The sequence below is a fragment of the Takifugu rubripes genome, chromosome 1 (genome assembly GCF_901000725.2).
Source record: "Takifugu rubripes chromosome 1, fTakRub1.2, whole genome shotgun sequence".
NCBI lineage: Eukaryota > Metazoa > Chordata > Actinopteri > Tetraodontiformes > Tetraodontidae > Takifugu > Takifugu rubripes.
This window is the reverse complement of record NC_042285.1, coordinates 3,279,464-3,486,301: the sequence shown is the minus strand read 5'-3', so window position 1 is coordinate 3,486,301 and position 206,838 is coordinate 3,279,464. Positions and strand designations below refer to the sequence as shown.

Genomic DNA, 206,838 nt, shown 5'->3' with positions numbered 1-206,838 from the left:
TTCCTTAAAAAAGCTTTTAAGAGCCATTTTCATGAGTGTAGGATCTTCCTCCTAAGGTCAAAGTCAGAGTAACAAACAAGACATCAGCGAACTGCAACAAAGCCGCTTGGACTCTTATTTGACGTGATACGTGTTGAGACAGGACTCGTCGGTTATTCCACAGCCAGCCACCAGGAGGCGATCCGGGGACCGACACTCCGGATTTAGGGCTGCAGATTTCCTGGCTGGTGTCGGTTCAGGGTTCAGACCTGATTTGGTTTAAACCTCACCATCGTCTTAGTTGCTAATAAGCATCATCTGAAACGTTGACGCACATGAGACATTCTGAAATCTTCTGATCAGGACCTCACTTGTCCCTCCCATCCTCCAGTCAGAAAGCTTTACATAAATCATCTCTAAAATCAGAGCTATTGTAAGATTTCGTTGCTAAATCCTATATTTCCGACCTCTCCCTTGATGATTTCTGTGGCCGCGGGGCTTTTATCCTTATTTATTATTATATTTCTCTTTTGTCTAATTTGTAGTTTTATTCATACATCTCCTTTATTTTGTTTTTCTGTTGCACATTTTACTTTTAGTTTGCTCCTTAAAAAACATCAGTCATCTCTCTTCAAAGCTAACGCTAGTCAAAACTAACCTTCTAGAAGACGTCACAAACAAAGAAGCCACAAACAAAGAAGCCACAAACAAAGAAGCCACAAACAATAATTATACTGCCATAAATCTGAAATATAATAATTACAGCAGCAACAACAACAACACCCATAATAACCCATAATATATTTTGTTCATCACCCATTTAACAGTTATGGACTGTCAATACATTTTAAATGATTCAAATAAATAAGAAAACTGAATATGAGAGAGCAGAGAACATTTAGATTCATTTATGCTCCCATATGACGTTTTAATCGCCTCTTATCTGTCATCCACTTGTTCAAACCTTTTTCTTTAGAATTAAGTGCTGCTCTGCTTGTTGTCATAAATCAACAGTAGGTAAATTTAGAATCGGAAACATGAAAGCCTTTTCATCATCAAATCCTTTTCAAATCCGACCTTACTTTTGCACGATCGTCACTGTCATCACCGGATTCTTTATTTCTGTCCTATCTCACATGTACAGCAGAGTTCGGTGTTGGGCGGCGTGTATGTGACTGTTGCCATGGAGCCCGTTGGCGCGTGAACCGTGCTGTATCGGTCTGGTTGAGTCCTGCACTTGAGTTATTACTGATGGAACATGCTGAAGAAGCAGCAGCACTCGAGCGTCCATCAGGAGGCTGCGGGCCCTTCAGCAATCAGCGCGGGGAAAAGATCGGGAGGATGATCGCGATGCAAAAAGGAAGCAATGAAAGGACACAAGGACACAAAACGTTTCAATAAAAACTGTTATTTATCTAATAGTTGAGTCATTTAGACTCGAAATCGTAAAGCTTCTGCCACGCTAGGCTAGCACCAGTCACAAGCCGAAAGTTCGATCCGGCGCAATCGCGATTTTTACGCGTTTCCATTGAAATTGGGCACGTGCTTCGTAATTCTCGTAAATATCGTCTCGCGAGACTCCTCAGAACCCGTAAAAACCCGTTACGTGTTTGTTCTAGGTGCATCCACAGCCTTGACAATATAAAATAATCGTTATTTCTGCTAATAAAATAGTGCAAAATATTGTCCACGTGCACGGCTCGTAGATAAATGGTCACGTGACCGCATTGGTCCCTTGTCAAGTAAATGCGAAAATTTTTTAGCAATATTTGAGAGTTTTTTTTAAAATTCAGGTGCGTTACATTTCTAAGGGTAATAGAGACTAAAAATCTGACCACAGGTCGGAACCGGCCATGAAAACTTTATGTAACAAACAACTTTGTATGGGAGGTTTTACAGTGTGTTGAAACACATTTGTATTTTTCCACAACAGACTTTAATTTTGTGACCCATTTGTCCTGTCTGGATTCAGGAAATGTGATGTAATGATGCAATTTTGTTGCCTGGCAACATCCTCTTGTGCTGCAAATGTTTAATCCAGGGAGAAATTGTTGTTTCTGTTCTTTTTCTTCTTGTTTAGCGTTTGCTTTTCCACGGTTGCTGCTCTTGTTCTGGTCGCAATGTTACCGGATTTTCAGTTTTTGAAAATCCTTCTTTTTCAGCTGAAAGACGCGATTCGGGGTTCCTCTGTGATATCGGTAACATTAATGTGACGGTTGTCCGACAGCATCTGTGCCGTCTTTTCATCTTCGACGCGTTTGTTCGGCTGGCTGGGGGTCAAAGGTCGGGACAACACTCAGCTCTGATGCACAGGAATAACAACAACAAAGGGCGGAACCACAGGTAAACCAGTCGTGAGTAGAGTGCCCTTCTGGGAGGTTCTGGTGCTGTCAGCTTCTCCAGCTTCTCTCTTCGCCTCCAGCCCATTAATAGCGTGAAAGGATCGATACCAAAAAATACTCATCCGGGTATCGATTGATGATCGAAATCAGGAATTATTTGGGTTTTAACGCTTGGGGGGGAAATGGTTTTGTCAGGTCGTCTTAAACATCTCACTTGTGTGTTTTGAGTGTTGTTATATTAATTGTTCCCAAGTGTTTTTGGCTCCAGCAAACAAAAAAAATGATCCATGACTGAATGAAGTAGCAATCAAACCCTCCAGCCCATCTGGCATTGAAGTAAATCATTGTTCCCGATGACAATAGCAACGATTAAATGTGATTAGCATTTCAAAGGCCCAAGCATTCACTCAATGACTGTTTTAATTATCACTGGGGGACACTAGAATGAAAGAATCTTGAATTTGAATGAAAACAAACATTTTTCTTTCACATTTTTCTAATTTGAGTTTCGAATGATCTCAAATTTTGAGAAGCAGATATAATCTACGTCTATTAAAAAGCTAGGCTAAAGTCATTCACCACCAGAACAGCAGCTAAGCTAATTAGCCTTGTCACAGTTTTTTTTAAATTTATTAATAATGAAAATAAGAAACATGCATTTGGACTACATTTATTCTGCGAATTTAGCCATTACGAAAAGATTGTTTAGGTTTTAGCATCTTTGAGCCAAATGTGAAGTTTGGAACTTCTCCCCGGGTCCTGTCCTCAGAGATCGCCCAGGTCCTGGATCTGACCCGGAATCAGAAAGGAGTCAGCGGGTCCGGAGGAGCCGAAAGGCACCATGTCCAGAGAGATCTCCGCCTCGCAGTCGCACTGCAGGATCGCGGGCAGCAGCAAGTTGCGGTCGGCGCGCGAATCATCCGACACCACGGAAACTTTGTCAAAGTTCGGCCCTGCGTCTCCCCGGTTTTGCGGCAGCGGCGCCACCAGTCTGTGCGCGCCGGGTCCCGGGACGGGTTCCTTCTGCAGAGTGGTGTCGTGGTGGTAGGAGACCAGCTCGTTGCTGAAATCCACCGCCTGCACCGCGGACGAGGAGCAGAACTTACTGCAGCCCAGAATAGTGGTGAAGGCCTTCCTGAAGTCTGCGTTGAAGGCGTAAATGACCGGGTTCAGGGACGAGTTGGCCCAGCCGAACCACACGAAGATGTTGAAGGTGGTGTCGCTGACGCACGGCGGCTCTCCGACTTTGTCCACGTCGCAAAAGGGAACCACGCAGTTCAGGACGAAGAAGGGCAGCCAGCAGAACACGAACACACCCATGATGACGGACAGCGTCTTCAGAACTTTGGTCTCTCTCTTGAAGGACGTTTTCAGCGCGCTTTCGTCGTGCGTCGACGCGCGGTGGCTCTGGTTCTGCGCGCGCTGTCCCGCCGCCCTCTCCAAGGAAGAAATCCGTCTTATTTGGGTTTGGGCGATGCGGAAAATGCGCGTGTACGTGCCCACCATGATGAGCACGGGGATGTAGAAGCTGATGAGGGACGACGAGATGGCGTAAGTGCGGTTCAGGCTGGCGTTGCAGTCGCCCTGCTCGTGCGCGCTGCTGTTGTTGTCCGCGCGGTGCCAGTTGAGCTGCACGGGGATGAAGGAGATGAGCACGGACAGCGTCCACGCGACTGCGATCATCAGGAAGGCAAAGCGGCGCGTCATCCTGCGCTCGTACCGGAACGGATTGGAGATGGCCCAGTACCGGTCCATGCTGATGACGCACAGGTTCAGGATGGACGCGGTGGAGCACATAATGTCAAAAGCGACCCACGTGTCGCAGAAGCGGCCGAAGAGCCAGACCCCGGCCACCTCGGACACGGCTCTCCAGGGCATCACCAGCACGGCCACGAACAGGTCCGACACCGCCAGCGACACCACGAACGCGTTGGTGACTTTGGAGCGCAGGTGGCGGAATTTGATGACCGCGGCGCACACCAGCGTGTTCCCCAGCAGCGTGGAGACAATCAGCGCGCACAGGACGCAGCCGGTCAGCGCACGCACACTGACCCCTCCAACCGGAGCCGGGACATCTTCCGCCGCCGTGACCACCCGGAGCGGGTCCACGCCGCCGCGGGGCTCCGTTGGCTCGGTCTCATTGTAAAAGTTTTCCATGGAGTCCGCTTTATGGCAGCATCGTCCGCGTCACCTGGACCTGCGTGTCAGCTCAGGTGCCCAACAGCGGAATAAAGCTGAGCGGACACGCGCACTGCACGGCTCTCAACGCAGCCTGACGCGTTCCGGTCTGGACCCCGACTGGTTCCGAGCACATTTCAACAGGACAGGACACGGGCGTGATTCATAAGTCATTTACTCCATCCAGCTTTACTATTGTAAATTACTTTCATATTACTATGCGTATAATTACTACAATGACGTGAACAGGCGTTTAGATGTCCTTTCGTCATTCCCATTTTAAAAAAAAAATATTTTTTGGTTTTTATTCGAAGCTTTGATGAAAGACATCATTTCTTCTACTGCACATCAACACCTGCAAGAAGAAATAAGTTAGCAAACTCAACTCCCAACCGCACTTTAGGTTATTGGTGAAGGAATTAATAATACTCCTTGAAACATTGAGAAAACATTAATCATAAATTGCAAGTTGACAGGGAAACATGCATTAACAGACTTAAAACACACAAAAACGGGTCTTAAAGAGTTTAAAAGTGGCCCCAGGAACGTCTAGAAGAGGCGAGATGAGTTCTTTGGTACCAACTAATTTAAAAGTTTCATGTCTGACCGAAGAAGGACCTTGTCCGTGATGGCAGCTGTAAACAAACTTTCTTTCCCAAACTTCATCTTTTATTTTTTTCTTTAAAAAAAAAAAATCTCTAATCGATTTAGTCCAAAATGATCCACTTATCAACCATCAGCGAATGCAGAGAAAAACCAATTCCGCCCTCAGGTGGACAAAACCTCAAACTACACCTGGCGCGTAATAAATGTGGGGTTCCTCTCTCCCAGTATAACCAGTCCGTTTATCCTCTCTGTCCCACTATAGCCAGAATTCATGCTGCTCTCTCTCCCATTATAACCAGTCCGTTTATCCTCTCTGTTCCACTATAGCCAGAATTCATGCTGCTCTCTCTCCCAGTATAACCAGTCCGTTTATCCTCTCTGTCCCACTATAGCCAGAATTCATGCTGCTCTCTCTCCCAGTATAACCAGTCCAGGACAGCTGGTCGCACTATCCATACATTTTATTAAACCAGTAATCTCGTACTCTGACGTAACTCGGTTTCTCGGTGTAAAACGGTTTGGTGATGAAAGAGTTACGTTTACGGGAGGCGATGACGTCGGCAGTCAGCTGTGGGTTTGCGCGTGCGGGAGGCGCGCGCGCGCACGTTAGATGATTCAGCAGCTCGTGCAGCTGCAGCTGAATAAACAAACCCAGAGAGGCTTTTATTTTGCTGTTTCCCGCGGACAGGTGTTGGCCGCGTGCAGGTCGAGGGCGGAGAAAAGGCCGCAGTCTTCGCTAATCTTCGTCTTTTTCCGGTATAATTCGTAGTGTTGTTTCGACGGCGCACAGGCCGGAGAGGAGCGCTGGAGCCCCCCTGTGAAGGCTGTCGTGCCCGGATCGTCACTCCGTCACCCCCCCGGCGGATTTTATCAGCCTTATCTGGGCTTTTTGCCTCCGTTGCCGACCTGTCTCCAGGTTTAGATTTGTCTTTGTTTCGGATCCGACGTGAAATCACCCCGACCTGACGCCCAGCCGGCTCCATTCGACCTCCAGCTCCGACATTTCCGCATTTGGGCGCCGGATGCTGCCCGGCAGGTGAGTCTCATCTCCCGCTGTCTTGAAATCCAGGCTGGCTCTCGGAAATCTGGTTATAAAAGAACAATATGGGTGTAATGTCAGCCGTCCAAAGGTCTCGCTACTGACTAACAACAGCTGAAGGTGAGACATTAATAATTAATAGCGAGGTGCTGCCAAACGCAGATAAAGGTAGAGCTGTTGTGCTAATGTTGCTAAAGCTAAACAACAGAAGGGAAATGTATCGATTGTATGTATCGATTATGACGTTCGATCAGTTATTGTATGTCAATAAGGATCATAGATTGTTGTAAATCAGTGAAAAGTAGCTTTCAAATGGTCAATATCAGATTCTGGAAATGTGACAGAACATTTTTCCGTTTTGTTTGTATTGTCTTTTTTTAAATTTTAAATTCCCTATGAGGCCTTTTTTGATCCTGTTTTTTCATTTATTGTAAAGATCAGTTCCGTTCTGGTTCTAGTTCTGATCACAGTCTCAGAGAGGTTTGGTTCTCGCCTTGACTAGAACTTCAGGGGTTGTTGGTTCTCTCCCCAGGTTCTGTCTTCATCGGTTCTGTTCGTCATGGTTCCCTTGGGCTGCGTTCCAGAAGAACCGCCTGTTTTGGTTCTTCTTCAGCTCAGAACAGGACCATTCCCCCACCCTAATCAATGTGTGATTAGTAAATCTGCGTTATAAATCACAGAGGATGTCCTCAAGTGTTTACCACTTATTCCAGATGGAACAGTCAGGGAAAAAAAAGATATTCACATCAACAAACTGGGCGTGGAATTGTTTATTTGTGGATAGATCGATTGGAATGGAATTCCAGTATTCATGTGGAGGCAGCTCTGAGGGTGATCGTTTTTCATCACTCGCAGGTTATCGGTCTGGGAGGTGACGGCGTTGTGACCTCGGTTTGACCTTCGTGAACGGTGTAACGTTCAGGATCTTCTCTTTGTTTGTTCCTCATGACGTCCTTTTGACCTCTGAGCTCAGATGACGGTTTGGACCTAAACCAAGATGGCGCCAGTGTCCCGCTGTAATTTCACCAGAGACTCATTACTCCCCTCTCATCTCCTCTCTGCTCTCTCCTTTCCCCATCTTCCTCAGGTGTGTGTGTCTTTTCTTCTTTATTTCTCCTACCCTCTTTTCCTCTTCCCCGTCACCTCTTCTCTCCTCATAGTTTCTCCTCCCCTTTCTCTTTCCAAGTGAATAAATCGCAGCGTTCACTGGGGCGACGATTGACTGCTCAACGTTTCCTGTTGTCTGAAGATTGAGGCCGCGCTGGCGTCCTTGGCGAGAAACTGGTTTTTACTCAATGGTTGCTGAATATTCGGGGACCAGTGAGGATGACGTGTTGTGGATGGGCAGTGAAAGAGGGTCGGTGTGGCAGATTAATGATGGTGGTGGTCCACAGACCTACAACAGACCTTCTGTTGTCCAGGCCAAGTAGCTCTGGGGGGGAGGAGTGTGTGTGTGTGTGTGTGTGTGTGTGTGAGAGAGTGTGTGAGTGTGTGTGTGTGAGTGTGTAGAGTAGAGTGAGGTGAGAGTGTGAGTAGGAGAGTGAGAGAGAGAGAGAGAGAGAGAGAGAGAGAGAGAGAGAGAGAGAGAGAGAGAGAGAGAGAGAGAGAGAGAGAGAGAGAGAGAGAGAGAGAGAGAGAGAGAGAGAGAGAGAGAGAGAGAGAGAGAGAGAGAGAGAGAGAGGAGAGAGAGGAGAGAGAGAGAGAGAGAGAGGAGAGAGAGAGAGAGAGAGAGAGAGAGAGAGAGAGAGAGAGAGAGAGAGAGAGAGAGAGAGAGAGAGAGAGATCACAGAGCCTGAGGAGACACTGATTATGAAACATGTGCGCGCAAGTACTTGATTAAAAAATGAAAGAGGCAACTCCCTTTGTTGTCGTGCCATCTGTTGTAGAAGGTTTGCAGGAGGTGGAACACACACCTGTGGAGGTGGAACACACACCTGTGGAGGTGGAACACACACACGAGGAGGTGGAACACACACACATGAGGAGGTGGAACACACACACATGAGGAGGTGGAACACACACACATGAGGAGGTGGAACACACAGCTGAGGAGGTGGAACACACACATGAGGAGGTGGAACACACAGCTGAGGAGGTGCAACACACAGCTGAGGAGGTGCAACACACAGCTGAGGAGGTGGAACACACACACATGAGGAGGTGGAACACACACACATGAGGAGGTGCAACACACACCTGAGGAGGTGCAACACACACCTGAGGAGGTGGAACACACAGCTGAGGAGGTGGAACACACGTGTATGGACGTTTAAAGAAGCTTGATTGATAGATCAGCGTAGGTTTAGATCAGGTGTTTTTAGCACCATCTGTGTTGGTGTAATCAAATATAGAGGCCACATTATTGATGTTGGGCGTCGGTGTGGGTCACCTGTGTCACCTGGAGCCTTCTCATTGGTTGAGTGAATTTTCCAGATGTGAGTACCTGTTGTTACCCTGTTGTTGCCCTGTTGTTGCCCTGTTGTTGCCCTGTTGTTGCCCTGCTGCCCTGTTGTTGCCCTGCTGCCCTGTCTCATGTCTGGTGTTGCCTCTGAGAGACCAGAGTTCAGACCAACATGTTCTCACGAGTGTCGTTACATCACCGGTGACCTTTGGCCTCAGGAGCTTTAATAAATCCGATAGATTGGTTTTGTTTTAGAGTGAAGGAAAATGCTTTTCATATAAAATGATCATCAAGCAGCTCCATAATTCTTCTTTGGTCAAAATTGCTCATCAGTCATCGTATCGAAAGCTGTGAACTTTAAATTTGCAGATCCAATCTGTTGTTTTCATTCCATCGTATTTTTATGATTGGAAAATATCAAAGTTTCCCCTTTCGCATTGGTAATGATTAATTCCCTTTTCCAAGCCGTGTCCTTATCTGGGGAGATAAACGTGATTGGCAGTGGCAGGTTGAGCTGAGACGTTGAATGTTCCTCTGATCTGAAAATATCACACCAATTGTTTTAAACCGTCACTGCGCAAAAGCAGCTTTTAAATGAATTAAATAGAGATTTAATCCATCCATCAGATAATTTTACATCTTATAGTCCAGTTAATAAGGCTTTTTAAACTGGCTGAGATCTCTTTGACACTGTTGTGACATTTCTCGTTGAAATTTTGAGGTTGAAATAAAATGAACCAAGAATTAAATCCAACGATAATCGGGTTACCATTACTATTGGTGACATCACAGGTGCCCACGGCAGTGAAGTACAGTCACATCTCATCAGGATATGTATGAAATGACCTTTTAAAAGATTAGATCACTTTTTGTGATAAAACTCTTATTCACATGACGTAAGACTGACCTGCTTGACCCAGGTCCTCATATCAATGACCTTTAAGCATGTGATCACGTGTGTGTGTGTGTGTGTGCGTGTGTGTGCGTGTGTGTGTGTGTGTGTGTGTGTGTGTGATAGAGTTTCAGGTGATAGAAATGATATCTGAGCAGAAGATCTTGACTATTCTTAATTCACGATCAATAACAGTACACGGAGTTCTGTCCTGATGTTGCCTCCTCAGTCGTCATGGAAACAGACAAACTACCGTGTGTTATTTTTAACCGTTCTCATGCTGAAATCACAAGTTTTTGATGTTTTCCTCAGCAACAGTTGGGCTCTTTTCCTCCTCACCAGCTCATGATGTTCTCACCTTGTGTACGGTGGCCTGGGGTGGACATTTCATGAAAGAGGCTCATTTTGTTTGTGTGTTTGTGTCGCCACGAGCACTTTTGATTCATTCTGCGGGCTGAGAGTATTAACTTTCATAACAGCAGATCAGCAGATCAGCATGGTTATTAATGGGTTCATCATCTAATGATGAATAGATGGTAACTCATGGTTTGGTGTCATGGTTCGTACCCCCTGTGTCAATTAAGAGCTTTCAGTTAATGTTATAACCCAGTTAATGTTTTGACTGTTGTTATTACACAGTTACTGTTACACAATGCCGTTACTGTATTCGGACGGTTTGTTAACTTGGTGATGTTTGATCGGCCATGCCGCCTTGCTTTAATGCTTCTTTCTCCTCTCCAGGTCTCTGCCTGGTGTCTCCATGGTGACGGAGGCAGTAGTAGATGTCAGTCTCCTCTCTTGAAGCCCCTCCCACCATGCCCATCATGGTTTCCAGACTGCCAAAGTTTGGCTTCCAGTCTAAATCGGCCTCCTCCTCTAGCGGCACTCACACGGGTCCGGCTACCTCCGCTGATATGACCAGCACCCGTCTGACCAACGGGTTCTACCACCACCCTGGTCCAGTGGGGGTCAACAGCTCCGCTGCTGGCTCCTCCCCCTCAGTCAAGCAGAATGGATTTCTCCGAGTGCCTGTTTCATTCGCCGTGAACTGTGGACAGGAACACGGGGGCGATGAAAAGTCAGAGGCGAAGAGAGGAAACCTGTGTCAGAACCGCTCTACCAACAACCGTCAGGTTCATCCAGTCCCATCACAGCAAAGTGCCAGAACAACAGCGGGAAAGGGGCGTGTCCTTAACCATCCTGCGACATCGGCATCCTCACGGTTGCCACAGTCTGCCCCTAAAACACTTCCCGTCTCTAAAGGTTCCTCCAGGCTGGGCCAAATTGCTCCGAACCTCACAAATGGAACAAAACAGGCTCCAAATGGTCCTCCAGCATCAAAACCATGGACAGGTCGGGGTGGTTCTCTGAGACGGCCTCAGAGCTTCCCTCATCCTGGTGTGTCCGGGTCTCTTTTCCAGACGAAACAGGCCAGCCGCTCACACTCCAGCGACGACCTGGGCTCCGCTCCATCTGCCCAGCTGACCCAAAGCGACCGCATTCGCTCTCAGAGCCTCAATCAGGTCCGACGTCAGGCCTCCCCCAGCCTAAGCCCTTCCCCCTCCTCATCCTCCCCCGTCGCCTCCACCCGCTACTTCCTGTACAGCTACAACAGGTCCAGACTCAAGCCAGCGCCATCTTCCCAGGGTTCAGCACGAGGAATCTCCACCATCAGTGGACAGACTCCTGACGGGGGAAGCTGGGGAAGATCTGGGATTAGCGTCCCCTCTCTACTGCCCCCTTCTTCCTTAAAGAAGCCCCTCCTACCAACCATTGTCCCCTCCTCCAAAAATAGCGGCGTCAGCTATAAGTTGTCGCGCCCATCACTCAACAAGCCGCTCCGACCCTTACGAGCGACCCCAGCAAGACCGCCTATAGGAGAACAGGAAGTGAACCAGACGGCGAGTGTGGAGACAGCGCCGACGACAGGAAACATCCAATCAGGTTTGTCTTTAACATCTGTAAAAACAATAGATCCAATCAATCAGGAAAATGACACTAAAAAGGTTAACTGGTAATTATTGACAGAGGGACCGACTGCTGAGACACTGACCCAGAAGGAGGAGGTGGAGGGGGAGACGCTGGACGACATGTCCCTGTCCTCCAGCTCGTCCCTGGATCCAAATCACGCCAGCCAGGAATACATGGATGACTTCGACAACCTCGGTGAGAGAGAAACACACGAGCACACGTTCAGTAAAGTCACCGATACGCTACAATGATGCTAATAAAAAAGGCTACCCCAGATTGTTGGGGGGCGGGGCCAAAATTTTACCTAAAATGATAGAAAGCAGACCAGAAACGTTTAATTTAATGCTTTTTTTTTTACGAGGAATCAAGTCCAACAAGTCTTTCGGCCTGTTGTTCTTGTTGCCAGGTAACCAGGGTGTGTTCAGGGTACCTTCAGAAACCAGTAAGTTGGAAATTAGAAGATAAAATAATCGACTGAAACATGACTAACTGGGAGAGGTGCGGCCCAAATTGACCTGTAATTTGTACCCAACGCACCCTGAATCTACCTGCACAGGCGCATAACGAGTGTGTCACCAATATAAATCAGTGAATGCCATCACCCATAATACACACGCCCACGTGCACACGCATGTGCACGAGGAATAAATGGGGTTTCTCTTTTCTTGCAGGGAACGGTGGGGTGGGAATTCTGCATCTCTCCTCTATAAATGATGAGAACCAGTCATGTGCCGGGTTTGACCAGAAGGCAGCTGTTGCCAAGACGACAAGGCTCTGTTTTGTGGATGATGGAATGGAATGCGCCGACATGAGACTCAGTGGTGGGTTCAAATGTTAAAGATGGGTGAAATGGGGGGGGGGGGGGACACAGATCTTTACAAACCTGTTTGTGTGCAGGGGAGCCGCGGGAACAGGATCTGTCGCCTCTTCACTCCAGGAGAAGGTCCAGTGGGCTAGGGGACCATGACCAGGTGACGTCACATGACCTCAAGATTGTGTCTGGACTTTTCACTGAGGAAAAGGCCACTGAAAACGGGTTGTCTGACCTCCCACAGGGCGGCTCATCCCTGGACCTGTCCCCGTCAGACAGCTGTGGCTCTGGGGGAATCTACATGTGGGATGAGGAGGGCCTGGATCCTCTGGGAGGACTCACCACGACCCCTGGCAGCAACACCACCCATCCCATCGGGAGCTTTGACTCGGACTTGAACACCGTGGTGAGTTCTGTCACGTGACCACCAACCGCCGTGAGCCCTCTGGCTCCATCTAGTGTCAGTTTAGAGAATTACATACACTTTTTTACTCGGCAACATTAGGAAACTGCGCCATAATGAATGAAATAATTACATGAACTTAAAAGGCATCTGGGGAAAGGCATTTCCCCCAATTTATTGTGAATTAGTTAAACTGTAACTGTGATCTATATTTCTTGATGGTGTTTTTGATAAAGCCGGTCTGATCAGAGAGATGAGATAAGGTCAACAACTGTGACCGTTCCTGTCTCTGAGGGTCTCATGGCTGGTTTTCCGAGTGTCGGAGTGTTGGTCTGATATTAAATGACAATGCTTCTGTGTCTTAAGGACATCTTGACCCATCTGGACTCCTGTGATCTGGACGATGACGACCTCATGTTGGACGCTGACGACTCTGAAGCTTCCTCGCTGTTCAGCGGTACCAAACTCGCCACATTCAGTCCTCACTCCCAAAAATGTCGCGGCTGATTCAGAGACACGACCGTTTCGTGTCACCTGGGCGTTGAAACCGGCCAACAGTTCCGACCGGTGGAGTCTTTGTCTGTTGACGTTGGTGTTTCGGGTGGTTTTTGACCTCGCTGCTGTGTCACCTGTGCAGATGGGGGCGGGACTTCTCACATGGCCGAGTGGACGAGGAGGCAGCTGTGCTGGGGAACGCAGGAGTTTGACAACCACAGCGAGAGGTGATGTAACTTCCTGGCATGTCCTGGCGCTGTCCTGTCCATGGTCTGACTGAGTTCTTGCCTCCGTGGTTCCATCAGATCTTTCAAACTGAACGAGGACACTGGGAATAAAAAGCCGGACATCGACAGCGAGCTGCTTCTGGGCTTCTTTCCCCACAGGTCGGGTCTTAGTCCAGCACCTCAGACACATGAACTCCAGGTGTGCTCACCTGAAGTGCTTCCTGTTCCCCTCAGGTCTGACTTCCTGTCTCTTGGCTTCGGTGCTGATGTGGAGGAACTTGCTGAAGACTGCTGTGCAGTCAGATCCCAACTGGAACATCTGCAGAGCTTACTGCTCCAGGTGGGCACCAACGTTCTCAGATTTCCTCCGTGTTCTAAGTGTTGAACATGTGATTGTTGTTCAGGACGACGATGAAAACAAAGACACTCTCAGCCCCGAAGACTCCTCCCACTCTTCTGACTCCCAGGTCAGTTGATTCCCCTCCTCGTTAAGAGGGAAGAAACACAGCGACCGACTTTAGCGAACCGCGGGCCTGATGTGGGTTTGCGTCTGTTCAGGTTCAGGCTCTCCTGCAGGAGGTGCAGCAGCTCAGAGAGGAGCTGAGGAGTCGAGATCAGACCATCGCTCACCTGACGCTGCAGCTGGTCGGTCCACACCTCCCGAAAGACGCCGCGGTCCTCGACGTCTCTGTCCACCAGTGCTAATAAAGTTGTACTTTGGTCAGGCTGTTCCCACGGCAACTACCAGATGCCGCTGCCAGCAGACCAAGGGAGCGGTGGACTGTCACACGCAGACAAACATCACGGAGAGAGAGAGCGCGACCCCTCATGCCCCACGGAGAGAGAACAACGTGAGAATGCACACACACACACACACACACACACACACACACACACACACACACACACACACACACACACCAGGGTCTAATGATCGAGAGGGTTATATTGATATATATCTTGTGATTGGCTGAGCAGCTGATGACGTAATCAGTATTTGAGGCTTGAGTAGTGCTGTGTTTGACCTGTAGGGGGCGCGGCCACACCTTCAACTCCTATTTATTAACGTCACACTTACTTTTCCAGATCTTTGTTTGTTTTCTTTCTTTCTTTCTTTCTTTCTTTCTTTCTTTCTTTCTTTCTTTCTTTCTTTCTTTCTTTCTTTCTTTCTTTCTTTCTTTCTTTCTTTCTTTCTTTCTCTCTTTCTCTCTTTCTCTCTTTCCTCTGATGAATGAGCATCTTGTCGTCCTGTCCATCTCTCCGTCAGACTTTACTTCCTGTCCCTCTCCTGTCTCCCCCCTGGCAGTATCAGCGCTCCAGGCCTTACAGGGGGAGACCCAAGCCTGGAATCCCCCCTCACCTCTCTGAGAAGAGTGAGTCCCCCCAAAACCACCTTCTGTGCACTTTACATTCCAGTTTAGTCTTTGGTCCAGAGGGACTTACAGTGAGGGACCCATGTGAGTAATAAGAGCTGTGTCTTCCAGAGCTTTCAGAACTGCCTCAAATCCCACCGGACTGTTAACTGTAGATCTGATTATGCTCTAGGAGGTTAAGGAGTTTAGTAGAACCTGCCTCCGTCCCTCCTTTCCTAACAGTTGAGCCACTGCTTCTGCTTCTGCTAAACCTTTATTTTTCCCTGTGTCCACTGCTTTCGGCCAGGAGTGGAAAAACTCGTCTTTTACTTCACTGACTCAGCCCGGTACGTTTCTATCCCCTCGTCTTCCCCATCCCCCCGTCTGTGTGATCTGTCGCATCAGATTAGGATTATGGCCTCATGTGAAGAAATTATCCAGGAATTAAAAGGCATGAAAGCTCCTTTTTCCAGGGAAGGTCTTAGAGGCAAAGTGTTTGTCTTCATCCTTTTATCCTCATTGCTGTCATCATCTCCCCCTCCTCATGTCTTCATTCATCCCTTCATTCCAGGGGCTGCGGTTGCAGTTCCTGTGTCATCCGCCAGATGTCGCTGTGGGTCTGTGAAACGCGTCCTTGCGAACGTGGACGTGGATCATAGTTGATCAACCGTGGATCATATTGAATCAATCCATGTGTTCTCCAGCTACAGGTACTTCAGCCCTCCAGCCAGGCAGAGCAGAACCCAGTGACGCGCCAAAGCGCCGCCGCGCTGCCTCCTCAAGCGAAGCCACGCCCCCACCAGCCCCAGAGCCTCGAGGACGGCGGGCAGCGACGCTCTGGAGGGAAGATAACGGAGCGGAGCGGAGCGAATGCCAGAGAGCTCCAGCCGCCGTCGAAGCTCCGCCTCTTCCTGTCTCAGAAGTCCACCTCAGCCGCCAGCCGGCTGCTGAAGCGTCCTCCTGACCCGGAGAGAAAAGGCTCGTCCCGCCTCCCGAAGCCAAAGATCTGAGGCGGCCCGGACCTCGTCATCAGACTGTCAAGTCGTTAAGTTATTAAAGATGATACTGATCTAATTTATTAAAACTAAATTAAAGCTTAGAAGCGTTGGACTCTCCAATCGGCCGCGAGCTGCTGGTCCAGATTTAGGCTCCTCCCACTATACGTAGACGGCAGATGTGCAAAAACCACGAAATAAATGGGATCACGCCGCTACGGGACATCTGTCTCTAACGAAGAACCTTCCGAGCGAACTTTTCTTCTCTGACTTCCTGTCCCAACCAACACAACAGCTGTGTCCACGTCACTTCCTTGCTCCCTCTTCCCTACTCCCTACTTAGGGAGCTGGGTTGAGCGGACGAGCGCTCCACCCAGATTGGTGTCGCCGCTGGTCGGGTTATTTCATTTTTACTAATTAATGAGTATAAAACACTTCGTAGTCCCTTAATAGTTGACTTTATTATTGAGTAATAGTTAAGGTCATTTCTAGGTTGATGGGATATAGGAGGCACCAGTCGTTCACTACTTTTCCCAATGCATTATGGGATACGGTGAGTGCAGTGAATGGGGTACAGTGATTCTCTTGCTGCTTCTCTATATTTGGATGGAGTGATTTTGGACACAGCTAAAGGCCCCGCCCCCTCCCGGACCGCCACCTTTATTCGCTTCACTTCCTGTTTCTGCTGGAGTTTTTCTGGTTTCCGTAAAGTCAGAAAAATATTCCCGTCGGACGGACGATGACAAATGTGACTTCTTTTGGAAAAGGTGACTCGGCAATATGCAATAGAATTATGCAACCTCGTGATTGATTCCACTGTGAGGAACCATGAGTCAGCAGGCTCAGCGTTACCACGGTAACGCCGCCTGGGCAAGGTCGGCGACTGGGGGATCTCACGTTCAGGATTCCTCTTTTCCTAAACGTCTGCTGCTGTAGTGTTATTGGTGCTTTTTGACCACACCCACTTTGTCACCTTCAGTAAAAAAGTGTAAATTTAGCACAATAGCTAGCTGGCTAATAGTTTTTCATGTGATTCCAAGCATTTCTGGGGTCTGTTCTAAACAGATTCACACTCAAAATACTCGTTTGTTGCTTCAGAGTGTCTTCTGTCGTCGTCTCCCTCTACGACGACGATGCAGCTATCTATCTATTAGCGCCAGGTTTAGCATTAGCATTTACGTATTTAACATTTGCTGTTGTCGTATCGGAACAACCTGAACAACACACGACTCTTAAGATGAGTATAACTGCTGCACTTTTATTTTGAAAGCTTGAAGAAGTATTGATGCACTTCCTGTGTGTTCTGTAACTGACAGGAACTTTTTTTTGGGTGGAACTGATGTTGTCTGGTTGTTGTTTCTGCTACGTGAGGAGGAAAACATCTTCCCCCGTGGGATTAATCCGAATTCCTCATTTTGAACATGTGATTGACTTGATAAAGGCACTTTAAAGAACGCTAACGTGGCTTCAATTCTGAAACTAAAATATCACCTTTCATGTTTTTTTTCGTCGCGCCAGCACTCCAGAAGAAACAAAAACGGATCAATCCCATAATTCTGCGTCCACGCCGCCACCAGGGCCTCGGCCCTGATTGGTTCCTGTTGTCGGTCGTCTCAAATAAAAACAGAATTCAAACATTTTTCTGCTCTGAGTCCGTTTCTGTCGCCTGTACTCCGATCACAGGAAGTGCAGCGATGATGTCATGAATTTAGTTGGAGTTATTTCAGTGACATCACAGTTAAGCAAATGTGACGAAGACGCCGAAGAGGTGCAGACAAACGCCATGCACTATTACGTACTGTTAGCTTAGCATCGTGGTAGCGCAATCAGGGCCCGAGGCTGAGAAGCAGAGGGTTGTGGGTTCGAGTCCCGGTGTGGACGATTTGGGAGGCGTTCTGGTAGCAGGGGGCAGTCCCAGGACACCTTTAAAGTGCTGCCGAAGTACCCTTGGGCAAGATAAGAAACCCCCAAATGCTCACATAGGGCCCGGGATGAGCTGCCTTCACCTATATGTAGCAGGGAGCGGCTCCAGCACTTCCTGTGACCCCAAAACTGAAGAACATGTTTGTGATCTGTTGGGATTCTTCGACCTAAGCACAACCGAGGGATTGGACGACTTCATAGAGGAGGATAACAAACTCGTGTACCGCGTGTTAGGTCACTGAAACCTAGAAAGGGTTCTGAAATGAATGGATTTGTTATTCTTAGCTAGCTTAATTTAATGTTGGGAATATAGCAACATTCCTTTCTAATGTAATAAAAGCTGTGGTCGCTTCCTGCTTCTGTCACCAGTGAGCTGCCCCCTCTCGTGGTGCAGGGCTTGTGCTGGGTTTTGGACCAGCAGGAGTTCTGGTGGTGCAGGTGTGTTTCAGACTGGGTCTGGTTCTGGTTTTAAATCAGGCTCTAAAGTCAAGAAATACGGAGTGTAGCAAACGTTAGCATGAGCTGAGTGTGATTTCCTGTTGCCCAGTTGGGAAACCTGACTGATGACCAGAAAAGTCTGTTGCCATGGTTTCAACAATCCTCACCTCAGCAATTTTAATGGCGTCCTCGCTGAGGCGAGTGAAATTCTTTTCCCTCTTTCTCCTCTTGAGTTTGAGGCAGACGGTTTTGTTCTGTACGCCATCACTCCATCCTTTCAGAAGGACGACTCGGCCGTCTCTCTGGATTCATACGCAGGCACGACCACCATTAGCGCGTTTCCACAGCTGCAGCATCAGAACACGACGATCCCCACACAAACTCAGTTCACCTTACATCGACGATGTTTAACATACCTGCTAGCAGAAGCTAATAGTTTACGTCTTTCCCGTCACCTGGTGACCAAAGGTGGCAACAGAAGGCCTGAAGGGCAGCTGAAGGTCTTTGCTACTCGTCCTAATTTGCTAGTTTATAGCTAATTTCATAGCAAAGTTGAACAGATAGCTTTTCAAACCTTTTCAGTGATTCTGTAATAAACAAAAGCTACAGCGACGGAGGGATGGAAACCTCCCCCCCGATCCGCTCCTTGAATTGCAGAAGATCCCTCAGGGTTCAGGTCCTCAACTCCTCGTATTATCTTACCGACTGAACGCTCCGGGTGATTCAGGCTTTAATTTACTGCGGCATAATTAACACTTTCACAGAGCAAACAAAGTTCATCTGTTCTTCATCCTCTGCAGGAAATAAAGGGGTGTAACACCGACCCAAACGTCTCAGCCTCAGTCGAGAGATAAACCAGCGCTAACGTGAGCGACGTAGCTTAGCTTCCGTACAATTTCCCTGGTGTTAAACTGTTTTTTTTTCTTTTAATTTCACTGAGACCGTGTTGGGTTTCAGCCGACGCACGACTGCAGAAAGGACGAGAAGCAATTACACAGAATAAACTAGACGGGCGGCGAGATAATTACGCTATCATTCAGGACCTGAAACCACCACGAGTGCAAACACCTCAGAGGAGCTGAGACCACATGGGCTCTGATCCACCACCGGGGCCATGTCTGGAGAAGCTTTTAGATTATTTCCACCTTGTTTTGTGTGTGTGTGTGTGTGTGTGTGTATTGGAGTTTTCTGGACTGTTGTCAAAAAAACTTCAAATTCCACAGCTAAAATCTTGAAATCTTTAAATAAAAGGATGAAATACTTAATTTTCCAACTAAACGAATTGAAGGAAACATTGAGTTTATATTCTGACGTCAGCAAACTGGCTCCTCCAGTGGATAACCTGTTAGCATTCTAGCATGTTAGCACGCAGCACTCATGTTGGCCTCCCATTTTATACCTCGCGTTGCAGAGATGATGAAGAAGACCCTGACGGTAATGAAGATGATGATGATGGTGTTGATGATGTCGATAATGATGATGGTGATGATGATGATGGTGTTGATGATAATGATGATGATGATGGTGTTGATGATAATGATAATGATGTTGATGATGATGGTGTTGATGAAGATAATGATGATGGTGATGATGATGATGATGGTGAAGATGATAATGATGATGATGGTGTTAATGATGTCGATGATGATGATGGTGATGATGATGATGGTGATGTTGATGATGATCATGGTGATGATGATGGTGTTGATGTCGATGAAGATAATGATGATGGTGATGATGATGATGATGGTGATGATGATAATGATGTTGATGATGATGGTGTTAATGATGTCGATGATGGTGTTAATGATGTCGATGATGATGATGGTGATGTTGATGATGATCATGGTGATGATGATTGTGATTGATGATGGTGATGATGATAATGATGATGATGTTGATGATGATCATGGTGATGATGATTGTGATTGATGATGGTGATGATGATAATGATGATGATGTTGATGATAATGATAATGATGATGATGGTGATGATGATGGTGTTGATGATGTCGATGATAATGATGATGGTGATGATGATAATGATGATGATGGTGTTAATGATGTCGATAATGATGATGATGGTGATGATGATAATGATGATGATGGTGATGATGATAATGATGATGATGGTGTTGATGATGTCGATGATAATGGTGATGGTGTTGATGATGGTGATGATGATAATGATGTTGACGATGATTATGATGTCGATGATAATGGTGATGGTGATGATGATGGTGATGATGATGGTGTTGATGATGGTGATGATGATAATGATGTTGACGATGATTATGACGTCGATGATAATGATGATGGTGATGATGATGATGGTGTTGATGATGTTGATGAAGATAATGATGTTGATGATGGTGTTAATGATGTCGATAATGATGATGATGGTGATGATGATAATGATGATGATGGTGATGATGATAATGATGATGTTGGTGTTGATGATGTCGATGATAATGGTGATGGTGATGATGATGGTGATGATGATGGTGTTGATGATGGTGATGATGATAATGATGTTGACGATGATTATGATGTCGATGATAATGATGATGGTGATGATGATAATGATGATGATGGTGTTGATGATGTTGATGATGATAATGATGTTGACGATGATTATGATGTTGATGATAATGGTGATGGTGATGATGATGGTGATGATGATGGTTCGCAGGTGGACCCCATCAGGTGTACTGAAGCGTCAGATTTAAAGCGGCTGTAATACCGCTGGTGGCCATGAGGGGGTCAGTGTAGCCGCCACACACCAAAGCAGCGCACTGAAGAAGAAGAGGACTGCAGGCGAGGCTGTGACAGCTGGAAGGCAAACAAACTGCGTGTGAACCCACTTGATCACTGATCTCTGCTCACTAAACAGGCAGAAGGGGTGAGGCACCATTTAGTGAACTCAGTGAGAAACTGGAAACCTGCTTCAGTTGAATAATTCAGCTAATAATTAATAATTCATGCCAGCCTAGCTTCGCTTGCGTGCCACAAAGGATGATGGGATGTATTGCATTTTAAGAGACCATTGGTTGTACGCTACTTTTTACAATGCTTAATGGGATAGATTGAGTTTACAATATATACACTTAACGTACAGACAGCCCTACAAAATAGCACCCTAGTTAGTGCACTATATAGGGAATAAGGGCAAGTCTGTGTCTGACCCATGTGACCAATGAGTGTCAACCTGAAGAGATTTGACCCCATGACCTGCTGAAGAAGAGCTGATGACGCAATGCAGTACAGTCATTTATAAACAGTTTATTATTCACTGATTAACAATGTAGTAAACAGTCGTCAACCCTAAACTGCTGCGGGAACGATAGTATCAACGTAAACGACATCGCACAGATAAGCACGGCTGTGGAAACTTAATTACAGAGGAATGAAGCGTGGAACCGGCAGAACCTCTTAGTTCCAGAAGTTCCAGGTTCTAACAGAGTGCGGTCGGCCAGTAGGGGGCGATGTCGGGTCCTGCGTAGTTTATGACCAAGGACGACGCAGCTTCCTGACAAAAGCTGTGAAGGATTTTCTCCATCAGACAAGCAGCGAACGTCCCAAAGCAGCTTCAGAAGACGGAGTTCTTTTGTTCCCCCCAGTTTAGCAGACGTCTTCAGCTGGTAGTGCCGGCGCGGCGCCACAGGCTTCTCTCTATATCCAGCGTCAGCGGTTCTTCTTCTTGTGCCTCCTGGCAGCATTGTGGAGCTCCAACAACGGTACGTCGGCTGGGAGGAGGATTTGTTCAGGTGGAGAGCTTCTTAAGGGCTGGAGGAAGTAATCCGGGGTTTAGGAGCAGATCCAGGTGGGAACGGCCCAGGCTGCTGTTCCATCCTGGGACAGAAGGAGAAGCCACTCATCCAGTATATGTATAACAATCCCAATTCAAGATGGAGATCATGTGCGGCTGCCGTGGCCCCGCCCACAGGAGCCATCGCAGGTTCAAGGTCTGCACATGAGGAGGTCCCTCAGCAGGCTTTTTACATCCATTCACTCATCCATCTGGCCACTCTGGCATCTCCATCCATCCAGCTTTGTCAGTGGACTAATCAGATTCACCCCAACGCTCATGTGACCACCCAGTCAGGTGACTTCCTGTCCGGCCCGTGATCTTTTAAAAAGATGGACATAAAGATGCCTTTAATACATTGCAGTGACTCTCAGGAGAAGAGTGTGAGGTCGCTGCAGCACAGACAATCTTTGTTCCCTGTCGGCTGACATCAAAGCTCACCTTCTCATTTCTGCACTGATGTTCATGGAACCAGAACCTCTGTGGAACCAGAACCCTGTCCTGATCATCTCATCAATTAGATAAGAATTTGAACCAACGAATAAAGTTTATTGATAAAAGAGCGGCAGGTTTAAAGGTTAAATACCCATCAATCAATCAGACCATTTAAAGACGAGGAATAATTCAGGAAATCCGAGAATCCCACTTCCCACAATTCAAAGCTCTCACCCCAACATCATTCCAAACTCCTCCCAGCTCCTCTCTGAGGTCGGTGCGCGTCCTGAATTCTTCTGAAAGTGATCAGTCATCGGGTTCTAAAGGTTCAAGCTTGTTCTCACGTCAGGAACCTCAGAATTCTTTAGAAGTTCTGGTGTTCCAGGACGGCCACGGCCAATCGCACGTCGGCACACGGAGCCTTGGATCGACCCGAGAAGGCACGTGGAACATCGAAGGTTCTCAGAGTTGATCACAACATCTATGTGAGGAACCGGCGAGATCCACAAGAGTTCCTCCAGAACTTGGACGTTCCTGACAGGCAGAAGATCACAGAACCCAAAGTGCGTAAAAGCACAAGAAAACCTCTGGTTGGACCCCAACGTGGACCTGATATATTGTATCTAAACCCTAAAACAGCGGTGCATCATGGGAAGTCGTTTAGGTCGGTGAGTTGTGGAGAGACATCGTTTAATTTCGGCACTTAGAAAACAAACACAAAGAACTGTGGGTCGTCGTTTCATGGTCAACAAAATTTACAAAGTCGTTCAAAACAGTCGGAACTTTGTGGTCGAGCTGCGCAGGTTCACGCCGGTGGAAGTTTTTATCTCGTTTTCTCTGCTTTTTTTCTGTAGAACTCAACTTCAAAAATTGAGAATATTGAAAATACACTTTAACCTCACTTTGTTTTTGTTTTTTCATATTTACACGAATGTACAAGAGAAAAATTACACCGCCGCCGTTCCGACGCCCTCGGCTTCTGGACAGAATACAAAAACCGTATACTTTGTACATGGTCGCTCTTCGTCCCTCTCAAGTTTCCGTTCCAACCACCTCCAAAGTGGTTCAAAAAGTCCAGAATCTGAACCCCCCCTAGATAGACGTACTGTGGCTGGCATCAATGGCTTCGGGCAGTGGTCCTGCGGAGACTGCCTGGTAGGACAGTGGCATGGGGGCCTTGCCAGGGCTCTGGCGGAAGAGCCCCCCGTTGGGGGCCCTGTGTTTGCACTGCAAGGTGCCACTGAGACTGGTGCTGCTGAGTGGGTGGTGCAGGGGCAGCGTGTTGCTGCCAGGGCCCTGGGATGGTGGCAGAGTCCTTCCCAGGGTCCCCCCATGGTGAGGATGGGGTAGAGGAGGAGGCTGCATCCCCTCCCCGGGAAGGTAGGTGGTCACAGCGAGACCCGAGGACGGGTAGTCCCGCACGGACTCCGGCCCCGGAATCAGAGAGGCCTGGCTGGGCTGCACTCTGCCGATGTCCAGCGCAGAGATCTCGATAGAGGGGCCGGGGATCTGCTTGTGGGCCAAGTCCTCGTCCAAAAGACTGTTCATACGACGATGCACCTGTTCCAGGTTCACCTCCTTGTCCTATAAGAGCAGGAGGAGGAGGAGGGGGTGGAGGAGAGAGGAGAGACAGGGAGGAGAGGAGGGAAGGGGGACACAGAGGCTGAGATTGGCGATGGGCGGGTTTGTGGGCGTGGCCTAAAACTCGTCACATGGAGACTGACTGACCTTGAGGCCACAGAAACCAGTTAGAAACCTTGAAATCAAACTTGGGTGATGAGATTTGAAAGCGGAAATGATCCTGGAGCCGAGCCGACTGTTGGCCGAGCGGCCGCGTTCCCCAGGTGGGGGAACAGCGAAGGTGAGAAGACGTTCTCCACATGCGCTCGCCAGCCCAGCGCGGCTCCAGCATCGCTTCAATCATGACGTTAGTAAGTTATCGCTCAGAATGCAGCTTTTATTGCTCCACCAAAGGCAGTTTTAGTCAGCGAGGGTCAGATTTTAACCGCTTCACACGTGGAAACGAGAACTGGGTGAGATGGTTAGCGCCACCTAGTGGAGACGCCAGTGACTGTCTGGCCGTCGACAACAGGTTACTGACTGAGTTTAAGAGTAACTGGAATCTTGGAGTCTTGAGTTGCTGCTAATGCTAAGCGTCTGCCTTTAACCTTTGTTCCAACTTTAAGGAAGGGGGGGTTTATGACTGATCCTCTCTAGCCTCGAAGAGCTTCCCTTACCCCCAATTAAAAGGACTCCATTGCGCTATTGTTCTCTCTGACTGGCGTCTCATTAGAATGTTTTAGCAGCATTATCAGAAGTGGCAACCAGCCAGTCAGACATAAATAGCTGGGATTAAAACCTCGGCTAGTCGTTAAAGAGAGACTGGTGAAGTGAGCGGGGAGGCAGGAAGCAGCCGCTGGCTGGGGGCCTCCATTAATTTGGGAAACAAACGTCTTTCTTAATGAGGACAGCGGAGGAAAATGTTAGCGCCTCTGCTACTGTTGTGGAGGCTGTGCCTCAGCGCGATAAGAACAGCTCATTTTTAATTCAAGCGGCCCGTGAAAACATTTAAACCTTTTCAACAACCAACTTTTGATAACAGACGGCGGTTGTTCGGCTCCTCAGCCCCCCCCCCCCCCCCCCCCCCCCCCCAGGGTGGAAATTTACTGCTACTGCGACAAATCACCTGCATAAAAACGGAGGCTTTGAAAAGTTTCTGCATCTCCCTCCGACTCTCAGCGAGAGCAGCGGGTTTATTTATTATTGTCTATATTTATATAGACAAGAGAAAAATAAAATTCTGCAAACACAAACATCCCCAACGTAGCTAGTTCGTTAGCCTCCCTCGGAACTGTAGCCGAATGCGCTGCCTCGCAATGACTCGCTGCCACTTTCACCGTGCTAAAAAGCTAATTTAGCAGTGAGCATCATTACAGGTTTGGGTTTTTAGCTGACAACAGAAAATAAATAAGAAAGGAAAAGGAAATATGATATTAAGGCGTCACGGTCGACTGAGCGGGATAAAGGAAAAGGATGTGTCTCACGGCCACAACGAGGAAAAGTGTTAAAGATGGACAAAAGCAGAAGAATGAGGAACAGGAAATGAACCAGGAGGAACAATGAACAACCTAAACCGCTGTGTCGTCTGCAAACAGCCTCACTTCCAAGTCTGCTTTCTAACCTAAGCTAATTGGGTTGTGAACCCATTGCTTTGCCCCCTCTCTGTTTATGCGCCGTTTAGCAGACTAAGCTGGAGTTTTGTTAGCGCTTTGGTTTCTCCTGGCGGCGACTTCGTCTCAAACGAATGATTTCATTGGTCCAGCATCTAGAACGGCCGAGGTCGTTCTTCCCTCCGCGATACTTTTATTATAAACATCGGATCTGTTAATTGGTGGATTAAAGGAAGAGAAATCCAACCGACATCAAAACCTGACGTTAAAATTGGAGTGTTATTGGAAGAGTTGGAGGCGGCGGTCTATTCTGACCTGTGTCAATAGCTTCTGCTTCATCCCAGCCTCTCTGTCTGTCTGTCCAAATGTCCCTCCTCCCCTCCGATGATGGTGTAATGTCATTATATGTCAATGGACCAGAAACACTTGTCAGCCTGTAATCCTTAGTAACCTGCATGAGATCAAGGACAGGTAAGTGTAAAGGATCAAAGACAGAAAAGGGAGAGATGAAAGCAGAGGGAGATCCATGAGGCCGGTCCTCACATTGACATATAATCTGCAATAAGATGTGACAGTGATGGCAGCAGGTTGATGGACGGCGGAGACAAATCTGATTGTTTGAAAGGCATTTTTGTCTGCACACACTTTAGTTTATGGATCCATGTCACATGACCCCCCTCTGTGTTAGCTCAGGTGTGCATCAGGTGAGCGTCCATTAGACATGTCACTCATTTGGTGAGGTCGAATCATCTTTCCTGCCCACTGCTGGGAGACAGTAGTGAGGCACAAAGCTGCGCTCCGACCAACTTGAGGCTGTAACAAAAGCAACTGACGAAGTGTCGCTATGCTAATATTCAAGTGTTGACTCAAAACTGTTATTCCTCATGTTCATATTTTCCAAACCATCTGAAAAAATGTCAAAAAGTATATGCATATTATGTGAATGAAAAGAAGTCACAGGCTAGCTTAGCTAGCAGGACAAATTGTTGGTATTCTGACAGAGGTCAGCCGTCGTGCTACAAATTTGAGGCCTGACTGGACAAATTACGCGCTGCTCTTGATCAGGTTTTGATACTTTAATCCGTTTTGTGGATTTTTAAACAAACAGTCTCGATAAAATGACGTAGCCGGCGACGCTTCAGAGTTTGTTGTTAAATGTATTAATGATAGCGTTAGTAGCAGAGAGGCGATGAGCTGCGGTGAGGAGTGAAGGAGTGAGTGCAAACAAACTAAGAGACCAAATTTGATTTCAGTCAGTGTTCCGGGTTGCCGTGGCTCTGAGAACACGTTCCTACCCTCTCCTGCCCCTCCCACCCCTACAGCTGGGTGTACTGGAGCTCCACTAAGTCGGGGTTCGTGTCTGCGGCTGGATCCTTAAAGTAGAGTGTGGCAGTGTCCTCCCCCCGCTGGCCCATCCGCCGGGCCCTGTGCTCGGTCACCTCTTTGGGTTGCTCCTGGCGGCAGCGGTTGCTGTTCCACCAGGCCTCCAGACCGGCCACCAGGCACGCCAGCAGCAGGCCGGCGGCCAGGATGCAGAAGACGCCGGCGAAGCTGTGCAGTTTAAGGGAGCGGCCGTCCGGGTGGGCGCTGGCGTGGGCGCTCAGGTCGCAGCGGCCGGTGCGAGGCCACCACTTTTGCTTCATGATGTCCAGGTCGCCTTTCTCCTGCAGCTCCAGGATCCTGGAGGGAGAGTGGGAGGAGTCAGACGTTCCTGTTTCATTACTTTCACAGCAACAACATCCTAACAACTCCCAAATCCGGCTCGGTTGTTTTGGGGTTTTCTTTTAATTAGCGACTAAGCGCTAGCTTTAAATCTTCCCGTTGTCCCGTCACATTCGCTAAGACGTGAGTAAAATTCCAGTCTGGCCCAGTCTGGTCCACCAGTTGGCCCTGTGTGAACACGCTGAAGGTCGTGGAGCTTTCCATCTTCCCCTGAAACACTCCTGGCACAAAAGATCCACACAACCGCGGAAGTTCAGGATGATTATTAATGTCCGGATTATCTGGGAACGCAGCAGTTCTGGGACCACGTATCCAAATGAACAATAGCTCTGGACTCTTCCCACGTGCACATGATTAGCCACAGCACGGGCTGAGCCCCGCTGTAAATGAATCCATTAATAAACATTGAGCGGCTTAATTAAAGAGGAGCGGTGAGGAGCAGAGGGAGGGGGAGGAAGAGGTGACTCAGATCCGAGCGGTCTTCATAAAGATTAATAAACCGGCCGGGGAAAATCGTCACCGCCCTTCACCGGTGAGCAAACGTAAAGGAGCCGCTCAGTAGCATCAGGAGGATGCTCCCTGTACCCCCTAATATCCCACAATGCATCACTTCTGTCCAGACCATAATGCGTTGATGCATCTCTCGCCAGTTTTCCTGTCTTGAAACCCCGAGTCTGACCTCTAAATGTGACCTCTGACCTAGTCTGTTTCATGGGGACGTGCGGGCTATCTGCAGGCGTCCATTGCTGCACACTGACCTTTGACCTCTGAAGCAGCTCTCATGTATTCGCACGTTTGATGTCTGTTCTCCTCCTTCTCTCCTTTTCCTTTATACACCTATCCATCCTCACATGGACGCAAGTGTTCTTCCTGTTATTGGAAGTTTTTCCAGCCACTGTTGCTTGGGTCAGAGGGTCAGGCTCTGGGGTCAGAGGGTCAGGCTCTGGGGTCAGAGGGTCAGGCTCTGGGGTCAGAGGGCCAGGCTCCGAGGTCACAGGGTCAGAGTGTCAGGCTCTGGGGTCAGAGGGTCAGAGGGTCAGGCTCCAAAGTCAGAGAGTCAGACTCCGGGGTCAAAGGGTCAGGCTCCGGGGTGAGAGGGTCAGAGAGTCAGGCTCCGGGGTCAGAGGGTCAGGCTCCGGGGTAAGAAGGTCAGAAAGTCAGGCTTCAGGGTCAGAGGGTCAAAGAGTCAGGCTCCGGGGTCAGGGGGTCAGAGAGTTAGGCTCTGGGGTCAGAGGGTCAGGCTCTGGGGTTAGAGGGTCAGGCTCCGGGGTCAGAAGGTCAGAAAGTCAGGCTTCAGGGTCAGAGGGTCAGAGAGTTAGGCTCTGGGGTCAGAGGGTCAGGCTCCAGGGTCAAAGGGTCAGAGGGTCAGGCTCCAAAGTCAGAGAGTCAGACTCCGGGGTCAAAGGGTCAGGCTCCGGGGTGAGAGGGTCAGAGAGTCAGGCTCCGGGGTCAGAGGGTCAGGCTCCGGGGTCAGAAGGTCAGAAAGTCAGGCTTCAGGGTCAGACGGTCAAAGAGTCAGGCTCCGGGGTCAGGGGGTCAGAGAGTTAGGCTCTGGGGTCAGAGGGTCAGGCTCTGGGGTTAGAGCGTCAGGCTCCAGGGTCAGAGGGTCAGAATGAACACTGCAGACCTGACGCTAACGCTAGCTGGTGGACGTAGCATCCGATGGACAAACGGTTTCCGTTGGGTTTGTGTCAAAGTGAAGAACAAAAGAACGTCGCAGAAACCTCGCGTGGGGCGTTTACACGTGCAGAACCGGGACCAGGTTTGTCGTGTTTCGGTTTCCGGAAGCTTCCCGTCTGCTTCACGTAAACGATCGATACGAGGCGGATGAGAACGTCTGGAGGAGGTGGTGGTGATGTCATCATGTGGAGATCTCCTAAAGCCCTCTCTGGGATCAATTTGAGTTTGGGAAGAGAAGGGAGGACGAGGTTTCATCCGAATTTCACCCGAAGCAGCGGGAGGAAACTTGATTTGGCGAAAACGTTTCCGCCTTTTTCTCAGACGGAAACACGAAGAGTTTTAATCAGCCGTAATCCCTCCTGCTCCTCTGCAGCAGGGTGATCTAATCCAGGGTTCTCCTACAACAAACAGCCGATAAAACGCTTCCTCTTTACTGTCCACATAGCATGTTAGCCTGCTCTGCTAAAGGTCGGCGACCTTGGCTACGTTAGCTCCAAGCGCCAAACTGGGTTTCTCATGCGACTGATGCGCTCTGGTTCTGGGCGGTGAGGAACTCACTTCTGAGAGAACAGGTCTCGGTAGGGGCTACCGTGCTGCATGGCGATGCCGTAGCCTTTGCTGCTCATGCTGTTTCCCGACACTGTGATGGTGCAGTCGTCGTCCGTCAGGGCTGCGTACTCCAGAACCGCCATGTCCCACAGGAAGGCGTACGGGTTCTTCTTGGCCTGCGGACGTCAACAGGAAATGGCAGAACGTCAACTCTCATTATGCCGGAATCGGATCACCACGATCAGATTAACAAAAGGAGTCATTTCAAACATGAAAGAGGAGGTTCTAGCACGGGTTCTACCTTGCGGATGCCCTCAGATGGGCTGGACACGGAGTGTTCCATGCCGCCGTTCTTGCTCATGGTCCTCCAGAGCTCCGCGTAGGTGCCGTCCTGCTCCAGGGGGTTGGTTCCTTTGTTCCTGAAATAGTCGTAGACCGCAGAGTCTCGGACCGTGCCGTAGTCCACGTCCATCTGGCGAGCCAGGTCCTGGAAGGTCCTGGAAGGCGGCGACCGAAAGCACGTTAGCAGTAGCAGATTTAGCTCTCATGATTCAGCGTTTCAGGTTTTTGTTTTCGCCCAATCCACTGTGGCCGATTCGGTTTCTTTAATTGAACTGAATTTCAAACTTTCAATAAATTTAGATCTGCCTGAAATAAGGAATAATGAAGATCTTCTTTTAGATCTTTGTTGTTGCCGATCCTGAGGATTGATGACTTTAATATAATTTAGGTTTATTAAACACCTTCATCTGTGCTAACTTGAGGCGGGAGAATGTAGCTGTTCTTCTTAGGACATACCTACAACACACAATAATATTAGCAGCTAACATCCGCTAATGAACCTTGTTTCAACTAAAAGAAAAATCACTTATTAATGCCGTTAAAACCACCTCGGCTAACGTGCGTAAGCGGACGCCGTCTCTCCGTGTGCTGGATTTCAATGGGTGGTGACTCAGCTCACCGTATGGCGTGATCCATGCGTGACACGGTCAGGTACGCCGCCAAGTTGGCGGTGTACGACGAGCACACGATAAGTGTGAAGAGCCACCAGCTGCCCATGACGATCCTCAGAGCCGCAGAGGCGATCACGCCATCGCCACCTACACACAAACAGGAAGTTCAAACCTGTTTTCTGGCGTGATTCTTACCGACGCTTTTGAAAGCAACAGTTGCCGAATTCCTAGATGCACAAATGCCAACAACAACATCCCAACACGAGACGTTTTTACATCGATAGCTGCTTTGCCGCCCCCTGCTGGCCTTCGCCAACAGCCTGCCTCGGCCTTCGCTTACCCTGGTGAACGAAGGCTCCGTACACGATCCAGATGGCGCTGTGCAGGGTTCCGTTGGAATGAAGCACGTTCTGACCGGAGGAACGGAGCGCCTGGAGCCGGTTGAGGAGGAAGATGAGAACGCCCACGATGGGGATGGCGGCGGCGATGCACGCCCACACGGCCAGGTCAAAGGGCGCGAATAGAGAGAAGATGTTGACCTTCTCTTCGGGCTTCCGCAGCAGGATGCCGACGCTGTAGTCCAGGTAGCGTTTGCTGAAGTCGACCACGTTCTCGCGCTCTGGCGTGATGGTGATGGCGGACACGGCGAGGTCCGCTCTCTGCACACGAAGGGGAGGAAGACGGGAGCGTGAGTCGACCTGCTTGAGCTGGTTCTGAGGAAATTCTGCGTCTACCTTGTTGATCAGGTCGCCGATCATTCCGTTCCAGGAGCCGTTGGGAAGCTGAGATCCGTATTTACTGTCCGCCACCTGGACCAAATATCAACAAGTTGGTCAAGGTCAGGGTCGTCTCAGAGCGGGCTCCCTGACCCGGTCCAGAAGACACACGATACTGTCGTCACGGACCAGATCATTACGGACCCACCTGGTAGATCTCATATTTGAAGCCCAGACTCTTGGCGAGGGCGTCCAGAACATCGATGGAGAAGCCTTTGTACCTCTTGGGCTGGCCCAGGATGTTCTCCGCCACCATGACGAATGGATCCTCCTGCAGAAACAACAGGATCACCACAACAGACTCTTCAGAGGTTCTGCAGCCATGAGAGGGAACCAAGCAGGCTCAGTGGGTCGTACAGCCATAACCGCTCTCATGTGTGGTCTCCAGGACTGGACTCAAACATATGGGATCAAGTTGATCCACAGCTAAGTTCTCACGGGTTAGAATTTAGCTCATGGTCTAGCAGTACCAGAACCATGATGTTTAGAAGGATGACCACACTAATGGTCTGTGGGAAGATCTGAAGCCGTGAAAAGGGATCCAGAGAATAGGTAAAGTTAGCAATTTAGTTAGCATAACCAGTATTTAACGCTAAAACTCCAGTAACTGCTCGTTACAGAAACGGGGGTTAAACATGGATAATGTTTACAAGAACCTAATGGAGATCAGGAACACGGGACCAACTAACAAAAACATAATCCTTAAGAGAGTTCTTCAGGAGAATATGGAGGATAAATAGCCGTCATCAAAGCGCTTCAGTACCAGTAATGTCACCACTTTGATTGTCACTCCCTGCATCCCGTTCTCGATCCGACTCTCCTTCAGGCTGCCGTTCAGACCGTGAACCGAATCCCAGGTGGCGAGCTGAGAGAACATAGAACAGATGAGGCTCAGTCGATTTGGACAGAGAAGACAGAGGAACAGTGAGGAACAGTGAGGAACAGTGAGGAACAGTGAGGAACAGAGAGGAACAGTGGGGAATAGTGAGGAACAGTGGGGAACAGTGAGGAACAGTGAGGAACAGTGGGGAACAGAGAGGAACAGTGAGGAACAGAGAGGAACAGTGGGGAACAGTGAGGAACAGTGAGGAACAGTGGGGAACAGAGAGGAACAGAGAGGAACAGTGGGGAACAGTGGGGAACAGAGAGGAACAGAGAGGAACAGAGAGGAACAGTGAGGAACAGAGAGGAACAGAGAGGAAGAGTGGGGAACAGTGGGGAACAGTGGGGAACAGTGGGGAACAGAGAGGAACAGTGGGGAACAGAGAGGAACAGAGAGGAAGAGTGGGGAACAGTGGGGAACAGTGGGGAACAGAGAGGAACAGAGAGGAACAGTGAGGAACAGTGAGGAACAGTGAGGAACAGAGAGGAACAGAGAGGAAGAGTGGGGAACAGTGGGGAACAGAGAGGAACAGAGAGGAACAGTGGGGAACAGAGAGGAACAGAGAGGAACAGTGGGGAACAGTGAGGAACAGTGGGGAACAGTGAGGAACAGTGAGGAACAGTGGGGAACAGAGAGGAACAGTGGGGAACAGTGAGGAACAGTGAGGAACAGCGAGGAACAGCGGGGAACAGCGGGGAACAGAGAGGAACAGAGAGGAACAGTGGGGAACAGTGAGGAACAGTGAGGAACAGAGAGGAACAGTGAGGAACAGAGAGGAACAGAGAGGAACAGTGAGGAACTGTGAGGAACAGAGAGGAACAGAGAGGAACAGTAGGGAACAGTGGGGAACACTGTAAAGAAAATGAGTGACCAAACTGACTGTTTCTTCATTAAGGAAAGCAAAGACAAACATTTGGTTCTGGTTTTGTTCCTCAGCATCTGAATGAAGGTGTTTTTGTAAAGAACTTTATTGATCCAGTGTTGACAGCAGCTCCATCTGAGCTGTTCTCCCACAGCAAAAACAGGCCAAAGGAAAAGGCTGTTCGGAATACGTCCAGCATGAACTCTGATGTCTAAAAATAGCACAATCACATGCTCATTTTTGCCGGAACATTTTCTGATATCAGAACAAAAGTCCCCGCTAGTCCATTAGCATGAAAACACTCGGCTAATTTCTGCCCGAACAAAATAATTCAAGCCGCGCGCTAGCTGAAGAAAAGACAGCGAGAGGACGGGGAAATGGAGAGCAGCCGGATCATTGAGACCTTTTCCCCTTTTCTTTTACATTAACATAATAACTTAATCTTGTGTTATTAGATCATATATCAGCGAAGCCCCACACACTCTGTGACAGTTCTAAAACCACATAAGCCCAACAGGGGGAAATGAGATTAAGAAAACCCTAAAAATGAGAATTGAACGTACAAAAAATACACCTGAAAGCACCGCAGCTAGTGTGGAGCTGGAGAAGTGGAGACCATTACATGTCCAGAAACTGTCTGAAGAGTAAAGCAAGGGGAAAACATTCCATAATTATGCCACGGCAGTTTGATTTAGTGACGGGGGGGGGGCACTGTCACTTCCTGTCCAGGACAGAGAGATGTCCTTCGCTGGGTATGTGAGGATATTACACAGTCTGCTGGCGTTAGCGTCCACAATAGCATCTTGACCCAACACCAAGGTCACCTCTGCACCACATCCTGCATATTTATCGCCTCAGTCTGGCTTCAAAGATCGTAAAAAGCAGATGTGGATTTCAGCTGGAACTGGAGGAAATGGTGCAGATGTGCTGCTATCAATTCGGAGGGTAGCTGACCGATTTCGGAAATCTCAAATCTGTAGCTTTTTGTCACATTTCTAAAAGTTCTGTGGCAGGAGAAAGAACACGGAGGCACCTCGTAATAAATCCCACATCCCTTTTATCCCTCTGGATATCCAGGTGCTTTAGGCACAATAGCAACTAGGGATTACCCTGAACAGAAACAGTCGTTCAGACCCCCTTTAAGCTTCAAACTCGGAACATTAGGTGGACCCTCCTTGAGCCCTTCTGCTATAAGTCTGAAATAGGATGCTAGCTGATACCATCTGACCGCCCTTTAACTTCCTCTTGCTCCAAATGACGTCCTTCAGCCCTGAGCCAAAGGTTTCAGGCTCTAGCACACAAAGTACAACATCATCTGCGTAAAGAGAAATTTTGGGCTGGAATATTCCGGGGTCCCGTTTGATGGATAATTTAGGGTTCCTTTTTCCTTTTGGTCTCATGAGATGACGTTCCTATAACCTTTGAGAAGAGGAGAGCCCTGTTAGCATGCGGGGTTAGCAAAGCATCCAGAGCGGCTAGTGCAAATATATCCTGTAACAGTAACGGGTCTGGTGTTGAGCAAAGTGCATTTTTAGTATCTGCCAGATCTTGATGGAGGCTCAGTAGGCGATAATTACACCCCTGATGTACGAGCCGAGCTGTTAGCAGAACGGACAAAAATATCTGAAAGTCACTTTTCAGATAAGAGTTGAATTTATCACCGTTCGGGAGACGCGTGTCAAATCTCCAGCATTTAAGAGACGATTCAGATCGGAACAATTGCTCGCTCCGGAGGTGCAGCACCGGCTGGGGTGGGACAAAAGAATCAATCCGTGCGACAATTGTGAAGAGGCCGATTCTTCTTCTTTCTTCTGCTTGACTGCGATCTCCCTTTCGGGATGACGGGGAGGACGCAGGAGCTCCTCACAGTTGCATCTGGACAAAGGCAGAGTGCTTCCATGAATGAGTTCCCAGCTCATTGCGGACATTTGGGATACCTTACCCAAGGGTACCTCGACCTCTTCCTGCTACCAGAACACCTCCCAAGGTTTGTCTGCACCGGGGCTCGACCCCCTCTGCTTCTCAGCCCTACAGACTGAGCAGAATTCTATATCGGCAATTTAGCAACCGGACTCGTGTCCTCACAGGTTGCTAGCAGGGCTTTATCCGGATTTTAAAGAGACCGATATCTACTGAGCAGGAAGGGGGGTTAGATAGGAGACGGACGTCTCCACCCACCACAGCCAGTGGTGAAGACACCTCTGGCAACACCCAGAATGCTGCTGGTGATTGATGGGAGGTCACTCAGAATTATTTTCCCTTTTTTGACAGAACCTTACAGGGTTCTATTCGTGTTAGCTTATTTGTTGGGCTGAGACCCAGTTTAGCACGTCCAAAGAGCCAATCAGATTAACCAACAGGCTACTATCAGTTTCATTTTCTTCAAGTGAAATTTCGTCCGTCTGAGATCCTAACGACTTTCAGTGCTTGTGCACGTTGCTGGCCGTGCACGCTCTGACTGCAGCTGCTGACTTCCTCTAACGTTTTCTGACAGCTTCCGCCGCCGCTACAACCCAAACATCAGAGCGCGAGTTGGTAATTTCTGTCTGTGGCAGGCGATTTAGGGAAGATAGGTGGGAGTTGTGATGGGCCGGTCCGCCGCAGGAGCGCCGGAATGCTGGAAATCCCATTTCAATCTCTGTTAGCTTTGATGAGGACGAGGCCGGACGACCACAAAGTGCAGTTTTATCTGCGACGAAATTACATTTACGCTGATAAACAGGAGGAGACAGAACAGGAAGATCGGGATCGAAAATGAAGCAAGGATTTGATGACTGATACCTTGCCAACGCCGCCGCTTCGAGCATTAGGAAATGTAAAGTTTTGATTCACTGAAACAGGAAGTGGGGGCCGACAGAAGAATTTGGTGTCCCCGTCGTCTCCTTGCTTTCAAACTCCAAAGTAAAAGTGATGTTAGCTTCTCCAGCAGGCTAATGTTTACATTAGAGAGCGATAGCATGTCTGTGGTCTTGTTATCTGAGAATTCAGGGTTCAGCGTGATCATCTAAGCTGCAGCGGGTGTGCAGCCGTTGCTATGACGGCAGCTAGGGGTCATACATAAAACATAACAGCGATAATGTCGTGTTTCTGTGCAGCGTCACGTTGAAAGGTTGTAATTTTGGAAGAACCTGTTTATTGCGGCGGTGAATGAAACTTCCTGTTTAATATGAATTCCATTCGTTGGGAATAATTTGCGCTAAAAAAGGTCAACGTGTTTTCAATAATTAGAAAAATGGACAAAGTGAGTGCTCGCCGGTGCGTGAAGGATCGCTGGTTGGCTCCCATCATCCTCTGGGGCAGCCAACGCTTCTATTTTAATCACTTCGGAATGAAACTGTTGGCATTCAGACATTTATTAGCTGTTAGAAAAGACAAACGGTCGGCTCACCCTCTTCACGTCTTTGCCGAAGGTCTCGCTGAAGCTGGAACCGAGGATCTCAAACTGGACGTGAGAATTGGCGCCGCCGTCTTTGAAGTCCATCGTCCCCGTCAGGCCCGTGATGTTGCCCTGTGGAGTCACAGGGTTAGAATCCGAAGTTTTCACCTTTTGAGCTTTTAAAAAGTTTCGTTCGGTTAAAATTCTGCTGCGATGACGACGATCTCGGCCTGAGAAACATCTTCACTGCCTGGCCAGAGCGCGCCAGAGCTAATCAATCGCGACTTCACACGTGTCGACATTCTGAAGTCACCGCCGGCTCCTCGCTGATCAGTCGTGGTACTTTCCAGCATTTGTGACGGCACCCAGGATCCGTAAAAGGCCACATTTGAAATGTCGGATTGCGTCTGCCTTCAGTTTGTGTCGGACATAAACCAGAACTGAAGACGGCCTTCAGCAGGGGCTAACGAGCTAAACGCTCATCTGTCAGCCTCAAAGGTCGCCGTCATCGTCACTCACACGCAGCAGAATCCTGTTTGATCACGTTTAATGTTACCAAGACAGCAATGCTAACCATCTTCCTGCTCAGTAGTTGGACTGAAAGAGAGCAGTTCACCGTAGCAACATTCATTTCTTGCCAGTGTCGGTTCTTTTAGCTAACGAACCAATTCCAGCTGACACGGTTGTAAATGAAAACTCCCGACTAACTTTAGCTAACAAATAACAAAACACGAATAAAAGTACAGTATGATGCAAAGCTGCAACACGCGACGATGCCATTGCGCTTTTATACTTCTGCAGGATACAAATGTTAGCCTGGATGTTAGCTAGCTAAGAAGTACGGTGAAGTGAACTGAGAAGACGTTCCGCTGGTACCTTCTGGATGGTCTCCAGCATGGACCAGCCTCCGTTCCACGGTTTGGTGGATTTCTTAATACAGTTGAGGCTCGCCATGCTGTGCCACTTCCTGTCCTCCAGCTTCCGGTAGAAGGCATTGGCTAGCATCAACACGCTGTCGTACAGGTAGAGGTTGGACACCTGCAGAGAGCAACAGATTGAGAGAGTTTAGCCACAAGGCTAGCTGTGCTACTTATATAGCTTAAATAGCTATTTTTTAAATGTTAGCATTACTGCTACCCTCAGGGCAGTTATCAACGTGTCCACTAGAGGGAAATGTTTCCCCTTGTTGAAGTGCAGAACAAAGATCAAATCCCTCAAAACATTATTTTTCGTTCCAGGTTTAGAAAATATGTGACGTGGGGATGCTAGAGCGAGTTTCGGGGTGTGTGCACCTCCAGGTTCTGCAGGTATCCTTCCTGGGGGTCACACAGCAGTGAGGAGATTCGGTGGTTGTGCCTGATGCAGCGGCTGCTGCTGTCCCGCCACAGGGGAAAGATCTGCCGGATCACCGTCATCCGGCCCAGTGCACTGTGGGTAAGCTCCAAGATCTCCGTGTCGCTGATCTCCTGCAGAGAGTTCCGAGACAGATTCATTCACTTCCTGTGGTTCTCCTGCTTTGATCTGAAGAACAAAACTAAACAAAATCACGTTAAATCCAAATTAATCTGTCAACGTTTTCAGTAATGTTGAACGAGTGCAGAAACGACAGGAAAGTCTTTTTCTGTCTCTCGTCGGCAGAAAATGGACTGAGGGGAGCAGAGATTGATGCCGTACGGCAGTAGGACGGTGATGAGACGCAGCGGAGGATCGTGGGAATCATTGAGGTAAGAGCTGGAACTTCCACTAGCATCCGACGTCGCCAGGAGAGACCCGTCAAAACGGCCCGAACATTGCACCCCAGCCTACCCATGTAGTGATGCTAACAGTTAGCATCTGCCCCTGAATGGCATTATAACACACGTAGAAACACACCACTGTGGGCTGACCTTTGACCCCAATAAAACACCTTGTACGTGCTTCAGGTTTTGAAAAATAGAACATCAAATCGTAAATATTCTAAATTAAGAAACTTGTTTGTTTTTGTTTCTCATTTATTCCAAATAAAAGTGCAAATTTGTTTCTTCTGGTCAACAGGTCTTTGAACGCACCACTTTTTAAAAAAAATCCTGTCTATAAACGACCATTTGATAAGTCTAATGGGGATACAGTATAAAACACACGAAAGCACAATTTTAACCGAAAGAACCAAAAAAATTAGTTTCATTGTTTCTCAGTGGACGCTAGCCCAAAGAAAGAACCCGCTCTAGATATTCAGGTATTCAATCGTCAAAAATGACAAGATCGACGCGTTAGCTCTGGTGTCGCTCGCTTTACTGTGAAAGTCCAACTGTGACGCTCTTATTGTGGAGAGGAGTTAGGAGCAGGTGTCCACCGTGGCCCCCGTTAGCTAACGGTGGGACTGGAAGGTTAAACGCCACCGACAGGTTCAGGGTAATATTCCCACAGACACGCGTGAAGTCCCCGCGGATGGCTCCGCCTCAACCCTGTGGTTTCCCATCATGCTCAGCAAATGCTAAGCTTAGCCTCATTTTAGCAGCAGGCCCTGACTTTGTGACCATTTGCTCCATTTTTTTCTGTCTCCTCCCCTGAACTTTGGAGAGGAAATGTCACGGCGGCAGCTGATATTTGCTGTGTGACGCTGGAGAAACGTCCCGTCGGGCCGTGACGCTGTTTTTATCGCTGTCATCAGTTGTTTCTTTTCAAGTCGCTGCTTCAATCTAAAGTAAATTATTTAAACCGCTGCTGCTTCGCTCCCCCTCCGTTTGGTCGTTTGTGGCGTTTTAATTGACGCCTCTTGTGGTCTCAGTGGACGGACGCGGAACGGGACGACTTCCTGCCTGCGAGCAACAATAATGGCGTGCTATCCTCGCAGACGCGGTCGGAAGACTGACTAAATGAGCGCGGCACCTCGGATCCGGAGGTTCTGGAAGGTTCCCCGGGGGCCAGCGGTGTGTGGGTGTGATGCCAGAGCGTTGCAATTCCAAGGTACACCCGTAGAGGGCGCCAGAGGTGGAGGTTTTTGAATTGCACGATCACGTGCGCATTTTCCTCCACCTCAGAAACCTTTTAGATCAGTTGCGGTATCTAACCCAGCCTTTCTGCCATAAACAGCTTTTCTTAATTGCGACCTTTTCACCAACCCGACCGGCAAAGTGACAGTTTCCTGTTTCGTGTAAACTCTGCGAGACGTGGTTATCGAAACATGACGTCTGACATTTTACGTCCGGCGGGCGCGGTTAGCTGTCTGGATCAAGACAAGCAGGTTTCAGCGTGGTGGAAGTTTAACGATCATTTAGAAGGTTGTTTTGTGTAACTGCCGTTGATGTTCACCGAAGGCATCATGACCAGAACGCCCTGAGTGTCGAGCGAAGAGCGGCGTGACAGTCACAAACGTGTCGGCGGCGGACGGGTTACCTCGTTGACGAACACCCAGTGGCTGTCTTTGGAGGCCAGGTTGGTTTCCACCGCCTGCAGACACAAAACACAAAACACTGTTAGCCAGCGCAGAAGCTCTGCTGCTAGCTGACGTGACACGTCGCTGTTCCGGTGCTTCCTGTTATCGTGACAGCGAGCGGCTGTTGGGCAACGATCACTGATCACGCTGAGACGTCTGCGCAGGAAATGATGTCGTCGTTGCGCGATGACCTGAAGGTGAGTGCGTTGCCTTCATCGTCCTCGTTGGGTGGACACTGACGACAACGACATCCATGGACCAATCTTAGCTAGCAGCGGACCGCTAGCATAAGCCAAGGAGTTTCTTCAGACTCTTTTCTTTCCGTTGTTGTTTAACACCTTTTTTTCTTCTGTTGCGCAATTACCATAAATTTCGTACATTTTTCCACGCTTTGACCCCTGCGGTTTATAGAGCGATGTAGCTTATTTATGGATTTTTATGACTTCCTCAATCGCCCCCCCAGAATAAATAAAGGCTATTTATGAACGGGCCGCCACCAGGGGGCGCTTGATCAAAACAGGGGTCCAAGAGCTACAATAATGTGCAGAGGGAGACGCTAGTTTAAGTTTGTCTTTCTGTGCCTCATATACACGCCATCGTCATTGATAACACACGGAGAAATGCTAACGATGCAGCTTTGAAGTTAAAGGCTAACGATCAACAGGGGTATTTTTTGGTGTTTTACTGTAGTGTCAAAGTGGGTGGTGTGCCTCACATTCAGGTTCGCTCTATAGCGCGGAATTTACGCTATGTCACGGCCGTGAGACATAAACGAAGAAACAGCTCAGCGGCTTTGCTACGCAGGCTCCAAATGTCTCAAACAACGCCGCCGCCGCCAGTGTTGAGGAGTTGCGCCTAAAGGAGTCACGTTCCTTTAATCGGGTATCACTCAGCCGGAGAGACTGAAGAGTCGCTGACGAGCTGCGGAGAGCCGACATGATCTCTCTCGCTGTTTTTCACCGCGTTCAACAGAGAAAAGAGAAGAAGAAAGGACGGAGAACAAAGGAAGAAGATGCCGCCTTTCTGAAATGACACTGGCTTCTGATGGATCTTCTGTCTCCGCAGCACAACGACAATCAATCATCTTCATCACTGCAAACACACAAAACACCCTCAATCATCCGGGTTCGTCCAACCCTTGGAAATAGTCGCCGTTCCTACACGGTTACTATAGTGACAATGGAGCACAAACTGTCAGAGGTCATCAGCTGGGATGTTAAGAACAGATAAGATGCTTTTGTTCCACATTAGAAATGTGTTACACAGCCCACAGCAGCTCCCCCTACTGGTCAGACGGAAGAAGACAGGGTGAGGGGCGCCTAGCTGGTATAGATTGTGCTCCGCTGCTCCTCGTCTCCATCTCTGAGGACTTAATAGACCTGACAACAAGCATTAGTTGGACCAATGCAGCGGCGGCGAGGACGTTCCTCCCCACCCGGATGCTTTTAACACACTGTTAATGGAAGATGGTGGGATCAAACCCCCGGAGGACGCCGCTCGCCAGGAGAAACCCGGCAATATCAGACCTATCTTTAAGAGTGAGAAGTGAAGTGGGAACCATGTTCTCCAGGTTCTTCTCCTGGCTCAGACGGCCCGATAGTGGAAGTCTCCTTGAGCTTTGCTTCACAACTCCAGCTACAACAGGTGTCCACGTTCGTGGCTAACCGTCCCCCTCTCCGCCACATTTAAAGGTTGACTTACTTTACTTCAGTGCGACAAAATGTTTGATGGCAGAACCACAACGTGGACGTGTGGTCCAACGTGACCCAACATTAGCAGGAAATTGGGCAAAAAACAAACAAATTAAACAAAAACACTTAAAAGATACAGGCCCCAAAGGTGTGACTCAGCAGTTACCATGCCGACGGGGCAGCTACCACCACAAAAGAGGCAACCCACAGGGGTCTTCAACGACCGAATGGTTCCCACAATGACAAAGCAATTACAAAAAATCCAGTTGAAGTTGACGGAGGAGCCGTGGAGCTCCAGACGGTGGAACGGACCATCGGTGGTGGTCTGGCAGGTGCAGGGGTCACCAGAGCTCCTGGATCCACCAGAACCTCAACTTTTCTCCAACAGCGTCTGCAGCTTCGGCCTTTTGTCCCTCTGTCTTCACAGCCATGAAGCAACAAGTCCAGCAGATGTGGAGGAAGAACAGGAACGTGAAGCCTTCACCCGCATGATCTGACCTCCGCAGGAGATGTTTCCCCTCCTGCAACAATGGCTGATTGGGTCTCAAGCGTTCGCCAATTACAGAGGTTATGCTTTCCTCCCAAGGCCTTCTGGGAAAAGAAGGTCAGCATCTGCCGTTCGACCCCCCCCCTTCCCCGTCCTTTCAGGCATGAAGAGGAAGGACGTTTGCTGACCTTATGGGGACGTAGAGATACGAAAACTGAGTAATAATCCAAAGACAGTTTCACTAAAACCAGCTTTAGAAGCTGGGAAAAGAGAGAACACACACACACACACACACGCACACACACACACACACACACACACACACACACACACACACACGGTGGCTGTGTGATGTATGTTCAAACACACTTGTTGAATGCTGAGACATGACAGGAAGTGCAGTGAAAAATGCAGGAAGAGGATTTTCCATCTCCTCCTCAGAGATCTCCTGTCATGTGCGACGCCTCACTCTGACTACTAATACGAGGCTTCTGCAGCGGAGCCACGTCTCCATCCGAACGGCGCCAGCCTTCCAGAGACCCTCCATTAGCACGCTGCACGCTGTTGCTAGGTGACCGCGGCGCACCGGCGAAGCCCGCTTACATTTACATGCAGAGCCACGCTTCAAGTCAGACAGTCGTCGGTTCCTCAGGTGTTCCTCAGGGGTCAGAGCTGAGTCCTCGGGTGTTCTTTGCACCTCTGTCCACTAAACTTGTCTCATTCTCTGTTATTGAGCTGCTTTTTATTGATTTTATACAGAAATGCTATTTTCAATCGAACGTTATTTAAACGTTCGCATTCGTAATTTCATGATTTTTACGAAACTCCGTGACGTGAAGAAGAAAACCCTCGTTAACCATCTTTTTAAACTCTCTCTCTCTTACGGAGATTAATGAGGGCCGGGCGCGCCGAGGACGCCGGCGCCACTGGTGAAAAATGATGCTATTATTTGTGAAGATGGTGTATGTGTCTTCATAAACCTGGTGTGTGTGACCTGTACGTTAAGAGTTACAATCAAAGCTGCAACAGGTAGCTAACCTGGTGTTTTTGAGACGGCCAAATAAAACCCGAGCAGACGATGAGTCGGCAAATAAGGAAATACCCCCGGCAACAGCTTCACGTTGATAATGAGACCAAATTACTTTTTTTACATTATTTTTTTACAAACTTGCAGCAGGGTTTAATGTGTTTAATGTAACCAGAGGCTTTAATGGCTATTATTGTTTAGAGAGGCTTAATTTCACGCATATATCAAGGAGCCATAAACTAACACACAATGGAGAATTGCTAATGCTCGCCCTAAATAAGCGGTCGATGCGACGTACAGGACAACGGGAAGACGACAACAGGTGAGAGATTTAGCAGATTCAAGAACTCGTAAACCCGCAGCGGCTCGTATTATAGGCACAGATATTCACAGATTTAAACACACTGTTGGCAAGAAGAGTGAAAAAACATCAGCAGGCCAAATGTGGGCAGATGGTTGTCTGAGATAAACACTCCTTTTAGAGAAAATACGCTAAAACATCCACGTACATCATTTCCAAGTTGACTGAGCATTTCGCTAGCAATATAACAGGAGCTGACAAGATGGAGGTGCCTGAAGGTGTGTTCATAGTCATGTGAGGTCAGCAAAACAAGAGCAGATGGACTGGCTGGCTAGCTGGTTAGCATTCACAAGGTCACAAGGTGAGATTTAATTGGACAAACTCATTTAACAGCTGACTTCCGTGGCCTTAGAACCACTCCGATACTTAGAAAACATAAAAATCTTGAGACGGGTGGGTGGGTCGCTCGCTGCTGAGCGGCACCGCAGCCATCTGGCTGGTGGGTAAACACAAGCAATGATTAGCGTCCTGCTAACACTGCTAATGACACCGGGATACTTGACGTGCTGTGACTGCGCTTCCTATTGCGAGCTTAACGGAACCCAAACAAGAAACTGAAGAAAAAAGAAATGTTATAAAGTCATTTCAAAATGGAGTTTTTGCTAATTCTCTTTGTCATAAAGTTGAAAATTCTTATTCTGACAACATCCTGTGACAGATTCACAGGGAACGGAGCGCGTTGACACCGTGTGCGAGGTCAGGACCTGGCTACTAGCCTGTTATGCTAACCTTCGCTAAAGCTCGCAAGATCGACCATCCCATAAAAAACAAACTGAACGCTCTGCGGAGAGGCGGCATGAATAATAGATGGCAAAAATGAAGTTGGGTGTTTATTTGCTTTGTAAAATGAAGTTCTTCAAAAACAAAAGCTCTCAGACAGAATTTGTGCTGCAGGATGGAACCATAAACCTCTCTCACACACACACACACACACACACACACACACACACACACACACACACACACACACACACACACACACACACACACACACACACTTTTCTATCTTTGTAGAGACTTTAATAGACATAATACTTGGGTCCTCACTAAACCCAATTCTAACCTCAAACTTAAAACTATGTTTTAAACCTCAAACTGCCCTTTGAAGCTGTGAGGACCAGCAAAATGGCCCCACTTCGCTGGTAGAACTGATGTTCTCAGTTTGTAGCAAAAGTGAGCACACACACACACACACACACAGTCATCAGCTCCATGGCAACACTCCGCTGCATCCCACCACAGCGCCTACTAAACTGGGACTTTAGAACTTCTTTATCAGCTCATTAGTATTTCTGTAACCTTTAATAATTCAATAAAATTTCATCAGCTCTTCTTTGATACTTTAAAGAAAAAATTACTTCAAGAGTTCATCAATACTTCCGGAATATTTCTCTAATACTTCAATAACCTCGGTCAGGACCTCCTGGACGCTGCCGTACTGAGCAGCTCCGGATCAGGTTGCCGGTGTCGGAGCAGGTTGCCGACGTTGCCTAAGGTCTCTGCGTTGCTGTTCCCGTGGTAATTAGAGCGTCAACATTGTTGCCCAAACAAACAGTTTCCTTGTTTCCTAACGAGTCTGTTTGCATGTTCCAGGTCCAGAAGAAAATCAGGTTCTTGACCTCGTTGGTGTTCTGTCTGATCTTTGTTCCAGATCCACTAACTATAAGCAGCAGTGCTGCAGGACTGTGATCAGACGTTGTTCTTCTGATCTCTGCACGCCGCCACAAACCTGCGGGCGGCTGCGCTAAACATGCTAGTCCGCCACATCTCCAGGAACTCCTCCAACTCTCCGGGGCAGCAACGCAGAGGAGACAAACCGCTGACCTGCACCAACTTTTCAAGGTTCTGGAGAACTCCAGGTGGACGACTTCCGAGATTATCGAAGATGAAGAGAAGGAGGAGCCGACCGGAGAACCTCCAGAGTCTTTACTGAGTCGACTGGATTTAGAACATGTTGACACACACAAACAAGGCCTGCGATGACTCTAGACCTGTTCTAGTCCCATGACGGTGGAACGTGGACTAACCTGCTGGATGAACGTGTAAGCTCCGCGGGGGCTCAGGAGCAGGATGGCTCTGCGGAGCGTGTCTCGGTATCGGTTGAGCTCCTCGGTCCTCATGGTGGTGAAGAGGTTGGTGAACACTTTGCTGATGTTGCGGTCCACTCGCTGCAAGGCCACGTCCACGCCCTGACGGGACGTCTGGTCCAAAAAACTCTGTAGGCCCCGAATATCTAGAGGGATATGAAGAAGGAAAGACACTGGTCAACATGTCAACGTCTTCATGCTACTGCGTGGGCCTTCGGCGTGTCTGGACCCAGTCCTCGAGGACCACAATCCCGCCCGGTTTTCTATCCCACTGGATGCATTTTCGACCTGGTAGGACAGAAAACCCAGCATGGCTGTTCTAGGCTAACCTGTTGGACAATGCTAATGAGTTACAGACGATGCTAATGTATTGCTGACTGTGCTAATTGTAAGAAAAGAGCACAGTTTGGACAATCCACCTCAAATTTAGAGGACTTCATTCTCTGAAATTTCTCTGAACGGTCCTGAAAATGTTTAAGTGTCTCAAAACAAAACAGAACATTCGCATTTTCAACCCGAAACAAAAAGACTGAAACGTGAAGGAAATTCCCGGGAAATTCCGTGGATTTCCAGGAGTAATTCTCCGACGGTTAGCTAATTTGGATTTCTCTATCTCGTCCTCCTCTGTCACGCCCCAGTTTCCCCATTTAAAGACAATATTTAGTGCTACTCCTGTGGAACAGGTTTTAACCAGGTTCTAATGAACCCCATTGCTCTGAGCAAAGCATGATGGGAGGCGGGAGAGGAAGAGCAATTATCTTTGAGCATCAGAGCTGCAAAAATCGGAAAAACACCCGGAATCTGACAGGAAGACAGACGGACGCAGAAAAACAGAAGGGAAAAGTGGGGATGTGATGTTTATATTTGGAACAGAAGTTGTTAGATCGCTCCGCGCTTTATTTGTTGTGAGGAGGGGCACCTTCTGGTGGAGACAGCGCCCCCTGGGCGCCATTAAGAGGACAGGTCAGCTCTGATTGGCTGCTGAAGAGGGAGGTGGCGGGAGGATGGTCAGGCATGTGCGACCTTGATCTTGTGGGTGAACTGGGTGCGTGACCTTTCAGGAGCGGTTTACCTCTGTTCCTGTCAGACTGAACTGAGCCCGGTTGTGGGTCTGGACCCCCTGAAGGCCCGGGGGTCAGCTCACGCTAACGAAGATGATGATGGTTCTATTATCTCGTCTCATTGGTTCCAGAGCGACCAGCTGCTACCGTAATTGGCAGGTCCGTCTGTAATTAGCTGTCGGGCAGATTTTTAAAAGACGGTCAATAAAAACAGAAGCGAGACGAGCCGGCGCTGTGGAACATTTTCACGTCCAATCCGAGGCTCGTTATTGATCTGTTTGTTTCCCGCCGCAGGAAAAGATCCAAATGAGGCAGGAGCGAGGACGAGGAGAAGGCCAAACCGGCGTTCCGCTCCGGCCTTCGTCTGCCGTGGCGCTTTTTAATTTCAACGAGTCGCGGCCGATCGGGGTTCAGTCAGGGGGAGGAGTTAGCTGTGGTGCTAATGCTAGCTCGGCACACACACCGGAGCTGGAACTCAAACCAGCGGTTTTGGTAGTCACGTATCTACGGGCGACACCAGAAACGCCTCGCCGTCCCAGCCAATCCCGCAGCTCGCCATTAACACCGTTAATTGATTAATTAGCCGATTGAACTTTAGCGGCAGGCTTGTTTTCGCGCCGATAACAGACGATCCATAACTGTAACCTTCAATCAAAGGTCATCCCTGCCATGTGCGTCGGAAACGGTTTCATCAACCCACGAAGCGGAAGACGCCACGACCTCCTCCTTCAGATTGTCTGGCGCCTAGACGCAGTTCTCCAAACATCTGCGCCGCTTCCAGGCAAAATTGTCTCGTTCGCCTCGGTTAGCGGCAACCTCAACAGCAACTGGAGACCTCCTGATTGGGTTCTGTTGTCAGAGGTTCTGCCGTGTCGCCGGGCCGATAGTCCCGCTCTGAGCGACGTTCCCCAGAGTTCGTCGTGACCAGCCGTGTTCAATGCCAGTTCCTTCCGCGTGGAGATGAACGGCCAAGACGCTCTAACTCGGTTAAAGTGAAGAACTTTAATGCTAATGTTCTCTCTGGATACCTGCTCCACGCATTTATTCAACCATATGAAGACGTATCGCTGCGGCGCGGTGGCGCACACACATGTGCGGAGCGTAATGGCTCCGGGCCGCTCCGGGAGTTCCTCCAAGAAACTTTATTAATGTGGCAGCCAGACAAACGTGAAACGATGAAGAATCACATTCATACATTCTCATGAGGGAAACACAACATCCCATCTTCTCAGCGCTACGTTCTCTTCGCCTCCATTAGGCAACAAAGCCTTTCTGTAAAAGGGATGAAAATCCTGGGAATAACATATGACGCCGATGTTCCTGGTGAAGATCCAACCATCCTGAACCAGCGGGGAACACCTGAACCGGACTATATTGGACAGGACGGCTTAAAAAACAAGGGAACAACAACAGAACCAAAACAATGCTAAACCCAGTTCTTCCTCCTCCTCGTTTTCTTCTTCCTCTACCTCCTCCGCTCTTGCTCCTCTTCCGTTCCTCCTCATTTGTGTCAAAGAGGATTAAAGTGCTCTGAGAACCACTTAGAGAACCTCACATTGCTTCATACATATTTAAAGCTGCATGAAGCAAAACAAAACGATGTTGAAGAACGCCTCATTGGTTCTCGGCTCGTTAGCGCTCAGTTTGTTGGGTCTCAGCAGGAAACTCGGAACACAACACAGAACTAAAGTTTGTTGTTTGGAATTGATGATCATCTGTGACCTCAGAGCACACGTCGCCAGAACCTCAGCCGTAAAAGTAGGCGCTGGTTTTGTTTAAAGTATTTTCTTCACCTCAACCGTCTCGGCGTTAGCGGCGGTTCAGGCGTTCAAAGGGAGGAGGGATGAAAGGAACGAAGGCACGGCTCCAGCCGCTTTGTTCTCTCGGAATGTTACAGGATGCGTTGTAAACACAACGGAATCAGATCCATTGTGCCACCTGTGAAACAAATGTTAGCATACATCTGAATGCAATGTTTAGCTTTGTAGCATGACTGGATTCCTCCACTCATCCCGACTTTCCTCCACGGAATCCGTGGGCTGATGTCGAACCTTTTGAGTGACCTTTATGACCCTTAGTTGTTCGTCATTAGCGTGTTATTAGCGTGCCTAACGATGAACAAAAAAACTCGGACTCCCCCCGACAGCACGTTAGCAGCAAAGTCTGACTGGATCTTTTAAAGACACGCGTTGGTACGAGGGGGGCGGGGCCAAAAGGCTCGTTTAATCATCATCACAGCCGAGCGTCCGTGGCCGATCCGCCCGGACTCGGCCAGACAACCAAACCAAAAGACCCATCTGCTCCTCGCCTTCACCAGCAATGAGCCCGCTAATGGGGATAAATGGGCGCCATTCGCTCAGCTCGCACTTTTAATGGCTTCGCTCATCTCGACGGGCCGACGCAGGAGGGATGGAGATGAAGAGGAGGAGAAAATGGGGACACCGGGGGTTAGACGAGTCCGTGCAGGCGCGGCGTGAACTTTCCTCCAGTTTCAGACTGGAATATTTTCAGTTTGTGTGTTTATTCATTTGTCGTTCCGGACAAACGCGTCCAACAACATGCGTGTTCGCACGAGCGACCGAAATGCACCAACGTAAACACGCTTTTAATGTGAAATATCGTGTAAATGGTGATTTACCACAGCTACACTCAAGGGCAGGGCCTAACAGACCGCAGTCGTCTGATTGGTCGACAGGCAGGAAGTGAGGATTTTATCATTATAAATGCTAAATTTTGTTCTATAGCTGGTCGACGGGTGTGCATCACCTACCGTACTCAACGTCGTAGAAGATGATGAACTTCTGCCAGCCCAGCTCCTCCACCAGCGTCAGCATGACATCGTTGAGGCGCACCGGCGGCCGGGCGGCGAGCGTGTAGCGCTGCCCGCCGGGGCCGGGGTTGAGGCGGCAGGCGGTGCGGGGCGAGCCGTCGCCGTTCCTCTGGATGTACAGGTGGGGGATGTGCATGGCGTCGGTCAGGGACTGCAGGGCGCTGGCGGAGGCGCAGCCCGTTGAGGTGACCAAGGCTAAGATGCCCTGGTTCATCAACTCGCAGGCTGGGGGGGGGAAGGACAGAGATGATGTCATGAGTGACAGTGACCGCTAACACAGGCTTTAGCATTAGCTGGCTTCTGTGAGCACCAGGCGGCATTACACCTGGACAGGTGATCAGTCCAACGCCAAAAATAGCACCTGCACACTTGCGCCATCTCAGGCAACGTGTGGTACTGCAGGAAAAGGCCCGTATTAGGTAAATATCTGCTGCACCACAAAAGACAGTAATTCATGGACATTCTAAACAAATACACATTAAGAATAAACACAATCATTATTACGTCACCCAGCAGAAAAGAAGAGGAATAGAACGTGTAAATCCTCCTGTGTTCCTATGTTTAATGAGCCTGGAAGCGTTAGCATTGGCCCAGAGCGGAAGCCACCCCGGACCAATTATGTTCTTTAATCCTGCGGAATGTTCCTAATGGTGTCGAGGGGAACGGGTCCATCAGTGGATGCTGGAAACATTGTGGGCTGAGACGTGACTCACCGTTTGCTCTGTGCTAAATGAGGCCTGCTCACTGTTTATTCCCTCCGCATGCTAATGATGCTGGCGGTGACTCCCGGCAGACGCCGGCTGTCCCCTGTCTGTCCGCTCTCATATACAAGCCGGTCACACACACGCGGACAAACGCACCTGAGCAGCAGGTGACGCGCGGAGCCGGCGCACACGACCCGCACGGTAAATTCAAATGTCAGGTCGCGTCAAAGGTCACGGCGGGGATTCTTTTCCGGGTTAAAATGCGTCTAATCTGGAGGTGGAGTGGGTTGACAGTGACCCTGGTGTCCAACGTGGCGTAAAGATGCGTTTTACTCCTCTGCCGCCAATAATCACACCTCAGACGGCGGTCAACATGGAGGCGGGGGAGGGGGGTGGTTCATGCGTGGCGGGGATAATCGCACAGATAATCGACCAGCGGGGGAAACCGAGACCAGACCAGAGGGGTTAGCAGATGAAACGTTATTGGACGACTCGGATTATTGAGTTGCAAGAATAATCTTAAATATTTCGAAGAGTTTTGTGTTTTTCCTTATGAAAAGTTATACTCCAGCCTCTAAGTTCTGTCCACAGAAGAACATCAGGTGGATTGTTTACAGGATTTTCTACACTCAACCTCAGCTAAGAACTAAGAGTTGCTAAGTCAATTTGTTTTCTTTCAAAAACTTAGTTCTTTTATTTACTGTTAGCAGATGCTAAGTGAACACAACTCAGGTGAGCGTCTTCAGGACCTCTTCTGATTGGTGGAGAAGTTTGTTAGTTAGCTAGTTTTACTAGCCACTTTCCTCCACATTGACGCTAACCTCTTTATCAGCACTCAAACTTCCCCCCTCTAATCATTCATCCCAGTCCAAACGTCAAACACCGGCTGGTCCCCCCCTTCACCGTGAACGCATGCGACCCCACTGCTCATTTTTTACCTCCAGCCGACAGCCTCTTACATTCTCTCATGCTTAATTAAACTCTCCATCTCTATGGGTCTGGAGGCCCATTACCCAGAACACCCTGCAACAGCACACTCCAGTGCCAGCCCCCCACCCCCGACCGCTGAGTCCCTGCTCAGTGATGTCTTTGTTAATGAGGGAATCAAATGAACGACCTGTGAGGCTAATATCGCCGCGGAGCCACGCTCCATCATGGCCGATGACCTCCAGGTTTCATACGTGCACGTGTGTGTATGTGTGTGTGTGTGTGTGTGTGTGTTTGGTTTAAATAACACTGAAAGAACTACTACTATATTTGAAAAACTATGCTGCTATTTAATAGCTAAGCTAGCACTGCTGCTCATTAGCAGGATGCAGAACAATAATGATTTATTCTAAATTATTTATGGATTCCTTACTGTGGACAGATGATTATTTAATAAACCTCATAAACCAGTAAACCCTGTTTCTATTGGCTCTCCGTGCTAATAACAATCAGTGCACGGTGGTAAAGGGTAAATTCAGTTTAGCTCGATTAGCTACACAGTGGCAACATGAGCTGCATCTTCTGTTCCAGCAGGTTGATGTCAATAAAACGGCTTTGCCTCTTCTGGGAGCTAGCTAGCATGCAGAGTTACCCTCAAATGTTCCAGCAGGTGTTCATTGTATTTTATTTTGTTCAAATCTTTCGGTTCGACTGCAGAATGGCCAAAATGAGCGCACGTCACGCTTTCAGCGGTGATGTGGTGGGTAGAACTGGTGTTTACGTTAACTCAGCTAGCTAGCATTACAGCTCAGTCAGGGGAGACGCTACAACAGTGTTAACGTGATGCTACTCGGCAACAAAGGAAGCAGTGATGCTAATTTTCCTTCATTAGCAGGACATTAGCACCGCAGGTGCGTTTGTGCAAATTGGTGAGAGAGAGAGAGAGAGAAGCTGTGAGGTAAAGACGCACCACTGAGAGGAGATTCACCTGTGTAGGTAACTTATAATCAGACAGCGTTGACAAAAGCAATGGGGGGGGTAGAGAGGGAGAGAGAGGGAGAGAGGGAAAGAGATGGAGGGGAAAACAGTGTTTGTGTGTTATCTGCTAAAAGAGGCCATCAGGGAACTGTTCCCATGGAACAACAGCGCTCAGGAAGGTGGCACATTTCAAAGCAACACACACACACACACACACACACACACACACACACACGTCTGTGGTCCACATACCGACCACTGGTGGACAAGGCCCAGCCAGGACCCACCAGTGAGCGTTCTCAGAACCTGCTTGACAGTAAAACTCCTGGGTGGAACTTTCAGAACAAAGGTTCTCCCAGTTATCAAACGTGTGCCTCCAGGTTCCACACGGGGTCCGGCCTAAAGGTTCCTGCTCAAAGGCCTCTGCTACAGAAGAATGAGAAGCTGTTGAGATGGTCCCTCAGAACCTGTCCTGGTCCTCACTGACCAGCTTTCACCGCAGGAACAGAACCACGACTCTCCTCTCTCCCTGTGTGGCTGCCTCGCTCGCCCCTCAGCAGCAGCTCAGTTCACTCTGCTGCTGCTCTCATTTCCTCTCTGTCCATCATCTGATAATTCCCTGTCTCCAGGGTCTCATCTTTAACTTTATTAGTTTATTGTTGGTGTAATATCATAGCAGTAAACTCAACACACACACACACACACCCACACCCACACACACACACACACACACACACCCCAGAAGGAGAAAAGGAACGTCTCCCACTCCTTGTTCTCTACCGGAGCTACAGATCAGATGTGCACGTCTTCAGGGATCTTCTCCAGATTCCTCAGACACGTAATCTCTGGAGGTGTTTAGCTCCGCCCACCCCATGATCACCGAATCCACCAATAAAATACTGTCTTCAGACGTCCGCCAGCAAATACTAGAGGAATATGGACATCATAAACGGATCCCGGCGTCGGCACCGTTAGCCCGTCCAGTTGCTGCCAACGTCAGTAACGCACACGCGTTGCCGGGGAAACGACTTGATAAGAGCCGTTAGCTGCCGTGCTAATCTACAGTTACGATAATGGTTCCCTTTGAAGAAAATGCTTGAGCACCAACAAACATCCGGCGCCGACCAATCAGATTCCCGTTTCTTCTTCCCCTTCTCGTGATGACTGAATATTAATGCTCACAAACTGATGGTTTGCTCGGGAAAGTCGTCCCCCTCATCATTTCTCCCCCTGCTCTTCATCCGCCCACTCCCCACTTCCGGACTCCTTCCGTCCTGATTTTCATGGAAATGATGGGTGAAGTGCTGAAGGAAAACGAGTGCAGGGGCGGAAAATGGAATCTGAAACGTTACAGGGTCCAATTCGGAGGACGAAACAGGAAATGAGACCAAGAGGAGAGGGGACGAAGGACAAGTGGGACACAACAGATGAGTCTAAGAGACGGAAGGGACGCCGTTAGGATAAGAGAGAGGAAACGAAATGAACCGGGAAAAGGGAGGGGAGGAATCATGTGGGAGGAAAGAACAAGGGAAGAAAGAAGGAGTGAAAGTGACAGTTGGAGGAGGTGATGCAAGTCTTTCAGGAGGACGATGCTCCGCCCGGGCCGGATTGCCAGGACCAATCACTGATCCGACCCAATGATCAAGGCCCGTGGGCCGGCGGTGAAGACTTGTTCACATTTAGAATTCTGGGAATTCTGATGACGATAAAAGTGTTCCTGGATCAGCATCCAGTTCCACGCGACTCCTCCGAGAAGCCTCGTCGCGTTCTGCATCATCGACCGTTCCTGCTTCCCACCTCTCGTAGGAGCCTCTGCCAACATCGCCACGGCGACAGCGAAGCCGAGAGAGGCAGAGGTGTGAAATGGCTCTGATGGTGCTTCTGGCCTCCGTGGACACATAAAAGACGGAGGCGGAGGTGAAACGTTCCCACCAGGACGCTAATGGTGCGATGTTGTCTCCACACGTTTGGTCGGAGATTCGGCGGAATATTCCCACAGACCAGCCTGGCGACGCAGGAGATCGACGGTTCGAACGTGTTTGTTTTTCCTCGCTGCGGTTTTCTCCTGGGAATTCGCGGCTACAACGGCCACTACTGAAATCGTTGAAATGGGGTTTGTTACCATGGAGATGGCCGTAAACGACAGACAGGTCAAAGCGGTTAATGTCGGAGACCATAGGCGCGCTTCCACAGCTGGATTCCTGGTAAATATTGGGTCGGGAACGTTACAGGAACCGTAACTCTCACGTGGGTCTCCCAGTGGTCACGCTGCGAGGTCGGACCCCTACGCGACCTCACGAGTTCTGATCACCGGTAATCATCGTGCTTCGTCGCCCAGGGAGACGCAAACGTAATACCAAAGAAATCGGGAGGAAGGGAAGACACGTGGAAGACAGGGAATATTCTAAGAGAACGTGACTACCTACAGCTTTAATCACGGAGTTTTGCCTGGTAATCGAGAGGGCGACTGACGTCTGCTAGGCTAATAGCTCCTATTCCGCTGGGTTCGGCATCACATCCTCGTCTGGGTTTGACAAAGCCTGGGTCGACCTAAGAACCGACCCTGGAGAAGGGACTTGGTGAGGCCCCCGAAAACGTTCCTATAAAGGGCCGTTTGCTAGAGGTTCTCCCAAGGAGGTAACCCTTCCGACCACGCACCAAATAACCATCTCCCCTCGACCACCTCCAACATCGCTGACCTTCTGTGCTCAACATCAACCTCCAGAGCAACCCAGAGGAGCAACATGTGGGAGTGTAGCCGTCGAAACCAACCCGCCTCTGCCGAGTCCAGCCCAACATATGGATAGTAAACTGGATCGAACTTTTCCGTCCCTTCATTTTGATCCTTTTATCCTTTTCCATTCTGCCTGGTGTTTCTCACACACGGCTGCAGGTCTCTCGTATTTTCGGGTGACACATGCTGTGGGTATTGCAAAATAGCTGTTTTGTTGATTAAATTTAACTCTGGAACTCATATAAAAGTTTGTTTATCCCTCCCCTGACAAGGATCCAGTCCTGGCTGTTTAATCTGGAACTAGCAGGTGTTTCTCAGCTATTTCAGCCCTTGGATGGAATTTAGGACACAAAGTTCTTTTGATTTTTAACTCGGTGACCCGCCTCCATAACTCACTCCGTTAAATCAGCTCCTGAGCGAGAAGCTAACCTAATCCCGATCCATCAGTTTAGATCAGATGCCGCTATCGCTAACTCTGATGTAACCAAAGGCAAAAGCGGCCAAAGACAGATAGAGGCGTCGCACATTAGCCGAGGAACTGAGTGAAGACTTGTTCTACCATCTCTTATCGTCATACCGCGGAGCGTTCCAAGTGTTCCAGCTGTCTCCTGTAATTGTCTCCCAAGCTATCGCTCTCAATCAGGGGCCCAAAATGGACGACGCCAGAGCTACTGACATCTATTTCGGGCTAATGCGAATCCAGTGGTGCATGAACGTTAAAATGTTCAACTCTTTGAGTATGAAATGACCCAGATCTTTAGCACCATGCTAATGGGAACTAGTTGAAAGTTTTTAATCACTAATTCCAGACCTCCATCAAATCTCCTCCGCTGAATTTAATAAAAGTATTAGATTAAAAAAGAAATTATTGTCTGTCGAGCGGAGTAAAGCCACAAGAGATAATGTAAAGCTGAAACCTAGCTTGGCTTTAGACATGATGGGATCTTACAATGGTCATTGAGGGTTTTTCACTTCAAACATGAGGATTAAAACTGAGGAGAACATTGAGGAGAACATCGAGGAGCCCCCGATGCACAGGCCCCGCCCCTTTGCTATTATTTGTGGCTTATTTCTAATCAGATCTTTGAGGGAATGAGACTTTGTTTGCAATGAAATGGGAGATGTCGCTTCATTGTTGGGGGATAAAAGTGCCTCATCACTCCTCCTGTCCTGTCTGCTGGGGGTTGGGACACACACACACACACACACACGCACACACTCCAACAGAAGACGCTGCCGCCGACGTGTGAAAACTTTACACAAAAAGCTTCCTGCCCTCAGAGGCACGACAACCTGAAAGTAAACTTTTACTTTTCATTTCAACCATTTAGCCAGAACTCATTTCCAGAGTTCCACACACGCTCCAGTTCCTCGGAGGACATTTGCGGCAGCGTCCTGGGGACGAGCCGCCAGCAGTGGGAGGAGCAATAAGAGACGAGCAGCTCTGAGGTGGAGGGAATATTGAAGTGATGAGCTGAATTAAAGGAGTTGATGCGGAGGACAGACGCAGCAGGATGAGATCAGGCTGAGTTATCAGGAGGAACTTCACCTTAAGTCTAACTTTGAGAGGACGCACAGACGTTCTACATCCCAGCTTTCAGTTTGAGAGCGAGAAGATGCAAATCTATTATTCATCCCTAGTGGTGGATTATTCGGATTAAAACTTTATTACACTCTGAGGTGCATTTTTTATCTGCTGTTAAAACACCAAATTGCTAAGATAGCAAGAAGATCTTCACATGGAAGATAGGAGAACCAGGCCCAGACGTCACCTTCCAGCTAGACTAGCTAGGCTATTTAGCTTCTGGGTCCAATCTTTCTGAACAAAGTCCATCTTTTCTTGAAAAGTCCATCTTGAAAATGGCCTTGACACTAAATGTACCACCCAATCGATTTCTTCTCTTCCTTCAGCCATTGTGGGGTGACAAAATAGCTACCAAAAACCAAACCAATATTCCAATTAGCGCAGCTCACTACAGATGCAGTTTGCTAGCTTTAGCTGGTTCACTCTCTGACCATCCAACGGGTCCTCAACAGGTCTGAACATGTTGACGTCACCGTACGCCTGCTGGAGGGCCCTGGGGATGCCAAATCGTAATCTGCCTGGCAACAAATGATGGCAGAAATGTGATTGGTTGAATGCTTTAATATGAAAATCAGGTCTGGAAGCAGCACAACCATCGGAAAAGCTATGAAAGGAAACGGAAAGACCATTTGGAATTAATTAATAAATATCCATGGACAAAATATATATGTTTGGTTCAGATGGGGGGATATTTCAGAAGTGACTTAACTAAACAGTTGCAGCGATAATTACATTAGCCACGCCCCCTTGAATGACACAACTTTGATCTGATGAAGGAATGTTTGATCAGATTTAAGTTGATTAAACATACACATGCTCTGAACACATGTTCACGTGACGGATATGCGTGTGTGTGTGTGCATTAGGCTAAGTGTGTTAGCAGGCTAGGCTAATTTGATTTCGCCCCAATCCCCTTTGGGACGATGAGATGACATTTTAATTGGATCAATAGACGATATTTGTTTCTGTGGACTTAATTGGTTTTAGTTTTTACAAATTACAAACGTTAAACAGGCTCAGCTGTGTCTCCGAGCTGCGTAATGAGTTTTACGGAGCTCCGACATTAAAACGAACAAAAGCTCACTCGTTTATCTTTTCAGCCATGTCACTCAGAGGCAGAAGTCCTGATTGGCTTGTTGCGGGTCATGTGATCTTTGAACTGATCAGACATCTTTACATATGAGAGGGTGAATCAACCAGTATTAGGGTTAGGGACAAAAGCAACAATCATTTATCATTCAGTGTGTGTGTGTGTGTGTGTGTGTGTGTGTGTGTATTCTAGCCTGGACACACACATGATTTTCTTGCCAGAATGTCACATCTGGCTGGAAGGATCGCAGCACTGCAACAGAGGACCGATTTACAGCGTCTTAATGATCATGTGATCAATGGAAGAACAGCATCCAAGAGCTTGAAGTGTAAACACAATAAAGAGCGTTGCCACGACGGCAGATGCCACCTCTTCAATCCTGCGTGGTCTAATAGAGTTTAATATTCCTTCATCAGTCAGAAACATCCAATTAAAGAGGCTGCCTGCCTAAACTATACGAATGGGTCCATTAAGTCTGTGGGAGAGTCAGTTGGGCTCTTGAAAGTAACCGTGAGCTGGTCCTTCTCTTCCGAGAGGCTTCTTCAGCTCTGACTGACTTGGGAGTTGAGAACATGATAAAGCTGGACAGCTGTTGTTAGGGACTTGGTTTCATGAACAGCTGTTGTTGAGGGACGTCAGGCAGACCAGGACCCATGGGGTTTGGTAAGGTCACATCATTAAGGCGTTATTAAAAGAGAGATTTTAGCTAGGTTCTATATTTAGTCTGCTGTACACCAGTACACCAGATGCATTCTTACTTCCTGTTTGTGTATGCTCACTTCCGGGTTTCCACACAGCTACTTCCTGTTTTCACCGTCGCTCCTTCAGGTGCCTCTTTATTGTCACTCCTCCATCTCATTTCCTCCTGAAGCAAACTTGCTTTTCCATTTTTTCCCTCTTTTTCAGTAGTTTGTAAAAGGTTCTGCCCCCCCTCCCCCTGTCTCTGTTGCTCGCCCACCCTCTCGCCTCGTTCCTTTTCTTCCTCTCTCATATATTTTTTATGGATTCAGCCTCAGGCGAAGACACGCCCCCTGCTGGCAAATGACAGGGTGAATTTCCACATGCATTATTTTCACACTCTCTTCGCCGCGGGGTGCGTCGCAGCCCATCACACCCTGCGGCGCCTCAGCGATACACGACCTGCACATATGGACGTATGGCGGAGATGCAGGTTGTTGGCGCCAGCGAGAGGATAGCATTTAAGCTGTTAGTGGCGATGTTCGGCTACTGTCAGACATAAATCAGACATGAGGTGTGTTGGACATTTTAGCTCCTGTCATATGCTAGCATATAGCTTCCCACTAGCATGTTTTAAACATGACTGCAGGTGGCAACATGTGTGTGTGTGTAAACGCGTGTGGAGGAAGGTGCTGAAGACGCCATTTTGGCTGTTTGGCGTCAGTGCTGGTTGGAAATCAATATTTAACGTTCAGGCTGGTTTCTCAAAGGTTAACTGGCGATGAACTTAACGCTAGCAAACGTTCTCAGCAGGGACCAAGAACAGGAATTTGTCATAAATCCTGTTTGAGGCAGTGATGAAGGTCAGTTGTTACTGATAACAATCGCATCGGACCGTCAAACACGCCTTCAGAACAACTAAAACCCTGAAGCGGCGTCGTTTCGGTGTGCGGTGATCCGTCCAATCGGGATTAACCCCGAGGTAATTCCGCAAATAGGACGGCAGCAGTGAAAATACAGCAGCTCAACATTGATTCAGAATCCGAAAAAGTTAGACGCGAATCTGGGAGGAAGAGGAGAAGGAGGAGGAAGAGCGACAACAGCAGCAGGAGCGAAAAACAAATGACTGCAGTCAGAAGTTGATGAAACATGATGTGAGCCAGGCAGGAAAGAAACAGCAACACAGCAGCCGACTGCAGCTAAATCTTTTCATCTACTCTGTGGACGACGATTCGGCATCTGGAGCCATGCTAACTGGCTGTTGGAGCAGCTGTTGGTTTCCCAGGTGATGCAGTTAGCTCGCCAGCTAATCAGCCATGACACATTCCGCGGTGCTGCTGCGAGTTAACGGCAGCAACAAATGTTTCCCGCCGCCGCTTCGGATGGCTCGAGCACGCGAGGCTGTCCCCGCGGCGAAACACCCCGCTGCCTCGCCGTGATGTCACCGCCGTCACCCGCCGTCTGGGGCCAGAAAACAGCGGCAAGAACGCCACCAGCCGGTCAAAATGTCCCCGCTTTGCTGGTAGAATGCGGATTTTGGCAGTCAAAATGTACGAGAACAAACACACTGAGATGCAGTTTTCTCTCAGTCAGTGGGGCTGAGGTCAAAGGTCAGGAGTGATCCAGGTGAAAGTCCTGACGGACAGATGAAATGGGAAGGATGGCTGTTTTTTCCCGCTGGCGGTCACACCGGAGGTCACCTCCCCCATCTGGGAAATAAAGCTGGCGCCGATCAATACGAGAGGCAGTGGCGAGCGACTCCGGGAGCGGAGCGCCGATTTTCATCCACAGTGAAGGAGCCGGTTTGTATTTTTTAATTCAGATGTATGCTAATAAGGAGGCCACCGATTGATCTAATTGCTGCTTGTCGGTCGTTATATGGGGACTATCTCTGCGGGGACAAAGAGGGACGCACCAAACAGGTCGGACTGAGGTGACGATGACGAGGGTTAAAAGCGTGAACGCTGATCTGCGCTCATTAGCTAATCAGGCAGCAGGAAGCTAATAATGCGACGATCAAATATTTAATGAGATGTGATGATCTGAGCCAGCGTGGAACTGGGTCAATTACACTGCGCCTCCATTAAACATGAGCTTAGCCTTGTTAGCGCCGCCGCCGGCCAGCTAATCTGCCCTGCCAGCCCCTGGCCTCAACCTGCACACTTCCTGTGGACACCAGCCTGGGCGAGCGAACGCACGAGTGTGTGTGAGCGTGTGTCTTCATAACCTCCGAGGACTGTTTGACAGCTGTTTGACAGCTGTTGTCAACGTCTTGCGACCAAAAGGTAACCTGAGATGGTAACCTGAGTTTAGGATGATGCTCTCACGGTGTGGCATCTTCCAGCTAACCAATAGAACAGGAAGTAGTCGTAGCCTTGAATGCTAGTCCATGTGAATAAATACGTAGCTAAAGCTCCTGTTGCTAATGCATCGTATCTTAGCAACAGTGACAGCGCGTCCTAATAGTCGAAAGATCCGCACTCTCGTGGTGTCAGTGACAGGGCAACATAACGGCGTCTCATTGGTCAACGAGAGGCTTATTTCAGACAGCGACAGTCAGTCAGAACCGCCCCATTCCGTTATTATAAAAATGATCCAACCTGAACTTTAGAAAACAGAAAATTATTGTCAGATTTCGTGCTGATGTGTGTGATGGACACGTGTATTAGACAGTAGTTGCAGAAATCGAAATGTTTAAAGGGCATTAGGGGTTAGTTATGATGGTTAGGGTAAGGAGCTGGGTAATGCGCTATGTCTATGTTTGTGTGTGTGTGTGTGTGTGTGTGTGTGTGTGTGGCAGGTTGTTAGCAAACTCCTTGTCTTGTCAATCAGACATCTTAAGGCATCTGACCTTTTCTTTAATTAGCAGCTTCTCTGTGGAGACCAGCTCGAATCATACTTGAGCCAATCAAACACAAGAGTGTGTGTGTGTGTGTGTGTGTGTGTGTGTGGGTGTGTGTGTGCCCTGATGGTGAGCATGGTTGTATCGGGCATTAGCACACGTCAATGAGACTTGCAGCTTGTGTGTGTAAACATGTTTGTTGGCACTCTGAGCTGAAAACACGTGTTAAATAAATAGGGGTGTTTCCATTGTGGTGGATTATTTATTCCTGTGTTTCACTATCAAAGTGGGGACATTTCATCCTCCAAACTTCAAAGGTGTGGTTGAAGGGTTGGGTTAGAGACGGTTGGTTAAAAACGTTGTGAATCAGGATTGAAATCGGTATTGAGAGGTGTCTGTTTCATGCGTCGCTCATGCTTTGATGCTTTGATTCCGCTGCTGGAAAGTGAACTCAGGTAAACAGGATGTTCTGGATTCAGCAGATTCTGTTGGACAAAAGCAGATGTTCCTCTCTGAGTTCCACCTGGCTGCTCTGCTTCTCTCTGCAGCGCAGGAGGAATTATCCAGCACAAAGGTTTTCTAATCTGAGCGTCGCCGGAGCAGCGCCGCTCCTCCGTGTGGCGTCCATTGTGTTGCCGCCATTGAACCAGCTGATATTTGGATGAGCACCCGCACCCCCCCCCCCCCCCCCCCCACACCCCCCCACCTCCTCCCAGCTGGCATTTACTGAATAGATCCCAGCTGAAAGCTCCTAATGCGAACGTGCTCTTCCATAACTGACCAGAGCTTGTGTGTGAGACCATGTAGATGAGTATGTGTGTGTGTGTGTGTGTGTGTGAGTAAAGAGCGAGTTAAGCCTGCATGACTGATGGGTGTAAAATCATATTTTTGGAGGTATCACAGCCTGCAGATGGTGACGAGGGGATACTCCCCCCCCTCAACTCACTCATCTGATGCTAAATCGCTTGACTGGGACTCTGAATGTGGTCATTCATACTTTGAAGCTTGATTTGAAAGCATCACTCCGGTAGATGAAGGAAAACGCCGTCAAGAGGGTGCGAATTAAACAAAATTTAGTCTACTTGTGTTGAACTGTTGGCTGAGATGTGTTTGGTGAGGCGCGTTCGCTTCCCTTAGCTTCACGCCACTTGAGGTTTAAGCTGAAGTCCGGGCTGAATATTGATCTCTGAGTTATTGATTGGTTATTGGACATTGACAGCTGATTGTTTGTGTCCAAACAGAAGTAATTAAATGCTGAAAATCCTCCCGCCATCATTGAAGCTGTTATTTCTGAGGGAGCCGGGCCGGCGTTAATCCTCCCCAGCGTAACGATAATTAGCTCGGATCTTTAACCGCCCCGAGGGAACAAATAAAGTTTTTGAAATTGAACTACCGCAGCTCCGCTGACACCATAATCAATTAAACCTCTATTACGCCTTTTTGAGGAGGCCGGCAGAAACAATCAGCTGCAGATGAAAACAGGTCCTTTGAAGAAGAGATTGAGGTGTTTGTTTGTCCTCCTCGTCGCTACAAGTCACTCCAAAATGAGCGAACGCGTCACGTGGATGTTGGAACGGCGATTGTGCTCTTTTCCAGATGTTCCCAGCAGCTGCCCCGGGCTGGACCGATCCCTCGACACACAGCACCACTTCCTGCCATCACAGGAAACCGCAAATGCCATCTCGTTTGTTCCAGTTAGCCGAGAACCGAGTCACTCGTATTAGTGTCAGTTGCCGCCAGACAGAAGTCGATGCGGCGGGTGCGCTTGTTTTTCTTACCCTTAGCGATGAAATCCAGGACGAGCGGGTGGAGACGACAGAAAAAAGAGAAGCGTTCCGTAGAATTCAGCACCCATTTGTCAACCAATCGGCGTGAAGAGCGTTGAGGTCGGCCAGGTGAGCAGGGGTGCTGGACTCTGATCCTCAGGAACCAACACAGGACACGTAGCAGCTTGATGTGCCTGTGACCTTTGACCTACACGTGCGCGGCCTCTGATTGGGCGAGGCTGAGTGGCGTTAAAAACAACAAGGGCGGCTCCTTAGCCGCCAAACTTGGCGATGGCCTATGATGCATCGCGTGTTCTCCGAGTTCACTCGCAAACGTTCATCACGTCACGTCTGATGGGCGCGTTACGGCGCCGCGCCACAATAATCTGTATGAGAAGAGGTGACATAATAACCGTCATTTGTCAAAGGTAATGATTCTCGCCCACCGGCGCCTCGGCCGCTGTCACCTTAATGGATCGATCTGACCCGCTCTGGCGACGGCAAAGGTTACTGCGCTGTTTACTGGTTAATGACCGGCGCGCACGACGGCGTCGATGTTGTGAGCTCCGACAAGAGGCAGAACGTAAAGACTTCACAAGGATTGGCTTGATTAGCTTGACATTCCAGTATTGATCCTGATAAACTGAGCTGTTCTCGGAGCCTCGCGGGAGGTGAGGAGCAACGCTGGCCGGGCGGGCGCCATCCTTCAGAGCTCGCCGAGTCGCAGACAGACGCCGTCTGTCGCCGCCAACTGGTTTCCATCCCATACGGGAAAAGGTTCCGATCGTATCGATCAGCCGATTTATTTGGATGTGATCAAAAACGGTGGTGTGTGACGGGCATCGGTGAGCACCGCCGTGTGTGTGTGTGTGTGTGTGTGTGTGTAGCGTCTGTTTGTCCCCCCTCAGATGGATGAAACACAGCTCTGAAATCAGGTGCGTCTTGAATCCAACAAACTCGGTTTTAGTGGGAAACTTTATCCAGCAGAACTCTTCCAGACGAAGGCATAAACGCACACGCGGAGCATATTTACAGGCAGAAGGTCGATCTGCTCCACAGCTGTCCATCAAAACCCTCTCCGCTCCATCGAACGCGGAACAGGAAGCGGAATCCACAGGTGCAATTTCCTGGCCTGAAATGGTCCCGCTGGTAACGACCTTTACCGGCAGCCGCGTTTCAGCTGGAGGCGGAGCCTCCTCCCTCACAGCTAACTCATCACAGATGGACGACAACAACAGCGTCCTGCCGTAAACAAGGTCAGGTGTTTGTGTACAACATAACACTCCTTTTGTGTGTGTGTGTGTGTGTGTGCGTGTGTGTGTGTGTGTGTGTGTGTGTGTGTGTGTGTGTGTGTGTGTGTGAGTGTGTGACAGCGGTGTACTGCGGGCAGCGTGTGGAGGTCAACAGATTCAGCATTCTGAGGCAACGCTGCTGAGTTTAAATTTAGTCCAGTTTCCTGCTGTTTCCATCACGACAGGCTCCGCCCCCCCCCATTTGTTCTTTTTAACGATGCGCCTGTAGGTCGCGGCTGTGTTCACCTGCCATCTGACATCTGTGAGGAAGTCTGCCTCTAATCCTGGTCGCAGATACTCTCCCCAAGTCAGGTGTGCGGGTTTTTTCGTGCGGTAATCACGGGAACCATCCCGGCCGACAAGAAACGCTGATTCCAGATTTTCTCTGATAATTAGGCGACTGATTTGGATCCGCGGGGACGCCGCACGCCTCTAACCTGTCACCATTCACGTCAAACGTGACCTTTTCTGTAAGCCAGCGCTCCATGAGAACACCGATGATGTTCTTTATGAAACGTTCCCTCACGGACGCGAACGCGGACCCCGTTTATCTGCAACAAACACGTCTGATTAGCGCCAATAAACCCCCGTAACGGCATAGAAACGCTGAAAACAAGTCTGAGATGGTGCAGCTTTTCTTCTGAAACACGCACAAATTCAAACCGGCATCTCATTGCCCACCCTCGCCCCCCCCCAGCATCTGCTGCCAGCATCTTTGAGACGGCTCTTTGTGGTGGGCCGCCGCTGGACGGCGCAGCGCCCTTGCGTCCATTAAAGCCTTTTACTGTCAAACGGCCTCAGTCGTCGCCAGGAGCGCCCAGATGAAAGGAGGCAGAGGACGAAGTGAAGAGCGGCCAAACGTTTGGAGATCAAAAGGCCACTGTCGTCTGCTTTCGACGCCACCACATTTATTTTCCCCCCACAAAAGCTCTCTGATTTTATTGCTCCAACAACTGAAATTTCCAGCGACCATCAGTCTGAATCCCTAATTCACAAAGCCCATTTTCACCTTCGGGTCTCCCGGACATCACATGATGGTTCTGGTACAACCCGTGCCAGGTGGAGGAGCCTTTCGGTCACTTGCTGGGTGTGAAAACTTCAAACTTTGAGCAGAAGAACGCTTGGTTTGAGCATTACATCATCCGCTCTCAAAGTTTCTCCTCAAGGGTCCAAACTTGAGCCGTTTCCCTCAGAGTTTTCACGACAGAAGCTCTCCAGGCTCCCCCACAAAGGCAGGAACAGCGAGCGCAAAGAAGACAGGCGCGTTTTCACCTGCAGCCATTTTGAAAACTTTCTGCTTCAAAAAACCTTTTTAGATAGAAGTCCTTCCTTGGAGTTTGGAAGATGGGAACCAGGAGCCCCCCCCCCCCCCCGTCGCCGAAGGACCATCAGCCCCTTCAGGTGTCCGACCCTTTGTGACACGCAGACCTCTGTCAGTTCCGTAAAAGGTCAAAGAATTTGCTCTCTGCTACTTCCACGAGGAAACACTGATCCAGGGTGGCAGGATGCCACAGGCCACGCCCCCCTGCAGCCTGACGAGCATTACACCCCCCCCACGGCGGTGCTGACCTCCCATTTATCAGTGATAGCCTTCCCGCTGGGAGTCAACGGCTCAGATGTGATGGAGAGCGTCAGAGGAGTTTAGAGAGCTGGAGCTGCCTCCCCCGAGTGCTCCGCCGCTCTCCGAAATCTTTCTGCTTTTCATTACAGTCGAGTGTCTGAACGAGTCAGCATGTCCGACATTCCCGCTCCCTCCGACCAGACGTGACGGAGCAGAAATCCTCATCCTTCAGCCTCAGCGGCAACGCGCTCTCAGCAAAAGCCCCCTTGATGGTGAAAAAGCTAACTGAGGTACCTGCCAACATAAAGCTGGTCTGAGAGGTCCACCAGCCACCCGGGGGCAGTATTTCACCCCTTCTGTGATGTGCAAAGTTTCAGAACAATTCTGAATGCATGAATTCGGGACTGTTTGATGATGAATTCTTTCAGTCTATTAAGAAAACGAGCTTATCCACCCGTGAACTGAATAACCACAAGTAAAACCATTTAAAGTTTCACCTGTCAGTGAACCAGCACTGTTGCACCTATTTAAAAAAAAGGTTCAAAGCTTTTTAAATGAATATTTAAGTATAATGTGTTCCCAGCCTGCGAGTCCTTTGGACGTTTGACATATGCCGAACATAAAACATCTGATTATAGGAAGTAGAAATATTAACCTGACGCCTCCCGAAAGGTCCAAGCAGAAATGTTTAAATGTACACAGAGCGATGGCAAATAACTCCATTATGCTGGAAACGACCCGTTCTGCCCACACACTCGCCGGTGGGGGGAGGGGAGGGGAGGGGAGGGCGAGCACTGAAATAATTGGCCTCCCATCCACTTCCACATCGGAGCCAAATAAGGTGGCTCACTCAGATGGCCACCTGTGGTGCATAATAGTCTGCACTCAGCTTTAACAAGGCCGACTCCCCCCCACCGGTGAAGAGCCCCGGGCCCCCTCACAGGCTGTGTTCACAGGCTGTGTTCAATGACAGGACGTTTCAGGTTAGTTACAGGTGGGAAATAAATAATTTCGACACAAGCCCGACGCTAACGCTAATGCAGCCAGGAGCGCTCGTGGCGCCAAACACGATATCCGATGCTCCAGACAAAGTCAGGTTCCAGATGCCAAGGCATGCCAAGTCCGCTCTGATCTGGGGATTCAAAGCCCGCCCCCATTATGTTGCCGCTGAACAACGAAGCGTGCTCGCCATTGACCAGACTGATTAACATTGCAGGGTCTTCATGCATCGATCTGCGCGGTTCTTTACATTTAGTGCACGTTTAGCAAGGAACACGTGTGACCTTCGGAGAATCCGTACGAACATGCTGCTGAGACTGTGGCTCCACTAAGGAGGTAGCAGCCCTCTAAACCCTGACAGTCTTATCAGACCCTGCTGGAGGGGCGGCGGTGGCGCTGGCGGCGGCGGTGACGCAAAATGTCAGACACAAATGTCAGAATCGTGAAGGCGAAGGAAAGGAAACAGGCTTCTGCTGTTCACTTTTAACCCCTCGGATTTGAGTCACAGTCGTGTCCAAAACATCAGCTGTTGGAATAATCATCTGACCACCATCCTCTGGTGGCCAGAGCGCCGCGGGGATTGAAGCCACAGTCCTCCCGGGCTGGCTCTGGAGCTCCTAATGAAGCTATTCGGCGGTTCGTCACACTCTGCCTGCGAAGGTTTGATTTATTCTGATGAGAAATCGGGCGGCGGACACCACCACGCTGATACTGGAGCGCCAGGGAGGTCGGAACCAGGTATTTTCAACTTGTTTTTCGTTCATTTTACATTACTTTACTTTTACAGCGAAAAAGAAACACGAAAAGACTCAACGCGGCAGAGACGCTAACCGTGTGATGTCCTGTGGCGGCTGATTGTGGTGCGTTGACGTTTGGTTTGATCACGTGACTGAGAGACGACAGCGATCGGTTCTGGGTCTCTCTGACTCAAACCCTTGAAATCAAGAGCCGAGGGAAAAGGTCAACATGAGCGCAGATGGCTGAATGAAGTGGAAGCAGCAGATCTGCCATATCAGCAGGAGAGAGTCCAGTAATTCCAGAAAATCCATGAATGAAGCTGTCAGGCGGAGCCACAGAGTTCCGAGGCCGTGAGACGGATAATTACAGGCTTTCATAGCACTTTTATCTAATGTGATTATTTCTAATGTGGAGTAATTACTGCCAACGATCGGGGTTTTAATTACTGACAATTGAAGAAGCAAAAACACGCCGATCTGTTGCTTCACCGTTTCTGGAAAACCAGGATTAGACTGGAAATAAACTCAGGAAAGGCCAGGAAAACCTGATAATAGAGGATATAGCACCAGCGCCGTAACACAAATTCATCTCAAACACATTAAAATCAGCTGGTGGAATAAACCTTCTTTCGTGAACAGCAGCAAGTAAATGCGTTGCTATGGCGACGGTATTTCTGTATCTCCTTTAGGACAGAAAGAGAAGTGAAGAGTACGTTGATAAGTTAGATGAATGTTCTCCGACATGTGGAGTTGTTGATCACATGAAAATAATCAAGAAAATGATGATCAGAACAGCAGGAGGAGAACGCCGAGTTAGCGCTTGGAAACAGAGGTGAACTGAGGTCAGGAAACCACCAAGAGTGGAATTAAAGCCGTGGAACCGCAACCCCTCCTAGTTACAGTGTTCAACCATCTCGTGCACATCCTGGTCACGTGGTCTGAAACCAGGTGTGATTTGTTGTGTCCTGGTGTGAGCCAACCAGATCCGAACTCCCTCCGGTCAATCCGGAAAACCCGATTTATTTCTGCTGACACGTCCGAGGAGTTTTTGAGACAACGGGCGAGATGTGGCGCCACCTAGTGGAAGAGTTGAATACCTGTCGTTCAGAACACACTGCTGAGGTGTGTTCATGGACAGGGAACAGCTGAGTGCTGGGTGAACGCCAGCAAAGTGGTGCTGAGGTCATTTCAGGTCACCAGGGTCGCTTTTACGACAATATAAAGATAAAAAGTGTGAGTTGTTCTCCCTCCGAATGGATGTTTGGTCTCTGGGAATAGAGATGGTGGTGATAGCTGCGGGTTTACAACAATAACTGGCACAGACTTCCAGGCGGAAACACAAGAGGCGGCGGCCGATAACGACTGACACAATCTGTTTTATGCAGGGAGCGGAAATATCCTTCGCCTCACAGCGGAGGAGCAATGTCAAGAAGAAGAATGAGTGGATGGAGGGATCCACTCCACATTATTTCACCTTAAATGCACAAGACATGCAGATTGGTCGGGGGGAGGAGGGGACAATAGCCTTTCGTTCTCAAGTCTGCGTTCATCCCCGCTGACTCAGATTTGCCTCTGGCAGCAGAGACAAATTCTTGTTTGTACCCTTGAAAATAAAAGCACCTGAGTGAGAATCATTATCCCGATGCCAATGGAGCGGGATAATGGGTCGTTTAGGGTCCAACCTTCAGCTTCACACAATTTCAGAAGCTCTCCAGACAGGAAGAGGTCAAAATGAACATGTTCCAGAAGAGAACGCTGCAGCCTCGAATTAACGTTGTCAGTATGTTTACATCGGTAGGTTTACATCAGTATGTTTACAACGGTAGGTTTACATCAGTATGTTTACATCGGTATGTTTACAACGGTAGGTTTACATCAGTATGTTTACATCGGTATGTTTACAACGGTAGGTTTACATCAGTATGTTTACATTGGTAGGTTTACATCAGTAGGTTTAAATGAGTATATTTACATCAGTATGTTTACATCGGTATGTTTACATTGGTATGTTTATAACGGTATGTTTATATCTGTATGTTTACATCAGTAGGTTTACATCAGTAGGTTTACATCAGTAGGTTTTCATCGGTATGTTTACATCAGTAGGTTTACATCAGTAGGTTTTCATCGGTATGTTTACATCAGTAGGTTTACATCAGTTTGTTTACATCGGTATGTTTACATCGGTATGTTTAAATCGGTATGTTTACATCGTATGTTTACATCAGTATGTTTACATCAGTAGGTTTACATCGGTATGTTTACATCAGTATGTTTATATCAGTATGTTTACATTAGTAGGTTTACATCAGTAGGTTTACATCAGTATGTTTATATCAGTATGTTTACATCAGTAGGTTTACATCGGTATGTTTACCCGCAGATTAAATAAGCTGAATTCAGAATCGACTCTGGGAACAGGTCCACCTCCTCAACACTAGGCGGCGATGTGAATCTTTCTGGCAGGCTACTATGACCCCCTTTCAACAACAGGAAGATGGATAAACATTCAGATTTGTTTATCTCGCACCTAATGTACGCTATATTTATTGTGCAGATAAGGTTCACGCTCTCCCTCGTGGTCACGATTGCAACAGTCAGACAAAAACGCCAAATGCTAACGCCGACTTTCTTGGATGTTTTTGTTCCGGGGTCATAGGTCGACACAGGAGTTGTGGCGCACGCACACATGCTTTGTCTGATTAAACTGCGATTTACAAAAATATGTGCGTTTTTATTAGTCAGACTAATACGTTTACATGAGTTGTCCAGTTAAGGTAACGTTAACCCTAACTGAGGCAATATTTTGCCTCAACCTGATAGGGGTAGTAGTAGAACATCTGGGGGTAGTAGAACATCTGCAACACAAATCAGCCACTGTGACATCAGATCAGATCCTTGTTGTGTTTCCAAATTTAGCTTTTTCATTTGGTTATTTATAAACACACGGAAGGCTGCTCTCTGCTTTACAGTCACCTATGAGTGTTTACAAAAAGGCTGGATGAACCAGTAATTTACAGAGGTTTGTTGTCTTCCAGCAGCTTCTGCGCACAAATGCACCTCACGCCTTCAAACCATAAAACAAGTGGGAAAAACTGAAATCCACTTTTTTTTACATTGATTCTGTCCATCGGGAGGTGGCCACAGGACACATGGCATGTAAAAAGGGAAGGGGGAGAAAGTTTACAGGCTCGATTTAAGGACGCGAAGTCTTTCTGCTCAGCTTCCAGATGAATGTTTGCTGTTTGTTTTAATAGTTCAACGAGGCGTTCAGGAAAGAGCACTGCCCCCGTTTCACTTACCCGAGCCGCCGCAGGAGAAATGGAAAATGTTAAATGTTAATGCGATAAGGAGGTAATAAAGAGTGATATTTAACAGCAATCTGGCTGCTCTTTTCTTCTCCTTCACTGTTTTCATTTAAATGTTTTATTGAGGAATGAGCCCCCCCCCCCCCCCCCCCAAAACAAACAGCTGCTGATTCATCTGCATCCCGACAGAAGCGTCCAGAGCGGCGCTCCTGCGCTTTTTGGAATAAATACATGAAAATGTGTTCGCTTCATGCTACATTTGCTCCCTTTCTTGCCATCGTCGCCTCACATTTGCATCTTGTTCAGTGGCGTCCTGGAATTCTTCAGCTCCGGGTAGCCCAAAAGGACCCCCCCAACCAAAAAACTTGCTGCGGGCTGATCAAGCTGGACCTGCACGCAAACAACCTTTAACCCATCCATCATCATGGCAACACAGAGTTAAAAATTGGTGATTTTATAAAATTACTTGAGGGGCTGGCGACTCATCCAGGCAGCTGGGATAGGATCCAACCCCTCAACACACACACACACACACACACACCTACTCTTTTATTTTCATAACGGGAAAAGCAACTACGAGATGGATGGATCGATTTTCTTCGATCAGCGGCGCTCCCATAATTGCTGGGTTCACCTGCACTTTCCTGTAAAAACGCCATTCCAAAAATATTTGCGAAGTACAAGCGTGTTTGGGACGTCACAAAGGGCAACTCAGCCCAGTCAGGCTAACGGTTTAGAACACACTATAAAGTGTTTCCCAGCCACTGATGCTTCTACAGCATCTATGCTGAAAAACTAACATCCTCAGAAAGATAAAAACCGTCATGATCGCTCACCAGAGACATATACATTGTAAAAAAAACAATTTGTTGTTGATCCCGTAAAACAGAGAGGAAGATTTCTTTCCCTCTGAGGACATGTTGCAATCAGGGCCTTTAGTTCCCCCCAGACAGTCAGTGGGGTGATTACATTCTAATTTTGACCTGACGTCCAGGCGGAAAATGTGAGTGTGGTGACCAAAACCAGAAATACAACAGAGAAGCACAACGTTGTTAACAGAAATTTCCCGCTAATTTTGCTCACTTAAGCTGTGTCCCAGGGGCTCTCTGACATTTACTATTAAATATCACCCCAGCTCCTCTAGAACAACAGATTATTACGGTGAGAGGGAGCAGGAGACGGAACGCTGAACTTCAGATGTGGAACGTGTCTTTTTTTAGACGACACGAGCTTCAGCGCGGGTTTTTGATAGCGTATTCAGCTGATTATGATTATGATTACAGTGAAGTCATTATCAAAGACACAGTAATAAACTCATCACACAGGCACGCGCACGCAGATCAAAGAGAATTGATGTTCCGCACCAAAGCACAGCAGTGCGTTCTGTCCCCTCGTGAAACGTGAGGTACCAGCTGGTGTTGTTTTCCGTCGGCCATCTTTAAGGTTGACACGTACGCAGAGTGTACCGTCGCCCTGATGTCAGTGAATAATTACATCCCCATGATTTCATTACCATCTTCAGTGACTGTAGAAGGTCTGAGGACAGATGGAAGGACTGAAGTCCAGAAGGGCCTTGAAATTCCTCCTCAGCTCTACGAGATGTTTTATAGAACAACAGCAGGTAAAACTGGAGGTTCTGAGCTCCATAAACTAGTATCATGGCTATGTAGCCAGGGTGGCGTTTCAGTTCCAGATGTAGACGTAGAACTGAAGAGCTGAGATGGACAAACTGGTTCTGACGGATCTGACTGAAACCTGACCGACACTTCTGGCGTGACGGATGGATATAAATATTCAGGATGGAAATGGCGAAGATGAATCACCCAGAAAGAGACGGTCAGTAACAGAAGGACAGATGGAGCAAAGAGGATCCTCCTTCACGTTCCTCCACCTGTCTGGATGTTCTGTGGAGAACATGGATCAAGCTCCACCCAGACTTGGACTAGAGCCTCAGACAGCTCCTGGACAGTCTGTGACATGCCAGATTAGCGCGAACGTTGAGGTAAACGCCAAACTCAGTCATCTGACAAACAGGACAGAAAGGGAGAAAGAGAACGAGAACAATTTCTTTTTCTGTCTGGATTTAATCTGACTTTTTTTTTTTTTTTAAATCCCACCATGCTTTAATTCCCCTGAAAACTGTTGGAAACAGGAGCTCCACAGGAGCTCAGGAAAGGAAGAAGGAGGAGGAGGAGCTGATTGGATGTTCTGCGTTATTTCCACTTCAGGCAGATTTTAATTTTGCTCCAAGGTCTTACAGAGGAGTCAAACGGAAATGTGGCAGGAGAGGAGTGAAATCACCGAGATGAAGTGAAAAATGTGGATGATTTTGCATCAGATAAGATGACTGATGTCCTGCTGCTCGCTGCTGCCTTAGACCAATAGACCATCACATTCTGGTCCTCAATTAAAGATGAAAGGCGCCGCCGTAACCTGCTTCTCATCTCACCTATCAGTCTGTCTTTAACAACAGACCAGCATCTGTCATGGAGTTCCACAAGGTTCAGTGCTTGGATCAATTCTGTTTATTTTATACACGCTCCCTCTTGGTAGTTTATCAGGAAATATGAAGTTTGTGGTTCAGTGCCTTGCTCAAGGGGGACTCAGCAGTGCTCTAAAGGTGTCCTGGCACCCTACTGCTAGAACTCCTTCCAAGTATTGGCTGCATGAGGGATTGAACCTAGAACCCTCTGCTTCTCGGCCCAACAGACTGGGCTACCACCGTTATTACCGTACGGCTGCGATTATCCGCGGGTTCCAAAACGAAGAGCGGCTGACCGGAAAAATTGGGGTCGCCAATTCAAATTATTGAACCTTTTTGCAGGGTGGGAAACAAAAATGTTTGGGTTTTTTTTGTATCATAAAATGTGCAAGCTAAAAAAAGAAAAAGAAAATGCAGTTGGGCTGATTTATTTTTGCTTTATTTATGAGTCAAATAATGCCGCTATAACCTTGAAAGTATTTCTGTTAATCCATTTTAATTTGAATCATGGTGCAGTATTGTTTCCCCCCACACCGAAGAAAAACACCACTCACAGTGTGTGCAAACAGACCAGGTTTTCAATGTTTAAACATGCGTAAGATTCCAAATCTGAAACAACTAGATTCACCGTTCGCAGCTTTGATCTTTTAATTCCCAGCATTGATCTTTAACGTACCCGAGTTGACTGTTGACGATGCAAAAACTGATCTTTAAAATCGGACCTTTACCAGCCGCAGCAGCAGCTCCGGCAGGAAGTCTTAGACACCGTCCTGGTTGGTTCAAAGTTGCTGCTTCTTCAGCTGTTTCTGATCATTAACCAGAAAATTGGCTCCTCTGCAGAACCCTGCCAGGGTCCATCGGCAATGTCTGTCCCATTGGGCCGCAAGACCGCTAAGGTAATTGCTGGAAGAACCCGCCCGGCTCTCTAGTCTGATTGTCCCATATTGATTTGTGTTGGAGCGACTTGAATGAAACGCCACTAGAGCTGATCGCCGCCGCCGCCGTCACTCAGAACCACTCACCCGATGGATGTGAATGAAGTGTGAGGCCATTAAGAAGAGGCCACCAGAGACTGGTAGCAGCAGACCCAGTGTCCTTCTCTTTTGCTCCATCCATCCATCCATCCTTCCTTCCTGTCACTACTCATCCTTCACTCTCTCTTCCAGGGTCAGACTACAGGCTGGAATTAAGATTAAAGGCCGGCCCACATGTAGCTGAGCTTCCGGGCCGATTAAAGAGGACAAAAGTGTAAAAGGATCGCCTAAAACGTGAAATGATGAGATCAGAATGATTCCTGGAGGGATGGAGGCATCCACACATTTATCTCTGCTGCCCTCATGTCCACGCCTCCGTCTCCTTTAATCCTTTAAGCAGAAGTGCGGGAAATCAATGGGGATTAAAGGGTGCCGGTGCTGTGGGGGAGGGGGGGTCGCCGGGTGCACTGTCACACCTGGACCGATGCCACACATCAGCAGCTCAGGCCTGGGTGACGGATGTTGGGGGGGACGCGCTGTAGCGACAGCCAATCACAGCCCGTCAATCTGCAGCGTCAGCAGGCGGAGGACGGGGGCCCGCGAGGGGACGAACGCTCGGGACCGGCTCCAAAGTTATAAGGAGAAACCCCGACCCTTCAGAGAGTTTAAAGGACAAAGAGAGAAACAAAGATCTACAGACAAGATAAATGAGGACCAATCAGTGTCTCTGGAGCCCCCCCCCCCAGGAGAACCCGTCTCCAAGGTGATCTGACTGCATCTGTGGCTGGACTGTTATTGGTGTGATATCTAGGAACGAAAGCTTTGTCGCTGCGTTCCAGTTGTGACTGCTCAGGTCGGAGCGGCGCAGCCCATCCGGAAGACAATTAGACGGCAAATTGACCATTTAGAGTCCGGCGACAAACCAGATGCAGTAAAATGATCCAGAACGTCCCTGAGCAGAGTCACTGCGGCGCCCTGGCAAGCTGAGATGGGGGAAGGGAAGGAGGGTAAGACGAAGGGAGGGGGGGGACTCAGGACTTGCTGAGTCTCCTTTTAGACTTAATGGCTGGAGATGTCAGCGAGGACACATTACACGTTTGTTTGATCTACTTAACCTTTCTTTAACTGGCTCGTCTTAGTCAGATTAATGTCCTGTTTAGGGGAGAGCGGCGTCCGCCGCAGCCCTGCGGGGACGCCACGGGGTTGTGGGGACGCCGGCCGTACAGCCAAGAGCACTGCAGAGCAGGAAGATCTTGACGCCAGAACTTTCTGTTTCTTTAGATGAAAGGAGGAACGCCGCTTCCTCCCAGAACCCGTCATGTGATTTAGAACCGGCGTCCATGTCAGCCAGCCGAAGCAACCGTCAAGGGAACATCTGTGCAACTAAACATTGGTGTGTGTGTGTGAGACAGAGGTGTGTGTTCTTGTGCCAGTATAAGCCACACCCCCTTCGTTATCCATTATCTAAATGTTACAGATAAACACGATAGAATCAATAATCATCAATCCGCTTGCTAACGGAGCATCTGTTTCCTTCAGAGTTCAGTTTCATCTTCCAGCCATCTGTTGGCTGTCACGGTAACGCCTGGCCACCCTTCAATTCCAGACGTTCCTCGAATGTCCTCTTCCTCCGCTGATCTCCGGCTGCAGCCGCTCCCAGAGCTCCGGCGACTTTAGCCTTAAGCCTTGCGCGTTAACGCCTCAAAGAGATGGTGATCGAAAATACAGCAGCCATCGAGGCGCCGCCGTGACCTTGAAACTCAGATTACGGAGAGCGAGGATCAGCAGGAACAACAAGGCTTTTTCCTTCTGGGATGCCTCGTCGGGAAGACATCATTGTTAGCACTTCAGTTTAGCTGACATGCTAAACTGTGCTGTTGACATAATGACATCTGAGACTGCGGTTTTTTTTTAACGTGGATCAGACAACATGCGAAGTTTTGCCAATAAATGTTGCAACTGCAACTGAGAGTTGAGCGAAAACAAGTTGACATCATTAGCGAAAGTCAGCGGATTAAAAAGTTCTCCCTTAAATCCAGGTTGCTTTTTTTTTCTTTTGTTCTCTTAAAAATAAATAAATAAATACTTGTATGCTTCTCATCATGAACTGAGCCATCAATCGGAACAGACACGCAAAACCAGCGTAAATGTTTGAACTCTCCTGAGCCTCGGCACGGACGAGTCTCCACGGGATGCTAACGGCGGCTAACACAGATGGTAGCTGTTTGCAGGTCAAACTCTGGAGTTGCTGCTGTGAAAGTATTGAGAAAGCGAGAAGTGCGGCGTCAGGTCGTCTTGCCAGCTGTGGCTTTGGAATTTAGAACCAAGCAGAGTTTTGCAGCCATCAAATTGTGCTGAGTCAGGGTGACTTGTCTCTTCCTGTTCTCACCGCCATTAGCATCGCAGCTAACCGCGAGCAACATCTGCTTCATGACAAGACGATCCTGCTTAATTTTTGTTCTGAAAGACCCTGCTCTGCTGATTTAGCAGCTTTTTGATTTGAAAGAAAAGCAGTTTTATTTTTATTCATTTTTTTATTTTATTATCGGTCATGTGCATCTTGGCTTCCATCCCCCCACCCCAAGTCCCTGCCCAAATCCACCAGCACGTGGACACATGAATATCTCAGGTGTGAGAACAAGTTTCATTTTTTCTTGCTTTTTTCACTTTGTTTGACATTATTTCAGTTAAGTGTAGATCAACATGTAGCATCAAAAATTCCACAGGGGCTAACGCTAACCAATCATCTACGCTGGTCTTTGAGGTTGCACTTGTGTTGCGAACAATAACTATGAGTGAAATTACACGACATGATGTCTTGAATTCAAATAGTTGGTAGATCCGTAAGACTAAAGTCCAAATACAAGTCCTATTGGTAGTAGCAACATAGCTACATAGCAAGAGGCAAATAAACGCACTAATTCACATGGCTAGCTATGTGACAGCTATGGCTAGCGGTCTCTTTCACTGCATGGATAATACCAAAGGAGAAAACATGTCTGCATGGTTTCTTGTTTTCCAAAACCTGGTGGCTTTTTTGAGCTTTTATTTTCCATCGCTCGTCTGTCCATTTGGCACTCGACTCGAGAATCATCCAATTACTCATGATCCCCCAACACGGCGTTGGGCGTCAGGTGACTCTGGGCTGTAATTTGTTGTTTTTAATGTTTTCAAAGAACCTAAAAAAAAAAAAAGATGACACATATAAACCAAACTTTATTGAAATACAACATATTAATTTGGAAGCCGTTTGTTATAGGCTTTAACGGCATGAAGGGGCTCTCGCCAGAGCCCCCCGCGACCACGACCCTCCCCCCCCAACACAGGCTGCTGCGAGGCAGCGTATTCAACTGAATAAGGAGAGCCCGCGCCAATAACTCGATGTGTAAATGAGCGCTAACAAGCACAAATGAATCCTCCTCTTGTGCTCTCCCTGGGTTCTAAACTTTGATTAAGAGATCTGCCGGTGGATGATTGTGACGTACGTCATGTGGCATTAACGTAACGTTACTGGGATTTAACTCCACTCCGGTCTGAGCTGACGGTGCCTCTCAGGGCGGAAGATCACGTGGGTCATCCTGAAGGGTGAATCCTACGGCGCGAGGGGGGCGTGTGAGCTCATCAAACCTCATTTCTCTGAGCCGCAAACCCTAACCCGCTGATTTACGGTGAGTATCGACCACGTTCGCTTTAGAACCATCAACCGGGCTCCGTCACCAGCCTCAAGCTGCTTGTTAATAGTCGCCGGCTTCTCCATCTTGCCGCTTCGCTGACAATAATCAGGAGGCCATCCATCACGCAGGCCCGAACAGCACGGCGAGCTGCGTGCCCGTCGATATCGACGGGCTTTGATTTACGCGGCAACGCTCCAGGAGAAATATCCGCCGTGACGCCCACGTTCCACCAATCAATGAGGGTTTCTGTGCGTGAGAAAACCTGGAGCCAGCAACTCTGCTGCAGATTCCACCTTTTACTGGGCCGAAGGGTCGGACGAGAGCGAAGAGGGAGAAACGGAGGGAGGAGACGGAGGAGAAGAAAAACCTGGACGGGGAGGAGTGAAACACAAGTGGAGTGGTGGAGGGAGCGGATGTGACTTTCAACAGACTGAAAGAAAAAGCTGAGAGCGGCGATGAATATCAAGTTTCATCAAGGTGCTCTCGGTGGGGGGGGGCGTCACTCTCCTCCTCCTCGCCATCACGCTTTCATCCCTCCAGTTCTTAAAAACCTTCATTTCCGCCGAGGCCGCATCGATTTTCCGAAGGACGGAGTTCATTTTAGATCACCGTGGAGACCAAACAGCCGCCCGACAAAGTGGTAAATGACAGGCGGAGGCGCTCGGATTATAATTTCTGAGTGGTCCCATGATGCACTTCACCTCGACATTCATCAGGACAGCGATGACAACAACTTTTAAACCTGAATATTTGTGTCTGAGGGAAGTCAGATCTGGACTAAATGAGCAGAAGAGCACTTCCCGCCTTCCTAAAAAGAAGCAGGAGTTGAAAGATGCGGCTGCTCCAGCCTGCAGGCAAAACCCCAGAGCATCCTGGGAAAAATCACATCAGCTCTGCCCAGACTAGCAAATAAAGAGATGGAGATTCTCACAGCAGAACGAGCTTAACGATGCTTACCTTAGCTTAGCTTAAGATCTGACCACATGACGATCTCCTGGAGTAAAGTTCTGGTAAGTGTCTGGCTCCGCCCAGGAATAATGTGGAATACTGAACGTCAGGTTTTCCCGTTTTTCATCCTCTTGTATTTCGATTATTTCTCATTCGAAAAGATTATTGACCACGGAAACAAATAAATCCGGACTGAGAGCTCAGCGTTCTTCATGGGATCAATCACCATCATGCTCACAGCAGCGGAGAACAGAGAACATTCCCGCCAGCGTTCCTGCCCCAGAGGCAGCAGGAACGCTAATCTCCTCCTCCTCCTTCTGGGAGTTTGACAGGGGAGACCCGATACCAGGCTTTGGAAAAGGCTCCACACGGAACAGTTGCACAGGCAGCGCGCCGTTTTGGTCCCAGTCGGTGGGAGCAGCAGGGGGCCGCGTGTTTACAGGATGGGGGGAGTCGCCCTGGCAACTGGGAGAGCGTTAATAAATACCCCACAAGTTAATTAGGTAATTGGAAACAAGGTGACAGAAAGGCGTCAAAGTTGTCAATGAAAACACGTCACCCTCACGTGGTCACCAACAAATGGAGGGAAGAAAACCGCCCCTTCACAGTTCTAATCCCAATCTGTGTGCGTGTGTGTGTGTGTGTGTGTGTGTGGGGATGGGGGGGGGTATCAGATCACACACGAGCATGTTTATTCAAGAATAAGCAGAAATCACCAATTACGAATACTTACGTCCGATTGAACCAAAATCCGGTTGAATGCATTTTTGACCCCGACCTCGTCTCTGATTCCACGTCTTCACCTCTGAAATCTGTCACACCTCGGACGCCTCGCCCTCCTGCGAGAGTGGCGGAAAACCCGGATACAGACGGAGACTTTAAGAGTCTTACTGGCAGCAAGATAATCTCCACCCTAATCCAATTAGAATAAGCAACGGCGCAGTCACAGGGCTGTGAGCGCCGTAAGCTCATTACAACAGATTGTGTTTCCTCAGATTGGTGCCGCGCGGAGGGGAGGACAAGAGGAAGAGACGGAAAATTAAATTCTAATAAGAAAGAATGAAACGTCGCTTCATCACAGGCTGCGGGAATCGGGCTCATCTTCCAAAACTGCAGTTTTCAGCCGAAGCTGCATAGAAAAGCAGGCGGTGCCGCGGCGGCCCGCAGGGCTCCGTTCTAGGTCCTCTGTCAACTGTGTCATTTTCCAAGCGCACCTGCATATTTAACGCGTTCTTCACAGAAACGTTTTCAGGGTTTTTGTGAAATAAACTTTCTTTTCTTTGGGGAGAGGAAAAGAATAATCTTTTCTGATATGAATCAGAAGATATATTAAAGTTCAATACTGTCCTTATTGATATTGTTTGTAGCTTCACTCCTAATCTTTTAAACATAGAAATATTTGAAAATTTAAGGTCAACATCCATCAAATGGAGAAGAAAGCAAGAAAACTGCTTAATCAAAGCAAACACAGAATGTTCTTCCGTTCCGCTTCATCTTCTTTACACAATTATTAATCTTCAGTTTCCTGTGAGATGAAAAACTTTCCGTCTCAGTTTAACTGCCCGCGAGTTTTGTGTGGTTTACAAAAATACGCTTCTATAAATACACACCCACGCACACGCACGGGGGCCAGCGTTCTTTAATCATCGGGCCAATCAAACGTCTGCGTGGAGGCAGCACGGGTGACATTTTCAGCAAAGCAGCCACACAAAAATAAACAACCGCCTTGCACGTACCCACAATGCACCTCTCCTTCGCCCGCATCCATTCGGTGTTTTCGAGTTAACGACGCGCCTCACACTCCTTTTTACTACAGAAGGATCTACGTTAGAGATTTTATCACAGTGTTTATGGCAGATTTTGCTGGTGTCTAAGTGTGTGCAAACATAACTTACAAAGTTCTTAATAGGGAAATGATTCTGCGCCCTGATTGGCTGATGGGCAAATAATCATAACCCCACGAAAGTTTGCTCATCAATAAAGTAGCGAGAGTGAATTCTGGATTGTTCAATCTGCCCCACTTTCCTGGAGAACTTCCAAGCCTCGAGTTTGGTTCTCGCTCCAGTTTCTATGCCAACAAAAATAAAGGATAAAGGAGCTCTGTCGACTCGCTCGGCTGAGAAGAGTTTTATAGGTTCAAACTGGGAGAGAAAACGAACCTTTTACAGGTTCACTGGAACCAATCGGCTAAAACATAAGAACCTTTCTGCTGCTGGAAGCTGACGACGTTATAGTCAACAGTGCCTCAGTTAACCTCAGTCCAACACACACACACACACACACACACACACACACACACACAGCTGAAGAAGCAGAGATAAGGGCTGAAATGAGCACAGTAAAGGTAATCAGGTGCACTCAAGCATGCAGCATTTGTCTGAACTTCAGTGGGAAAGTTTGGATGTTTAGTCTGTCAGAACTTCACTAAATAAAACAGCTACAAGCTAACTGTGGAAAACCCAACTCACCTGTCAATCACCCAACTCACCTGTCAATCACCCAACTCACCTGTCAATCACCCAACTCACCTGCCAATCACCCAACTCACCTGTCAATCACCCAACTCACCTGTCAATCACTCACTCACTCAATAGCTGTGCGTTGACCTGCTGACCTCCGACCCCGCTGACCCAGTCAACTCTTATACTGAGCTTGTAATTAATGTTCTTACATGATTGATGCCTATTCTCCCTTCTGATTGATTGATTGATTGATTGATTGATTGATTGATTGATTGATTGATTGATTGATTGATTGATTGATTGATTGATTGAGCGCTGACTTCACCTGTCAATCACCCAGCTAACCAGTCGGACATTGATTTCACCCGACATTATTAAATTCACCTCCCAATCACGTATCAGCTCTCAGATCTGAAGCCATTTTTCTGCAGGTTCTGAAGCTGAAGCCCACTCAGCCAGCTGGCCTCAAGTCAACGTGCGCATTTGTTCCCTCGTCTCTCAGAAGGGATCGTGTCTACGTTTTTTCCAGCCCTTTCAACACCGGTGAAATCCACATCTGCCGACCTTCATCCCAAACATTCACTCCACAAGCAGCAAACAAAATCACCGTTTTTTCACATACTAACTAACTAACCGACCATCTCGGGGCACGTTTCATCATTTAACGATGAAACAGCCTCCTCAGAAGTGTTGGAGTTATCTTCACCTTTGGCCTCGTGGCGTCACGGCAACCACGGCTGCAGCCTGCAGGGAAATAAATGCCGAGCCCTCCAAAAGTGAGAGAAAATATTTGTTTTCTTCGCTCTTTAAATCACAGCAAAGAGGCAACGTTAAAATGGTCCTCGCTCAAACACCTGCTTTAGAGGCAATACCAGCTTTTATTACCGACTCGGGATTCAGTTACCAAAACCTCGGTGGAATGTTCAAAGCTGCAGAAACTCAATAACGCGACAGTCTGTCTGCAGAGGACTCCAGGGCGCCCCCTGGAGGGGGGAGAGAGGACTGGACAGAGAAGACGTGGACGCTGATTTCAGTCTCAGCTTTCATCTTCTGCCAGTTTATTTGATCATTGATGTTCGGCCAACAAACTCTTTGATTCACAGCTAATATACTCAGCGTTCCTGAAAGTCCACAGTTTTTATGGCGAGGACAACAGCTGGACTGTCCGGTCGGATCAGCTGAGGAGGGCAGCGCGTTCCTGGTGTACGGTCACGCTCGCCAATGTCCCCGGTCATCGCGGCCTCTGAGGGGATCTAACAAATCCGGAGATCGTTCATAACAGCCGCACTCATCACATCCTCAACCCACCATGAACCAGAGCCAAATGGAGTCTGGCCCCATGGCGGGATGATGTTTATCGGGTGTCTGTTGCCAATATCCAACAGTCCAAGAAGCTTTCTGTGAGTGGGACCATAGTTACGCTGGTTCGTGGTGCGTTGACGTTCATTTGCGATTCAGACGGGACATTTAAGATCAACCTAAAACAACCTTCAACTCACTTGGAGCTCAGGTGGGACGACAGGTTGGACCTCTGGTCTGGTGTCTTCCTCACTGTTAGTGAACAAGTGGGGCAGATCAACACACCCCCGTCATCCACTGGTGGCGCTATAGGCAACCCAGGCTAAACCAGTCACCGTTACCACCGCGCCAACATATAAACGGTCTATTCGGTGAATGCTGACAGTTATCAGCTCACTTGCAGGAGAAACTAAATAGCTCTGGTAGAGCAAAAATGTGGAAGCAACAGTCATTAGAACACACAATCGCAGGCTGGAGGATTTTCACAAAACTTCCTGGAGAATTCAGCAATAAAAAGCTCCCGTCACTGCTGCTCCACCCACAGCCAGGCTGCGCTCACCGGCCAGGCTCGGCCTGAGGTCCCGGCTGACCGACTCTGACCGACTGAACCGACAAGATAAGAAAACAATACACTGCGCACACACACACACACACACACACACACACCCAGACACAGCATTTTAGTGGGAGACTTTATCTCAAACTCTCTCCACAGACTCATTTTTCAGCTGCTGACTCGGAACCTCAGGCTGCTGCATGTGTGTGTGTGTGCGTGTGTGTGTGTGTGTGTTGTTCTTTTTTCTGTACCTTGACTAACGATGTGAATAAATAATGCTTGTGTGTATTCAGAGCTGAGCCGGGACGCCGCCACGCCCAGTAAAGGTTTGAGCCCACAGGTTAAATTCACAGTTTGATGCCGGTTAAATTTTCCGCTCTAAACGCACAAAAACCACTTCAGGGCCGGAGGCAGATGGGCGGAGCCTCACAAACAGGTGATTTCTGGGTCGCCACATTAAAACGCCCTTTCCTTTCCTGTGGCTTTGGATCAGCTGTGTGACATCTGTGATGATGGCCCAATTTAAATGAGGTCAGGCTGTTGATCGTTGGGAAAAGGCCCAGGCAGTGAGCTGATGTCCAGTAAAAACACCTGGAAACCGGAGAAGTTCCTCTGTCACGGTAGTCAGCTGTGGTTTTTACTTCCACCTCACCCATCCATCATCCGCCTGTCATCCGTCGGTCATCCATCCATCACAACCACAGACCGCCAACTAAATACTGCAGCTCCTTCAGCACCGTCGACGGGAATGCAGCTTCAACACTGCGGAATTTTCATCCAATGATTCCATTTAGAGATGGGGGGCGGGGGGTTGTGTCTCACCTGACCAAGCTGATGTTTGTGTTTTTAGGTAAAGGATCCGCAGCAGATATCAGGTCCAACCGTCCCCACGTCAAACGTTCAGATCTCCGCGGTAATGCAGGGTCTGTTTTCCACATTCTGATGTGAATCGTTTGATCGATGCTCTTTTTTTAATACAAGATTTAGTTAAATATAGAATAAAATACCATCCCTGAACAACCGAACACTAATGCTGTACGGTGTGTCCTTGAAATATGGACGACTGTGTACGTTAAAATGCAGATCAACAGGCAGAATACAAATATTTGCCGTCGCTAACGAGACAAACAGATTTTTGCTGCCTCCACACAGGTTTGACCTCCAGTTGCATCAAAGTTTAAACAGAAAAGGGACTCCTCCAGCCCGGCTTCATGCAGAACGACTTAGTTACGGGAGGTAAACGTGGACGTAGGACACCTATAAATATGTGCACACGCAGCGTCTGAGCTCTCAGCTGGAGGATCCGATGAAACATTCATGAGGATTTATGAAGTCTGCTAATAAGACTGGCATGGATTCTACTGCTGCTGCTCCTGGATCTGCTGCACAAGTCTGCTGTGCACGACAACACACACACACACACACACACACACACACAAAAACAGAATCAGAACTGCATAAATCTGAATTTGTTTGCACTGACGACTTAGCATATTAGCTTGAAAGAGAAGCTAATAAATGAGAAGAAAACTGAAATATTAGACACAACATGACAAATGCGTGCATGTGCCACTATGTTACGTACTGTGAAATAGACCGTTCGAACAGGTGGTGATAACATAACATAACATAACACCTCGTCATCATAGGTATTTTTGTCTGCGTTCTCCAGGAGAACATCTGTGAGCCAGGGGACATGTCTGAGCAGGAGAACAGCTCTAAACATGAGAACATCTCTAAGAACACGTGAACATCGGTGAGCCAGCGAATGTCTAACAAGCGAACATCACTGAGCAGGAGAAGGTGTCTGAGCAGGAGAGCATCTCTCAAAAAGAGAACATCTCTGAGTCTCTGAGTTAGCTTCTACGTTCTGGGGGCTAAAGGTTCTTTCAGGAGGGAACATCATGTTTGTGATTTTCTCATCATTTTCAGTTCTGTAATGACGAGGTGGAGATATTGGCTGCAGGTCATCAACAGTCTGAAAATACACCAGTGTGTGTAGGCGGAGAACTTCATTTTTCCATTTATTCAGCATATGATGGAGAGACAAGTCCTCATTTAGCTGCAATCTCGCTCTTCGCGACCGATCCGACGACGGCGACAGCGGCGGCGGCGTTGTTCTCGCCGCACTGACTCAATTAAACGGGTTCCTCCCTCAGCTTGTTTGGTTCACTTGATTTTCTTTAACGGCTGTTCTCAGTCGCGTCTGCACACGATTTCATTGGCTGAATGGATTAATCGTTACCTAGCAACAAAGAGCTCAGACCTGCAGGAAGGCTCGAGTTTGTACATGATTTTCATGTCCATCTGAAATATTGTCGCGTTCCCTTTGACGACCTTCTGAAATGCTCTCTGCTTTTCTTGAAGGAACGACGTGAACCAAGAGCACGGAGGTGTCGGGACACGAGGTCCAGCGTCCCGTTCTGGTTCTTCAACAGCTCGATAACACCTGTTAGTTGTTCCTGACCACGTGGACACACGAGAAAGAGAACCGATCTATTGATCCATGATCCAACTGTGGACTTGACCTGTTACTCACAGAACAATCAATCCATACACCCTCATGAGCTGGATCAAAAGGGGGCGCTGCTCGGGGATTTAGAAACATGGCAAATTTAGTACTGATACCAGGACCAGAGTGGGGTTCTACAGAGTGCTGCGGGTCTCCTTCTGCTCCCCTAGGACGGGTCGGCCGACGTCTCCTTTAGCTGTTCTGACAGTTCCCATTTGAGGAGCTGTTGGATCAATAAATGTTGATTCCACGCCGGCAATATTTGAGCAGTAAATTCTCCGGCTTCGTTTGGACTGACAGTCATAAACAAGCGTAACCTACTGCCCGTCCGACTGGGCGGCTTGATTTGCATTTCAATCCCTTCTTCTCTGATCTGGTCTATGCGTCATCTGCACCCACCTCCTCATTTATTGGCTGATGAGGGAGATCAGCCTTTGATATGAGAGAAGATTGCGGCCTCTCGCCTCAGCTGATGGAAGAGGAGCGGGAAGGAGGACTTGGATGAGCCGATGCTAATGCTGTAGCGTCGGGAACGATCCCGCGATTAGGCACGGAGGCTGTGATCTATCTGACAGGTTGGCGTAAGAGAACACTTCTGGACTACCTTGGTTTCTGTTGATGATTAAACCATTATTACATTTATATGTCATGAACCAAATTCACATCTAATCTATGTATCCAGATCCAGATCCCGATCCAGACCTAGATCCAGATCCAGATCCCGATCCAGACCTAGATCCAGATCCAGATCCCGATCCGGACCTAGATCCTGATCCAGATCCCGATCCAGATTTGTGTTTTGAGAAAGAACGCAACACTTGGTTCATTCTCATGATGACAATATTATGCATTTCCTAGGATCTTTACATGGGGCTGAGACAATCACCCTGTGCCAGTGTGTTGCTGTTGTGCGCTGGCGTCATGGCAACATGTATGTGATGGTATCTGCCACTGACATCTGCATGTATGACACAGATCCTACAGCTGTGATGTCACTTCCTCTTATAGACACATATGAATGACAGCAAACAAATTAAAATGAAGAGCATTCTCTCTCTCTCTCTCTCTCTCACACACACACACACACACACACACAGAGACAGACACACACACGTGCACGCTCGCTGCTGTGTCAGCATGCTGTGAAGATCCACCATCAGCAGTCTGTCAGCGGCGGCCTGTAAACTGCGTCGGAGCTCACAGATCAGCTCTATCGGATGAATCAGATGCCGCTATCACTGCACCACTAGTGTCAGTACACCCCTGTTCACATCACCGTGACAACGGGCATTTGTGCTCTACTCACAACGGAGAGGTCCAAGGATGGGCCGTGGTTGGAGGACTCAAACACTCGTCGGGATTTAGGACCACTTCTCATCTCGTTGTGGTCTGGCAGGAATAAAGCAATCTGTCCCAGGAGCAAACCAGCAAAGGTCCACAAAGACAGGACAACACCTGCTGTTCCATTCTACCCAACAGGGGGCGCTGCAGCAGCTCACACATACACACACACACACACACAGAGTCACTGATGTTAAATTGAGCTGAGCAGCTCAGGACAATGACTCAAATGGACGCAGTATGGGTGGTCAGCACAGTTACTCTCTCTCTCTCACACACACACACACACACACACACACACACACACACACTCCTGTCTTTGCAAGGACATTCATAGACATAATGCATTACCAAGGTCCTTAACCTAACCCGAATTATCCCACCTATCCCCTAACCCCAAACCAGGTCTCAACCCTTAAACAATTCTTTGAAGCCAAAATGTCTTCAATTCCCTAAAATGTCCTCACTTTGCTAGTAGAATGCATATTTCTGCGTACACACACTTCTTGACACTTGTTCACGTTCCTGCACATGGTCTCTGTGCACCAGTTTAATCACAATCTTAGCTCCCTCTAATCCAAATCAAAGATAAAATGTAATCCTCCTCACCCTGAGCTGAAAGTGTGTGTGTGTGTGTGTGTGTGTGTGTGTGTGTGTGTTTGGAGGGGGGGTCGGTATCAGATCAGAGGCCCGATGCCCATCAGCAGAGGTCTCCTCTGCTGCAGTTTTAACTGCCTGTTTTGTTTCCGACCACTTAAGTGGATCAGTGATGGTTATTTGCTGTTGCTACTTCCTGGGGACAGAAACCGGATGAAAACGGTGCGACTGTTGCTGCCTGACGGAGGTTCGGGCGTCTTTAATGCCCAATCAGAAACAGCGCTGGTATACGAACAATTTTTGCACAATTTCTAATTTATGTCCAATTCAAACTAAGTCCGAGTCCCGGGACGCTGATCTCTCCTACCACGAATCGCCGCATCTGGACGGGTGAGACGTGCCGCTGACCCCTGACCTCTAGAGCGAGACGAGCCAATGAGATTGCTGAAAGTGGGTTTGCTCCGCCCACTTTCCTGGACGAGCCAGAGCTGCTGTCGCCACACTGAGCGCGAGCGCTTGTGTCTCTCATCCGTCTGTCAGGACAGTTCCGACTGTCTCTCGTCTCCTTCTTGTTTTAAGACCGGCGTCTATATTTGTCACACGCAGGCGAGTTTTAAATGATCGACGCTTTCATGTGGCGGCGGCTGACCGCGAGGCACGGCGACGTCTTCCTCTTTCATCCTCGGATCAAATCGCACCGCTTTTAGTTCCACTGCTGCTCCTTTACGTCTTTCACACCGACAAAATGATAAAAGAATCTAAAAATTACATCTCCTCGCCTCTCCCGTCTCCTCCCGTCTCCCTCAGAAGGTGCGGTGGCTGTCAGGATGACAGCAGGAAGGGTGGATCCGGTTATTTTTGTCTCACGTGTAGATCTTTCGGATACCTCTTGCCCTCGACGTTTACATAACCTTCTCCTTTCACGCTGCTGTGGAAATTAAGAGAAAAAGACGACGAACACAACAAAACACCTTTTCTAGGTCATTAAAACGCAGCAGCAGGGTTTTTTTCTCTTCATCTGCCAGCCGGCTGAAACTGGACTGTGCTGCAGCTTCAGTCACAGTGTGAGGAGCGTTAAAGGCCAAAGCCCCGGCCTTTCTTTATTTATTCAGCCTTTTCATCCTTTTGTTGAGTTATTTATGAACTCCAAACAGGTGGTCCTGCCAGGGGGAAGAAGAAGAAGAACCACCGCGGGCAGGAGGAGGTCAGAGGTGGAGGACCAGCAGGAGGGAGGGAGGGAGATGTGGGGGAGATTAAGGGGTAATTAAGTCATAATTGCACGTTGTAATGGTACAGTCCAATCATTAAACCAATACCATTACGCTGATAAATGCTTTAATGTATGTAGACTCCAGGAGGAAAGTAGGGTCCACCCCTGGATGAGTCGCCAGTTCACCATAGGGCCAAGTATGAGCATTTGTGGGTTAGATACCTTGCTCAAGGGTAGCTCAGCAGTGTTCAGGCACCTCCCCTAGTACCAGAACACCTTCCATGTTTTGACTGCACTGGGACTCGAACTGAGAGCCCTTCACTTCTCAGCCCAGTTCCCAACAGATGGCGCTACCACCGCCCCCGCACCTTGCTAAAGGGCACCAGGGCAGTGCTGTGCAGGTGGTGTGGTACCTTCCCCTAAGAGCAAAAGTCCTAAAGTTAAACCAGTAACTGTCGTCGGACGTCACGTCTTTTGCGGTCAGAATCGATTGGGATATTTGTATGAAATATCCAGTCCACAAAGATTTAGCGCCCACAAATGTTACATGAAATGTTTAACGACGATCATTAAGACTCTTCAGCATGATCATGAGCTTAAATCTGCCTTGATGACAGTCATCATTTCTCTATCTAGCTGTAAAATATGAGTTTATCTTTAATGCTCCAAGTTACAAGTCCTCCTCACGTCTCACACGAGGGGGGGGGGGGGGGGCAGTCAAAAAAGACAAAATCTTCTTAAACTGGTGGAAGAACTTCATCCTCCACTCTTCCCCATCTCATTACTGCAGCACTGATCTGTCACGGCAGTTGACAACACAGCTCTAATATGATCTAATCTAATCAAATCTAATCTAGTCTAATCTGATTCATGGATTTGTGAAGGGCTGGAATTACATGCCAGCTTTACATCTTGATGCTAATGCTAACTGTGCTAACTGCAGCTCATGAGGTACCTGGAGAAGGTTCCTTGGATCTCGTGTGCTGCCAGTGCTGATGGTTCTGGTGGACAATGCCGGGTCGCAGTCGGTCAAGTGTGGATGAACTGATGAACTGAGCTCCAGTTCTTACTTAGAATCCATCATTAGAATAATATTATTAATATTGATTTAAAATGTGTTCTTTGTTCTAAACTACGGTCCAGCAAACCAAAGACCGTCCTGGATCAAGAACTAGTAAAAAATAATCCAAACACAACAATTTGGCCGACTGTTTTTTTTCCGCCGAGTCAGCGATCTTCACCATTGTGAGTCATTAGCAAGTTTTGTGTGCGCTAATGGAAATGAAAGCCTGTAGTCTGATTGGCTGTTGAATGAGGAGCAGGGAAAGAGACGAGAGGGTTGAAAGAGACGAACCCAATATTCTTTATCCGCGTGGATACAGGAGGTCATCTGCTTTTGTCTCATTATGTTCCAAAGATACAGCCAGAAGGCTTTTGTGTTGCATTCGTATTTTATGTCTCCTCGTTTTGTAAAGACACACGTGGCTATCGAGGGTCTGAAAGTAAAAACTGTCTCCAGGTTTGTATCCAGGAACACATCAGGAGAAGATTACAAAAACAGTTCTACTGCTCTGAAGGTTCCCCAGAGCACAGTGACCTCCACAGGATCCTCCATCAAGAGGTTGGATGTCCAAACTGAACAATCCAGAGAAAAGAGTCTGAGACGTGACCAAGAACCCGATGATCACTGAGCTCCAGAGATTCTGTGTGCTGAGGGGAGAAAGTTCCAGAAGGTCAACCATCACCAACCTGAGCTTCATGGCAGCTTGTCCACACAGAAGCTAAAGGCACCTGAAGGAACCAAGATTCTCTGGTCTGATGGAACAAGACAGAAGTTTATATTCTTAACTCATCATGATTGGAGGAACCCAACTCATCATCTGGACAAGAGCGTCCCTAGAGTGAAGCACAGAGGGGCAGCATCATCTGATCAGCATCTCTGGAGACACCTGAACATATCTGTCCACCAACATCTACTTCCAACCTCACAGAGCTTGAGAGATTCTGGAGAGAAGAACGAAGGAGTGATCTCAAATGAACAACTGATGCCGAGGCAACATTTTAGTTTCATTTTAATGACGGAGCCTTAATTCAGTTTCCACTAATTTGATTGCACACTGATGAGAGAATATTTGACTTTTTTATTTTAGTGTATGTGTGTCTGTGTCTGGGTCTGTGTGGTTGGTTGTCATGGTCAAAGAGTTTTTCACTCTCACTCCGAGCACTATGAAAACACACACACACACACACACCCGCACACACACACACATACACACACACACTTTCAATCCAGGCTGTTTACGGTGTCCTACCAAGTCCAGGTAACCTCCATGACTGAGGGTAAACTGTCCCGTGTCTAGGATGGGGATCCCTGGAATATCTCCTCAGCAGCTGACCAGAAGCCCTTGGAGACAAGCACCATGATCATAGCTGAGGGCACCTGCTGACAGGACAGCCAGGACCACCAACACCGTCAAGGGCATCAGGTTCCACAGAGCTGCAGAGGAGCCAACCAAGGGCAGAATCTCCTAACCTCTAGAGGGTTCTAATCAACACACATACTCACACACACACACACACACACGCATTACAGTGTCATTTTCTTTAATACAAATCACAAATGTGTTACACTGTGTGTGTGTGTGTGTCTGTCTGTGTGTGTGAGTGTGTGTGTGTGTGTGTGTGTGTGTGTGTGTGTGTGTGTGTGTGTGTGTGTTTATTAGAACCCTCTTCCAGCCAAGCAGGCGTTATCACCATAAATGGCCACCATGAATTTCATGAATATATCTGCATTTATCTGCTGGAGGCACTGCACACACACACACACGCACACACACACACACACGCACACACACACACACACAATGTTAGGAACTCCTGTTCCGTTCAGTCCCCTCTCGAACATCTACCAGGTTTAACATATTTCTCTTTGTGTTAAAATCAAGCTCAGGAAGAGGCTCTAAAATGTTCACGCTGATTCTCTGATCTTTCCGTCCTGCTCTGAAGGCGAAGCTAATCGCTTTTTGGCTGAGAGGAGCGTACCTGCTGACTCCCGGTGCGTTCGACCCATGGTGGAGTAAAAACTTGGCCGTCGCCTCGCAACAGCTACAAAACCTCCGTTCGAGGTGAACTAGTCACCAACACTGTCGCTACGCCGTTCAACTCGCCTAACGGGTCAATAGCATCGCATCAGGTATCAGGTATTTTTTTACAGACCCCGCTGAAACTTATTTTAACAGCCGTTGAAACTTATTTTAACAGCTTTTTCCTTCTCAAGCCAGATTTTCTTTCATTTCCATAACATTTAAATGCGATTGCTATTTTACATTTGCAGAGTCAGCAAAAAGAAAAAAGCTACTATGTCGTTAAGGTGTAGTAAAGGTGGTATCTCTTGCCAACAGAGGGTGCTGTAGAACCCTCACCACCCCCTTGCAGAGGTTTATTGATACTTTTAAGGATGCATGTTGATGAATTCTTGTGCCAAAGCTTATTTTTGTGACTAATGATGTGAAGGACTGTGGACGTGGACCAGGCGGCCCAGTTCAACATCAGTTGGGCTTTGATTTAGGAGACCCGGGACCATTTGAAACGCGTCACCGTGGAAGTTGGCCCATCATTTATTCACAACACACAAAACAGAAGTGCATCAGCGCTCCAGTAACAAGAGTTTCGCACTCATAATTAAAAACGTCCCGTCCTGTCTCGAATTGTTCCATTTTATTCACTCGCACGGTCCTTCGCAGTTGACATGTCCCACTTTCCTCCGGTGGACCGATGTAACCTCGACCCATTCTTCTCATCCCGGGACAAAGATTTCTGACTTTCTTCTTCATGGTCTCGCTGCTGCGCACAACCAGACACGTCATGCTGAATTATTGAAGCCCACGCCCTTAAACACACCACTTTACTCTTCCTTTCTCAGCCTCCCCATCTCTGCGGTCACATGATCAATTATTCAACACCAGGCTGATGTCATTTTACTATGCTCCTGCTCCCTGCGTTGCTCCTTTTTAAACTATCCTTAGATTGACTCTTTCTCTCTTCCTGATCATTCTATTTCTGCTGAATGAATCAGCATCTACACTCACCCGCCTGCCTTACTGATGTATATTTAAAGATCATCGACATAGAAACACACTCATGACCCAAACCTGCTTCTGCCAAATCCGGAAGAGCTGATGAATATATAAGACATATAAATGGTTTATTATGGAGTTGCTGCCTCACAGGTCGGACACACAAAGGTCTGTGTCATCGTGGAAGGTTGGGTCTGCGGGACCCGTTGAAAGGCCGGGTCGTTGGTCCGTCGCCATGGTTTTTTCAGTGTTGTTTACGGTTTTCTCTAAACCAGCTTGTCATTCCGGACTCTACGTTACCATAGACTGTGTTCTAAATTCATATTTATGTGAATGTTTCTCTGCAGATTTCAGCGTTTCATCATGAGGACTTTAAAATTAGCACATTCTTCAGGGACGTCTCATTTCAAAGTCTGATCTGAGAGATTCTCGCTTCATCTGTGCGTCATTCCAGCAGCTGTGGACAGAAGAACGACATCCAAGGTGAAGCAGGAGTGGGTCGAGAACATGTTCAGCTCGTTCCCCAAACACATCGAAATGGCTCTGAAAGCTGCTAAAAGATGAGATTATTCTGTGTCTGAAAATCTGGAATCTCAGCTGAAAGTGGTCTCAGACAACATTTGTGCTGAGCTCAGCAATGTTCTATGTAACCAGATGAGCGTTGCGGTAAAATCCAGACTCATTTCGCCATTTTAACCAGTCGCAGATGCAGAAACATTGGCGAGAGGACCACAAATCCACCGTTCTGGGTGAGAGAGAACACCTCGGAACGTGCCACAAAGGAATCCTTTTCAATCCACAAACGCCGTTATCATTCAGCACGAGCCAGGGTCAAACAGAACCAGCGGCGTGGAGAGGGCAGCTCGCGGCAGGTGGAGGCACGTCAGTGGCTGCTACTGTCAGTCAATATAGATAAAAACAAACCTGTAAACAACGGGGACATGTTCTGACACGATCCATTTCCACGGTGACCCCCCCACAGTGTTCATCACACCATGTGTTTTCTAGTGTGCGGCCAGTGTTTGACCTCTAGCACCAGTCACCAGGAGACAGTGGAGCATGGAGGAACGCTGGTCGTGTTTGAACTTTAATATATTGATTATTATTTTACACCTCTAAAAACCCAACCTACCTCTAAAATCACCATTTTAGGGCAGTTTTTCCTTTAAAAAGAGAATAAAAACCATCATTTAAGCCACTGTTTGCTTTCTAAACGCTATATCTCCATACATTTTCGAACCACTTTGTATTCTCAACATCTTCACTTTCAGCCACGTCCTCATGTTCTTATCTCGCTTTCCTGCTTCACGTTGACCTGCCTCATCTCCCCCAGGTCTCCTCCATCTCCTGCCACGTCATCGTTCCCTGTTCCTCCGTCACGTGGAGTCTCCTCGCTGGGTGAGTCACCGCTCCTGCGTCAGGAACTGACAATCCAATCTTCTTTTTAAGGTCCAGGACCAGCTCCATCCAGTAAATGTTTGATAACAAAGCATGTTCCTCTGCTGAGACCAAGCAGATGGATGACATCACGGTGACATTAGTTTTTAAAGGAGTCTAAAATAATGTTTGGATTCATTCCAATGCAGCTTGTTCAGTCATCTCCCACGCTGCTCTGATTGGTCAGAACCGGGACTGAGACAGAGACTGATCTGTTCTGAAGGTCGATGATGGCGGCTGGACAGACGTCGACCACCCGAGTGAGTGAAGCATCGACTTCCTGTAAAATAATCTGCATTTTTGCTGAAAGTGTGATCGTACGAGGTCCAACCAAGAGTGCTGACAGGACTGGTAGCTTTAGCAAGATCTCTGATGCTTTTGTGTGTCATAAACTAAGATTTCCTCTGAATTCCAAATAGATGAAAACACTCAGAAACACACAAACACACACAAGATTATGTTGTTCCATGTCATTGTGACGATTATTTAGTGGCTTCTCACCTTGTTGTCAGATAATGGTCAGAGATTGACTCCTAAATACATGTGTGTGTTCGTATGTGTGTGTGTATGTTCATGCATGCATGTGCTGTGTAAGAGCATCCGGTATGTAAAAGACCCTGATCACGATTTGTGATGACCTGTGTGTGTGTGTGTGTGTGTGTGTTGATTAGAACCCTGTGTGTGTGTGTGTGTGATAGTGTTTGTGGGGAGGGGGTGAGGGTGAGGGTTGTGTGCGTGTTTCTGAGATGACAGAACAATTTGCGTTGACAGGGCAATTTGTTTTGGTTCTTGTCGGAATTCTCAGATTGGAAAATATCGCTCACTCTTTCAAAAACACACTCAAATGGGAATAACACACACACACGCACGCACGCACAGAAAAAGTAGTAGAAAACTAAGGACATACACCATCAATTGCTCTGCACCTCCTGACCTCTGGAGAAAATTGGATTTTCAAATGGGACAACGGCAACGAATTGATTATCAAAGGTCATTAGTCCACCTGCTACAAGCTGATCGGCTGACTGGGAGACAGCGTTCATCCAGTGACGCAGCACAGAAATAAACACATGAAATTGTTTTCTCTGTGGAAAGCTGTGTTTCTGAAGCAATGTTTCGGTTTGGCCAGCTGAGCTGCAAATATTAATGAAACATCGATCACATCGATCGCTGACGTCTGATGGTGGCAGAACCAGCCTGAATGCTTTTCAATTATTTCATACCAAATAGTGACAATCAGTCGATAACTAAAGTCAGCGGGGGAAAAAATTAAGTCAGCAGTGGAAAAGTTGACCCACAACAATAAAAAAGCAATTACAGTGGGACCTCTACTTACGAACGTCTCTACATGCGAAATTTTCAGATTACGAAACATCTCAACCGGAAAATATTTCCTCTTGTTACGAAAGAAATCAGGATACGAAAGGCAAAAATACCTTACCACTGCTACTCGCAGCTCGCGGAGTTTAGCAAACGCAAACTTGCTAGTAGCTGATCTGCCATTGGCTATCGCCTAGCATTTTCCTGTCATCCCATTGGCTAGGACGGACGTCAATCTGTACAAGTTTGTGTGTATCTCGGCGTCGCCTGCATTTAACTTTTATTTGTTATGGGTGTATGTTTGTCCATTAGATGGCGGTGTTACCACAAGTGTTAACGTTCGTTGCTAGTAATGACAGCTAATGTAGGATTAGCCTGTAATAAAGTTCATATTGTCCATGGAGAAGCCTTGCACTGAATTCCTACATTTATTGTGCGGTAATCTAATTGTAACATGTATTTGTTACATGTTTTGATGCATTTTTATGATTTATAAAAAAAATTATGTCCGAATTTTTGGGGGCTTGGAACGGATTAGGACATTCGCATGGAAAACACGTCTCTACTTACGTAATTTTCAGGTTACGAAACAACTTCCGGAACCAATTAATTTTGTAAGTAGAGGTCCCACTGTAGCTGCCATTAGCTTAGCGCAGCCATTAAATGACCTCAGTGAAGGGCTGGTAGTGTCCAGAAGGGGGCTTGGCCTTGTTGCTTGGGCCTCATTTTCGTGGTTCAAGCACAATCTGCTTGGTTCTTAGTTTGTGTGCAAAACCGAAAAATAAGGAAAGACGAAGGACGTGCGGGAGCCACTCAGGTTACCCATAATCCATCTGTCAGAGGGGAGGCAGCAGCCCAAATTTCACCACCTCCTCTGCCGTTCCAAGAGCCTTAAAACCACGTCTGGACGGATAAATGAGGTGCAGTTAACAAGCATCAAGTTTCCATCTGGTCTGGATTTGAGTTTGCTAGCCCGATCTGGTGCTTGACCTCCCGCCGCCCGATGATTTGTACGTTTACTTCATGCTGCTAACATCGGGGTCGACCTGATATTTAGCCCAGGCGAGCGTTTTAACCTCGATAACGCATTCCTAATCCATACTGCGATGTTATTTGAAAATTCTTCTTTTTTAATATTCTCTGAGAATATAAATCAAACACGCCTGCTGGAAATCAGGAAACAATTACACCGCTGCTAACTTTGGCATTGATTCACTTTCACGAGTCATTTTTGAATCCATTTCAATGTGCCTGTGACCGGCCTCGGGAAAATAACCAATCAGAAAGTCATTGGGGGACTTCAGACCATAAATACAGAGTGTTTATTTTCCTGACCGAAGACAAGAACTATCAAAGGGAAGAGGAATTGTTGTCTGGCTTTACTGGTCCGGTGGAACATAATTAACTTGGAAGATGGAGAGTCTGGAAGATGATGCTAGCAGTGGCCGATGGCTTGGCCCCAACGTGACCCCCCACTTCCCACACACACACAAACTTTAACCCTGCTAAATACAACTAGCAGCTAGCATTTGCACGCTTTCGTTGTGAGATCTCCCACTGTAAGCGACGAGGGAACAACAGCGTGGCTCACATTTAAGGCCTCCGTGGAATAAGCTAATTGCTCCTTTGTCGCAAAGAGGATTATGGGAGCAGTCGGGCACTCAGGAAGTCCGATTATAAAGGACATCATTGGAGCAGGAAAAAAACTGAGGCTAATTTGCTCCAAAGCAAGCAGATATAATAAATGCTACTAATGAGGAGGACGAGAGGAAGGAGAGAGGGATGATGGGCGAGAAAAGGGGGAAAAGATGAAAGAGGAAGGAGGTCGGAGGATGGGAGAACCAAAAGCCCCGCCCACCAAAAGCAGGTCTGGTAAAAGTGGGCCAAGCTTTGGACTCACGTCTCCAGCTTGTTTCACACTTGTTCACGCTTGCCTGGATTTGTTTCTGATTGGTTACTGGTGCATCTGCCCCAGTCAGGAAGCTCCTCTCAGCAGCAGGTCCTGAATTATGCAGATTAGTTACCTCAGTGGTGCCCAAATTTTATTCGGAAGCTTCCCCCGTTCAGTTACAGTTAAAATATTACTTGTTTTATTTAAAATCTGTGCTTTGAATCACTACTCTGCGTCAACGTTTGTGGCTTTAACCCTATTTTCTTAAAACTGCCAAGTCTTAGAATAAGAATAAACCAAATAAACCAAACCCATTTTTGGTTTTTAGTTGTTCGTCCTGTCTCAAGCGTGTCCACGCTAGCAGCGGGTTGTTTTGTCTGTTGTTAACATTTTCAGCACGATTTAAGGTGGTCAGACGTAAAATTGGCACATCTGCTGGACATAACACAACATTGAAACGATGTTTGCATTACCCCCAATCTCAATGCTGTGCCACCCCCCCCCCCCCCCCCCCCCCCCACCCCATTTGAAATCCACCAAGTTACCAAGATTATTAAAGTTTAACTGGATTAAAGTTTAACTGAAATTTTATGGTCTGTTGTTGCTGCTGCATGGTGACCATTTGTTATGTTTCTGTTTGTCTCCATCTTTTTATGTCTTTTTACTCCAGTAACAACACAGTTTCAGCCTGGTCCAGACTCCCTCTGAGGTCCTTATTGATCTGGAACCTTTGAGGGCCCACAGTTGGGTTCAGGCCAAAGTTTCCAAAGTTAGAGGACTTTAGGGACGAGGGCCACGATCCTTGATGAGTCCTGAACTCTGGTTTGTCCCATCCATCCATCCATCCATCCATCCATCCATCCATCCATCCATCCATCCATCCATCCATCCATCCATCCATCCATTTTCTCTTAACGGGGTCACAGGGAATTAATACTGTGCCACAAAATGTCCCATAATACTGATACTAAAAATACTGAAATACCAACCTGTTCATCAAAGACATCAAACAACTAATTTTACCAGAGTCACGGTGACAGACAAATCACACACGCGCGCGCACAACACACACACACACACACACACACACACACACAGCTGGATCTGCCAACAGACTGCTGAGGTTGTTGAGTTAATCATTCAGAAATAATTAAAATCAATAAAGCAGAACAGATTGAATGAAAGAAAAAAACTCCTTGTCTCTCAGAGAGAGAGAGAAAAAGAGAAAGAGACAGGATCACTTTCCAGTTTATGGAATTAAAGCCAAAATGATCCATTTTTAAATGATTTCATGAACTTCGCTGCAGATGAAGGTATTGGGGGGTTCGAGCAGTTTCCACTGAGAAAAAATAAAGATGAGGGAAAATACTAAACTGAGGAGGGCAGAGAAGAGGAAGAGGAGGAGATAATCAGGAGGAAGAGGAGCTATTACCCTGGAGACAAGCACGAAGCGGAGAGGTGGTCCACCAGAACAAAAGGCTCATTTAAAGCTGGAGTGGAAAACTCAGGGGTCCGACGTTCCAGGGTTCAAAAACCCCGGCCGCCACTCTGGAGACGATCACAAAGGATCCAATCCAAAGGAAACCTGCGACCTGGACCCCAGCTCACCGCCATCCGCCTCCTCTGCCGTCGGCTGATTCCGGAGTCTGACATTTACTCCCGTTTAATCCATTTTGCCTGTTTCCATTATCTTTTTCTTTATCAGTTCGGACTCTTTCCCGAGGAGATTACACCCGCCGAACAATCGGAGTTGCCGCAGTGACGGCGAGGAGTTATTAAAGACCAATAGGAGGCCGGCTGTGACCGGCAGCGCTCCCAGTCGGCCCGTGGTAAACGTGATTATCCTGGGATGGCGCCGTTTACTGTCAGAGTGGACCTGGATTTTATTATATTAGGCGCCGACTGAGGAGGTAAACCCACACCTATGACCTCAAACAGGCCGCTGATGGAGGATGGCGGTGGAGAGGCGGAGCCTCTTGTTGTAGTTTAGAGTAGAATTCAGGAAGTGTTCACAAAAACGATAATGTTTAAATTTGACAAGAGTGAGCCTCCGGCTGGTAGCGTTGGGGTTCTATCACATCGACATAAACAAGTTGTGTGTTTGAACACATTTAAGAAATTTCCTACAACTCAGAGGTTAGCGGGAAAATCTGACTGGAATGGATCGGAACGTCGGCGGTTGGCGCTATCAGGGCCTCCCGTTGGTGTCCAGAGTGAGTCTGCGGCGCCCCGCTGCGCTAAAACAGTCTGAGGACGCAGCGTGTCAGCGCTGGAAAGAGGAGGCACAGAAATGAATTCACAGGAGGGAAAATGAAAATGTAAATGTTATCATCCACCTCTTCACAATCAAAGAGCCTTTACTCACAGAGAAACACCGCCTGTGGGACAGAATCAAAGCACGGGGCCTGATGGAGCTCAGGATCAAAGACAAAGAGCGGGAGCACACAAACACACGCAGAAGCTTTCACACACACACACACACACACACACACACATGCAAAAGCACTCATATATTCATGTGTGTTCTTCTATCTTTGTGGGGACTTTTATAGTCAGAATACACCCACGTGACCTAATTCTAACTTCAACCTAAAGACATGTCCTCACATTACAGGTAAAATGCACGCATGTAATAGAACACACACTCCACCCTTCTTCTGTTTGAACTGATGATCTCTAAGTGTTTTCTGTGTGTGTGCGTGTGTGTGTGTGTGTGTGCAGACTCCAATGCTCAAAGTGCAGAGCATCATTATGTACCTTTCTACAGTTCCCAGGAACAAAGACAGGAAGCAGAAAAACCTAAACCGACATGCTTCATATTCGGAAAGCAAAACAAGCAAACAGATTAATTTTTCTGTTTTGGACCATTGCTGAGAGGATTTGTGAGGTTTAATTCAATAAAACGTTGGAAAATATTTATGTAGCTTTTTCTTGATTCAATATTACAACCAACCACGAGAGGATACGTTGTAAATCAATATAACAATTGTTTTTTTAGTACCAATAACCTGCTACTATTCAAAGGTTGGAAGAATCCGTTATTTTAGTTTCGGCCCCGACAGGCAAAACTTTTCACATCAGCGGCAAATATTTCGAAGTTTGTTTTTCGTTTGAGTTTAGCCAGATTGATTAGCGAAGCGGCATAACCGTGGGTCGTCTAGCTGGACCGCGGCTTCGTTAACTTTAAAATGGCTGACAGTTTCCTGTTTTCCCCTCAGAGACGGGGAGCAAAAGATACCGAGGGAAGTGAGGGAGAGGACAAAAACATCTGTACGATGGATAAATCCACATTTAGAGGAATCAGTGGAGCATTCATGGAGAAAATTCACTGGGGAAATCCAAATAGCATCCAAACTCACAATCAAACGGAAGCCTTGTGGAGGTTGAAGTTCCCAGAGTTGGGAATAATCTGGCATATTCCCAAAGGTTCACACATGGGGGGACATTGTCTAGTGACCATTGCGACCTTTTCCAGCACACCTGAGACGTTCTGAAAGATTTCACGTTATATAAGCATCAATCGATTATTCAGGTACAGATCTGAGGAATTAAGAGATTAATGAGAACACAGATTAAGTTTTAATCTCCTTTGCTGCCTATTTACAGTGAGACCTTCATCACTGAGTCAAACATATTAAACTGTTACAACGTTTGTCAAGCTGAACTCTCAAATCCCATTTGGAAGCTTAAGTAAGAGCCAGAACACACGGCGGCTAAGCTCAGTGTGTTTCACTTGCCTCAACAATAAAGCCCTCAAAGTCTTGTTCACACACACACACACACACACACACACACACACACACACACACACACACACACACACACACACTACAAGCCAAACACCAACACCGCTCACAGAAATAACAAGCTTCTGCGAGTTTAACAGGACGTTCTGCTCGAGAGATTCAGAAAATCTTTGCGGAGCAGAATGAAAACTTTATTTATGTGGATGTGACGGTGCAGGAAAACAATCAGTTGTTGGGGTTGTTTGTTCTGGGCGCTGCCTCAAAATGCCGCATCCTCACAAGCGTGCGTCAGCACCGCCGATCGCCGTGGTCCAGACGTGGACCTGGTGGGACCTTTATGGTGCATGACCACAGTACCACTCGGTTTCTGGTTCCTGGTGCTACATTTTTTTGCTGCCTGCTCTCCTGGGGTTCTAATGGTGACACAACGCGCTGTAGATCACCGATCAATGCAGCAACAGCCGATCGAACCCTGTCTAATTTGGCCACAGGGTCACGTTGTTGCTGCTGGAGTTTCACAGAGGTTTTATTTAAAAGTGGATTGTTGCAATCCCGGAGCAACATCTCAACTTCTGGTCTGAGGTATCCAGCACATCACCACGGTAACAGGCGTCCATGTGAATGTATGTCACAGTCACAAAGAACAGATTTAATGACGACCTTCCTGCCCATGACTGTTAGACTCTGTCAGGTTTACACAGGTGTTTTGGGGTTTTTTTTCCCCCATCATTCCGAGACTGACGTGACCTTCAAGAAAAACTGCTGGAAAAATTAGTTATTGATCTGCGGAAGGTGAGTTTGGTCTTCGGCTGCGTCTGACACAAATACTCCCTCAGTCAATGCTGAGATAAACACAAACTGTTTCAAAGATCCAACACCTGCATTTACCACAGAAACGAGATCAGGGAAGGCAGAAACACTCGGAGGAACATTTCGGACCTCACAGCTCGTCCGGGTCTTCAGATTCCAATCATTTCACTGGAGAAAGTCGAATCAATACAGTGTCTCCATATTACAGAGCAAATTACATTCAGAGAGCTGAGGAGAGAAATCATAAACTGCTGAAAAATCCACTGAGAAAAACCTTAAAGATTGTTTTATTGAACTTTCTTGACATTGAACCTTTTCAAACTGACAACCTGCAGCAGACTGTAGACTCCAGTCAGAGAGCTGTGCCATGAGGAAAACACACACACACACACACACACTCAGCTGTATCGGGTTAGAGCAGAAGGAACCAGATAATGACTTCTATCAAACAGCCCTCCAGAGTCAAATAAATCCTCCTCGTCATCTTCAAGTCTGTGTGTGTGTGTGTGTGTGTGTGTGTGTGTGTGTTCTTCACCAACTGATAGACTTGGACGTCTGTGGCTCATCAACTGTCTGAGGGAGGGGAAACAGCAGCTTTACCAAACAAATTACACAAATCCGGGCCACGACCACTAACAAAACCCTTGTAGACGATCAGAATCAGAGAAGTGAAACACAAATATTTTACTTGAATATTTCCAACCAGAACGTAGTTGTACACAGCTCCAAGGATGACTAGAATGGGTTTATTGATGAAGTTCATTTATCAAGAACTTTCTGTCTACTCCCAAAGTTTAGTCGTTTAATAGACCCATTGACTAGAAATGAGTTTGTTTTTTGTTTTTTTTACATTTTATGCATGAATTCAGACAAAGAAGAAACTTAAAACCCAAATTTTTTAATACGCGTGGGGGTCACTCAGGTAGAAAACCTTTAATTACTGAATATGAAATCCATAAAGAGCTCCAGCATCGACATCAGTGTGTCCAATAATAAGAGTGAGGAAGAAAATCAGAAATGACTTTAGACTGAATATATAGATTAACAGTCTGAAAGGCTGTTGGGAAAATATCCCTCTCTCCGTTTGAAAAGAGTGAACCTCCATTAAGGCATCTGAGGGACTGTTATCAGGTTCCCCTGTGAAACTGGAGATGTGAAGCTTTCAGATGTTTTTATTCCCGTCATTTTTCCTGCAACCTGATTCAAATATTTGCTGCTTTTGAAGAAAAAAAAAAAAATCTCAGCAAGCCTGACTCGGCGTCCGTCGCCCAAGCACGTCAGGGGAGGGAGGTTCAAACCGGAGTCAAAGCAGCGAGAACTGTCATAAAATATTTACTCTGCAGCTGATACATTCACCTGTACAGGGGAGCACGACAGAACCAGAACATTCCTTAACTTCCTCTTCTTCACCCTATTCCCTCCTTTCACACCTCCTCCCGCTGATGGAAGCAGCAGGATGACCTTTTGCGCCGTTGAACATACAGATATAGAAGCTGCGTTCATCCTTAAAGGTTAATAAAGGTGTTGAGATGGATCGCCATGGCGACCCGTGAGGTCTGCACCAGGGTCGGGGTCACACTCGCCGGCCCGCTCGTCCTCCCTGCTCGTTTGTGCGAGAACCCATTTTAACATCAGCGTTGGAGCGACACAGACGGGTCTGGAGGAAGCGGCGGAGGAGCGGCGTGCACAGATCTGCAGCAGACCCGCCGCCTCCAGCGCTCATCAATATTTGATCTTCCACTCAATATTCTGTGTACGACTGCTGCCAACAGCCTGATAAACTAAGTATGAGAAGAGAAAGAGACACGGTGAGATGAGAAGGTATTCATGGCTTCCACTCAGACATTACTGTGGAGAAAAGAGGGCGAAACAAACAAACGCCGCCTTTTCAAGCATAATGGAGACACGTCCTCGCCTGCGCACGGCTGGGATGTAAAACACGCGGGGATGTGATCAAGTTCGTGACCATGGTTGTGCAGCAACGGGGCCCGAGATCTAAAAGTTTGATATCTAAACTAGGCTGTGTAGCCGCTCTCAGCTTGGACCTCAGCTGTCACGCTCGCAGCTCTCCAGCGCAGCGCTGGCCCGGAAAAGTTGGACGTGTGGATGCAGCCAGAGGTGAGGGAGCAACTGTTGCGTGGACGCCTCCAACAGCAACGCATCAACCATTCAGGGTGTGTAGGTCTGTGAGTGTGTGCATGTGTGTGTGGGTGTGTGTGTGTTCACATTTACCACATGATGAGGACCACAGTCCTCATTCGACTCAGACATCGGGGGACATGTCTGTAAATTGGGGCCCCATCTTCAAAGAACTGTTTGCGGGTTAAGAGGTAAGATGTGATGTTAAGATTGAGATTAGAATTGGGTTTGAGGTAAGAAGTTAGTTGGACTGGTTAGGGATCAGGTAGGGAGGTGGATAATATATTATTATAAAAGTCCCCACAAAGATGGACCTTTGATGATGCACGCATATGTGCGGGTGCATTGGTTTTGAGTCCTTAATAAAATTATGTACAGCCCCTTCCCCCTACCCACAGTCCTTATCCAATCACAGTTGAGCATGCTGATAGCACCCATTAGCATCGGCTGGTTTTGCTGACACTGCAGAAAAAGGCTGGCAGTGTTCTCAAACACACACTCTCACACGCTCTCTCCCCTTCACAGATTCATGAGTGGGTCATAAAACTCGCCAACAACGGTGGCGCCACACACAGGTTTCGCTTCCATCTAGGGGGTAATGCTGATTTTTAAAGGTGATGTTGATTGTATATACACACATACAGAAGAATGACCACTCGGAACAGTCACAGTGTTAACACTGAAGCCCCGCCCCCACGGTCAAGCACCTTTGGTTAACGGTGTGAATGAAATAAATCTTAAATGCATTCAAATTAAATCAAACTATCTTGCTCAATGTTTGAGTCAAAACCCAAGTCGGGTCAAGCCAAGTCAACGTAAACATTTTCTTATATATATTTCACACAGACAAATGCTGTTTGCTTCACCCTTCCTTCGATTAGACGCCAGGAAAACAGATCGCGGGAAAGTAACCCTGCACCATCTGTCTTCTGTGTAAGTGCATTAATGGAAAACACAGAATAAAACTTTAAATAACAGTAGCAGTGGCCTGATCTACTTATTTCACCTTCTGGCTGTTCAGATATGCATTTAGACTGACTGATAATAACTGGGGTGGAGTGATGAGAAATACACACCCGCGCCCACAGATCACACTCCTGCTCTATTTGACCTTTACCATTTTGTATTATGACAAGTTGATGACAGGCGGTCGTTCGGGCTATCTGGTAATGTTTTACTTATAAATGTGCGCAGTTGTGTTGCCATGGCGACGGAATTAGCGCCAGTGCGCCGCTTGGGTATTAGTTACTTTAGCTGATGCGACTGGGCAGAGACACGTGCAGCGTACTGATGAGGAGAGGATGTGACGGCGGCTCGGTCCAGAAGACAAGACATTGATTTGGGTTGTCGTCAATAAGTCTGATACGTGATCGGTGTATCAAAAACGGGTTTAATTAAGTCTTTTCACAGCAGGAGTCATTACAACGAAACGCGTGAAAGTACAAACCAATTCTGCTTTTATTCTGGTGGAAAGACGTTTGAAACGGATCCAAACAGACCAACAGATGTTAACACTCCCAGGATTTTAGTCCAGTTTACATGAACGTAGTCAATAAAAACGATTGGCAGACAAACAAGCGCGACCAAAAGAGTCATCAGACCAACATAAATCACACACGCACACACACACACGTACACACACACTCCCAGAGGCCTCTTCTATGTTTCTGTCAAACAATATCACACCCATCAGCTGGAAGCTGTGTTTGGTTTGAGGATGACCTTGAGTTAAAGAGAGAATAAAACATGGTTGATGGTGCAGAGGTTCTGAATGTGAAGAAAACCCAGAAAGATTGAATAAAGATACAGATTCAGGATGTCTGAACCTCGGCGCTGACCCGACAAGCGAGATTTACAGGGCACTGGGGGAGAAAACCCCTCCCAGTACAAGCACATCCTCCCCCATCGTTCACCCTACAGCCCAGAGGCAATGGGTCCGTCACCACGGCAACAGGGGAAACAATGAGACGGTTGGGTCAAGCACTCCAGATATACTCCAGATATTTGTCACTTAGACCACTTAGACTTTATGACCTCATAATGGGATATCATCTTTATCAGCTTTTTCACCATTCGTGTGTGTGTGAGAGAGAGAGAGAGAGCAAGAGCAAGAGAGTGTAAGCGAGAATGTATGGAGAGAAAGAGGGAGCATCTGTGTGTGCATTTGTCCATGTGTATTCTTATATATACTACATTGTGAGGACCAAATACAATTTTAACTTGCAAAGTGAGGACGTTTTGTCTGTTCACACTTGGCCTGATGCTTCAGGTTAAATCTGGGAGGTCAAGTTCAAGGTCAGTTTGGGGTTTTGAGCATATTGCGTTGAAGGTCCTCACAGAGATAAAAGTACGAATGTGTGTGAGCGAGGGATGACTTGATAGATTGCTGTGGACGTCTGTATAATAAGTGATTCAGGTTCTGTTTCTCTACAGCCACCGGTGGAAAGCGAGGCCTGTGATTGGACAGGAGGAGGCGGCGCCGCCTGCAGCCTTCTCTGCATGACGGATCTCCAGCTCAGAGTCCAGCGAGGAGCCTCAGACTGAGAGTGAGTCTTCATCGGGGACCCAGCATTCAAGCAGACATCTTCATCCCTACAAACGTCCATTTGAGAGTCAGAACACTGATGAGCCAGGACAGAATTTAAACAGCCTTTCTTCAGCGTGATATGATTTCTGGCCTTTTAGTGTCACAGTTTATTCTGAAGCCGAACGTTTGGACGCCTCATTCAGCAGCACAGCTTCGTTTGGAAGCTGCAAAGGAAATCTGAAGGAAGGGTGAGCCTCTCGGTCAGATCTGGAGCTGTCAAACTGAAGAGTTCAGAACGCACAAGCACGGGAAGTTTACTGTTGCGAACAACGCTAACAGACCTCATGTATGACTTACAGACCACTAGGGGGCAGAGATGAGCACAAAAAGGAACTAAACACTCTAGTTAACGTACAGAAATTACATTTCCATAAATCATCCCATGAACATTGAACAATATTAAAGCAATTTTATTGAGTTATTATTGAGTTATTGATTCGTACAGGGGCCTGTGAGGACAGTTTGCTTTGACCTGCCAATCAAATTCTGAAAAGAAAATCAATACTGTAGTGAAACTTCTCTCTCTCTCTCTCGCTCTCTCTCACACACACACACGTGACACAACACGAGTCGTGTGTGCTCCTCTGAAATATTTTTTAATAGTTTGGTTCTGTGGCAAGCGTCTGGTAAAAGGTTACACGTTAATAAATAAAAGATGAATGGCTTCTCTCCCTCTCTCTCTCTCTGCTCATATTTCAGCCTCGCTCGGCCCGGAGGACTCGCGCAGCAGATTTCCCTCACGCCGTCTCCTACGTGACAGAAAAGTGAGGAAGAGGAGTGCAGTCTTCATGCAGTTCAACAGGCTGTGTCAGTCTGAGAGGTTCTTGGCTCTAATTGGAGGTTTTTTGTTCTAATGCAACTCCGGTGCTCTGATGGCGGCTTATCCATCAGAGAACATGCAGCGGCAATTTTGGTAATGAGAGGCCATGCCGCCGCCTCTAATGGTACCGTCTTATGAGGCTGAGCCATTTCTGAGAAGTCCTCTCCGTCAATCTTGACCACTCAGCCTTGAAAAACGCAGCTCCTGGGAAATTTGGCCTTTTCGGATTGATAGGTTTCTCCCTTTTCTTTTGTCTGGCAGGTCAGTTCGTTAACAGGTCGATGTTCACGACTGCATTTTTCTTTTACTGTCGTGGAAAACGTGGTTATCAAATGACAGTCATCGGGTTTTGGTTCTCGGCGTTGTTACGAAAATGTTGCTGCATTTTGGATGGTCGTGGGGGCCCCCTGCTGGCGGAGATGTGACACGTGCGGACAAGGCCATCCATCCATCACGTATCTCGGCAGTTTGAAGCGTTCCCAAAAGGGTTTTTGTTTCCGTTTTTCGGTCGCTGTCAACGAACTAATCGTTCCTTTCTGCAGTTTTCCCCTCGTTCGGCAGGAGAGCGACAGGCTTCACACAAAAAGATTAAAGATTGCGAAATGACAGAAAGTAGATTTCTCGCCTTCGCTCGGCTTTTATCGATAGAGCCGTTCAGCGAAACAGCCGCCATCGTTCCGTGAGCGGAAAAATCAAGACAAGTGCTCGAAAATCAGGACGGGAAAAAAAACAAAATGGCAAAGCAGAAAAGCTGCAATTTAACTGAATGGGCTATAAATCACCATTTTAGTCAGCGGCTTGTGTATTATTTCACGGTTTTCCATTTGTGGAAGAGCAATTACTGCTATCTGTCAGTAAAAACATCAGGCCAAACATCTGCTGGAAATGTAATATTGTCAAATGATGCATTTATGAAACAATTTAAGTTCAGTGTTTAAGCTTAATACACAGGTTCTGTGTCTTAGCTGGAGCTGCAGAAAAGGCTCCCCTGCTGAACTAACCCTGCTGGCCTGCAGATCTTTTTCACGTAACAATTGTAAACATTGATTAGTGATTAGTCTGAAGATGCAAACAGGAATCGACCAGATTTACATTTTCTCCAACATGATCTAAAAACAAGTTCTGTTTTTGTTCCTCTGAAAACAGCGAGAATTCCCCCAGCAGAGATGTTTGATATGTAAAAATATGTACGAATCTCTGATGATTCATACAGGATCTTATACGACACAGTTCTCGCATGTTGGATAAAAATGGATAAAACACCTCAGAACCCTCACCAGGAAGTTCAGAACGCCCTCCTCACCATGGTTTTCATCACCGTTATCTTCATCACCATCGTCTTCATCACATCATCAACAACAACATCATGCTAGTGATGTTAGCGTTGCCGTAGCTAATGTCCAACGCCATAGAACCTATAGAACAGCACTTTTCACGCAGCACTTCCGCCAAAATCCAGGACTAGTTCCATTAGCAGAGCGGCAACCATGGCAACAGTGGTCAGAGACAACGCAAAGTTGCTATGAATGGTTATGAAAAATGTATGAGCTTATTTTCATACTGGCTTAACTGGGCCAGTCTCAAATCATCTAGAGGTCAGAGGTTTGTTCCACAACATTAACTGGGCGGTGGGTTCGGCCGGACCGTTTCAGGTCTGAACGCGTCTGAATTCATACATGTCAGGTTCTATTCAAATGATCCGCAGCTCCACTCACAAACAGGGAACGTTCTTCCCTGCAGGTCACCAGGAAAAGCAAGATGAATCCATTCAGATGCGTTCTGATATTGTTTCATTGGAGCAGGGCTAGTGGGAGAAGCCCTGTCGCAGCCAGCAGATCCTTGGCTGGAGCTGGACCAGAGAAAACCCCCCTGCAATGTCAAAGTCCACTTCCAAGCCCATAAAGAAAAAATGGATGCTAATAGCTATCTGCTACCGACTGTTTTCAAAAAAACAAGAAAACAAAGGGCGTCTGTGGCGTCCTAATCAGTCTTGTCAGCCGCTGCTGCCTTTTCATCCAGATAATGCACCTCCATCCAAGGTGAAGACATCACCTCTGCTGAACCCTCTGCACTCGCTGCAAGATTAATTTCTCCAGACTATCCCTTTAAGTGCCACTTCGTCCGGAAAATTAATCCAGCCTAAAATCCAGGGGTGGGTCCTGGCTGCGAGACCCCAACGACAGCAGAGACGATGGTAAAAATAAAGGTTGTTTATATTCTGCAGACGGAACGCAGGTGTCCCCTCAGCGCCACATAAATCGTTGCCGTGTTTCAGAGTGTAGCGGCGGGGAAAGACAGAGGCAAGTTTGTTAAAAAAAAACGGAGAAGCACTTCATTCTTGGTGACAGCTGACGTCCGAGCACTCCGACAAATCTGCGGGAACGTGCTGCCACAAGGTCGACAGCGAGGAGATCAACGTGAAGGAGGCTGACGTGTTGCCAAACATAGCGGAATGTAAAGTTAGGTCAATGTTACACTTCACCATAACTACCGACAACCGTTCCCAGGAAAGACATTTGGAGTTAATAACAAGACTTCTCAGGTCATGTGCAGCAGCTAACATGTTAGCATGATGCAGCAAATGGTAGAACTACGGTTGATGATTACATATAAATGGACCAGAGAGTCTGAAAAAACATTTTTTTACCCATTAATTTTAGAGTAATCTGAATTTTTACATTCATTAGTCAGAAACCGAGCGCGGTTGACATCCCAGAAGCTTAATCAGGTGGCGCCTACATCGCCCACTGTTTTGTGAAGGGCCGGTGTACAGGATGTCACCATCTTGAGGTTTCGGAGCCAGATGTAACCATATTTGGATAAAAGGGCGGGGTTATGGGCGGAGTAAAGGGGAGGGTGTGGCTTGATGTCAGGCTACACAGCCCACCAACAGGCTGTATTGTGTCAAATAAACACTATTTTAAGCATTAATATCTAATTAATTATGGAAATGTTTTCAGATGGACTGCCAGATCATATGTTAGGATGATGACATTTCACTGTTAATAGCATCAATGACTGGTCCTTGCTTGACAAATCAGATCAAATGAAAATTGGTTGATAGAAATTAATTTTATTACAGGAACATCAATTATTATTACATTATCGTCATTAGCTTCATACATTATTCCACTCACAGTTAGCATTTAAAGTGCTTTTTAAGGAGCAAAAACATTTTAGCACGTCTCCCACTGCTTTCCCTTACATTTTTAAGCTTTTAACGGTGAAAGCATTAGCAGTCAAGGTCACACAAATCAATCAGAATGATGGAGGTTTCATGGAAAATCAGCCCTGATGCTCTATCATAATGGACTCCTCAGAAATGAATCAACACGCCACAGTTGAGCCCAGCGTGGAAATGCTGAAGGTCCATCAGATGTGTGTATGTGGGGGGGTTGGCACCTATGTCCTGATTTCCTCTCACCTTCTTCTTTGTTGACTTTATCAGGGTAGCGGCCCTCAGATCAGGCAGCGGCGTTTGTTTTGAAGGCGCGGAAGTTTCCTTCGTGCGCCGACTAGCCTGGAAGCGCACTCTGAAACGAGAGCCGACAAGACGTCACATCGCGTTGAAAATGTATTCGCCAATAAGACAGAACAGCATCAAAGGACGGAGGCGGAGACCGCACTCCTCCACCACTTCTATTTCCATTCTTCTCTGGTTGCTCATGTGCCCACGTCCCTCTTTCACAGTCTGTCCATTTATCCGTCCGTCTCCTCGCTGAGCTCAGCCAGCCATTCATCTCCAGTCAGGAGACTAAAGGCCGAATTCATTAGGGGCCCCCCAACCCTTTATGGAAGGGTTGATAGACAGGCGTGTGTGTGTTTGGGGGGGCAGACTAAGAATAGCGGACAAAAACGGGGCTGAATGTGTCAAGTCCGTGCGAGTCTTTGAATTGTCCAAATGCAGAGATGTTGTCCTCCTCCAGCCTACGGATGAACATGGCAGCTGAGCCTCAGCCGAGCACAAACAGCCTCAGTTTCTGCAAGAGGGCGGTTGACACCTCTGAAGGACGTGGGAAAGGATCCCTGTGTGGCTACTTTAGCGAGTCAATCAGCTTCTGAGGTCTTTCAGACCTCGAAGATTTCAGTGATTACCAGATGTGAGGTTAAAGATGTTAAAAATCAACAAACAGACGCCTTTGGAGGGAAGAAGATCTCCATCCTACTGGGATCCACCTCCACTAGGTGAAGGTGGCGGGACTTCCTACATTTAACTGTCCTTTTTTGTCCACATCCTGGTGGCTAATTGCACTTTTCTCGATGATCTAACCTCCTGAATTTGCTCACACTTGAAAAATAGACCCGATCCCATCCGTCTCTTGTTTCTCTGTCGGTTTATAGATGTTTGACATCATCCGGAGTCAATCCGAAGCGGCTGGCTTGATCTTCACCGGCCCCACGAGCTGCCGCACATCTACATTTAGATTGGACCCTTAAACGGACCCTGGGTCACTCTTTTTGACACACGTGCGCGCATTTAGAGTGTTTCGGGTACACTTGAATCTCTCTGTCGTTCTGGGAGTGAGCGTGAACCCTCCGTGTATCTACAAGTCCGATTCAAAGGCGCTCTCTGCTGATTGGTTCTTATCGCAGGCTCGAGATAGCTGCCTGTTTTCATCACCGCTAAAGAACATTGGGTTTACTGAGGAATTATCGGCCCTTATTGGCACGAACGCACCAAGACCGACGACCAGAGGATGAGGGCGAGCCGGCCGTGAGTGACAGCGAGGTGATGCTGTTATCTTGCCGGGCCGTGTCGTATTGAACCCCTTCAGGGTGTCTTCAGAGAAGCGGAGCCGAGGGTTTCCAGCCTCAGCAAAGTGGAAAGCGTCCATGTTCGGCGGGTTCTATATCCTCCATCCCGTATTTGTATCTCTGGCGTGTTTGGCTTCGTGTAAAAAACCAACAAAGTGTGAAGGGGAAGTGACTCCGTGCGGCTGTGAAGGACTCGCCGCACAGACGCCTGGTCGAGCTCTCACACCCAAACAAGTTGGGTGTCATGTTTCCGAACCAGAAAATATCCCCACTTGTAATGATAACATCCTCTGGGCACTGTCAGAAATGTCCGCACGCTGACCTCGCCGCACCAATTTTCCCTGACGAGGGCGTTTTTGTCAGCTTCAGTGGGCGGCCTGAGGTGACTGAGCGATGAGGGAGGACTGTCTGCTGCTCTCTGGATCCGTTTCGTGGTCACTGAGCCAGAAAATGTCTTCAGTCCAACAAGTCGACATGTAAACACGATGAGCTCGAGGCCGCTGGCAGCCGTGCGATCGCCATCGCGTCGGCGGCTCCGCTGAAGCTCGTGCGAGCGGCGGTAAGTTGAGGATTGCGACGCTCGCCGATGCTGATCTCTGGCAGTCGCGCGGTCAACGTACCCGCGATGATGCCAGGAGAAATGTTGTAGTTCTCTCGCCCGCGGCAGGAAGTCTTTCTTTCACGCGTCAACCATCACACGTTACTGTGAAGTTCAAACCATCAATCACGCACTGACGTCATGGCTTCCTCCTGAGGTGGGCTGGAAGATGGCGCTGCGGGAAACTTGAACTGGGCCCAACAGATGCCATCTTAGAAGCTCCAACAGACCAGACCTGAACCAGTCCAGTTCTGTCCTCTGGGCGGAGCCTAACACGCAAGAATGGCATTACGCTCTTCCTTGCGTATCATGATTACAGCAGTGTGTGTGTGTGTGTGTGTGTGTGTGTGTGTGTGTGTGTGTGTGTGTGTGTGTGTGATTGGCTTTTTTTTCTTTTTACAGGGAGGGGCGACTGCATGTCTTCCCCTCACCGCAGCTGGAGCTTTCCCGCTGTGTCGGACATCAACTGTGAGGTGAACGTGAATGTTTCGCGACATCTGAGGATTTCCAGAATGATGGAGCCTCTTTTACGTATTAGCGTTGGATCAGACAACAACAATCGGATTGTTGTTTTTCTTTTTTAATCCTTTAATACCTGTGTGCTGCAATTTAACGGGTGTCACGCAGGAGACTGAATTATGCTGTCCCTGCACCAATTTTTAACGTTTATCTCTACAGACTTGTTAGCTCATTTAGCTCTGAAGCTAATGATGCTGCTGCAGCCTAAAATTAGCTGGAAAACAAAGTGGCACTGGGGGAGTGTGATTTTCAGAGAAATTAGGTAAAACTCCAACCATCTATGAGCAGAAGGATAATTTGGTGATGCTGGACACGAACTGTGTTTACGGTTGCTATGGCAGCATCGTGGCAACTGGGGAGGAAAAGTTTCCTGAAGGACAGAGTGAATCATCACATTCTGCTCCAACAAGGTTACTGGAGTTCATCAGATCCAAACATGAACTGTGGAACGTCTGTGTGGAGCTGCCCGACTGATGAAAATCCACTTTACCAACATCAGATTCACTTTTGGAGTGTGTTCTTCACAAGTTTAGACACTGGAACACAAAATGAAACTAATGGTAGTTATCTGGATAAATGAGACTCAATATGAAACACATGTAAATTGTGTCATCAATTGTGTCAAATGGAGTCTTTTCTCTTCGCACTCTTTCATCCTTTAATGAGCAGTCATTGAGAAACAGCGTTTAGATGATAAATAACAAAAGCGTATCAGGTTCTGTGTATGCGGTTCAAGTCTGCCCTCCGGCTGCACTCCCACATCCGCTCGTACTCCTGCACTCAGGCGAAGACCGAATCCGACGTCATCCAAAGCCGAAGCTAAAACTAAACAAAAAGGAATGGAAAAACAAGCCCAGAGGAACAGCCTGCCTCTCCATCAGTTACTCCAAGCCCTGCAGAGGCTCCCCCGGGTCCTGAAAAAAACTACTTTTATTTCTCCTTGAGCGGCGGATTACCACCTCGCTGAAATAAATCCTTCTCCCTCTGCAGAGACAATAAGATTTAGGGCGGATGGAGGCGACCTGCCGACACGCGGAGCCGTTAATGCTGTCCAGGAGAGAAAAAAAAGTGGATACACTAATTCTGCGAGGTCTTCTACACGTTCAGCGATGGAGGTCGGCCGTAAAGAGGGCGGGTCAGTGTTTCCGCGGAGAAAACTGGCTAAAATTGACCGATCGCATCGACCGTTTTTCTTAGCGATCATTCTCTGCAGCCACAGGGACCCTGCGTGGCACGTTTGTCATCACTGTGGAACTGCCATTCCGTGAGAGGACACGTAAAGGCAAAGGCCTCCTTTCTTCCTCGCACAAAAGCGAAAATTGGAATGAGAGCTTCCCTTAAATTCAATCCACAGAGCGCCTTTACAGCTGCCTTTGTGGGAGAGCTAATGGAGACAGAGCAAAAGATTCAGCTCGTCCACATACCGCAGCAGAAATGTTAAGGCTGTGGGAGAAAAGCTCTGTCTTTTAATGTCAGGTTTCATTCCTCGCCACGAGGAAATCAACCATGCTGCCCTTCCACACTCCTTTGTGCAAAGGCTTAGACACACTCCTATTTCATGCTAACAAAGTCTTAGCTACTTGACACAAAGATCTCCTGTTAGGACACAGGCTAGCACCTGCTAGCGCTCAACTTTGAAGCAGGACATGGCGGCAGTTGTCCAGTTGAGTGACAGGGTGGTTTGTTAGACAGTCTGTTCTAAAGAGTTAATGAGGTTCTGGCCCTGCAGCTGTAACCGCGGCGACCACTCGCATCCTTTCACTTTCAAAGCGTGTGGGATGAGTCAAGCCGACAGGTGGCTTCCAGAAAGACCAGTCCCTCCATTTCCGTGGAAACTGTTGTCATACCAACAGCAAATTGAGAGCCTGATGGTTCAGCCATTACGAGAGGGAATTCCCTCAACGCAAGCTAACCTGAAACAAAACCATTATTTTCTTTGGGAGGCCGAACGTGATTAAAGTGCTGCATTTACCCTCCCCAGTGGGTAATAAACTTCCCATAGAACTCAACACTTGATGTCCTGATTTGCATGTGCTAAAACTGGATTAGTCTGGTTTAACGTCACTCAGAAAGGAATTCAGACCTCCCGCAACACCTGATATTCGTCTGAGAGGAACATGCAAGACAGGTGCAGCAGGAAGGTGGATGAGATGTCAAGGCTCGTAATTCCAGGCTAATATCTGACTGAAAATCGGTAATGAGCCAAAAACATACCAATGCTGCTGGAAGAATCGATTCTAGTAAAAAAACAAAAACAAATCAGCAGGTACTCAACGTGTTTTTCCCCCCACTGGAATCCAAAATAAGCTAATTACTTCAGAGCTGAAGAGCTAACAAAGAATCCATGTCTCAGTGTTGTCATGCTTTTGCCTCAGCGATTTTAATTCCCGTTTCTCCCAGAGAGCCGTCTGCCGATCGCTGAGGGCTCAAACAAGCTTAGCAGCTTCCCCACCGCAGAATCATCCTGTTTCCCTCAGACGCCACAGCCGAAAACATCGAAGAGGCCGAGTCACTGCGTCGGCGGCTAATCAGCATCGCGCTCCAAACGTACAATTCCAGCGGCAGCGAGGCGTTCAGGTGTGCTGTCACTCCATGAAGCAATCAGCAGGACGTAGCGTCCAACATGATTGAAGTGCTGATGCTGCCAATTTGCTAATGAGCAAAGCCCGTCACGCTAACATGTTCTGAGCGCTCACATCAGGACATTACATAACGCCCGACGCCATTAAAACGCCATAACCTCTGTTCTCTCCGTGCATAGGCGAGACCCGCTTTATTTTTTTATGACCCTGAAAGTCACTTACAGAAGCACCTGACGTGGCATAAAAGATGCAAAGCGCACGTTTAAGGTCGTTTCTGTCCGTCTCCCGCGGACAACGGGAAGTTCGGCTGCAAAGACAAAGAGATCAAAGCGCCTCGTGTGTTTTTTCGGCCTGACTCGAAGCTTCTCTGCATCTCGACGGCAATAACAATATTCATATCGCCGCCGGTTTGGTGCACTCCAGTTCACGCCGGCTCCGGAAGCTCCTGTGCTCAAAGGCAAATGAAGGAGAACATTAACCAACGCTCAGCGTCTCCCTTCCATTATCAGCAGATGGGGAGTTTCTGACAATCGCAGCTGTTGTGATCATCGCGAGCCGACACTCGAGAACAACAGCGGAAGCGGAACATTTACAGTCGATTCGGGCGGCGTGAACTTCGCCGCCATTGAGGAGGATCCGGTGACACAGAGCTTCCGTGAGCTGCCGCTCCTCCGTTCCTCCGGTTCTTTAAATCTCGATGTTTCTGCCGCCGCGACGCTCTTAATCTGCCGTTTCCAGCGTCAGCACGCGGGAGGGCGTGTGCGTGGCGCCACGCTGGGGTTCCCAACAACAATGATTCATGGACGCCGACTCGCTCGGCTTGCTCCCGTTGCCTCCGAGAGGTTAATAAATCAGAAGAAGCACGGGACGGCGAGGACCGCGCCTTCCGAGCCCGGTCGAGGTGATGACTCCATCTAGCCGATAATTGCACAGTTTAAGTGTCGGGGCATGTTCTGGATAATTGGAAGCGCTGGCCTGCTAAATGACGCTACACCGAGCGGCGAGGATGATTCTCACAATGTATTCTTGGCGGCGTAATCGCTTTTCTTCTGGTTTTCTGCGGTGAGCACTCTGGCCTCTTGTTGTTGCTGCTGCTGCGAGTAAACACAACAGGAAGGAGCCGTCGGCCAGAAACTGGAGGGGGGGGGGGGGGTTGATGTGCAGATCTGAGTCCTGTTCTGATCCCGAGAACGAGTCAAACTCACAGCTCGTCCGTCCCTGCGATACTCAGGCGCCTGTTGTTCCTACAAGCATCCAGGCGCCAAATCAGGCGAGGCCAAGAAGAAGGGATGGCAGAGGAGCAACAGCCACCATCTCAAAGCGTTAGCGTGACGGCTGGAGGCAAAAATGTGGGCCGAAGGGTCGGCCTTATTTCAAGCGTTGCTTCGCTTCAGTCTCATGAAAATAACGGAGCTTCATGATGTCGCGCGTAACGCCGTCTGACATCAGACTTGCACATCGTTTCGCCACCAGCTTGAACATCAACCCTAAACTTGGAGGAAAGTCCAGCTAATTGTTCCCAGCTTCATTCCCTCATCTTTTGTTCAGGCGACAGCAGATTATTTGGATTCGTCCCACAGACTCGTTGTGATTAGTCAGAATAAAGATTTTTGATCGGATGAGAAATGGAGTTTCAATAAAACTGATGGCGTGTTTATAGAAAACAAACAGCACGAGTCCGTCCACGTGGAATTAATCCGGCGTTGGTGCTCTTTCTGAAGTCGGCAGCAACGAAAACATCAGAGACTCGTTTTTATCTCAAATCTCATCTAAGTGTCACGTTTCACAAAGCCAGAATCAACCCAAACGCCTTCAGCTCTTTTTACATGTCAGAGGACCTTTGATGGTCCAAATCTGCAGTTTCATCCTCCGTCGATGCCTTTTTCCCCCTTCAAACACCATTAGCAGTCCGCAGAGAACATTTCTGTTTTTAACCATCGATAAAAAGTCCCCTTGTTATTTTTTTGAATCGGAGTTACTTCTTATAGCTACTGCAGTCCCGGTTCTCCCGGTTCTGACTCGACTGAGATGTTTGAGTGGATCGATTCGTTACAGCGCTGGGATTCGCTGATGCTATCATCTGTTTCTGGATTCAACCTCCATCCAGGCGAAGGCTTAAAAGGTCATCGGGCCTTTGCAGCCGCTGCTCCCAGAAAATCGGAGGGAATTTCGTGTTCCGAGGACGCTTTGGGGATAAACGGTGTTCTTTGACACGACTGATCGAACAAATGAACTCTTTTTCTGTGGAGTTTCCAACCGCTTTTAAATGAGCGAATCCACATCCCGGATTTGTGGGTCAGGTGAACCGTTCGGGTGCAACCGTCCTTCATCCCTCTCTCTTGTGGCTGACAGTGGGCGTCCAGGTCCAACTTGATGAAGAGGAGCGTATTTACCGCCGACCCGTGAAAGTGAGCGGCCACCCGACTGCCCTGCTACCTGCCCATCGAGCTAAAAAAAGGTCCCACCATTGGAACAAGAACGGCCCACTCAGCTCATTATTTTTTAACAGCCTCAATTTTCACTTCATTACCGCCGGCTCCACCAGCGGCACCGACGCTCCCCCCACTCGTTGAGAAGCCACTCTGCGCTTACAGATATTATTAGATGGGTGATTGACGTCTGCAGTGGGATGACTGTGGTTCAGATCCGCAGATTGAAGCTGCGGGTTGGTAATTGCGACGAGAAATCCGCCGTTTGTGATGTGGGAGCTTAGCAAGAATCGTACCCCCGTAATGACGCCGTGTGTAGCTGCAGTGGGTCTACGCCTGGCGGCCTCTCAGCTCCGGACAGACTACCTATGTGGGACTTCCTGGGCAGCAGCGAGACCTACGCTCGTGTCCCCAATCAGAAATGACAAGCAGATGGCCGATGGTTGATCTATCGCAGCGCTGAAGCTCTTCCTGCTGTCACAGCGGCTCCAGTCAGCCGCAGTGAAGAGGAAATATGGGCCCATCGCAGGTTCTGCAGCCTCGCAGCAGCTTAGTGCAAACACAGAGACCCGGTGCAGTTCAGGATGGGCCGTCGCAGCTGTTGGTATCGACATATATATGTCGTTAGGGGGCCCAACCGAAACCAAGAGGCTAAGAGACGACATCAGCAAGACCAAACCTTAGTAACATCACTGCTCAGCTTCCATCAGCGGTTCTCAAACTGCAGCCACAGAAGGTGGAAGCATTTTCATCTTCACGTTGGGGAGGTTTTCGTGTTGGGGGAACCTCTCCTCCACCTTCGGTGGCTGGAGTCTGAGGTCCTCGTCCTCACCTGAATGTCTCACCAGGTTCTACCCACAGCAGAAGCGCTAAAATCTCTAATCTAATCTAATCTCTTCTTACTGAAAAGGCCTCTGGCACCACATAGTGGTCACAGCCTCCAAACTGGGAGGGAAGAAAAGCTGGATTCTGTGGCAACATCTTATAAGATAATTGTCGCTCTCTATTAAATGTTAAAGTGGGGGAGAAGATGGGGGGCAGAGTGAGAGACATCAAGGGAGGGAGACAAAGGCAGATGGAAAGTCAGAGTTGAAGTGAGAGAGACGGGAAGAAAAGGGGAGGAGGGAGGGAGAGAACAGCGGCGTCTCCGTGGTACCGTCTCTCCTTTTGTAGTTTGATGATTCCATGCAGATTAACAACAACGTCTCAATCACAGAGAAACAGGTGGCCCTTTGAATTGTCAATAAATTCAATCTTATTATGATCATTACATGAATAAAGTGATGGAAAAGCAGCTTGCAGGGATGAGGTCCCCAGGGAGCAAAGAGCAGAGAATACTAATGAAGCCCATCCCCTGACAAAATCAAGAGCCGAAATTGCTTCGAAATTTCTTTCCACAGCCGTGTCATCAGCTCTCCTGACGCTGAGTGTCATCTATTACAGAACAAGTACCTCACCTACAGGTTCTCGGGCCACTTTCCACCCTTTGCTGAGGTACGCGATGCGTCCTGGACCCGGAAGGTTCAACAAAAATTCGCTTGACGACCACTAACATCGATCGACTTGCTAATATCCGTTATGGTGAATGTTTTAGAGCATCGGAGAAGACGGACAGGAGGAGGACTGGATGGGGTTTTGTTTACTAGTTTGAAACCACCTCTGGGGCAACCAGCAGTGATGGGGCAGCCAGCAGGGGGCGCCTCAGATGTGGCGAGGGGCTCTGGCGTCATCCATCTTGATAAAGTGGAGACGCAGCCACCACTTGAAAACCTCTCTGATGTTTCCTGCGTGACGGAGCGGACTTGTCCGTTTTGTTGCGCGTCCGCTGGTAACCGTTTGATTTAGTGACATTTCCAGAGTCTTAACGGGATTCCCCTGACATTTAAATGCTTCGACAGCACAGAGACGGCGTTGCTCTAGATTGGTTTAAATCCACGAGGGCCAAGTTTAAGAAGAACCTACGGTAACTGAAGTGATCATACTGGGATCAGAGAGAGAGAAAGAGAGAGTGTGTGTGTGTGTGTGTGTGTGTGTGTGTGTGTGTGTGTGTGTTGGGAGGGGGATATCTCGGCCCCGAGCCTCTTCTGTGTCCTTGAGAATATCTTTTATCCCTCCTTATCATGCTCTCCCTCCTCCATCCTTCAGGGTTGGCGTTTGAATGCCTCCTTAATCCCCCAGAGACGTCGAGATGGTCACGTGTGTCTCCGGCTCAACATATTCAAACTGTGTAAACATGTTTATTTTCCTTATTAACACATCACGGTCAGGAGGTGCGCGTGGATGCCACGGAGGCTCCCAAGTGGTGTTTGGATTCAGGTGTCTATGGAAATTTTGGGGGGAAATACTGCACAGCTTTGACTGGGGTCAAAGGTCACCGTAGTCACATGCCTGGAAACCTTGATTGAACTTCTCTTAAAGCATAAACCAAAAAAGAATGTTTTTGAATAAAAAGGCACCAAAGAAGCTGCTTCGGGAGCTCTTCAGGGGTTCATTCTCTTGCTCAAGGGCACTTGGGTAGGTAATACTCAGAGTACCAGTGGATTATTTGTGTTTAATCACGATGAGGTCAGCTTTCTCTGTTGACATCACTCGGTTTGGCCCCGCCCTCGCCACGCTCCACCAGCTACAGCGTTAGCAAGCACGTGCACCAGCGGCGCGGGAACGTTATATCGTAGCTTTAATAAATAAAACATTTCATTTCATCAGCCCAGAAGGTTTTCCAAGTTGAAGAGGAAGTGAGCAGTTGAAATCGCTGCGAGTCGGACACCGCTCGACGGAACCGTGCGTGACATCCGACGACGTCACGGCGGCTCCAGCTGATGCGGTTAAACCGGATCTGAGCTGGTGGAGGAGCAGCTTTCCATCTCAGCTTCTTTGTGGAGCGCTCCAGGCGTGTAATCCGAGCTCATTTCTCTGACAGATGCTTTCACTGATTTTAATTCTTCCATTGGAGGATCATGCATCGCATATCTGCCTGCGTGGATGAAGAGCCGCTATCTGTGTAAACAGACGCCGTGGCGACAAAAGAGGCACGCGTGAAAAGATTGGGAACCCCGGAGAGAAGTCGACAGCCACACAGAGACCGCTCATCTGACTGTTCATGATCAGCAGTTCTTCCACTGGTGGGTGTTCCAGAGTTCATTCCATACAAAACTGCACAAGTGCCAACAGACGCAACAAAGTGCCTCCGGGGGCAGAAGAAGAAGAACAAGCATGTTCGCTACGTTACTCCTCCAGTGTGCAAATGTCAAAGCGCCCTTTAAAGCGCTCTGACGTAAACTGCAGCGAACAAAACGCGACACTGGCCCCCTCCGTGCTGACAAAGTGCCCTTTAAACGGCTGCACTGTCCCGCGCATGAAAGACATGGTAATGTGTCAGCAGATGATAGTGTCCCTTAGAATGCTCTGACTGTGGACAGAAGATGTTAAAATGTCCCTCAGAATGCTCTGACTGTGGACAGAAGATGTTAAAATGTCCCTCAGAATGCTCTGACTGTGGACAGAAGATGTTAAAGTGTCCCTCAGAATGCTCTGACTGTGGACAGAAGATGTTAAAGTGTCCCTCAGAATGCTCTGACTGTGGACAGAAGATGTTAAAATGTCCCTCAGAATGCTCAAACTGTGGACAGAAGATGTTAAAATGTCCATCAGAATGCTCAAACTGTGGACAGAAGATGTTAAAGTGTCCCTCAGAATGCTCAAACTGTGGACAGAAGATGTTAAAGTGTCCCTCAGGATGCTCAAACTGTAGACAGAAGATGTTAAAGTGTCCCTCAGAATGCTCTGACTGTGGACAGAAGATGTTAAAGTGTCCTTCAGAATGCTCAAACTGTGGACAGAAGATGTTAAAATGTCCCTCAGAATGCTCAAACTGTGGACAGAAGATGTTAAAGTGTCCCTCAGAATACTCTGACTGTGGACAGAAGATGTTAAAATGTCCCTCAGAATGCTCTGACTGTGGACAGAAGATGTTAAAGTGTCCCTCAGAATGCTCAAACTGTAGACAGAAGATGTTAAAGTGTCCCTCAGAATGCTCTGACTGTGGACAGAAGATGTTAAAGTGTCCCTCAGAATGCTCTGACTTTGGACAGAAGATGTTAAAATGTCCCTCAGAATGCTCAAACTGTGGACAGAAGATGTAAAAATGTCCCTCAGAATGCTCAGACTGTGGACAGAAGATGTTAAAGTGTCCCTCAGAATGCTCTGACTGTGGACAGAAGATGTTAAAGTGTCCCTCAGAATGCTCTGACTTTGGACAGAAGATGTTAAAATGTCCCTCAGAATGCTCAAACTGTGGACAGAAGATGTTAAAATGTCCGTCAGAATGCTCAAACTGTGGACAGAAGATGTTAAAGTGTCCCTCAGAATGCTCTGACTGTGGACAGAAGATGTTAAAATGTCCCTCAGAATGCTCAAACTGTGGACAGAAGATGTTAAAGTGTCCCTCAGAATGCTGACTGTGGACAGCAGATGACAAAGTGTCCTCACAGGGTACCACCAACCATGAATGGACAAAAGCCGCTGAAATGCCCGTTTAGAGTGGTTCCAAAATGTCCTCCAGGGAACTCGGGAAGGCGACAAATAATGAGCCGCCTCGATGTTCCCCTCTCTCCGTGCCCGCTTTTTCATCACACCAGATGTTCCAAATGTTAACAGCCTCTGATTGGTCAAGGGCATCGGACCCAGAAGCCACGATGGAGAAGGAAAGTGGAGGCTGATGGGGACGCATGCTTTAGGACAATATTTGGTTTGTGAAGATGCTTATTTAGATCTATCAAAATTAAAATAGAAAAAGAGAAATGGAAAAACTCTTTGACCATGACAACCAACCACACAGACACACACACTCACACACACACACACTCCTTGGGGCAGGGTGTGAATCCTACTCTCATTACCCATAATCCACTACAGCCAAGGCTGTCATCCAAGTCTCTGAGGACTAAGGATCATGGGGGCTCAAAGAAAAAAGGTCAAGGCAAGATAGAAACCACACACTCTCTCCCTCTCTCTCTCTCTCTCACACACACACATACAAACACACACACACACACACACATATTCTGTTTGATTGTGTTCTACTAAGACTTGAAGAAACTTTGACATAAATACTGATGCTGTTTACTGAAAAATCAGAGAATTCAGGCACCGTTTGACGCAGTTCTGAGGGAGATCTACCAGAAAATGACTGTTTTCTGGTAGATCCTTTGGTTCTGCTGGAGATGTGTGTCATCAGATTTGCACACTGTGAATCTGTAAAACAGGTGTGTGTGTGTGTGAGGGTGTGTGTGTGTGAGGGTGTGTGTGAAAAAGAGAGAGTGGCTGTGAATGCTAAGGTGAGGGAATAAGTTAAGAAGTGAGTGACAATGAACATGTGTGCATGTGTATGTAGTTTTGTATGTGTGTGTGTGTGTGTGTGTGTGTGTGTGTGTGTGTGTGTGTGTGTGTGTGTGCGCGCATGTTGCCTCACCGGCACCATCATCAACCCATCACTTCATCCTCATCGGTTCATTCACATCAGCATCATCTTCATGACAACAGACACTGATAGGATGTAATTATCGGCCCCGTCACCATGGTGATCTGTCATCACAATCATTAAATATCTATTATTTCCATAATCAGCCCTCATCAGCTTCATTCCCAACAATGGAGCAGGGATTTCTGGGTCACTGACGCCCCTAAAAAAACAGCACCTGCCACGCGGCTCAGTGCTGCCCCCTAGCTTCACCTGAGGGCATCAAACGCGCCGAAGCCGGAAGAAGGAAAGAGGGATGAAAGGGTGAAGAGGGGAAGCAGATTAGACTGAGAGCATGGTGGCAGAAAGCAAACCACAGTATTTATGAGGCCGACACCCTAATCACCAGGAAACGAGCAGCTTTCTCAACATGGACACCCTCAACCAGTCACAGAGCAGCGTCCTACCTTCCTGCACCGCCTGGAACGGGTTGTTGGGCTCGATGAGTTTGATGGAGTGTGTGATCTTCTCGCTCTGCAGGACGTCGTCGCTGAGGCTGAGGTCGGACACGGCGAGCTGGAACACCTCGTCGTCCCGCATGGCGTTCTCCTCAAAAATGGCACCTGCGTGAAAAAACAAAAGAGGAGAAATTGAGTTCGATTCCAATCTCGGCGCCACGGTTCCTCCACGTTGGGCTGAAATTCATCATCTAGGAATCCAGCAAATAGTCAACAACAATAGTTTTGGGTTGTTTTTTTTTCATTTTCCTGCACAAAATGATCTCAAATTTTAAAAAAGGTCCTTATTTTTGCACATTTGGATTGAAGCAGAACATTTGGACGGGTGGAAGCAGATTTGGACTCTCCCGGCGAGGAAAGACCAGAGAGACTGATTAATGGAACGTTCCAGGTTCACAATTTACAAAGTTTGCCTTTAAGTGAGGGTTGGATTTGCCAGACTGCTCATTCACCTCGCTGGGGATCCAAATAAAGACCCTGCCCGCCTCCGGCTAATCAATCAATCGCTCAGATTTGAAAATTGAGTCCATTTTCAATTAAGAGTGAAGAGAAGAGATGCGTTTTGAGGACTCAAGTCTCCACCATCACCTTCACTATTAATGAGCAGCAAGGACCCGCCGGGTTTGAAAACGGTCCAACTCAGAAAACCGACCGAATTAAAAGATCACTTGAACCAAATGAGACAGAAATAAACAGTTTTCACTCACTCAGCAGTCTGTCTGTCTGGGTGTTATTTATATTCCTGCCTCCATCTCAGCACATTCAGAACCTGCTACAATGAAGACCCACTACAATCAGGACCCGGTACATTTAGGGCCCTGTACAATCAAGACGTGCTACAATCAAGACCCAGTACATTTAGGACCTGCTACATTCAGGATCTGCTACAATCATTTAGGACATTTAGGACCTGGTACATTCAGGACCTGCTAGGATCAGGACCTGGTACATTTAGGAACTGGTACAATCAGGATCTGGTACATTTAGGACCTGCTACAATCAGGATCCAGTACATTCAGTACCTGGTAAATACAGTTCCTGCTACAATCAATACCCGGTTCATTCAGGACCTGCTACAATCAGGACCTGGTACATTCAGGACCTGGTACAATCAGGACCTGGTACATTTAGGACCTGGTACATTTAGGACCTGGTAAATACAGTTCCTGCTACAATCAGGACTTGGTTCATTCAGGACGTGCTACAATCAGGACCCGGTACATTTAGGACCTGGTACAATCAGGACCCGGTACATTTAGGACCTGGTACAATCAGGACCTGGTACATTTAGGACCTGGTAAATACAGTTCCTGCTACAATCAGGACTTGGTTAATTCAGGACGTGCTACAATCAGGACCTGGTACATTTTGGACCTGGTACATTCAGGACCTGGTACATTTTGGACCTGGTACATTCAGGACCTGCTACAGCAGTGCATGATGGGACAGCAGGTTCTCAGTAACAGATAAGAGTTCAGACTGGAACACAATTCAGTTTGGTTCCAGAAACAAAACGACGCAGCATCACTTGACATTTCAGTGGAGAAAATGTTGCTTTATTAAAACATTTGCAGCCATTAAACACATTGGTGTGAACGCTAAAGGTCAGAGTATTGAATTTCCCTCGAGCTGAAGGTGTGTAAATGCCACAGACATCCAGTAGAAGGTGCAACAATCACCCGTGTCTACTTTCACCGATGTTCCTAGAGAACACACAGGCGGACACAGAACCCACAGGTGCAAATCGATATGCTGACATGTGTGGTACATTTAGGACCTGCTACATTTAGGACCTGGTACAATCAGGACCTGGTACATTTAGGACTTGGTAGAGTCAGGACATGGTACATTTAGGACCTGCTACAGTCAGGACCTGCTACAGTCAGGACCTGCTACAATGAAGACCCACTACAATCAGGACCTGGTACATTTAGGACTTGGTACAATCAGGACCTGGTACATTTAGGACCTGCTACAGTCAGGACCTGGTACATTTAGGACCTGCTACAGTCAGGACCTGCTACAGTCAGGACCTGGTACATTTAGGACCTGGTACATTTAGAACCTGGTACATTTAGGACCTGCTACAGTCAGGACCTGGTACATTTAGGACCTGCTACAGTCAGGACCTGCTACAGTCAGGACCTGCTACGGTCAGGACCTGCTCGAGTCAGGACCTGGTACATTTAGGACCTTGTACATTTACATGCTGAGGTGTGGCATATTTCTGAACAGTCTACACCTCAGCTCCTCAATCTTCTGAAGAAGACTAAATGTAAAATAATGCGCCCACGCGTCGTCAAATCTCAACCTCATTTTCATTTCAAAGAACACATCCTCCCACTCATGGCTGCTGCTTCAGCACCGCAGAGAACCGAGACTGTTGGGGACCACGACCGCCTCCGTTCCAGCACCGCAGAGAACCGAGAGCGTGGAGGCCCACCAGAAGCCACCCCGTTAACTCGGTTTCAGCCAGAACGCGAAATCAGGGAACTCCTAGCGCCAAGTTACGACATCAGGAAGCTGAATTTCAGACCGCGGTCGGATGAAGATCAAAGCGTCTCCAGTTTACAGAAGGTCTTTAATCTGATCATGGACGAGATGAGTTCCTCATCTTTTGATGACTCATCTGCTTCCAAATGTCAAACCCGCCGATGCTGCCGAGGCCTCCAAACTGTGAAACTTTAATTTGACAGGTGAGAGATCTTCGGGCTTTTCTAATCACTTGTTGAGGGGGCAGCTGTCAATCAAACCGACTGAGAATGAGGAAGAGGTCAGACGCCATTAACTCATCTGACCAGCATCCTCCTGCGATCGGCCTCCTCCAGGAAAAATCCATCCCACGTAGAACACGTAGAACGAGGGATGATTTATCCGCTAAGCTGCCGAGCAGTAAATCTGTGTTCTTACAAACATGCAGCAGGAGAGAATTCTTCTTTGTCCTTATTTAATTTTCTGCTGACACTATAAAGAGTCTTCCTCCCCGAGAGGGAGGAAGGTGATGACCTGGAACGCTCAGCAGAATAATAATGAGTGGAAACGGACCGAGCCGCTTCACAGAAAATGTTGTTTTTTTTCCTTTAGTTATTATCGATACCATCAGGCGTCCCATTATGGCGTCAACCCCTGCGTTGGCTATGATTTCGGGCCAAAAGAGATTGCGCGGAATAGTGGCGCTTGTGATTTAGACTCATTAACATTTTACCCCAGAGCGTTCTATCTGCCCCTTTTCTGGATTTGACTGGAATCACAGAGAACAGAGGAAGAACGCGGGGCGGCGTCAAGAAAGCGGAGAACTTAATTAGTCAGGCAGATCTTCCACCGACCTCCCGCTGCTTCCGTGAGTACCGAGACGTCAATCAACAGTCGGAAGGACAAGCAGGTGTTTTCGGAATGATTCTAATTAGCTCAGTCAGACAACTCGGGATGAAACCAAGAACTTTATTGCGCACAATTATTTTCAGAATTAGCAGAGCGTCAATTAAGCAACACGGAAGCAGGTTTGGCGTCTCAATGTCTTTGTCCCTGATAAAGAAATGTCTGCCTACACATCACAGGGAAGGAATAGCAACCCCCCGAGTGGATCGAAGATATCGAGCCCACAGGAGGATGCTGAGAAGGTGGCGGGAATGAGCTCCGAATGGCAGCGGAACAGCAGAGCGGCACTAACAGCAAACACTGAGCCCAGTAGCAGCATGGAGCAATCAGGAGTGACCAGGTAAAAGGGGGCGGGATTAAGTATGTGCCCTAATCAGGAGAGAGGGTCATGTGACAGATCAGCTGATCCAGACACGCTTTGGCTTCCTGAACTAGCTGCTCAGATTTCGCATCATCTGTGATCTGGGGCCAAAAAACTAAGAACTTGAGACAGGATTAGCTTTAGCATTAGCTCATTCAAATGAATGAAACCTGTTCTGACTCTATGCTGTGAAACCCAACATGAATTGCCATTAATGAGGCTGTTATATGGATGAAAATGTGATGAAAAACAGAAACTCTGCTCCTCTGGAGGAAGCATCCATCTGTTTTCTAAGCCGGGAAGAAGTCGAGGAAGTCAGATTAAAAATGTGGGGCCCAGAAATGAAGCCAAACAAGAAGATTGATGACGTCCTTAAGCGGCGGCGGGTGCGCGGCGGCTGCAGCGGAGCCATTATCATAATTAAACATCCAAATAAGTGATGTTGCAGCTCAGTAACCTGCTGCAAAACAATGAGGGAGGAAGACCACAACAACGCCGCAGCGGCTCGCTGCACCATTATGCACTGCTTCCACGCCGCCGTGTAATATTTCAGCAGTCGTCAGCAGCCGCGTCGAGCGGCGAAGGGAACCGGAGCAAATGGGCCCGGTCAGTCAGGAAAACTAAAATCAGAACGCAGGCACAGAGATTATCGCGCTGCTGATGACGCAGGTGTTTGCTGCAGCGGGAGGGCTGAAAAAGGCTAAACTCGCGGAGGAGTCAGCCAATCAGAATCCGATCCGGTGGACACGTGACACTAACGAGAAGTTTAAACCCTTCTGAAGCTGTGCTGTTAGCGACTTGACCCGCGTTCACTGCAGGGACTAATGATCTCCTGAGCGGGTCGATTGATATTTGACACCGATGAAGACGAATCGTTTGACCATCTCAACTTAAAGATCAGACGGGTGTTAAAGCCGAAACGGTTGGGCTAATGAAGGGCTGCTCTGAACCCGAAACCCAGTCTGGGAACGCAAACCTCGAGATCTCATTGAGAACTGTCGCCTTCGCCCTCAATGAATCCATTTTAAAGCCAGACGGGATCCGTTCTACCACCCACGCCGGACCGGCTCTACCTGGATGAGAGTTTGCAGCTGTTGATTCAAACCCCGGCTCGAAACGCTCGGCGGCACGCTACATTTATTGAATCCACAACCGCCTCCTTGGTGTGTTCAGGTGCTGGCGGTACAGTAGGTGGCCCGTCTCTACCGATGCGGCGTGGGAACACGTCTGCGTTCTGCTCTAACCTGGTTACTTTATCTTATTAAGCAGCAAAGCGAGAGAAGACTGCAGCTGCTCTTCCAGCAGATTGGATTCCAACACTTCCATCCCACTGTTTCCAACGCCAACCGCTGATAACGGCAACATCAGGCGCTGTAAATCATCCCTAGTCAGCTGCCTGGCTCATGGGACGGAGTAATCTATCCTCCTCCAGGCTCCTTATGAAAAGTGACTAGTTATCCAGCTGACCAGAGGTCGTTTAGAACTGGAACAATGGCCCCTGAGGGGAGAGATAGAGCGGCGGGGCCGCGCTGGCCGATCATACGAGCTGACACGGGCGCCCCCACACGTGTACACGCGTGTTCGGGGTCATGCAGAAAGTACAGGATCGCCTCTCACATCAAGCGGACGTGGAGGGATTTAAAAAAAATACTCAACGAGAAAATACCCGTCTCCGCGTCCTGTTTGTGATGTCACCACTGGTAGACCCCGCCTCACGGCTCTACCTTCACTGTCGACGTTCGACCTTCCTCTCTTAGCGGCTTCTAACCTCGCTGACGGAAACGCAATTAAAGGCCAAAAGTCGCTCTGTTGGCCTTTCCTGGGACAGGCCGACACTTTTTTCCCTGGCAGGTCTTGAACAAACGTCGCGCCAGCTGTTTCCACAGCTCCGTGCACGTGGAAGCGAGGCGGGGGTGAGGCGAGACCAATTAGCAAAACCAGCTGCCGCTGCCGACGGGAACCCGCAGAGTCGCAAAAACCTCGACAGCGTTTAACTCAAACACCAGCAAATAGGGCGCAGGTTCAAAGCCCGCCCCGACCTGCCAGGGATCCCCTCAGGGAGCAGAGGGGAGCGGACAAGCGACCCCGGATATGTCACCTACGATAAAACGGCGGGATCAGATGAGACAGACGCTTAGACAGGGGTCAGAACACTGTCACATCTGATCTGAGTGTCGGGTCGCACTGTCGAGTCAGCCGGATTCAGACCGTTGTTGGGCGACAGCCCGACGACATGCGCGCGATCGGAAAATACTGGCTTTACGTAGCCACGACTGCAGCTAGCGGCTAGCAGCAGTGACCTCTAGAGGTGGGCGGGGCTTAGACTTGATCCACCCCCCTTGAAAGGCGCATTCATTTCCGCCAACTCTCAAGTTAAGATTTTTGTGAGAAGACGACGTCCTGAAATAAAAACAATTGTTTATTTAATGCGCATATATGACATAAATCAGTTCTCTGCGAAGCTAAACTGACATTAATCTCTGATGAATTTAGCTCGTTAACACACCAATTAGTCGGCTCCAATCTGCTCCGCTACCAAAAAAGAGGGAAAATTTTGATCCTGATGGAAACTGACAGCATCAATCATTCGTTGAGAACAGAGCATCAGAACTGTCCAACACACCTGTCTGACCGTCCAACACACCTGTCTGACTGATCCACACACCTGTCTGACTGATCCACACACCTGTCTGACTGTCCAACACACCTGTTTGACTGTCCAACACACCTGTTTGACTGATCCACACACCTGTCTGACTGTCCAACACACCTGTTTGACTGTCCAAAACACCTGTCTGACTGATCCACACACCTGTCTGACTGTCCAACACACCTGTTTGACTGTCCAAAACACCTGTCTGACTGATCCACACACCTGTCTGACTGTCCAATACACCTGTGTGACTGTCCAACACACCTGTGTGACTGACCAACACACCTGTCTGACTGATCCACACACCTGTCTGACTGTCCAATACACCTGTGTGACTGTCCAACACACCTGTGTGACTGACCAAAACACCTGTCTGACTGATCCACACACCTGTCTGACTGTCCAATACACCTGTGTGACTGTCCAACACACCTGTTTGACTGTCCAACACACCTGTTTGACTGTCCAACACGCCTGTCTGACTGATCCACACACCTGTCTGACTGTCCAATACACCTGTGTGACTGACCAAGACCCCTGTGTGACTGTCCAACACACCTGTCTGACTGACCAACACACCTGTCTGACTGACAAATCCACCTGTCTCCTCTCTAACAAATCTGAATGTTTAAAACACCAGTCTGACTGTCTAACACACCTGTTTAACTGTCCAACCCACCTGACTGTCTAACACACCTGTCTGATTCTCTAAGACATTTGACTGTCCAACACACCTGTCTGACTGTCCAACCCGCCTGTCTGCCTCTCTAACAAATCTGACTGTCCAAAACACCTGTCTTGCTGTTCAACACACCTGTCTGACTCTCTAACACACCTGTCTGACTGTAATGCACCTGTCTTTCTAACACACCTGTCTGATTGCAACTCCTCTGTCTGTTTTACTCACCTGTCTTCTATATTCAAGCATAAAGCTGCACAGGCCATTTTCCTTTTAGCATTAATACAAGTATTTATTCCTTTTTATCATGAACACTCAGACCAATCAGACAAAAGGAACAGGTGACTTTTTTCTGCCCACAAAGGACAATGGCCATGCATGGAAAAACACTGACTGTTGGCTCAGATTTAATCACTGATAGCATCACAGGTCAGCCAGGTTCTCTGTTAGAACCGCTGGATCTAATAGAGAACAAGTTTAAAAAATCGTTTTTTTCTGCTGCATTTACAGACAGTCTGGGTTTTAAAGAGGTTTTTGTTGTTTTTTACGGCCCAAACCTTTGATGAGTCAGACCTTTGCACCAAATGCTACAACAGTTAGCTACCAGGCTAAATGTGGTAGCATCCAGACTAATTCTGACAGCAAGGAAAGAATTTGGGTGACTTCAAAAGTCACGTTAGCATTTATTGGTGATGGCGGTGATGATGATGAAGATGATGAAGAAAATAATTGATTTAAGTGATTCTCTTTCTTTCCCATGATGAGGAGCCATATCAGCCGCTCTATTTTACTCCTGTGAACCTGAAAGGGCGCATCACATTGATGAAGAGGAGCTGTCGGAATGATGAAGAGTTCTTGTCAGTGGGAAGTTATGGAGGAGTACTTGAGTAAATGTACTCAGTTACTCTCCGGCTCGGGGCGTCATTGTGGCCCAGAAATGATCATCGCTGGAGGGAGACGCAGCAGATCTGTCACTGTCTCCTCTAAAGAATCATTTGATTACCAAGCCCCCCACCTCCCCCCTGCCCACACTCCTCCCCTTCCCTCTCTCTCTCCTGGCTGAACCCCGCACGGCCCCGCAGTGCTTCCGCCGGTCCGAGCCGCAGCGGTGGCGCGTCAAACCTCCGGATCGCCACCGTCTCAGCTCCGATTACCTCCTCCGACTCCGACATCTGCTACTTTTCTGCACCGAAACGGTGACGTGAGAACGGTCAGATGATGGAAGGTGGACGGGCGCGAGCGGAACTGCTCCCTGGCGGTTCCATCGGCCGAACAGTCGGCGTTTGTCCGCTATGTCATCTCCTCCCTGGGTAGAGTTGATTAACATTTCACTCACGTCCAACTGAAAGTTCAGGCTTATAGATGAAGGGACGCGAGAGAGGGGGAGGTCGGGGGGAGGGGGAGGAGGAGGAGGAGGGGGGGGGGGGGGGTTGATGGACTAAGCGAAAAGCTTCCAAACACCCACGTCGGGCTGGTTTCCGCTGCCAGCCCTCTGAGCTTCTGCTGCGTGAGAATGTGAACATGCACCGGGAGGAAGGAAAGGATGGAGGGGAGGACGGAGGGATGGCGCGGCGCAACACTTTGCGGGTACTTGTGCCAGGCTGCGCTGCGTGCGCCGGGGGTCCAAATGCAACAGCCTGCCTCCTGATCCTGGCACGGAATAATAATCAGCTGTCGGGTGATGGAGGGGGGAACTCTGGTGTTCCACACCTGCCATCACTCAACTTGAAAGGCGCTAATTTGTTCCCAACCCCACCAGCAGAACCCGTCTGCGCCGACCCCAATCACGCAGCCCCGCTCCGCGTCTTACCGATGTGGATGATGGAGTCGGCGCTCACGGTTTTGCATTGCAATATCCAGAGGGAATGAAACAACAATGCCAGCGTTTCCATCTCCAGTTGAAGCCCAACAGGCGCCTCCGCGGATCCACCTCGCTGGTTCTAATCAGGGCTCCTCCGCTGAAGCAAATCCACAAGAAGTGCGTAAAACCCGGCAGCAGCGGCGAGAATCAAACAAATCCCAAAGAATAAACTGTTGGCAGGAGTCGACAGGAGGAGGAGGAGGGCACACAAAAAAGAAAAGAAATAGAAGCTTCCCGGGGGTGTGGGTGGGGGTCCGGATACAGACCAGCCCGGTGGAGTAAAGAGGGACGCGGGGACGGATGAGACAAGACACCGGGGGATTTGTTTCAGTGATCCGTCAGCTCTGACTCTACCTCCGAGTCTGAGACATAACACACCGCAAACTGCGGAGGAGGGGAGGGGGCGCTCTCCCTCTCTCCCTCTCTCTCTCCCTCTCTCCCCCTCTCTCTCGACCCACGTGACTGCAGAGCTTCTATCTGGCGGCGCTGGAAGCCCAACCAGAGGAACGGGAGGCGAGGGCTGCAGGTACAGATGGAGGGATGGATGGCGAAGGACTCACGGGTAAGAGGCAGCTGCGGAGCCCACCCTAGTCCTGCGGGACCTTTTATGATGGGAGTGGGCGGGGGTGTTGGACAGGGCGCCGCGTCCCGCTTTAATGTAGTTGGACGCTTGTCCAGGGGCAGCGCGAGCCGTCACAGCCGCGCCGCAACGACGCCGAGGCTCGCGCAGGATCGAACTTTGTGCGGGATGATTTTAACGCATGCACCCCACCCGCGCTCGGGAGCCGCGCGTTCACCGAAGCAACTCCTTGACCCGATAGATCGCAGTCTGGCCGCGTGATGGATGGATCCGCGGATCATGCATCACGCGCGGAGTAGACTTTTATTTCTCACGTGACAGACGAGAGCTTTTGGAACGTTTCCTGGCAGGTTCCAGTCCGACACCGTGCGTAAAATGGGCAAATGTTGGCGCAGACATGAACGGGGTTAGTAGAGACGCAGCGCGTGAAGAATCCTCAGGGCACCTGGGGAAACAGGTGACTTGGTTGGGGGGGGGGGGTATTTAAACATTTATTGATATTGGTCAGGTAGGTGAATGGGTGAGTGGGACTCTGAAGCTCTGATCCACAAGGAGTTCGGTCTGTCCTAGTTGAATTCTGTGACCGGTGTGGCCGCGTGTGACGTCACTGACCTGTCTCGTGGTGTGGTTCCAGGTGAGGCCAGACTCCACGTTCCTCTACGCTTGACTTTACAATTAAAGGATATTTCTTGGGAGAATCGAGTCAGAAATGTCTTTTAATTGTTTGGCCAAGTCTAGAACGGTTCTGAGGTCCGGACCGGCAACGGCAGCTCACCAGGAACCGTCGAGAGTGTGGAAGCCTGGGAGGAACCAGCTGCGTATTCACCTGCTTAACAGACAATAAAATAAGGACAAAAAGTTCTTCAGGCGTTCACCAGTGTTTCTGATACAGGTTCAGACTTAAATACAACAAATGTGTCGTTTTTGAGAAGAAATTTCCCGTCACCCAGAATGTGATTTGTTCAATTAAATCCAACTTTTTAAACAAACACATTCAAATATTCCCGGAAAAACATGAGCAAAAAATCAGTTTTATACTGAGAATTTTTGGTTATCATATAGAAAGTAATTTTTCCATTTGGATGTTTATGATTTAATTCATGCAGACAATTCTAGTGGTTTCTCTGAATCTGATTTTGTTTGTGGCTGCTTACACAAGCATCAACCTGTGGATTATTTTATTATAAGTAATTTAGACCATTATATGCATATTACATAATAGCAAGAGCACTAAAACCTTGATTTAAATATTCATACTATTAAAAAATGTACAACCAGAAAAAGGCTTCAAAATGGAGCATCACACCCCCTACTGGCCATATTCTGCTTCTGCAGCTGATCCACACAAACTTCATGCTTTATAACTTTTCACACGTCAACAATAAAAGTAAATAAATACATGTCAGATTAAAGGAAATCTCATTAGAGTAATCTCACTTGCTTTGATCTCCCATCATAATTGTATGGATGACGTCATAGCCGCACTCTGATGATGAACAGCGTAATGATGAAGCATCACTTGGAGGAGTCTGATGAAGAGTCTGATGAAGATTAATCTAATCATGAGTCAGCTGGGGAGCCTGATGATGAAGAGTCATGAGGAGGCTGATGATGAAGACTGATGATGAAGGGTCACTTGGAAGAGTCTGATGAAGAGCCTAATGTGGAAGAGTCAAATGGTGGAGTCTGATGATGAAGAGTGATGAGAAGTCTGATGATGAAGAGTCATATGGTGGAGTCTGATGAAGAGCCTGATGATGAAGAGTCACGAGGAGGCTGATGATGAAGAGTCATATGGTGGAGGCTGATGATGAAGAGTCATGAGGAGTCTGATGATGAAGAGTCATGAGGAGTCTGATGATGAAGAGCCATATGGTGGAGTCTGTTGAAGAGCCTGATGATGAAGAGTCACGAGGAGGCTGATGATGAAGAGTCATGAGGAGTCTGATGATGAAGAGCCATATGGTGGAGTCTGTTGAAGAGCCTGATGATGAAGAGTCACGAGGAGGCTGATGATGAAGAGTCATGAGGAGGCTGATGATGAAGAGTCCATTGATGAGAAGTCATGTGGAGGAGTTTGATAATAAGGGTGTGATGATGAAGAGTTCTATGGAGGAGCCTGATGAAGATTCTGATGATGAAGAGTTCCATGGAGGAGCCTGATGAAGATTCTGATGATGAAGAGTTCCATGGAGGAGCCTGATGAAGATTCTGATGATGAAGAGTTCCATGGAGGAGCCTGATGAAGATTCTGATGATGAAGAGTTCCATGGAGGAGCCTGATGAAGATTCTGATGATGAAGAATTCCATGGAGGAGCCTGATGAAGATTCTGATGATGAAGAGTTCCATGGAGGAGCCTGATGAAGATTCTGATGATGAAGAGTTCCATGGAGGAGCCTGATGAAGATTCTGATGATGAAGAGTTCCATGGAGGAGCCTGATGAAGATTCTGATGATGAAGAGTTTCATGGAGGAGCCTGATGAAGATTCTGATGATGAAGAGTTCTATAGAGGAGCCTGATGAAGATTCTGATGATGAAGAGTTCTATAGAGGAGCCTGATGAAGATTCTGATGATGAAGAGTTCTATAGAGGAGCCTGATGAAGATTCTGATGATGAAGAGTTCCATGGAGGAGCCTGATGAAGATTCTGATGATGAAGAGTCATGAGGAGGCTGATGATGAAGAGTCCATTGATGAGAAGTCATGTGGAGGAGTTTGATAATAAGGGTGATGAAGAGTCACACCCAGAAATCTGAGGAGGATTTTGATGAAGAAGAGTCTGATGATGACCAACCCGATGATGACGAGTCTCTCGAAGAGTCTGATGATGAAGAGTCAGTTGATGAAGAGCCTGATGATGAGGACTCCATGTTGTTGATGATAAAAATGACCGTTTTAGCACGAATGTCCTACTGTAGCATGTTCTCAGTCCATCAAAGTTCCTTTGTTTGTTTGTTTGTTTGTCAAACAATTCCATCTTAATCACAGGGATGCTGTGGATTTATTTCGATTCATCTCAGTAAAATATTGTTAAATTTTGATCTAAAATGATCACATTTTCTGTTTGTTTGCTTATTGGGTGATTTAATCAGCACCAGAGGAAGTGCGAGAACGGAAACCTTGGAGCTTTGAGGCAAAGGTTGAAATCTAAAAAAATTAAAGCTGAAACGCGTGTGAACGAGCTCGGAGCTTCATTTTTATTCAAGAAAGTAAGAAATAGATCGGACTCGTCCTTGATATGCAGCAGAACTCTCCATCGATTCTCCAGCCAGCATAGATCAATAATTCAGAATGTTCTGTGTTTTCTTTCAGAAACTGTTTATCGGTTCTCAAGATAAAGTCATTCACGTGTCTTTATGGATCCTGCAGAAACATCTACATTGATGGTCACCTGACACGTGTAAGGGGCCCATCGGCCAAAACTACAACCTGAGGCTGAGAATAGACACAGACAGACAGACAGACAGACAGACAGACAGACGGACGGACAGACGGACGGACGGACGGACGGACGGACGGGCGGACGGGCGGGCAGGCAGACAGACCGTGTCTGGTCTCGGTGTTGCTGAGCTGGTGCAACAGTTGCTCCGTGGGTGCAACAACCGTAAAGCTGCTGTTCTCTTCAGGCCTCCAGTTGTAAATCATTAAACTGAGAACATCCAAGTGGAAACAGCAGAGAGGCGTCAGAACAGGGTGAGAACATGCAGCGACCCCTAGAGTCAGGCTGGGGAGTCAGGCTGGGGAGTCAGGGTGGTGGTCAAGGTGGTGGTCAGGAGGAACCTTTAGTGGTAATGACATGTGGTGGAGGAACCTTTAGTAAAGGAGGAACCTTCACTGGATCTTTTAACTCAGCGGTCCCCAACCTTTTTATCACCGCATGACAATTTTACTGCGGCCTAGGGGGGGTTGAACCACCTTAAGTGGGAGCCAACCATCAGCTCCCTCATCAAGAAGGCCCAGCAAAGGATGTTCTTCTTACGGAAGCTGAGGAAGCTCAAACTGCCTCCCAGGATGTTGGCGCAGTTTTATACGGCCATCATGGAGTCCATCCTCACCTCCTCCATCACCGTGTGGTTTGCTGGCACCACTGTCAGGGACAGACTGAGGCTGCAGCGCGTCGCGCGCGCTGCCGAGAAGGTGATCGGCTGCAGGCTTCCATCCATCCAGGACCTGTATATCTCCAGGACCCGGAGGTGTGCAGGTCGGATCACGGCCGACCCTTCCCACCCTGGTCACGGACTGTTTTCCCCCCTCCCCTCAGGCAGGAGACTACGGTCCATTCAGACCAAAACCTCCCGCTACATGAACAGCTTCTTCCCCTCTGCCATCAGGCTGCTGAACACCAAGTGACTTATCACCTAAGCACCATGTACAGCAGCCAGTCGGACTCACGAACAATACATCACATTACTCCTGCATTGACCTGCACTATTTCTTACCACTTACCTCTTACCACTTACTATTTATGTATATACTGTATATATGTCTTATTTTATTTTATTTATCCTATTCTAGTGTGGTCTTCTTTATGTTGAATGTCGCAGCGTCACACCATGACAAATTCCTAGTTTGTGTAATACTGTGTATTACATGAACAATGGCAATAAATCTGCTTCTGATCTTCTTCTGTTCTGATCTGAACTGTCGGATAAGTGTGCCCACAAAGACTCACAAGCGCTACTCTCTCCTACTCGCTACGATAACGTTTAAACATCCCTTCAAAATAAGCTACAGATACGCTACAAACACGAATATAAAGAACATTTTATTTTCATGAACATTTTAACTCACCATGACGACAAATCAATGGGAGCCCTGAGCTTGTTTCTCTGCAACGAGACGTTCCCATCTGGGAGTGATGGGAGACACTGACACCCGAAGTGTGTTGCTTATGCCCAGTCTACTCCGTTGTTTTGTTTTAGTTGCTGTCACACAGTTAGGATGTCAGAAATGGCAACCGGGTTTTCAGTGCTGTGGTGGCGATTTCAAGGTATTCTGCCGTGACTTTAATCCAGAATACTGGACCACCAGGTATGATGCTCTCAGTGCGTTGACATTTACTGATGTGGTGGCCCTTCTCCTGCCCATCATGTTCCTGTTATTTTCTTTCAAAATACTCCAGGGGCTGGTCTTCTAAACTAGGGTGCTGGGTCTCCAAATGGCGAAGTAGTTTTGAAAGCTTCTGGCCTCTGTTACCCCACAGGGCCATGGTCTCCTCTCCTCCCCTCCCCTCCCCTCCCCTCCCCTCCCCTCCCCTCTCCTCTCCTCTCCTCTCCTCTCCTCTCCTCTCCTCTCCTCTCCTACCCTCCCCTCCTCCTCTCCTCCCTCGGCCATCAGCAGGAGAGTCCCCCTGGTCCTGCTCAAGGTTTCTTCCTGTTAAAGGGGAGTTTTTCCTTGCCACTGTTGCTTGTCTGGGGTCAGGCCCTGGGATTCTGGAAAGCGCTTAGAAACAATTCTGATTGTAACAGACACCATATAAATAATGATTGATTGATTGATTGATTGATTGATTGATTGATTGATTGATTGATTGATTGATTGGTTGATTGGTTGATTGATTGATTGATTGCCTCATTAGCAAGCTGGTCGCTGCAAATTACGCAGAGTGGGCTTGGTATGTGGGAATCACCTACCAGGATAAATCCATATTTTCAGTAGAACTCCTGATATTGTCTGTTAGCTTTCTTTTTCTTTCTTTTTCTTCTCCCGTCTCTTGATTGGGCCTTTTCTTTTTCGCAAAGAAATTTTTCAAAGACGTCTGTTTCTTACTCATTTTACTCGCTTGTGGGGTCACTTTTGGCACCTAAGATGTAACCGAGAGAATCTGGTCATTTCTCAAAAAGGTTTCTCAAAATAAAAGATCGTTCAGACTCAGTTAATGCATAAAACAGAAATATTTAATTATGTCTTGTGCGGCCGGTAACAATTGATCCACGTACCAGTACCGGTCCGCAGCCCGGTGGTTGGGGACCACTGTTTTAACTAATCAACAAGTGATCAGACTTATTAAGAACACAAAATTTGGTCATTATTAAACTTGGTGTCAGAGGACTTTGAGAGGGTGGGTATGAAACACTCCCCCCTCAACATCCCAGCTCCTCACCCATCTCACCCTGACCTGCCTGATCGGGCCTGACAACAGCATTCACTGTTCATTAATACGAGGTAACAGGGAAGGCGAGCTGCTGTACGCCGCAGGCACAGGTGGGGATAGAAACACGCGCACGCACACAATGGAATTTAGGTGACTGGTTGGAAAACTTAAAAGCTAGAAGTGCAGACACCCATTAGCATGTTAGCCTTTGATTCGCTTCTCTTTGTCTCTCCTTAATTCTGTCCTGCAGGTGGTGAGAATCACCTTCGGCTAATGTTGACCGTTCCGTGCAAACAGACGGAACAGTCACAGTCATACGGTCGTACTCAGCTTTGCAGAGCAGAACAAATCCAGAAAATGAATTATTGATTATTACACTCCTATAGCATCAGCTCAGTGTGTTTACTTCATGTGCGATTCACTAATCCTGAAGCCTAGTCCTAGTTTGACATTTTGTATCATTTCGTATTTGCCGGTTTTTCGCCCTGTAGCTTTTCTTGACATCAATCGATGATCAAGTGAAACAGTAACTCTGCGGCGCGCTTCTCCTTATCAGAAATCTGTCTCTAAAGTTGGAACCTTTGACTGGGCTACTCTCCTGAACTGCGCTATCTTTAATATTTATGCTCCAGTGAGAATAAATATAGTGATTCTGCCAGTGGGAGAAGGCTCTACCGACACACTTTGAGTCCAAATACTCACTGAAATTACTGAACTCATCATAAATTTATCTTTTATGAAACAAAAATGAGTTGTGGCGCGAGGCTAACTGCTTAGCATGCTATGCTCGGCCGATTGGTCCGATAATATAAAAAACACAGATGTTTCTTCACATCCTGCTAATATTTATGTTCGATTTCTTTAAAGTGAGGTTGGTTAAACTCTAAAGTTTAAGTCAGCCGCGTTGATTTCTCGTGGAAACGACACCTCGGCGCACTGTCACAGCGATGATTTACATAATCCAAAACGCGCGCTGGCGTGTTTTATTCTCGGCAAAATTATTGGGAGGCTGCGTGTAAGTGAGGCAAGTCGGAGCTCCGAGTCGTCTGCAGCATCAAGGACGATCAGCGCGTGTACTGCCTGCTAACTGCAGCTCCGCGCTGACTGACAGGTGAGTGTCGCCGCAGGGCGGAAACACACAAAACAACAAGACAAAACTCCTGCTGCACATGGAACCATCACACACACACACACACACACACACACACACCAATCACGCTCACATCCCACTACTTGTTCTTTTTAGAAAAGGGACACAACAACAGGCAAAGTCAGGTTATTGTGATCCTAAAGGTTGCGGAGGACGGCCCATGCCACGGCGCCACGCCGCCAGGCCGCCACGCCGGTCACGCCGCCACGTGCCTCCTCGGAGTCTTAAATGCTTCCCGTCACCTTGCAGTGGTTCCAGCCCCTCTGAAGAGCCTCCCCCGGTGGTCGATCCTGTCACTACGCTCCGGCGCAATATCGGATGTGACGTCATCGGGCAGAATAATGAAAGAGGATTCGACGATATGAACAGAATTAAGCAATAAAAGGCGTGATTATTTAATTTTTTTTGTAGGTTAATGGGCTTCTAATGGGTAAATTCCAGGGAAAACGAGGCAGGTAAACAGAAGAATATCAGACTGGTACAGCGAGTCTGTGTTAGCTAGAAAAAGGTTAAGACAGATTTCTTTTGTTAAAATAAACATGTTCAAGAAAATGATCTGTGGAGTGTGTGTGTGTGTGTGTGTGTGTGTGTGTGTGTGTGTGTGTGTGTGTGTGGAGTGTGTGTGTGTGTGGGGGGGGGTGATTCAGCCTTAACGATGCAACTCCAAACAACGTCTGGAGCCCAAATCCCTGATTGATCAATAATTTAAACTAGTCAGAGACTCTGATTGATTTGGAATCAACACCACTTTAAGAAGAAAAACAAAGGAGCTTCACTGAAGAGGAACACCTGATTCACATGCACACACCTGCGGATTATTGATCGGATACGGTTGATCATATCTTATTGATCAGGCTGAGTGGAGGTTTTAAAGAGGGTCAGGCTCCAGCCTTCAGTGATGCATCTCAAAGAACTATGATCAATAACTGGAATCAACATCAATTCGGCTGTTTTACATTTTAGATTCGAATCATTTGACATTAAATTTGAAGACGAACGCGTGTTTTTTTTCTTCTTTTTTATCATGTTATCATGTAAACACATTAATGTTTGTTCTGATGAGACAAGCTTCAGTGATTCTGCTGGGGAAATCTCAACATCGCGTGGACGCACGTGTGTGTGCGTGCGTGCGTGTGCGTGTGTGTGTGAGAGAGAGAGAGAGAGAGAGAGTACCTGAGCTGAATGTCAAGGAGGCAGAACTGTGGTGGAGGGAAAGAAAGACACGGACGTGGTGCCAGTAAAAAATTCATTTCAAGGCAGCAGCAGGCCATGCCTGGAGCAAGTTTGGCTTTGAATGATTAATTTATCTTTACAGCGATCCCACAGTGAAGGGTGTGTGTGTGTGTGTGCGTGTGTGTGTGTGTATCATTATAATGGAACAAAAGTGTTTTTCTCTAAAAGTGCAGCTGGGTGTAAAATACAGATGTCCAAATGTCGAAGGCATGTTTACCACACACACATGATCACACTGGATCCTCACTGGATCCACTCACGGCCATCATGCCGTCACACTCTATGAAAGATTGCCAAAATTCCGACTTTTTTCCGCATATGATTATTGAACATGTTCTACAGAATTCTCCAAATGCACAGGGGACTCTCTGAATGACCCGACACAGGTGGATCACGCAGCTCACCTGTGGTGGAAGATGAAGCTCCGCCTCCCGCCGTTCTACTGCTGCACCTTTAAGTGATGAAGGTTTCTGGGATGGCGGCCAGCTCTTGTTCAAACGTTGGGGATGGTTATCGGGGTTATGGGGGGGGGGGGTGGTTCTATAAATGGTGATCGAGATTCCACAAGAGCTCACATGATAGCGCGGGAAATGATGATGTCACCAGCTCAAGATGGCGGACTGAGCGGTGTGTGTGTGTGTGTGTGTGTGTGAGTGAATTAGTTGTTTATGTTTGTATCTTCTGACGGTGAATTCATGGGCCCAGCAGCCGGCCTGGGGCTGGGGGGTTCCAGGGGAGGACTCTTTGCTCTTTTGATCTTCTGACCCCTCTTTTCCCTTCCCGCCTTCATCCATCCGTCCGTCACTCCCGGTTCTCCGCCTTCAGAACTTCAGCAGAAACCGGCTGTCCCTCAGAACCAAACTCTTGGGAAGACAGATCCCAGAGCTCCACATTAAATTATTAACGACCCCCCCCCCCCCCCCCCCCCTCATTCCCCCGAGGCTTTGTGCTGAGGCATGCTGGGAGAAAACAGAGGTGTCCAAGGGACCGTCTGTATCTCAACAGCCTCCACAGCAGGTGAGCGTACAGACACCACCGAGGAACCCCTCTACATCCGCTGACCCGTACGCCAGGGCCCGACTGTCGCTACAGCGCCCTCCAGAGGTCAGACGCGCACAGGCGCATCAGACCGACAGTTTTACTTTTAAAATGATCACTTTACATCAGCAACAGCATAAAAATAAAATCAGTATTAAAAATCCATTGATGTGACACTAAAGCGGCGCTGAGGAGCGATATAGTGCTGCACAAGTGTGTGTGTACGTGCATGTTTCCCCCGTGAGCTTTAAAAGTAGAACAGCAGCTGGTTTGCGCTGCAGTCTCAATCTGTTCGTGCTGTTATTAGACAGCAGAATACCAAACGCACGGCTGTGCTGCCACAGGGGAACGCGCGCGCACGCCCACACACACGCACAAACCTTCACATGCTTTGGGAAAAAAAAAAAATTGATTTTAGTTCTTGGTAAAGATGATGAAATGTTCCAGAACTGTTGATGGTGTTTTCAAAGGTTCAGGTGTTTTTATAAAAGGGGGAGAGAAAAAAAGCTTTACGTGTCCTCACCAAAAGGACACTGGCAGTAGGAGGGACAAAAGAGCGTAAAATACCAACAAATTGAAATACTTTATTTTCGTCCTGTCGAGGTTAAATGCTAATGTGCTTCAGGCTCCTTTTGTTGGACAGAACCAGTGGATTCTGTTCCCATCTGCCTGATTCCGGCTTCAACATCGGATCACAAACGCACAAAGACACACACACGTTCCTTCTTTAATGCCACACACTTTATTCCTGCACGCAGACACGCGGGCTGAACCGTAACTGGCCGCTGCATTAAAGAATAAAAGCACTGCGTTCCCAACAGCAGCAGATTTATCCTGCTTTTACTGTAAAGTCATTAATTCTGAGACCTTTCTGTAATTCTCATTCACAATGATGCAAATTCAAAGAAAGAGGGTGAACTAAAGGAGGGTTTTATAATTCCAGTTAATTCTTTTGAATCTCCTCTGCCAGGACAGAAGGTGAAACAGATCCCGCAGACAACGTTTGCAACATAAATTACACTTTGATTTAAGAGCCTTTAACTCTTACGGCATTAACGGGATTTTAAACGCCAGAGTTCGGGGGGGGGGGGGGGGGGGGTAAAAATCAGACAAAAGATTTTGCTCAGGTCCGCTGGAGAATGTTTGGAGACGAGGTCAAAATGTGTCAGTTTTGACAGGGCAGACGGACTGAAGAGCTGCCACCAGCCACAGGAAAGACCAAACGGGACCACGGTGTAGTGCTTAACCTTTTAGCGCCACCTTGTGTTGCTTCTCATCACAGCCAGAACGGGTGGTCATATGCTGCTGTTTCCAAAACAAATTACACACATTATGCGCACATACTTGAACACACATATTCTTACATTTCTACCTTTGTAGGGACATTCATACATATATATCTTACCTGGCCCCTAATCACCCCATAACTCCAGAACTCTAATCCAAACCCGATTCTAACCTCAACTTTAAAACTCTTAACTCTCAAGCACTCCTTTGAAGCTGTGGGGCCCAGAAAAATGGCCTCACTTTGCAACCAGGGCCCCACTTTACAAGTAGAATGAGCACTTTGGTGCTCAGTATGTAGCAAGTGTGAGCAAACACACACACACACTCACACACAGTTGCACCTATAGAACAGCTAACAGTTGCTGACACCTGCGCTCCACCACAGTCATAGTTATGCTGCTGCTAATTTAGAATATGGATAGCCTATTAACAACCTCGCCATTAGATGGCGCCTAACTTGGAGCGTTGGGTCAAGAGTTGTTGCACCAACCATGCAGAGAACTGTGGTTTTATTCAACAAAAGTCTCCAAAAACAGCCTCTGAACTGCCGATCGTGTTGGTGGGGTTGCTGGGGTCTGTTTTGCAGCAACCTGATTCAGGTACTGTTGCTAAGCAACAGAAGAAAAAAGCCACAGAGACGCATAATGGGACCCAAGAACTGACATTACACATAAAAAAACATCTTGTAATGAGATGAAGGAAGGTTTTTTTAGTCTAACGGTTGCTCTCTGATGAGCATCCTCTGATGGAAGCCATGGGACCTCTGTGTTGAAAGCACATATTACATTTTTCTGGAAGGCGAAGGTGAGGCCTCCAGGCGTCTTGTTTGGCTTGATGTGAAACCCCGTGGCCTCCACACTCTTCATATTCATACACAGGAAAGATTCAAGCTCATGAGCACGTAAAGACAACCCTGCCTGCACTTGGGCACGGTTTAAGCTCTAGTCCTCGATGTTCCTAATCTAACATGACGTCTCTGACATCTCCTCCCTCCTCCCTCCTGCATCTATAATTAATCATCAGTTAGTAGTGAGGGCGAGGAGGAGGGCTCAAAGGAGGGAGAGCCCAGGCAAATCCAGGTAGAGGTCAGGAGGGCAAGTTATCATGCAAGAAAAACATGCCCAAATGGATCCTCTGTCAAAGTCGGAGACAGCCAAGAAATGGGGAGAGACAGTGGGTGGAGGGCAGGAGAGGGGAGGAGGGGAGGGGAGGAGGGGAGAGGAGACGAGGGGGAGGGGAGGAGAGGGGAGGAGAGGGGGAGGGGAGGGGAGGGGAGAGGAGAGGAGAGGAGAGGAGAGGAGAGGAGAGGAGAGGAGAGGAGAGGAGAGGAGAGGAGAGGAGGAGGGGGAGGAGGGGAGAGGGGAGGAGAGGAGAGGAGAGGGGGAGGGGAGGGGAGGGGAGAGGAGAGGAGAGGAGAGGAGGGGGAGGAGGGGGAGGAGGGGAGAGGGGAGGAGAGGAGAGGAGAGGAGAGGAGAGGAGGGGGAGGAGGGGAGAGGAGAGGAGAGGAGAGGAGAGGAGGGGGAGGAGGGGGAGGAGGGGAGAGGGGAGGAGAGGAGAGGAGAGGAGACGAGGGGGAGGGGAGGAGAGGGGAGGAGAGGGGGAGAGGAGAGGAGAGGAGAGGAGAGGAGAGGAGAGGAGAGGAGAGGAGACGAGGGGGAGGGGAGGAGAGGGGAGGAGAGGGGAGGAGGGGGGGAGGGGAGAGGAGGGGAGAGGAGAGGAGAGGAGGGGAGGAGAGGAGAGGAGAGCAGAGGAGAGGAGACGAGGGGGAGGGGAGGAGAGGAGGGGGAGGAGAGGAGAGGGGGAGGAGAGGAGAGGAGAGCAGAGGAGGGGGAGGAGAGGAGAGGGGGGAGGAGAGAAGAGGAGAGGGGAGGAGGGGAGGGGAGAGGGGGAGGAGAGGAGAGGAGAGGAGAGGAGAGGAGAGGAGAGGAGAGGAGAGGAGAGGGGAGGGGAGGGGAGGAGGGGAGAAGAGAGAAGTGGGAGTGACAGAATGTTTGTGTGGACCTCTGTTGTCATGTCCAAACCATAATATAGCCCCGGGGCACTACCGCAGCCCACCACCAGGGGACCCTCAGACGATTACCCAGATGACCTTTAACCTCGTCTGTCTGTCAGAACACATCTGTGAGCAGGTGGACAGATCTGTAATTACACCGATCACCAGAGGAGGGAGACAGTGTGTGCGTGCGTGTGTGTGTGCGTGTGCGTGTGTGTGCGTGTGCGTGTGTGTGTGTGTAAAAGAAAACACAGGAATCACTGGTGTGAAATGAGACAAATGAGTGTGTCCGAGTCTTTGTTTGTGTTTGTGTTTGCGTCAGTGGATGCTCAGTGTGTGTGTGTGTGTGTGTGTGCGTGTGTCCATCAATACTAGATCACAACTTCAAAGAGCTTTTGGAGTCCAACCACGGCGAGCCGACCGTCTGTGCGTGGGCGTCTGTCACCTGTAGTTCTTCTTCTGCTCTTCCAGCATGTCGAATCAGTGACACAGATCGAGCTCTCTGATTGGTGGTCAGCTCGGCGAACGGGAGACTTTGTTGTCTTTTTGTCCACACGCTGGTCCCCATCGATCACAGGTCACCCCAACAAGGTCCCAACATGGACGCAACTCTTTGATCTTTTGAAGTTATCGGACCAGACGATGGTTTCAAGTATTTGATGTGATTTTTTTGATTTTTTTTACTTTAATTCACATGGAACTCGGGAGAAAACAGAACTTTACCAGCTGGTTTCAGAATTTAATCTTGTTTCTGAGTAAACGTGGTTGGATTTAACCCACCATCAAGCGCCCCATCTTCCTGTCCGGGCGTGGTCACGTGACCTGCTCACCGCACCTGCTTTTAAGACTCTGATTGCGGTTGAGGACTGATCGGCAGGTCAAAGGTCAGCGTGATCTGAGGCCTCAACGAGCCGTTTCATTGGGTTCAACAAGGCGGAGCTTGTTAACAAACGGAGGCCACGGCTGCTGGTTCCACCGCCCCTGCCCTGCCCTTCAGCAAACCCCCACCAACCAAACCTTTTTGCCTAAATCTACATTTGCAGGAAGGACAGATCCTCTGCCGGGTGGACAGCGGTGGGTTTGATCCGCGACCCGTGTCCATCCGCTGGCTGCAATGAGCCGTTTCATTGGGTTTAATAACGCGAGCGTGCCAACAACTGTCATCAGAGGCGTGAAGCCAACCCTCCCCACGCGCTCCAGATTGGAAAGAAGAAAAGAAACCAGTCCTGCGGTTCGGGACACTTGGGGGGGTCCTCCTGACCATAAGGACACCATTATGCTCCCGTGCCACGCTGGGACGATTGTAAAGGCCCGGCCCAGTTGGAGAACTGGCACACGGTGGTCCGGACACACTGTTAAATCCCATCAAGGTCAGTCCAGAGGATACGGGGCCACCGGCTTCTGTCAGTCACCATCAGGCTTCTCCCTCAGGGAGCCGCAACCTTGTTGATGCAGACAAAAACTCCAGACAACAAAATATCACAACAACGTTACAACCTGTAGCGGACAGGAGAGGGAGCGGTAAGATGGTTTCCAAGGCAACGCCTTCAAATGGCGGACCTAAAGCAAGAGGCATCACGCTAAACAACAGACAAGGAACCTGGGCGATCATAATCTGATTCAAGTATTCTGATCAGTTGTTCCACACGTCTATTGTGTTGCTGTTTCGGGTTCACGGAACCACTTTAATCCCAAACCACATTTGCTCCGGCGGCTAATTTCACCACCAAACACGAACCAGTGATGAGGAAAAGATCAGAATTTATTCAGGTTTTTGGGTTTCGTGGGTTTCTGCAGGCGCATTTCGACCCTCCGATCCTTCACACAAACACCACACGCACAACAACTGTCACAAATGCAAACAACCACCTTATTTTGGCACCTAGGATGACTGATTTTTAATTCTTGCAGCCTGGCCCGTGTGAATAATTCGCACCAGTGGTTCAGAAGCACTGTTATTTTTATTTGTCGCGCTGTCACCTGCTGTGTTTAACTACAATTCAAGCTAATAATTATGTCCCGATTTGTTTTTCCACTCTAAATTTTATTTTAGAAACCAACATCAGCTCCAAGTGTAAATATCAAAACATTCATATTTTGGAAATATGAAAGAGAAAAAGAAAAGAAAAATATAAATACCCCCAAATTGAACGGCCCTTAAAATATGATCCGACACAAAGTGGGGAAAATAATGGAGCTGAAAAGGAATGTTTTAAACGTGCGTTCCCTCCTCCTTCCCTCCGCCTCATTGTATCGGACTCATTCAGATGCTTCTAATCCTCTTTTGATGAACTTGGTTAATGGACCTCCAGCGGCTCTGTTCATTAAGCAGCACACGACCCTCCCCACGCCCACCGAGAACGCGCAGCGCATCCCCGCGGCTGCCACCTTCATAAATTGGCCCTTGAAAGTGAAGAAAGTTAATTTTCTCGGTGAACCGACCCTTTCTCGTCTTTGGAGAACTTTGGAGAACAGTCATGCCCCCGAGCAGGAGCCTGCTTGCGCCCTATATCTCGGTGGACCGGGAGGGAGGAGCCGGCCCCGTGGCCCCGGTGGTTCTCCACGCCGACATCCACGCCCTGCTTCAGGGGAGCCGTGCAGAGGAGCGGCAGGAGCCGTCGCGCATCCGACGTGGCTGCGCCCACCAGGACCCCCCGTGCGCCATCGTGGAGCTCCGACTGGGCCCCCCCCAGCGACGCGCTGCACCTCCAGCCGGATAAGTGCGCTCTGGAGCGGGCGCAGAGACGGCGCCGCCTCGCTGCCAACGCGCGGGAGAGGAAGAGGATGCTCGGCCTCAACATCGCCTTCGACCGGCTCCGGAGCGTCATCCCGAACCTGGAGAGTGACAAGAAGCTGTCCAAGTCCGAGACGCTGCAGATGGCGCAGATTTACATCGCAACGCTCAGCGAGCTGCTGCAGGAGGGCCCCTGCGGTTTGGCGGCTCACCCCCGGGCAGCGCGGCCCTCGGGGGGCCCCGCGTCCTCACAGGGCTCCACAATTGTGACGGAGAAGGACGCAGTGATGGAGGAGCAGCAGAGGAGTTACAGCGAGGACATGTGGCAGAGGACAAGTGGGACAAAGTGATCCAAAGCCGAGCTGCAAAGACTTTTTCCTACAAAAACTGCATTTTTATTTTAAATGTCGGAAAGTTCCAACATCGATGTATTTGTTTAAAATGTAAACCAGCTTTGTCCCGCCAGGCCAGAAGTTGCCATCTTTAACGTCGAGAATGTAGCAAATCTAAAACTGAAAACTAACCCGAGACTCAGAGGAACGCCACGACAGTGTACTGAAAGTAGCAACTTTTATTATTTTAAAATTATGTACAGATAAGCAAAGACCTCGGTCTGCACATTGGTACAAAGATTGAGTTTTCCTGCAGTTGGCTCCGTCTGTCTGTCCAAAACAACAACACAACCAAGAGAACAGCCTTTAGAAAAAGAAAAATAGAGTCAGATTTTTAAAAGTAGCGTCGACTGACTGGCTAGATTTAAACTGAAGCCCCGGACCCCCCCCCCCCCCCCCCCCAAACCCACCCTGAACATCACCCAAGTCTCCTGCACAAGGAAAACGATCTATGTACACCAACTATGTACAAAAAGCTCTTCATTCATTCATACAGACATCAATAAAGCTCTTGTAAACTTAAAAAAAGGAGTGACGGTTAAGAGTGAGTGTGTTTGAGTGTGTGTGTGTGTGTGTGTGTGTGTGTGTGTGATGACAGGACACGTTGATAACATGGTTCTGAACATGCTAAACGTTAACACTGAGACTGAAGACCTCCAGTTTTCAACAGACAAAATGAACAATGTTTTTTTTTTTTAAACAAACAGGAAACAGCTTCAGTAGAACTAAAATCCGATGGAAATTCTGGGGGTTCCGGCGGCAGAGACCTGGTTTTTAAAACAGGAAGAATTTCAACGACGCCATCTTTAACCTCACGAAAGACGAGAACCTCATTTTGAATTGATTCAAAAAAAAGAAACAACAAAATGTTAAGAAACGACTGTTGTTTCAACCTCCAACAGCTAGGTGGCAGTGTTACAACCTCATTTGAATTTATTTTTTTGACTTGTACAAAATAAATAACCTTGAGTGACTGTTCAAAGGAGCATTTCCTGTCAGAATCTGAGCAGTAAAAGTTCTACGTGGGGTCTGAGTGGGAGTGTGACGCCGTTTGTGAGCGTGGACCTCACCCCAGGGGTGCTAATCGAAGAGTCTGAGAGGCGAGGACCCCGTGTGGGTGAGAAATTGAAAGGACCTGAAGGGTGACAGCGTCTGGTTCAGAGGGCTGGAGGCTCACAAAGCTTTGATGTCCAATTACTTCAATTCTTTGGGAAAAAGAAAATAATTGGTTTGTAGAAACTCTGTTCGCGTTCCAGTGGCCTCGAAGGTCGAGAGCGCTCGGCATTCTGGGAAAAGCAGCTGCTCTAGTGATAATTCAGAGTCGGGATGGTCGGCTCCGGGCGGAGGGGGAAGAAAATCAAAACCCCTGAGTCCAACGGGAAAACGGAACCATTTTTTAAATTCCACAAAGCGTCGCCTCGCCCTGATAAAAGGAAGAAAAAAAAAAACCCCAACGCATTGGCGGGTGAATTGCTTTAGTTGTTATGGCGATTATCAGCCCCAGCAACCGAATGCAGCCGGACTCACACAGGGACCAGAGAGCGAGTGGGCGGAAAACGGGAAAACGAACAGTAACGACAACTTTGTCCTAGAAAACCTTTTTTTTTTTTTCTCGAAATGAAGTGGAATTGAGCCGGACAGCCGGCGTGATGTACCGCGTTAATTCTTACAATAGACCGACGTTTCCATGGGAAAAACATAAAAGAAGACGTGCACGTCAAACTAGACGATGACAGGGACGATGGTCATGCTTAAGGGTGTGTGTGTGTGTGTGTGTGAGAACAGATAAAAGAGAAGCTTTTCTAGCAGTGCTCCAGATAGTCGATGATCCGGGAGACAGATTTCTGTCCCGCGGTGCCGATGTCACACTGTAGGGGGGGGGGGGGGGGACACAGAGGGAGGGGTGATTAGAAACAAAGAACAAGCCCACCATCTCTACCTCTAATTGGTGGGGAAACGTGATTCTCCACAGAGGAGAAGCTGCGTCTCGGTGCCTGCCGGCCCGACTCACCGTGAGGTTCATGAAGTTGAGGAACTTTTTCAGCATTTCTGTCATGATGGAGAAGTCTCCCTTTGGCAGGTTCTCCCTCACAGTAGTCACATTCATCTGGTGGACAAACAGGCGTGGTCAGAGGGGACCGTTCTGACCCCAGACTGCTTCTATCAGACGCTCAGATGTGCTGAGAACATCCCGGTGCAGACGAGTGTTTGGAGAGCCGCTGATGCTAAACCCACGCCACAATCCAAGGGTTTTTTTTACACCCGAGCTGCACTTTTAAATTCTCTCTAGAGTTCTCCAGCTTTCTTTTATGTGGCAAATCAAACAGTGACACTCCTACACCTGTATCTGTGTGTCTGTGTGTGTGTGTGTGTGTGTGTGTGTGTGTCTCACCGGGCTCCCCTGGCACAGGCAGCCCAGCAGCAGTGCCGTGTACGAGGCCACGATGCTGTCCTCCATGTGCTTCCCTGCGTGCTGCAGAGCTGCAAACAGGAAGTGACACGTTGAGATTTCACGTCTTTGATCCACAAAGCTTCCTCGCGCGCAGATCCCCGCACCTTTGTTGAGATCCAGCTCCTCGTCCTCCTCCTCCTTCTCCTTCTTCTTGCCGTCGTCTTTGCCAGAGTCGTTATTGTTGTCCTTGGCAACCCACTGGATCTCCCCGCCCGTCTCCTGCCACTCGCCGCTTTGGTCCAGCGCCGGCTTTGGCGCTTCTTTGATGAGGTCATCCGTCTGTGCCTCCGCCAGGATGGCAGCCTGTTCGCGCTGAAGGAACAGCTAGACGACAAACAGAATATGAATATTTGATCTCTCAGATCTGGAGCTGAAGGATCAGCGGGACGTCGTTTCAAACGACGACGACTACATTTAATATTCCTCATCGCTAAAGCCGATATCAAGGGGACCTAATGCGGCGTTAACGGTCAAAAAAACACTGGAAATGTTGTTCTAAATGTGACTGGAATGCTTAAAAGCGGATAGCAGCAAAACAATTCCGCCTTTGAACAAGTCCAGTGTTGATTTATTCCGCCGGAGCGCTGCATAAAAACAGCAGCATAATCTGATTATATGAGATGATTCCTATTAAATGCGGCTTTAGTGGCGCAAACAGGAAACTGAGCTGCGGCGGCGGCGTGAGAGGAATCCCAAACTCTGGGAATAATGTAGCTATTCCTTGGAAATTGAAATATACTCGGCTCAAAATATTCCTAAGGCTGCGCTGGCTGCATGAATTATTGATGATCCATAGCGGTAACCACACACACACTCACCTGTACGAGCGCAGCGATGGCACTGAGCGGGCCGGAGCTGCTGAGGTCTGGGTGCTGAGGGCTCAACAAGACGGTGGAGTTAAAGGGACCCTGACCTCCCTCCATCTCCGTCTCCATCAAACAATACTTGTTCCTGGCACTGTACTCCACCAGGTTAATCAGCAGGCCCAGACCCTGCACACACACACACACACACACACACACACACACACGGTCAGTAGATCACATAGAGATGGTTCAGACTCTCACCAGCAGCGAACTACTGCATCATTCATTCACTGGTGCTGGTTTGTTAGCAGCTGCGTCTGCTCTGCTGTCGAACGCTCTGCTAGCATCAGCCTGATTTACCCGACAGGTAAATCCAACAGGGTGGATCAGTTGTTTCCAGAATAAAGTGGCAGAGGACTCATCTTTAATTGGCTTAATTGGAATAAAAGGTTGTGCAGTGTACTGACAGGATTTCCCCACACACTCCATTGTCACTCCCGTCCTCTTTTCCTATAAGATTTTACCTGAGTGAGAGGCTGCTCATTAATAGTCTGGATGCTTCGCTGTACTTTTGGATAGCGTCTGCTTATGTGAGAGAGAGAGCGAGCGAGAAACTCACCAGCACTCTGATGTCGAACCGTCGCTCCTGTGGAAAAAGCTGAGGGACTTTGAGAACACAGTTCAGAGCCGTCATTATCAAGTCCTCTTGTTCTCCCGTCTTTGTGCTGCCCCACTCTGCACACACACAGGGGGACATACTGGGATCAAACTCTCTGTTTGTGTGTGTGTGTGTGCGTGCGTGTGTGTCCACGTGTACTAACCGTTGTCGTGCGTCAGGTTGAGCAGGACTCCGATGACGGCCTTCATGCAGTCCTCCACCGCCTTCCCCACCGCGGTGCAGTCGGAGTTCAGCTCCCTGCTGTAGCGCTGGATCATCTGCTCACACCTGTTCAGCGCTCTGACGGGGAGGGAGTGACAGTACGGATGAGACCACATGCAGAGGAAACAGCGGATCAAGAGGAACCAGGAACTGATACCGCTAAACGGGCCATAGGATCGTCACACAGTTCTGTGTGTTCAAATGAATCCCAGAACCAGATGAGTTAAAAAAAAAGTTTCATCAAGAGAGAAAAAAAGATGATTCTGCTCATCCAGATGTCGACACTCCTCTTTCCTTTTCTACTCCATCATATAACAGAGCAGCATTCAGACAGAGACGAGTTTAACACACACACGCACGCACGCACACACACACACACACACACGACGGGTGAAGCGGGTCAGCCGCCTGATGTACATAACAAGATTAAGTCTATGAACAGAAACCAGAGTCTGAATATCAGGATGGACTGAGAGGAAGGAAATCAAAGAGGAAAGAGAGAAAAAAGGAGCGACGATGTTCCATTAAACTAGGCCCACTGGGAGCAGCAGGAAGGGACAAAATCAGAGTTAAAACAGCAGAGATAATTATAACGCTAGATGACTTTCATTTTAGAGAGGAGTGAGAAGGGAGGAAGAGAGGAGGAGGGGAGGGGAGGAGAGGAGGAGAGGAAGGGAGAAAGAGAGGAGGAGGGGAGAGGAGAGGAGGAGAGGAAGAGAGGAGGAGGGGAGAGGAGGAGGAGAGGAAGGGAGGAAGAGAGGAGGAGGGGAGAGGAGGAGAGGAGAGGAAGGGAGAAAGAGAGGAGGAGGGGAGAGGAGAGGAGGAGAGGAAGGGAGGAAGAGAGGAGGAGAGGAGAGGAAGGGAGAAAGAGAGGAGGAGGGGAGAGGAGGAGGAGAGGAAGGGAGGAAGAGAGGAGGAGGGGAGAGGAGGAGAGGAGAGGAAGGGAGAAAGAGAGGAGGAGGGGAGAGGAGAGGAGGAGAGGAAGGGAGGAAGAGAGGAGGAGAGGAGAGGAAGGGAGAAAGAGAGGAGGAGGGGAGAGGAAGGGAGGAAGAGAGGAGGAGGGGAGGAGAGGAGGAGAGGAAGAGAGGAAGGGAGAAAGAGAGGAGGAGGGGAGAGGAGGAGAGGATAGGAAGGGAGAAAGAGAGGAGGAGGGGAGAGGAGGAAGGGGGAGGAGGGGAGAGGAGGAGAGGAGGAGAGGAGGAGAGGAAGGGAGAAAGAGAGGAGGAGGGGAGTGGAGAGGAAGAAGAAAGGAGGAGGGGAGAGAAGGAGAGGAGGAAGAGAGGAGGAGGGGAGGAAGATGGGGGGAGAGGAAGAGAGGATGGGGAACTGGGGAAGTAAGAGGAGGAGAAAAAGAAAGCACCAAAGTGTGTGTGTGTGTGTGTGTGTGTGTGTGCATGTGTGTGTGTGTGTGTGGGGAACATTATTAAATCAGCCTGCAGGCAGCTGAAACAGGCAGAGTTACATTTGTGTTGAAGCTACGAAGCCAACAGAGAAATGAAGACTGATTTTCAGAAATGAGAGACAGAAAAAGAAAAAGCAGCAGAGTGTTTAGTGACGACCAGAGCCCTGCTGTGAGCGCTCGTGTGCGTGCACGTGTGCGTGCGTGCGTGTGTGTGTGTGTTAAGGTGACAGTCTCTGTCTGGTTCACCCTGAGGTTTGGAGGGTTAATCGAGTTAACAGGGAGGACAGCTGAACGTTCAGACCGACGTCTGTGTCGCTCAACTCAACAACGACTCTTTGTTGACCCACTTAGTCTTCATCATCATCTTCGCCACCCACCACTGCAGACCTTCAGCTGGGGGGTGAAGCTCCGGTCACGCGGAGGGCGAAGCCCCAGAAGAAGAAAACAGAACGTCAGAAAGGAGAACCTCCCATCCTCTGACTGACCACAGAAATGTTCGAGCTTTCTGTAAAAGCACCAGTTCCAGCACTAAACTGGTGACCTTTCCAGCACGGGCAAACAAATTAAAATCCCTTTACTTCGGATCAAAAAGGAAAAGCAGCAGGAAAAGTGAAAAATGCGGAGAAAACCAGCGGAATGAAGTCGGCAAGTCTGAAACGTCCCCACAGAGGTCCGACTGTCAATAAGAAAAGCACAGGTCACCAGTTCACGGTTCCTAAAAGATTTCCAAGAGAACCAGGTTTTCACAGCCGTCCGTCCTCCGACGCGCCGCTGGAGGGCCGGGGTCAAAGGTCATCTCTCAAGGACATGACGGACAGGTCACAACCAGGAAACTGGATGTCAAAACCCCAATAATGAGTCACAAAATCAGACGTACAGACCCAGGCTGACACACACACGCACGCGGGCACACACACGACTCCTGTCGCCATCTGTCCTCAGACAGATTTAGGACTGTTTCTGTGATCATGGAACAGCTGAAGCGGCATCGTGTGTGTGTGTGTGTGTGTGTGTGTGTGTGTGTTTTCTTACTTTGCAGAGGACACAATGAGAGAGGAGTCCTTATAAGCGATCAGGTAGCCCTGGTTCTCAGAGTTGTGGACTGTGACCTGGAAGAGAGTTTGCCCCGATTAGAACTAGACCTCAAGCAGGTTTAGTCGGTGCTGTGTTCTGTTCCGCCCCCCCCCCCATCCCCATCCCCATCCCCATCCCCACACACTCAGCAGCTGATATTTCTAAAAAACCAAAGTGCACTTGCACGACAGCAGCCTGACGAAGACCTGCTGTGGCTGCTGCGGAGCGAAGATCTTCCCAATTGCCGCCACACTTACACTCTCCAGCACCCGTAAACACCTCTCAGCTCCCCACAGAGACGACACCAGCTTCTCTTTGTCCACCTCCTGGCTCAAGTTATCGACACACTCCTTCACTGCGGAGACATGAAGACAGAGGTTCAGGAACCCGCCGCTGGCTCCCGGCCCGAGCGCATCAGGGGAGGGCTAACCTTTGTCCACGATGTGGTCCAGTCCTCCCAGTAGCCGGAGCTCCTCTTTGAACCAGTCTCCCGCTCGCTTTGAGGTCAGCGACAGTAACGTTTCCATGGCTAAATGACCCGTCTGCGCGAATCAAGAAGGGACAAAACAAAAAAAGTGGTATCAGGTGTGATGAACGCAGCTCGGACTTCGACCGGGTTGTGGGCGGTTTGAGGGGAAATCATCCTCCCACCCAGATTCAAGACGCTCAAAATAAACGGACGCAGGCGGGCGGCCTCATCCGGCGTCTTTCCGCCACCACGCAGATGTAAAACGAGCAAAAATCCCACAGAACCAAACTCTCCCGTCTTGGCTCCGTACCGTTATGTTCTCCAGGTCCAGGTGCTTGTTGTGCACGGTGTCGCACAGCTTCCGGATCTTCTCCTTCATTTTGGCGATTTCCCTGGCGCTGAACTGAAGGTTGCACTCTACGCTGGCCACGCCCCCGCGATCCTGGTCCAGCTCCAGCAGCCGGATCATAAGGTCGAGGCAAGACCGGTCCAGGTCCATGTTCAGGCGGTCTCGACTGAGAATGTACATGAGCGACGCCGTGCACAGAGCCAGGTTCTGTTGGGGCAAACACAAATCTGACGTCGTCACGGTGACACAGAACGCAGGGTTTAAAGAATAAAAAGGTCCAGATCAAAGCGAAGATTTAGACATCAACACACTCTGAACCCGGTTCTTCTGATCTGAACCGATCAAACTGGGTCGTTACCGGGTGCTGCGGCGCGTCGTTGAGCGTTTTGAAGACCTGAGCCACCTTTCCTCTGGCCCGGAGATGCATCCTGAAGCCGGGCATGGCACAGCGAGTGGCCAGGCTGATCACGCTGGAACACACACACACACACACACACAAATGAGCACAACACGACAACATGAACACGGGGTTGGAGCAACCAGGAAGGGTGGGGGCGGGGATTCTCACCTAAGGCAACGTGTGTTGAGAGGTTGTCCACATTTCAAGCCGGTATTGAGATACTCAAAGTCGTCAGTGAACTCCTGGTTCTCTCCAAACTCCACCACGTCGTTGAAGTGCTTCACGTGCTGGACGACCGTGTACAGCTGGAAAACACCAGTCGACACGTTCATGATGCGTTCGTTAGCATTCTTATTCAATTCAATTCAATCTTTATTTATATGGCACTATTCATACACTGGGTAGCACAAAGTGCCTCACAAAGGATAAAAACAACAAAGAGAAACAAGAGAATCAAGAAAAAGGACACACACACACGCATACACACACTCAAACACACACACCCAGACACACAAACAAGCTGAGACATGGCTGGGCACCGAGACCTGAGGCGAAGGCGACGACACCTTTGGGGGCCCACCAGGCCGAGGGAGGTCACGGTCCGTGACCACAGGTGGTACCGCCACAAAGACCACCCCGACCCGGACAGACCGGAGGCTCCACACCAAGGCACAGAGCCCCCTAACCACCCAGGCCAGAGCCGTCCACGGGACAGCACCCCCAGCGGTAGACCGGAAACATCTCCCAGCCTGGCAGGCCCCCCCTGAGGAAACACCGGAGCTAAAAACTGAAGGACTAAACAATAAATGGGATAAAAGGTGTAAAAGCTAAAAACTGAGAAACTAAGAACTGAGGGAGTAAAACAGTAAAAGTATTAAGTAAAATAAGGATAAAACATAAGAACATAAAAGAAATTAATAATAATCAAAAAATCAATTAAAGGCCTGATTAAAAAGGTGTGTCTTGAGCCTCTTTTTAAAAATCTCAACAGTCTCTGCGGCCCTGAGGTTCTCCGGCTGTTCCACAGTCGGGGCCCATAATAACTGAAGGCCGCTTCCCCGTGCGTTTTAGAGCTTACTTGTGGGATGGTTAAAAGGCCGGTGCCGGAGGACCTCAGAGTCCGCGAGGGTTGATAGAATAAAAGCAGGTTGGATAAATAAGTGGGGCCAAGACCATTAAGACATTTAAAAACGAATAAAAGAACCTTAGAATCGATCCTCAAACGCACGGGTAGCCAATGTAGTGATTCTAAAACCGGTGTGATGTGCTCCCGCCCTATTGCCCGTACAAACCAAAGAGAACAAAACTGGTGCCCTTGCTAAGACTAACTGACAAGAGCTGTCTTTACACGCGCAAACCCAGTCCCAGTCCTCGAGGGCCAGAATCCAGCTGGCGTTTCTATCCCGCTGAATGCATTTTCAGCCCGGTAGGACAGAAAACCCGGCTGGGCTGCAGCCCTCGAGAACTGGGTGTGGACGAGCCCGCACGGCCTAGAGGGTTTGAACGTTTGCCAGCTTTAGCGAGAAAGCCGCCAAGGTGGCAAGCGGTGCGCCGCGGCAGGGCAGACAGGTTTGGAGTCACGAACAGGACGCGGGCGCGCATAAACCATGGCTAAATATAACAAAGCCTTAAAAAAGTCGGGAATTCTCTGTCGAAGCGCCTCTACGCAAGTGCGAAGTACCTCTTTATGTTCTTTACGACATTTCAGTGCAGTGACCTCATCCTGGTACAGATCGGTCGGGACTGTGACACATTTGGTGACCTTGGGAGGAGGGGGAGGAGCCTTAAACACGCCGTCGTCCTTCTGGGCGTCTGAAGATTCCTTGCTGGGTCCTCCTGCTGAGAGCGCTTCCTGGAACAGTGAGAGGAGAGTCACTTCTGCTCCGCTCTGGGACACATTTACCTACAGCCCCTTAACAGAGTGTGTGTGTGTGTGTGTGTGTGTGTTCTTACAGTTGCCACCTGCGGGCGTGAAAAGTGCGGCGGCGGGGGCTCGTCTTCGCTGTCCAGCGTCCAGTGCCTGGCGTTGTAAACGGCTTTGGTGGGAGACTGGATCAGAAACACAGGCAGGGGGAAGACATGAGTGACAGAAGACGCAGAGTTACAACACAGCTGCAGGTCTTCACACATTTTAGCGTCGTTCCCTATCAGCAGCCTGAATACGAGGGAGGGGGGGGGGGGGGACGGATGAGTCTCCCAGCACTGATCAAACAGCGGGAGACAGACATGGACTTGACGGACGCACGGCCACGCCGCCATCAGCCTTTTAACTTTGGCTCCTGTCCTCTGGGTTCTTATGCCAAACCTGTGGTTGGTGGTTGCCCAGGCATTCATGGTAGAAGACAAAGAGGAAGGCAGGACAAAAGGGGGGGGGGGGGATTGGCTGTAGAGTGGAGGGAGGTGTGTGTGTGTGTGTGGGGGGGGGGGGTTACACCACAGGGCTGATAAGCAAAGACAAAAGAGGAGTGGGAATGAGCTTTAAAACATCAAAACAGCAAATTAAAGCCTATTACAATATTCTGAATGACACGGAGGGAGGCCAGCCCCGCCCACCCGCCGCTGAGCAGCATGGGAGGGATGAGGAGGAGGATGAAGGTGGGCGCGTGTGGTCATTTGGCTGCTGGGAGGGGACCAAAAACCAAAAGGGGCTGCTCTCTGTCACGGGGAGGCTCAAACCGAGCGTAGGCCTCACCGACGACGGCCCCCTGCGTCGCCGCGGCGACGCCACCCTGCACCGGTTGACATCATCTCGCCGCTCCGACGTGCGTCCTCCGTCCAAAACATTAGAGCGTCGGCTCGTTTGCTAGGGTGACAGGTCCATCCAGGTAGAAACCCCCCACCCACCAGACAGTGTTGGGAGGATAAAACCATGTTCCACTCCATTTAAATCCAGAACACCCCCCCCCCCCCCGCCCCGAGGAGAGTCGATGGAAATCAGAACTGCCGCTCCTATAAAAAGTTTGGGAAAATAACGGCAGCACTGTCTCCTAAATATGGATGAGTCAGTCTCCATCTCTGTGCCGCCGTTATATTAACATCTAATATCTCTGAAGAGCGCCCAGAAGCCCCCCAGCTCAGCGAAACCTCGCCGTACTGGGGGGAGAATTCCGATAATTTCTCAATCAACGGCCCATCTCGGAAGGTTAAAGCCTCCATAACGAGCTCAACTCGGCTTTGCTCAGCGGAAACGAAGCGAACTGGGAGAAGTACGTCGAGATTAAAGCACGGGCAGCGGCTGGCGAGGGTGAAGAGGCGACGGGGGGGTGGATCTTCACGTGAGCTGCAGATCCAGGCGCTAAAACGTGCACGCCGTCGTGCTGCTGATCAATTCATCCATAATCTGAGGGTTGAACCCGAGTCAGACCCCCGGGCCCGCTCCCTCAACCAGCCATTTTAGAGCGGGAACCAGTCAGCCCAGTCTGGGAACTGGAAGCAACCTGGAGGACACTGAATAATTGAGATGTTCAAATCAACACAGATCCTTTTTATAATCCAACCATGATAAACAAGAGCTGACTCCTCTGCGCCTACGCCCCCCTCCCCCCACACACACACACACACACACACACCACAGGCATTGGCGAGTCATATGGTGTGTAGGTGGAACAGGTCCCGTCCTGCTTTCACTGTCAGAACCTACTCGAGCGCCTCACACGTTTAGAAACCAGCGAATGAAGATGCAGCTTCTGGTTCGCACCTGTGAGGTCGTTATCGGGACTTTGAACGATAGATAATCGAGGACGGGCCGATCCGGCGGCCCGTGTCTGACCTTCTTGTGCGCGCTGAAGATCCTTCGGAATGTGTCGGGATTCTTCTCAGTGGGTTTGTCCTGAGGCGGCCTCCTGGGCACCCCGGCAACCACTCTGAGGCTGTCCTCCGAAAAGTCCAGGAAGTCCGCTGTGTGGAAGGAAAATCACGAGTGTGTTCACTGCCCGACCTCAGTAGTGTGTGTGTGTGTGTGTGTGTGTGGGGGGGGGGGGGGGGGGGAGTACCTGCGCTGGTCTTGTGTTCCCGCCTCTCTGAGTTCTTCTTCTTCTCCTTTGCAAACGGTCTCTGTTGAATCTGCAGCTTCTCGAAGGGATCCGGAGGGTGGAGGTGCGGTTCGTCCTCCGCAGTCATCTCCGGGGTTGCCATGGCGACGGCTGCCTTCTTCTTCCTCCTCCGCTGTTGGGAGCCGCCGGTGTCGTCGTCCTCGCCGTCGCTGTCGCTCATGTCATCAAAGCCAAAGTACTTGATCTTGTAGCTGGACCCGCCCTCCGTGTGGTCGCCGCCGTTGTCGCCCTGCTGCGCGTCCACGTCGTCGAACCCAAAGAGGTCCAGCTTGGTGTCCTTGGACTTGGCCGGCTTGAAGCTGTGAGGACGGATCAACGATCAGGTCGGCTTTCACAAAGCAAAACAGTTCTGGAAGTAGTTAAAATCCCGACAGACACCAGGAAAAATAAGCAAAAATAAGCCAAAGCAAAGCTTCAAAGCTGCTTTTCGAGCCAGTCGCACCGTTTCTGGATCTTCAAACATTGTTCGTCGCTAACGGAAGTCAAATTAGAGGGAAACAACTTCCCTAATGGGTCAAATGTGGCAAATGAAGACTCAAATCTAACTGGGAAAATATTACAAAATATCGCCATGACAACGAAGAATGCTGCCCGCCTTCATCACCTGTGGCTTTAACATCCAAATTGGTTTTCAGGTAAGAGACCTGTTGAGCTTCCTGTACTGACAGTCTTGGTTTGTCCCCAACGACACCATTACTGCCACCTAGTGGAGGGAGTTGGCATAGAACTCCGCGCCTCGCCAAAATTTAGAGGGAAACGTGCATCTACTCTACCTGCAGTTTTGTTCCGCCTTCTTCCGCTGCCACCCCGTCTCCACCAGCTCCGTGGTACCGCCGCTCGCCGCGCTGCTGCCACTAGGGGGCGTGGCGTCCGTGCTGAACTCCTCCACACCCCGCTCGTGGATGGTGACGTTACACCTGGACATGGACGATGGGTGCAGCACCGTATAGTCCCTTGTCCTCCCCCGCCCCCCTCCTCTGCCCGTCGACTTAATACTGCTGTCGGCCGTCACAATAACGGCGCCGGGGTCGCCAGAGTCCGAGGCCTTAACGGATCCTTGCTTATTTGGCCTCCTGTATGTCCGACAGTTCGAATTCCTCCCGAGCGACGCAGAGGATGACGACGAGGTCGTCTGAGAGTAGTCTGAGGTCTCCACGAGGAAGTCCGGCTCCAGGTCCTCGCTCTCGCCGGGACTCTCCAGCTGCGGCGGGGAGGGCGCCTTCTCGCGGCGTTCACAGCCGACCATGGCGGCACCAGGAGGCGCCGAGGCCCAGGAGAGCGTCGGCGCCGGGTTCCGAGGTTCCTGGCTGGGCGAGGGAGGACGCAGGCCCATGATAACGTCCCAGGAGTCGTAGGAGGAGTCGGCCTTGGATCCGGTTTTCAGGGTAGTGGTCTGCGCCAGCGGCTTCTTATCGCTCTCCGAGGCGTTCTGGTACCAGGAGTAGCTGTGCTGGTTCTGGGACGAGGAGCTCTTTTGGGACTTCCCTGTGAACACAGATGGAGTGAGCAGAGACAATAAAGCTTCAGTTCCCTGGTGACTCTACTGGACCCGGATCGGTTCAGTTAATAATTCAACTGAACCGGGGCTCAGGTCCACCTCCACACGGGTGTGTTTTTACCTGTGCTGCTGTTCAGGAAGCTGCTCTGGTCCCTGTCGTTGAGCAGCCATGAGGGTCCTTTAGCCGGTACCGAGGCCGCGCATGTTCCCTGGAGGTTGGACCTGTTCCCTGTGCCCACACAAACATCGGGCCGCTCTGCCTGGGGGGGCTCCGCTGAGGCCGGTTTGGCGGGCGACGATTTGCTGCCGCTGCGAGACGACACCGGCTTCGACTCCTCGTCACTGTCGAACCCAAACGGATCTTCTGGTCCGGCACCAGAAGTGCGAGGCCTTTTATTGCCCGCCAGGACCGAGTCGCTCTTGGGCGCCCCAACACGCTTGGAGCTCACCTTGGCCTTGTAGGTGGTGTCGCCCCATTTGGTACTGAGGGTGCCTCTCTTGGTGGCCAGAACCTCATCGAACTTGGACGTGCCCTCTCCTCCCTTGCGGCTGTAGGTTTTACCAAATCTTGATGTCATTGTTGCATCTGGGTCATATTCTCTAAGAGGAAACAGACAATTAGCACATCATTAAAGGCAAACGATGATGCGTTCATGAAACATTTACTACACACTTACGACTGTAACCACCAAATAAGCACTCAGACAGCAAAAAGCTCCGGAAAGCAGGAGTTTTAACCACAGGTGACATTCAGCCGTATACAGGCGGTTAGGTTGCTTTATGACCAACAAAATTCATATCAAGTCCGTTCAAAACACAACCTTGGTCGAGGTAAAGAGGAATATAAATGGTGTCGATTGTCTTCACTGATCAGTATAGATGCTAGTTTAGCTGAGATTTACGTCGAATTCTGGAGTGATGGTTTATCAAACTAAAGCATCACATAACGTCACAAAAACTCCCCTAATTTCGTACTTTTGTGCCAGCTGGTTTGACAAAACAAAGCTAGCATCACAACAAGCTAATGCAGCTAATTTTGAACTTAAGGAACATAGAGTGGCATCGATGTCAGATTTCAATGTAATGGCGATACACAGACGTGTCGTATACATATTTATAGATAAAACATCTTCGCCAGCAGTGGAATTCTGGTTGTTACTGGTTAAAATTGGATCCATTAGCATTAGCAACAACACCCAGAAAAGACGCGAACCGTCACTCCAGCAAACTGCTAGCATTCAAGCTAACAGCTAACAATAACTGTGATCTGACATCCTGTCGCGCCTCAGCCAAAAAAGTCCACATTTCTCGGCATGTTCAGAGAGAACAAACGCTGAATTGTGTGCGTGTCCCCACTTACTTGGTGAGCTAACGGGTCGATCCACATAAAACAGACTGCAGAACCGAAACGTTCCTGAAACTCGTAGAGAACCGGGCCTGCTTCCCTGATTCCAGCTGCCCTGCACAGTATAAACAAGGCCGATCGGCTGGTCGGAACAGCAAACTATGGGATCATAAGCGACTAGAGATACGTGCTGACACAGGCTTATAAGAAAACCAACGGTTTATAGTCCCATTAAACTAAATCGATTCATATAACTAGGAAAAATCGCACTCGATTGTTTCCTCCGGCTTGCGAAGAAGGCTTCCATCGGACTCCCCCGCTGCCAAGTTAACCGGAGATAGAATAACGTAGCCGGAAGTGAAGAACCTGGCCCTTCAAATTAAAAGTAAAAAGTAAACGGACGTAAAAAACAAATTGAACACAAAATGACACAATGATCTTAAAAATACGAACAATACATGTTTTTCTAAATCGTGTCAACAAAACTTTTGAATGCGTCAGACGTATGGACTTTACACTTGTAATCAACAGATTGCGTCTTATTTTTACAGATCATGAGGAATACCTAATATGTAAATTTTTTCAATTTACTATAACGACTTCACGCCAGTGCTGCGTTTAAAATCGGCAACAGTCTCGGCTTCTGGTTTCACAGCGAGAGCAACCCGGTCCAGTTAAACCCAGAACAGATTTCCAGTTCTCATAAAAGTCTAAATGTGTTTGAAAAGTTTAGAATTATTGGACACCTTTATTGGAGCTCTTTTCTATACAGAGGGGGTGGTGAGCGTCTCAGTAGAGGGCGATGCTGGACACTGATCTGATCTTCTACATTCAAGATCCAAAGTTTGTGTCTATCAGGAAGTATTTCCTCACTCCGTTTGGCCTGAGCAGAATTACATAATGTGGCCATAACATTTTATTCCGGATGTCTCCGTGCCATTTCCCTCTTGACCTTGTTGACACGCGTCCCCGTTGCAGCTGTCTGTCTCTGCGGATCAGTCCGGTGGCGGTGGCACAGGGTCACCTGTCTTCAGACCTGATTCTGAGGTGCTCTGGCGTGACGCAGGCCCCACGCCAGCGTCCTCTCTTGTCCTACTGGACCATCAGTGTCTCCTTATTGTCCCAGTCAGGGACACATCAGAGTGTTCCACACTGGGGCTGCAGGAGCAGGTCTGGAAGAGCTTCCAGGCAGCTCACCGGGCATTCAGGAACCATGGTGTTTTGAAGAGCAGACTGGCGCGGAGGCTGGCCTCGGCGCTGGCAGCGCCTCCTTCAAACAACAATTAGGCTTTTGACACTCAGCAGCTGCAGGATCGACTCTGGCAAAGACAAACCAGACCAGAGCCAAATGAGCTGCTAATCCAATCATCAGTTTTGGAAATGGAGGGTGAGGGGGGGGGGATTTATGAAGCCAGAATATTCAGAGCCACCAGCCAACCCATCTTCTCCGTCAAGCTTTACACTCATTTCTAATATTTATATAAATGGTTTGGCTTGTACGCCGCCCACCCACACACCCTCGTCACCATCACTGTGGGCCCTTGAGCAAGGCCGTTAACCCCAAAACAAACTCCCAGGGCACTGATTGGGTGTTTGGGATGGGTTAAAATCAGAAATGATTTCAATTTTATGTGGCCACATCACTAAAACATGTCTGATCTTCCTCAGTGGTTCTCTGGTGAGAATGAGGATTATACCTGCTGTTCTGTCTGTTACCACAAGGTGGCGGAATTGCCCCAGTTCCTGACCTTTCCGCTTCTCGCTCTTTCGCGCTCTTCTGCCACGATTTTTCTGGTGGATTTTCATTTTTATAATTGATGGGAGAGGGAATGTGTTCAGCGAGGCAAAAATGAGTCAACGCGTTTGTGGCTGAAGTGAATACGTTGAAGATATTTGTGCACGATTCATCAGGGATAAAGAGAAATTAATATGCACCAACATTCTACTTATCAGAAGAAAGATCTCTGCGTCGACTGGATTCGTCAGAGTTTTCTTGAAGACGTTTTGCCTCTCCAGAAGGCTTCTTCAGTTCAGAACTGAACAATTCCAGTCGACGCAAAGATCTGGATAACTATGACCTGGGTGAATGAGAATCTACACGGGCTTCATTCTACTTCATTCACCAGACTAACTCCGATTCAAATCTTCAACGAAAAGAAACAAAATTCTTTAATTTAATCAGTCACAGTTTGTATAATTCGGGATCCAAATGGAGACTAATTTAAAAGGTTTTACTAAAATAATTAAAGAACATTGTTAGGGTGTTGAATTTCTGCTTTAATATATCCATCATGTCAAGATATTTTAAAATGTCTGGTATTTCCTGCATTTTATCAATCTATGAATGGAATGACAAACTGCCATTGCTCATTCATTCATTCATTCATTCATTCGTTCGTTCATTCATTCACATGTATTTTACTTTGAAATCCCACGCGGACGACATCCATTTCCGGTAAATGCTTTTGTTTCTGAGTGCGTTAACCGGAAACAGTTTACTTTCTTCCGGTAACTTGCTTTCGGTGCCTGACAGCTGCCACACTGGACCCGGACTGAGCCGAACTGTGTAAGTAAACCCACAATCCGCCGCCTTTAACGGCCCCTGTGCGTCCTTACGGCCCTTTTATGACGGCTATCGAGAGATCCCTTCCAGAAAGATACAATAATACATGAATACGAAGAGGCGAAGTAGCTGCTAATGGAGGCAGGAGGGGAAATCGTTCGATGTTTTTAGGCCTTTGACAACAGTTTCATCTCCACGGGGAAAATTGTGCCCCGTAGCTCGTTTGAACGGATGAATTTATCGCAGAGATTTACGATTATCGGCTAGTTTTTCTCAATTATTGCTGTTTGACCGTGTTTGTGGGGAAGCCAGCGACCCGAACAACGTTCCAGCGGTGTAAAAATACCAACTACAAGAATTCGTGGAGGTTTCAAACAGCATCAAATGGTCACAATAAACGCGGATAAAAGCAAATCTTTACCTCAGTATTTCCATTCGTTCTGGAATACTGTTTAAAATTCTAATATTCACCAGAAGTCCTGTGCTGGGGTGGAAAATAACCTCCCATGTGATGTTTGTGGTGAAGGTGAAAACTGTTGTTTCTCCAATTGGACAGTTCTGATTTCAAGACCGATTTTTGGGATTTCATTGGGGGTAAAGAGAGAATTCCTCTGTGATTATTCCATCCTGTCCTTCAGACTGATTTGAGCCACGCTGGTGTGTGTTCCACTGTCTCCGTGGGATGTTCTGTGTCCCAGAACACATCCCAGTCCCTTTCATCCACCCTACTGGTTCTACATTCCGTCATAATTCCCTTTAATATCGTATATATGCCCCCCCCCCTATTTAATATATGCCCCCTCTGTTGCTCGCTGGGTTTACTTTCCTGGGCAGTTAAACTGGCGTACTAACACAGACCAGCGAGCGTGGACGCCGCGGGACATGTGGAGGACGGACAGAGCCACAGATGGACAATCCTGCATCCCAGATTTAACGAGAAGTTGGGATTTTGCTAAAGGGAGCCTCCCTCCTCGGATCAGAGGCGGCGCGCCTCGGTGGTGACGCGTGGCGCGTGGGAGGAAACGGCCGACGGGAGCCGACCCGGGAGGGAAACAAAGGCGCAGTCACAACAATGGCGTTTTAAAAAACACGCCGCGTTTCGTCGGCCATGCCTCCCGTTCGGAGGACGCTCCTCAGCGCCTCCGGTTGGACAGAGTCCACGCAGGTTTGCAGTAAAGACGACGCTCGTAGTTAAATCACCAGGACGTCAAAGAGGTGTGAGACAGGAACAGAACCCAGATCCAAATGACCCCCGGAGGCCGGAGCTGGCCTACAGCCGGATTTACCCCCCAAATCCCAACAACATGTCAAGTATGGAGGTGTGACGGGGCTTTTTTGCCCTTTTATTTAGGAAGATAACTTACAGCAGGTATTAACCCAGATTATCCTGATTGTGCTGCATCCGACAGCGCTTCTGATGAAAGAGGGATGGAAACGAGGGAATCCTGCAGTCTTCTGCGTGTTTGTCGGTGGTTAAGCTGATGGGCTGCGTGTCGCTGCAGGTTTCTCCGAGCGGCCCAAAACACGTCGGTCGGAAAAATGCCTTCATAAACAATCTGCAAATGTGAACGCGATCAGTTTGTGGATCGGGATTAAAATCATCAGAGCGCGCCGTGTGATCATCCGCGCTCTCCTGGACCGGGCCTTCTGACCCGTCTCACCTCTCAGCAGTGTTCCTGTGATGCCCCACGGCGGGCTGGGCTGGACCGGGTCGCGATGCCGTACGTGGACCGACAGAATCGCATCTGCGGCTTCCTGGACATCGAGGAGAACGAAAGCAGCGGCAGGTTCCTGCGCCGATACTTCATCCTGGACACGGAGCAGGGCAGCCTGCTGTGGTACATGGACAACCCACAGGTGTGTGTGTGTGTGTGTGTGTGTGTGCGTGTGCGTGTGCGTGTGCGTGTGCGTTTGTGTGTGTGTGTGTGTGTGTGTTCACATTCGATACATACCGAGCACCAAACACCCTCATTCTACTAGCAAAGTGGGGCCAAATTTGTAAAGTGGGGCCATTGTGCTAGGGCGGCCTGCGATGTGGCGACTGATACGAGTCCATTTGTCTGCTTGTCTCGATAGAATCTGCCTAAAGGTGCACAGAACGTGGGCTCTCTCAACCTCACCTACATCTCCAAGGTTAGTCGGCGCCGCTAACTCTCACCAACAGTGATTCGTGCCGTGTTAGAGGTGTTTCCTGCCTGGAATCTCTCTGGACCTGGAGCCAGACGGTCAGGAGGTGACGGTAGAACCAGACGAGCTTCAGCATTCGGATCAGTTGTTCCAATTATTCCAAGTTATTTACAGCCCTAAAAATGGGCGGAGCCTCTCGTGTCCACCTCCGCTTGTTCCAGCACCACCAGATTTAAGAGCTGGACTCGTCTCTGACTTTCTCTCTTCTTCTCAATCAGGTCAGCGATGCCACCAAGGTCAGACCAAAGGCAGAGTTCTGCTTTGGTGAGCTCTTCCTTCCTATTCCTGTTGCCATTATTCCTCTTCTTTTCCCCTCTATAATATCTAATATCCCAGTCAAGGCAAACACAGCTTCCAGTATTCCCAGTGGTGGACACTTTTCCCTGATCCGGACCAGATGGCGAGCCGGTATCGGGTGTTTCCCACGCCTGAGAGGTTATTGGAAAACCTACATGTGCTTGTTGAAGCCTTCAGGACACATAATGAAGTTTAGCATTGCAAATTATGCCTTTGCTAAGTCCCGCCTCATAACCGGCACTGACCAATCACAGGTTCGCTTCTGGAGCAAAAGTCCGAAGCGTGGCGTGGAGAATGTTCGGTTATTTTTCGCCTTCCCAAAACCATAAAAACAAGTACGGATTAAACACTGCGGAAGGCCTGGAAGATAACAAAAAATTACAATGCCTCCTCAAAAGTACGATGCTAACGCTAACTAGCACTCAGTCGTTGGCTAGGAGACAGTACCAGAGTCATTAAAAGTTTAAACTCATAAACATCAAGTTGTATCGTTGCGTACCTCTGAGGCTAAACAAATATACCAGATGGATATACATCCGGTGTGGTGACCAAAGCCGCGATATGGGAACAATAAAAACAAAAGGAAAACTCTAGCAACGGAAGTTTGATCCGATTTCCTCTGCACTCCACCGAAATCACCGAGACGTCCGTGTTTACAACCCGGCAGGAATGGACCTGTGAGGAAAGCTTGCCAGGCCTAGCAACCGTAACCAAGGGGAGCGGGGGCGGGACTTCGCAGTGGGTCCATGCGTGACTACAGAGCTCACGTCCCATCGCGTGTCCCATCATCCCCCCCAGAAAGCCCTAAACCCACCAGCGGCGGCGCCTCCTCCACCCATTCCTCTTCTTTTTTCACTCCTTACCTCTTCGCTTCCTTCCTCGTTTCCCTCCTCCGCTGTTCCTTGTCCTCTTCCTCCGCCTGCAGCCCCTCATTTCCTCCCCCGTTAGGTTTCTTTCCTCTCTTTTGTCCCCTGTTGCTTCTTGTTGGCGCGTCGGTGGCCAACAGTAGCGTTTTGTTGTTCAATTGGAGGAAACGGTACAATATCCCCGACCTGACCTCCGCTCGCATCTGTGTCACATCCTGTGAGAATCCAGAAACAAGCCGGTATTTTTAGACCCTGTTTTTTGGCATTGTGTACCTTTATCTTTCCCGCTGCAGCCTTTTTATTCCACTTATTTCTCTCCCTGCGGGACGCCGCTGACAGCGTTTCCAATTCTCGTTGCAGTCATTAACGCCGGGATGAGGAAGTTTTATCTGCAGGCCAACGACCAGCAGGACCTGGTGGAATGGATCAGTGTCCTTAACAAGGCCACCAAGATTACTGTAAGCATCTCTCACACACACACACACACACACACACACACACAGGTGGATCAATAGGTGACCCTGTTTCCGCTGATGTCGGAGGCCTCTCTGTCTTCTCCCTCCGGCTGCATCTGATGGATTAATGTTTCATCAATGCTTCATGAGGCCTGAGGTGACCTTTGAGCCCCAGTTCATGGTCTCAAGGCCGAACCTCACATGAGGGACGAACCTTCACCTTTGACCCGTGTCCTCCTAAATCCAGTTGTTTCATCCTCGGGAAGATCTTAAGTTTGTTCGTTCTGTTTTTGAGGTGCCAAAGTCCAATGAGGGCCACACCGGCCACGCAGAGACCCCTCAGGAGGTACTTGGAGCCATGAAACAGGTCTCCTACAAGACTGAAATCATAGGAGGAGTTCCCATCATCACCGCTACCCAGGTAACACACACACACACACACACACACACACACACATGCCTTTTATTAGCAGCACCTCAGCAAGTCTGGTCCTGTTGGATGTGGTATGCAGGCATGGTCATGTGACCTAACAAGCATAAGCACAGACGAGTGTCAACCAGTTTAGGAGTTCAAGAAGTTAGCTAGGAGGCTAAATAGACGCTAGGTGTCTTGAGGGAATAAATAAAGGGAAACAGGTCCACTGGAATTGCCCCTTTAAAGCCTCAATTGTGACCATCCAGCCCTTAAGAGAGTAAATACACCTCATATTGCATTATAGGATGTATTGAGTGCACCCCGATTGAGTGCATTAGACACTGAATAGGGGGTGGTGTGGGACCTGAAAGAGTAGAGAAACCTGTTTGCTCAGGTTTCTCCCCCTCCTGTGTGTTCCAGGAGCAGGGGGAGGGGCTTACCGGAACCGAGCGTGGGGGTTTAAGGAGGACTCCTAATCAACAGCCCTACTTCCTGTCCACCGGTGCCCAGGACCAGGCCTTCATCAAGGCTGGATACTGTGTCAAACAGGGAGCTGTGGTAGGGGGACACACACACACACACACACACACACACACACACACACACACACACACACACACACACACACACACAATAAGCCTGCAACCCACCTCATTAGCACAACCTCATCTTTATATGTCTCAGATTATCAATCCTGATGCCTTCATAAACCACTTAAAGATTTTCCCAGGAATCAGGCTGCTGAAGACCCAAACGTTCTTCCGATGACACGATTGACTTTTTTTATCCGGTTTCTTCTCGTCTTCTCCTCCAGTAGAACAGAAACTCACACAACACGCTCTAACCACAGTGGGTTTAATTTTTCCTTCTCATCCTAAGATGAAAAACTGGAAGAGGAGATACTTCATGCTGGACGAGAACTCCATCAGTTACTACAAGTCTGACCTGGTAAGAAACTCGCGTTGCAGCAGATGACAGATATGTGTGTGTGTGTGTGTCTCCACACGCAGCAGCATGTGTCCTGCATACCTTCTCATATGATCCACATGTGGACAGATTAGCAAGTCTTAACTTTAATCTGTCTGCACACATAAATAGGCACATCCTGTGTGTGTGTGTGTGTGTTTGTGTGTGTGTGTGTCAGTCAGTCAGTCAGTCTTCATCATCATTGTGTTTTGTCTCTGAGCGTGAAGCATTCACTCAGCAGAGAAACCCGAGCTTCTGTGGAGGTGACAGCAGCTTCAGAGGCTCCGGTGTTGAGTGGAATAAACGCTGAGATCATGAAACTCTGCTTGTTTTCTTCTCTGTAGGAGCGAGAGGCCCTCAAAGTCGTCCCCCTGAGAGAGATCCACAAGGTTCAGGAGTGTAAACAAAGGTCAGTGAAGGTCAACGGACAGGGAGGTGAGCGCATGAGCATGTTGATCTGGCTGGTCACAGCTGAACCTCTGGTCCCCCCCCCCCCCCCGCAGTGAGCTGATGATGAGAGACAACCTGTTTGAAATGGTCACCAGCTCCAGGACCTTCTACATCCAGGTAAGACACCTGACGGAGATGTTTTAAGGCTCCTTTACACTTTTGACTGAGACCAAACCAGAAGTGTGTGTGTGTGTGTGTGTGTGACTGTGTGCTGCCACGTGACTCTTCCAACGTGTCACATCTTCGTGCCTGTGTGATTAACATAACTAAAGCTGCCTGCTTCATCATCAGGCGGACAGCCCGGAGGACATGCACAGCTGGATTAAGGCCATCTCAGGGGCGATTGTGGCTCAGCGTGGCCCTGGACGCTCAGCTAACACCGTAGGTGTCATATTTACAAGGGTGTCACATGTACTTAGGTGTCACAAACTTATTGTGCTAACTTAATTAGTTGTCCTTGAACCTTGATATTATTATTCACATTAATATTTTATTTCGGTGGTGTTTCTTATTTGCAAAGTGGTTTTAACCTTTTCAACTTCAATTAAGCTCCACAGTAGTTGTCCGAGCAGGGGGAAACTGCTCCCCCTTGTGGCAGGAAAGCACATTGCACCGTTAAATATCCGCTATGATGAGAAATATTCCGACGTGATGTTGGTACTTCTGTCCACGTTTGATCGTGTCTTTCTTCTCTTTAGGAGTTTTAAAAGCTGCAGGTGATGAAGATGTTGGTGCATGTTGAGCAAAATGCATTTTGCTCTTGTCTGTTCGTTAATTCTCTGCGCACAAACATAAATTCTGTTTCGGTTGGTAAGACATAAAAATCGTGCCTGTACAGTAGCGTAACTCTGTGTGGGTCTCGGGGGGGGGGGGGGGCCCGGGGGGGGGGGGGCCCGGGTGGATGTGTGGTATGTGAGGAACTCTTCAGCTGACTGAGCCGAGCTGTAAACTGTTGTTTCCAGATCCGTCAGGTGCGAAGGCTCTCCAGTCCTTGTATACAGAGGTATTCACTGTTCTGCAGCGGTGAATGCAGCACGTATGTGACCCCCAGCCTTCGCCGTTCTTCAACCCCCCCCCCCCCCCCCCCATTTATCCCCATTCACCTCACCCACTGCCTCCCCTCACTGAGCACTGACCCTGCATCTGTCAGGAAAGCTTGTGTTGAGCTGATGCTGCTGTTAGCATGTAAACATGGAGGGACTGTTTATTCCAGCTACACTGGAATAACTGAGAGGAACGCGTCCTCCTCCCCAACACTAGGTGGCGGTATGCGTCTTTTCTGCAGGTTAGTCTTAGTCGGACAAGGAGGTCTCATATAATAGTCGGACTAACACGTTTACATGCATTTCAGTCGTCCAGTTATAGTCGGATTAATGCAATAATTTGTTTTATTTCTATTCGCCCATCATGTAAACATACTGAGCATCGCACACGCTGTTGCCATGAGGGTGTCGTCCTGGCTAAAGACTTTTGTTAAATCAGACTTTTGTAGGATCGTTTGCCGAAGTGCTGTGGGGATTATTTAGGCGCTTGACCCTTGACCTTAGCGAAGGTGTTTGTAGGCAGGTGTGCTCGCTCGGCCTCCTCACCCCCATCTATCTTTCCATCCATCTGGAAGTTCCCGCCTCCTCCTCCCGCGCCCTCCTCCACCTCGTGGGATCCGGCTAACGTCCGCGGCGCTCCCCGACTTCAGCAGAACTCCGCCAACCTGAAATTCTCTGCCAGCTTCCTGCCTTTTTTCTCTGCTAACTCTCTCCCGTGTCCGTGTCTGTGTGCGTGCTTTTGCTTTTCAGAGAGTGCGGTGTGACAGTTACACACTAACCCTCCCCAAATGAGCCCCGCCGCCCCTCCCACCGCTGCTCATCGTCCACTCACCGAGCCCCCCTCCTCCTCCTCCCGCCCCCCCCCCACCCCCGCCTCCTTAGCAACCGCTCTTCGATCCCGCCCCGCTTCTTGGCACCTGCGGCATCGCTCCTTTGTACGTGCCCGGAGATGTATGAGATCACATTTCACGCTCATAATTCGTGCTCAGACGTCACGTCGGCATTTTTCATATTCAGTTCCTCTATCGATGTTTCCTCGAAGCAACTCCACACATCCTCATTGGTGATAATCCCCTCACGTTGTTCTTCATCTTTGTTAGAAGTCTTTTACTTCTGAAGCTTCATTTCCTTCAGTTCCAGTGCACTCATCCATCCATCCATCCATCCGTCCATCCACCTCTTCTGCCTCTCACACCCTCTTCCTCTCTCTTCCACGCAGGAGCGCAGTAACCACTCCTCCCAAACACCTTCCTCCACCTTCTACCTCCAAATTGACCCGGACCCACACCAGTTCCAGCCCTCCGGCGCCCCCTCAGCGGGCCCTCAGCCTCACACTGGACGCGCGTCGCCAGGACAACTTCCTGGGTCTGCTTCCGTGGAGGCTGAGTGGGGTGGAGTCAGTGATGGTGCCTCACCCTTCGGCACGCTCCCGCCTGTCGCTGCAGGAGACGGTACAGTCTTCAAAGTGATGGAGGGGACTCGGTCGCTGTGGAAACGGCGCAGCGGGGAGGAGTTGGATGGCCCTTCACACGATGTTGATTTGATGATGATTGACAGTCTGTAAAGGAACGACGCGCCGGTGTGAGACTGGAAGGCGAATAAGCCTTTAACACACTTCCCGGGACCAGTGTGTGTGTGTGTGTGTGTGTGTGCACGTGTGGAATAGGACACGCCTCCTCTGCAATTTTGGCTCCTCACTTCTGTCTTCCTGGACTTTTATGCAAACACGTTTTTTTAAACGTACAGTGATGTTTTTGAAATGTTAGAAGAGCACAAGAGTCATAAATCTGCACCAAGACCCCCTCCCCCTTTTCTATCATGACCAATCCAGACGTAAAGATAATCTCACTACGTAAATGTTCTAAACCCTTTAATATGGAATTTCCACCAGAGAACCTTTAACCAGTCTTGTTTTAGAGCACGGGCTGATTTGTCTTTTTTTTTTTGTTTTTTTCAAAGGACATTCAAGATTTTTCCAAACTCAAAAGAATTATTTGTAACATTACAGCTGAAATAAGCTGGTTTCAATGGAACCGTTTGTGGTAAAGTTCAAACTTTGACCTTTGTGGGAGTAGAACCCTGAAACACACTGGGGAACATTTTGCTTGTTTGTTTTTAGGGTTCGTTTCAGGGACCTCTGCTGTGACTTGGTTAATCTTTTCAGCCAACTCAACGGTCCAAAAACAAAAAAACACTGCCCGTTTTTCCATTATCTGGAGGTTTTTAACCAGTTAACTCCAATATGATCTGAAATCTGAGACCGGTTGAATCTCTAGTGGGCGGGGCATGTTGGACTGGGGTCGTGTGGCGCCTCCCAGTGGCCAGACTGTAGCATTGCACTTTGGTTGATCATTATTGCCGTGATCTGAGCCGCTACAAAATCAGAACGGGCCCGATTCCTCGGAACTCTAAAGCATCTCTGTCACAAAAACACGGGCTGTTGTATCATCAAATCATTTCCTCCTGTTCAAAGTTGAGAGCCGCTGATGCGCAGATCAATAAGGGTCGATGCAGAATCCGGAGATCAATAATAGTCCATGCAGAATTCGAGTGGATCTCTTGACGGATGACCGTCAGCGTGAAGTTAACTAGTCACACAGAGGCCACGCGAAGCACTTTGGCTCCGGATTTATGAAAGTTTTTTGGTTTTTTTCATGAATTCAACCTTTTAGTGTCGAGCCGAGGAGGAATTATCCCCCCGATTGTTCAATAACCCCCCGATTGTTCACCAGCTTCACTAACCTCGCCATCCTGCACCGAACCCGTTCGCGTTTGTCTGTTTTTTGCAGCTCAAACGTGCAGATTCCTGTGATCCATCCGTTATTGTCGGACTATTTTATCGAGACATGGTTGTCCAGGGTGGATTTTTTTTCAGCACTAGTCATACCAGTTGTTTGTTTGAGTGTCTGTGTGAAATATCGTGGTGAGGATTTGTTTTGTATCTCCATGTTTCTGACTTTTATAAGCCGGTGCGCATGTCTACAGACGAGCTGGAGAAAAGTGCCTGATTTCCTCCCTGTAAGGGGTCGATGATGAACAGACCGAAGCTGTTTTGGATCGTTGGTGCGCTCTGTTTAATAAAGGAAACATGAAAACCGGCTTTTTTGTCACTCAACGCTCAGAGACGACAGTCGAGGGAACTATTTTCTGCGCAATTCTGCGCCGCTAAGGCGCTTTAATCGGTGCTGAAGCCACCGCAGGTGTCTATTACGCGAGTGCGTAATTGCATTCGAACCCCCAGTTGGAGTTGAAAGGTTCAGAGAAGCTATAAGGGAAACGGCTGCTGGTGTCCTCGCCACAGCTGGAAGCGCGCGGCGCGCGTTATTGTTCACCTGAGCTTGTTCTGACTTCACAACCTGCTTAAGACTGTTGTTTTTGGACTTCGCGTTGTCTTAGAAGAAGGGGCGTGTCTTCTTTGTCACATAAACGTACATTCCGTTACAGCAGCAGCGCCAGCGGTGAGGTCAGGGTGCCGCGCACGGGCCCGTGCGTCACTGCAGCCGTGCGTGGTTCGAGCCGTCCAGATAAGAGGTCCCCGCTGTCCGTTCGGTCTTCGTGCAAACTCTTCCGAGGCAGTTGTTGGTCATCGGGTCGTGATTTCTGGGCGTCAGCTGCAGCGCGTCGGTCCCACAGCGGCGCCGCTTCACGCCGCGGTCCAACCACGCGCCCGCACAGGTTACGTAAGACGTGCATCATTGTGCTGAAGACGCTTCCTGTGTTAGTTTATCCCGTCCACACACTCTGGGTTTTATTATTGCAACAGCTTTCAGGAGGAAAGTTCAACGCCAGCCCACGTTTCTAGGCGGGAACATCTGTCTCGGATGTCTGAACCGCTGGAAACAAACACAAATGCGGCCAGATCCCGAAGCCACAACATAACACTCAACGTGTCGGGGGCCCTTTTGGACCAAACCCCTTCGCCGTCACCTAATTTAGTCCGCCAGAGGCTCGACGGCAACGTCACGAAGCACGCATCCTGATGTCTGCCAAGATTCCCGATCCTGGTCCAGTCCTGCAGGATCAGGAAGCGTCGGAGGATCTCCTTCATTCCTCCACGTGTCTTCATCTGGGAGTCAAAGGGTTTGTTTTTATTCCGAAACTGTATAAATCAACTCACATCTGCTGCAAGGAAAAAAACAGGGAAAAAAATGGTTTGAATCTCATAAGGGAGCACATGGACGTGAGTACACAGGCAGGTGGACGCAGGTGAGCTGGAGAAGGTCGTTCATCAAAGCGGAGCCTAAAAGAGGCCACGCAAACCAAAAAGAAGCTTGAAGATAAAACGGGAAACACTGGAAAATAGCAACGGGGGTAACGGCTGACCTGAGAAGCCTCGCTCTCGGTTTCTTCTGGATGGATCCAGGGACGTTCCGCTTTTCCCGCCGTTTAAGTGATTTCGAAGAGTTCCAGTTTCAACAGTATTTCATCAGTCTCTCAAATTACCCATAAACTGGAGGATAAATCCATGTGATTGATAAAGTGGCTGAGATCCACTTTGGAACACCGCCCCCACCCCCCCCTTTCCGGCGTTGGTTTCCGTCCCTCTGTACACGTGGATCGTCTCCTTGTCTGGTTGCCAAGTTTGGGTTTAACAAGCTGCGACGTTGCCGCGACATTTAGCCTCCGTGCTGTAAATCCCGTTTAAAACCCTCTTTTATCAACTCTGCGCTCTAATTTTTAAGTGAAAAATCAGTGTTGCGTTCCAGCCTGGAGCTGGAGATCAGGTTAGCTTGTGAGGGTAGCTCAGTCAGTTGAGGCTGCGCAGCGGAGGGTTCTTGGTTCGAGCCCCAGTACGGACAAAACATGGAGGCTGTTCTGGTAGGGGGAGCCTCCAGGACACCTTCAGCGTGCTGCCAAGGTACCTGTGAGCAAGGTACCCCACCCCCTGCAACTCATCCAGGGGGCTACTCATATGTGCACCTTCCCCTGTGACCCCCAAAGGGGCAAAGTGGTCAAGGAGACGAGGAAACAAGAATTCTGACTGCCGCCCAAACCTTCCTGAAGCCGGTCTGACAGACACGGAGGGGAGGCGAAGACGATGGCCACCAACAGGAAATCAAGAGAATGTGGAAGAAAACGTGAGCGGAGCGGCCCGATCCGACCTGACAGCTGCGTCTTTCTCAGCTAAATGGAAACATCGTTGCTGCTGACGGACTCCAGATTGGAAGGAGACGCCGTGCAGAGAAGAACACGCACGTGCGGTTTCCCGAGAGTTCCCAAGGTCTCCGGGAGGCTTCAAATCCAACGAGCTGTCTCGCTGATCTACTGATCCTCAGGGATCCGTCGCTCCGAAGGAATCTCTTACTCACTGATTGCGGTCCTCATTTATCTACTCACTCATTTACTCGTAACCCACAAGGAAGAGGTTTCCTTTTTTGTGGGAGAGCTCTGTTAGATGCTCGTTACATAACGGAATCCGTCCGTGCGTGTTTCGGATTAGAACGCTTGAGCTCGGCAGACGGCCCTGGTCCATAATTCAAGGATCCTGGGAAGCGTTCTGAGAACTTCAATGACCTTTATTCAAACCTTCTGAGATTCATCTTTTTCATCGCCGGGAGCTCTAAAAACAATGGTTGGGGGGGTTCCTCTAATCGGGCCCCAGATCCCGTCTCATCAGCGAGCCATTTACACGAGGTTCCCCTCAGAACTTCCACCCATCCTTGACTACGTTGCTACGTCGCATCATTGAAGGTTTAGATCATCGAACACTAACCCCTCTGATCTCGCGCGACTTTGTTCTCGCCCTCCCAAACGGTTTCAGTCTTCTTCTTTTTTCCTGAAATGCAAATGTTCAGGCAGGAAGCAGAAACAAGGATGACGGGAACTTTCCTCAGTGATGCGCACATGTTTCCTTAATTCGTTCCAAATGCAACAACGGACAGAAATGTCTCATGTCTGACACACGAGGCGCGTCCGTTCGGGTTGTTTTAAAGACGGTTTTTGGTTCAGTCTTAAGGAGTCGATCGCAGCCAATGAAAATCCAATCCAGGGAGAGTTTTCTCCAGGCCCAGGTCCAGGTCCAGGTCTAGGCCCATGCAGGTGAAGAAATTAGAAGACATTTCTAGCTGACAACACCTCAGTTTCCTGAGTTTGTTTCCTTGACAGGTGCAACAATAAAAAGGTGAGATGGAGGCTCCGGCCGGGATCACAGTGGGAAAATCAACCAACCGGATGATCAGACTGGAATAATAACCAGGAAGATGAACAGGAAATCCAGTTTGTTTTGGGTCTTTTCTCTTTCATAACACTCATGAACCCCGCCTCTTCGGTTTGTCAGCAAAGCCCCAACATTCCTCTGATCTGAAGCTACAGGATGGTCAAACACACACACACACACACACACACACACACACACACATTAAAGCTGTCTCAGGAGGGCTCACAAACCTTCATGTTACTTAATGTGTCATATTTTCAGACTCCGTCATCTTCCTGGCGTTCACTCTGTCTGCTTCTCTTTTATCACTCCAATTTTTATGTCACCAAGTTAATCCCTGGACACACACACACACACACACTCGCCCTCTGGGAATCAGCGTCTGGGTGAATTTCCTTTGCTCTCTCCTCCAAAAATGCAGTTGAAGCTGAACAGGAAGGAAGTGAGGCCGGCCGGCCACATCTGAGCGTGTGCAGCGGCGGCGGCGGTGGTAAGAAGTTGGATGAGTCCATGTTGGCCAAAAACACCAGACGTGGTTGAGCTGCATGAAAAGAAAGAAGCCAATGATGGAATCAGCACTATCACCTTTTAGCAAGAAGGGACTGGGGGTAATTCCAGACTAGGGGTCTTTGCAGGAGAGTCTCCATGTTCTCCTGGTGTCTGTGTGGCTCCCCCAGTTTAATAGATGATGGATGGATCCATGGATGGGTGGAGGTAGAAAAGGAGGGATGATGGATGGGCAGATTAATGGATGGATGCATGGATGAGGGCTGAATGGATGTATAGATGGATGTATCTAAAATGCTGCACCTAGAGTTCTGACAGGTATTGACAAAAGAGATCACATAACTCCTGTACTGGCATCTCTTCATTAGGTGCCCATTAAATTTAGAATGATTTTTAAAACCCTTCTTTTGACCTACAAGGTCCTCAAAGGCCTAGCTCCATCCTACCTGGAGGAGCTAGTGATACCTTATCAGCCCAATAGACCGCTCCGCTCTCAGAATGCTGGTCTACTTGTGGTTCCCAGAGGAGTAGAATGGGGGGCTGAGCATTTAGCTACCAGCCCCCCCTGCTATGGAACCAGCTCCCTGTCCAGGTACGGGAGGCTGACTCCATCGCTACTTTTAAGATTAGGCTTAAAACCTACCTCGGAGCTGCATGATGACCTCTGGCCCCGCTGACCCGTTGTATAGTGTATTTTTGTGTGTGTTTCTGTGCTCTGTGCCTCTCCTCTCCTCTCCTCTCCTCTCCTCTCCTCTCCTCTCCTCTCCTCTCCTCTCCTCTCCTCTCCTCTCCTCTCCTACCTATCCTATCCTTTACCTGTCCTCCCCCTCTCCTCTCTCTCTACCCAGCCGGCCATCAGCAGGAGCGTCCCCCTACATCAGCCTGGTCCTGCTCAAGGTTTCTTCCTATTAAAGGGGAGTTTTTCCTTGCCACTGTTGCTTGTCTGGGGTTAGGCCCTGGGATTCTGGAAAGCACCTTGAAACAATTTTGATTGTAAAAGATGCTATATAAATAAAGATTGATTTGAGATTGATTTGATTTGTATAGATGGATGCATGGATGCATGGATGCATGGATGAGGGCTGAAAGGATGTATAGATGTATGGATGGATGGATGGATGGATGGATGGATGGATGGATGGATGGATGGATGGATGGATGGATGGATGGACGGACGGAGGGATGGAGGGATGCATGGATTGATGGGTCGCTGGACAGATGCATGGATAGATGGATGGATGGAGGGAGGGAGGGAATATCATGTCCTCTGGACAAGGACCCAAATGTCCATAACAGCGGACGTTAGCGTGAGACTGTAACTCTCACAGTAATGCTCCATCTGTGGTCTCCCCAGCAGGACGAGGGACTTACCCCAGCTCTGCCAGTGGCAGGTCTGCTCGATTCAATGTCCCGGGACGTCAACTTCTGACATAACAGTCATGTGGTGGGCATCTGTCATGTGTTTAGTGGACAGAAGAATTGATATTTTCCATTAGCATCAAAGATCGAAAGATCAAAACTTTCATTTTGACAGATTCACCCGACCAAACTGGTCACTAGTTCCTCACCAGGGAACATGAGCAGCGATAAACAACCCGACATAACGTACAATGAAAATATCAGTGTGTATGCAACAGGGATGTTGACAGGCTGGTGGGAGCCTCAACACCTACCGGAACCTTTTCCTGTTGGAAAAATCAATCCCCAGTGAACCTTATTAGTGATGTCACCGTTACGAAATACAGTTCAAGAGAAGGACAGTTGTGTTGGGACGCTGTCACGTGTTGAATTTTAGATTTTATGTGTTCCGTGAGTCCAAATTAAAAATTTTAAGATGAAGCCTGGATTCACATAAGAAGAATGAGATTTAACCCGCCTGCAGACACCAACCAGTTTTGGGGTTCCTGGAAAAAGTCAAATGTGCAAAAGTACATTCTTAATCTGAGTATTTTAGAAGATTTGGTTCCCTTTGTTTCGTTCCATAAATCAGCTGATGTTTTGTCATCATTGTCCTATAAAGTCTGAATTATTGTCCTCTGAAACATAATGGAATAATAACGACCAAAGTGCAAATGGATCAAAAGCGCAATAAAAAAAAGAATACCACTTTAATCACTTACACCCCCCTACACCATCTAAACCCCCCTCCCCTCCTTCCAGTCACACACGCGTCACGCACGCTCACCAATCGCCTCCTGTGTTTACGGCTTTTATAAAGCAGCAGCAGCAGCTCCACCGCGTCACTTCGTACCGGCATAGGTGTCCTGACATCCAGGGCCGCGCTCTAAACTCTGATCCGCTCAAACTTTGCGTAATTTAGCCGCTTTTGAAATAGTTTCAAGTTCGTTTTTGAGCTACTTTCCCCGGCTCCCATCATGCGTCTTTGGGTTGTTCTATGCGCAACGGTCCTGCTGGCGGCTGAGGCGCGGATTGTCAAGCGCCTCGCCATCGGCTGTCCGGACAAGTGTGACAAGTCTCAGTGCGCTCCGGTCCCTGCAGACTGTCTGGCCGGTGACGTGCTGGACCGCTGCGACTGCTGCCCGGTGTGCGGGGCCGGCGATGGGGAGCAGTGCGGCGGCACCGATGACCGCGAGTGCGCCGAGGGGTTGGAGTGCCTGGTGACTGACGGCGTGGAGGTGTCCGCGACCGTGAGGAGGAGAGGCACGGCCGGGATGTGCGTGTGCACCAGCTCCCAGCCGGTCTGCGGCAGCGACGGGGTCTCCTACAGGAACATCTGCGAGCTGAAGCGCGTCAGCAACATGGCGGTAAAGATGCAGCGGCCGCCGGTGATTTTCATCCAAAGAGGAGCCTGCGGGGAAGGTGAGAAGTGTTGGATAACTTTAGTCAATCACATAACCTTCTAACCCCGGCTCACGCTTCGACGTGCAATTCCCCCCGGCGTCCACTAGACGTCGCTCCAATAGATGCGCGTAGATTTTGCAAAACCAGAGTTTCTCTCAGCGCCTGGGCCCATTTCGCGGCTTAAAGTTGTGTTTTTGGGTGTGCTTGTGTTATATTTGAAGTCTTAACAGCGTTCAGGCGAAATATGCATGTGGAATTATCATCTCTGCAGCGATGAAGACTTGAATTAGACCAGATTAGCCTGAGGTCATGGAGCCTGCAGCCAAACACAGAAGTGGAATTCAGTCAGGTTCCAGACAGACAGACAGACAGACAGACAGACAACTTTGGTTTCCATTGCAATCCAACTATTACCATGAAGAATAAAAGGAAAACCAGCTTTGAGCTCTGGAGGGTTGGAGGACCTCTGACATTGAATGTGGCACGCGGGAGGGAAGGGGCGGGGCGGGTGGGAGGGGCTTAACTCAGACCCATGTTTGATTCCACTGTTGTTACATCATCAACAGTTGATGTCATCTAAAGCGACCAACGGAGAGAACAGATCATCAACCTTAAAGATGTTTCGTTTATATTTATAGTTATATATGCGTTTGCCCCTCCCCCCACATGTTCACTGTCACTGCGGAATCTTGCTGATCACTCACATTTTGTGCCGACCTCCCTACATCTACAGTGTCTCTGTGTCCCCTCTCTCCTACACATACACGCACACGTGCGCGCGGTGCCTTTATATTGATGTAAGGTCATCCAGGGGGGGTCAGGATGTCCTCAGTGCTGCAACATTATTGAACTACATCGACAGAACTGCAGTTAAAGGAGAAGCAAAGTTGCGGCCCCTTTTTTTCCTCCGGCCATTTTGATTTATTCCTCCCATCTCTCACACCCCCACTCTTCTCCCAGTCCTGTCGTTTCATTTCGTATCCACTTTTGTCCACCCAGAATCTCCTCGTCAGTGTTCTGGTCTTCTTATTTTCTCCATCTGTTTTCAGTCTGCCAACAGATTAAGGCATTCTGCCTCTCTCGTCCGTTTCCTCTGGTCTTCTTTGATATTCCTCCTCACACCATCTCCTCTGTTTGTGTGTCTCTCTTTATTTTGTTGGCTGTTTTTATTCCCTTTCAAACTGTTTGTCCAAGGGATTAAAGGACTTTATCTTCTACAGCTGGGGAATGAAATCTGGAGTCAGTCTAATACACACACACACACACACACACACACACACAGAGAGAGAGGGAGAGAGAGAGAGAGCCATGTAGAGTCTTTTGTCGTGATTCATCTCTTGGAGCTGATTAGCTGGTTGTGTAACTTCCTGAATAGAAGATCTGGGTCAAACTGGGGTTTTACCTTGTTTTGGATCCTTTCCCTTTTATGAAACATACCAAACAAATTATTTCATCTGCCTCCAGTAGAGACTTGCACAGTGCACGGTCAGATGGAGGGGCCTTCCATGGATACAGCGTCAACAAAACACGGTTGCATTGTGACTCGGCCGTCTCAGGAAGTGGAGGAATTCCTCTTTTCCCAGTTGTAGCTTGTAATTAGAAGTGGAAAAACAAGAGTTTGTGGTCACTGAAATATCGCTTCTCATGTCCAGATGATTTTTTTAAAAATAAATCTGATCTAGTTTCTTTCTGATGCCCGTGCATGGTGGAAGGTTTTAACGTCCCTCTGCGTGTTGATGCATTCGAGCCGTGGTTTTGGAAGCGCTGCTGCAGTCCCATATGCTGAACCTCTGACTTCAGAGCGTTACGGCCTCGGGATGCGGCGTTTTCTTCCTGACACCTGCAGAACATTTCTTGACTGGCTCCATTCAGCTCAATCCCAGAGCTTCGGCACCAGTCACACGCTCTCACCTGGGAGGCAAGCGGACAAATGAGGAACCTCTGATGGTTCCTACTGGAGGCAGGAACCATAGCGTTGAGGACTGGGACTCATTTTTTTAGAGCTGTTCGGGAAAGCAGTGAGTAATAATAATCTATGCTAATATATTTTTTTTAGTTTTAGTTTCTTAAAATCAAGCCAACTCTTTCCCAGTGTTTTTATTCTGACTTGGATCTTTTTGGCTTTTTTTCCCCACTGTTTTGTGTTGCTTTGTGCTGTTGCTCTGGCAACAGTTGGTAAAATTTCAACACGTTTAATCAGTCCAGCCTGTTTGGGATCATTTAGATTTTCAGGGGGGAGGGGGGGTTGTTTATTTTTCTTAATTGGTGGTAATCTTGTATTGTTTGGTCCCATGAGCAGCTGGGGGAGAACATGATCTGTGGTTCTGTCAGCCCAGAGTGGGGGGGCGACAGAGCCAAGCGCCGGTGAAACGAGCCACTGTGGCAGATGTTGCAGCTGTAAGGAAGGAGAGTTATGTAAGGAGATGTCAGTGACTGTACGGAGGGAGGACGTTTCTGCATATCTTCGCAGGTTCTCAGTAATTTCCTCTGTTCTACAAACACCAGCAGACAGTGTGCAGCTGCTCCCAGACCCACCCCTCCTGTACTGTACTCACATCTGGACCCAGTTAAACCAAATAAGACCATTAAAACTGATGTTTTAGAGAGTCACAGAGAGAACAGTACTTGACGCTGGGTTTTGTCGCCAGGTCAGCAGAACCCCGACAGCCTCCGCTACAAATACAACTTCATCGCTGATGTGGTGGAGAAGATCGGACCTGCTGTTGTTCACATTGAACTTTACCGCAAGTAAGATCAAAACCACCTGAACATCACAAACGCCACAATCGTTATCGCCCCCTGCTGGTCGTTTTTAAACAGTCCATTCTGACCGTTGGGGAGGTGCATCTCACATCTGGAGCATCTGCATCTCTTGTCTGCAGGATGATGTTTACCAAGCGGGAGCTGGCGGTGGCCAGCGGCTCCGGGTTTGTCGTCTCGGAGGACGGGCTCATCGTCACCAACGCTCACGTGGTGGCCAACAAGCACAGAGTGAAGGTACAGAAGGTGGCGGAGGAGGCGAACGATGGGAATAGACGACTCAGCGCTTTTGTTTCCTGTAGGTGGAGCTGAAGAGCGGCGCCACGTTCGACGCCAAGGTCAGAGACATCGACGAGAAGGCCGACATCGCTCTGATCAAGATCGACGCTCCGGTAAGCAGACGGAGCTCCGTGGACAGATTTACCTCCACATCTTTGTGATTTTGCCAAGTTGTTTTCTTGTTCCATTGTGTCTGAAGCTTCAGAAGTAGGTCTGCCGTTCACTTTTAACTTTAGCTCAGTTGAGGATTTGAAGGAGGTCCAGGGAACAAGATCAAGACTCCTGAAAGAAAAGCAGCTCAGGAGACAGAAACTCTTCAATGTGGTCTCATGTGGGGTTGATTTTGGTTGAACTTTTCTTGCAGCACTTCGTTTTGGTCCAGGAATAACTGAATAATCTGGTTCTGTTTGGGAAATGAGGTTTCAAGAGGTTCAAATGATGTAAATCAAGTTAAATGAAGTTGAAACGAGGTCTAGGTCATCTAAAATCTGAGTGCTTCAGTATGTGTGATGCTGATGAGACGTTGGGGCTGTTTTTGCTCCATCCTGGCAGGATAGCAGGTTCAGACCTGCTCACAAACATCCCTTATGTCAGCTGGAACTAATATCAACAGGAGGTTTTTGGGAGGCACAAAGGTGCAAAATGGAAATTAGCTCCAAGTCAGTTTGCAGGCTAATTTGAAATTTGCACAATTTCCTTGCTCACTTTCAAGTCACAACAGAAACCGAGCAGGATAAAGAATGGGTTTATGCCTGACTTTGGCTTCATAAATGATCACGGTGACTTGATAAAGACCGAGAAGCCACGATTGATCAATTACTGATCAACTCAGGTCAACCACACACCATGTTTTCTTACACACCATTACCCCCTACTGGCCATCCCCCGGAACTAATGACTCTTAATTCCCCAATTCCCCCACTCTCCCAGACCTAAAGGTTTGTGATGTAACCCATCGTGTTTGCCACGACCCACCTTGCATTGCATTGGCGGAAACGTGGTGTCATTTATCAGATTGCTGCCGAGCATGTACAGGCAGGAGCTCCCGCTTCTGCTCTGACATATTCCGCCTCCACCAGCCGATTACAGCTGATCGGATCAGCTCACAGGAGCGAGCATGGACCTGACCTTCAGTGGGAGACTTGTTTAAAAGACGAGGAGGTCGCCGCCCTCTGACAAAGGTGCATCTGCATCAGTAACGGAGGGAATTCCCCAAATGGAAAGGAATAAAGTAGGACAATAGGGATCAAAGTCCTTTGTTGCGGCGGTTTGGTTGCTTTGATGATTTGTGCTGCTTCTGCAGCGCTGCAATTACGGCTGAACGCAGCCTCGCACCTTTATAATCTCAGCCTGGACTAAGTGCTGCAGCGTGCGCAACGTGCTCATTTTCTCTGACAGTCTGGCGGCCGGCGCCCTAAATGGCGACTTCAGATGATCCCAGGTCTGATTGCGGTTCAGCACCAGCGAACAGAGGAGCTTTATGCTCCACCGGCGGGAAAATCAGATTAGAAGTGATGAATGAAGTCATTCATTGTCACTTTGTTTATGTTTCCCGGTGATTAAGAGTTCGGTGGAGCTGACCTGGAAAAGGACGCCGTTTCAGCGGTCTGGGAAAGAAACCAGTCAAAGATTAATAATTGAATAATCGGGCAGCTTCCAGTGTCAAAACACAATAAAACCAAGCCTGGAGCAAAATTCTATAAGTCTGAATAACAAGATGGAGGGAACAGATCGTTGAATGTCAGAAGGGAAGCTCACTGTCACCAGTATGTGGTTAAATTAACGACCCCAACTGCACTTTGCACTTAACTGGAAGAGCTGATTGAAAATGAATCATGTTCGTGTTTTCATAAAACTGCTGTGACCCATCCAGACAGGCTGAATCAGCCTTTCAATGCGTGTGTTCACGTCCTCCTTCTCCTTCACCGTCGGCCTCCTAAAGCCGACTAAACACACATCTGTCACACACATTCTTTGTCTTTTCATCACTTTCTCTGCCTTTTTTTTTTGTTTTTTTTTAAAGTAGGTCAGATTCTTGTTAACTCACAGATAAAATGGGCAACAGATGTGTCCTTCGACACAGGAGAAGCACACAAACGCACACACACACAAACACACACACACACACACACTGACAGACAAACAGCTAATGGCACATTAATGAAAGAACTAACATTACACACTGTCTCAGGATCTCTGCTCAACATCACATCTGGAGCTGAAGTAGGTCAGTAGGACGACCAGGTTCAGTGAGGTTGGCTATTCCAGCACCATGGGGGGGGCAAACACCAGCAAAAACTGAAACAACACTGATATTCAGAAGTCCAGGGGGCAAAGGTCAACATGTGTGATTGGTGCTTTAGTCGGCGCTGGCGGAATGAGCCGGCGGCTGAAGCTTATTAATATCAGCGGGCGGCAGCTAAACCGGAGCGATCCAGTTTTAATGTCGGGAGCAGTCACGGTGGATGTTTTCACAGACGAAGCTGCCGGTGCTGCTGCTCGGCCGCTCGGCGGACCTGCGGCCCGGCGAGTTTGTGGTGGCCATAGGCAGCCCCTTCTCCCTGCAGAACACCGTCACCACCGGCATCGTGAGCACCACCCAGAGAGGAGGGAAGGAGCTGGGCCTCCGCAACTCTGACATGGACTACATCCAGACGGACGCCATCATCAACGTGAGTGGGCGGTTCAATCACCGACGCCTGCAGCCATCCGCCGGCTCTGCTTTACATCCTGTGCTTGCTTGTGTGTTTGCCCGCAGTACGGCAACTCTGGAGGCCCATTGGTCAACCTGGTGAGTGCAAAGATCCCATCAGCCGGTTCTGCGAAGGAGGACTTACAGATACCGTCCTAAACATCTGCGTCTGATTGGACGCAGCGATATTGGATAATCAGACGTAACCAGACACGCGTGTTTTACCCTCAGGTCGCTGTTGCATCACGGCAGTTTCTTGTTACATGAACCACACGCACACATAACAGACACACGTAACCTCGTAAAGTTTCACAAGGCCGCGAAGACCTTATTAGGAGAGCTGAATAAGGAGTTTGGTAACAGTTGGCAAACAGTCACGGTCAACAGCCGAGTCTGATTACAGCTTTAGCTCTGCGTTTGGTTAAAAGAATAGAGACATGAAATGCCATCCAGCGTGAGGGTTGGAGGCTAGCGACGGCGGCCTGAGGGTTTTCTTCCATGTGCCACCTGCAGGATGGAGAGGTGATTGGCATTAACACGCTGAAGGTCACGGCAGGAATCTCCTTCGCCATCCCCTCGGACAAGATCCGGCAGTTCCTGGCGGAGTCACATGACCGACAGGCCAAAGGTTGGTGCGCTGTCGTCCTTTACAGTCTGAGAGCAACGGGCGGTTTCAGCATTTTCATCCGTTTCCATCCTCAGGTCAAACAACAACCCAGAAGAAGTTCATCGGTATCAGAATGTTGTCCATCACGCCAACGTAGGTCCTTTTTCAGCCATGGGAACAACAACATCACATCTGTTTCAATGAAACGTTGAAGATGCGCAAAGACAGATCTTAAATATGTTAAATAGGAAATATGACACCCAGTGACCTTTGACCTGCTCGGTTTATCCTCCACATGAGTCAGGCGTGCTGATGTGAGAGCTTTCTTGATCTCTTCCCAGCCTGGCCAAGGAGCTGAAGGAAAAGCAGCCAGATTTCCCGGATGTCACCTCTGGCGTTTACGTGATTGAGGTCATCAGTCGAACTCCAGCGGCGAGGTGAGAGTCTCGCCTTCATTATCGGTACTTTAGAAGATCCTGGATCTGCACCGGAGACACAATCTCCCCTATCTGAACTCCTGTAACATGAAAAGATTGGGAAAGGAACCACAAAGGTTGGAGTTTCCTTTGATGCTGTAAGGTGTGTTTATGCAGAGCGCAGGTAGGAGGCAGAACCGTGATCCGCTCGCACCTGCTGAATGGACGCTTCTTCGGTTTGAACTTTCTGCATGTCAGATGACAGGATATGGAAAGTTCAGGTTCTGAGGCTGCTGTTTGAGTTCTGGAGCTGGACTGAAAGTTGGCAGCGGAGGCAGAAACCATGAATGTTTCCCACCCAGGCCGTCCAACTTCCTGTGGCAGGAAGGACAAACTGCTTCAGGCGGTGCACTTTCTCTCCGCTCTTGAAGTGGAGGTTCACATTCAAGAAGCAGAACCAGATTCACACAATTCGTCCAAATCCACCTGTCATGATTAATTTCTCCCTCCTGTTTTTGCCTTTTGGGTTTCCTTCACACGTCCACTTCAAAGTAAATTTCCTTTTATAGGTGATTGTAGGTACATTTGTGTGCAACACAGGGAAACAATATCTTAAATATCTTAACAACCACATAAAATAACACACAAGACAAACACTTGACCACCACAGAGTCATCTGCATAGCTGAGAATCCTCCTGTTTTAATGTGAACTCTCACACGTGTGTGAAGAGAATAAAAAGGAGAGGTGAGAGCACGCAACCCTGTGGGGTCCCGGTAACGGAGCAAACTGGATCACACAAGGTTAAGAAGAGCCTTGCGTGTTTCTTGTCCCTCCAAATGAGTTCAAACTGAGTCTGGTGAGGAGATTTTGGTGTCTCCTCAGACCCGACGCCAAGGTCCAGGGTCTTGTCCTGCCCAGGTGAGCAGAAAGCACAAAGGTCTGAAAGCTAATTCTGGTTTCTTCTTCGTGTGTGACAGAGCGGGACTCCAGGACAAAGACGTCATCATCAGCATCAACGGCGAGCAGATCTCCTCGTCCAGCGACGTCAGCGAGATTATCAAAACGGGCAGCGTCCTGCGGACAGTGGTGAGGCGAGGCAACGAGGACGTGATCCTCACCATCATTCCCGAGGAAATGGAACCAAGACGTCTCACCTGACTGAGCGAACAACTGACTCCTCAACAGTCATCCAACCTCGAGCTGGCTCTCAGTGTTTTTCTACCAACTGCTTCGAAACCAGAGCAACCAACAGAGAAAGGACTTGTCTATGAGTACTACTAGTTTTGCATTGTTATGGTCACCACATCCTCCAGAAATCGGACTCCAACTCAAGTGTTTAACTTGTCAACCTGATTCCTCTTAATTTGAAAAACAAACCTCATGTCTTCCTGTTTCTAAAGCTGTCGCAACGCCGCCGTCACTGCAGGGAACCGTAGGTTTTGATTGTTTGTTTTTTTAATGTACTTGACGGGATATTTTTTTAATAGTGTTTGATCACAAAAGTGAATAAAGTGTCGCCTTTATTTGCAGTAAATGTTGCTGATCATAAACGGAGGGTCAGACAGTTTCGCTCGGTTTTTTTTTTATTGTTTCCATTCAGAAATTGAAGGAGATGCAGGGTTTTCGCAGCGGGATGATCTGAGAAAACCCGTCGCAGCACCGTAAAAACCTCGCTGGCATCCGTTAAAATCGAACATACAGCGAGAAAAACTTTCCCAGGAGATGAAGAAATCAAGGAATGACTCATTGCCATCCCCCCTCAAACATCTTGTTCTCTGATTCTGGTGTCTCCTCCCGCTGAAATGCTGACTTTCACACTGTGTGTGTGTGTGTGTTTACGTAACTCCAGACACAGTGCAGCAAATGCAGCACACAGAGCTATTTTGTAATCTTCTACAGCTTTTTAAATGATGTGAAATGTTTAACGAGACAGATAAACAAGGATGGAACCGGAACGCCTCAAGGATCCGATCTGGGACTTCATACTGTTGGATGTGATTCGCACATCTCACCCTGACGGTCCTTCGGTGGGCGTGTGAGCGAATGGTGAGTCCTGGTGATGGACCGGTGACACAAATGGCTGTTGAGGGATGGAGCCTTGTGGCTCCGTCTGTATCTGCTCAACCAAGCTAAATTCGACCTGATCTGCTGACTCGGCATGTTGTCTTCGGGCCTATTCAAACACACCTTTTCATCACTGAGGGCTCAGACGCTCCATTGCACTTTAGGGGCAGAGGCTGTCGGCCGGCAGCTGGTTGGCTGCAGGATCTCCCGGCAGATGTCTTCCACTGCTGTGGTTCACAGTAAAACTTCCATCCACTTCAGCGGTTCATTTCTTACCCGCTAATGAGTCATTGTTACTGGAAGGACTGGCAGGAGTCATTGGCCATGTTTTCACCTTTCGGGAAACTCTGGACTGTTTTCCATTGTGATCCATCACAGAACGGCTCCGCAATTTGTATAATTGACAGTTCTAAGCGTTGCGTGACTCAGTTTTGACTCCAAAACTAGGACACAAAGAAACCGGATTGCTGCCGTGGCTTGTCTAGCTTTAATGCCCTTCAGCTCATTTTTATAGAAAACACAGCTCCTTTCGCCGTCTTCAGGTCTAATTTCCTGTTTTCTGTCTGTGTCAGCGACACGACCAAAGTCAACAGGTTTTTCAGTTTCCTGCCGGCCCAGTACTTTCTTCCAAAGCTCATGAACACTACTCTCTCCCACTCACACACACACACACACAAACACACACAGCATGACCGCCTCTAGTTGTATAAATATAAATTTAATGTAGTCAGTTCTTAAAACCATTAACATCACAGTTATCTTTAGAGTTTACATTAATCAGGTTAATGTTACATTTTTAAAAATGATACCACGTGACATCACTATTACAGGAGAATTTATGGCATATAAAACAGAGCTCGTCAAAAACCTGTAAAAATATCAGTGCGTTTACAGTGCACACAGTGAGGACAAGCAGCTAGTGACGAAGACATTTCATTCTTCTGTTGGTGTCTGATGTTAGTTTTCAGTAATCTGATCAGATTTTAATAAACTGATGAATAACAGATGTTGGATCATGATTCCAGGACGTGTTTTTATAGGTTAGAGACAAACCGTTAACAGAAGTTCTATCTTTGTGAGGACCGCTTCATGATTATGTGTCAGTCTGAGAAGAACCACAGACAGAAAAGGCCTCCAGGTCACGCCAGAACCTGGGGATGAGGTCTAATGCTGAACTCACTGCATGGCTGCGGTCAGGGTGGTCTCCCCTGGAGCATCATTGGGGGCTGATTCTCCCACTGTGCTGCTCATGGATCCCTGGTTGAGGACAAACTGTGGCAGAACTCTCAGCAGGGTTCTCTCCAACTTCTGTTCCAGAGCATCAAGGCGACGGTCCACGTGCTCCTTCAGTCTCCTCTCCATCTCCTCCAGGCGACGCTCCATCGTGGAGTCCAATTCCCTGCAGACAGGCAACAATGTGGCAACATCAGAAATTCTGGGCATTTTTCGAGCAACGGGGGTTTAAATAAATGTCAGTAATTCAACCTCAACAAGATCTAAAAGGACGATTTCTGCGCTGCTGAAGAGCCAAAACTTGTGCCTAATCAACCAACATGGTGCCCACACAGAAGCTGGTCTTCCAGGTCTCTTAATTCTGTCTGTTTTAGGCTTTAAACGAAGAAGAAAAGACCATAAAGAAGCACTGACAGTCACCTCCAGTCCTGCTGTGCCTGGCACATCAGCATGGAAACAGCTGACTGGGCTCGTTTCAGCTGAACCACCAAGTTGGTATTTCTAACATCTCTGCTTTCCCCTCTCTTTCCTTTTTCCACTTTCTTTTAGCACATCCAGCATTTTCTGTGCACTCACTCATCCTTTCGGTTAGCGGGACCCTCCGTTTCTGACGCAGCCAAAAACTAAAATTTGACAGTAAAGACTGAAAGCAAAAAAAGCCTTTTTGAAACCTTTACAAGTAAAAACAGGACAGACTGTAAACTGTTTAGATCTTTAAAAGCAACGAAGGACAAATATGCTGGTTACCTTTTCCTTAGAGGTTTTGTGACTGGTAGAATGTTTCCACCTCTGTTAAAATGACAAGGACGATATTGTGGGGCGCGGTCACGCGGCTGCCGTCTCCTCGGTGTGGATCTGTCAGACTCAGCTGAACCCCCCCCCACCCTAAACCCACATCTGCTGCCGTGCACTAACAAAGACCACCATTTATCCAAACGTACGGCGCAGCAGCAGCTCGCGAGGAACGCTGCAATAATTAGCGTTGCTTGTAAAAGTCTTGGGGATTCATTAGCAGCACAGCGCATCGAAGATCAATAAAATCTCCCTCCTTTGGCCTTTCAAAGTCTGGATACGTACTTTGTGCAGTGAAAGTAATTTTGGATCACCGTCTCGTCCCGTCTTCTTAACCTCTTTGTCCCCCTCGGGGTCACGGGGAGGGGACACAATGGATGAAGGCAGGTCTTCTCCTGGATGGGCCATCAGTACATCACAGGGCCCTATATGAGCATCTGTAGGCTCGCTACCTTGCTCAGGGGTTCCTCAGGGGTGTTCCTTCACCTACTACCAGAACACCTTCATTGTTTAGTCTCTACTGGGGCCCAGTTGCCAACAGACAGAGCTACCACCGCCCCCTTGGATCACTGTAACGCTGTAAAATTGTTTGTTTTTCTCGTCTCCCTGCTCTAAAGACCAGAAAAATAATCTATGTGGATTATCAACTGTGGGTTAATGGTGATACTTTGTTACAAGCGTCATATCGGTTACCTCACAAATGGTGCCGGAACACAAGAGAATGGACTCACCATGTACCGTTGGTCATTCGTGTCTCCGTTTCCACGGCGCCGTTGTCAAGTCTCAGCTTTGACACCTGACCGCAGACGCTCTTCAGCGCGGGCAAGAGTTCGCCCGCGGCGGCCAGCGTCTGTTGGCACCCCTGCTGTTTGAGCAAGTGTGACATCATCTCCGATATCTGGGCGGGGCTGACTGGATACCTGCTCTGACTGTTGGCTGGAAAATCCCAACAAACTGTGAGATGGACACATGCTGGCGTGTTCAAACACTACATATATTATCATATATGATGAGGTGAAAAGCCCTGATGTGAGAGAGGTGAAAATACTGCGCTCCTACTCTTTTTCTCGGGGTCGATCAGGTGGCTCAGCAGGTCAGAAGAGCCAACCGAAACCTCTCCGTTCTGAGTGGGTCCAGTCTCGTCTGGGGCTGTGATGGAAACTGCTGCAGCCTGGTGACAGAAAACAAGGCTCTCTAAAACCATTTGACCCCATTATTGAAGGTAAAAGGATGACCAGTCTTTTACAGTACAGTATACTGGCTTTTTGGACTACAACAAATGTTCTCCAGATGATTTAGACTTGACTCCTTCTTAGCGTTATTTGACCGAATACATACAATTTAGCCCCACTGTGATTATTCAGGAGAATTTCTGAATCACCATACAACACTGAATACCCTGGAGTGTTCAGGCTGAGGCTGAGGGTGGAAGGCTTCAGGGGAAATCCTGTCTTTTTGAGCCGGGCCAGACAAAACTCCACCACCCATCAGGAGAGGCAGGAAGCCACCCAGAGAGCCGGTCTGGTTCTGCAGAAAAACAAACACTTCAAATCGGGGTGTTGTCGTGCCAGTTTCCGCACGGTTTAAATTTAAAAGTGATAAGTTTTAAGTGGATGTCTGATATTTATTTTGCTGTTTTGCAGAAATTCCAGAACAGAAGACAAACACTAAATGCTGTTGTTCTTTATATAAAAGACGTTTCTGTTCTGCAGAGCGGGAACTCCTACTTCTTATAACACAGCAAGGAAACAACAGTTTCTGTGTTAAATATCACAAACGCTTCTCATTGTAGGCTGAAATGAACAGAAACCAAATGCTGCCTCCAATGACACACTGAAACCTTATTATCAGCACATTATGGAAAACGACCATAAAAACGACTCTCACCTGCTGCTGGAACTGTACCATGTCCATTAGATTCTGGGCTCCGGGTGAAAGACTGGTTCCCATCTCATTCACCAGACTCTGGACCTGTTTCATGTCGATGCCGGGACCAAGAGCCGGGCCGGGTCCAATCTGCTGTAGCCCCACAATGACTCGACGCACCAAAACACTATTTCTACCAGCCAGAGACAACAACTACAACAGAAACAGACAGTTCGACTAAAATATGTGCAACAATCATGATTCAAATAAAAAGCTTCATGTTTGGACTATTGCTCACCTTGACCTCGCAGGCGGGGGACGGTTGGTCGAGAATCAGCTGTTTCTTGTAAAAAGGTCCTCTGTCTGAGCTGTGATAAAGAGCAGAGAGGAGGAAAATCCTTCACTTAGATGCGGCCTCATCCTTTCCGTATGAAATAAATTCAAAGATTCATGTCATCTCATGCTACGGAGCTTCAGTTCACCAAGAACACTTCAGAGGACGATCACATATCTTACGAGAATAAATAACGGAATCTAAAGTGAAGTCTCTACAAATCCTGAATAAAATGGGCAGTTAATGATTGCACAGATGCAAGTGAAAGACCTCCCTATATTAGACATTTAAAATCACATGTGCAACAATCATAAACTGTGACTGTATTTACATGTCTGACAGGACAAAGGTAACTCTTTCCCCACGTGCTGTCCCACAGTATTCTCCAGTTTGGTTATAGATCTCCATGTTTCGAGCCTCACTGACGACCAACAAACGACTGATGGCGGCGTTGGAAGAGGGGCTGCAACACAGGGCCAGGATGCAGGTAGAACCTTCCTCTGTGCGCTCCACCAGTACTGGGCTCACACTATCGGGGAAAACAGTGTTCTTTACCCAAAATGTAATTGCATACATGAAAATTCATCTTCTGGGTTTCTCTTCGTAACACAGAGACAGAATTTGCCTGTGTGGCGAATAAACGCATGAAAATCAAGCAGTAACTCCTAAATATACAAAAAGTCAACTTTTTCATAGAATAAGAACACATTGCATTACCTTGGCTAATTCTTTAAAAGCCTTTTTCTTTACCTGTTTGTCTGATCTTCCTCTGAGTGGATAAACTGTTCATTGCTGTTTTCATCACTGGCATGAACAGAAAGCAGGATATCAGCCAGATTAGGTCCCTGACTGGGACAAATCCAAGCAGACCCGCTTTTCACAGCAATGTCCACCATAGTGCCGAGATCACAGTGGCTGTAAACAGAAGACACAACAATAAAAAGAAAAAAAGACTAGGTTGGACACAATTAAGGATTCCAAGAAAGCGAGTATGCATCGACCATGTTACCCTTTTCCTTATTATTTTGTCTTTGCAATACTAAAAAAAATGTGAAAATGTAGCAGCTCGATGTGAGCAAAGGAAAGTTTCGCCTCAACCACAACACATGAAAGATAAATCAACTGCAAACACACAACATAGTTTGCTAATGTTAATTACATTGACTTCACCTTTTCTTTGAAAAAGCCGTCTAGGAAAAACCGTTAGGTAACTCGTTTCATCGCGTCATTTAATCTTCATTTAGACATCTCTCCAAACCTATTTAAGAAGCTGTAAATAAACGTGATAGTAGCTGTACAGTGACGATAAAATGGTTATTCCTGACCGGATTAGCTAAAGTCAGTGCATCGCTTCTAGGAGCACATGACCGGATGTTGTGGTGTGACGCCATCAAACCGCGACCCGCGATTTCGACGTCACTTTTTGTGTGTGTTTTTTGACATTTTGGCTTCGTTTGTCTGAGGATAAAAGGTTTTCTCAAAATGGAATAATAACGTCAATTCGAAACAAACGTTTGGGGTTTGAACTATATTAACGTGAGATGAGAGCCTTGTTTCGTGATGGTTTTATTGAAATTAGCATCAATTTTAGCATTTTGGAGGTAAGGAACTCTATCAATAGACGTTCTTTTTGAACGCAGAGTATGGACTTTACAGAATGTTACGGAGACACCGTGTCCAGTGTTGCTGCCGCAGCTCGCACAGGTTGCTGGAAGCAGGTTAGGAGGCTGATTAGAAGAGGTTTTAGTGTGGACTGTCGAGACAACCGCGGATGGAATGCGCTGCATGAGGCAGCAGCAGCTGGCAGCAAGGAGTGTGTGAAGGAAATTTTGGCTACTGTTTCAGGTGACAACTCATAATTGTACCTCATTTGTTTAAAGAGCAGAAAAATTTGGTTGCAGTGAATTCGAGACTAGATCCGTTGTAGAAAAATTCCCAACTCCAATTAATCATTTCTGTGTTACCCTGACGACTGCAAATCTGAATCTCACACTGAGACTTTTTTTTTGGACAACAGGCTCTTCCCGTCATTGCCGCATCTTTGTAAACTCTTTAACACACGAAGGGGAATCTGCATGTTACCTGGCAGCAAAACACGGACACGTGGCAGTTGTCCAGCTTCTGCTGAGAGCTCGGGCTGACTTTAACCACCTGACAAATGATTCTTCCTGCCCTTTGTATGCAGGTATGATTCTGCACATTGTCAAGTTTGGTGGAATCGGGTTGTGCCAAATTTACATATCTGCCTGCTACTGTTTCCCAACAGCGGTTCACGGTGGATACAAGGACATTGTGGAGCTGCTGGTCAGACATGGTGCAGAGGTAAACGGGACACACACTGCTTCCTGCTGGACCTGCCTTCATCAAGCTGTTTATGAAGTAACTACTCAAATCACAAGAGCTCACTCAACATTTGAAAAGATCTGCTGCTTTTAACATTTACTTTTTTCATGTCTTAAGGGTCACAGTGAAATTGTGCAACTTCTGGTGGGGGTGTGTAACCTGGAGGCACTAGACGACCACAATATCTCCCCTCTGTTTTTGGCTGCGCAGTATGGAAAACAGGAATGCCTGGAAATCCTGGTCAATGCTGGTGAATATGTCATTCCTCTTTATCTTTTTAGTATTTTGCTGTTGTGATTTGGTGTTAAGAGATTGTTTCCACTTCTTTTCCCACGCACCAGCTACCTTCTCCTTCATCCAAAAATTAATTGTTTGATTTGATTCACACATTTTTAGGCGCCAATGTAAACACGCAGGCGGCGGATCTGGCCACGCCGCTGCTGATCGCCTCTCAAGAGGGTCATCAGAACTGTGTAGAATTCCTTCTGGACCACGGAGCAGATCCAAATGTCGCCTGCAGCCGTGACTGGCCCCAACTTGCCATTCATGCTGCTGCTGAGTTTGGACACATTGGGTACTGATAAGACGCGTCTGAATTTCAGGGATTTTTATCCCGGTGTCACTTTTGCTGTTGAAAGGATGCTCACATTATCATTTCACACAAACGCAATAACCTCTCTTAGGTCTATGCAAAGCCATCTTTTTAAAAAATCTACAAATACATTTTTGTCTTCTTTTTTTCCATCTCCAGTGTTCTGAAAAGGCTGATAGCTGCTACAGATCGTGTGTGTGACCAGGGCGATGGAATGGTGAGTCCGATATATGTAGCCGTCAACAGGCATCAGAGCGGGAGTGTACGGGCGCTCTTGAGTGAAGGCTACAGCCCGGATGCGCAGGACTGCACGCACGTTCTGGGACTCCATTCACCACTTTCCTTGGCTTTGTCTCACACATCAGACGGTCCATACAGGTTGTAAGACAGCGCATATGACATCATTAAACATTCCCAATGGCATCACTAAGAATGCAGGCAATGGATTTTTTCCGGTTTTCATCTTTCAGTGAGTCAGTGAGGTTGTTGGTGGCTGCAGGGGCCCATCTGAAAGAGGAGGACTGGCTTTATGCTCTGGCCACAGACCAAACGGACCTGTTGCAGCTAATACTTGAGTACAGATGGATCTCTCCACCTGAAACCTTAACCAGGGGCAGCTCTGTATTACAGCATGAAGGGAAAATTGTATTAGAGCTGCAGGAGCTGAGGGAGCTCCTGTGTGTGGCGTTGGAACATGTACAGTTTGCCCCCTGCTGGCTTCCTGTGCTTCTGAAGGCAGGACTACAACCTTCTTTGCTTCTCCAACCACACGTGTAAGTCTTTTTTTTAAATATCGTTTAATAATTAATGTAATCTAAAGTTATTTCATGCTCTGTTTGATGTTCCAGGCTTGAACACGCTGACGGTGACGCTTTGAATTACTTGCTTGAGTTTGTAAATTGGACGACTCTGCCCAAAAGTTTAAAATCCATTCTGGATAGAAGGCGGGAGGAGCAGACTTGGAAACCATGGACACATTTTGGTAATGTGACAGTTCACAGCTAACAAAACTACAATGCAAATTTGACAATCATCTTTAATAATGTGTTGGACATTTTGTTGTAATCCTTTTCCTCTCCCTGTAGATACTGTTGTCTCCCTGTCCCACATCTGCAGGTTGCAGATCAGGTTAATGTTGGGACCAGATCTTTTGATGAGGACCAGTATTGTCCAGCAGCTGCCTGTTCCCCCATCGCTTCACCGTTTTCTTCAATTCAGAGACATAGAGGAACCTTCTTACAGACATTTGTTGCTCTTTAATCAACTGCAAGGACGCGACAGTGCACACCAACACAGACATGTTGTGTAGCACCTTTCTCATTTCACTTGTTGCTTTAGGTTTTATTTACACATGTTGATGTTGCACAAATCAGATAGCTCAACTCTTCAAGGAAAGAATATTTTTATATCAATCACAAGACTACACATTTCTGGAACTGCATTCAGTTTTCCCAAACAATATTTTCTTTCTGATTTCATATGAATTTGAATAAAGTATGACCATACGGGTTAGGCCAGTGGGGTCTTTGCAAATATGGCAATGTATGAAAACATTTCTTCCATTTATGTATTAAAGTAAATCCATATTCCAAAAATTGTTTTTCTGGGGCAGAAAGTTGTAAGATATGTTTCAAACATGCCTAATTTAATATGCAATTTAGTCACAATAATAATTTTTTATTTATTTATTTATTTTTTACACTGGAATTTATTTTTGTGTGTGCGGATTCTGATTGGTCCATTCGCTTGTCACTCTACGCGGAAGCCGCCTCTGATTGGTTGATTTCACAATTGTCTGGGCGCTGCCAATGACAGCAGGAAGTAGCAACACAGAAACAAGGCAGACGTTTATGAGTCACTTTGGGATCAATTAGAAGATTATCGGGCTACGAGCAGGAGAAAGACATGTCTTAATGCGTTTTATTCGTGAGTACCTCAGAGGCCGGCTTCTCACATCACCTTTGCGGGTGTTCCCAAGTCACAATCGGCTGTGTTGCTGTAGCTTGTTAGCCTGTTGTCCGCTTGTGCGCTCTGTCGTTTTTTTTTGCCACCAGCGCGGTGACAGACACGCATTTTTATTTTCCCTCTGTTTTTAACCGTAAAACTGCAAATTTCTGCAAATCCTCGCCTTACTTTCCTCATTTGTAGTCAGCGTCGGCACGAAAAGGCAGAGGGAAGCGCAGAAATATCCATCGTCGGTTCCTGCAGAGCTAGCCTGTCATCATAAATCAGGGTTATTTCATGAGAAACACTGGTTTTTCCAGTTGTGAACACCCAATATTCACCACTAAAGGGGATTTTTAGTTTACATTTCTAGCGTAATGAATCGACATTTTAGTAGACCCCTAGTTTTAATTTACAGATGGTCCTATATCGTTAAATATCTCCTACTATATTGTTAAATCTGTGAATAGCACTTGTGTACACTCATACTTTATTGTTGATATTTTACTGTAAAATATAATAAAATATATATTTTAATGAGAGATATACAAAAATGAAATTGTTCAGACCTATTAGTGATTCCCTACTTGTGTCAGCTCAGTTTAGTAATTTTCTGAAAATTAACTAAATTAAATTCAGCATTTAAATTTTTTTATTTACTGAAAATACAAATAATAATAACATCAGTTCTTTGACCAGATTTGTGTTTGAAAAACAGAGAAATGTCATTTGTGTAGATTTAAATTGACACATTTCTAGGCTGTTGTGTACAGCATCTCGCAAAGTGAGTACAAACCTCATATTTGAAATAGAAATTTAAAAATTAACATTTTGTATTTTGTTGCATCTTTTCATGGTGAATCACTGTTGGAATGAAACTTTGACGTAACTTAAAGCGGCAGTTGCAGCTTGTGTAGATCATCTGTCCTCTGGAAACAGCAACACACAGCCATTCGTGTCTAAACAGCTAGCAACAAATCTTCCTTTCTATTGTGAAACAGTATTATAAAATATTTGCAACAATGCGAGGGGATCTGTATATCAGGGGTGTCCAAAATCAGTCCTCAAGAACCACTGTCAAGCCAGGTTTTCTGTCCTTCCAGTAAATGCTTTCTCCAAGGATTGCGTTGTCTACCTGGTAGGACAGAAAACCTGGCTTAATCGTGGCCCTTGTGACTGGATCTGGACACCTCTGCTCTATGATGGTGACTGACCGTGATGGAAGTGCTTAATTCTTTTTCAATTGCAGCTGAGGCTGGATTAAAGGAGACAAATTCCCATCTGTACATCAGCCACATGAGGCATGCTGCAAATATGCAGCCGGTGAAGAGAAGAGATGCTGGAGTCTGGTACCAAACCAAAAGTCTCCTGTACAAGAATTTGCTTATAAAATGGAGGACCAAGCAACAGAGCCTTCAGGTAGCTCCAGCATTTTTCACAAGCCTTTAGGGCAGAGGCTGCGTCAGTTGTGGACAGTTTTATTTTGGGGTTTTAGTGGCTCCAGGAAAAACATTCCGCCATAAATAATTTCCTATTTTGTTACTCGGCTAATTTTTCGGCAAAAGTAACTCCCCAGTGGAATTTTCAGCAGTAAAGTGTGTTTTTTGGCATTGGAAGTTAGTAAAATGTCCTCCAGTCAAGAGCCGTAGCAACTGATGCAATTTGTGTCCGTTCTTGCAGGAGCTAATCCTACCTTTGCTACTGTTGGCGCTCCTGATAGCCATAAACAACCTGAATCCTCATTCCTATTATGGAGGCATCAGCACTGTGGAGCTGGAGCGTGAAGACCGTTCCTTCAAGGGCCTGGGCTACACACCGATAACCAACGTCACAAGCTCCATCATGGAGCAGGTGGCTCAGGAGATGAGTCAGTCAGCTTAATAACTCTCAATTCTACAGTAGCCTTCCTTTAAATAGTTTGGGCTTTTTATGTTTTTATCCTTTTGCCTTCTCAGACATGCAGTATCGCCTGGAGATGTTTGCCACCGAGGAGGACCTAGAGAACGCCAGCCTGTATGAGCCGTCCAGCTTTGTCGGGGTTGTGTTCATGGACCCTTCTGCCATGTCTTACAGGCTACGCTTCCCGTATGACCAGCTTCCCCAGCCCAGTGATTACACCGAGTCTTTTGGTAACTTTTGGATTTAACTAAATTCACGTCATGTCAACTAGATGATCACCTACCTGGGTTCCTTTTTTTTTTTTTTGTTCTGTTTTAGCCACCTGTTTGTCCAACTCTGTGAACTGCAGAGCAGCTAATTATTGGTACTCTGGCTTCATCCGCCTCCAGTCTGTGATCGATGCAGCCATCATTCAGGTGAGACGGGATTTCTTTTGAGTGGGATTTCTTTTGACGCTCCATGTTTTCCCATCTGATGTGCTTGTGCTCCTCCCTACCGTTTTGGTCCCCGGATGTGGTTCGTCTGTGGCGCCCAGATGAAAACGAAGCGTTCGGTTTGGAACGAGCTGGACCTGAAGGCGGTCATGATGGGTCAGCCAGGCTCTGTGGAGGTGCAGAAATTCCCCCATGCCCTCATTTCCATCTACTTGGTCCTGGCCTTCACGCCTTTCGTCACCTTCCTGATTGTCAACGTGGCCGCTGAGAAGGAGCACCGGCTCAAAGACACCATGACGATGATGGGGCTCTATGACACCGCCTTTTGGTGAGAACGGAGGGGCACCGATTGCTCCAGTGCGCGACCTTGGTTTGACTCCTCTTATATGGAAGAAACCGTGTATAATGTGTATGGTTTAAGCTTTTATGCTGTATCGCAGGTTGTCGTGGGGCCTGCTGTATGCTGGCCTGGTGACCATCATGTCCATCCTGATGGCCATTATTGCCACGTGCACCGCCCTGTTCCCGAACAGTGACTTCTTTGTTATTTTCACCCTCATCTTCCTCTATGGGATATCATCAGTAAGTACAACTGGGGTGACAGAATAATCAGCTGTAGCAGCCTGGGATTACCATGGCAACACCAAGTGCATTACAGTTATGTTTACTCCATTGCATTACAGTCTGAGCCAGCTTTTGCTCTTCTATCTCATTCCACAGATCTTTTTCTCCTTCATGCTGACGCCGTTGTTTAAGAAGCCCAAGTTTGCTAGCACGGTGGGCTCCATGCTGACTGTGGTGTTCGGCTGCCTGTCGCTCTTCACCGTGCTGATGAAGGACTTCCCTCAGCCGCTGGTCTGGCTCCTGTGTCTGCTCTCCCCGAGCGCCTTCTCCATTGGGATCGCTCAGGTAACGGGGACACGGCTGCCGAAATCCAAATAACCTCCACTTTCTGTCGTCCTTGACAATCTAAATGGTTTTTTGTGAAGGGCCTTAAAGCTCTTTATAGCCGGTGCCATGAACATGATCAGATCGATTCTGTGTACCTCTGTCTACATGACAGGTGGTTTACCTGGAGGCTCAGGGAGACAGTGCTGTATTTTCCTCCTTGAAAAATGGCCCCCACCCCCTCTATGTTCCACTTATTATGCTGTTTGTCGACTGCATCCTCTACTTACTACTGGCAATCTACCTGGACCAGGTGCTACCTGGTAAGGTCACACCTTTCCCTCCGAGTGTTACCCTTTACCCTGAGTTTGTTAGAGCTCTTTATTTTAATGTTGCTTTGGTGTTCACACAGGTGAGTACAGAATGAGGAGGTCTTTGGTGTACTTCCTGAAGCCGTCCTATTGGTCCAAAAGTAAAAAACATTACGTGGAAGTCAGTTCGGCATATGACACGGAGATGCACAGCACTCCCAGGGGGGGCGAGTCCGTGGAGCCCGTTTCCTCGGAGTTTAGAGGAAAAGAAGCTATCTGGTAAAAGTATTACATCATTTCAGCATGCGCTCACAAAATTCTTTTTAAATTAACCCCCGAGTTCTGTTTGTTGTTTCTATAACTGCTGTTTCTATATCGTATGTGTGTGGGGGGTTTTTTTTCTCTTCTGGCAGCATCAGCAACATCCACAAAGTGTACAAAGAGAAGAACGGCGTGGTGGAGGCTCTGAGAGGTGACCACCAGCACTTTTCTTTTTTCCTCCAATTTGATGTCAAGTCTTATCCGCTGCTCCAGAAATAACCACTGTTCAGGTTTCAGGATGTTGCGGAATGCTGATTTTAGCCAGAAATCTGTCCGCCCTTTCCTCAGGTTTGACGTTTGACATCTACGAGGGGCAGATCACCGCTCTGCTGGGACACAGCGGCGCTGGAAAATCTTCTCTCCTGAACATCTTGTGTGGCATTTGCCCGCCATCTGATGGCACGGCGACCATCTATGGCTCCCCTGTAGCAGAGATCGCAGAAGGTTCAGAAATGAAACAACTAGTGGGGATTTGCCCCCAGTTCAACATTATCTTTGATGTGCTTACTGTGGAGGAACATCTGAGGATGTTTGCAGCCATTAAAGGGATTCCAGCAGCAGATACAGACGCTGAGGTGAAGCCATCATCTGAGGAACGGTGCAGGACTCCCGGTTCTGGTCAGGTAGAAATGAACTGAGCTGGTTAATGTGGCTTCTTTTGATAGGTGGAAAAAGTGTTAAAGGATCTGGACTTGGAGAAGATCATGACGGCCCAAGCCAAGAACCTGAGTGGAGGCCAGAAGAGGAAACTCTCTGTCGGCATTGCTATTCTGGGAGATCCAAAGGTGCCCGGAATTTTGACTTTATTTCTTTCACTCATCAGTTTTTTTTCTAATCAGTCTCAGAGCCAAAGGACTTATGTGGGTTTGGGACTGACTTCTTTCAGATCCTGCTCTTGGACGAGCCCACGGCAGGCATGGACCCCTGCTCCAGACATCAGGTATGGTCTCTGCTGAAGAGCCGCAGAGCAGGCCGGGTCACTGTCCTCAGCACGCACTACATGGACGAGGCCGACATACTTGCTGGTACCAACTTTTGATTCTGAACGCGTTTGCACACGTGGAGGAACCAAAAAATAACCTGATGTTATTTCTGCTGCTTCCTACAGATCGAAAAGCTGTGATCTCCCAGGGACAGCTGAAGTGTGTTGGCTCTTCTATGTACCTCAAGATTAAGTGTGGCGTCGGGTATCATCTCAGGTGAGTACCTCCACCTTCTGATGGGTTCTGGAAATTGTGCAAAAGTACTTTTTTTTAATATTTGAGATGCATGTTCTACAGAATGTCCATCAGTGGCAGGTGTGAGACTGAAAAGATCACCTCACTGGTGAAGCGTCACGTGGCCAAGGCAAAGCTGACTCAGCAGCATGAGGCCGAGTTGACATTCACGCTTCCGTTTGAGAGCATGGACACGTTCCCAGGTAGAAATCAAACTGTCTTAAGGAGAGAGAGAGAGAGGAGCAGTCTCATAATGAAAATTTAGAAGGTGCTTTACGCAGCTGTTTGTCGTCGGTAAAAAAAACTCCCTCATTTACAGCCTGTTTTTAATGGAAACAGACTGGCCAGATGCATCTTGGGACATTTCTGTGTGAAACGGCTTAAACCAGGAGCGGGTCCTCATGAATGTGTCTTTAATAGGTCTGTTCTCTGAACTCGACGGTCAGCCTGATCTGGGAGTTACCAACTACGGGGTTTCCATGACAACCCTTGAAGATGTGTTCCTCCGGTTAGAGGCAGAAACGGAAGTAGACCAAGCGGGTGCGTGTGTTGCCGACGCCAACGGGGCACGCAACGCCACGAAAACGCCCTCACTCATTTTTTTTTTCTGCCTGTCTTTAGACTACAGCGTCTTTAATCGGGAGCGAACAGAAGAGGATTGCGACAGCGTCTCCGAGGACGCCACGGACCAGAAGCTGCTGATGTTCTCAGATGGCAAGTCAGATTTCGTGTCGGGCCAGGCTCTGTGGCGGCAGCAGTTCAGCACCATGTCCTGGTTGCACATGCTCAACATGCGAAGGGAGAGG

At 48.3% G+C, this 206,838-nt stretch overlaps 10 protein-coding genes and 2 long non-coding RNA genes across 28 annotated transcripts in view; 7 read left to right on the top strand and 5 right to left on the bottom strand.

Moving 5' to 3' along the window:
- Positions 1–2,932: 2,932 nt before the first annotated feature.
- LOC101064220 (D(5)-like dopamine receptor) lies at positions 2,933–5,414 on the bottom strand. Its single transcript, XM_029842600.1, has one exon. The coding sequence runs from the start codon at positions 4,476–4,478 to the stop codon at positions 3,087–3,089; it is 1,392 nt and encodes a 463-aa protein (XP_029698460.1). The 5' UTR covers positions 4,479–5,414; the 3' UTR covers positions 2,933–3,086.
- A 256-nt stretch (positions 5,415–5,670) lies between these two features.
- Positions 5,671–17,330, top strand: LOC105417851 (serine-rich coiled-coil domain-containing protein 2-like). Of its 7 annotated transcripts, none has more exons than XM_029842594.1 (16): positions 5,671–6,141; positions 10,179–11,381; positions 11,466–11,603; positions 12,080–12,229; positions 12,306–12,379; positions 12,464–12,625; positions 12,989–13,079; positions 13,260–13,344; positions 13,423–13,503; positions 13,579–13,684; positions 13,749–13,811; positions 13,903–13,989; positions 14,070–14,195; positions 14,612–14,717; positions 15,004–15,043; positions 15,401–15,599. In XM_029842594.1, the coding sequence occupies exons 2-16, from the start codon at positions 10,220–10,222 to the stop codon at positions 15,444–15,446; spliced, it is 2,517 nt and encodes an 838-aa protein (XP_029698454.1). In that variant the 5' UTR covers positions 5,671–6,141; positions 10,179–10,219; the 3' UTR covers positions 15,447–15,599. The 7 variants fall into 7 exon arrangements, with proteins under 7 accessions (XP_029698454.1, XP_029698423.1, XP_029698457.1 ...); XM_029842597.1 differs by having other exon boundaries at positions 5,672–6,141; positions 14,651–14,717; XM_029842563.1 differs by lacking the exon at positions 15,004–15,043 and having other exon boundaries at positions 15,401–17,330.
- A 3,984-nt stretch (positions 17,331–21,314) lies between these two features.
- grid1b (glutamate receptor, ionotropic, delta 1b) lies at positions 21,315–133,455 on the bottom strand. 3 transcript variants are annotated; one of them, XM_029844280.1, is made up of 18 exons: positions 133,048–133,455; positions 124,116–124,271; positions 49,166–49,450; positions 45,275–45,480; positions 39,642–39,695; positions 37,559–37,732; positions 37,143–37,304; positions 36,279–36,398; positions 31,909–32,010; positions 31,294–31,416; positions 31,104–31,178; positions 30,710–31,028; positions 30,378–30,516; positions 29,718–29,913; positions 29,426–29,592; positions 26,905–27,145; positions 25,781–25,916; positions 21,315–23,879 (listed from the first exon to the last, which is right to left on the bottom strand). In XM_029844280.1, the coding sequence occupies exons 1-18, from the start codon at positions 133,127–133,129 to the stop codon at positions 23,413–23,415; spliced, it is 3,204 nt and encodes a 1,067-aa protein (XP_029700140.1). In that variant the 5' UTR covers positions 133,130–133,455; the 3' UTR covers positions 21,315–23,412. The 3 variants fall into 3 exon arrangements, with proteins under 3 accessions (XP_029700140.1, XP_003961134.2, XP_029700154.1); XM_003961085.3 differs by lacking the exon at positions 25,781–25,916; XM_029844294.1 differs by lacking the exons at positions 124,116–124,271; positions 133,048–133,455 and adding an exon at positions 49,939–50,112.
- Positions 133,456–148,679: 15,224 nt separating this feature from the next.
- Positions 148,680–149,754, top strand: atoh1c (atonal bHLH transcription factor 1c). Its single transcript, XM_029841631.1, has one exon. The coding sequence runs from the start codon at positions 149,262–149,264 to the stop codon at positions 149,559–149,561; it is 300 nt and encodes a 99-aa protein (XP_029697491.1). The 5' UTR covers positions 148,680–149,261; the 3' UTR covers positions 149,562–149,754.
- A 10-nt stretch (positions 149,755–149,764) lies between these two features.
- On the bottom strand, positions 149,765–164,663 carry LOC101062448 (wings apart-like protein homolog). The gene is made up of 20 exons (XM_029841622.1): positions 164,346–164,663; positions 163,107–163,585; positions 162,261–162,972; positions 161,428–161,786; positions 161,205–161,332; positions 159,389–159,484; positions 159,117–159,287; positions 157,604–157,740; positions 157,394–157,505; positions 156,997–157,242; positions 156,648–156,759; positions 156,475–156,572; positions 156,176–156,252; positions 153,683–153,819; positions 153,481–153,596; positions 152,874–153,047; positions 152,160–152,379; positions 151,996–152,084; positions 151,615–151,710; positions 149,765–151,471 (listed from the first exon to the last, which is right to left on the bottom strand). Exons 2-20 carry the CDS (start codon positions 163,561–163,563, stop codon positions 151,406–151,408), a joined length of 3,603 nt encoding a protein of 1,200 aa, XP_029697482.1. The 5' UTR covers positions 163,564–163,585; positions 164,346–164,663; the 3' UTR covers positions 149,765–151,405.
- Positions 164,664–166,794: 2,131 nt separating this feature from the next.
- Positions 166,795–176,671, top strand: LOC101074548 (pleckstrin homology domain-containing family A member 1). 5 transcript variants are annotated; one of them, XR_003889686.1, is made up of 13 exons: positions 166,819–166,896; positions 168,562–168,750; positions 168,970–169,026; positions 169,299–169,344; positions 170,604–170,701; positions 170,994–171,119; positions 171,534–171,671; positions 171,993–172,061; positions 172,424–172,488; positions 172,583–172,646; positions 172,821–172,910; positions 174,323–174,507; positions 174,792–174,928. XR_003889686.1 is itself a non-coding variant. In XM_029842358.1 (13 exons), the coding sequence occupies exons 2-13, from the start codon at positions 168,610–168,612 to the stop codon at positions 175,039–175,041; spliced, it is 1,185 nt and encodes a 394-aa protein (XP_029698218.1). In that variant the 5' UTR covers positions 166,819–166,896; positions 168,562–168,609; the 3' UTR covers positions 175,042–176,671. The 5 variants fall into 5 exon arrangements, 4 of the variants coding, with proteins under 4 accessions (XP_011604233.1, XP_029698218.1, XP_029698211.1 ...); XM_029842358.1 differs by lacking the exon at positions 174,323–174,507 and adding an exon at positions 173,492–173,532 and having other exon boundaries at positions 174,792–176,671; XM_029842351.1 differs by lacking the exon at positions 174,323–174,507 and adding an exon at positions 173,492–173,565 and having other exon boundaries at positions 174,792–176,671.
- Positions 176,672–178,255: 1,584 nt separating this feature from the next.
- On the bottom strand, positions 178,256–182,530 carry LOC115249039 (uncharacterized). The gene is made up of 3 exons (XR_003887742.1): positions 182,422–182,530; positions 181,608–181,688; positions 178,256–180,270 (listed from the first exon to the last, which is right to left on the bottom strand). It is a non-coding gene; the product is annotated as an uncharacterized lncRNA (long non-coding RNA).
- On the top strand, positions 182,475–191,357 carry htra1b (HtrA serine peptidase 1b). Its single transcript, XM_029833074.1, has 10 exons — positions 182,475–183,056; positions 185,687–185,786; positions 185,921–186,035; positions 186,101–186,190; positions 188,555–188,749; positions 188,836–188,868; positions 189,283–189,397; positions 189,472–189,529; positions 189,718–189,813; positions 190,772–191,357. The coding sequence occupies exons 1-10, from the start codon at positions 182,612–182,614 to the stop codon at positions 190,950–190,952; spliced, it is 1,428 nt and encodes a 475-aa protein (XP_029688934.1). The 5' UTR covers positions 182,475–182,611; the 3' UTR covers positions 190,953–191,357.
- Positions 191,358–192,557: 1,200 nt separating this feature from the next.
- c1h10orf88 (chromosome 1 C10orf88 homolog) lies at positions 192,558–197,442 on the bottom strand. 2 transcript variants are annotated; one of them, XM_029833075.1, is made up of 9 exons: positions 197,254–197,442; positions 196,834–196,998; positions 196,415–196,612; positions 196,048–196,117; positions 195,771–195,962; positions 195,282–195,410; positions 194,943–195,054; positions 194,615–194,837; positions 192,558–193,257 (listed from the first exon to the last, which is right to left on the bottom strand). In XM_029833075.1, the coding sequence occupies exons 2-9, from the start codon at positions 196,977–196,979 to the stop codon at positions 193,035–193,037; spliced, it is 1,293 nt and encodes a 430-aa protein (XP_029688935.1). In that variant the 5' UTR covers positions 196,980–196,998; positions 197,254–197,442; the 3' UTR covers positions 192,558–193,034. The 2 variants fall into 2 exon arrangements, with proteins under 2 accessions (XP_029688935.1, XP_003961137.2); XM_003961088.3 differs by having other exon boundaries at positions 194,615–194,819; positions 197,254–197,439.
- Positions 195,040–195,454, top strand: LOC115249040 (uncharacterized). The gene is made up of 2 exons (XR_003887744.1): positions 195,040–195,105; positions 195,248–195,454. It is a non-coding gene; the product is annotated as an uncharacterized lncRNA (long non-coding RNA).
- Positions 197,443–197,498: 56 nt separating the features above from the next.
- On the top strand, positions 197,499–200,613 carry asb3 (ankyrin repeat and SOCS box containing 3). Of its 3 annotated transcripts, XR_003887739.1 has the most exons (10): positions 197,499–197,928; positions 198,101–198,268; positions 198,350–198,462; positions 198,544–198,676; positions 198,823–199,000; positions 199,178–199,399; positions 199,489–199,791; positions 199,867–200,000; positions 200,104–200,420; positions 200,502–200,613. XR_003887739.1 is itself a non-coding variant. In XM_029833073.1 (9 exons), exons 1-9 carry the CDS (start codon positions 197,727–197,729, stop codon positions 200,325–200,327), a joined length of 1,677 nt encoding a protein of 558 aa, XP_029688933.1. In that variant the 5' UTR covers positions 197,499–197,726; the 3' UTR covers positions 200,328–200,613. The 3 variants fall into 3 exon arrangements, 2 of the variants coding, with proteins under 2 accessions (XP_029688933.1, XP_011604588.2); XM_029833073.1 differs by having other exon boundaries at positions 200,104–200,613; XM_011606286.2 differs by having other exon boundaries at positions 197,500–197,928; positions 199,178–199,396; positions 200,104–200,613.
- Positions 200,614–200,744: 131 nt separating this feature from the next.
- Positions 200,745–206,838, top strand: part of abca5 (ATP-binding cassette, sub-family A (ABC1), member 5) — a 12,603-nt gene continuing 6,509 nt past the window's right edge. The window contains exons 1-18 of one of the 2 annotated variants that reach the window (XM_011606214.2): positions 200,745–200,944; positions 202,212–202,381; positions 202,643–202,829; positions 202,918–203,091; positions 203,180–203,277; positions 203,397–203,623; positions 203,736–203,877; positions 204,016–204,204; positions 204,359–204,506; positions 204,596–204,773; positions 204,908–204,966; positions 205,104–205,390; positions 205,481–205,600; positions 205,702–205,840; positions 205,924–206,014; positions 206,096–206,235; positions 206,453–206,572; positions 206,654–206,838. The exon at positions 206,654–206,838 is cut by the window's right edge and continues 17 nt beyond it. In XM_011606214.2, the coding sequence (XP_011604516.1) occupies positions 200,932–200,944; positions 202,212–202,381; positions 202,643–202,829; positions 202,918–203,091; positions 203,180–203,277; positions 203,397–203,623; positions 203,736–203,877; positions 204,016–204,204; positions 204,359–204,506; positions 204,596–204,773; positions 204,908–204,966; positions 205,104–205,390; positions 205,481–205,600; positions 205,702–205,840; positions 205,924–206,014; positions 206,096–206,235; positions 206,453–206,572; positions 206,654–206,838 (2,667 nt within the window). In that variant the 5' untranslated portion in view covers positions 200,745–200,931. The remainder of the gene's footprint in view (positions 200,945–202,211; positions 202,382–202,642; positions 202,830–202,917; positions 203,092–203,179; positions 203,278–203,396; positions 203,624–203,735; positions 203,878–204,015; positions 204,205–204,358; positions 204,507–204,595; positions 204,774–204,907; positions 204,967–205,103; positions 205,391–205,480; positions 205,601–205,701; positions 205,841–205,923; positions 206,015–206,095; positions 206,236–206,452; positions 206,573–206,653) is intronic. The other variant, XM_003961055.3, reaches the window with a different exon arrangement.

Coding starts and splice junctions, on each gene's coding strand:
- LOC105417851 (XM_029842563.1), top strand. CDS start 10,220: ATGTCAGTCTCCTCTCTTGAAGCCCCTCCCACCATGCCCATCATGGTT. Junction 13,812..13,902: donor CCCACTCTTCTGACTCCCAG/GTCAGTTGATTC, acceptor GCGTCTGTTCAG/GTTCAGGCTCTCCTGCAGGA. Junction 14,196..14,611: donor CCCCACGGAGAGAGAACAAC/GTGAGAATGCAC, acceptor TCTCTCCGTCAG/ACTTTACTTCCTGTCCCTCT.
- atoh1c (XM_029841631.1), top strand. CDS start 149,262: ATGCTCGGCCTCAACATCGCCTTCGACCGGCTCCGGAGCGTCATCCCG.
- LOC101062448 (XM_029841622.1), bottom strand. CDS start 163,563: ATGACATCAAGATTTGGTAAAACCTACAGCCGCAAGGGAGGAGAGGGC. Junction 162,973..163,106: donor CTTCCTGAACAGCAGCACAG/GTAAAAACACAC, acceptor CTGTGTTCACAG/GGAAGTCCCAAAAGAGCTCC. Junction 153,597..153,682: donor CAACCTGACGCACGACAACG/GTTAGTACACGT, acceptor GTGTGTGTGCAG/AGTGGGGCAGCACAAAGACG.
- asb3 (XM_029833073.1), top strand. CDS start 197,727: ATGGACTTTACAGAATGTTACGGAGACACCGTGTCCAGTGTTGCTGCC. Junction 197,929..198,100: donor AATTTTGGCTACTGTTTCAG/GTGACAACTCAT, acceptor TTTGGACAACAG/GCTCTTCCCGTCATTGCCGC. Junction 198,677..198,822: donor GGAAATCCTGGTCAATGCTG/GTGAATATGTCA, acceptor ACACATTTTTAG/GCGCCAATGTAAACACGCAG.
- LOC101064220 (XM_029842600.1), bottom strand. CDS start 4,478: ATGGAAAACTTTTACAATGAGACCGAGCCAACGGAGCCCCGCGGCGGC.
- LOC101074548 (XM_011605931.2), top strand. CDS start 168,610: ATGCCGTACGTGGACCGACAGAATCGCATCTGCGGCTTCCTGGACATC. Junction 170,702..170,993: donor ACAAGGCCACCAAGATTACT/GTAAGCATCTCT, acceptor TCTGTTTTTGAG/GTGCCAAAGTCCAATGAGGG. Junction 172,489..172,582: donor GTTCAGGAGTGTAAACAAAG/GTCAGTGAAGGT, acceptor CCCCCCCCGCAG/TGAGCTGATGATGAGAGACA.
- htra1b (XM_029833074.1), top strand. CDS start 182,612: ATGCGTCTTTGGGTTGTTCTATGCGCAACGGTCCTGCTGGCGGCTGAG. Junction 188,869..189,282: donor GAGGCCCATTGGTCAACCTG/GTGAGTGCAAAG, acceptor TGCCACCTGCAG/GATGGAGAGGTGATTGGCAT. Junction 189,530..189,717: donor ATGTTGTCCATCACGCCAAC/GTAGGTCCTTTT, acceptor ATCTCTTCCCAG/CCTGGCCAAGGAGCTGAAGG.
- grid1b (XM_029844280.1), bottom strand. CDS start 133,129: ATGGAAACGCTGGCATTGTTGTTTCATTCCCTCTGGATATTGCAATGC. Junction 30,517..30,709: donor CGGAGCCTTCGTTCACCAGG/GTAAGCGAAGGC, acceptor GTTTGTGTGTAG/GTGGCGATGGCGTGATCGCC. Junction 25,917..26,904: donor GCCAGGAGCAACCCAAAGAG/GTGACCGAGCAC, acceptor GATCTCATGCAG/GTTACTAAGGATTACAGGCT.
- c1h10orf88 (XM_029833075.1), bottom strand. CDS start 196,979: ATGGTGGACATTGCTGTGAAAAGCGGGTCTGCTTGGATTTGTCCCAGT. Junction 195,411..195,770: donor TGGTACAGTTCCAGCAGCAG/GTGAGAGTCGTT, acceptor GTTTTTCTGCAG/AACCAGACCGGCTCTCTGGG. Junction 194,838..194,942: donor GATCGACCCCGAGAAAAAGA/GTAGGAGCGCAG, acceptor TCCATCTCACAG/TTTGTTGGGATTTTCCAGCC.